This window comes from Leishmania mexicana, chromosome 12 (assembly GCF_000234665.1).
Source record: "Leishmania mexicana MHOM/GT/2001/U1103 complete genome, chromosome 12".
Classification (NCBI taxonomy): domain Eukaryota; phylum Euglenozoa; class Kinetoplastea; order Trypanosomatida; family Trypanosomatidae; genus Leishmania; species Leishmania mexicana.
In genome coordinates this window covers 1-214,649 of record NC_018316.1, presented here as the reverse complement: position 1 = coordinate 214,649, position 214,649 = coordinate 1, and the positions used below count along the sequence as shown (strand labels likewise).

Below are 214,649 nucleotides of genomic sequence, written 5' to 3'. Positions count from 1 at the left end.
CTCTGTCTCAACCACCCCCTCCTTTTCCCATATTACCAACACCCACCCACCCGCAACCAGCGTATATATATATATATATATAAGCGAGAGGGCTGAACGTCCTCCGTGCGATCCCATCCGCGCTCCCTCTTTTGAATTTTTTTTTTGGATTGTGCCATTATGGTAAGAGCAATGCTTTTGTGTCTTGTCTTGTGCGTGCATGTGCGTCTCTCTCTTTCTCTCTCTACCCCCCCTTTTCCCTCTCTCGGGTGGTTTTTCTTTCGTAGGTGCTCTTTAACTGCGGAAGGTTGCGACTTCCTTAAGCCGCGGCGCGCACGTGCGCTCTCTCCATTTCGCACTTAGATTTCTTCGTTTTTTTTTGTTCTTGTTTTCCCTCGCTTCCGTCCGTGTGTGCCCCCTTTTTTTATATATTTATGTTGTTGTCTGTATTCGTCGATTTTTTCCCCCCTTTTTTTTCGCTGTTCTCTTCTCTGTGTGAGAGCCTCTCCGTGTGTGTCCTCCCCACGTTTCACCTTTTCATGTGCGTGCGTGTCTCCGTCTCTTCGCTTTCAGCATTGATCTCTGTCTCATGCGGTGGGTTGTTTTTTTTTGTCTTTCCGCATCTCTCTTCTCCCCCCTTTTGCCTTCCGCCCTCCCCCCGCTATCGGTGAAGATGTCTCACCGTCGTCTCCATCGCTCCTTCACATCTTGCCCACCCCCTCATGCGTAAGGCGCTGCGAGATGGCATATAACGGTGAAGGTTAGTCTTCCAGATATACGTACACACACACACACATATATATATATATATACAGACACCCACCCACACACACACACATACACACAAGCAAGAAGACGTTCATGTGGTTGGAAGAAGGTCCAGGAGAAAATTGTGTGCCTGCTCGCATTACCTTCGCTTCGCTCTGTTCCACCCCACCCCCCTCTCCCGCTCCGCTCCCTTGCTGATCTCTTCGTGTTTTCGTGTTTTCGCCTTGTTTCTTTTTGATCGCTTACCTACCGCCCGCTGCGGGCCTTTTCTTTTTTATGTTTTCCGCTTGTGCGGTTGTTCATCATCTTCGCACTCCGCTTATCGCTCTCTCTGTCTCCGTCTCTGTCTGTCTCTCCGTCACCTCTCTCTCTGCGCTTACTCTACCGCCAAGATGTCAGTGCGACGAGGGTGTGTCCGTCACTTTTCCCCAGTGCGTGCGTGCGTGCGTTGGATTTTTTTTTGCCCTTCACCTGAAAAAAAAGCCTCGAGAGAGCGAGAGTGGGGTCATAGGTGGCCGCAGCCGCTAGACGTATCTCTGGGGCCAATAGTGAAGCGGGAACTTCTCTGGTTTTGAGCGCTGATGCGGGGGTGAGCGTAACGCACTGACACGAAGGAACGGAAGCGAAAAAACAAAGGGACGACTCAAAATCGTCTCAGGAAGTGGGGCATTACTTCGCATCACACACCTCTCGCCACCGCAACCGGATGGCGATATATATATATATATCAGATAGCAACAACAACAGCAAACATCATAGTGGGTTGCGTGCAAGGGCGTATGCAGGCACCTCGCACTGGCACACGCATGGAGAATAGAACGAGGAGGTCAGCGTCACGTTCAAACTCGAATACAGAGTCCATGTGAAACACACCGTACACAATACAAGCTAACATCCTGCGGTGTTGCGGCATCAGTAGAACCCTCCCCCGCTTTATTATTATTATTTGCCCTTCGACGGTGATTCACCACTCTCCCCACCTTCGCTTTGTTTTCTTCGTTTCACTGAGTGCTCTTAGGCCCCGATTCCCGTGCACTATATCGCATCCCCGCTTCCTCCTCTTGCCTCTGCGTCTTTTTTGTTTTTCTTACGTTTCATTTTTGGTTGTGTGTGATTTCTCTCCCGCTCTGGCCGTTTCTATTTTTAAGCGCTCTCCTCTGTCCCCCTCCCCCTCCCCCTCCCCCTCCTCCTTTTGCAACGCCATCACCTTCGGATACACGTCCGCGTTCACGTTTTATCTGCGTCTTTCTTCTCTCTCTTGTTCTCCATGTGTGAAGTTCGCCCAGACAGCCAGCCGCACGTCGACGCATACGTGACCCACGCATGACGTCCAAAGAAAAAAAAAGCCACGCAAGTGCTTCAGCTAGAGGACGTTTTCTTTGCTCTGTTCCCCCCCCTTCCCCCCGCTTTTTTTTTTCGCAGAGGTTTTGCGGTGCACCAGCACATTGGTGCTGCGCTTGACATGGCACTGATGCAGGTGAGAAGCATCAGCGGCAGAAGGTGCCTCTTCTCACCTCGACCCTTTTTTTTTTTGCTTCATCATCTGCACGTTTGCGTCATACACGAACCTCACTGTATCGTCGTCATCTCGGCATCTCCCCCTTTCCCATTGTTGCCTGCTATCGGCCGCTTGCGTTAGGTGTGGTTGTATATCATCGCCTGGACAGGGGCAGGCGGGGGAGGGGTTGAGGCTGCCATCCTCGACAGCGTCTTCGCCAGCACCTCTGTGCTCTTCTTCCTCCTCTGCTTTTTCTTCGTCTTTTCTTTTGTTGTTTGCATGGAGCTTCCTGAGTTGTCCAGTGCTGTGGCCTCCTGCTGCCCTTCTCGTTTTTTTTCCTTTTGTTTTCTCGTGTGCCGGAGTGCTGTGTGCGGCTGTCGATGTCCCCCTCCCCTCCCTATGTGTATGCGTGTGTGTGTGTGTGTGTTGGTGTGGGAGGTGATTTGGCAGGCTTGTGCGCACATTCCTTTTTTTTCGTTACCACATGTATCTCCCTTTCTCTCCTCCCCCTGCACTGTGGTGACTCTTCTCGCAGAGACTCTTAGGGTCTGTTGCTGGTGCCGTTGAGAAGTATGCGCATGTTCACCCTCCTCCCTCCCTCCCTCCCTCCACACACACGCACATACACATGCGTGTGCCACGGATTAGGAGAGTGGCTGAGGGAGAGGTGCAGCGGGCCAGTGCCTCACGAAAGAGCATATGATCCGAAGACTGCACACCTGAAAAAAACAACAACATCGGCAACGACAACGAAAACAATAGAAGAAAAACGGAGAAAACGCGTGCGCTTGTGACTGAGCTGTGCTTGTATGTGTGTGTGTGTGGGTGTGAGCGCTGCTGCGTGTGTCTGTGCCCCGTGCGCTTGTGCTCATGAGGCCTTCGCATCCGGTCTCTCACCCCGATGGTTTCAACCCGTCTTCCGGGGGGAGGGTCAGAGTCGGTGCCGACCCACCGTTCGCCTTTTTTTAAACCTTCACATGTGTGTAGGTGCGTGTGTTGTCGGTATTTGGCGCTGCTGCTGCTGCTTCATTCATCGATACCCACTAGTCCAGGCCATGCTCTCTGCGTTGTCGGACCTTACACACACACATATCTATATATACATGAGCACTCAAGTCCTCCTCTCCAGTAAGCAACAACAGCAAGAGCCACGAAACAAAAAAAACAATATCCTCCACCGAGCCCATCATCCACTCGCATCTCTGCCTTCGGGTGACTAGCGGTGGTGCAGCGTTGACGATGATGGTTACAAGACGTGCTCGACCATGCGAGATAGGGGGACGTGCGGTGCCTCTTTTGCGACGTCGTCCCCTCTCCCCACGGCGTTGAGGCCCTTATGCCTCTCTCTATCATCAGTCTGGTCTGCTGGCTTGCCGACAAGGTTACGGCAAGCTACACGAGCGATGCCCTCAGTGCTTTTCTTCAGCACGGCGAGTTGGTGCACCGTTTCTCCAACGACATTTTTCATCTCCTCCCCGCGTCTCTTCCACCCCCCCCTCTTCCGTCTCTGCCCACTCGCCCGTATAATACACCCACTCACACGTGCGTGCGTGCGTGCGTGCGTCTCTCCCTCTCCTGCGCTTTACCGCTGTCTCGCACACCTTCGTTGTTTTTTTCTCTCTCTCTCTCTCTGTGTGTGTGTGTGTGTGTGCGGCTCTCTCCTCGGTTTGTGCCTGCAGTGTCATCACACACACAAACTCGTTTTCTCTCTTGCCGACTTGTAACCCGCTCCATATATATATATATATCTGCGCATATATGTATGTGTATGTGTGTGCGCCATCGGTCGTGACGTAAAACTTCGATCGAAACCGCCGTGCAGTCACGCTAAGCACGCATAGACGTTATTTCTCTCCCCCCTTCCTTCCACTACCACCCCTCCGCCTCCCTTGCGCCCCTCCAGCACACCTCCGCCTCCCTTGCGACGTCAACTCGCTCGATCGCTGTGCTTTTGTTTTGGGCTCTGTGGAGGGGAGGAGGCACACACAGGGACACGCGCACCCCCAACTCCTTCTCCCGTCTTCCGTCCGCTGTGTCGACGACTTCTCTCTCTTTTTTTTCTTTGCCCCTCTCTGGCCTTTTTCTTTGTCGTGTAGGCTTTTGTGGCCTTCCCCTTCCCTCCCCCTCCCCTGCGCGCGCACCCGTCTGTCCGTCCGTCTGTCGCCCTGCCTGGGTGTGTGGTTGCACTGCCTGATCCTGCCGCACAGCAGGCGGGCTCAGTCGACTCGGTGCCACCCCAATCTCTCTCTGTCTGTCTGTTTGTCCCTCGCTGTCGCACACCGAGGAAACACTAGCGAAAGGCACAGGGCTCAGCTCCACCGGCGTTGGCACACACGCCCAGTCACGGCGACGGTGCCACCCGTGTATGCGACTGTGTGTGTGTGTGTGTGTGTGTGTCTGTGTGGCCCTTTCCCCCCTTTTTCGCCTTTTTTTGTGCGCCCGCTTTGCGATAGCGCCGCCCTCTGCTCAAAACCCCCCTCCCTCCCTCTCTCTCTCCAGTCGAGGAGGGGACGCGAAAGGAGGCGAGAGAGGTGTGTGCGTGTGTGTGTGCGGTGGTGGAAGACGGACGCCTTTCTTCTTGTGAGCAGCGTTGTAGTGGCGTGTGTGCGCGTGCGCTTCCAGTGCTCCCGTTTTCTCCATCCCATACGCGTGCGTCTTTTGATATCTATATCCATCTATATATATATGCGTTTCTCCCGAGCTGAGACCTTGTCTGTCTGCCTGTGTCTGTGCATGTGTGTGGTCCAGTGAGTGGCACTGTCTTGGCACGGTCGATATCACGCCCTCCTCTCTTCCCATCCCGAGACACACGCTCAGCCGAGCGGTGGCGACGAATAAGTTCACAGAGAGGTTGTCATCACGCGTGTGTGCCTCTTCTTCTTCTGAGCTGCTTCGACGCGTCACTTCTCCTTTTGTGAGCACAACGACACCGAAAAATAGTCGGAGGCGCAACGCCGAGCTGTGGGAGTCCGGTTTCCACGACCACCTCATACTCTCCGGTGCACCCGCCCGCCCACCTGTGCGACGTCACCGGTGGCACCGCTGCAGCTGCCGTCGCAGGAGCGTCGAGGATGATGGCGGACACTGCGAGGATGCTGTCTCCGCGCCCGTCGGCGACACGCACAGCGGCAAGGGCAGGCGGAGGCGCCGTTCAAGGGGAGCTTTCGCAGTCGTACCCACGTCCTCACCAGCACCAGGAGCATCAAGAGCCTTGTTTGGGGGGTCTCCTAGATCCGTTTTTCCTGACGGAGATCGACGAAAATGTCCAGGCCTTCAGCGGCACTGCTGCGACGAGCGGCTCGCGTACGTCTCTCTCGGGCGACGGTGCTAGTACAAGTGCCAAGGACGCGGCCCTCTACAGCCCATGCATGGAGTGCGTGCCGTCGGCGCGTGAAAAGACGGTGCGGAAGTCGCGCTCCGCGTGTGAGCTTCGGCTCGAGTGCCTCCTCCATACGTCGATGGGCAGTGATATCACGAAAGACGAGGCGGGCGACAGTAAGCGGAAGCAGCGACAGCCATCGTCGTTCCCGTCGTCGTCACGCAGGGACCCTGCAGGCTGCTTTTCAAGCGTCGAGGTCATGGTGCCGACAGTCGTGGTGGCTGCGGCGGACGAGGCCATCGCTACAACTCCGGTGACAGCGACCGATCCAGAGGCTGGGCCAAAAAGCAGCTCGCTGTTGTCCACATGGGTAACAGCGCAGGCGTCGACTGTGAGGAGAGCAGGGGCACCGTCGACGGATTCGGGTGTGACAAGTCGAACAGTAAACGCCTGTTTAGCCTCTCCGCAGTCCTTGAGCTTATCGCACTCGAAACCCAGCAGCGACAACCGAGATGGTCTGGAAGGTAGCTACGTGCTTGACAGCGAGACGACTCTTCTGCCGAGCAAGAGCGTCGACGCTGCTGTGAGCACCGATTCCTCGACTGTTAGCAGCTACGCGAGCGAAGCACAGGAAAGGGCGACGGAAGAGGCGACGAACTGCGCCACCACCGGTGGGACGACCGTCGGGTCTAAGATGACATTGCTTGTATCTTTGATCATGCGGTGCGCCCCGTCCCGAACGGGCCCGCCACACTCCGCGACTTCTACAGAAGACGGCGCTGCAGATGCGGGGCGGCTGCCGCCGCTGGAGCTGTACCCACCTGTTGCGCTTCCATCTTTGATAGAGGAGGTGCCGTGCGGCGTGGAATACGACGTGCCTATCGCGCATCATGACGACACGTGCGACATGAAGGACATCACAGTGGCTGTAAAGGAGGATGCCGACCAGCGACGGAGTGCCTTGACGGAAGAGCCGACTCTGCAGGCCTCAACCGCGAACAGGCGCACGCAGCACACACAATGGTCGATGCACCCGTTGCCGGTGACTGCGTGGCTGCTCGGCAGCTCAGCCATGGACGCCTCACCTTCGACAGCGTTGTGGAGGTCGGCCCTTTGGTCCAGACCGGCGATGCTCACGCTGTGCTCGTGCGTTTCCGCACGATCAGAGGAGCACTCTGTCCAGGTGCTGCCAAGGCTGCTGGCGAGCGGGTCGGCGGTGTCGAAGAACTGTGCGATCCATCAACGCCGCCCTTCCTCGTTCACGAACCCTGTACTCTACATGTTGCCGCCACCTTCTTTTTTGACGTGCACTCCAGCGCCGGGGCCGACGAAGGTGCTGGCGATGCGCTCTTGGGCAGATCTCGAACGCGCGTCACTGTCCTTCCCTGGGACATGGCTCGCCTCCGTGTCTGCGCACCTCTCTGCAGTCCCACCGTCGCTTACCACAGGCTCGACTACGTTACGTGTGCCGTCAATGCTGTGCCTGACGCTGCCACCACTGCCCGATGACACCTCTGTTAGCCCTGCGTCCGTCGCGTACATCACTCGGGCTCCATCACGTCTGGCTCCCGCAGCAGAGGAGGTGGCCGCGCGGCAGTCGTGTGATGTGTGGCGTCTCGCGCGGTGCTACGCGCACTTCGAGCGCGCCGTTGAGCAACGCGGCGACGACGGTGTATGGTTAGCGCGTGGCATCAGCTCCCTTCCGACGCGGGATTCAGTAAAGCTGGTGGCTGCTGCTGGCGTTGCTAGATGGGGTACGGAGAGCAGCCTGGATGACGACGGCGAGGATAGTGACGCGTGGCTGTTTCCTTCCGGCACTCTTGATGTCCCTCCCGATGCCCCTTCCCCGACTTCGCCGCAACTTACTTCGCCCTTTCCGTTCTCCTCCGTGGCATCTGTGCTTCGCGCCGAGAAGGAGGAGGAGGTCTTCGCCTCCGCTGTGATGTGGGCGGTGGGGATGATGACCGGCGTGTGTTGAACTTTTTTTCTCTTCTTTCTTTTCCTGCTTGACGCGTGAGTCGATCGATGGGCGTATGAAACGCTGACGAGATCGCGATAGGACAGCCCGAGAGCGGGAGAAAAAAAATGGCGTGCGCCCAACAATGGCTCAGCCAAAGCGAGGGTTAAGCAGGGAGCGACAGGAACTGTGGTGGATATAGGACGTTGTGCTACAGGGGCCTTTTTAATCAATCGTGATGCATCTCTTGTCAAGGGCGCGAAGAGGCACAGCGCAGCAGGCGCCCCCCTTTCGCTCCGACGAGCATTGGAGAAGCAGTGAAGACACGAAACGGATGCCACAAGGAATGTCAGCTCTACAGGAAAAAAAACGCGAGAGAGGGGGCAGAGGGGGGGGGACGTCGGGAGCACGCGCAACTGATTTCTAGCCCCCTTCTTCTTCCCTCTCTCTTGGAAGTGGCCACCACTGGGAACGAGGTACATTCGTGCAGGCACACATGCGCCGTCCTCCTCATTTTTCCTTCGCTCGTGCACGTTTTGTCCGGTCACCTGCATCTCTTCTCCCGCAGCTCCCTCCGCTCATGTTATTGCGTTTTCCGAATTGAGGCGGCTCTGGCGCGCTCTACCAAATAACAACAGAGAATACCGCATCTTTGGTCTATTTCTTTTTTTTTTTGTGTATTGCTTCGAATTTTTAGTCACCTTCATAGAATCGGGGGCGCATCCGGAAAAGGGACCGTTTTCACGGCTCTCGTTGTCGTTCCTTCGCATGCTGTCGCCTTCTCTCTCCCCCTATCTTGCTCGTCATGCTTGGCATCCCTGCCAGATGCTCCTCTGTCATCTGGCTCGCTGCCCTTGCTTCTGTTTCTTTCCCCTTTACTGCGGACGGATTCGTTGTATCTTCGTTTTTTTCTTCCCCTTTTAGCGTTGGCGACTGCCTCCTTCTCCCTCTTGTGCGTGTGCGCCGTTACCTTTCAGCCTGCTCCTTCACACTGCTCTTCGCTGAGAATCAGTCTCACGGAGAGCGGAGGCGTGGGGTTCCCGCCTTTATTTTATTCGTTTATTCTGCCTTCGTCTTCGTGTTTGTCGCATGATGTGGTCATGGACGCGTGCTGGTGCAGTAATATCACGGTCCTTGCCGTGTGTACCTGCCCACCTCCCTTCCCTCGTTTCACGAGGGCTCGGCATGGCACAAAAGGACGCTAAGGGGACGGTGAGCGAGGCAGCCCCGCGTGCCCATCCACCACCACCACCACCACATAAGTTCACAAGCAAGGAAACGCTTCTCTCTTTTATTTTTCGTAAATGATTACTGCTTGTTTCACAATAACAGAGGCAGGAGTGATCGCGCGGGAGGTGGCGCGGACCGCTTGTTTTTTTTTTCGTGAAACACGGCGCGAATTCCCCTCCCCCCCCTTCTTTCCATTTGTCCACCTACACGGACACGTCCTCCTACTCTTGGTCTATTCCCTTGTACCCCCCACCCCCTATTTATTGTATTTGTTAGATGCTATATATATATGTATATGTATGTGTGTATATTTTCAAACGTGGCCTTCGTGTCGTTTTGTTTGTTGTTTGCTTTCGTCTGGTTGATGTTTCCTAGTCTTGTTCTCCCTTTTTTTTCGCGTCTCCGAGTTTAAAAAAATATATATCGCCTCTCTTGTCATTTCGTAGGACAACAATCTCGCGCCTTTTTTTCTTCCCCCCTCTCTGGTATTTCTTTCTACCGCATGCATCCGCCGCTCACAGAATCTCTGCTGTGCTCGTGTGATGCGGCTCTGTCTGCGTCGTTATGTTTCTGCGGAGGCATATTGGTGTGCATGGACCTCGGGACATGGGTGGCATTTTCTACGCATGGCTATTTTTTTTTATGCGACCCATGTACATGGACTTCCGTGCACCTATGGACAGTGCTATGTCTGCTGATTCTCATCTGGAGCATACCGTCAGGTATGTGTTTTCCGTTGCTGGAAGTCAAGCTTACGTGTCCGCGCGTGCTCTCCATCTCTGAGCCTTGCCCCTCCCTCCCTATCCCATCTATTTTAGTTTGACGTTTTTTTTTTTCTTACGTTCCTGTCCTGCGTACTCCCTCCACTTTGTGTGTTTTGCACACACGCATGTATCTTAGACATGGTGCGCCTTCCTGGTTATTTCTTCTTTGCCGTTTCAGCACTTTCCATCTGGATGCTGGACATGCCTGTGCTTACACCGTGGGTGGCGGACGCCTCATCCTCTCTCCACTCCCCAGGCTTTCTCGGTTGGTCTTTCTTTCTCTCACCCTATTTTTGTTGTTTGAATCGAGGCACCGGCGTGGTTTGCTTCTCCGCCACAACTGGCACTTCTCTTGCCTCTTTCATTTGTGTTGTCCCCCTTTTTTTTCTCTCTTCTTAGGAGAAGCACACGCGCAGCGTACAACAAGCACGTACCAGCCTGACGAATAGCTACTGCGCATCTCTCTCTCTCCCTCCCTCTCTGCCACGCACACAATACGCACACCCCCTACACCTACACTGCCTCTCTCTCTCGTGCTCTTTCTGGTTTCGTCTGCCTTTTTTTTTCGCGCACGCTTGTATCCTCTTCCGTTCCTTGTCCATGTACCGAAACTGTCTCGTGTGTTCTCCGCGTTGCTGCACCGTTCCAGCCTTCTCTGCTCCGTTGCATACATCCTCCCCCCTCCCCCTTCCCACCCCTCCATCTCCCGCCTGCGTGCGAGACTGTATGTGTGGCCCTATAACCAGGTGGGGCGGAGCGGATGTTGCTCGGTCGCATGACGTTCTGTTTGTGAAGGAGCCGACGGTGTTTTTTCGTTTTAATTTCTGACCTCTCGTAGATTTTCTGTTTATTAGTATTATTTATTTATTTTTATATGTTGTTCGTCGTCCACCCCACCCCCTTTCTTTTTGTCGGGGCAGGGCGGAGGGGGCCTCATTGGTGTTCTGTTCCAGTATATATATATATATATTCTCGTTACCGTGTGCGATGGCGACGCGCTGGTGGCATCTCCCGTCGACTCTTCTTTGTTTACTTTTTTTTCCCATCTCTTTTGGCTGGTACAGTCGATCTCGTGTACGCCCCACCCCCACCCCTTTTCCTTGTCTCTCTTCTATGTTCGTTGCGTCGTGTATGTGTGTTGGCCTACATTTCTTTTTTTTTTCGTCTTCTGCTGCTGCTGCTGCTGCCCCCACCCCCCTTTTGTCGTTGTTGGTTGCGTCGTGTGTGTGTGTGTGCGCGCCTTTCTCTCGCCCCCCCCCTCCTCCCCCCTCTCCCTTGCTTGTTCCTTTGATTATAAGTATAATTATTTTATTATTATTATTTGTGCGCCTTTCTGCCCGGGACGACGGATGCGCTCGCCACGCTCCTGTGCTCTTCTTTTTTATTTTCCCCCTTTTCTGTTTGTTTGTTTGTTTTTCGTTTTTTTTTTTGCTTTTCCGTGTGCTTGCGCGTGTTTGATGTCTTTCGAGGCGTCGCTGAGCAGGAGGTGTCAAGAGAGACTATATCTCTCTCTCCCTCTCCCTCTCCCTCTCCTCGTGATCGCGTGCACGTCAACATGTGCAACCGCATAAAACTCTGTGACGACGACGAAGCAAACGCTGAGCGCGCGACGAAGGGCGTGTGCTGGCAACCACAAGGCGTTATACACGTGACGTCAAAACATAGACACACACACACACACACACAGATAAAAAAAAGGGCCAGCGAACGGACAGTACGGCACTTCCTGTCGCAACATCTCCCTTCGCGTATGGCATGCTTTCTGGTTTTCTGTTTATCGATCTATATCTCCATATTTTGTGGTCTACACCGCATTTCGTCCGCGGCAGTGGACCCTCCTCCTATCCTCGCCGAGGAGGAGAACAAGAGTGTAACGCCCCATCCTGCGTGCGCGCATCTGCGATTCCTTCGATTTCTCCACACGACTTTGGACGTTGCCGCCACCACACCAATTCTTGTCGAACAAATGCGCCGGCATAAAGGACGTCCAGGACGGAAAGGAAAACGGTAAGGGACGACACACCCACACACACACACACACACACACACGCATACATACATACAACCATCAAGGCTAAAGGCAGCAACTGCCATGCGCCCGCGTACATCCTTACCCATACACATGGAGCTCTCTCGCTCTTTTTTTTCGCGTGTATGCTTGCCACTGCTCGTCCGTGCCATCACCGAACCCCCTCCCTCCTTGCCCTTTGTTCACTGCCTCCGGCTCGTGGCAATGGTGTTGTCCCGTTACCTCGAGCACGCAAAGCGGTGAACGGAGAAGTAAGCGTGTGCGCGTGTGCGGGTATGTAGGCGTCGCTGCACATGGCATCGAGCAGGCGAACAAAATGCTACAAAAGCCCCCCCAAAAGCAGAGAGAAGCGCGGAAGGCAATCATCATGCCCTTCTGCTTCCCTCTCTCTTCGTACCGCCTTACTGTTGATGTCCATCCCCGCCTCCTCACTTCCCAAGTATATATGTATATATATGTGTATATGTGTATGTATATACTCATACAGATCGATGGATGCGCTGGTTCTTGGCTCTTTGTTTGCCAGTGTTGTGTTCCCGCGTGGATTTTGTGCCTTCACTGCTTCCCCCGCGCGTGTGTGCGTTCTCTCTCCCTCTCCCTCTCCCTCCCTCGTCAGTTTTTCGTTTCTTTTTTTTTTCAGGGTGTCCTCGCTTCCCTTGTTTTCTTTGCTCGTCCCCGGCGTGCGCGTGTGGGTGTGGTGCCAATGCTGGCACTCTTCCTCTTGCTGTTTTACATCTCGCCAGCGGCAATGCCTTTTTAGTACAAGCTCACATGGGCTCCTCTTGTGTTTCTGTGTTCTACTTCCGAGTCTTGTCTTCGGGGTGTTACGCGTCACCTTTTTTCTTTCTTTTTTTTTTCTGCTTCATCGTGGGGCTTCCGTACGCCATCTTCTTGTGAAGCTGTATGTGCGTGCTCTGCTGCGGCGCGGGAAGAGCGCGAGGGCGCCGAGGCAGGCAAAGGATTAGGGGAAGGGGGTGCGTCCCTCTGGTCCGTCTCAGCCATCGTTCTTTCCACAGCCACCCGATTCGTTTTTCCCTTTCTTCGTCACTTTTCCTCACGCTCTACAAAGAGATGCGTGATGGCATGCCGGCTCGTTGTCGCCGTCACCGTATAACACAGGTCGCGATGCGCAGCGGCTTCGTACGTGCGCCTGGGCCACCGTGGGCTCTATAATATGGATGGTGCAGGAGGTATACCATCCTGACCGCCTCCTTCCCCCTCCCCCCACACACACGCACCCACGCAGACACGCACAGAGGGTCGATACATCTCTCTCTGTTCTTCTCTTGTTATCAACATCAAACTTCGCTTTTTTGATTCTTCTATCCTTTTCTATTTTCGGGTGACAACAGGGGAAGAACTCGGAGGCAGGCCTTCTGCACTTCCCCCTCCCCCTCCCCCAATCACCCGCCACCACTGCGCTTTACCTCCGTCACTCTGTTTTCTTTTTTGTTGTCGCCTTGCGCGATGACCAACACGCACATGCGCTTCTATATGTACACACACACACACACACATGCATGCAGGCAGGCAGGCAGGCAGGCATACAGACGGGGGAAAAAAGGCAATACGGAGATACCTTGTGGAGCATGCGCCATCCTTGTTTTGACAGAACGCGAGTATGCTTGTCTCTGCCTATGCGCGCGTGTGTGTGTGTGCCTGTGTGTACCGGTTCTTGTATCGTCTACTGCACGCTCTCCTTTTATATATATATTTGGGACTCCGTATTGCTCAGCATGACGCACATGAGTCACTCACTCGCTCACTCGCTCGCTCGCTCTCTCTCTGGCCGTCTTTTACTTTTACTGCTCCTCTCTCCCCCTACCCCCTTTTCCTCCGTGCTGATGTGCGCTCTGATTTTTTTTTTTTGGGGGTTTCTTCGTCTCCCGTCTTTCTCGTGCCACGGCTGCTTCTCTCCTTTTTTCCCCCTTTTTTCATGGTGGTCTCTCTCTCTCTCTCTGTCTGTCTGTCTGTCTGTCTTTGGCTATGGGGTGGGGTGGGTGGGGGGGGGGCGTCACTTGGCATACACGGCGCATACCCCCTCCCACCCACAGAGAGGTCATCTTTCCTTTTTCTCTTCTTCTGTTCCTTACAGCTCACCTCCCCCCCTCTCTCTCGCTCTGTGTGTGTGTGTGTGTCTGTTCTTCACCTGTGTACCACGTCCACTGTTGCGTCCTTTTTTTTTGAGCTTCGTGTATGCATGTCTCGCACACACGCACGCACGTACACACGCACACACACAGCAACAAGGAGCGCGGGGGGGGGTGGCGGAACGGGAGCGCCTCGGGCGAGAGAGGGACACCGCTGATCTCTGTGACGCGCTCTTCTTTTTTTCGTTTTTTTTTGTCGATACATTGCCGAGTCTTGTCCGCTGCCTTTGAACTACCGGGAGCTTGCACCGAGTCATGTCTTGCGTGCGCTCGTGTAGGCCAGTCTCTTTTTTTTTTCGTGTTTGGGGGTGCCTATGTGCATGCACAAGTGCAAGGTGTGCCCTTGCGTGTGTGTGTGTGTGTGCTGCTTCTCGCTCTCTTAGCCCCTTCTTGTGTTGTGCGACCTTCAGACGAGCGTGCGCCCGCCTCTCTCGCGTACGCGTGTCCGTGTGTGCGTCGTCGAGGGCGTCATATCCTGGTTTTGCTTTCTCGCTGGGGCGACGGCGAGGAGGGTGGGAGGGAGGGGGACATGAGAGCGAGATGGCCTCATCGCAGACCACCGCCAAACGGATACGTGCAAGCGAGTCGGCTACATGAGCGGCAGGAAGACAAGCAATCACGAGGGGAGGCACATCTTCAGGTAGCCATGTGGATGAGAAGCGGCCGAGAATTATATTCAGCGTGCGCAAAAAAGGAAAAGACAAAACAACAACAATAACAAAAAAGCGAAGAAACCTTCCGTCTACCACCCGACGTGCATGCACGAGTATCCTGCTCTTTCTCTGGCTCACTCTGTCTCCGCCCGTTCGTCGAATGGGCGAGGTGATGAGGAGGACGCCGTTGCTCCTCCGCACGTGTACAGACCAGACAGGCCGTGGAAGGGAGGGAGGGCGGGGAGTAAACAAAGATGCGTGGGGAAGAAAAAAAAGCAGGCGCTCGCATCACGCCTCGTTCTCTCTCTGTCCCCGCACCTTACCCCTTCTCTTCACCGGTTTTTCTGTGTACATGGTGATGGCCCTCCTCACCTGTCCTCCTCTCCTCCTCCCCGCTCCCATGAGCATATTCCTTGGCGTACACACCGTGCGTGCCGGCGCTTCTCCTCACGGACGCAGGTAACACCGAGCACGGCGAGGCGAGTTGGCACACACACGAACGATCCAACAGAGAAACTCCGGCACTTAGGACCCGCTACAACCACAGCCACCGAACAGACTTCAACCGAAAAAAAAAGCAGTTGACGAGGGGACGGAGAGAAGCCCCACATCAGCAGAACGCGCATCAGCACGAGGAAATAGCAAAACAAAAGGAACGCAGGCGGGCGTACGCGGAGGGACTGCACCTCCAACTCCTCCTCCTCCTCTTGTCTTTTTTCACCGTTTTGCTCTCATTCTTTCCCATCATACCCCCACCCCCCACTCCATCCGTTGGACCTCTCAGTCTTTCGCTGGTGCTTTCTTGCTTGTGTGTGTGTGTGAGCGTCCACTTCAAGGAGCGAAGCCCAGCTGGCGTCACCGAGGCGGAGACACAGCAACAGCAGCAAAAGGTGACGTGTCCCGCTCAAGCACGGAAAGCTCACAGCGACACAAGAGGAGGAGGCGAAACGGGATCGACGGCACGCCGCACCGCCAGCAGAACGCAGAAGAGAGGTCGTAGCTGCCGAGAAGAAAAGAAAAAAAACGGGAGAGGGAAGTAGACGACGGTGAACTCTGTAGGACGACGCACATCGATCGCTGCCACCGCAACAGCAGCGGAATTCAAGCTGGGATCTAGCTCTTCCATCAAAAAACAAAGAAACGGACAGAAAGAGAGGTAGAGGGCGCGTGTTTTTACCGTGTTGGGCAACGAAGTATCTTACACGCCCCCGCCTACAACCGCACATCAGTCAGCTCTCACACGGGCGTCTACCTTTCTCGCTGGCGAGGCGGCGGTGGGCGCGTGAGCACGCGATTAGGGCCACCGCAGCAGCAGAGAAGGGCAGTGGAGGCAAGGCAGGTACGCAGGTTATCGGCGTTTTTGTCCGCCTAACGTGCACTCTAGCCTACGAGCACAAGGGACACCCACACCCAGATACGAAAACACTCAGAAGGGAATCTCGAATCAGCCAGGCATCCTTGCTGGCTCTGACTGTTCGAACAGAAAGTGAGGCGCATCCCCCCCCCCCCACTCCCCCGCCGCTCTTCTCTTCCACCCGCACCCCCTCCCATTTCTCTTAGGCTCCCGCTTTCTGTCGCTCCCGTCTTTCTTGACTCTTCTGCTTTTTCCTTGACGTCCCCTGGTCTTGGATCTTGTTGCCGCGCTGCCTTTCGTGTTTGCGTGCTGCTGTGGTCCTGCGCGTGTGCGGCGGTATCTCGATCCGTCCCCTCTCTTTCCAGTTGTGTGTGCCGACACAAACATTCTCTGACCACATCACCGGCAAGAGCAGCGGCAACAGTGCAACGAAACAGAATAGGAAAGGGGGAGACAAAAGTGACGGAACTCTTTTATGCGAGGCTGACGCTCTGACCAGGGACTGTTCACATTTTCTGTCTTCTCTGGGTGCGCATGTGGTTGCGTGCGTCATCAGCAGTTTGTGGCATCGAATAGTTTCGCCTTTTTTCTTTTGTGTGCTACCCTTCTTTTATTTTGCTTCTGTCGTTCCTTGCCTGGTTGTTTGTGGCTTCTCTTTCTCGGGCGAGGCTGCGCCGTTCATTGCTTTTCCGCCTGTGTGCGTGTCGGGCGTGCACAGGTTGGGCACGTGTGTGTGAGGACTTCCCCCCTCGTGCGTATTTTTTTCTCTGCTTTGCTTCTGCTGCGGCTATTTTTCTGCTTCCCGCGTCGTTTGTGGGTGCGTGCGTGCGTGCGCGCGGTATCCTCGAGCGCACGCGTCTCTCTTTCCCTCTCCCTCTCCCAGCTGGGATGCGCGTGCGTGTCTGACCCTTCTGCATGTGTGTGGCGCGCGTGCGCGTGTCTGTTTCGTTTCTTCGCGGACACCTCCGTTTCGTTTGGTGTTTCGTCCTGCATACCATCGTGGTTGTGCGGTGGTCCTTCTTCCCCCTCCCCCATCCCCCGCTGGCGCGACTGTTCTCTCCTTGGTTTTCCCCCGCTTTTTTTCCCGTTTTCCGAGCACATTGACTGCGTCTGGGCTCTCGCACTTTTTAATACTTTCTATTCGGTCTGGGGTGTGCGTGTGTCGTTGGGTGGAGTCACTTCGCTGTTCGCCTCCCGAGTCCTCTCCGCGCGCTCGTGCGCTGCCCCTCCTACGGCCCTCCCTCTCCTGTGTTATCGACATCGAGGATTCGCATAGCCACGAGGGCACACAGGGACGAAACAAGGACACCGTCAGGCACGTCACGAAGGTGAGGGCAGGCAAGGAGGGTCAACAAGCCACTCAGTTGCCAGCGGCAAGGCAGGCAAGAGCTAGGAACTGAACTGACCTCCCCCTTGGGCGGAACGACGAGCAAGCACGAAGCTTCCCACTAAGAGGAAAACGAAAACCGGCGCGCAGGACAAGGGGCACAACAAGGCTGGAGTACCCACGGAAGGGAGAGGGGGAGGGGGCGGTTTCTATCTTTTTTGGAGGGTCACAGGCACGACATACAGACGAAAGGCAGCAGAAGACAAGGAAGTGCAAGGAGCGACACAGGCGGCATCGAGTGATCAGTGAACATCAACAACAACCAGAAGAAGAAGACGAAAAATTTTTTTTTTTTGCCACTGTACTTCTCTCGCAGCTGCGCTTCTTCTTGACTGTACGTCCGTGAGACTTCGCGCGGTTGTGTTTCTTTTGCTTGTTTTCCGCCACTTTCTTCCCTCCACCCCCCCCCCCCCCCCGCCTCCTCGCCTCACCTGGGGGCCACTACTGGCTACGGCTCCAGCGCTTATGTTCCCGCGCATCCGCAGTATTACCCCGTCGCATCGCGAGACACCGTGAAAGTGGACGAGGACATCAGACAATAAAGAAAAAGGGAGTGGTCAGGCGAACGAGATTCCATTCTGACGGCGACAGGCAGAGAGACAGAGAGGCAGACGTAAAACGGAAGCTGCCGCTTGTTGGGTTGGGTCTTCGGTTGTGCTGGCGTGGCTGCTGCGGTGTACCCGCAACCTTTTTGCAGACTTCGATTTCCGAAGTGTTTGTGCCCCCCCCCCCCGCGCCCCGCCGTACTCCTCAACGCGGTGCACGTTTTCTGTTTCTTTTTTCCCCAGTTTTACTTCGTATTGTGTCGAGGCTGAACAGGCAAGCTCTTTGCGACGGATGCAGCCGTCCAACGCCCCCTCAGCAGCCGTGGCAGGGCCCGCGTCCGCTTCGCAGGAAAGCAGCGGCGCAACACTACCGCTATCACCGCTCTTGCCGAAGTCGTTTACTATGGAACGTGAAGGGCCGCTTGCCGGCACGCCGGCCGCCGCACCGGTGACAGCTTCGTCCGTGGCCAGAACCGTCACTTGGAATGCCCCAACGTGCATGTCTGATGCTCATGATTCCGTCAGTGCGGCTCAACACCGCGTCTTCGTCTCTCTGCCCTCCGCCGTTACGTCGCATGCGGCATCCACGTCTCCCACGCTGCCGCCACGACGACCACGCAAGTTGGCACTTGCCTCAGCACACATGCTTGTTGCACCGCAAGGATCTCACGGAAACGGTGGCGGCAGCAGCGAGGATCTGCTGTCCGAGCACACCGCCACACCGCCAGCGCCGTCTCACTCGTTGGACGCAGATACTTCGAGGTTGCGCGACATGCACAACGTTCCAGACGGTGAACGGCAGCCTTCCAATGGCCCGGCTCACGGAGGTTTAGGGCCTCACCATCGGCGCATGCACACACTGCCATGGCTGTCAGAGGGTGCGCTGAGTGCTCCAGCGGAGTCTCGGACTGCCAATCTGCTGCCTCCAGCTCCTCGTCAGGTCGACGCCGCTGCTATTTCTGATGCCGAAGATGCCGTCGTGCGTGCTCGCGCTTTGTCTGTGCCCGCGACAGCAGGGGCCCTAGCCTCTACCAGGTCGTCTGCCAGGCGTGCAAGTGTGCCGTCGCCCCCACCGTCCCCCGAGTTCGAAACCCCTGCTGTGCCGTCCTCTCACCCGTTGACCAAGGAGAACCAGGACAACCTGAGCCCCAGCTACGGCTGCAGTATGAGTATCCCGTCGTCATCGCTGGCAGTTAGTCCTTTCACGCATCAGTCTTCGTCGCCAAGTCCTACCATTGTGGCGTGCTGCCCGGCACGGGGAGGCACGGGACAGAAGGCTGTGCAGCGCCACCAGTCTCAAAGTGCGCCACCGAGTACGGTGGCCTGCAGGCTGCTGTCGACAGGGTGCACAGCAGGGTCAGACATGCCGGTGGTGCTCCGTGCAGGACGTCGCCACTCATCATACGTCTCCCGCAGGACCATGCTGAGCTCTTTTTGCCTCACGGAGGATGGTGGCGAGAGCAGCGAGGGGAGCGCTACAGCAACGGCTGACACGCCACTAATGCGATCCAACACCAATCGAGCCGCCGCCTTCTCCAGTGCAGCTGCCGCCGCCGCAGCCGCCATGACCATGGCTAGTGCCACACCTTACGCGTCACCTTCGCTGAACGCCACGCAACGGTGTCGAAGCGCCTCCGCTCTGATGCGATGCGCATCCAGTTTCTCGAACAGGGATGACTCCTCTGTAAACGCCAGTGCTGCTGAGGCGGCACTGCTGTCCACACCGTCGAAGCCACCGCCCTGCCCGTCATGCGCTCTCTTCTCCGCGGTGGTCAGCGAAATGCAGAACGACAGGGGCAAGGGCAACGGGGAGGTCGCGGCTACGGCGCCCGCCGTGGTGGTGGCATCTGGGATGCCTTTGTCGCACCGACTGCTCACAGCGCCGGCGACGGGCGCGCGAGGTGAGGACCTCTCCTGGTTTCTTCCATCCTTCTCTGATGGCAATGCTCAAGGCTCCCTTGCCGCAGCTCCGCAGCATCTGCGCGCGTGCCTCGCCGCCGAGTGCGACAGCGCCATGCGTGCCATGCAGCGGCAAGAGGTGTGGGCGGAGCAGACAGCCGCCGGGCGCGAAGAGCTGCGGCGACAGGTGGAGGGGCATATCGTTGCAAAACACCACAGTCAGGCAGAGGGGCTGTGCGAGGATGCCTCTGCATGGCGACTGCCACAGGAGGCCCCGTGGCCAGAACAGCAGCTGCTTTCTGGCGAGGCTGTTCTTCTCGACGATGCCAAGAGCAGCGCGTGTTCTGCTGCTGCTACAACGATTGCCGTCGCCGGGGAGGCACCGCCGTCGCCGGCTCTCTTCCGACGACTGATAAGCACTCCATTGCCCTGCATGGGGTTCAGGCGGGGGACGGCGACACAGCCTGAGGTACACGCGTTGATGTCGACTCGCTCTGAGCCCGCTGAAGACGACCAGGATGCGGTCGCCGTGGTATCACCTGTAGAGAGGAAGGACGTGGAGGACAGTGCCATCTTTGAAAAGTCAGGGTTGGCGGAGTCCCAGCGGCGGCCAAGCAGAGGCGAGGCTGCGGCTTCCGTGCCGCTGCCGCCTGGCGCGCCACGGTCTCGCGCGTCTGTGAGCTTCCTGGGCTCATCCCTGTCGTATGAGGCGGCATTGCTGGCTGCAGCGCAGGAGATGTCGGGATAGGCCGCGTCGGTGCACAGCAGTCGTCAACGTAAGGCGGGGCACGCGCGTGTGCGTGTATGGCGGTAGAGAGCGCAGCCATCACGCGCGCCGGACTGTCAAGAAAAGAAAAAATCGGAAAAGGTACTGTGGGGGCAGCCGCACATTCTGCCACACAAGGCTTTGTCGGGGACGAGTTGGCTGAGCTACCCAGAGTTTCTGTGGGGATGCGCCTGCGCACAGGTAGGCGCGCGAGCATTCATACAGATATGCACACCCGCGGGCATGTTGATGTGCGACACGCTCCTTTACACGCAACTGGTGGGCGCGTGCGTCCACTCCGTCGTATTCCCGACTGGGCTCTCTTCTTTTCATGTGCCGTTAAGATCGCCGCGTGCATGAAACGTACGGGGCACATTACGTGTGCGTGTGCGGGCGTGTCTGGTGACTCTGGCCCCCTTCCCCCCTCTGCAACCACCACACCACTGTTTTCGTTTCTTTTTCTACCCTCCATGAACGCCGCTGCTCCATCCTCGTGTAGACTCCACCACCCTCCTCCTCTTCCCTCTTCCCTCTTCCCTCTCGACGGACATCTTCGGTGCACGTCGACGGCCAGTCTAACCCCTGCCCTCACTGCCTCTCCTTCCCTTGTTTTTCCTCCGAATTACGTGCGCACGTGTGCGTATGTGTGTATATATTATCTCTTCATCTGCAGACCCGCTGGGCTCCTCTCCACACCGCTCTTCTGCCTGTTTTGCCGCGCCTGTCACGCTTCACGTATTCCTTTTTGTCCTTTGTTGTGGTCGTTGTTCGAAAGAGGCCGCGGCCGCACACGTATACATGTGAAGCCCATATCGCCGTGCTTTACCTTGCTGGCTTTCGTTTTTGTCTTCTCGTATACTCCGCTGTCATTGGATGCAATATGTCACATCTTTTTTTCCATACCCACCACCGATCGTATTTTTTTTCTCTCTGTGCGTGTGTGGGGGGGGGGGAGGGGAGGGCGGGCGGGTGCGGCGCGCGTAGTAGCCTGGACCTCTCCTCCTCTCCTCTTCTTTTTTTAAATATAGTTCGCTGTCGCCGTCGCTGCCCGTGCCACGGTTTCGACGTTTGTGTGCCTGCTCGCTCTCATTTTCTGACGCATGTTCAAACCCTGTTGTTAGAGTACTTTTTGTTTTTAAGGTTCGCTGGTACATCACCCGCGTCGCGTGAGGCTGCGCCCGTTTATAAATACCGTCGCCTTCTCTTTCCACTGCCGCGTACGGCGCCTCCACTGTCGAGCGCGCATTTCGTCTTGTACTCCGTGTGGCGGGGGACGCCCCCCACCACCATCACCATAGCTGCTTTCAAGTTCTCCGCTGCCGTCTTGGATAAAAAAAAATATTTTTTTTTATTTTCTCGTGTGCCCGCCCCTCATCATCCAAACCTCTCGATCATTTTTTTTTTTCTTCACGCTGCCTCTGCTCCCGTTACCGTGTGGTTGCCGTTTTCTTCCCCGGCACATGTGTCGGCCCATGTGCCTGTTCCGCTCTCTTCACACAAGCGGTACAAGAAAACGAAGAAAACAGTACCAACAAAACAGCATGAACGCCCCCTCCCCTCCCCTCCCCCCCCACACACAGACATACTACCGTAACACCTAAAGAGGTGTGTGCGTCTTTGTGTGGGCACACGCGCACGCGCAACGATGCGGTGCAGAGGGAGGTGGAGGGGAGGGGGCGCGGACGCCAACGGAGATGAGATTGCCCCCCGCCCGCCCCCGCCCTTTTATAAAGTCGCCCGCTCTCACTTTCCCATTCTTCTTTTTCGCCCTTCCGCTTTGTGCGTGTGTGTGTGCGTGTGTGCGCTTATCGAATACGCGTCCACTTTGTCTCGTGTTTTGGTTTGGTCTGTTGCCGGTCTTTTCCCACATTCATTGGCTTCTTCACCAGTCATCCTGCGCTATGTCATCCACATGGACACGTAGATATCCGTACACGCATGAGGTGGCGGAGTACAACTCCCCCCTCCCCGCCGCTTCCTCTCTCTCTCACGCGCTCTCTCTCCCTTTTCAGATCCCGAATGTGGGCGGGCGTGTGGGCTTCGTTGTTTTTTTTTCTCCCTTGGGCATGCGTCTCCGACTCGCCGCTTTTCTTTTTTTGTTTCTTCTCTGGTCGTTCTCTTGTCCCTCCGAACTCTCTGGCTTGCTCGCCTGCACGTCACCGCTCGCATGTTCATTGCCGGCGACTCGGTCGATGGTGGCTGGTGTGAGGGCGCGTTGTGCCGCCGATCTCTCCCCCCTCTCTCTCTCTCTGCATTGCGTATTTTGTTTCCTCCTAAATGTGTGCGTGTGTGCGTGTGCGTGCTGGCAGGGTGTTTCTCGGACGGCTGTTCCGCTGCCTCAGGTGTGTGGGGGAGGCAAAACGCCGGAAGCGAGCGCGCGTTGGATCCAACTTGTTGCAGCAAGGACGCGCGTCACGCATGCCAAAGCCACCCGCACCAATACACATGTGCGCACGCACCCCCCTCCCCCTCCCGAAGAGCAGCACGTTCCACCGCGCACAATCTACTACACTACGGCCATGGCCTCGCTTGCGGCGGCTGCGCGGGTCGAGTGCTACCTATCAATGATTCTTGCTCACCCTTCTTTCTAGGTCCTGACTATTCTTTCTCTCCTACTCATTATCTTTAGCCGCGGTAGAAATTCTTTGGTGATGTGTATGGTGGGACACGGTGCACTGCCGGGGTGCCGCTCACACTTGGCCGGCTTCTGCCAGTGGTAGTGGCAGTGGAGGGGGAGGGGGAGGGGGGAGGAAGTGCTCCTGGCTGTGCTGCTGTGACCCAGAAAATGTTTCTTGATCATGTTTGTGCCTTCGGGGTCGTCGTCTATATCTCTCTCCTCTCGTTTCCCTCAGCTTCGCGGCGGACATGCCGCAGAGCTGGGACACACCCGCCGACTCAGACGCGCTGTCACTGTCTTTTCTATACATTTGATGCCGTTTACTTTTCACTTCGCACCTTCTTTTTTTTTGGGAGGGGGACGGAGTCGGTGCCCGAATCGACTCCCCCGCCTTTTCCCCTCACGACCGGTGCTGTCTGTGCCATGACCCGCGGCGTCGAGCCCCTCCTCTATCTCTCTCTGTGTGTCCTGCGTTGGCGTGAGACTCCCTTGTCTTTCGCCGCCTCTCCGTCGTTGTCGTGGTGGGCCGCCTTCTCCCCCGCTCACTTGTGCAACACCCCACTCCCTCTTCCGGTCCTTTTTCCGCATGTGCCTGCGTGCGTGCCTGCGCGCGTGCGTGTGTGTGTGTACGTCCGATGGGGGGATACCTCCAGCCCCCCCTTTTACCTCGTCCCTCGTACAATCAGCAGCCTCCTCCTCCCCCCCTCCCCATGTCGCACCACAGCCTCAGAGAATTCCGGCACTCTCCCTGGGACGTCAGGAGTGGGCCTGCCGTGGCGAGAAGTGTGCAGCTTCGATTATATATTTCTTCGTCGTCGTTATCGCCGGTCTCGCTGATTTTTTTTTTTCAAAAAAATGAATAATATACGCCATTACTCTCCTCTGCTGCTCCTGGTGGTGGTGGTGGTGGGACGTCGACGGCAAACAGTCGTTCGCGGACCACGGACAGGCACACCATCACGCCTCTACGCGAGGTTCCCCCCTATTTCTTGTTTCGAAGTTCTGCCCCGAAGCGTGGCTAGGTCTCAGGTGCTGAGGGAACACACACACACAGACAGAGAGAAGGCCCATATGAGAAAATAACGGAGCGAGGGAGGGAGAAAGGCTTGGGTCATGGAAGATGAGGTAAGGGAGATGGGGTGGTGGGGAGGGCGGCGGCGGCGGCGGCACAAGAAACGAGCGAGGTCGCTTGAGTGTGCACACGTGTTATTGCGCGTGCGCACTGGTGCGTGTGGCGGCGCCAGCGGAAACGGGGCCATTCCCTCTTCGCCTACTTCTCACTATGTCGACCCTCTCCCCCTCTGCCTGTTTACGAGAAGAGGCGCACCGCCCAACACCTCGCACGTGGCGGAGGATGGCTCTTAGCAGCCGGGATGGACGTGTGTGTGTGTGTTTCGTGTTTATCTGATGAGCCGGCGTCGCACTTGACAGATAGCGAAGGCGAGGCACGCTCGTTGCTTCAGGTCGTGTACACTGTTCCGTCTGCGTCGATGCCTCTCACCCTCCCACCCAACCAAAAGGGGGCCAAAATAACGTAAAAAGCGAAGACCTATCGACTGCCTTCGTGACTGCGGTCGAAAGAGGGGAGCGTGTGTGTGGGGGGGGGAGGGGGATGTGCGTTTCTGGCGGCGCGAAACGGCCGCCTCGTCCTCACTGTATCCCTGTGCCGTGTCGGACATCGCTGACTGTGCCTCTCCTGCTTGAGTGCTCATCCGACGAATGGAGACATGGGCGTAAACATGCACGCACAGGCGTAGCCCTTGACTGCAACTTCTCGCACCTCTGTCACTGCATCTCTCCACCCTTCACGTGTGTCTTTCCTTTCTCGTTCTCCGATCGTGTGCGTCTCCGCGTCCCTTTTATCGCCCCACAACGCCCGTCATCACCACGGATGCCTCGCCACTGTTCTTGTCCCTTGCTCTTCTCTTGGCGCCGAAACTCGCCGGGCCACCTTCTCCCATGCTCTCGACGCACCCACCAACATAAGAGAGTAGCCGCCACCACCACCACCACCACCACCGCCGCAGCAGCAGACATAAGTCGTCCAAGTAAGGCGTTGTCGCCGCGAGTAGAGAAGGGTGGGTGAGGTAGGGCGTCATTTCCCCCGTCTCTTCTCATCCTTTGTATCCTTTTCCGTTATCGTGTCTCCTCGTGCGTCGGCACCGCGGTCGTGGCCTCGTTGTGCCGTCGCTCTCGCTCTCTTGCTTTTTCCATCTTTCTCTGCTCTTCAGTTTGATTCGTCGTGAACCGCGCATCACGGACACCGCTCGCTGCACGCAAGAAAGGACAGACACCAAAGAAGCTTGTACACCCTAACCTCAGACACGCACGCACGCAGAGTCTACCCACACATCGGCCCCTGCACACACGCGCGCGTCTCGGCGGAGCTACACCTTTAAAAGCCTTGCCACCTCCCCTTCTCCACTATTTCTCAGCTGTTGCTTTGGACCAAATGCCCAAAAAAGAGTCTGGTGCTAGCCGTTTTACCAACATGAGTGCACCGGCTCCGAACGCCGCCTCCGGTGCCAAGGGGTCGGCGACGTCCACTATGACAACAACGCGCTCCACACCGGCGCGTCTGCCGCACCGCCCTATCTCCCCCTCTGTGAGCTCGTTGCTGCAGAAGGGGCTGACGATGCCTTCAACATCTGTGGCGTCGCTCTCCTCGCAGCGGGGAAAGGCGACCACGACGATGAATACCACGACCACCACAATGCGGTCCGCGGCGGCACCAGCATACCCATACGACGCGAACATGAAGGGGCTCGAGGCATATCTCCCTCGCCTCCAGGCCGCTGCAAACCGCACCAGCCCAGTCGAACCGTCCGTGACACCAAAGCCACTGCCGGAGGGCGGTGCGAAATCTCGCTATCCATCGTCATCATCCATGAAGGCGTCGACAGTCGCCGGTGCGGCTGAGCCTGGTGTGCGTGCCGCACGCTCGCGAAACGATCATCGCACCTCCCCTGTGCGGGGTCGCGCTACTCTTGGTTTATCTCAGCCGCGCACAAATCGGGGTTGTGAGACGTCGGCGGAGGAGAGGGACAGCGAGGATGACCAACAAGCCCTGTCACCCCTGCGTACCCTCGCGAACCTGCCGGAGCGCACGCAGGAGTTGTGCGAGGAGCTCATCGCTCTCGACTCTCTTGTCGAGACGGATGAAGCCTTCTTTACCGCACAGGAGGAGATGGAGGCACACATCATGGAGTTGTTACGGTCGTGGCGTGGGGCGGCGGCGGAAGGCGACTCGCGAGGTGGAAGCCGACGGCCCTCGGGTGTTTATGCTCTCGCTAGTGCGTTGACTTCAACCGCTGCTGGCACACAACTGGGCGACGCGGTCGCCAGCAGCAGCAGTGGCGGCGGGGGCGGGGGCACGCAGCGTGTCCTGCAAGACTTCGACGAGGCTCGTCACCGCATCGCTCTCTTGGCGAAGTTGCATGAGGAGCTTACAGAGATGGAGGAGCAGCATCGCGAGCTCCAGCGCCGCTACGTGGTGGAGGGCTCACCGCTGTCGGCGTTGGATGAGCTCTGCGCGCGGCTGGACGAGGAGGACGGGGAAATGCGCGAAAACGGCGATGAGGCACGCTACGCTGAAGGCTCAGAGAAGGTTGGCTGGGGTGCCCATAGAGACGGCCGATCGAGGGCGCGACAACGGCAGGGGGGCGATGTGGTGCGGGCCGGACTAGCCGCCTGCCGTCTTCTTGCCGACCGACTGCGCTCTCGTGGCATGATGGTCGTCGACCATCTCACGGACGAGCTCCTCTGCACGCGTTCCGAGGTGGCGCGACATGACTGGACGGCGTTGGAGTCGTCGACTCCCCTGACCCGAATGGACCGTGTGTCGCCTCTCGACGCGCGCGATGACAGCCCCGTCTCTGGCGCCTCGATCAGGTGGTGCACGTCGCTCTTCCCGCCACCGCTCCGGGTGGCGGCGGTGAGTCGAGGCGGGAAAGACAGCGCGAGCCTTTTCGCGAACCGCCGTGCGAATCATTTTGGTGAAGCGGCCGGAGGCACGCACGGCAATGACGGCGATGAGTCGGACAGCTCTAAAGGCACTGTGACGACCACAGAGACGCCAGAGTCCTTTGTTCTTCGCGTGCAAGTCCCGGTCTTCGCATCTGCCACACCGCCAGCCTTGGTGACCTCCTTGCCAGCTGCCGTGACGACAACCGCGGAAGGTGCAACGGTCACCACAGCAAGTTGCACGTCCCGTGTCAGCGGTGATGGTCTCCATTCCTCGAGCTCAGCGGAGGGGATGCGAAGGCGGTCAAGCGGAGCCGCGCAATCACTCCTAACGGCACCGCCCACCACCGTCTCCGTTATCGCCACTCCTACCCGCTACGCTCTTGTCCAGCTGTACGAGTGCTGCCGTGAGGGGCTCGCCACAATGCTCACTCGACTCTGCACGCTGCGTACCCGGCGCTCCAAGGAGGCGGAGCTGCTTCAACAAGAGCAGAGTGCGATGGACGTGTATGATCCTGCTGCAGACGACCTTGCTGACCGGTGCGCGGCGCTTCTTCGTTATGTGGCTCAACTGGACGAGTGGGCTGGGGAGGTGCTGCAGATGGACCAAGTGCTCCACGAGCGCGTGAAGCTTCCATTGGATGCCGCCCTGCAGACCTATGAGAGGGTGCGTAATCAGCTGCTGGAGGTGCTGAAGCAGCGGTTAGAGGACGAAGAGAGGCGCCACAGCGAACGCGCCGCGGCAGCGGCGGATGCCGAGGAATACGGTGGTGAAGCGGATGACCGAGGCGAACATTATCTGCCGCATGAGCGGGTGTGCGATGACAACAGCGAGGAACTGCACGCATTGCCAGGCGAGGGCGGCGAAGGGGATGTCAGCGATCAGCGCCGGATGTCGGGTTCGATTGGCGACTATCGGGCGCATCGAGTTACTCAGCCGCCTGCGAGGGCGTCATCCGGCGCTGCGCCACCGACCGCCCTGCCGCGCGCGTCTGCCGCGTTCATTGAGATGCTCGAAACGCTCTTGCAGGAGCAGCAAGCAGCTGGTGAGGCCCTCCGCGCCACCGCAACAGCCTTCGCTGGTGGCACGTCCGGGAGCGAGCGGGAGCTGGACACCGGCGAGCACTGCGGAAAAGACGGTGAGCCAAGCGAGGAGCCACCGGCGCCTGAGCAGGAGTCGTCGGCAGCAGAGGGGAACGATGAGGGCACCCGCGCGCTGGTCGGTTTAGAGACTACGTCAGAGGCGGAGCCCGTGAACACGGCGCCCGCGGCCCACTCGCACAGCAAGGCAGCGATGGTCGCGGCCGGCAAAGCGAGCGCGAGCGAGGCGACTAACACCCAGGCCGATAGACCGAGCGAAGACGTCGACGCTGGTCACGTTGCCGGCCGTCGCCGTCAACGTGACGATAGCGAGGGCGAGAGCGAAGAGACTCCCTCGCATTCTGTGCTGCCCCAAGCCGCTGAGCGAAAGCATGCGCATACCCTGGACTCCACCTCGGCGGCAGCGTCGCCGCGTGAGATTACCGTCTGGGTCTCGTCTACATCTTGCTCTGAGTTGGGGGAAGAGCTTGTGGAGGACGTGGGCATGGAGCAGGGTGCAGTTCAGACTCAGGGAGGAATGCACCGACTAGCGAAGATGCTGGGGCCTGAGCCCGAGGACAGCGATGGTGATGACGATGTCTCTGACTCCGATAGCGGTGACGACTCTCGGAACAGCAGAGAAGGCACTTTAAACCCCACGAACCAGCCCCAGCGGTACGCTCTCGGCAGTGGTAACGGACTAGGGGAGGGGCTTCGCGCCTTCTTCTCCGCTGTGGTGCGCCGCGCCATGAACTTTGATGACAGCGACGACGACGCCGATGAGACTGAGATGGCGATGGCTTTTCAAGGACGGCAAAAAGGCGGTGCATCGCAGCTGCCTTCGCACAAGCGTGCCCGCCGCGAGTAGCAAGCCATGTTGAATGCCAGCAAGTGCTGCTCGGTGCACACTTGTTGACCTACTATTACAGTGTCTTGGCAGGGGTGAAGTGGCAGATTCGAAAACAGCAACAACAACATAGGGACCGCACGTGTGTGTGTGTTTGTGCTTGTGCGAGGGAGAAGGGAGGGGGGTAACGCGCGGATGCGTGTGTGTGTGTGTGCTTCCTCCCCCCTCCTCTATCCTTCCCGCCCCTCCGCCCTTCTGCCGCCTTTTCTGCCCTCGCCAGCGCCGTGCGAACACGCGCCACCGCGGCACACGTTTCTCCATCTTCTCCCCCTTTTTCTCTCTACTAAAGAAACATTTTTCATCCGAGTTCTTTTTGTTTGTCTTCACTTGGTCGGCGGTGGTTTGGAAGTTGTTGGTGTCGCTGTCATCGTCGCCAGCAATGCCGTGGCGCACACGCAAGCGTGTGCATCGATGCTGGTGCGGTGGCTGCCCTGTTGGATACTCGTCGATTTCGTTTTTCTCTCTCTCTCTCTCTGTGTGTGTGTGGTCGTTCTTCTGTTCGTTCTCCTTCGCTTGCTAGAGACTTCACCCCTTCCCCCCCTCTCCCTCCCGTCTTCGCTTCCCCCCCCTTTGCGCGTGCAATGTGCGCAGACTCGCTTCTCCTCCAGCATACCTGGTCGTCAACGCATGAGAGGGGACGGCGTTGACCTCCCCCGTCCCTCCCTTCCCCTCCCTCCTGGTGGAGGTTGTTGGTGGCGTCGCCAGCCAGCCCTTTCCTTTCATGTGGCCTTGCTTCGCCCGTGCTGATGTGTGTGTGTGTGCGTCTACGTGTCTTTCGCTTCTTGGCGTCTTGCTCCTGGACGTTGGCCCCCCCCCTCACCCCACCCACCCGCCCCTCTCTCCTCCCCCAAAGTCTTTCCTTCTACTTTCTTCATCCGCCGCACACGCTTCTCTGTCCCTTCTGCGTACTGTGCTCCTCTGTCTTGTCGGGAATTCCTCACGCCAACATGCACACGCGCCCTCACGGCGGCACACCCACGCGCACACACACGCACGCACGCACACGTGTGCACGCGAAGAGACCTGCTACAAAATTTGTGCAGAAGGAGAACCGAAAATCAACCAGAAGAAAGCGAAAAGAATGCGAGCTGTCACGACCCGCAACGTGGCCGGCGCGCCTCTTGCGCGCCCTCGCTTGCAAGCCAGCGAGGGAGAGGGGCGGGGCGCGTGCGCGCTTTTTTGGCACTGCTGCTGATTGTGCCTGGGTAGCTGCCTGTACAACACACACACACACACACACACTCACCCACGCGCGCGCAGTGGCTGTTTTCCTGTGCCGCTGATGCATGCGGACGACTTCCACGATGGCATTTCTTGTGGCGGCTTCTCGTTCGCCTATGTCCGTCTACCTTTGTCGTGCTTCTACCCCTCTTGTTGTTTCTCCCTCCTCTCCTCATGTCACCCTCCCCATACACACTTACATGCGGGCGCGCGCCTGCGCTGCAGTGGCAGGATCCCGCTAACACACCCACGTAAAACGCAAGCACGCGCTCAATGAAGCGGAGAGTACTTCGTGCGCACGCTAATAAGCGCTGCCTGCGCATCTTGTCCGCTTCACATCTCATTCAAACATCTTCCTTGTCGTCCTCGGCGGCCAGCGGCGACCGCGGCTACGCTGTCTTGTGCGACGCGTCCTTCCTTCGAGCGATTCTCCTGTCGTACTGGCAGGCCAACGCGCCTGCCATATGGCGTGAGGCTCGTCGCCGCAAGCTGCGTAAGGCCGCCGGCACTACCAGCCCAGGCGAGCCCACCCGCGCGGGGGTGCCGGCGGGGCTCCCAACGCCACTGGCAACGGACAAGATCGGAGCGGCCACGGCGGCTAGCATCGCACGGCTGCCGTTTGGTGACTTGCCGGCGCTCTCGCCTCACGCCTTCCTTGTGGCACTGCTGTGCGACGCTTTTCAGGGCGAGGGTGGAAGCCGGCCAGTAAGCGGCAACTCTGCAGCAGCTGCGGCGGCCGCAACGCCGCATGTCGACTCCACCTCGGCTTCCAAGTTTCACTGCTACTGCTTACCGGAGACCGTGGCGACCCTCCACCGCATGCGCATTCACGTCCCAGCCTCGGCAACCTCCGCGACGGCCTTGGTGAACCCGTCTCTGCCAAACTCGAGTGTCGCCGACGCTTCGCTGACGAGAGTGCAGGAGAAGGGCGGCGCCCATTCGACGCGGCAGAGACCATCGACTCCTCTGCCGTCGACAATGTCGCTGCGGTCGGAGCAGCGCCATCGGATGACCGAAACGGAAGCGTGGCTGTCTGCGTCGTTTGGCAACCTGGCAACGATGGACGACGGCAACGGCGACGGCGGCGTCGGCGCGCGACGGCACGCTGGGCCGTCCCCCCCCTCCGCCGCCTTCCCGCTGACATTTCAGGAGGTGCCGGCGGCGGTGGTGAACCGCCTGCTGAGCCGCATCACGTTGATTCAGTCCGAGGAGCAGCGGCATCGTGATGCTGCCGCCTTTGAGGGCCGTGACGCAAGTGGGCCGCCGGGGATGGCCAACGGTGCCACGCTGCCCACGCGCAACGAATGCAGGGCGATTGCTGAGTTTATGCTTGCTAACGATACCCTCCTCGGTCGTCGCCCACGTGAGGGCGTCGACGCCTCTGCGTGTGGCCCGAGTGCTCTGCGACTGGTCTCGATGCCGTTGTTTAGCGACCACCGTTTTGTCACGTACTCGCCACAGAGCGTCGCGGCAAAGCGCTGCCGCCGGCGCGGCAAGAGACGCACGGCTGCCGGCGGCGGCGCTGACGTGGGCGAATTACCGAGTCTCGCTACGGCGGATGCAGCGCCTTCAGGACCACACGAAGCGCAAGGGAACGGTGCCAGTGCGACCCCCTCCACCACATCACACCCCTATTCTCCTCGCACATTCTTTGTGGCTACGCAGAGTCACGACGTGCGACGCCGTCTCGCGGCCGTGACACCACTGCTCCGATTGACCACAAACCCAGATGCGCTGTGGATCGAACAGCAGGGGACGGCGTACCACTATGGTGAGGAAGGCGCCGAAGCTCGACGACCACATATAGGCATGAAAGGGATGGGCAACTGCTCCCCATCGGCAGTGGCGGCTGCAGCGTCTTCGCGGGGCGGCCGGGGAAGCAGTGAGCCCGGGCCGTCCCGGTCTGCGAGATTCTCCCACACGCCCTCATCCCCGCACGCGGCCACGGCGATGACGACAGTGATCGAAGCCGCGCCGCAGCTTTCACGAGCCGATGTCGCCTTTATGAAACACCTTGGCACCGCCGCTGAGGTGCCACTGCCCGTAAAGTCCTCTCATCATCCGCACCAGCAGGAGCAGCAGCAGCTGCAGCCGGGCGCGTCGCCTGCATCGGACAACGGAGTGAGCAACAGGGCACCGGCAGACCGAAAGCGGCGACGCCAGAAGGGGCAGAATCCGCTGTCTATGAAGAAGAAGCAGAGGCGAGAGGTGTTCCGCGCCCACTGAGTGGAAGGCGGTCGGCCTCTGGCCGTCATGTGCATCGCAAGCGCTCAGGCGCGCGTTCTCCGCTACCTCATCTGTGCGCAGTCACCACCCGCGCGTGTGCGGGTGTATTGTTGTGCCGTTGCAGCCTCACCTCGTGCTTGCGTCTGCTGTTTCTCTTCCCTCCCTCTCGTCTATCCCCCTTCCCTAATCCCGCCCACTGCTGCGCTTCTTCTTCACGCAGCGGAGTCGTTGGCGAGGACACCCGGTAAGGCGCTGGCAACGCCGCCTGTGTGGGCACAACAGAGAGACCAGGGAGGAGAGGGGCTCGACTGCGCACATGTGTGCGCCATGTGCGAGGGGGAGGGGAGGGAGGGTGGGTGGGGTGGGGTGGGGACCTCCTGCGACATTGACCGACCCTCGTGCGCGTAACGGCGCCGTACCTTTAAGCTGATGGTAACGAGGTAATAAATCCAGAAGAAAAGCGAGAAGAGGAGGGTGAGCAATGTGTGCGGCTCCCAGGCGCTTGTGCGTGGGGTGGTGTGTGGTGGGTGGGCTCGCGCATGAAGCAAGAGGAGGGAGGGAGAGAGACAGGACGGAGAGATTGTGGACGAAACGCGTCGAAATCGTCTTCGCTTGCCGGCCCACACATCAGCGGTATGACGCGTGGTGCGGCGAAATCAACGGCGCTCACTCGTCATACCACGTCATCGACCCCTTCCCACGCTCCCCCCTCCCTCCCCCCACCCCCAACTCTTCCCCTTTGGCGGATGGGCTTGCCGTTGTCTGCGACCGGTATCTGTACATGTGCGTGCATGTGTGTGTCTTTCTTTCTCCCCTTTCACGTGTGCGTCCCACGTCGTCCCACCACCTCCCCTCCCCCCTCTGCCCACACGACATCGAAACCCCCGCATGCGAAGGAGAGTCAACGCGAGAGATCAAAGAAGGTCAAGCGAAAGGCAAGACCCGGGCAACAAACCAGTTTCGGCCTGCAGAGCTGCATACACACGTACCGCGGCGGTGGCCAACATCTACTTCCGTGCCAACCCCTCCTCCTTCCTTCCCCTCCCTAGAGCGATGCCACGTTCCTCCTCATCTAGCACCGCTGTGGACGCTGCTTGTGGTGGTGGTGGTGGTTCTGCCGCCGCTCCTGTTGCCGGCAGCGCACACAGCGCGGTATCTCAGACGGACATGATTCACTTCAAGGATGCGGTCGGCATGCTGTGGTATGCGCTGCTCCTGGCACAAGAGTCGCACGAGGAGCAGCAACACCAGCCGATCTGGAACAGCGTGGCGTGCACCAAGGAAGATGTGGCGGTGAAGAAGGATACCGCGGCAGGTGGAGAGGGCTATCGCCAGAGTAGTGGCGATGCCGGCGGTGACAGTGGCAGCGACCCCAAAGGCGGCACCGGCGCCTCCATCCCAGCCATTTCCCTTTCGACCTCGACCACTGTCTCACTGTCGACCGCGGTGCAGCGGAGCGACTGCGAGTTTGACAGCTGGGGAGACGTGGACTGGACGCTGCTTGCTGCCCACGTCTACGCTCTGACGGGAGAGCTGCACAGCGCCCGCGCACTCCACCGCGTCGTTGCGGAGGACATGTATAAGGGGACATACAACGGCAATCGAGAGGCAATGTGCGCGGCGTGCGCGTTGCAGCATGCCGAGATGCTTGCCTTTTACGCCAAGGAGGTGCAGGAAGAGGAGGAGCGTGCTGCGACGGTACGGCTTCAGACGCCGTTGACCGTCAGTGCCGGCATGGCTGCCGGCGGCAGCAGGCTGGCAGGCGCGGCCGGCGTGCTGCAAAGCGACTCGTCTCTGGTGGCCTCATCATCTACGGCGGGGGCTCACGGAGCACGCCTTCCCGTTACGGCTGGCATACGAGGCCCACCATCCTCTTTGCAGAGCTCTAGCAGCGGTGGTGGCAGTGCCGCGCCCTCATTGCCGTCTACACGTTCCGACGCCAGAGCGTCTTCGCTGACCCCGACGCAGTGGGGCAGCGCTTCGACGATGCCGCGGACAGCCGCCGTATCCCACCCTGCCAGTCCTTGTACGAGCGGGGCTACGCAGACGACGACAGGCGAGACCATCGCGGATGTGCGCGTGGCCGGCTTGCACGCGTCTGCGGGAGCAAGCACTGCTACACGCGCCCCAGGCTCTTTGCCACCCCCTTCCCAACGCGACAGGGATGTCGTTGGGTTGTATGCAGCCGGCGGGACAGGCAGGGCGGTTTCAGCGGACCACGGGGAGCTGTCAGCGCTACCGCCGCACGCACGGCCGGGAAGTGTTGCTGGCGTCCCGCAGCACTGCGGCCTCGCCGTGGCCGATCAGAGTGCAGCCATCTTTGGCGAGTCGCTGGACGCGGGCGTAGCGCACATGGGCGACCACACCGTACTGCCTTTCACGGTGCAGCCGCCGTCGTCGTTCGAGCCGGATCCTCTCGACGCGCCATGGTATGCTCTCTGGTGCTCCTTGCCATCTCCGCAGGCCCGCGCTCAGCTGCAACTGCTGCGCTACGCCACCCCGCTCCCTCTTGAGGACTTCTCCTCGCTACTGGAGCAGTTTTTCCTGGTGGACGGAGCTGATGACTTTCTCTCTCCAGTGCATGCAGCCACCATCATGGAGTTCGCCGGCGTGCGCTCTGGCCCCTACAACACTATCGTGCGTTATCCTCTAAGCCTCGCTGAGGTGCGTCGCTACATCTCTGAGAGTCACCGCCAATACGCGCGTGCAGTCATGACAGTGCATGCGAACCACGCAGGGGGTGCTGCCAGCGTCGAGGCAAGGTCTCGCCCTCCCTTTGGCCAACCTTCGCCGAACCATGCATCAGGACTGGCCACGTCCTCCACACTGGAGACATCGCACGCTGCCGCGGGCGGCAGGGGTCTTTCGGCTCCGTCAGTGCCCACCGCTACGAAGGCTGAGTACCGCGGTTTGCGGCGCGGAGGTGCTCCTTCCGCAGGCACACCCGGCAGCGACGTCTGCGCCCTCCTGGACAGCTCCGCGAGCAGTGAGAGGCGGATTCTGACACTGGCAGAGTTGGAGCGCAGTGTTTGGCACGTGGCAGCCAACTGCGCTGTCTTCAACGCACCAGAGTCCCGCTACCCCCGCACCGCACGGCACTTTGCGGCGGCGTGCATCACCGTCATGACGCGGTACTGCGAGAAGCAACTGGCTTCCTTCTTCGCCGCTTGACACCTCTGCCCGTCCGTTGCCCCCACGAACGCGAAGAGCAACACGTACGAGGAGGGAGTGAGTCTCCGGGATGTTTTAAGTGCGCCTGTGTCTGCCGAGGCAATCGCGTCGGTGCCTTGTTCGCCCTTCCGTGTGTGCCTCCCCCCCTCGCACTCCCCTCTGTGCGTGAGAGGGCGGGGCTTCCGCCCATCAGACACACGCATCTCAGCGTTGTGCGTTGTCCTCGTTCTTATCCGCCGCCGCCGCGGCTGCGCTCGCGTGGCGCACGCCGTTACGCCCTCGCCCGTATCTGTCCCCGTGCGGATCAGCACTCTAGTGTACACCCTTGTCTCTCTCTCTCCCAGCGTGCGTGCGTGTGTGTTTGCATAGCGTCTGCAAGCTGTACTTGCCCGCAATGCGTCCGACTCGACAGCGCCGTTCATGATGCAGCTTACTCTTTCTCCGCGTCAACTCACCCGATCTTAGCACTGCGCGGCAGATGTCGCACACGCGCCCTCTGCCATCCCTCCCTCGTCCTATGACGAACAGGATGAAGCGCCTACTGTCCACTAATACGGCACTGCATCCGGCTGACCCCTCTGCCCTCCCCTACCACCCCGTCACCGCACCACGGCGATGCGCGTGACCTGCCTGTGCGCCGCTGCGTCGGCGTTCTACATCCCGGTGATGAGGTTCGTGAGTGCCGGCGCGCGGAAGGCTTCGGGCCCGAAGATCCGTTCGCTGAGCTTCGAGGAACCCCGCTGGTTGTGATGGGCAAGGGCAGCCCGCGGGTCCGGGCTGTTGGACGCCGTGTTTGCGACGCTGAGGAAGGACGCTGGGATCACGAGCAGGACAGTGTTCGACGACATGCAGCCGAACTCGACAGTGGCAAGCGTCCACGAGGGGCGGAAGGTGCTGAACGAGAGCAGGTGCAACTCGATCATCGGCCTCGCCGGCGTCTCTTCGCGGGACGCTACGCACGTCATTGCGCTGTTTGCAGGCAAAACAACCACTCGCAACCAGCAGAGAGACGCGTGCCACGACGCGCATGGGGGCCGTAAAACATGTGAGAGCCGAAAGACGGCGAGAACGGAGGCGGAGAGTGCGGCTTCTAGGCTTATCGACAGGAGGGGAGGGGGAGGGGGGGTGACACGATTGCGCGCCTCATGCTGGTAAAATGGAATGTCGTAGAAAGGTGTGTGGGCGGGTGCGTCGGTGGGGCCCTCCAGCAACCCCGTCAACAACTCGTGCTTTGTCCCCTTGTGCTTCAAAATCTCCGGGTGGTGGTGAAGCGAGAAGCCGGAGATCGCGCACACGCTCCGGGGCTTTTGTGCAGAGTGGGCAAGTGGCAGCCGTCGAGAAAACGCATCATGCCGTCTTCCTAGGGTCCAGGGGACAGGGCCGTGGCCTGCGGTCGCATGATCCAGCCACTCCCCCCCGTTCTTTCTCTTACCGGCATGACCTCTTGCGCCTACCTTGCCCTTTGCACGCGCAACATGACAGCTGCCGGGCACACGAGCCCCTCGGCTCGGTACAGTCTCTTCTCCCTTATTCGTGAGCATGCCCCGCCAGCAGCGTGACGGTGGCAAAATGAGCATCGTCAACGGTAACAGGGTAGCGAGGAAGACGAAGGAGCCGGCAGTGCGTGCGTGCGTGCGTGCGTGAGGGGGGGGGAGGAGGGGGAGATGGCGCACATGATCTGTGTGGCTTCTCGCAGCTTCGTACCGCCGTCTCTCCCACATCCTGCTCTGCGTTCTGAAGCACGGTGATGCGTACAAGCGGGGTGATGTGGGGGAGATTCCAGTCTGAGCTGATGGTGTTGTGTCTCCCTACGCTCGCACTGGCCATGATGCGGAAGTGGGATGCTTTGGGCACGTGATCATCCGAGGCAACACGCACGCACCACCGGCACACCCCCCTACGCGCGACGGTCAAAGGATGCGAACGGTTTCGTCAGCAGAGGATCCGGCGTGCCCGCACCCACACATACCCCTATGCGTTGTCTGCGTGGGTGACGCCGCTATGGCGCACTAAGCTGTTCAACGTTGCTTTTCTTCTGCGGGGACGCGCCCATGCCCTTCCTTATTTTCTGCTTTGTGCATGTGCCGATGTGCGCGTGTGCGAGTGGCTGCGTTCTGCCTCCCCGTGCCTCTTCCTTCTCTGCTGCCACGTCTCTCTCTCTCCCCCTCCCTCCCTGTCCTCCTCCTCCTCCTGCCCACCCCTGTCTGCGTGTCGTCGCCGACATCTTGTCGCCTCGTTGTCGCGCTGCGACACAAAACACGTTGTATGCTTCCAGTGCTGTACTTCTGTTGGTTACCCTGGGACTTGTGCGTCCAGGCCTCCGCCCCCCCCCCCTGCGCATCGATCTACGGCGGCGCTCTCCCCCTACCGCTCTTTCTGTTGGCTGCGGTTGCACCGCTTGAGGACACCGCAACTCGTATCGCCCCACCGGCGAAAGACGCAGCGGCGGAAGAGAAGTGCGCGAGGACGAACAACGCAACGCAACGACCACCGGCGTTGGCTCATCATGCCTGTCTTCCACGCTGTCATGAGCGTGGAGGAGTCGGAGGGGGTCGAGCGAATTGTGCCGGTCAAGAACCGCGCGTGGGGCTTGCGTTTTGAATGTGCATCGTGCAACGAGAAGTCGGCTGGGATGATGTACGTCAACCAGACGGAGCAGCACGAGCGCGACGGCGGCATGCATAACTTCGTATCCAAGTGCAAGCTCTGCAAGGCGGACATCACAGCCGACGTGCTCTCTGTCCCGGCAGGCACCGGTTACTACAGCGCGGTGGAGGAAAACCCGGCCAACGTGATTGCGGCCTTCGAGGTGCGCGGTGGCCGACCAGTGGAGCTGGAGATCGACAACCAGTGGATGATTGTCACGGCCGGCGGTGGCTTGTTCGAGGATGTCGACCTGTCGCAGGAGTGGTACGACTATGATGAGCGCTCGCGGGCGACTGTCAGCGTGGCAGGCGTGTCGGTAGACTTTGAGAAGTCGAAGAAGAAGTGAGGGAGGGATGGGCGTACGACGTGCTCGAACTCTCCCTCCGCCAGCCTCGTCCTCTCTCTCGGTAGTTGTTCTCAGTTTCTTCGCATGGCTTTCTCGATCCGTACGCTGATTCGAATCGGAGGCGTCGCGGTGCGCACATGGATGTGCGTGCTTCTCGACAGATGGGCAGGAGGCAGAGGTACATGTCTTCCGATATCAGATAGCTGCATGCAAGCGACCGCATCGTTTTCCTTCTCCTCGTTTCCTTTTATTTTTTGGCTGCCGCGGTGACGGTGCGGCGCCTCGCCGGGCGGTGTCGTGGCATCCGGCGCACACACGCATACATACACACTCTCCCTGTGTGCGTGGGAAAGCCAAGTGGCCCCTCCGCTCCCTCCTCATCCCTGCCAATGCCGTACCACTACTGGTGGTGACGGCAGGGTCATCCGCCTCCGACGTAGGAGGGGGAGGGGGGAGGCCAGAGCGATGTATTCCCGCCGCTATCGGCGCATTGTGCCGTAACACGTGCGTGCCTACGGCTGCTTCGCACCACGCGGCCGGGTTGGCTGTGACACCGGGCCGCGCAGGGGCTCACGCTGACGAGTGAATGCCCCTGTTGTGACCGTCTGAGCGGCGGCGCCAACAGTTCTAAGCAGGGAAAAAACGAATTTGAAGGCGAGCACGACAGCGTGCACATCCGTCTTTTGCACACATCGCGGCTTACCTCTTTTTTTTTCATTGAAGCAGCTTAGCGGCGCGTCGGCGTTGGACTCGCTCTGCTGCTGTTTCGTCTCTGCCTGTCTTGGTCGGGCGGCGTGGTGTTGTCTGGTGCTGGGGTGCATCTCTCTCTCGCCTCGCCGGAGCGCCGCCTTGCGCTCGCGCTCTCTCCCCTTTCCGCATGCTTTTCAGGGCTGCGCGAAGCGGTTGTGTGTTCTGCGAGGACACCGCAGCCGTGGTGCGCGCACACCGCCAACTTTCTCTCCGCTCCTTATCTGTTATGGCGCTCCTCTCCTCTCCAACACATGTCGCCTCTATCTTCCAAAATGTGTCGCCCCCCGGCGCACGCGGACGTGCGAGCGACTGAGGTGCGTTCAACGTGTGCGGACGCATGGAAGGACGTGTCGCACGCTCCGTGGCACCGGTATCAGAAAGGAATGCTGTGAGCCGTACAGCATTGCCGCGTAAAAGTACACACACACACACACACACACACGTAGACGGTGCAGAAGGGCGCCACCGTCGCTTCGCCTTGCCGATCTCTTCCGCCTTCACACCCTGCAAGCGCCACTGAGGGGTGACGGTGGCGTGGCAGCCTTCCTCCGACGACGCACTAGTCCGCATCGCAGCTGCTTGCGCCGGGTGTTCGGAACGGCCGCCATGCTCGCAGCGCTTTTATGGCTGCTCGACCTCGACCACGGCCACGCGGCATCCTCGTCGTCCACGTCCTCAAGGAGCAGTGACAGCGGCTCGTTGGACGCCGACGCAGGCGTCGAGACCAACCCGACTGCCACCCATACCACCTTTTCCGGCGCTGACGGGCAACTTCTGGCCGAGTTGCGTATTTCCTCTGTTGCGGCGGCGACACTTTCCGGGAGCGCCAGTGAGGCTGCCGCTCCTCCCCGCGGTGCCGTCTGCGCCTCACCGCGGCATCTGGAGGAGTCCTTCGCGGACCTCGAGGCGCGCAAGGCCGAGTTTTTTGCCCCGCCCCCGTGCCCGGAACCGGCAGGGGATGTGGGTCTCGGGCTGAGCTCCCTCGCAGGGCGATGCTGGCGTCCCGCCTCGCCCGCACCGCCGTTGTCGCCCAAGATTATTCCATTGGGGAGCCTGCGCACCTACCCCAATGCGACTGTGAGCCTGTCGCCGATCCCGTCTCCAGTCCCTGCACCGCTGTCTGCGACAGTCGTCACATCGCTCGCGCCGGCACCCGAGGACGAGCGGCTGCTTTTGGTGCGTGAGGGTGTGATGCTCTCGGCTCGCTTGCCCTCCCCCAACCGCGGCGGATCGCGCGCGGCAGGTGAGGGAGCCGAGATTGCCAACAACGGCTCTGCAACGGGCGCGATTGGCGCGGGTGTGGCGGAGCCCCCACGGCAATTTCGAATTCTTGAGTGGGACGAGGAAGTGCACGCGCGACCGCAGGCGAGTCCGCCGCTGGGACTTAGTGCCAACCGAGGCGAACGCGCTGCTCGCAGCGGCACCGAGGCGCAGGAGAGGCGCCAGCAGATTGCTGATGCCGAGCCTGGGGAGGTGCGGCTCGTACACGGTGCAATGAAGACGGCGTTCATGGCTTCTACACCCCCGCACACACCGGCTCTCGGCGCCGCCGCTCTCGCACCAGCTGCTGTGCCTGGCTACTCCATCGAGTGTATACACGACACTCCTGCGCAGGAGGACTCGGGTGTGGTGCACCTCGCCAACGGGTTGGTGACCGTGACGTCAATGGATGTCGGTGATCTGCACCGGCAGGCGGAACAGTCTTCGCCACCGCTGACACATCCGCTAGCAGCACCCATGACGGCGCCGTCTCGCACGAAGCAGCCGCACTTTGACTTCTCCTGAGCGTGGCCGGCTTGCCTACCTCCCCTCCCCCTCCCTCTCTGTGCCCGCAAGGGACGTTTTCCTTTTCTCCTTGCACTGGCAACACGGAGCCCACCAGGGCATTGCCATAAGAGAAAGCACAAGAAATACTAGGCCGCGCCTGAGCTGTGCTGTGCACGACGCTGTGGGCAACATGTGGGCACCCCTCGCTCCAGGTGCGCTCACCAAGCCGTATTATTGGACAGCTTCACAGCCGCCCGCCCACAGCACCTGTCCGCACCCTCCCCCACCCAACCGTCCGCACCCCTTCTCTCCTTATTGGCTCCGCTGGCCGCCACTGCTCGTGGCGCTCCCCCTCCCCGCCTCGGGGCGTGGGGGGGGGTTGGCTGCCCTGCTGCGGGGCGTTCCCGTCCGCGGCGGCCGGGGTGTGGGTGGTTGGGTGGCGAGGGTGCCGGGGCCGGGCCAGCGGCCTATCGTTTTTTTGTCCCGGGGCCCAGTGCCCTCGTCCCCACCCCCGAGGGCGCGGGCCACGGCGGGTTTTTCGGCCTGGCCCCAGGACATGTGGCGGCCTGGCCGGCGGGTTTGGGGCGGGGGCCGTGCGGGCCGTGGGGTGTGTGGTTCGGTTCGTGTTGGTGGGGGGGGGTAGACGGGCGGGGGAGGGGGGAAAGCGCCTCGCCACTGGGCGGGGCCCCCTCCCAGAGGTGCCTTTTCAGGTGCCGTTCGCCGTGGGTGTTGGGGGCGCGCGAACGCCGGCAGTGAAGATGCAGCATAGACGCGGTGAAACGGCAACGGCCCCCCCAAAAAAGACGGAGGACAGAGTCCGTTGCGTTCGCGAGCGCACGTGTCCCTCGCCCAACAAAGGGGGGGGGGGCGACGCAACGCGTGTGCGTGTGTGTATGCGCTGTGGCAAGTTTCGTCGGTTTCGTTGTGTTGTTTTCCTGCGTTCGCCCTGAGCCTGGATGTCATGATGGCCGGCGAAACGATTTATCTTTGACCCGTTATGCTTATCCAAAGAGGAGAAGCGAAAGGGCGACACCCACACCCACACCCACACCCACACATGGAAGGCCCCCGGGAGAGTGAGAGGGGAGGGGAGGGGGTCGAGAGGAAGAGACGTGGGGATGACGCGCCATCAAGTTCGCCGCGCCACTGTCCATTTCTCTAAGAAAATACCAGACGATGCCCACGCACACACACACACACACACATTATATATATATATATACGTGTAAGCCTATGTATATGGCACACATCTGTATATGTATACAGATGCACGCGTATGCTTATGGTATGTTATGCGCGCGCTCTTTAAAGAATAGTCCGAACACACTGTGGAAGGGAGAGGGAGAGGGTCGGAGACCAGAGGGCAACAAGGAATGCGCGTGGGGGTTTCGAGGACGTACGAAAGGGGCCCTGGGGATGGAGGTGTGGTTGGCACGTGCAGAACACCGACTCGCACGCACCCACGCACGCAAGGCTCACTGCAAACGAACAACCCCACCACATCACGCAAGTTCCGTACGAAGAAAGACCACAGGGCGGAGAACGGGGGGAGGTGGAGGGAGGGGGGATGAAGAACAGAATTCAACGGGTTCTCTCATGTCACGCACACAGCACCCAAGCCGAGGCCCTCGCGCAACGACTCGCTGCACACACACAAAAACACACGGAACTACCGACCCCCGACCTCCACACGTCAAAGCGTGCGCACAGACATGCGCAGACACTGACGTATTCGAGGGCCGCGAACGAAGAAAAAATAATCGGAGCTGACCTTCGCGAAAGGCTGAGATTGCCGTCGAAGAGACCGAAAACAGCGCGAGTGTGTCGTGTGCATGTGTGAGAGAGAGTCAACGTTAGAGGAGCACACGCACGCACACACGCAGACACAGACACATTACTTTAGATCGAAGAAGCACACGGGCCCAGGCACACCGACGAGAGGCGTGGGTGGGCTCATGGCAAAAGCCATCACGATGCTGAACACAGACAAAAAACGGAAATTGTAAAACTCTGGAAACCAACTAGATAGATAATATATATATATATATAAATGTGTGTGTGTGTACATACTTATACCAATACTTATCTTTCTCTCTACACACACACATGTATATGTATATATATACACATATATATACATATATACATACACATATATACATACATTTACATATATATACATATACACATATACATACATATATACATATATACATATATATACATATATACATACATACACATATACATACATATACACATATATACAGGGACATAAAACAGAGAGCAGATCCGTGTCCTGATGTGCACGCGTGAAGTGGATAAAGACGCGAAGAGCGCACGAAAGAAGAGGACGGAGCCGCGTGCAAGGGACGAGGAGTGTCTCTCCCTGAGGGATCGAAGGCGGGGGTGGGTGGGTGGGTGGGTGGTGGTGCAGGCGGTCGCGCCACGTCTTCCCATATGTCTCCCCCCTCCTACCCTCTTGTTCGCTCGCTCTGTCTGTCCACCGGTCCTTCTCGCACCACCAACGCAGGGAAGTCCTGTGGAAGGGAGGCAGAGGGTAACAGGCGAAGGCAAAGGGAGGGAGAGGCCATAAAAGGCCCGCAAGAGCGTCGGGGCCAGAGCAGCGGCTGTCAACTGAGAAGGCGGAGGTGGCGTCGTGGTTAGTGGAGGCAGGGAGGTGCGTCACGCGCTGTACCGCAACGCCATCCGCTCCTCTACACCCCCTTCCCCTCATGCATACGCCGGGGGTGGGGCGCCGAGGAAGGGAGGGAGGGCGGTGGGAGCGGGGGGGGGAGGTAAAGTCAACGGTGTAGGGGGAGGAGGAACTTTAAACAAAAAACAAAGAACTGGAGCGACGGGAGACGAGGAGCTGATGGGTGCACTTGCGCGAGCTCAGATTCTGTGGTTCGCGGAGGCAGCGGCGGCCCTCTCGTCCTTTGAGCTGCCGCGGCGCGTGTAGAGGATGGCGAGCACGACGGCGGTGGCAAGCAGGCAGCCGATGGCGAAGGAGGAGATGAAGATGCCGGCGGCAGCGCCGCTCTCAACCCCGGAGAAGGCGTAGTAGTTATAGGTATCACCAGTGTGAGTGACCTCAACCTCGTCCTGCATGTGCTTCGTGCCGTTCATAATGGTGTCCACGGACACGCCGGCGAGCGCGGTGTTGAGGATGGTGGCAAGGCGGTAGCCGGCCAGCGTGACGCGGCCGGCGGCGAGGATCTTGCCATTGGCCTTGTACGTCTCGGACAGCACGGTGCCGTTGGAGATACCGGGGTAGACGTTCTTGACGGCTAGCTCGTAGCTCTCGGCCGCCATGATGGTGGAGTTGGTCATCATCATCTGCTCCTCGGTGAAGGAGTACGACGTGACAAGGTTGTCTACGAAGGCGGAGAGTTCGGCGTAGTCGTCTTTGTCGAGGGGGCGCACGGAGTAGTCCTGCGGGCCCTCGCACATGGAGTCCCAGAAGGCGTGCAGCTTCATGGACGTGCCGGAGGTCTCGTTGACGATGACAGTCTGCTTGTTGCCGCCGAAGTCGCCAAGCGGGTACTCGGGCGAGAAGAGGTCGGCGCTGTGCAGCGGCATGTGGATGTCGCCGACGAAGTGGATGAGGTTTGCGACGGAGGTGGTGATGATATCGGAGGTGGCGGTGGGGCTCATGATGGCGCTGATGAGCAGCGGGATGACGGAGGCGACGTTGACGATGTCGACGGGGTTGATGGTGATCTTGACGTCCTGCGGGTTGTAGATGGTGTCGATGAAGTGCCAGCTGGACATGGTGCTGAGGCCCATGGACTTGAGGTCGTCCGCCCAGGGGCCGAGCTCGACGATGTTGGTGCTCTTGGGGAAGGGGCCATTTTTGTTGAGCACGTCGGCGCAGGCCTGCACCTTTGCCTGCACATTGGGCTTGAGATTGCGCCGCGCGATCTCGGCGACGGACATGTGGCCCTTGTCCCACCAGGCCTGCGTCGGCAGCGCCAGCAGCAGTAGCATCGCGACGACGGCCGCACGAAGCGCGGGGGCGGAGAAGGCGAAGGCAGCCATGTCTGGTCTTGTTGAGGGGTGTGATGTGCGTGGCAGGCTGTGAGAGAGGAAGACGGGAGGGACGTTAGCTGGGGAGAGGGGGGGGCGAACACGTAGAGGGCGAGCGGGTGGTTATACGCACGAACTTGAGCGGCGGGCGGGCGGGGGTGGGTGGGAGGACGCGGTGCAACGGTGAGAGCGATAGAGGGGTTAGGGAGAGATGGGGTGGGGGGAAGGCAGTTTCGAGGTGGAGGTACGTCTGTATGGGTCCGTGACCGGGCTGGGGGTGGGGGTGAGGGGAGGGGGGCCCTGGCAGAAGAACAGGGACGGGGTGGGGAACGGTGCAGCAACCGTACATGTGCGTTGCGGCGAGGGGATCCTGTTTCCTGCTTCTCTGCCCTACAGCAGCGCGCCGTATGAGGGGCCGCGCTGCGCCTCGCTCGTCGGGTGCGACGTCTTCCGCATGGGGCGAGCCACATGAAGAGGGAGGGAGAGTCGGCGCTCAACAACGGTGTGGTGGAGGTCGCGGGTGGGCTCACCAACCACGACCCGGAACAAAGAGAGAGGAACGCAAGCAAGCAAGCACACGAGGTCTGGTCAGGGAGCACTTACTTTCGTGCGCGCACAGTTCAGCTCACAGAGGAGGAGGAGGCGGTGAGGGGGGGGGAGGGCTGGTGGCAGTTTATAGGGCAGTGGCGAGTGGGAGGAAGTGTGCACCACCACGTGGACCGATGGCGGATGCCTCAGACGCGCAAAAGTGGGAGGGGGTGGGTGGGTGGGTGGGCAGCACACCGCGGCAACGCTAAAATAGGTCAACTAGAAAGCAGGGCACACACGTAGATATATATATATATATCTGTAGGGAGATTATGTGCCGATACTGTGCTTGCGCATGTGTGTGTGCATGGGAAGGTGCTCGCGATTCTCTGTGTGCGTGTCTTCGGCGAAGATCGTGTTTGTGTGTGTGTGTTGGTGGTGGTGGTGGTGGTGGGTGGGTGAGGTAATACAGGTGGCTTGTGTTGTGGGCGTCGCCAGCGCGTATCACGAATGATGTGTCGCCAGATGGCAAGAAGGGGAGCGCAGGCAGAGTGCGTTGTCGAATACTCGGTGTGGGTTCTCTGCGTGTCTCTGTCACTGCACTCTTGCATCTCTCGACTTTCCTTTCCCCTCCTCTCTCTGACGCTGCACTTTAGGCCGTCAACCGGGATGCCAAGTCCCTGATCACCGCGTTGTTCGCCCCGTAAATATACGGCAGCGGCTCGTTGGACGGCATGCCGGCCTTGCGCAGGGCCTTAGCCGGCATGTATGGCTTGCCCAGCGGCGCCCCTTCCGCCTCGTCGCGCTTCGCCTGCTCGGTTGCAGAGGGCGTTTCTGCGCGTTGCACGCTGTGCTGGATCGGCACGCTCTTGCAGGCCGACACGATGGCGGCACCGCAGGTCTCGACTGGGATAGACGACACGATGAGCTTGGCAAACATTTCGGTGGCTCGGGTCTTCTCATGGCGCTCCAGCAGCCCCGGCTGAAGCAAGAGAAGATTCACCGGTGACAGCGCCGCGGCAGCGGTGGTGAGCTTGTTGTGCTGGTGCACCCGCTCCACCGTGGACTCATCCGCAATGCCCTTTGTCTTCATGTAAAGGAGCCATGAGCTGCTGCTGGCGCTGCTGGAGCTGACCTGGCAGAAGACGCGAAGTGTGCCAGACGACTGGGCAGCGTTGTCCTTCACGACGGCAAGCACGTCTACCTCCCTGCCCATGCCTTCCTGCACGTGCACTTGCTTCGAGACTCCCTCGTCACCGATATGGTGCACAAAGGCCTTGTCTGGTGACAGGCCAGCCGGCGCCGAGTACGTCAGCACAGCCTCCGTGAAGGCCATCACGTAGTCATAGTCGCACCGAGTGAAGCTCTTGGCACTCCCAGCGTCCTTGCGGGTTGTGCCGAGGCACATAACGGCGTACGTGTGACCACCGAAGATGCCCCGGTACCTCTCCGTGGGATCTGCGATGGCAGTGGGTGCGGCACCTGTGGCACGGTTATCAGCCCCGCTAGCGGCAGCGCTGGTGCTGCTGCGCTTCGCCACCCACAGCTGCGTGAACTCTTCCCAGTCCATGGTAATAGGCCTGATCTTGGCAGCCTCCGCGGGTGTGGCTATGATGGTGCCAGGAGGAGACTTGCTGCCCTTTTCCCTCTTGCTGTTGGCGCCCTCGCCGTGGCTGTCGGTCTTGCCTGCCTCACCTGCGACGGTAATACCGAAGAGGGCTTCGTAGTTCGACACAGTGGTGTTCTTGAACCGCGTCAGCGCCACAACGCAGTCGATTGACGGCTGTTGAATGGCATGCTGCACGACGGTGCGGCCGATGGCGCCAGTGGCGCCAGCGACGATCATGGAGACCATGTCTGTCGCCCCGTGGCACAGCGTATATAAGTGATGGATGAGGAGGCGGCAGAGGACAAGAGGGGGGAGGGTGGTACCCACCCACAGAGAGAGGGAGGGGACACTGCACCCCGGAGTAGGCTGCCGATCAGGCAGCGCAGGCCCGCCCGCGGAGAGAGTGAGGAGGAGGAGGGGCGGCGGCGGCGGCGAGCGAGCGAGCGAGCGGGATAGACGGGGAGGTGAGCACTACCCCCAAAAGAAATAGAGCTGGACGCCTTTCGTTGGGCAGCGGGTGGCGGTGTGGGCGAGAGAAGGGGGGATGGGATGGGCGGGAGCTTACAGCCTGGGCGTGCGTGCATGGGCCGGATCCGGGCACCCGCGCAGCAGCGTTGGCCAACAACAACAAAACATACGGAGAAAGAGCGAGAGAAGGAAAGGCGCGGGGCCGAGGAGACGAGTATTTTGAGGCTGCGGTGGAGTCGCAGCGAAAGCGGAGCCACACCACAGACGGCGGGGAGGACAAAAGAGGGAGGCGGAGGACAGACGTGCACCACCGCTTTCCCTCTTCCCCACCCCTGTGGTCTTCACTTGTGTGCCATATGTCTACATGTATTGGCGCGCACCGTCAAGACAGGGGTGCTGCACCAACGAACGGCGGGGACGGAGTAGCCCTCTCCTCTACCGCTTCCGCAACCGTGCGCGGGGGTGACATCCTTCCCCGTCTTCTACGTTGGCACTCCGCCACGCTGCTCCCGTATTCTTTCATCTTTTGGTCGTGGTGACGTTGGATGCGTGATAGGCCTCGCGGCACGGCAACAGGGAAACAGAAACGACGTCCGCGCTCACCCCCTCGTCCTCCCCCCACCTGCGACAAGCACGCCCATACAGACGGAGACTCGCACACAGGGGTGGGGTGGGGGAGGCGGAGAGGCGTACATCGGATCTTGTCCCGCTCGCTGCAGGTGTCATACGTGGAGAAAAACTCTAACCAAGAAGGGGAAGATAACAACAGAAAAAATATGAAGAGGTGGGCGGGAGTGGGGCTGTGATGCGTGCGTCACGTGCGAGAGCCTTGCCGCACCTTCAGACGCGCCCGTGCAGAAGATAGCCTGCCGAGCTGTGCACACGCGCGCTTGGGCGGTCCTCCTCCACGGTTGAGTGCAGAAGCCGGGAACGGTGGCCACACACACACATGCAAAATGCTAAAAGAAAGGAGAACCAACTTTATCAACTGCGGCGCTGCTTCTGCTGCTGTTGGTGCTGCTCCACCCTCAGCAAGGCGAGCTCCGTCTTCGTCTCCAGCTTCCGACCGTAGTTGCGTGAGCTGAGCAGCGGGAGAAGCTGCTGAAGCACGGGTAGCATGCCGCCTCCCTCCGCGCGCGTGCTCACCAGCTCGTCCACCGGCGCCACCGTCAGCAGTGTCTGGATCACATAGTTGCCGTACGGGTCCATGACAACGGTGGTCAACGGCAGCCGAGCGATGGCGGCGTTTGTGGCCGCCGCTGCAGAGGCAGAGGCGTACATCGCCGGTGCAGAGGGATGGGTGATGGGCACCATCAGTGACTGGCAGATGAGGCGAATGCGCCGCTCGCTGCAGTGGCGCAAAATGTGCTCAATCACGTTGGATGCAAACTTGTTCGTGCACATCTGCACCAAGTCCCGCTGCATGCCGGCCGCCACGGCGTCGATGGTGGCGGTGCTGCCGCGCGCGTAGCAGACGTCCACGAGGCGCGTCACGACGTAGTTGCCAAACGGGTGAGTGGAGAGCTCCTGCACGTGGGGAAGGAGAAGCGCTGCCATGCGCTCAAAGTAGTCCATCTGCTCCCCCGCGCCAGCGGATGACGGCGACAATCCGGCGCACGCGTGGAGGAAGTCCAGGCACTTCTGGACAATGCAGCAGCCCTGCTTGTGCTGGCAGACGTACAGCAGATGCTGCTGGATCGCCTGAAAGAGTGTCGCCACCCTTTCCTCGAGCAGGCGGCGCGATGGTGCGGTGCTGCCCTCGCCCGGCGCCGCCATGGACGCGGATGACGGCTCTGTCGCGCTGCTCGTGCCAGATGCCAAGGCGTTATACTGGCGCCGGATGCACTCCATCACCTTCATCAGCACGTGGCCACCGTTCGCATTCGTCAGCAGGCGCAGCAGATCACGCTCCAGAGCAACGAAAACGAGGCGCTCCTCTTCCATGTTGCGCACCGTCTCGACGAGCCGCTGCACCGCGAAGGTGCCATGAGGTGAGCAGGCGACCTCGCACAGGTGATGTTGCAGCGACGGCAGCCGCAGCAGCCGTTGACGCTCCGCATCGGGCGCCATGTCGAATACCTTTTGGAGGAGGAAGTTGCCGTACCCGTCGGCCATGACGGCGTCCAGCTTGGGCTCGATTGCCTGCAGAACGACGCGAACGGGGATGGAGTTCTCGAAGGCTTCGGCGCGACGACGGCGGCGGCGCTCGCTGGCGCTGTTGCCAATACTGCCCTTTTTCTCTCCAGCACTCGCCCCGGCTGTCATCGACGGCGACACTGCGGCGCTCCCGTCCCGCTCAGCCCCTGCTCGGTTCGCAGCGGCTGCGGCATCGTCTGCCGCGAGCTCGTCGTGTCCTCCGTCGCGCGCCTCGCCCTCGTTGCACTCGGCGTCGATCATCGCCTGCAGAAGCCGGCAGCCGTGCTGATCGTGCGACATGGCGAGTATAATCGGCGCCGAGGCAACGTCCGGCACGGCGGTGACGCCGGCGACTCCGCTTTCTTCGGCCGTGAACGACATCTGCCTGCTGCCCGCCACAGCGGACGACGCGGATGGCGAGTTGGGCAGCACGATTGCCGCGGCGGCCTGTAGGCGCTGGATGAGGGCTTGGACGGCGGCGGCCGACACCATGGACGCCCCGGTCCCAGCGGTTGCGCCTGCGGAGTTCGATGGGCTGTTCAGGTGGTGGCCGGGGTGATTGCCGTGGTTGTGGTGGTATGACGGTGAGCTCGGGCTCGCACCACTGCCAGCGCCGGGTGAAGATGCGCTCAGCGAGCCGCGGGCGCCACGAGCACCGCCGCAGACCGCAGCACCGACGCCAGTCGTGCAGGACGTCTGCGAGAGCTGCACACGTGGCCGCGCCTCGCGCGACGCTCCTCTGTCAGCGACCGATGCACCGCTGACCCCGAGAGGGCTCCCATCCACGCGCTTCTTGCCGCCGCTGTTCGTGTTGTTGTTGGCGGCTGTCGCATTCGTCGTGTGGCTGCTGGGGGTGGTGATGGTGTATCGCCGCAGCGCCGGCGAGCTGCCGTTGGACGGACGAGGGTGCGGCGACGGACGAAGACTGCAGGAGGGAGGTGAGCTGGTGCTGTGTGCGTTACCGGCGACAGGACCGGCACCGGTGGTCGATGGGGGTGCATCGACGGGGCTCCAACGGCGCATCGAAGGCGTCTGCAGATGGTTCTGCTGGGATTTGTACGGGCCTGCTACTGCTGCTGCTGCTGTCGCCAGTGACGGTATCGACGCAGGTGGTGGCGGTGGCGGCAGGGCCATCGCCGCCGTTGCACTCGTGCGAGGTGATGCTGTCTGCGAGTACTGCCCCTGCCGGTGGTTGCTGTGGCTTTGTTGCCAGCTGTGGTGCGGTGGGACGCCTGTGCCGGCCGTAGCTGGCGATGCAGGGTTGGACTGAGATGGTGACGACGGTGGGAAGAGCTGCGCCGCGCTGGCTGGGCGGGGTACCCGCATCGGGGCCGTGGTAAACGTTGGCGGGGACGCATAGGTGCAAGAAGGATTGTCCGCGTGCGCGTGCGCTCTGCCCATTTCGTCCGAGCTACCCAGGTCGCCAACACCGCTGTGAAGGTGGGCAGCAATGGAGGAGAGCGTGACTGGCTTCGACACCGTGTCAGGGGTGCGGAGCAGCGCTGCGGCTGCGGCGACGGAGGCTGTGTTCGCGCTTGCTGCTGCTGCCGCTGCTGCGGCGGCCCTCTCATACGGACTTAGGCGCTCCCACAAAGCTGCCGCCTCGGACGGGGTGAGGCTGGTGCGCGGCCAGCAGCTGCGGCCCTGCTCTGTCGATGCGCCAGCGGGTGCAGCGGAGGAGGAAGCTCGCGGAATGCTCGTGATGTGGGCTGTGTAGAGCGGTGTCGGCCCCATGCTGGCCAGACGTGAGGATGACGATAGCGGGCGTCGGTCCGGTGGCGTATTCGCGCGCGCCGCTCTGCCCGTGAAAGCAGCGTTGGCAAGCCCAAGCCCACCCGCCGGCACCTGTGACGGGCTGTGCCGCAGTTGGCTGAGCAGCTGGTGATACGGTGTCGTCGACGTTGGTGGAAGCGGCGAGACCGTCGAGATCGGTGTTCCCTGCACCACCGTGCCGTTCATGGACAGTCGGCCACCGCGCTGGAGCTCCGCCAGCTCCGCCTCAACACTCGCTCGCCACGCACCGTCGAGGCCACCGTTGTCGATGACATCGACGCTGCTGCTTACACGAAAGAACTGCGCGACAGCAGCCTCAGCCGCGGAGGACGGAGAAGACGGGGTGGTGTGGTGCTGCTGAACGTGTTGATGCGACTGCTGCTGTTGCTGCTGCTGGTGAAACAGGCGCAGCGATCGGTTAGAGCCATCTAGCGCTGACTGCGGCGTGCCGATACTGTGCGCGGGCGTCCAGACATCCGATAGCCTGTCACCGCCACCTCCGCCACCACTGGTGCGACCCAACTCCTCGTAATCCCCGTCGAAACCATCGTTCTGCATCACAGCTGCAATGTGTGAGATGCCCTCGAGCCCGCCTTCCGCCACCGCCTTGCCATCACGCTTGGTGTAGGCGGATGGTACGGATGAGGTAACAGTCGGTGAGGGGGTGTTTTGAGGCATCGCACTATCCACCCTTGCACCAGGGTAGCCGCTGCCTTCACGCTCGACCGCCACCGGCAAGATCGGCGCTGCATCGTCGATCGAGTGCGGTGTCGTCGTTCTGTTTGCCGTGCTCACGGATGCGGTGTACACGTTGTATGCGTAGGGGGAGGGCGTGGACTGGCGCGCGTGCGTCACTAGTGGGAATGGTCTCTGCTGCTGCTTCGGTTTCACAGTTACTAGCTGAGCTGCTGCTGATGAGGAGGCGAAGAGGCGCTGCTTCGGCTGCCGAAATAGGTTGTAGCCGTCGCCTTGGTTGGCTAAGTCCACCTCTACGCACCGTGCGCGCTCGCCCGACGGCTGCAGCAGCACCTTCACATCCGTGGCCGGGGTGCGACTTACGGGCGGCTGGTCAAACGGGTTCGCGCGGTAGTGCTCGTAGTCGGCGAGAAGGCTGTTGCTCGCCGCTGCGGTGTTGATGCCAAAGGCGCTGTCCGTGTTGTCATGCACAGTCCAGCTGCTCGTGACGGCCGCGGTGGAGGAGGCGGTGTATCGTCCCGCAGCAGAGGCGCCGCCGCCACTAGCGATGCTCGTCGAGCTGCCGTTGCCTATCTGCTTGTCAAGTACCCCCGCTGTCGCGCCGGCAGCAGAAGTATACACCGGTATCGTGTGCTCACCGTCGATGCTTGGGCGATGCCGCTGCTCCAGTTTTTCTTGCTGATGTTGCTCTTGCTCGTTACGCTCTTCCTCGTCCACCACGAGGCGCACCTGCGACAGCAGGTGCAGCAGCTCCTCGCTCTCGGATTGGGCGAACATTGCGCTGATGATGATGCGAGACACAGGCACAGAGGCGCACAATAGAGGTGAAGGGAGCTGCACAAAGTTGGGGACAGGGATGCGATGAGGAGTGGTGGTGGTGGTGGCAAAGAACAACAACACAAAAGGGAAATCGAGTCGCCCGCGCTGATGCGCACCACGCACGGACACACACGCAAGCGACGACGACGGCGGCGGCGGAGGGAGGGGAGGAGGGAGGAGGGAGGAGGGAGGAGGAGGGCGATTTACGAAACAACGGAAGAGAGAACGACGAGAGAGGTACAGAAGACACGAGCCCAACGGCGACGACCGCAACAACGAAGACGCGAGCGAGGACAGAAAACAGCAACAGCAACAGCAACACAACACAAACACAAACACAACACAACGCAGATGCCGTCACGCGGCAGCTGGATGGACGGATGGATGAGTGGATGGGTGAGGTGGGAGGGAGGGGAGGAGAGAGAGACGATACGGAGCCCTCTAGCCAGTCCCGTGTATTTGCTTCGTCTGCGTGCCTAGAGAAACGGATGTACCATAGACGCGAAGGGGGTTGGGGGGGGGAGAGGTGAGACCGTCGAAGCGCACGACCACAATAGAGAAACAACCAAGATGTATGTCTGCTCCTCTTCCGCCGTGAGCTGTGCTTCTTGAACCGGAGTAGGGAGAAGGACGGCAGAGATGAGGTGCAGGCACACCCACACACGCACACCCACACACGCACACACACGCGCGCGCAGACACGGGGGAGAAGCGTATTAAGGAACACACTCGATATGGCGCACGTGAGGGAGACGCGAGGAGACAACAACGACGTCGACAACGACAACAACAAATTTCCCCAGCGAAAAGATGGAAGACGTCTGAAGAGGGAGGAGGTCGGATGAAGGGGAGGGGGAGGGGTACAGCGGATCCAACACTCACCACGGCAGCGACGATGCGGAGGGAGGAGCGAGAGAGGTGTGTGTGTGTCGCGATGGAGGGGGTGGCGGGGAGTGGGCGCTGAGAACGAGAAATAATGACGAAAAGAAAAGGGATAGGAAAGGGGTGGTGGCGATGCTGGGGTACGCGTGCGGGAGGGAGAGGGGATGGGTGGCGCGCTGCCGCAGCACCAGGTGTGATGCACGCCTAACACAGGGACAGCAAAGACGCCAGGGAAAAAACGGCCGGGGGAGAGGGGGAGAGGGGGTGTGGGGGGTGGGTGGGTGATGACGAAGACGAAGAGAGGTGCTGACTTTACAGATCCGCCCAAGAACAACACGCGGAGACACAGACAGGCAACGGTAGAGGAGAGGGAGGGGACGGTGGGAAAACGCGTTTCCGCTTGACTTTTTCTTGCTTCGCCGGCTTGGTCTTCGAGCTAGACGCACCCCCCCCACACTGCGCGGTGCTGTTTGGCCCCCCCCCACCCACCCACCCACCCACCTCTCCCTCTCCCTCTCTCTCTCTCTTTATATCTCGCCCTTCTACTATCGTCACGAATTGAGTCAGCCACGATAGCGACAGGCACCACGGAGTTGCTTACTCTGCTCCGTGCGCGCGTGTGCGTGGGATCTTCGCTTTCCCGTCTTCTGTCGGGGTTCGCCCAAGACGCGCGCTTCTGTACTTCTGTGTGTTGCTCTGCCTGTCTGCTGTTCTGTAATTCCCGAAGACACGCGCCTCTGATGGGCGTCGCAGCTTCTTCCTCTCTTTACACACACACACAAGCCTTCTCGTGTGCGCGGAGAGCGGAGAGGGCGACGTGTGTGGGGTGAGAGGCAGGTGTGCCGTGGAGACGGGTGTGAGGGCTCGAAATGCCCCCTCCCCCAACCTCTCCCTACCGACCGGGGCGCCGACGTAGCGACGGAAGTAAGAAAAAATGAACGCCCGCGTCTTCGCCCGTCCCTGAGCACGACGACTGCCACCGACACACGCCCACACACCCACACCGACACCGACACCGACGGGTAGACCGACACGCCCACACACGCACGCAGGCACGCAGAGCGAGGGGGGGGGGAGGAGGAATAGAGAGAGATCAAAGGGTAGCAGTGACACGTCAGCCAGCAAGCAACAACGAACGGATACCGCCTCCGCGTCCTTTCCCTCTCCTTCAGGGGCGGGATGAAGCCCGCGACAGGCGCCTGCGCAGCTTGAGGATACAAAACAAGGACACCGGAGAGATACTGGGCACGACGTCGCCGGCGCGGAGAGGTTGCAGGATGTAGGGGGGAGGAGGAGGAGGAGGGGAGGGGAGACGACAGTCCAACACACACACACGCACACACAGAGAGAGTGTGTGTCTACGCTATACGTATAGGCAAGAAGACTCCGCGTCGCCGATGCGCTATTTCGTGATGCTGTGCAGTGGTTAGAGATGGCGAGACGGGAGGTCGTCGGAGGGAGGAGAGGGGAGTGGCGTGGCGTGGAGGAGAGGGAGACAGAGAAGGGGTGGCAAGTCGAGTGAAGAGACGGCGACCTTGAGCGTCCTGCACCTCGATCACACCGCGCCCTTCGTGCTTGTCGGCCGTTTGCCCGGTCTTTGATCTCCTCCAATTCTCCTGAGGTGATTATGCAAGCGCCACAAACCACCAAAAAAAGAAGGCGGCGGCGGTGGCGAGTCCGATGCTTGAAGGGTACGTGAAGGACACGCGCGCGCGCTCTTCCCTACGTGCCTGATGACGGATCTTGCGTGCGCCTCCACGTTTCGTTGCGCCGTCTGATTTGGGGATGCCACACTGAGAAGGAGAAGAGCCGAGGAGAGGCACGTCCAACGCAACACAACGACAGCAACAAGGCCAGCAATGACAGCCGTGATGTGATCAACGCACACACGGACGCCCCGCACACACCCGGATACACAAAGGGGCCTCGCGGGATAGTTGGAGAGGGAGGGACCGGGAGAGGGGGGGGGAGTAAGGCAGGGGAGTCGTGGGGACTTGAAGGCGCCTCTGACAGACGCGCACACTGGAGAGGGAGTGACGCGAGAAGAGGGGCTCGACGACAAGACGGTGCGCTGCAGCAGCAGAGAACCAAAACAACAACAAGAACAACAGCAACACACACGCACGTGCACGTGCACACCAACGCTGGGAGGGAGAGGGGGATGGGGGAGGGTGGGGGGGGGAGATGTGAGGGTACAAGGAGGGGGATGGGGAAGTGCTTGCTTGCTTGCTAGCTTGTGTGTGTGTGGGCGGTTCACGGGGGTACAAAGGGAGAGGAGGGAGGGAGGGTGGAGGATGCGGTGGCGGAGAAGCGAAAGAAAATAAGGCAAAAGGACAACGTACACACACACACGCACACGCACGCGCGCGCGAAGGGGACAAAAATCACCTACACACTGCCACACCGTTCGCGTACTCTCCCGTGCACCCCGCGTGAATGCCAACGTACGCGGAATGAAAACGAGGAGGAGGAGGAGGGGGAGGGGGGGGGACGACGGTGTGGGGCGGATGACGGGTCCGAAACACGAGAACGAAGAAGAGAAGTGCAGATGACGATGGAGAGGGGGGAGGGGGTGCGAGCGTCTGTAAGAAACAACAAGTAGCAGCAGCAGCAGAAGCAGCGGCGGCGCCAGCGGCAACAACAACCACGGTCAACGGACGCGAGCGAAGGAAATAACGGGAGCGGAAGAGACACCGTCACAAAGAAGAAAAGGCGACGAAACCCACGACACACTCCCACAACGAAGCTCAGCTAGTGGAACCTCTAACTGGACACACACCGACACACCGAGACAAGCACGCACGCGGCGAGGCAGCGAGAGCGAGCGAGCGAGGCTAATGGTTCAAGCAGAGGGTAAGATCGACAGACAACAAGGAGAAATACAAGGGCAAGGAGTGAGTGTCGAGCTGTGTCGTGCTGTACCCCCTCCTCCCTACAGTACAGACGCAAGAACACTGACACGCGAGTGTCTGTGCGCTTCAGGCGTAGATGTGAGGCACTGGGAGGTACAAGACGGGACGATGAACCGAAACGGAGAGACACGCGAACCAACGTGCAAGTCTACTATTAACTTTCTCGTGACTTCGCTTTGTGCGTATACGTCACGGACGATGAGGGAGCCGTCACACGGTGCGTCCGTGTCTCGCGCGCTCGCCCTTCGTGTGACGACAAAAGGAGGATGGGGAGGGGAGGAGGCCTTCTTATTTACTACCGCCTTCTCTTGGCGGGTGATACAACGTAGAGGCGATGAGGTCGGTGGTGGTGTGTGGTGGTGGAGACGGGCCGCGCAGGCAGGGATAATGAGGTTTGCTTGTGTCGAATAACACAACGAGCAATGTCTGCTATCACGTCTGCAGAGACACACACGTACACGCACGCAGGAACGTCACCTGAACAGAGCCACGAGAACGATTCGGCAGGGCGAAAGAAAACGCAAGAGCACCTTGACTGTCTCGCTGTGTGTTGCTGTCCTTCGATTTCGCTCCTGATGGTGATGCTCTGCGCCAAAGCCCCCGTTGTGTGGCGTGATACAGGTGTGTGTGTGTGTGCCTCGGTGAAAGTAAAGGAGAGGGAGAGAGTGAGGAGCACACAACAAGAACAAGAAACAGCTGCGATGCGTCGGTGTCAACTACGTCGCCTCTCAGCCTTCGGGTCGGAGGTTTTGCGGTGGCGGTGGCGGTGCGTGATCTCCCCCCCTCTCTCTCTCCTTCTCCTGCTCCTGCTCCTCCTCACGGTCACGCCGTTCCGCGCTTCTCACACTTCTCTCTTGTCCTTCCCTTCGTTGAGCTGCTCGTCTATCACTTTATATATATATATGAGAACGATGTGCGCGCGTTTGTGTGTATATATCAGATGATGTCCTTGCTGGTCTGAGCGTGGCTGCGCTCCTGCACTTCTTGCTTGTCGTGAGTCGAGCCTCAAATCAAGAAGCGAGCGAGAGATGGGGCACAGGGCAGGCGGGGGTCCGGGTGGGTGGGCGCCGGTGAGGGAGGGGTGATAAAACGCGTCTCTCAACGAACGTCGCGCACACACACACACACGCGCGCGAGCGAGCGGACAGGATAAGGAGTAGGAGAGAAGAACGGCTGAACAGGCACGGTGGCGGAGTGAGCGTGGGAGACCACACGCACGCACACGCACACGTACACGTACAGGCACGGCGGCGGAGAGGTGCAGGGCTGTACAGAGAACGGAAGCGACGACGGCCCCTTCTGGAAAAAACGAACGGGAAAAAGAAAAATAAACAAACGTCCCAAGAAGAAATATATTCTCTGTGTGTGTGTTCTATCGCAGGTGGACGATGGACTTCATCTGTGGCGGGGGAGAGGGGTGGTGGTGGTGGTGAAGCGATGCGCATGATGTGTGGCGGTGCATGAGTCCATCCGCGTGAGCGGATGGCAGCCGTACAAGAAACAGGAGGAGGATAGACGGAGGAGACAGGGTGTTGTGGAGGAGGTTGACCGTTACGCGCATGCGAGAAGGGGTCGCAGACACATAGATTCCGCAGGTGGCCTTGCGTTGTACACGCCTTCACACAACACCAACGGCGGAAGAGCGACTTCATATGGAGGTGAGGGCTCCACACCAAAGACGTCAAGTAGCCCCCCCCCCACCCCATGGCAGCTGCTGCCGATAGCACGAGAAGGGGAGTGCGGTGGGGGCGTCTCTGCCCCCACCCTCGTCTTTCTTCCGTCGGGTGTCGCCTTCTCTTGTTTTTTTATTTTCTTCCTCTTGTCGCTACACGGCCGCCACCGCCACGGCTGCCACTTCCGTTGCATCCCACCCGATGTCTGATGAGGGGCGGGGGGGGGCGGTCAGACACCAGCAGCCTTGTTGTGACCTCGCCGTCGCCTTTTGAGTTGGCCGCAGAGAGAGGGAGATGGTCGAGACATCACAAGACCTTCTGTAAGATGGCTGTCTTCTCCGCCACGAGCCCCACCCACATGGCGACGCATTCATCTTTCAGCTGCTGCAGCTCCGCAGGGTCCGCTGTACGGCTCCACACGCGCCGCGGCTGCTGTCGCCACGTGGGCGACTCGGCTGCAGAGTTGGCCTCACTGCCACCCCGCCCCGCGTCGGTGCAGCTCTCGGAGTTGACGAGTAGCTGAGAGGAGAGTAGCTTCTTGACGGCCAGCATATCTGCATCCGTGTCGGTCGTCGCCTTATCAACGGGAGCCGCTCGTTGGTTGTGTTGTGTCGTGCGCTCACAAGGCAGCTGCAGCAGCTGCGTCGGGTCAAGCACAACCTCTCGCCACACCCACTGCGGCTCCGGTCCTACTCCACCTTCTCCCTCCCTTCCGCGCTCCATGGGGTTTGTGGCGGCGCCGGCAGGCGATGGCGGCACCGCGGATGAGGAGGGGGCGGGTACCAGTCGACCTGCGTCAGCTGCAGCATGCGTCCACGCAGCCACCGTTCGAAAGTTCTGTTCCTGCACGAGTGCCGCGACGGCAATGGCGTCCAGCTGCTTTGTCCGACAGAGCTCGTTTTCATGTAAGCGCATGAGGCCAACGGGGCTAATGAGGAACAACACGTTGCAGAGGCAGAAACCGCCGCTCAGCATGGCGAACCGCACGAGCCGCTGTACCTTGCGGGGGTTGCGCAGCCGCCAGACACGGTAGATCTGCGCTTGGTGGTAGTAGACCGCGACACCGGTCGCCCCGGCCGCGACCATCGAGGCCGCGCTCAACAGTCGACTCCACAAAATCAGACGCTGTGCGTAGTCGAAGCGCTTTTTCGAGAGTTGCTCAATGTCGTTGTAGAGCAGTCGGCTGTCGACGCCGTACGACTCGCACGCTGCCGCCAGGCTGCCGCTGCTGAGGCATGGCGCCGCAGAGTTATTCGAAGGCATGTGCTGTACCGCTGCCGCTCCTTTTCGGCTTCGCGCTTCCGAAAAAAAAAAAGGACGCTGCGGGTGGTCGTGCCGGGTAGCGAGTACGTCGCGAGGATGACCCGCTCACGCTGCGCTTCAGTGCACACCCGCACAGCGATACGCGCACACGTGGGATTTGAAGGCAAACATGTCATGGGACAGTGACGGTGAGGGAGAGAGTAGCGCGGGAAGGGGGTGGGTGGGTGGGGGAGGGGCAGTAACAGAGAGACAGGAGGGAGGAAACATCGCATGGTGTTCGCATCGGCAACGGATGACCATGCGCGTGTGTGTGTCTACTCAATACCTCGCAACTCCCAAACTGCAGCCACACGGAGCGCCACGCATCTTTATCGTGGCCATGTGTTTCTCCCCCTTCCCCCTCTCCCGTTTCCACTGCCTTGCACGAACGGCAGGAGCAGGACCTCCACCGGGGTAGGGGTTGTGCCGCACACCCACGGGGTGATCTGCCTTGCAACCTCACATTGTGCACACACACACACGCACACACACGCGACAGAGCCCCCTCCCCCCTGTAACGCCCGGAGCTGCGTGGGACAGTGGCGGTGGTGGGCAGAGGATGTGTGAGGACCTACGAGGATGTAAGCCAACGGCGCACCCAAGGAGAAGCGAGCGAGAGAAATGAATGGAGTGCGCATGAAGGCACAAGCAGCACACCCGCCGCCTCGCTTCGATGACACACAGGTGGACCAGCAGCCACAGCGCTGGGCAGAAGGGCAGAGAAGGGACGCGCACGCGTGCAGGGAGTAGGGAGGGGAGGGAGGGTCGTCGACGTGAACAATGAAAAGCGAAGGAGCTGAGATCGAGGCACCACACACACACACACAGACAGACACACAGACAGACAGACACACAGACAGACAGACACACAGACACATACACACACAACGGTGAGGGGAGGCGTGCCCGGCGCCTGTCGCTCTCTCGTCTCTGACTATGGTGCAGGGGAACGACGCGCACAGGCCTGCCGTTGGTAGTGGCACGAGGTGGGTCAGCGAGAGGAAGGGGTGGCGAGAGCGAGTGGGAGTGGTTGAGGCCGAATGCTCACCAACACGCACGCACGCGCACACACAACGACGCGGGCGACGAGCAGGCAAGCAAAACCGAAGAACAACGATGATGTAAATCGAAAGAAACGAGAACAGTCCCCCCCTCCCTCCTCCCACAACGATCATGCGCGTTGGCGAAGTCGGGGGAAGGGGAGAGGACCGCGGGGTTGGTGGGGCGAGGAGGAGGAGGGGGAGGGGAGGCGTCGTTAGAGAGAGGGCTCTGCTGCACAGTCGACATGCACCGCCTCGGCACCGCCTTTTCGAGAAGAGCGACACAGAGAAATAGAGATCTATAGAAGTAAGAGAGCCCAGGCGAGAGAGACTGAGAGCCGGAGGCCGTTGATGGCTCGAAGAGGTACCAGTGGAAGAGGGGGGGGGGCGCACCAGGGCAGCACGGATGCCTGGAAGGTGCGACAGCGACCGGACTGAAGGCCCACCACACCCATGCCTTTTCACATCAGGGAGCCTCAGAGTCACCGTTGCCACCGCCACGACGAGAAAGAGGCATGTGTACACAGCTGCAGTGCCGTGTGTCACAGCAGCGCCCCAGCCCCGTGAGGCTGCCTCCTGCCATTAATTCGGCTCTCTGTCAGTGCAGCCGCTACCCGTCAGCCAGATGCCTTTCCCTTCCGCTCCCTCCCTTGCTACTCCTTGATGATGTTGAGGCGAATCGCTTTCCTCACCTCCGCCGCAACAGGTAGCATCAGCACACTCTTGTAGTACTTGAACGAGTTCGGATACTTAGAAGTAAGCACCGGCTTCAACTCTTGGCAGCACAGGACACCGTGGAGCGACATGGCCATCACGAGATCCGCAGCCGTCAGCGAGCCCCCGACAAGGAAGATCAGATCATGGCGCTGGACGACGGAGGCGGCGCTGCCCATGGTGCTGCGAGCCGACATCAGCACCGACGCGCGCGGCGTTGCCGAGATAGCCATGCTGTCCCGCGACATTGACGGGCGACGGCTTGACTGTTGAGGGTCGTCGGCGCCCTCCTCCTTGCCGAGCGCCTCGTCGGTGGTCTTCTTGATGAACATCAGCTGCTTCTCCCGCTCCTGCCGTTCCTTTTCCATGAGGCGATGCCGAATCGACCCGGCTACGTTGTACACGGAGCTGAGGCGCGAATCACGTGTCGCGCGGGACGCCATGTAGTCCTCCTCGTTCCAGACCAGCTCCTCGTCCGTCATGACGGAGCGCGCCGTCAGCGAGCCGGACTGCTGTACGAGCGCGCGGCAAGCCTCCTTCAGGTAGGCTAAACGCCGCTCGAGTCCGTCGAGGTTCTTGCATAGCAGCGCCTTCATGTCGGCGGCCGGCCTCGGCCCCGTCTTGTGCTCGTACGCGAAGAACTGTCGTGTGTAGAAGTCGATGCGCATGATGGCAAAATCAAGCCAGCTGTCCACCTGCGTGGACTCCAGCAGCGAGTGACCATACATGGCGTACGGGATCGGGTACTGCGGGTGCGGGATCTTCTCATTATTCGCCCCGGCGCTCACGGACACCAGCATGACCTCCGTGCGCGCCAAGTAGCGGATCATCGCGTTGGACTCGAACAGGTACCCCTCATCCGTCTTCATGACCGGCACGCGCTGCATGGGGTGGCAGTTGAGGCGGTACTCCTCTGTATCGTTCTCCCTCCCAACCTGGATCGGCACCAGCTTCAGCTGAATACCGGCGTACGCGGCGACGAGCAGCGTGCGCTGCACGTACGGCGAGTCCAGCGGCCCAATGAGTGAGACAACCATCTGCACAGCAGCGTAGGTGGCCTGCGGAGCGGCGGGGAGGGGGGTTGCGGGAGAGGATGCTAAGCGCGGAGAAACAACACATGCACAGAAGGATGTGAATGCGTGCTATGGGCTTGCTGCGCGTGTTAGCGGGTCAGCCACGGAGAGGGCGTAGAAGGGATGGCGGTGGCGGAAGAATTCGGGAGGAGGTGGGCAGCCACACCGAGGGAAGGCAGCAGGACGGAGACCTGTGCCTCACCGCTCTCCCCCCCTGTGCGGGCATGACGCGATTGCTCGCGGGTGGGGAGGGAGGCGCAGAGACAGATAGCCGGCCTCATTAAACACCACAACCCAGCCTGTCACCATACACACACAGACCATTGGCTTTCGCTTTCTACGCAGTTGTCGTCCCTGCCCCCTCCCAGACTGCGCATCCACAGAGAGAGAGCGGCCGACGAGGTGGTGCAGGATGTATTCTACATAGATGTATGGTGTGTGTGTGTGTATTCGCGTCGGTGAGGGAGAGGGCAGAGGGGGTCTGCCTGGTGCGCTTGCGTCGTTGTTGTTAATAGGTTCACACTTGCCCTTACGAGTCGTGTTACATATTCAGCTCACGACGTTGCTAAACCAAACAAATGTGGCGCATGTGCGTGCGGTGCACAGACGCGCGCACGTGAGCGTACCACATGAGAGCACCAGACAATCACCGAAAAGTTGTCGCCACGGCACCGCACCGCCAGGGAGACGGTCAGACGGTCAGACGGCCAGACGGGGCCGGCACCAAAGGAAAGGAAAGGGAAGAAGAGCCAAGGCGCTGGTGCAGCACAGAACGCTAAAAAAAGGCAGGGAGGGGAGGGGGGGGCATACAGATGGGGAGACGACGAACGCCTTCCCAGCGCAGATGCCGAGACGCGCACGCCGGTGTCGTCGTCCTCCTCCTCCTCCTCCTCCTCCTCATCCAGTGTGATCACGACAGCAGTGCCACACAAACCATGAAGAGAGAGAGTGGGAGGGAGGGGAGAACCAACGACTGGGCAAAGGGCGCGTGCAGGCATCGGGCCAAGACGACATGGGCGTCTGCCATGGTCACACACACACACACACACACACATACTGAGACAACAGCCGCCTCATCGCCACCAGAGAGATGAACGCACATGCACAGGGGAGGAGGGGGGCCATACACGAGGAGAGTACACAGGCAAGCAACCATACGACAGACAGACGGACAGGCAAAGGTATAAAGATAAGGGGGCACGAGAGGTCAGATCCACTCGTGCTGAGCAACACAGCGAAGACGGAGCACGAAGCCAACAACAGACAGGAGAGAGTGTGTGTGAGTGAGTGAGGAAGTGAGGGATGGTATAAACGCACAGTACACCGACGGCCAGCACCACCACGGAAACCTCCACCGCCTCTCCCCCTCTCCAATTGCCACCCCACAGTGCACATGGACATGCACCGACAACTCTAACAGAGAAGAGGCGCAGGGAAAACGAAAAGGAGTTCAGAAGGACGAGAGGCAGAAAACATGGACGTCCCACCGACACGACTCCGCCTCGTGCGCGGCACGCCGATGTCGTCCCGCCTGTGCCGCCAACCCCCCCTTGCATCTCTCCCCCCAGTGCCGGGGGACAGACACGGGCGCAGACAAAGAAATCCAATGGAAGAGGGGAAGACGTCCTCGATGGAATTGCCTGGCACGTGCAGGGAAGGCACTACCCAGCGCGTGCGTTGACCGTGTTGCTCTCCCTTTTGCGCCGCTCTCCGACGTGTGCTCACGCGCTCGCCGAGGGAGTGCTGTTGCCGGCACTACTGCCGTTGTTGCCGTTGGAGCCGGCGGCGGCAGCAGCGCTGCTGCCGCCGCTAGCTCCGTGCGCCGCCTTGTTGCGTGCGCGCTGAGACTGCTGTCGCGCCGCCTCTTCCATAGCAGCTACCAACGCACTCTGCTCCTCGATGTCGGCGGCCGCGATGACATGGTTCGGCTGCGTGCGCACCTGCTTCCACTCGTTCGGTTGAAAGACAGTGTACGTGCCAGTGAAGATCTTCTGCCCGTCCGGCCCCGTTGTGATCTTCTCCATGAGGGACCCGTCGTCTGCCTTCACTGGGTGCAACCAGTGCTGGACACGCTTGTGGTACCGCCAGCCACGCTCATAGAGTGCGCGGGCCGCGGCCAGGTGCAGGACATCACGTGGCATGCTGTAGAAGATGTAAAAGAGTGTTTCCTCCTTGAACTGATGGAACGACTTCATGGAGAGGGACTTGGGCCGCGGCTTCTTGTAGCTGTCTGGGATCTTGAACTCGGGCAGGATGTAGTACTCGTACGAGTCGAGCGGCAGCGTGGCGAGGGTCGTGTGCAGCCACCCCTCCTCCGTGACCGAGAGACCGATTTGGGTGATATCGACCCCACGGGTGATAAAGGTGAAGTTCAGCTCGTCGGCGTCCTGCTGGCTGATCGGGCGCCCAGACACCGGGTCTGTCGGCTCATCCGCGGAGGGCACGTACGGCGTGGTGGACATGGGCAGCGGTGGCTGCACCACCTTCACCAGCTGCTTCAAGCCGTATTCGTCGTCCACCTCTATCTTTCCCTTCCCCGTGGCTGCTGCTGCTGCGGCAGCGGGTCCAGTGCCACCGGCGGCGGGACCTGCAGCAGGTGGCGCCACCGACGTTGCTGCCGCGGGGACTGTGCTGGAGTTGCCGGGGGCGGCAGCGGCCACCGGCTGCTGCTGCATCGCTGGGGACGCGGCAGCAATTGCGGGGTCAAGTTGGGGACCGACAGCGCTGGAGAGCAGCATCATCGCACCGGCACCGCCCATACCAGCAGTGGGTGCCGCAGTGCCTGCACTGACCTTACCGGCCGCCATCAGAGCAGCCAACTGTTGCTGCTGCGTACTCTGCTGCTGCTGCTGCTGGGATTGGAGCTGGGAGAGCTGCTGCTGATACTGCTGCTGCTGCTGCTGCTGCTGCTGCTGCTGCTGGCGCATCTGGGCTAAAGTGATATTGGCAAGGAAATTGTTTGCAGCCGTCGCGTTGCTCGCGTTCCCACCGTAGTTGGCCAGCATCGCGCCTTCCGGCAGACCAAGCCGCTGCCTCAGCTCCCGTTCTTGATTCTGCTGCTGCTGCTGTTGTTGTTGTTGCTGAAGAAGCAGCAGTTCAGCTGCCGACAGGCGAGTAAAGCCAGGGTGTTGCTGCTGCTGTTGCTGCTGCTGCTGCGCAAGGGCGCCGCCAGCGCGGTTCTTCATCTCCTGTTGCTGTTGTTGCTGCTGCTGCTGTTGTTGTAGCGCCTGGCGACGTTGCGCTTCGTTGAGGGTCTGCAAGAACTGCACCTGCTGCTGCGGTGCCATGAGGTGCAGCGGTGGGAAGCCTTGAGGATAGGCCTGATAAACCTGCTGCTGCTGCGGCGCGCTTGCGGGGTGGTAGAAGAAGGACTGCGCCTGGTTGCCATCACCGGGCTGCTGCATCGGGTGCTGATGCGGGTTGAAGCGGTTCGCCATTTTGTTCGTGCGGCCGTGGCCGTGAAGCCTTCACAACGACGAGGTATAAGGTGTGAGGGAGGAAAAGGGGCAAGGGGGGGGGGAGCCAGCCAGCTGACGTGCTTCTCAGCAGGTGCTGCACTCGTGAGAGGGACTTGCCCCGGGGGGGGGGTGGCGGTGGTGATGGTGGGGGAATGGCGAAGAAGCCCTGGCGAGAGATAATCTGGGGTAGGGGAAGGGGGAAGAAGGGCTTTGGAGGCGACGCAGTGAGCCGCTGCGGATGTACGAGAGCGAGCGAGCGAGCGAGAAAGGGAGAGGGAGAAGGCGCGGGTAGTGTCGACGATGTGACGGCTGCCGCTGCTGCTGAGGCTACTTGTGCGGCTACCTTCTTGTGTGGATGTCTGTGGTTGTGCGTGTGCCGGCAAGTGGTGTGCGACTACTTCCTTGGCTTCCAAAGAGTCGTGCGGGAGATGGTGAGGAGATGAAGGCGGTGCTGAGAGGAGTGTGGCAGATTCGAACGAAACCGGAGAAGACGCCGTGCTCAGCACCCACGGACAACACCGCAACACGCTCACTGCCTCGATGGACGGCCACAGCAGACAGACAAGTCACACGAAGCAATTTTTTTTTTTTTGGGCGACACGGTCGAACAAAAGGCGCCAGCAACGACAGCAAGCAAACAACCAGGCCGAGGACGACGGGTCTCGACACGCCCACGCGCGGAAACGGTCGACTGCACAGCCTCGCAGAGAATCTGAGAAACGGAAGAAAGGCGAACAAAGGTCCACACCTCACCCGGGGCACACACACACACCCACACACAAGCTACCAATCAATCTCCCTCCCCCCAAAGAAAAGGAACGGTCCGGTCACGTTGGCGACAACAAGTTCAAGCGGCGGTGTGAAAGAGGGGAGGGGGTGGTGGTGCGGCGAGGGAGACAGGTAGACAGCTGCAGACTAATATATATATATATATATAGATAGAGATGTGTAGAGCGAGAAGAGAAACAGCAGCAGTAGCAGCGAAGCAGCGGTAAATAATCCGTTGTACGAGCCGCGGATGCGGACTCGACGGTTTGTCTGTTGTTGTCTGTTCGAGAACGAATTTGTGCGCGTTGCGTCTCCACCCTCTTCCACGTGATATATACATATATATATATATGTGCGTGTGTGTCGTGTGTCGGGTCGAAGACTTTCGGGGGAGGGGAGGAGAGGTGTGGAGAGAGAGATCGCGTGAGAGACGTACCGTCGCCGACTCCAGGCGCATACGTCAGGGCATAACCCACACGCTTAGCCTCAAGGCGATACCAGTGAGGCCCGTACGCAGGCCGTGCGTCGTGGAGGTTGATGCTTTCGGGCGAGTGCAGTGGTTAGCGAGTCATGCGCGGGCCAGGCTGTTCCGCTGCCAGCCGCGGACCGAGACGGGTGATACGAATTGCCTGTCCGTCGTGTGAGCCTCTCGCCTCTTCTCCCGTATGCTTAGATACGTGCTAAGTGCTGCGAGCGGCAGACGTGTCGGAGAGGATATTCGACGGGCACGTGCGGGGTCACTTCGGAGGCAGACAGGGGATGCAGACATCCCCCTGCCGCTTCCGCTTACGAGTGTCTGTGCAGGAGGGAGGGGGGGGGCGATCTGGCGACCGACACCGAAAAGGGTAAAGAGGGCCGGTGGTGGTGGTGGTGGCTGTGGTGCTGAAGGTCAACCATCGCCATCACCGGTGACAGCAACCGACAGAAGCAGCACGTCCACTTCTCTCTGCGCCCGCCGCCGTGCTGTCACGTGCACATCCACGACTCTCCCTCCGCCTCTGGCGCCTTGACCAGTCTCTCTATCTCTCTCGTCCTCTTCGCGCGAGAGAGCGGGTGACGTACGGGGGCCACGTGGAATACCACCTGTGAGGGGCGGGGCAGGGGCCGAGAGAGAGACGGAGGGCATGACTGCCAGCGCCCCCTTTCCCGCTGCTCCGTCGAGAGCACGTGCTGGCTACTTCGGCACCTACCTGCACTTGCGGATGGTGTCGCCAGGGACGGCGTTCTGGTGCAAGGATCGCCTTGAAAATGCCTGTGAAGGGGGAGCGAGGATCCTCGGCGACCCAGGCGCGGCTGCTCCGGCATCAGCACCGTCTTCTCTGCTGAGCCGTCCTTGTCCACGCTCGTCAGCGCCTCGATCACTATGGCACGCGATGCACCTTCATCGAGAATGGGGCGCGGCTCGAGATCACGCGAGAGCGGAGGGAGGTGCTGTTGCTGCTTCTCTCACCTCGATTCACCGCTGCTGTTTGACCACCTAGGCACGTCCGCCGCGCCCACTTCATCCGCTGAGCTCGGGCACTCGCTGCATCGCTTGGCTCTTCTGCTGTGGGTGCTGTATGTGCGGCTTTCGTGTGATACTCGCACCCGCATCCCGACACGTCCTGAGAGCGTGGTGGAAAGCCGCCAATGGCTCACCTGACGCATCCATGCGATGTTAACCGCCGTCGTCAGCGGGGACGACCCGCTTGTTGCTGCCTCGCGCACCTGGGGCAGCCTCAGTATGGGAGAACGTCGACGACTGTTGCTGACGCTCCACAGGCAGCAGCCGCTGATCCCGACCGCGGCAGCGGCGCTCGCCATGAGTGTGGTGACATTGGTGGCGGTGGCCGTTTCGGCAGCGACTGTGGCGGCGATAGGCCGCCGTTTGGTGCGGCTGCTGCGACGCTGGCGGAGCGCTAGAAGTCTCCGTCGGCGCTCCCCTGGCGTCGACTGCTGCGGCGGCACCAGAAGCGTCACCGTCGACGGCTGCCACACGATGCCGCCGTTCCCTCTCCACCTCCTCCTTCGTCTTCTCAGCCAGCAGGGCCGCGCCAACCAGGAGGCGCGCAGCGCAGGTTGCAACTTTCGGGTCGATGTAGGTGATCTTGTCGTTGACGCGCACACACAGGAGGCGTTGCCGCATGAACCGGTTGTACTGCGAGCGCAACGCTCCATCTCCGACGCCGCCGCCACGATAACGCGCTTGCCGACGGTGGGCCGTGACGGCTGCGGGCGGGTGCCGCACTCGCTGCCGCCGGTAGGATGAGTGTCGGTGTGCTGCAGTAACCACTAGCGGCGGTGGCAGCCGACCTGGATCGCCGCTGCCACGCGTCCCTCTGCTGCCATCCTTGCGGCCGCGCACCTTGTCCTCGATATCATTGCCTGTTGCCGGTGCTAGTACTGCTGCGGACTTGGTGGGCCTCTGCGTTGCAGGGGCTGGGGGAAACCCCTGCATCCACTTTGGCAGTAGTAGCGGGTTGTCGGTCGCGCCGCTTGCATAGGGGCGGGCGGACCGTGCGGTGAATGTGGAGGGCGCCAGTCCACCTGCAGCGGTGGCTCTGTGACTTCCGGCCGTCCTCGCTGCCGCTGCTTTTCGCTCTCGCCGCCCCGCATCGCACCTTCTTGTCACGTCTCCATGCTGCAGGAGGAGCGAGCTCAAGGTGTCGCTGACACTGGTGGCAGTGCCGACACCGTAGGGCTGTGTCGCCTTGGCTGCTGATGGTACTCCTGGTTGCCGAACTGCCAACACCGCAGGAGCGGGCGGTGGTGGCGGCGGCGTCATCTGACGCAGTCCCTTGGCAAACCCAGGGGCCGAGGCCTTGGCGGAGGCGTCGGAGCAGAAGATGCACTGCGTGGAGCCAAGCGAGGTGCCACCCGACATCCGCGACATAGCTCGAGAGGACAAGGTGGACCGCTTTGTGGAGCGGAAGCAGACGGACGAGCAGAGACACGAGCAACAGCTGCAGCTGCAGCTGCTGGCCGTTGCATCCAAGCCTGAGGCCGTGTCGTCTGCCACCGTTCGCATGGCTGGGTGACAGACGGGGCAGGGGGTGTAGTAGTCGGAGAGATGAAAGCCACCGCGCAGGTTGAGGCGAAGCGGCACGTTCAGCACCGTGAAGAGCGCGTCGATAGATGGCTCGTCGGAGCCGTCGTGGGGTGTCTCCCTGGTGTCGCCTGTCGGGGATGCTGATGCGGCAGCGGCGGGTGTTTGTGGCGGCGGTGGTGGCGATGATCGGAAGGCTCTGCAGAGGCTCTGCCCTGCCTCGTCGGCGACCGGGAACAGACGCTTCTCTATCTGATAATAGACATCATCCACGTCATCGCTGCACACATCGTCGTAGTAGAGCAGGGAAGAGGTGGACAGGTGGGGGCTGTACGGGACGAATGTGCCGGGTAACGCTGTCACCACAGGCCGGTGGCAGGGCCCGTTGTGTGCGCCCGCGTTCACGTTCTCATCCGCTGCCGGGTCGACATGGAGGATAGGCCGCGCGGCGGTGCCGTTAACATCCATTGTAAAGGTTGGGAGAGGTCTCTCAGCCTGCGCCTGCTCTGCCCCTTTTACCGCATCCCTGCCGGTGGCTGGGGAGCTTGAGAGGGAGCGATGCTGGCGTCGTGGATGGTGAACCCGCACGTAGCGGTGGTGGCGCTTCTCACGCCGCCTCTGAAGCACCGCGTCGCATGATGCAGGCGGATGCACTGTGCGGCGGTAATGGTAGTGTCGCGGTGCCGCAGCGTAGAGGGTGCAGACGGCGAGCCCGTCCTCGCTCTCCTCGGCTTCTGCCGATGAATCGAGAAGGCTGTCGTCACCGCTATCGCTGGTGCTGTGCTGCTGCGAGCTCCAGTGCCTTACATGCTCGTCATCGCAGGGAACGGTGCCAAAAGAGGACGAGGCGTACGTTGTCGATGCCGACGTCGAAGACGCTGTAAAGCTCGCTGCACACGACAGCCATGTCACCAGGTCCTCGCTGCCAGACCAACGGCGATCGTCGCCCACCTGCGCTGCTGCTGCGGCGGTATTAGTCACCCCCGCTCGGCTGAAACCGGCGCTCGCGCCACCGCCACCGCCACCGCCACCGCCGCCGGCACAGAAGGGCACCCACGATAGGTGGCGTGCGTAGGGGCCTGGTTGAATGGCGGTCTCGATAGCGGTCCCAGGCTTCAGCCGCACAGGCTTCCCACAGCAGTGCGCACCAACACCGCAGCCACTGGAGGTGACTCTCCACCGCCTGCCGTTCCCGCCTTGGGGGGTCTTGCAGGTGCCGGCGCCTCCGTCCTCGAGATAGTCCTCATCCTCGTCACCGTGCACCACGTCGTCTGCGCCGTTCTCAGCCCCGCCACCCACCCGCCCACCGATGCGATTTCTGGGGTTGCTGCTGGCAGTTGACAGCGGCACATACGCCACCACGCGGCTCAGCACTCCATTGTGCATCACTGGGACCGTGCTGGCATCGTTGAAGGCAAAGGCGCCCATCGAGGACAGGGACGACGCCGACCCGACACTGCGATGTCGGGGCGGTGGAGAGGTCGTCAGGGAGTGCACGTATACCTTGCCGCTGATGGAGGCACTCCGAGGGCCAGCAGCGAGGATGCAGGAGGGAGCCGGGTCGAACCCGGTGAAGGTGGACGACGCGCTGAAGGTGCCGAGCGTTGGGGCCATATCCGGGCTTGCTATCGCCATGGGAAGTGGGGACGGCGTGCTGGTGGCCGTGTCACTGCCGTTGCTGCTGGTGCGCTGGCGCGGCCGCGGCCGCATCACAGGGCCGAGCGCAGTCATCGGCGGCCGCGCCGCCGTGGTGGTAGTGGCGAAAATGTCGCCGCTGTGGCTCTTCAGATGCTGCCGCTGCGGCGGTGGCGACACGGACGTTGCCTGCGGCGTCGCTCCATCGCTGTCGGTCGTCACGGAGCCGAAGCCAACCGGCGTGTGGCTGTCCGAGACCAGTCCTTTGAAAGCGGTGAGACAACAAGGGGGTGGCTGATGCTGGTGCTTCCCCACGGCCCCAGCGACTCCCTCGGCGCTATCACCTTCAGTGCCATCAATACCGCCACTGCACTGCGCTGAGGGCGACCGGGAGGGAGACGGTGACTTGGGTCGCTTGCGGCCTCCACTCTTCCATGCGGAATGGGACAGGAGGAAGGGTACGGACTGATGCGGTGGAGGGACGCCACCGCCGCCGCCGATGATGCTCATGCGACTCGAGCTGTCTGCTCTGTGCCCCTCCCCTGATATCCGCGTTGCAGGCATACATGCTGTCTGATGCGGAGGCGTGCGCAATCGTGGCCTCTCCGGCAACGGCGACCGCGTCGTTGACGCGGTGATGTTGCTGCCAACGCCGCCAACAACACCGCCTCCGCTGCCTGTGTCGCCGTAGACACTGGGTGTGGACCCTGCACTCAGCTGATGGAGGGGCGGCATGGGGTGGTGCGGGTGCCACTGCGGCGGGATCGGGCTAGCGCAGGAGTTCACGACAGGTGCTGGGCTACGAGAGGAGAAGCCCACGAGAGGCGTTGTAAGCATGATCGCCGGCGTGTGACTGAGCTGCGACACGGAGGCTGCTGCAGCGGCAGCAATCATTGGGATCACACTTTGGGGTTTCAGCGACGATGACGATGCAGGCTGTGGCGCGCCACCCTCTGCCTCCGCCGCCACGGCTGCCGCGCGGATCACTGCGCGGTCGTTCCCTTCCAGCTCAAGCGAAGTAGAGGGGTGCCCACTGGCGGCGCGTGCCTTCTCCACCGATGGCGGCGCGTCGCTAGCTCGTGGTGGGTCGATCGAGGAGAACTTTGCAGCCGAAATGTGCGGCGTCGCGTGCTCAGGCTGGGGGCCAAGACAGTACTCATCATCGCCGAACCTGGCGATCGGTGCCGCTGCTGCCGCTCGCACTTGCCGCTCTAGCGCTGGCGGGAACCGTGACTTGCCATGAGTGGAGGTTTCGTTTCTAGGCCGCACGCTGACCATGGGGCGGTCAGTCGTGCTCCTTGGGGCTGCTGCTGGTCGGGGCGCTGTTTGCGCGGCCGAAAACGCCGACAACGGCGACACCGCAGCCGACGACTGCGCGAAGACGTCAAAAGAGGCGTGCAGCGGTGTCGGCGGAGACGTACCCATCGTAGAGCCGATCCACCACGCCGCGTCCACACCCTCCGCAGAAAGTTGGTCGGTGGCTGCTGACGATGACGCCCGCGCCACGGTGGCTAGGAAGGCCGGTGGCCGCGAGATGCGGTGATCTGTCACACAGGGCTCCTGCATTTCTCCAGCGGTGATGGGCGACACCTGCTCGACCCTGGAGAAGTCGCAGCGGCTCTCGCGCCAGGGCATCGAGCTGTCGTCCGCGCTGCGCAGGCTTGATGCTTGCTGCACTTGACAGTGGTGTCGGTGGTGTGGGAGAGCGAAGACGCAGAATACGGTTGGCGTTAAAGGAGAGGACGGTGATTGCACGTCGTTGGCACCGCCTGCGCGAGTCAAGGCGACTCTGTTCTCATCTACGTATCGGTGCGCGCCGTGGTGGCAGCGGCTGCTGAAGTTCATGGGCAGCGGAGGCGTGTGCAGCCATGTCGGCGACGCCGGTGGGGCAGACGACGCGGTGGAGGCGTTATTACTGCTGACGCGGCACTCGTGCAGAAAGCGCAGCTGGTGGGTCGTCGGAGCAATAGCGGCGCCGGAAGGGTTCACAGAAGCAGCGGGGCTGCGCGTGCACGCACTGCCTCCTCTGCCGGCGTCATCATCCTCTGCTGAGGACGAAGAGCGGCCCTCTACACACGCCCTCTGCAGGTCTTTCTCTCCAGCGCCCGCAGCGGCCGACGCGATGTCGGTGAACACCTCGGACATACCACCGGCCCCACCTCTTTGTGCCTCTGCCACTTCGCGGCGATCTGCAGCTGGTGAGCACAACCTCTCGCTGGCCGGCAGTGCCGTCGTCGTCGGCGTCGTTAGCGCCGCCCGAGCGCGCACAGACGTGGCGCCTGTCTTCACCTCGTGCTGGTTCACGGCAGATGCATGCTGTGTTGTCAGTGACGGCGCTGAGGATGCCGGAGAGGAAAGACGCCGCCGCTGTCGATGATGCGCGGACGGCATCATGGAAGGGATCATGTTCTGTCTGCGACAGAGCGCAGGCGTTGATGTGTCCGCTGTGGAAGACGTGGGGGCTGCTGCGCACGGAAGCCGTCGGCCTCTCCGCAGAGCACCAGCCTCAGCGGCCTTCTTGTTGATTCGTGACCGACGTGCGGGCCGGTGGTTTGCGTCTTTGGACTCAGAAACACCAGCGGCAGTGGACGGCGTGGCGGGAGAGGAGGTTGTGCGCAGAGGCGTGAGTGATGCGGTGCACCGCGTCCCAGGGACCTGTCTGAGCGCCTGCAGAGCTTCGGGACGTGTGCTTCTACCGCCGCCACATCCAGTGCTCCTGCTACTCTTGACGTCGTTGATGCTGATAGCTTTCCTCGGCGTAGAGGCACCCGCCGCATCGCCGTGCGCGTGACCCCGTCGCCCTCGTGGGTGGAGAGTTGAGGGGGTGTTTCGTGACTTGCCGGCCTTTGTCTCCGACGGCACCGCGATGGCAAAGGCGTGGGACTCGGCGAAGTTTAGCTGCTCCGTCGCCGGGCCTGGCAGTGGGGCGACGATTGGGTTTCCTCTCATCCACTGCTGCGCATCTGATGTGCTGGTCAGAGGTGTGCTGATGCTGGATCGCCGACTGCTGCACTCGTCGGCATCGCCACACGCGCGGCCGAACACCGCTCCCTGCGAGGTCGACAAGGACGTGGAGGTCGGAGGAGAGGCGGCAGCCGAGGCCTCCGCCGCCGTCGCTGGTGGTGCAACTATATCGCTGGGCAAGAAGGGAGATGGACGCGGCATCAAGCCGGCATGCACGCGCGCAAACACCGTCCTGCTCACACTCTACAAAGAGGTGCCACAAATTAGACCGCAACGGCCGGATGTATTACGCACACGCACACACACACACACGCACAGCAATGATAAAAGATAGACACAGGAGGGCAGAGGGAGGAGGAGGAGGAGGTGTGTACAACGAGCAAGCAACAGCATCCGCAGCGGAAGTGGAGGCAGAAGATCCAAGTCGGTGACGGATGGGAGGGAGGGAGAGGGGGGGGGGATCAACGACGAGCCAAGCCAGGGGAGGACAAAAGAAAGATAAACAACGACATGAAGGGGGGAGGGGAGGGAGACGAGCGACACAACACCTGCGCCCATGCGTCAGCTGAGCAAGGGGAGGTCGAAACCCCAACCACGGGGACGCTCACGCACAGGCACGCGGTGGCGGTACGAGAGAAAAGGGAACAGAGGGAGAAGGCGAGCGAGTGGCCAATAGTGGAGGTCCAGTCGGTGGAGGGGGCAGGAGGAGTTGCGGGCTGCAGCTTCTGCGCCTTGTGTACCGCGGAGATCCACTAGCGAAGGAGGTTGGTGACGATGATGCACATGTGCCGGTGCGAGGGGTGTAAGAGAGGGTAAGGGCTATGAAAGGCATACGCACAAGGGGGGAGGAGAGAGGGGGGAGAAGGGAAGAGCTACACGTGACATCAGCGGGGCGGCTTGCACATGTGTGTGTGTGTTAGGGAGTGCGACGGAGAAGCCCCATACGAGTCTCTACCTATGGGTGAGCCGTCAGCGCACCACTGAGGGCATCCTTTCGGCTCTTCCACCCCCCAACACCACCACCACCAACGTTTCGATGACACACTTCCGTCCGCGTAACAACGCCACATATGGACACGCGAGCATGGCCGACTGCATCCACGCCCACTCTGAGGCACTGAGCGGACTCGGGCGTTTCACTGCACCTTCTCAGGTGCGCTTGCTCTCATGTATTTCGAGTTACACTGTGGTCGATGTCCTTCGATATTCTCCTTCCCCGTTGCCTGAATACAGCGATTGGAGGACACGCACGCACCCGCGCCGGCGCCGGCGACGTAGAGGGCGCACATCATGCGCGTGCCCGTCGTTCCTCATCAGCCCCCCTCTCGTCCGTTGGATGACATCTACCGTAATTCCATCCGGCTGCGTTACGGATGGACTCTCTCGCTACCCACAACACACACACACAGAGTACATCGATATACCCCCATATACACCCGACATACATGTACCTCCCCCCCCATACACGCGCCGCGTTGTCGTCGATCCTCAGCGCCCTCTCCGACGGCGTCCCCTTCGATCTGCCCCTCTCTCCTGCAACGGAAGACAAAGACATGTCGTGACCGCCGCCACCACTGCCATCGACGTCCTCTCTGGCCACGCCCCACCCACTAAGCAAGTGGGCGGCAGACCGCCGGGAAGAGCAGCTCGGATTGCAGCCGACGAAGCAGTACCAGCACAGTCCGGTCACGTCCGCCGAGCACGCGCAGGCACCTCTCCATTCGTGGCTCCACTGTGGGAAAGGCGAGACGCGCGTCGCCGTAGCTGATGCCGCTCTCGCGCGCCGGAGGCGAGGCAGCTGTGGCCGTCGTTACACTCTCCTCGAACCACGACTCCCCTGCGGCCAGGGGGGTTGATGCCGCAGCAACGGAGGCCGCAGTCGGCGGAGTCGTGCACGTCGATGCCGCACGAAGCGGAAGCGTGAGCGCCCCCACCATCATCCACAGCTCGCGGACAACTTCCGCCAGCTCCACCAAGGCGGCGGACTGCGTGCCGAAGCGGTTTCCTTCTTCCGCCTCTTGACCTCTATGCTCTTCAGCTTTCACCTCCGGATGCACGTCCGCTACATGCGCGGCGCCGTTGTGCAGCTCGTCGGCGTCGCGCGCGACTGTGGAGGATGCATCCGCGCCGGGGCCAGTAAGCATCGCCGAGCATTCAGTGCTCTCGACATGGAAAGCCGACCGCGAACGGTACGCATGCTTGAGTTGCTGATACCGCGCCGACGATGTCAGCGTGCAGACAGTGCGCGAGGAGCGCTGAAGCGACGTGGCGGCCTCGGTGGCGTAAGAGGAGGGGCGCTCCGTGAGCGCCCCCTCGCCAAGTGCTGTGGCAGCTGCTCTCTCCGTCGGCGCACCTTTCTCGACGCCATTCGTTGCTGGCGTGTGTGCGTCACGCAGAGTCACGCCCGTCTTCGCCTCGTTCAATGCATTCGTGGCAACGTGCTCTAGCCGGTGCGCTGGGCCTGGAAACGAGCGAAGAAGGCGCACCTCCGCGTGGGGCTGCCGGGCCGGCGTCGCGGATGCGGCTCTGCAGCCCGCGTTTCTGGTCTTGGAGGATGCGGCAGGTGACCGTGCTGTGGAGCATTGCGGTACGATGACATGTCGCTCTAGTAGCTGCAGCTGCGCCGTCAGGGTGTCCAGTGTGTCCAGCGCAGAGGTGAGGGAGATGGCTACGCAGCGGACAACGTCGCCAGCGCAGTCCAGGGGATCGTCGTCGGCGCGCTCCTGCTGGGTCGACGGACTGCTGGTGCCGGAAGTCGATAGGGTCGCGTGGCTCCTCCGTGGCTCTCGTCTCCACCACGAGCCCTTGCCGCACTGCCGCTGCTGCAGCCGTGCCACCGCCTCTCCAGACGCCATTGGGGACGTGATAAAGAGCAGCAGCACGCGCAGCATAGTCAGCACAACGCCATCGGAGAGGTACGTGACAGCGGAGGCGGCCGCCTTCGTGGTAGACACGCTTGCCGAGCCCGATCGCTGGGTTTGTGTTGTCGTTGCCGGTTTGGGCCAGTACACAAGCCGCCGGTAGTCGGTCCCGCCCGCATTGGTGACGGCCACATCCGCGGTGCGGGTCTGTTCGCTGACTTCCTCCGCTGGCTCCGCCTTGTGCTCATCACGGCGAACCGGGTCCAGCCTCTCCGCTTGCTCCCGCAGGAGGTGCAGACCCACCTCGACATCCATCAGCGCCTCGGCGTAGTGACGTGCACGCACTGCGGCCGCAATGGCACGGCGCAAGGAAAGTAGGCACAGTGGCAGCGTGCCTGCTTGTGCCTGCACCTGCGTTATCCAGACGTTTGGCGCTGATGGTGCTGCTGCTGCTGCTGCCACGGTTGCAGGAGATGAGGAGCACACCGACGAAGACGGAGATGCGCGTGTAGCTGAGGTGAGCGGCGATGACGGGCGTGCACGCCGCGGCGACATGTATTTACTGAAGAGGTCTCGCAGCGACGGCACCTTCGCAGCCGCTGTGGTGGACGAAGAGGCGTGCTCAAGAACGTCATGTAGCGCCTGCAGCGCATCGAATGGCCGGTGCAGCAGCACGGCAGCAGAAAGCTCCCAGAGAAGTTGCGTTGTGCTGCTGCCTCTGTTGCGCATACTGTCGTCTGCCAGCAAAGTCGAAGCGGCGGCGCCAGTTGGCGTGTCCTTCGTATCCCACGGAAGCGTTACAGCGTTCCGCTCCAGGAAGGATGCCAGCTGCACGAGCAGCATCCACACGCGGGTGGCATGTGGGCCAGCTCGCGCGAGCAGCGGCGGCAGCGCCAACTGATTCGGCAGCGGAGAATCAACGGCCCTGCCACTCCTGCAACTGCTACCGAGTTCGTCAGCGATGGCGTCAGTCGTGACCGCCGACACCACTGCCGTCGCCATCTCCTCCACAACACTGGCAGGGTACGGCACTTCCTTGTCTAGCAGGGTGTCGGAGAGGAGGAGGCCACAGGCACGCAGCACGTGCGTCACGCCGTGAGTGGCGAGCATCAGAGGCGACACACAGCACAGCGCATCTGGGTCTTGTATGCCCCCGCCGAGCTGCTGTTCCTCCACAGCGGCTGCAAGGAATAGCTGTGACGCCGCTAGGTAGTCGTGCACCTCTTCCATTCGCAACGAGCGCTGCTGCGCCTCGATCACCTGCCGCCATCGCGCGAGTGCCTCCGTGAACTGCGGCGAGGCTGCGATGAAGGAAAACGTTGTCTCTGCAGTGGTGCCGGGGGCCGACGACGGCACTGGGGACGAAGAAGAGATCCGTCGCCCTCTGGCGGCGTGTGTGCCGCCGTCACCGGCGCCCTTGTCCTGCGCGACAGAGGCCGTACGGCGACTTTGCCGCCGCGGCTGAGTAACGTGGGCGAGTTCCCTTCGAATGGCGCTCATTAGGGGCTCCCTGGACTCCGCAGCGGTGAGTGCTGCCCAGTCCTGCGGCGCCGCTCCTAAGAGCGCGGGGGACGAGGCGGAGGAGCGGTGGCGATGTGGTCCCGGCACATGTTGCCGTCCACCCTGTACCTCTTTGCCAGAGTTGCAGCACCGGTTTACGGCATGCAAAATGGTGTCAGTGTACAGCTGCGCCTCGCGACATACTGTGGCCCGCACAAGAAGTGTCTGCGCCTCTGCCAGTCGCCCGTTTGGCGCAGTGCTGAGGCGATACTGGCGACGCAGCCGCAGCCGCAGTGCATCAGCCGCATCCAGCGCCTCTCGAGCAGCGTCGAGACCAGCGGTGACCACGGCGGCAGACGATGAGACCACTGTGGTTGCCGATGATGCTGAACACGAGGATGAGGTGGCCGTATACACCGTTCGACTGCGCTCCACCGCTTGGTGCTTGAGCCGCGCAAAGAGTCGGTCAAAGTCGCCCTCGCGGTCTCCACCACCGCCACTACTCCGCCACGTGCCGGCAGAAGCGGGGGAAGGCGTATGAGGCGCTGCCGAGAGGGAAGCCGAGGCTGTCTCGCGCATCGGCAATATGGCGTGCGAGTGGGATATCAAGGAAGGTGGCCGTGCTGCCGCATTGCCGCTAGGGCTGCCTGCAGGACCTCCGCCGTGGCTGCTGCTGGCGATGCTGATGGACACGGCCTCCAGTGCCTCGGCAAACAAACGCTGCTTGGCTGTGGAGGAGGAGGGCGACGGAAAGGCCACGACATCCGAGCTCGATGGCATCTCCGCCAATGCCAGCAGCTGCAGGAGCGAGGCGACCTCGACGTCCCTTCCGATACGCGCCCCATGCGTTCGCGGCAACGGCGCCACCGGAGAGGCCGCCGGAGATTCGGTGCCACTCGCGGGCGTGCTGTACAGTATCCGCTGCAGAAAGGACGGTGCCGTCGGAGTCACAGGGGTTTGCGTGGGTGGCGCAGAGAACGTAAACGACCTCAAGGTTCGACCGTCGGCGCTGATGCCGCCTGCGACGGGTGGTTCGCCCGTGACCGCAGCCACCGCCGTGCTCATCCGCCCGTCGTGTGCGATGCTGCGAGCAAGTCGGAGAATGCGCTCCATCTCGGTGCGCCACGCTGCGTAGGTGACAAGCACCGCAGACGATGTGGACGGCGTGGACGCCGATACATCTTGCATGACCCCTGGGAAGCGGAGACCCCCCGTCACCCGCTTCGCACGCAGACAAGAGAGACGGCGACGTCCGTTTCGCAAACTCTGGCTGCGCGCACGCCGACAAGTGAGAGAGAAGAGGCGAAAGAGAGGCGATGGAGGAGGGAGGAATGTGAGAGACGGTCAACAACAGGGACATTCACTTGTCAGCGTGAGCCCCTGCGCGGCCCGGTGTCACAGCCAACCCGGCCGCGTGGTGCGAAGCAGCCGTAGGCACGCACGTGTTACGGCACAATGCGCCGATAGCGGCGGGAATACATCGCTCTGACCTCCCCCCCTCCCCTCCTACGTCGGAGGCGGATGACCCTGCCGTCACCACCAGTAGTGGTACGGCATTGGCAGGGATGAGGAGGGAGCGGAGGGGCCACTTGGCTTTCCCACGCACACAGGGAGAGTGTGTATGTATGCGTGTGTGCGCCGGATGCCACGACACTAGGGTGCGCCTCCCCTTCCCCTGTGATGCGGGACAATAAAGTCAAAGCACAAAGGCGTGCACATGTGTATGGATGGTTGTGTGCACAGAGCGGAGCGAGAAGAGGGGGAGGGGGGGGGGGCGATGCATCGCGTTATCACCTCCGCTGAATCTGCTCTCCGTGCCTTTGTTATGGCGCGTGCTCTGCGAGCGCTGCACCAGCAGCTGCCAGCCTTGTAGACGGAGATAGATAGAGCGGGAGTGAGACGGGGGGGGGCGAGCTCGTGGCGAAGGGGTACCGTCGACACATGCCAGGTTCAAGGGCATCAGAGGTGCCCGTCGTCACCGAGCGCGCTCTACCCCCTCGCTCTCGTACCTCTGTCTGAGTGCATCTGTGATCCGCATCGACAGGGTGTGTGTGTATGTGTATGTGTATAAAGGGAAAAGAAGCGGTCCACGTGCAGCCCCCCACCCCCTCCGCCGCTGCATCGTGGACCACCGGAGGTCGGCAAGTACAAAGGGAGAAGGCGAAAGTATTCAGGAGCACCGACAGGAGGAGCACAGGCACCCTCCCGCACGCGCGAGTCCTCGAGTCTCGCCTCACTGCCCTTCCTTTTCCAGCTTCGTGTCGCCGACGCTAGTGGCAGTCGTCCGTCTCCGCCTCGCTGTCGGAGCCGATGTGGAACTGGTAGATGCCGGGTGTCGAGGGGGTCGCAGTGCCGGCGGCGGCCGCGTCTGTGAAGTGCGCCGGTCGACCTTGCGAGCGACTCTCACCGTCCTCTTCGCCCGTGAAGAAGACCGTGCTGCCGCCGCCGCCAGCGCGTGACGTGACGGAGGCGCTGGCGAATGAGGGGACGTGCGGGGTGCTGTTGCGAGACTGCCATCGCGCGTCTTCTGGTGCGGCGCTAGCGGTGGGACCCGTCCACGCCGCTGCCCCCGTAGAGGAAGCACCAGCGCTCCACAACCCACTCCCGTGCGCCTCTGCCCCGATGTGTGCACCACCCACGCCCAAAGCGCCGCCGTTGCCGCTGTGTCCAATGCCACCGCCCGCTCCTCGCACACGGTGCTGCTCTTGTTGATACTGTCCGGTGGCGTGTTGCAGCTGCGCTTGCCGCGCGCCCCAAAACGAGTGACGTGTGTACGCGGCTCGCCACAGTGTAAGCTGGGATGGGAGGATGAAGTCCACGAGTGGGCCGACATCGACCCTGTTGTAGCGCAGGGAGAAGTTCGGGTTGAGGTAACCAGAGGTGTAGAGCGCATCGTACGAGATGGGCAGCAGACGGCGAGAGAACTCATCCGCCGCCGTGGCGCCACTCGCATCACCGCCTGCTTGCTGCTGTGGGTGCTGTGTCTGCCGCCCACTCGCTGAGAGCGAGGCCTCGTCCTGGTGGCGTGCGGTGTACGCCTGCGATGAAGTGGCGGAGAAGGACATCGAGAAGGGCGAGGGAAGGGTGTGTCCCGAGCGCGGCAGCGGTGGCGCCGCTGATGTGACGGGGACACCCCATTGTGTGGTGCAGTCAAAGTCGTAGAGGTGGAGAGACGCATCAGGACGCGCCGGTGGCGGCGCCTGCAGCTGCGGTGTATACGAGCGACCCCCCGTCGTCGGCGTCTCCTCCCCCACCGTCTTTCCTTCTTGGCCGAGCGGCGGCAAGGCAGGGGCGCGGGTGCTGGGCGAGGACTGTGCGGCGGCAGTCCTCTGCCGCGGCTGCTTACCGGCTGCAGGGCAGCCTGACGCACCCTCTCCACTTCCACTTCGAGGGTGGACGGCGACGGCTTGCCTCTCTACGGCGTCGCTGCAACTGCGGCGACAGCTATCCACAGCGTTCTCCCCCGACTCCTCCTGCTCCAGACCTGCGTCGCCCATCAGGAAGGCCGAATCCAGGCGATGGAACGATGCGTCCACCGAGATGGTTGCACCCACGCTTGCCTCAGCGCCACCCGCCTCACTGGTTGGGTCTGCGTGGAGTGACGATACCGCTGCTGCCGTCGACCTTGGGAGCTGCTGGCGCAGGGAGTCAGGCGTCGCCGAGGCACGGGGATTCGACGATCTGCTCAGCAAGAGCACAGTGTTGGCGTCACCGCCGCCGCCGCCGCCACCGCCACCGCCATCCGAGCGCGTCTCGAGTGTGCTCCTGAGGGGTGACAGTTGGACCGTGATAGGGGTTGTGGCGTACACTGTCGATGACGTCGCCGTCGTCGTGGACAGCAGGAGAGCACACCACTGACTCAGCGACAAGGTGCCCTCTGCCACGCGCTGCGCCTCCACCTGCTGCTCGCAGTTCACACTGAAGGTGCTGATCAGCCCGCTGTGGAGGAGGTCGAGCAGGAGGCACACAAACTGCGGTGTGTACTCGAAGCACGCCGGATAGAGCACGACAAGCTGACGTATGGCGTCGAGCAGCTGGGTAAGAATGGGTGCCGCCTCGCTACTAGACCACAGTCGTGCTTCAGGAGGCTTCGAGGACATCGACGACACGCACACTGAAGGCGCATCCTTAGTCGCTGCAGATGCACCATGGCTCTGCCGTGCATCCTCCGCCACTGAGACTTCGCCTGCTCTACCGCCGCCGCCCAGTGCCGCACGGGCCTTCTGCAGCCATCGATGCAAGGCCCGCTCTCTCAGTCCGTCAGCCGCGGCGGCCTCGTGCGCTTCCACGGACCCCTCATCGAAGAGCAGCGCCGAGGTGGTGTCACTTTCAACGTCGTCGTCATCGTCATCCCGGGCGGTGGCGGCAGCAGCGGCCGTCAGCGGCTCGACGTCGCAGCTAGCTTGACCCCCCTCGCTGTCGCTCCTAGGCTCACTCTCCACAGTAGTCCCCGCTTCGCCGGCTGCCAATGCGTGAGCGGCAAGGACGGTCGACGACTGAGAGGCTGCCGTAGCGGTTTTGCGCGGAGGCGCCTCCATTGCCTGCGTGTTCGCCGCGTGGAAGAGTCGCTGGCCCTCCGCGGTCGCTGACGTCGCGTGTGTTTGTGCAGCCGCCGCCGCTGCTGCCGCGGGGACCCGCGCGTTCATCCTTTTCGCGGCTACGGCAGCGTCTCGGTCGTCGCGGAGGAGTTGGTCCCAGTAGTCGTCGACACTGCCGCGCACCGCCGTTGAACGTAGCTGCGTCGGATGTCCAAAGCAAAGCACCTCGCGCTCCAGCAAGATGCAGAGTCCCTCTACTGTGCGATAGTAGGGGTCCAGCAGCAGCTGTGCGAGGACGCTAATCTGCGGGGTGCGGTCCCACCCATCGGAGCAGTTGAGAAACACCACATGCGCGAGTGTCGCGTGTGCGCTGTGCTCGTACGATGCGAGCGGCGCCCTGACACTGCGAACAGCCGTCGCTGCCGCTGTGACGGACGTCCACAAGCCGCGCCTCGACCCCGAGCGTGGCGCCGCAGACGCCGGCGTCGTAGCCTTTGGTAGCCGAAACTGCGTGAAGGCGTGGCCTACAATGTACGAGAAGCAGTTTGCCAAAGGGCCGTTGTGCTGCAGGGCGGGCACGTACAGCGGGTCCGTCGGCACGCCGCAGACACGCCGCGCTACAACGACGGCGGTGTTGAGCAGCATGGCAATGTAGGCGAGCCACTCGTGCTGTGCTGCCGGCATCATGGCAGTGACGGACGCGCCGCCGACAGGGGCCATGGCGGAGAAGATGGCACTCCATCGCACACCCCCAAGCGAGAAGGGAGGCCGAGATGGCGCTGATGTTGTGGCCGTTGTGTTCGCAGCACAGTCTTCCGCTGCCGCGCCGTCTCTTGGTCCTCCGCTCTCGCCGTTACCATCGCTGTCGCCGGACTCACCAGCACTGAGCTTGTTAGCCGCTTCTGCGTTCGCACCACTACTAAAGTCCCTCGCTGACTGCGGAGTACCCGGGCTGCACCCCTGCAGGCGTGGCAGCAGCGACGCCAACAGTGGCAAGGCAACGCCGAGCCCTGACGCGGGCCGCTTCGCCGTTGCAGAGAGCTCAGCAGCAGCAACCACCGCCGCGTACGGCGGCTCTCCTGCGTGTTTCACGTACTGCGTCTCGAGGCAGCCGCTCTCGTCTCCCCGGAGCTGGTACGGCGCGTCGTGTGTGAGGGACGCTCTCAGCCTACGCCACGCCTTCTGCACGCTGTGGATGTTTGGCAGCCCAGCGTACTCCACACCGCCGAAGGGGTACAGAAGAAGCTCCATGGTGCCGCCCCCCTTCCCCACATTCGCGAACGCCGCCCTGGCAGAGCGGAGGTCCATCACGACGATCTGCTGAGCCGCCACGCCAGCCGCCGCGGCGAAGGCGTTCAGTGTAAGGCGAAGGACGTCCCGCAGCGGCGCCACCAGTGGCGACGGCTGTGTCTGTGACGCTGGCGACGCGGCCGGCGCTGCTCTACCAAGCCGGCCACCCGTCATGCGCGATGTCCACTCCAACGCCTGCCCGGTCGGCACATCGGCCACCAGCGTCGCCAGCGTCGGTTGCGCACTGCGGACGAGCACGCCACCGGTTGGCGCGTAGTAGAAGGCGACCGCTTCGACGCGGCGCGACATGCGGTGTCGTCCGTCCACCTCGTTGTTTTCCATCGCGCGTGCGACGGCGGCGGGGACGACGAAAGTGGACGGGTAGGTCGGGCAGAGGGCGTACTCCGCGTTCGCCGACGTCATGGACCAGTGCTCCTCTGACAGGCTTTGACGCGCGAATTCTCGAGCGGGGTCGTAGAGCCACCACGTGTCGGCCAGCATTATGGGGGGCCCGCGCAGGGGCGGGGGCAGAGGCGAAAGCAGAGAGAACGTGGAGGCTTCCATCGACAGAGGTGATGGCGACCTGGTTGTCGCCGCTGCCATGCACGGCGCCGTTGCCTGCGTGTTAAGCATCACCGCCGCCACGGTGACGTTCTTCAGGAGTGCCTGCATGAACGGCGAGGTGGCGGCTCCCTGCGGCAGCACGTTCGTGGCAAGCAGGACCAGAGGCACCATGCACCAAAGGCGGCGGGCGCTGGACAGAAATCGGTTGCCATAGCACGGCAGCTGCTGCGGGTGCGGTGGCGCGCACCACGGCCCTGCTTGACAGGCTGCCATCCCACGTGGTTGGGCTGAAGGTGGCAGTGGGGTGGACAGTAGCTGATGGACCTCATTCAACGCCGTCTCGTCTGCAAACTCCAGCCATACCGTCTGCATCCCTTTGGATTGCAGTTTGAGTACCACCACAGTCGACGACGTCATGAAGGATGTCTGCCCTGGCTGGCCTGAGCGCGCTGATGCGCGCGGGAGGTGGTGTCGCGCATTGATGCCCGTGCTGGAGGTCGTCGTGCCCGTCACCGATACTCGATACCCCGTTGGGGCGGACGGTACGCTGCTTCCCGCTGCGCCTTCGCCACTTTCGCGACCGCCGCCGCTACCACTGCCGCCAGAGGCGGGTACGGCCGAGGTCGAACCTGAGGTGGCGGCCGCTGAGGACAAAGGAACAAAGTTGCGGTCTCGCTCCAGATGGTCGTACAGCTTGCGAGCGTGCTTGACGGCGAAGACGCCGCCGGCGCTGCGGTCCACCGCACACGGCGTGACAGACACAAGGCTGACGCGTGGCAAGATCAGCAGCTCCACCACTTCCTCATCGTCGCTGTCGTCGCCGTTGTTGCCCTCGTCGCCGCTGTTGTTCTCGTCAGCGTACTTCGGGCGCTCGGCTTCGTTGCCAACTGAAGGTGCGCCGCCGCGGCCGAGGCAGCTTCTACCTCCGCCGCTGTATTTTGCCCGGCCGGATCCCCGCGTTGGCGCCGAGGATACACCTTTCTGTTGCCGCCGCTTCTGCCTCGCCTTCTCACGCTGGCGCTCGACCTCCACCGTTGGAATGGCGCGTATGATGATGTCCTGTTCCGTGATGTACAGCCCACACACGGCGTAGTACAGACTTGGATCCTTCGTCGCATCGCGAGTCGCGTTGCCGCTGCCGTACGCGGGGGTGTGAACGCCAGCCATCACAGAGAGAGGCGCATCCAAGGACGTGCGTAGCGCAGAGACGGCAACGGAAGACATGACAGGGGTCTCCGTGGGTGCACCCGCTGTCGCCGGTGTGGCGGGAAAATCGGCTCTCGCTTCGTCGCCGGTGCCGCCTCTCACGGGTTGGGTGCTATCCCCATTGATGCCCCTCGCGCCTTGCACCTTGTTCGGGACAGACGACTTCACCGCATCGAGCACTGTTCGTGCCGTCTCAGCAACATACTTGCAGGTGGCGGTCAAGCCTGCCCTGCCAGCGCGACCCAGTTCATGGATGCCACCGCCTGCGCCGCCGCCGCCGCCGCTGCCGCCACGCGAACCGGTCACCGCCCCGCTGGACGATGGGGCGTAGCGCTGTAGGTAGCTTCGATTGTGCATGTGACCGCTGCTGCCGCCACCATCGTCGCCGCGCCGCCTCCTTGCCCGCTGGTCCGTGATGGGGTCGTACGTGTAGCACCAGACAGGCACGTACTGCGGTAGCAAGTTGAGGCTGTCGAGCGTGGCGAGGGAGGGCAACAGTCGGCCACGGTGGATCTGCTCCAGCCGCTGTGCCGCCACCGCCGCTGCCGTGGAGGAGAAAGGGGCGGAGCCCGAGGGCGCGAAGGAGGGAGGGGCTGCGGGGAAGCCGTGGAGCTGCTGCTGCTGATGTTGTTGCGATGGATCCTGCTGCTGGGACAGCACCTGTGTCACCGCCGCAGAGAGGACTGCTACGAAGGAGGCGGCAGAGTACAGCCCTCCGCGCGGCCGCCGGCAGCGAGACGACTGCGGCACCGTCGTTGCCGCATCCACACAACCGCGATAATCGATCCAGTGCGCCTCATTGGGCGATGGCGTCTCCTGCCACCCCTCCAACGGCGTTGCCCTGGTGGCGCATGCGGTGTGCCGGCCGCCATCGTCGCTGTCGCCACCGACCTCGCCGGTACGATGTGTTTTTCGCCTGCCGCTCTCCGCAGCCGGTGCAGCGGGACGAACACTTTTGGGTAGCTCGACGGTCCAGGTGGCTGGCAGGGTGGCGCGTCGCGGCTGCGCGTGCGCCTGCAGTCCAGCAGCAACCAAAGGAGTGGAGGCACCATGTATACTGCCGATCACGGTGGTGCTGGCGGCCCACTGCCCTGCAGCACGCGCCACGCCGTCGTCCCTCTTGTCTCTCAGCCCGTCCGCGCTGTCGAGGCTGCTACCGCCAATGCTCTCCCATGAATCGACGCGGCCACCACGCATCGTACCTGGTGCCGGCTGCTGAGAGGCTGGTGCGTACCCCACGGCGGCTGCCGCCTCGCTGACGCCATGTGTCTCTCGCCGCTCTTGCAGCCAAGCGTCGGCGTTGCCCCTTCTCTGAGCAGGCTGCGCTGCGGCACGCAAGTCAGCAGTCGCTGCTGTGGATGCTCTGGCCCGCTTGTGGAGCCATTGCGCGGAGGGCACATTGCGTACCGAAGTCGAGGATTGCAGCGACGGCGGAGAAGCCACATCCGGCACTGGGCCGCGAGAGGAGAGGAAGCTCGGAAGTACCTGAAGAAGTCCCGCGGTCGCTGTCGCCACCGACGTTGCCGAGGACATCGGCACCGGCTCACGTCCTTGCTGTAGTTGAGCCGCTTGTGCAGCTAACACTGTGTGTGGGGACGGCAGTGACTTTTCATGGGCTGCTGCTGCTGCTGCTGCTATGGCGGACACGTCAGGGGCACTGTGGGAGCTCTTGCACGGCTTCGAGACTGTCTGCACCGTGAAGTTGATGTGCGTGGGCAAACGACTGGGTAGCGGCTGTGGTGTTGAGGAGCGAACAGGCGGCAGAACGAGCTGGCGGCCTGATGAGGACAGTGGCGGCGTCGATATTGTGGGGTTTCTTGCCCCCATCAGCGCATTCGCGGGCCGCGGTGGCGCCGTGAGCTTTAGCGGTGGTGATAGAGGTATGGCATCCACTGCCGCTTCCTTGACTATGGGCGCCAAGGCTGTTGGCGCTGCTGGTGACCGTTTCGACGTCGTTCCTGCTGCCCGCTGCCACAGTGTCCACACGTCCATTGCTGTGCAACTCAGGCCACATGCGTCTTGCCGCTGCGCCTCTTCCTCTCGATCGGCAAGCGCTGCTTCGGCACGCTCCAGCGACGGCTTCGAGGGCGTCGACGACTGTAAGCGCGCGGCAGGCGGCGTGTGTGTGCCAACACGGACCTTGGCTGCGGATGCTAAGGTCTCGGAGGCACTGAACATGCGCACTCGCTGCGCGAGGTACAGCCCCCACACCGCTTCAAACGGCGTGTGCGAGGAGACCAGCGGAAGTCGGTAGCACCGGAGCCGCTGCTGCACCCGCAACGGGGTCAAAGGCGGCGCTCGAGCATCGTCTTCATTGAATGCGTCACGGAGAGCATCTCTGTCTGCCTGACTGCCAGCCACCGCCGCCGTTGCCTCAGCGTCCCGCTTGCGACTCACCAAGTACGCGATGGAAAACTCGATCGACATCAGCAGCTGCTCCACAAGGAATGCGGCCGTGTAGTGGTGCGGGGCGGCAGGGGGCAGCGGGGAGGGCGAGGACAGCGGCGTTGCCTGCGCCGGCGTTTGTTTGGCGGAGTTGTGCCAGGGCGCTTCTGTCGCGTGCTCGTGGCCTCGAGGATCCTGAAAAAAGGCGCGGCTGATGAGTGTCGGCGTCTGCGTGGGAGGCGATGGGGGCTGCGGCACCACGCCAACGCTCTCCTGGGCGGCAAATGCGGTGGCAGTGGAGGCGGTGGCGGTGGTGCCCGCAACGGCTTTCAGAGATGCGCGTGCCTCGTGGTGCTGCTGATGCCTTCCAGGAGGCTCCGCTGCAGACAGGCGCGCCGGCGGGTCCGCCAACCGCTGATGCCAGTAGTGAAAGAGGAGCGCTAGCAGCTCTGGCATTGACGTCGGGCATGCCGAGGCCACGGTGACACTGTCACCTTCTTTCTCCAGAGCCACTGCTTCCGCCTCTGCCTCGCCCTCTCTCGTCCTCGTCGCTGTCGCTTCCGGTTGCTGCTGCGGCAAGGGCGGTGGAGCCGCTTGTGTCGTGGGCGTGCTTGCCGCCAGCACCTTCGCACTCAAGAACATGCCGGCCACAAGGGAGCTGTTCCACTCACCGAGGTGCTCCAGCAGATCAGACACCGCCGCTTCCACATCGTCGTCATCCGCTGCTGCCGTTTCTGCCACTCGAGGCGCTGCGGATTCGTCTACCGAAACGCCACGGTGCCCGCCAGCAGTGCTCACCGAGTAGGATAGCAGCGGGACCGCCTCCGGAGCGAACACCGGCAGTGGATTCCCCGGCCACGGGGGGATTGGCCACACTGCGCGACAGATGACTCGAGCAACACCAACCGCACCGGTGCTCACGTCTGTACAGGCGCTCGTCGAGGGAGGTGGCGGCTGCTGCAACGTATCGACTTCTCGCACGCGCTCCCTTTTAGCTGCTTCACACGTGGTACCAGCGCCTCTGAGTGAGGGCTGGGCATCCTCCTCGTCATGTGCGGCCGCAGCAGAGGAAGCCGACGGTATTCCGTGGCTGTCCACGCACACGGCAGCTGAGGCAAGGAGGTGGTGAAGCGGCGCCACGGGGGCCGAGCTGAAGTACAGAGGCAGGAGTGCGCGCGGTTGCGACGAGCGACGGAGCGGTGTCGAAGACGCGACGGAGAGAGACAGATCTGCAGGCGTGGTCGTGGCTGCTGTTGCCGGGGACAGGTCAGGGCTCGGTAGCTTGCCCAGCTTGCCCACCACGCTGCGCGAGAGGGGAGGCGATGCAGCAACCGCCGGTGTTTCTGAGTCAGTAGCGCCGACCCCGCCTGCCGCACCGCTGTAGCCGGCAGCCGCAGCGGGTGCGGTGGTGGGCACATAAACGAGCAGCGGCTTCGCCGCCTGGTTGGATGCACTCGAAGGTGAGGGGAGCGTAAGGAGAGAGGTGGTCGCCCACGGTAGCGGTAGCTTGTGTGCCGGCACGGTCGCCACACCCGCCCCCGCATCTGCACCGAGGCCAGCGCTGTCCGCGCACCCCCTGTCGTCGCTTCCTTCATCCTCTGTCCTCGGCGCCGGCGGCAGTGGTGGTGCGGCAGCGGCGGCTCTCACGAGCGGCTGTGCCAGGACAGCGATGAGGCACGGGAACCCGGCAGCCTGCAGGCGTGCCCACACGCCACTGTTGCGAGCCCAAATCGGCGGCTTGTCGGAGGCATTACGAGCGGCGCCATAGACATGAGGACCGCGCGATGCGTTCTCGTCGCCACTGCGGCGGCTGAGGTCTAGGATAACGATGCCCGTTTCCATATCTACCTCCGGCACCGCGAGAAGGCCGGTGCTGTCTCGCGTGGCGGCGCCTGCCGCATCGGGGATCACGGATGGGCAGCACGAGGGCTCCCAGGCGGCATCGATGCCTACAATGGACACGGTCGGCATCTCGGGGAGGCGGGCACACTTTTGGATGACGTAAGCAAGCAGGGAAGCGGTCGGACTGCATTCAAAGCAGCAGCGGCAGCAGCCGAGAGGTGCACCCTCGCCTCCCAACACCACCTCGCAGTGCACGCACAGCGCCTACACACCGCCGAGGAGGAGGAGAAGAGAGAGGGAGAGGGACAGCGCGGGGAGCGCACCCTTCACGGATTTCGCACACGCGCACCACTGCACAACGAGGTGGCGCAAGCAGGCAGTAGTCGTACGGGGACGCCGGTGGTGATGCGGACACGGATGGGGGAGAGGGGGGAGAGGTGGTGGTGGGGGGTGGGGAGGGGCACCCAGAGATCGCTGGCGAGCCGTGAAAACCGCGACCGTCGATGAGGAGGGAAAACAGGAGCAAAGCAACCAAAAAAACAGACAAACGAAAAGGGAAATGCAAGAGCGGGCGCTGGCTGCCGCGTGCGTGTCTCGGATGCGCGTGCGCGTCTTGGGAGCGAGTAAGCCGAGCCGCGACGAAGCCACGCCACCCGAACTGGTGATCTTTCTGTCTTTACAGAAGGTGAAGCGGGCGGGGGGAGGAGGAGGAGGTGGAGTGGAGCGGAGAGAAGCACGAGGCGGCAACAGCAGTGGCGGCGGCAGATGTCTACAGCCACTCCAAGTGGGAAATAAACGTGTATCGCGACGATGGCCGCGCGAGTTTTCTTCACAACTAAGGACGCTGAGCGTGGATACCGGTGGGGATAGGACCGTCAAAGTTTGCCTCCCATGCCATCCGCGTGGATGCATGCGGGCTCCAGTGACTGCGACTATGGACTCTGCTGCGCGCGCTCGTGCGTGTGAGCAAAGGATGCGGCGATCAGAGATGGAGGGAGGGAGTGTGGGGGGGGGGGGGGAGCATTGGTGTAGGTTCCCCTGCGTCTTGCCATGGTAGGAGAGGTGGCCGCGAGGGTGAGCCTCACGTGTTGGAGCTGCACACACGAGGCACGTGCAGGCACACATTGCCATCCTCAGTTCCGCACCTGGACGGGCGTCCGTGTCTCGAAGAGGGGTCATCCGATTCGAGTTGCGTGCATCTGTCCGCAGCACCGTTGTTCCGTGCCCCTACTTGTGCGCTCTCCCGCGTTGCCGCTCGACGGGCTTACTTTGAACCGCCCCCCGCCTGAACTCTCCTCCTTCCCCGGAGACACGCAGCGAGCCTCCTCGCACAGCGTAGAACAGTACTACGGGCCACGCCAGCAGACCACCGCACACCTGCGCCGCCACCGCCACGGGGAAGCGAGCAATAGACAAGAGAAACACTGAAGAAAAGGCGCAGCGCCGCTCAGACTCTGCATGAGCTTCGAACGCGTCCATGGCGCTGCCCCGCACCGCATGGCGGGTATGTTGCCACACGACCGCCCCTGCGCGGCGGGCATACATCGCTCTGACCTCCTGTGCTTGCCATTCACCAGACACCTCAGTCCCAGCGCTACTGGATCTTCTTGGTGTGCGGGTCCGTCTCCGTCTGCAGGGGGGCGGCAGTCAGCTCAGCACCGTCGGCCGCTGACAGACCTGCAGCGGCCTGCATGGACTGTACGAGCTTCTCGCCTTCCTTGTTCAGTTTTTCCCGCTGCTGGCGAATTCGTGCGCGGGCCTTGAGCACCGCCTGATCCTGCCGTCCTATCCGAATTATAAGCAGGCCAGCGTCCACCAGCATCATCGTCACAAGGCCGACCACAGCGTACAGCGTGCACCACTCCGGCGACAGCCCGCGCAGGTAGCCGAGGTAGTACCCAACACCGGCGCCGGTGAGGGCCATCACCTGGATGTCGAAGCCAATCGAGGCGTCGCGCAGAAATAGCGCATGCGACTTGGCGGCCGTCTCCGGACTTGCCGACGCCGCTCTCGACGACCCACCGCCGACGCCACCAGAGAGTGACCCATCCACGACTGCAAGGTAGGCTGGCGCACGAATCCTCGACGGGTCGAGCACGCCGTATTCGCCAATGTCCACTGCCGTCAAGGAGCTGCGCAATGCCTCTTGGTGGGCCGCGGCGGACGCAGAGGAGGCTCCGGACGGTGCGCCGCGGATGTCCACACTTGTCTGCCCATGCGCACGAGCGGACAGCAGGGCGTAGTAGTACTTGCTGGCAGCCTTGTCAATGGCGTCGATGCGTGCGTTCTTGCGTAGACGGTCTGGGTTGTCGTCCATGGCCGTTACTGCAGGGTTGAGGATGAGCGCGAAGGCGTGGGAGGTGGCGGCCCTTCTCGCAGATGCGGAAGACAGTGCACCGGCCCTGGCCTCCTCCACGGCTCGACACTGCGCTGCGATGGCTGCCATGGAGACAGCCGGCGACGCCAATATACGCTGGACGAGGTCCCATGGCAGCAGCAGATCGTAATCGTGGAAGCACACCGCGATGGGCTCGTCGTCGGTATGGTGCGCGTCAGGGCTGTGCCCGACGTGAGTGTTGTCGCGACGCCTCCAGTCCCCGCCGAGACCACGTTTCACATCCATCGCCCCGATTGCTGAGATCACCGCGCCCGTCAGGAGACGCTCCTTGCGCTGCTGGTGGCGCTTCAGCTGCTTGCAGAGGTAGACGAGGCTCCAGAGAGAGACAAAATCGCGGACAAGGAGGGCGATGGTGCGAGGCTGAAGGAGCGCGGGAATACGCTTGAGCTGGGCTAATGCATCGAGGGCCAGCAGTACAGTAGCAAGGGGCCCAGTTGCCTGCTTGGGGCGCTGAGCCGGCGGCGACGGCGCTGGTGACGGGGCTGGCTGCTGGCGCTGTCGAAGAAGCTCATCGATCCGTGCTCCCGGTTGCTCTGCCGGCAAGGCACGAGGCTCTTGCTTGATGTGGATGACCGGCTTTGATTTTGGCTGCTTCTGTTGTTGCGCATCCCGCAACGGCTGCGGCGTCGTCTGTGGCGCTGTCTCGCACTCATCAGCTGGCGGGCGAGTAACAAGGATCGACAACTCGCCACAGTACCAGCGCACGGCGTCACTGATACATGCCAGGGACTCGGGCAACAAGAGCGACGGCGGCAGCGGACAGCTGGAGCTGCTGGGGAACGTCGACGCTTGGGAGTTGTGCGCAGTTCTCGAAACCAGCTGCTGCGTAGAGACGAGGTAGATCCACAAGGCATCCTCCAGCCGGGATGAAGACTGCGTGTGCACAAGAGCGCGCAGGCGTTCCTCGATAAATTCACGCCGGGCCTGCACTATTTCGGGCGCGCTGGCCGCTGCATCGAGCAGCTGCGCTAGCGCCGGGGTGATGAGCCGCACGTAGACCATAACGTTACACAGAGGGAGGGCAGGAGGGCGCGAAAGGCTGCTGCATGCCTGTGAGCTCATGCGTACGTGTATGTATATGTATAGATAGCGCCAGGAGTCGTGGAGAAATAGTATGGAAGTAAGTAGAGAGCACGCGAGCAAGCGGGGATGCATGTCATCGTCCAACTGTGATGCGGATGAGGCGGGTCGCGCAACGCCACTAGTTCTCCAGGGGAGCCCCCTCCCCCTCCCCCCAGCACATCACACAGGTGTCCGCGCCGAAGAAGATGCGGTGGGGTGAGCACCCCCTACCGGAGAGGGTGGCGCAGCTTGTGTCTGCCTCGCCCACCCACCCGCCTCTGCGACTTGTCTTCCACCGCCCAGGAGACTGCGCTTGCAACTCAGCACCTCACACCTCACACCATCGATGCTGTGCTTCTTCGAAAGACCAAATGGGCTCTGGATTAGGTGCGTGTATCAGCTGTCGTTGGCTAGCACAGCCATCGCCTGCTGCGCGTAAGTGGACAGGAGCGTCTGCATGGCCTTCTTCATGGCTGCCTTCGCTCCCTCTGCGTCCCCGTAGACGATTTCCACGCCCACGACAGCCGGCGCGGAAGCTGCGGCGACGGTATTAGTCTTGCGCCGCTCGCCTGTGCCGTGTCGGTGATGCCAAAGGTCCGAGAACATGCCCTCGAGCTCTGCAACGACGGAGGCAGTGTCCGTCAGCTGGGCGGGGGAGCTCAGGAGGCACAACACAATGCCCTCCACGCAGTTCGTCTCTGGCACCCCCTCCCAGCGGCCGTTCCACTCCATCGCCGCCGCCGCGCCACGCGCAGATGCAGCCGTCGTGTACCCGACGTGACTTGCGGCGACCGCTGCCAACGCACGCCGCGCCTTCGCCATGTACCCCGGTTCTGCGACGTCGACGGCGAGGAGGGCCGTGTAGTGGGCATGGGACATCGCCAGTGCTCGCGTGGAGTCTGGTGAGGCCTTCACGTGCTCAACCTTTGCGTGGCCGTCATCCGTCGAGAAGCCGCTGTGTTGCTGCGCAAGCCGCACGCCGCCATCGCGCCGCACACGCAAGCGCGGCAGCGTGTACGTGTCGCAGCCGTAGAGGGCGATGCGTGTCATGAGCGGCAGAGTGCTGCTCCCATGGGCCGCAGCGCCAACGCTGTGCCCGGGGGACAGCACGACGGAGCGCACCATCCGCACGTCTGCGAAATGATCGCGTTGAAACAGCCGCGCCACAAGCGGGGCTGGAGGGGGCGCAGACGCGCTGTGCGGGCCAGCATCCACTTCGCTCAGCCATAGGACACTGCGCGTGTTGTCGCCGACATGGCTGTGCTGCACGCTGCTGCGACGACGCTTCCCGCCCCGTCGGCCTGCGTTAGACTGCCTCCGCGATGCTTGCTCATCATCGCCGCTTGTGTTATCCATATCACTGAAGACCTCCATTGCCGTGCATGCGGTTGCCGGCAGCATCACAGACACGAGCCACCGCTCCCTTTCATTTTGGAACAGGCGGGCGAACGCCACCGCGTCCGCCGCGCCGGTGCCGGCTACGGCTGCAGGCGTGGCACGGAACTCGCGGTCCCAGTAGCTCTCAGTGCTCACCCAGATGTAGATGCTGGTGAGCTGCAGCGCTGCCGCTGTGCAGGCGCGACGGGAGCGACTGCAGGCGTCGGCGGAGTCGAGTGAGACGTCGACGGCACTGGAGAGCAAAGCTGCGAGTGAGTCGCGGGCGGGCAGCGTCTCTGCTCCAACGGCGCAGCTGAAGACGGTGCTCACGGCTTCGCCCAAGGCGGCCTCACATGTGTCCTTCGCGTAGCCTAAACCTGCCTTTCGCTGCGTGAGCGTGAAGGGCACCGCAGAGCGCGTCGAGGCAGCACTCGCAGCCGAGGGCCATGCGGTTACTGCGCCTTCCGCACTGCTTGCCAAAGTCTCGTTGGGTTGTGTCTGCGCGGCGGCGAGAATCGCGTCAACGTCGCTTGCAGAGAGCACGGCGGCAGAGCAACCGCGGCTTAGGCGCGCCGCTCGCGCGTCGTCGCTGTCGTCATAGACAGCAGTGTGCTGCTGCGCCGCGCACGCCTTCGCCACGCCTCTGCGGCCCAGGTCCGTCGCGCGGAGACCGCTTCCAAAAGCCGAATCGTGGTCTGCCGCCTTTGAGGACGCCCACCCTGATAAGGAGAGGTCCCACATCAGCTGCCCGTACTCGCTCATGCTGCCCCGAAGCACCGCCGTGGTGAGAAGCTGGCGAGCCACGAGCGCCATCGCACGGGCTGTGATTTGCAGACGCCGCTGCCGCCACCACGTGGACGCTGCCGCTGTTGCTCCTCCTCCGCCTTTCAGTGCGCTGCTGTGCCAACGTTGCACCAGGCGCCCTCGCCCAGTGCGTACCGCAGAACTAGCTTCATCGCCGCATTCGGTGCCACCGTTAGCGCCCTGCGTGGTCTGCGCCTCTGCCTCTGCTTCACGGATGTCGAGCACGCACTGCGCTGCTGTGCGCAGCGTCTTCTCGTCTTCATGGGTCAGTCGCACCCACAGTTGCAGGTACTCCTCAACAAGGGGAACGCACACGCGAGCGAAGGCGTCCACGTGGGCGGGAGGGATAGGCACCGATGGCTGTCGCTGCACGAGCACACCGCGCCGCCCCGCCGCCTCGGCCTTTTGGTACTTCCAGACACCTTCGTCGCTGACGCGCGCCTGCTCCTTCCCAACAACATCCTCGCCGCTCTCGTTCTCGGTAGCGACTCCTCGTGCCGCCTCTCCGCCGGTGCGGCGTGACGCTGCACCGGCTGCGGAATATTCCGGCCGCGTTTCTAGTGGAGGCCGCGGCGTGAAGCTGTCGGACGTCGACTTCGACGGTGGCACCGGCAAAGGACGCTGTCCGCCCCACAGAGGCGGGCAAGGCGGCGCCGATGTGTCGCCTTCGGGGGTGCTGCTGTCCGATGTCGCCTCGGAGGCGTCGGCAGCAGACGCGGAGGTGGACCCGCCACGGCCACTCATAAGACCTGGCTCTGTGTCAGCACCAGCACTCTTCTCGTCATCCTCGCCGTCACCGGACAGCGTCTGCTTCAGCGGCTTCAGGTGACTGTAGCCTAGCATTGGTGCACCGCTACCGCTGCTGTTGCTGCTGCTGCCCTCGCGCTGCCCCGCTGTGGGGATTGGCGTTGTGCTGTCGGTGCCAGCAACACCGGTCGGTTCACGTTTGCCAGGTGTGAACACGCTGGCCGCCGTGGGCACGAGAGGCCTCGGCATCGACAACGTAGATGATGGGGACGGTGGCTTCTGTAGCTGCAGATGCCGCTGCGGCTCCACCGTCGTGGCCAAGTCTTCCTGGTCCAAACTTTGTTGCCGCCTCTGATGCGCCGTGCTCACGTCTGGGAGGCCCATTATACTGCCTTCTGTAGCCGCCGGCGTACCAGCGTCGTTTCTAGTCCTGTCCACTGGGCGCCGGGTCGGCAGCGTCGTTGGCGACCCTGCAGCACGTGGGCTCTGCAGCTTGCAGCGCTGGTCGGCGTCATCGTTGTCGTTGTCGGGTAGGGGGACGACAACGCATGGAGCCGCCTCCGTCAGTGCCCGAGCCCGCTGCGGTTGATCACTTCGAGCTGTCTCTGTGGCGGTTGCTTCTCTTCGCGCGTCGACCTCTTCTTGCTTTGCTCGCCGAGCCTCCGCCTCCGCGCGGTCTGCTGCGACTGCCGCGTAGAGTGGGTTATCCCGAATAGCGGTGAGCAGCTGCCGGGCTTTGATGACTGCTGATGGGACAGCGTCGGCCTGCGATGACGACGACACGTCCGCGACTGAAGTGCGATGCACCGCTGCCGCATCGATGTCATGCTCCTCACCCTCGTTGTCGTCCACATCGTCGTCATCACTGCCGTTGAAGAGGCTGCTTGCCGTGGAGACGGACTCCTTCTCCATCTTCTCTGCCCAGTACAGCACCTCCTCCTCGGACACCCCCGCAACAGTGTCATCGTCACGCGCCGATGCCCTTTGCCAGTGTCGGGCTCGCAGGTGCGCATGGCGGCAGCGGAGCAGCATCTCCACGCGGTGCGCCGGCAGCGACGCAAACAGCTCCTCACTGGTGTCCGACAGCCGCAGCGCGGCGACTTCGCTGTTGTAGGGTGGGCAGTAGGCCTCCAACACCTCCATCAGGTTCACGGGGCACCCAAGCTGGCCGAGCAGAGCTGCTTCCTTGTCCCAGGAGGGCGACATCGCAGAGGGAGGAGACACCGTTGACTGCCGCTGCGGTGGCGAGTCGCAGTCATCGCCCTTGTTCTCGTAGGCGCTGTCGTCATCCCCGCCGCTACCGTTATCCCTCTCGCGCTCTTCTTCGGTACTGCCATCGTGGCAGTACTCATCGACGTAGTAGTCCTCATCACCACCGTCCCCGGAGTCGCCGCGGCTTCCCGACCCCGAACGCCTCCTCGGCACCGTCCCCGGTTTCGACCGCGGTACGACGCGGCCCTGAAGACCCGATGGGGATCGCACGGCGCCGCGGCCGACTGGCGAGCCGCTTCCTGCCACCGCAAGCGCATCACAGACGCCTTCGGTACCGGTGGCTGGAAAGCCCTTCGCGTCTGGGAAGCGCTCGTACGCCGCGTGCGAGACGCGAAACCCGAAGAAGGCGGGGTGCGTGGGGAAGAAGAGAGCCCGCTTGTTGACACACCGCTTCTCGAGCTCATCCGCCGTGGTGAGAGGCTCCGAGTTCGCGTGGCACAGGTTCAGGTACCAGCCAGCCTCACCACCACCACCACCACTCGCGGAAGCTCCTGCGACGGTGGCAGCCGTGGGGCCGGACGGCGGGGACGTGATGGGGTAGAAGGAGCTTGCCGCTTGTTGTTGCAGCTGGTGCGGAGTCTTGCACTCGAGTTGAGCATCCAGCCCCATGCGCTTCAGGAACTCGAGGCAATGGTCGTGGTTCATCAGGAGCTGGTCGGCCAACTCAGCGACCGGGATGGCATGTCGCACGCGCAATTTTGGATAGACGTAGTAGTTGGGCAACACGAGATCCAGCACCGCGCGGTAGCGACCGTAGGTGAAGGACTGAAAGACGACGGCGCGCTGCAGCGGTGTCATGGGGGCGGATCCGCAGAATTCGAAGAACTGGAACCACCGCCGCGCCGCCCAGAAGTGGATGAGCTCAAGGGCTACCCGCACCGGCTGCGTCTCGAGCATGTGCGGCTGCTTCTCCAGCTCTCGGTACACCTGCGCGAGGTTGACGCTCTCCGACGCGTTCTCTGGACAGAGGCGAGGCTCGCCGTCCACGATGACCGTGTGGAAGCGACAGAACGACGAGCGGTCCTCGACCTTCATCTCCTGCTGCAGGCCGTAGAGCAGCAGCAGCACAGAGAAGAGCTCGGCGTTGCGGTGCCGCTGCTCTGCCCGGTAGAAGACGGTGAGGTCGGTGAAGCACTGCGACATGGACTCGAGGAACTGCTTTTTGTCTTGCATGAACCGCTGGCAGCCTTCGGGGGAGCAGCAGAGGTACGCCCCGCCCACGGCCAGTGCGGCGACGGTGAACTCGAGCCAGCGCACGCGACGGTAGCTCTCGCGGCGCAGCTCTTCCACGGAGAGCGTGCGACCCGTTTCGCTGTCCACGTAGCCCTGAAGGCTAACGTTGCTCGGGGGCAGCTGAGGACCCCACGTCGTGCGGATGCCGCGAAACCGGTCCCACAGGTAGCCCCAGACGCGGAAAGGCTCCGCGTAGACGAGGGGCGTGTGCGGCACGCGCAGGTAGTGCTCGACAAGAAAGTGCATCGACTTCTCCAGCGCCAGCGGCGTCCGCTGCTGCGCCGGATCAATCGTCTTGCCTGCTGCGGATCGGCTGTACGCCTCTACCTGCCCCCACACGGCGCTCCGACATGTACCACCGCCAAAGGCATGGGAGGATGCCGAGGGAGAGACAGTGAGCGTGATGCACTCGAAGTCTTCGCGCCGCTCCCGCTGCGCCGGGTCGCCGCCGCACATGCCGACATAGCGGCCGCGGATGAGCGGCTTGGCGGCCCACTTATCACGCAACTTGCAAAACTCTGAGAAGGGCGACAGCGACAGCACCGTCGCTACACTCGCATCGCTGTAGGGGACATCGACCGCGTCAGCGGTAGCCGACTGGTGGCCGTATGGAGACCCCTGCATGTGTGATGGTCAAGCGCACAGGAGGCGATGGTGAACACCGTTATGGTATTGGCTCGTCACCTGGCATCGGGAAGCGTAAGGGAGAGATATAGATAGATAGATATATGGATGAATGGGGGAGGAGATGACGGAGGAGCAGGCGAGGATATGAGAAGGGAGGCGGGGCAGCGCGTGTCGCGCCACCTCGCGTCGAACCCGGCACTAATCACCAACGCACAAATCACTTGCATGGGACGGGGGCGGGGCGGGGACGGGGGAACGTGGCGACCGGTACCGCCTGAGCATGTTTGCGTTGAAGTCTTGAAGCGACACACCTTTGCGCGCATGCCCGGGGGACATGCGCACACACGTACACACAGGCAACGAGGTGGGGATTCGGCGGCTGGGTATGGCTGAGTGCGCTGTCGGCGATGCAGTATCACGCCAGCAGCCGCGCGTGCACATGTGCGACGCACGCATCCAGAAGCAGGGCGAGCAGGCGAGGCTGGTGGTGGTGCAGAGGCACCCGAGCAGCGGCTGCGTCTTCAACGGCAGAGTTTCTCGGCGGAGTTGACGTGCTCTCGCGCTCCCTGTCGGGTGAGAAGTGCGATGGTGATGAGGCTGGACGAGTGGATGTGCGAAGGGAACGCATCCAGCGTGGTAGAGCGGCCTTCGACTGTTCGCCGGAGGCCGCTCCCTTGGCATTCGTGGATCTGGTGCCGCCACTCGCACCACCGACGGTGGCCGGTGCGTCTTGCGCGTGATCATCCACGCCCTGCCGCTCTTCACTTGCTTCGCTTCTCGATGCGCTGGTGGTCACGCCTGCTAACGAGGAAGATGATGCCGCTGTCGTCAGCGCCGACAGTGAGCGAGTTATGTGCGCCTGGATCACTTCCTTGAGCTCCGCCATCTCCTCGGCAGACCAGAGAGCAGCTTCGGCGTTCACCACGGTTCTCTGAGCCGGTTCGACAGCAGGGGCAGCGGCACGGCTCCCTGACGGACAGTCCGCGGCGGCGGTGCTGCTGGCGACGAGCACGGTACTCGTCAAGTCGGCCCATCCACCCGCCATGTGGAGAACGTCGCGGATGATCGCGTCGCACTCTGCCTGCACTTCGGGCTGCACCTCAAGTCCCAACGAGAGAAGCGACACGTCATCAGCAGCCGCGGCGGCGGTGCTTGTATGACGCACCTGCGTACCATGGTCATGATCAGAGACGAGGTGGTGGGGTGCGCTCGTGGTGCCCGGGGGGCGCCAGTACTGATGATGCACTTCTCGCCCCACTTCGTCGCGTGTGCGCTCTGCCGACGCCGCCGCGGCTCTCGCCAACCCAGCACGCAGAGTGGTGGGCAGAAGCTGCACGAAGGCGATAAGCTCCGCTTGCACGTGCTCCGCACACGTCTTCAAGAGCTCCGCTACCGCGCGGCGATGTTGTTCCTCAGAGGCTTGTAGCTGCATAGCCATGCCCGCCTCGCACTTCGCCTGCCATGCATGACACACCTTCTCGAGCTCCGCTTGCGACGCCGCCCGCATGGCCTGGACCGCGTCGCGCCGCAGCCGCTCAGCCTTGTGCCGCTGCTCTTGAAGCGTAGCGCGCAGTTCCTCCAGCTGAACCTGCTGCGCCTTCCTCTCCTTCACCAGCGTCCGCACCGCAATCCGCTTGGTGCCCAGCTCGTGCTGCGCGGCGGTGTAGGCGGCGTATACCTGCTCGACGGCATCCCGAATGGCACGGAGAGGGCGCAGGAGAGAGAGGTCCGCCTCAGTAGCCGCTGTTCGCCCGCCTCCTTGGTGGGCGATGGCAAAGCACTGCAGGCGCCCCTCGAGCGCAGGTATGTCGGCGTCGAGGCGAGAATGACGGAACCCCCCCGCGGATGCGGCAGCACCCGAATTCGCCGACACATCGCCTTCCGCCAAAGCCTCTGCCGCGGGGCGATGGCGTTCTTCGAGTGCCGTGCCGCCATCGCTGAGTGAGGCCGCCGGCACGTCGTCCCAGCTGACAGCGGACATCACCACGGACGCTGCGGCGGAGGACACGGACGACGCCGACCGCGACGGGTGCACGGTTACATCGACATCTCCGTTTTCGGCATCCGCACGGACACCAGCAGCTCCTGCAGCTGAAGCACCAGTCATGCTCACCGATTGCCGTTTCTGGATCTGGTAAGATCTCCTCGTATTGGTGTTGGCGCTCCGCTCCAGCATCGCGAGGGCCCTGCGCGGCACGGCCGGCATGTCACCGGGCGCCAGTGTCGCTGCACTCCGCACTACCTGCGGTGGCGGCAGGCTCAATACGCGGCTGGACTCGTGCGGCCGCACCCCCAAAGCCCGCGGGCACGTCGACGACAGGGACACCCCCGGCGACCATAGAAGGTCCACAATGCCCTGGAGTGCTCGCTGCTCCTCTTGTCGTCGCTCCATCGCCCGCTGCGCCGCCGCCTGTTGCGAGTGTAGCCGCTTCTCCGTTCGACGAAGTTTGCCCATCGTGGCCAGCTGTGCATGCAACGCATCCTTCAAGCCCTCCTTCGCATGCACGAGCTGTGCAGTCTGCGCCTCGTGCCTCGCCTGTGCTGCGTGCAGCTCTTCGCCAAGCTGATGTTGCGCTGCCTGGGAGCGCGTGAGCTCGTCTTTGAGGGCCAGCATCCGTTGCTGGACGGCCTGTAGCTCACGCTGCGTCGTCTCCAGGGCCTCTGTGCGCTCCCGAAGATCCGTCTGGGCCTCTTGCAGCCGTTGGTGCATCAAATCGTTCCCTTCGCTGAGGAGCTGCTGCTGTTCCAACAGCTGCGCCTGTGCCTGCACGGATGCCTCACGGAGAAGTCGATGGCACTCATCTCGCTCTTCCAGCGCACGCGTCAGTCGAGAGGCCATCTCACGTCTGCTGCTCTCGGCCGCCAGCAACGCGCTCTCCACGGCCTCACTGCCCTTCATGCAGCCTTTCACGTGCTTGAGCAGGGCGGCGTGCTCTTCCTCTTGCAGCGCGACAGCCGCGGCCACCTCGTCCTGGTGAGCTTGCCGGAGCGATTCCAGCTCAGCCTCTTGGGATGTGACGGTGGCCTCTGCTTGACGCAGGTGCTGGTGGAGCAGCCTAGCCTGCTCTTCCGCGCGCGCAGCTCGCTGCTCATCATGAGCCCGTTCCAGCGCCGCTGCGGCGATGTCGTGGCTGATGAGCTGGAGCTGCCGCCTCTGCTCTGACACGGTCTCCTCCGTTCGCTGATGTACTGCACGCAGCTCTAACAGCTCTCGCTTCGCTTGTGCGAGGGCTTCCTTGTACTGACGCACCTGCTCCTCGAGCTGCTGTTGCTGTTGGGTTGCCTTCTGAGCCAGCTGGCGCTCTTGCTGCACACGGGACTCATTTTGCACCTCTTCTCGCGCAGCGTCCGCACGCGCTTCGTCGAGTAAACTCTTCTGCTCCTCCAGCTCTTGCAGCCAGCGCCGCTGCGTAGCGGCACGCTCGGTCAGCAGCAGCGCCTCCCGCGCCTTCGCCTGCGCCAGCTCACGTTGCAGCTCCATCACCTGTTCCGCCTCCGGCTCTCGCTTCGGAGGTGCTGCTGTTGGGTTCGTGGACACACGGATCTGCTCTTCAAGCTGGTCGGCCAAGGCCGTCACCTCCTGCTGAAGGGCTGCTAGCTCGAGCTTGTGATGCCGCTGTTGCCGCTCCATGTCGCGACTCTTTCGGTGCAGTTCACGTGTGAGGTGATCGATGTGGTCACGCAGCGTGTGCATGTCCTCCCGCTTCTCTTGCTGAACGTTCTGCAGCTGCCACTCCAGCTGAGCGATGCGAGCCTCTGCAACTGCCTCCGCCGCGGACGGCGACGCTGACGGCGCGCCTCGAGCGCCAGATATTACGGAATCACCAGCGCTGTACTCCACAGGCGGCGCTTCCGCAGGCGCAGTGGCGTCTCGAGTGTCGTTCTCGTTGCCGCGGGTGACGACGTGTGATCGAAGCGCTTCCTGCTCCGCCTCCTTGTCAGCGAGCGTGCGCTGCAGAGCTGCGATAGTGCTCACAGCAGCATGGGCAGCTGAGAGGGATGGGGGCGTGGGCAGGGGCTTCTCCTTCACGTTGGCACGGCCACTCCCCTCGAGACTTTGCAGGCTTTCGTGCGGCGGTCGATCGCCATCAGACCGCGCGGTCTTGTGCGTCGTCTTCCACCAACGCACCGGCGTCGCAGGCCACGACGGGGAGGATGTCTTCCTATCTGGAGAGAGTGTCAATCCGGTCGCTTGTGGCGGCGGGACGGCATCCGCCTGCGGAGCGGCTGCACGAAGGCTGCGCAGCAGAGCATTTTCGTCTTGCAGCGCCTCAACGGCGTGCGTGAGCTGCCTGATCATGTCATCTTTTCGATGCAGCGAGAAGAGCACCCGTGCAGCAACGCCGTCCTCGTCGTCCTCGTCATCACGGGCGTTCGCGCCCTCAGCGGCATCGCTACTGCCTTGGCGGTCCGCATGACGGTATACGTTGGCGCTGTTGGGGCTCTGACCTTCGGAGGTGGTGAGCACGGCGCTCTCGTCGCCTTTATGTGATGACGTGTGGGGGGACGGTTGGACAGCATGTACGCGTGCTGCCTGTAGCGGCGGTACTTGGAAGCGGGTCGAAGACGGCGACAAGGCTGTGAAGACGGCCGCGCGCACTTTCTCCGCACTTGGGGTTAGCGGAGAGGTGTTGGTAGTGCACGTTGTTGGTTGATCGGCGTCGGCGAAGATGGTACCACGCCGGGCTGCTGAAGGTGACGGCGGCGGCGGTGCGCTCACGCCTGCGTGAGTGGCGCTCGCTTCCACTCTTGACGTCGTCACCTCATCCGTCCGCTGCCTTCTCCAAACGTCCTTGTCGACAGGGGCGGTGCGTGTGGGCAGACGTCGAAGGGCCGCCGAGGCCAGCTGGTAGGCCGTCACCGTTTCCACTCGATCTGCCCAGAGCGTCGCGTGACCGCCGTCGCCCACCGTCGCCGCTTCTGCGCCTCGCCTCGGATCGAGCGCTTCCGCCGCAGTGGCCTCGGTAGCCGTGCATGCCATGTCGGTGCCAGGGGCATCAACCACCGATTCTTGTACCTTCGTCTTCTCGTCGTCCTCAGTGCCGTTCATGTGAATCACTGTCGTCACTGTGGCTGCGGTGGGCACGCCGGCAGCGCCGCTGGCCGAGCGGCGTGGCGAGGACGGGGAGGGCGCGATGAAGGGATCTGCCACACCTGCGTAGAAGGGGCGCCGTTGGTGCGATGAGGCGTTACTCTCCATACCGGGGGATGGGAAGCAGTGTGTCCTAAACAGAGTCAGTCGGCGGAGGCGAGAGGGAGGGGCCTGAAGGCAGCCGCCCCCCTCGTTGATGGTAGAGGTGATGAGTCTATGATGCCCTGCAGCGGCCTTCTATGCGCGTTGTCCCTGCTGTCTGGGTACCGACAAGGTGTATAAGGCGGCTTGAATACGCGAGAGTTCCTGCGCACCTGTACGGGGTGGGTGTACATGTGCTCGTGTGCACAACTGGGTGGGTGGGGGGGGGGGCTTCGTGATGTGCTGCGGGTGGCTGGCGTCTCTGCGATTTCGCCTGTGCTCCTCGTCAGCGCACGTAGGCAGACACATGCGTGGAGGTGAGAGGATGGCACGCCGGGTGGCGCGAGAGCGACGCAGAAAACGCACGCACGGAGGACGGGAATACGAAAGGAACGGGAAAACGGGAGAGGAGGGAGTGACGATGGGGAAAGACAGTGGACCAGCCGTGACACCGCCCTGCACCAGAGCCACACGTACACACAGACGCGTGCCACCTTAGCGCTACTACGATGGCGGTGGTGATTCTCAGCAGCTGGAGAGCAACGGCTGGAGCGAGGGTGGTGGGTGGTGGGTGGTGGAGAGGAGGTACGGTCTGTCGCGAGAGACGATGGCCGCATTGGCTCTGCTCGTGCCGCTCCCCCCTCTTCCCCGCTGCAGCCTCATCTCTCATTGTCGAAGCCGCTTCCGCTCTGCCATCACCTCCGGTGCGCATGCCAAGAAGGACGCCTCGATGTGAGCACCTGCACCGGTGGGGGACCGTTATCGAGCCCCCTGCAGCAATTCTCGCAGAGGGTGCGAGGGGTGGTGAGGGTGATGGGGTGGGGCGGGAGCGGGACCATCGTCTCTCCATCTCTCTCCCTCACGATTTCGTCTGTGAAGGGGACCCGCCATCTCTCATGACAGGGGAAGAGGAGGCGCACCCTAGTGTCGTGGCATCCGGCGCACACACGCATACATACACACTCTCCCTGTGTGCGTGGGAAAGCCAAGTGGCCCCTCCGCTCCCTCCTCATCCCTGCCAATGCCGTACCACTACTGGTGGTGACGGCAGGGTCATCCGCCTCCGACGTAGGAGGGGAGGGGGGGAGGTCAGAGCGATGTATTCCCGCCGCTATCGGCGCATTGTGCCGTAACACGTGCGTGCCTACGGCTGCTTCGCACCACGCGGCCGGGTTGGCTGTGACACCGGGCCGCGCAGGGGCGGTCGCGTGGCAGAGCCATGCACGATTTTTCTGTGGCTCACGCAGTGTGTGTGTGTTCTACCACGGAATAAGCCAATGACTGTGCGCATGCACACCCACCGCCCACCGCCGCCGACGTCTGTCGCCATGCGGCGCACTCCTGGGCCGTCGAGGGCGGAAGCGGTGATGTCTGTCGCGCGGGTGGTAGGGGATGGCCAAGCTGACATGCCGGATGAGCTCAGGGGGGATGCTGGCCAGCCTCAGGTCCGGGCTCTCGAAGACCCTGCACACGGCCTGTGTGCCATGCTCCGCCCTGAGCCGCCGCAAGCTGCGGCATCCTAGAATATGACTTGGAGGCTCTCCCCACTGGAGCCTGGAGGACTCGACGCGGCCATTCGGGGATGTTCTCGCCACGCTTCCGGCGCCGGCGCCTCATCAGCTCGCACGGTCGGATGAAGGCGATGCAATGCCGCATGTGTCGCACGCATGCGCTGTGCGGCCGATCCGCATGCATCTCTTCCCGCCTTTTCGCGCCCATTGCCCGTGCTCTGCTGACCAGGAGGGAGTGGGGTGTGTGTGGAGTGGGCGTGCCTGGATGGCTAGCCTGCATGTGCCGCGGCGGGTGAGATGTTGCGATGGGCCTGTGGCAGCAGGGCGCATTCCGCCATCTTCTGAGCCCGCACGCCCCTGGGCAGGAGCGGGCGCATGCGCATACTTGTTGAACCGCCGACACGTTGTGTAGTGGGTTGGTACGGACGTCGTCATGCCCGCACGTCTCTTCGGCACCGCCCCAGCCCAGGCCTCTCCGTCGACACCGAAGATCGGGGTGCCGGGCCCTGTGACACGACGGTTAGGCGCCCGGGCATCATCGAGGGAGGGGTGGTGAAGACAGAAGACACATGCAAGGGAAGGAGAGCGGTCAAGGCACTGACGAGTGAGTGGCAGGCATGTATGCTGGCATTAAGAGGTGCGGCGTGGGTACACGTGGCTGTGTTCTGCAGAGAGTAGTGCCGGTCTCACGGCCTCAGCACCTGCGTGTTCTGCAGCCTCGACTCGACATGCAGAAGAGCCCACACGTGCACAGATACACAGACGCTTTAGGTCCACAACGTTGGCCACGCCATACGCGCGACATGATCGGTGGGTCAGTCGGTGGATCGGTCGGGGGTGGGTGGGTATCGCTGCCCATGTATCCGTCCACATCGCTGCTCTGCGTCCTTTCGCTTGCGTCGTAGTGATGCGCATGGCCATTTAGTTCCCGCGTTGTGGTCGTTCACCAGCTGTGCGTCCCTCTCGACGCCCATCGAACTTGACAGGACATAAGCGTGGTAAGAGAGACACCTCGCTCACGGGAGAATATTTGAAGAAGGGGCGGGGTGGGGCCCTTGGATGATGGCATTTTGGCACCGTCCTTCGCAGGATTCGAGTCGGCAGGCGAGTGGCCAAGTGGTTGTTTGAGGGAAGCGGAAGGCGCACCCGGTGCACTGCTGTGTGTCCCTTCTTACTTTTGGCTGCATGACAGGCTCCCGCCTTCACGCACACGCCGTGCACACACCCACACACACAGAGGAATCGCCGGAGTCGTTCATGCACTTCTGTCGATGACGCTCTTCGCGTATTGTCCCTCCTCCTCCGTCGCTTGCACACGATGCGCCGCTCGCTTGCTCACTCAGCACGGCTTTGTTTCGGTGCACCACTCCTCCTCCGCTCTCACGACCGTGCTTCGCGTTCGTTAGGGCGGTGAGATCGAGGGATGGTCGGGGGAGGGGCGGAGAGGTGCCGCCGCGCGGGCGCTGACTGCGGTTGCGCGCTTGGTATGCGGCAAGTAACGGAAGCGGTGACAACGAAAAGTGCACCGACATCACTCCAAAGACTCGTAGAAGCGACCACGAGCGAGAGTCGCCACCCCGCCCTGCCACCCGCAATGCCACCCCGCCTCGGTTCTTCCTCCTCCTCCTCTTCGCCGCCTTCGCTGCGGTTTTGGCACCGAGCGGAGGGCAGACCCCGAGACCGTGCACACACACACACACACACACAAAAGTAAATGAGGAAGACGTGCGCCCCCGCGATGAGGGTGGGGTGGGGTGGGGGTGTCAGAGGACTTCACTGCAGCTCACAGAGAGGTGGTCAGGAGAAGGCGGCAGAGCGGGACACACACAGGCACACACGTCAAGTCCCCCCTCACCTGCTCTTCCTCTAACCATCCAAAGCTGCTCCTATGTATACTATTCAGACGCACATGAGCATGCGCGTCACCGCCTTCGTTGAAGCGGGAGACGTAGATATATATATATATATAGGGACACAGGCAGGTAGGCAGCTAGAAAGTTCGATAGGCGAATATAACGTGTGTGTGTGTGTGTGCGTGCGTGCGCGTGTATGGTCTCCGCTGCCACACACACACACACACACACACACACACACGGACACGTCACTGTCTCCCGGCCTCCCTCAAGGGCGCTCTTTAGATGACGTTGTTAGTTATGGTGTCGGTGAACGTCTTAGAGCTGCGCGCGCTCCATGAAGATGGAGAGGGGAGGGGGAGGGGGAGGGGGGGGGGCGATACGACGTGCGGGCCCACGCACGCATCGTATCGTCAACAGGAAGAAACACAGGAGGCCACACCGGCAGCACAACGCAACGCGACCAACGGAGATGAGCTTCTCTGTGATCGGGCCGGCACGTGCGTCAGTTGCGCGGGTGACATCCGCGGCGGATCCTGTTTGAGCCGCCGCTGGGGAGGGGGGAGAGAGAGGAGGGGAGGGGAGGGGAGACGCTCATCAGTCAGAAAACGTATGTCAGGACCTTAACCCCTGTTGCAAGCAGGGAGGGCCAGATGGAGGGAGGTGTAGAGTGGGCTAACAAGCATCACCCTATTTAACAACAGCAGAGGCAACAAGAGCGACAGCGCCAAATGACAACGGGATATGTCCCGCACACCTTCACGCGCAAGCCTCATGAACACACACACACACGCAGACGTGGTACATCTCGCCATGGGGTAAGCTCTAGCTCGCCCACGTGCGCGCGGACCTCTCGCTCACTGATGCCCACGCTGAGGAGCCCCCCAGGAGTAGGCTGTGTGGTAGGCGAGGAGTGCACACGACAAGAGAGAGGAAGCAGGAGAGACGCGAGGCAAGAGGTCGGCGGGAGCAGCGGCAGTGAGGGGGCTGCGCTGGGGGTTGGACTGGCTCCGTGGAAGCGCTGTCAGTGGGGGTTTGTAGGGCACAAGGGTGGGAGGGGGAGGGGGGGAGGCTTGCGTCGCGTAGGCGTCAGAGAGGAGCAACGACGAAGTAGGCCGGTGAAGAAGAGTGGGGACAGGGACGGTTCACGAAGACACAACGGGAGGTGAACAAAAGGCGAAACACACGCGCGTACGCGCAGGCGCACTGAGCACAAGCGCGCAGCGTCGCCGTGCATCCAACGCGAATACGAGTGCAACAACAACGCAAAGGAGGTGGTGAGAGGGAGGGGTGCGGAGCGAGTGAGCCACTTGGTTGTAGCATGGCCGCTCCCCCCTACCCCCTCCCCCCTCTTCACTAGGTGCACTCCCGTCCATAACCCCCCTCCCCCAGGCGTATACCCACTACAGGCACGTACACCAACCTTTACGCCCGTACGTGTTTTCCGCGTGCGCCACTTCTCGTTTCGATTTCGGAGGGTGGAGGGGAGGGAGGGGGGAGGGATGGGGGTTCCGGGCGGAGCCACAAAGGGGGTCCATTCTCTGGCGGGATGAAAGCGCACAGCTTACAGCACCCCCTTCTTCGCCCTGCCTCTCCTTCATTCGCACACAAACCTCAGCGTGTCACCCCCCTCTCGCGTGTACACGGGCCTCGGCCTCGCGCACACGTCAACAGAGCTCACCCACTCAAAGCGGCGCGTAGCGAAACCGTTGAAGACGCCGGCGGCGGCGGTGGTGTAGCTGCCCATGTCTGGCACCAGAAGCCAGTCGCCCAGCTTCATCTCCGGGAAGGGCCGCTTCTTCAGGATGCAGTCCATCGAGTCGCAGGTGGGGCCGAAGATGCTTGTGATGCGCAGCGGGCGGCGCGGGAAGCTGCGACGGCGGTCCCAGGCGGACACAAACAGTGGGTCGTTCGCCAGGGGAACGCTCAGCGACGTCCCGCCCTCCTCCTCGTTGCACACCGCTGCCGCATCCGTGCCTCTCTCCACCGCGTCCGCGCCGTCGCCGTCGTTCAGCAGGAGAAGTGTTGGGTGGGCGTGGTCGAACAGAATGCAGTTGAAGCTGTGGTAGAGGCCGTCGTTGACGTAGTACTGGTACTCTTCCCGCTCGTCCATCGACACGACGGACTGGAAGGCTTGGCGGCTCACCTCGGCATCAGACAGCCGCAACGTGCGGGAGGCGAATACGTTCATGAGAAGCGCGTGCGAGGCAGCCGTGAAGTAGCGACCGGGCTCACTGATGATGGTGACATCACCGCCGCCGAAGAGCTCTACCAGTATCGGTCGAATAGCACGGGCGATGGCCTCGAACGAGGTATTGCCGCTGCCCTCGACAATGTCCGTGCCCGGAAAGCCGCCGCCGATGTCGAGGAGGGTGCAGTTGAAGCCGTACTGGGCTGCCTGCTGGAAGACGTGGTAGGCATCGCGTACCGCGGACACGTACGCAGAGTGGTCGTCGTTGCCGCTGCCGACGTGAAAGCTGACGCCGTGCACGGTGACGTTGTACTGGCGGGCTGCCTGCAAGAGGCCCTCAACATCTTCAAGGGGGGCACCAAACTTGGTGGAGAAGGAGCACTGGGCCTTGCTGTCGTTCGTCGTGATGCGGATAATTGCGCGGGCGGAGGGCATCAGGCGACCGATCTTTTCCATCTCCAGCGGGTTGTCCACCGTCACGTAGGTCACGCCGCACGCCTGCGCCTCACACAGGTCGCCGAACTGCTTGCACGGGTTGGCGAAGATGATGTCGTCCGGCGACGCCACGAGGTGGCGACCCAGCACCATGTGTATTTCTTCCTTGGACGCGCAGTCGAAGCCGGCGCCGAGGGCACTGAGCACCTCCATAACAGCCGGTTTCGGGTTGCTTTTCACGGCAAAGTACGGGCGCACCATCGGGAGCTCGTGACGCCAGCGCGCCATCTGCTCCACAATACGCCCGAGGTCGATCATGTAGAACGGATCCTCGGGCTCGTAGGCGGGGGCGGCGGCACCGCCCTTCACACCCTTCTGGATGTACAGGTTCGACAGGCGGCGCCAGTACTGCTCACGCGTCTCAACCGCACTCTTGTTGATGGGGGCAGTGGCGCAGTGTTGGTGGGAACTGTAGCGGGGCTGCGCGGCGGCCAGGGCAGCCGGCGAGGCGGGCAGGTGCGTGACCACGTTGTAAGTCTTGAACACCTCACAAACGGCAGCCCGGCGCTCCTCGGCTGTGCGCCAACCGTAGATGGGGTAGGGCGAGAAACACTGACCGTCGACGGCCTGGCTGCCCTCAAGGAAGAAGAGGTCGACGAGGTCTTGACTAGCTGCAATGGGGGCGTGCTGATCCGCAGTCGAGTCCACAGCAGCACCACCGGAGACCATCTGCACCTGCGCGGGGGTCTGCGCGCTGCATTCGGGTGGCGAGAGGACCGAGTGAGTCGGCAGGAGAGACTCCTGTGCACCCATGGCACGGAGCTGCGCCGCTGCCTTTCGACCGGCGGCGGAGTCGGCTCCGCTCCGCGGGCTGTGGCTCGCGGGTTGAAGGTGGATGTGGTACTGATCCAATAGACGCCTTTCGCAGGAGGGCAGGCATTCCTCGGCTGCATCCGCGTCGAAGGCGGACGCCGGCGGCGCCATCCTTATCCTTTTGGAAGGGCTGTCATGGCACAGACTGTCGCACCCTGTGTCGTCGCTGACCGTTGGCAGCGGCACGAAGTCCCAATAATTCGCATGGTTGTAGCGGCTGGCTTGGCACAGGTCGACGTCATGATCACCCATCAAGCACTTGGGAAGGGCGGCGGGTGATGGAGGCGAAGCGATGGACGAGGAGGCGAGTGCGCTGAGCTCCAGCGGTTGGTAAAGGAGGCTGAGAGAGTGCGGGTGGGGGTGGGGTTTAGGGGGCGAGAGGGACGGGGCGCCACAGTTATGGGCAACGCTGGCAGTGAACCAAGGGAGAAGTTGCCGGTAAAAGATGCAGAGCGGCAACCGCGGCGACAGTTAGGGTTACAGAGAGGGAGTGGGGGAGACAGCTAGGAAGGCGAAGTGCGCTGTGGAGCGTGCGTGTGAAGCGTGGACGGTGGCGCGAGAGACGACGACGACGATGCCACGAGGGAAGGGGGTGGGGGTGGGGACACGCCGAGAGTGAGCGGAGAGAGGAAGAGGGAGGGAGTCAGTGGAGGCGTAGGAGGCAACAAGTCATCTTGCGTAGCGGTGTCCCCTTGGCAAGATAGGGGAGTGTGTGTATTCGGAGGTTGGAGGTTGGGTGGGTACCCGTGTGCGTGCGATTACGTACGCTTGTGACTGCGCGGGTACCGTTAGGCGTTCCTTCTGTTACCGTTCCGGAGGCGCTACGACGACGCGGGTCTACGGCATACCAGCACACGTGGCGTCCTTAGCCACACGTAACGTGCGGGTGAGGGCGGCGAGGGAGGGTGGGAGGAGCAGAGAAGGCGGGCCTACGGGCAAGGATGAGGGCCCTCTTGGCACAAACGCGCCGCGTCACTCCGGCTCGAGTCCGTCGGCCCTCCGTCCCCCCCATGAGAAGAACGCGAGCACACGCACGTAGGGAAGCTGTTCACGTACGCACCGGCACCGCTTCGTTCAAGAGTCGAAAGACATAGCGGTACTCCGAGAGCAGCTGGCGCTTCGTCATCCGGCGCACCTCCACGTCCATGCCCTCGTGCACCGCTGGCAGCGCGCTCGCGGACGACGGGCACGTTCGTATGAACGGTGCCCACGACTGAGTTCGCGAGAGCCCCTGTAGTGAGGGCAGCGGCTGCCCATACAGGTACGCCACCACGTCCGCACTGCTAGCGGCGTAGCTCAGTAACACAAGCTCATCATCGAAGCCGAGCTCGAGCAGCTTTGCCATGATATGCGCGGTATCGCGCTCTTGCCCACATTGCCCCGTGCGCAGTGTGCGCAGAAAGACGCTGATCTCCGGCTTTGGGCGGTACACGTAGTGGCGGCAGCACGGCTGCCCACAGCGGCAGAGCAGCCAGCTGCGCGACTGCAGCGCGCGTGCCGACTCCCCTGCGTAGAGGGGGGCCATGCGAGTGCTGTAGTCCAGCGTGAGCTCCTCGCCCGCTGCGACATCGCGAGTCAGGAAGAAGCTGTTCGCGTCGGCGAAGTACGGCCACCGCGTCATCCGCTCGCCACAGCCCGCGCTGTGCGCTTCGGCGGCCAAGAACGACGACGACGACGAAATCCAAGTTGTTGCGTCACTGCGAATACCTTCCTCCCTGACGTTGCCGTGGGAGGCCTCCGCGCGCTCACTGGCGGCACCGTGCGTGGAGCTGCTCCGCCGCGAGCACTGCTGTTGGTGATGCTGCCGCTGCCACTTATCCGCGATCGTGGCGGCCTCCCAGAAGGTGTGAGAGAGTCCACTGCACACATTCGGCGCGCAGCTATGGTTCATTAGATGATGTGGCTGCGCTTGCGTCACCAACTCCACGACGCACCCGGTAGGTTGGGTGTAGTGCCACGTATCCGGCAGCTTCTCGTGCGTGTCAGCTAGCAAGGTGACAAAGTGTGAGGCGAGTAGGAGGGAGCGACGTGACTCGGCGATGATGCGGGTGCCGCGCGGCAGTGCACATGCCGTGAACAGCCCTCTGCTGTGGATCGGGCTGGCGCCGATGTAGAGGCAGTCAAGGGCGTTCTCACGAAGCGGCGCGTCATGAGAGAAGAGGAGCGAGGAGGAGGGGCGGCCAGCAGGCGAGAGACGCGGCGGCGCTGAGAGGCCGCCTGCCTTAGACAGGTCGGCGCTGCACTGTGCCTGCGACACCGACGTTCGGGCAGTGCAGTCCGCCTCGCACAAGTCGACATTCCCGCAAGAGGAGTCGGGCTCCGTTGCCATCGCCACCGGCGGCCCCGCACGCCGACGAGTGAATACTATAACAGAGCCCTTTACGTAGGCGGCGTAGGCAGAGGCCTCGAGCACACGCATCGTAAGCGCACCGAGGTACGGTGTGCGCATGAGCGCGAGAAGCAGCGTCAACCAGCGCTGCTGCGCGCGGGTGCGCAATGATACATGGCGCGTGGTACTAATCGCGGTGTTAATCGAGCCGGCATGGAGGCCCGGCGGCAGACCCCATAGTGGCGCTGAGGTGGGTGTCTCCCCGTAGACCTTGCCCGCGTCGGCGTAGCTCCACCGCTTTGAACGCCGAGGTGCGGAAGACGTCGCCGATTCGGCTGACGAACGTGACGAGGTCGACATCGCACATTGTGCTGTGCGCGCGAGAGACGGAATCACTTGGTTGGATGCGGCATGTCCGTGGGCGATAATGCAGCGAGCGCCGCGACGGTGGTCCGAACCGCGGAGCGAGCGCAGCATTGCGGTTGTTGGCGCTCGCGGACACTTTTCTAACATTGTTGCGCGCAGACGCACGGGAGGGGCTGCCGTTCTCTCTCCCTCCCGCTGCGCCTGTGCTCGCGTGTGCGCTGAGGGTGCTGCGCAGGCATTCGCGGCGAGTAAAACGATGAAGCAGGAATAGAGAGAGACGGACCGACCGGGTAATAGAAGAGGCGAAGCATTGGGCCGAGAGAGCAGCAGCAGCACGTGTCCGTGTCGAGAGTCGTGCGTGCCCGCAGTGCAGCACGCTGCCTCCGTGCTTGTCGTCTCTCATATCCCATCCCATATGCACCCACACACACACACACACACACACACACACACAGAGGTAAGAGAAAGGGGAGGGGGAGGCCGCACGCGCATGCAACGCCATCGAAACTGGGGTGGGCCCGAACAGTGCAGGGGTGCGAGGAGGAGGCACGGGGAAGTCTGTGCGTTGTTGATGGGGTTAGCGAGTCCGTGTAAGCGCAGCTTACTTAGTCGTGCTCTGTGATAGGCAGGGATACGTAGACAGACAGAGGCGGGGGAGGGGGAGGGGGGAGGCTTGACACCGCTCGATCCCTTTCTTTTGAACTCAGCGCCTAAAACTGCGGCAGGTTCGCCTCATCAGCGATGCCGATGCCCTTGTAGACCTTGCGGGGGCCACGAAGGCGACCAGCACTGTCGCGGGTTTGAAGCGGACGTGCAGAACGCGCATGTGACTTACCCTTGATGAGCTCCTCGTCTCCCGCTCGGGCTGTGATGGCCGCAGCGCCACCAGTGCGTGTCGGCCGTTCGGACGCCCGCCTCTGCGGCGCCCAGCGGTGCGCGTGACGGTCGACGTAGAACTGCCGGAGCTGTGCGGCGAACGTGACGGGCGGTAGCCGCGACGGGAGCGCCGGTGGCACCGTGAACATCATCTCCACCGCTGCCCCTTCGGCACCCAGCGCGCGGTAGCTGAGCCGCCTTGACAGCGCCGCAGCAGGCGACAAGGACGCCCAGCGGCTGCGGCCCTCACCCAGCCCTACTTGCGCACCACTGCAGCTCCCCTCGGCATTCCTGGCAGGAGTGGACGGACTTGTAGGTTGCATGAGCGTCGCCAGAGCGCGCGGTGGTGTCGCGAAGACGCACCCGAGGTCGCGCAAGAGCGCCTGTACGGTTTGGCCGCGACGGACGTGCGCCAGGTATGCGGTCAGCACGTCTGCTGCCGTCACCGCTGATGATACTCGCTCGGCCCCTTGCCCTGCACGCGCGCCGGGCACCACAAAGGGAGAGAGCTGAAGCTTGTGCAGCACTCGCTCAACGTAGTCGGCCAGGGTGACCATGTTTCGGCGCGCGTGAAGATACTCGTGAAGGACGAGAAGTAGCGTGGCCTCCACGATGGCGTCACGGTCTAGCGCGCGCACTCTCGCCGACATGCCGCCGAGATGCTTGTCTGAGCACAGGGCACACGCCGCCTCTGGAGCGCACCAGTGGAGCTCGTCAGAGGGGCCATGCGTTGCAGGCGACGCTTCTTCACGCACGCTTTCCCGCCATTTATAGGACGGATCGTTGGTCATGGGCACCAGCACACCAGGCCAGCCGCCGCCGCGTCCAATATGCTCCAGGAGACCCATGTAGCCTTGCATGGGCAGCGGCGTCGGCAGCCGCCACACGCCCAAGCCGTACAGCATCACCGCGTGGAGGTGTGTGTGTGTGCCGTTGAGCAGCAGCGCCACCGTGGCCTGCGGTGAGGCAGCGGCGAGGTAGCCGGCTACCACGAGCAGCGCTGACATCGGCGGCGAAGTAGTTCCCGAGGCAGCCGCACTCACTTCGCCGCTGTTGGACAAGTTCAGCACCCACACATGATGCGCCGAGAGCGTATCCGCGTCGACCGATGACGACGGGGCCGCCGCCCCCGCTCCAGCCCCGCCACGACACGGGCTTGGCTGCGTCGACTTCCGCAGGTGCGGCGGCGGAAGAACATCGGCGACGCTCTGCAGCGCTACGAGACTGCCAGCCACCGCAAGCGGCGTGGCGCGGTGCGCCCCTGCTGCTCTGCTCTCCGCCTTATGAGCGCCCGGGCGTTTTGGCCCCTCTGGCGAGGACAGGCATGACGGTGACGGCGCAGAGTCGTCGGCAGACCACTGTAGGCAGTTCAAGAACGACAGGGCACCGACAACACATGGGTAGACGTGCTGGGCGAGCGGCAGGCGGGTGACGCTATGAAGGGAGAGTAGCGACGCCAGCGGCAACACAGCCTTGGCAGGCGGTGCGAGGTGGAGTGTGCTGGCGCTAGCTTCGCTTTCGATGAAACCGGGGTGATCGCGCGTGAGTGCCTCATCTGTGCCCGTGCGCTGAGGGCCACATGCGGCCCGCGGGGCCCAGCCGTACAGCGTCTCCAGGTGCTCGCGGCGCAGTCCGAGCTGAACGGCATGGTAGAGATGCTCCAGGTGGCTGGCGGAACGGTAGTGCTGGTCAAGTGCGCCTTGGCTAGAGCACAGGTGGTTGCAGAGCATACAGTAGTACGCCGGCGGCGGTGCAGCGTCGGTGCTGCCGCTGTGCGTGGCATGCGCCATCGAGGAGGCGGGGGGTATGAGGGCAGGCAGAGGCACCTTCCACGTGATGCTGCGGGTAACGTAGATAGGCGGCACGACACTGATTGTAAGGGTTGTCGGCGTTGCCGTGCCATCCGACGGCTGCGAGTTCGTGCACACCGATGAAGGCGCAGAGGTGGCGGCCGTGTCGCCATCACTGTTGCTGCGCAAGGGAGTTCCCCGGCTGTCGAGCGGTGACGAGTTCTTCGACAGCGGAGGCGCCGTGGGAAACAGGTCCGCCAGGCCCAAGGCTGCCACGGCAGCACGAGTGACCGACCGGCCACTAATGCCAAGGTTATCGGACCACGCCACGCGAGTCGTCGTCGTAACAGTCGCAGTGGCGGCTCCACCGCGGGTGGGCCGCGTTGTCACAGAGGCGGGCGGTAGAGGGAGCTCGGAGAAGCTCACGCTTCGCCGCTCATCTGCAGTGGAGCCGGCCTGGCGTACGAGCGATGCGGAGGGTAAGGTGGGAACGGCGGCCAAGGATGACGACGGCTGCGCCGGCACAATTGGCGAGCTGAGTGCAGAGGTCGCAGCACCAGGCAAGGGTATGCGCTGGAGGCTGCCAAGGCCGCTGCCCCCACCCCCACCGCCGGTGCCTGCGGCTGCGGCAGTGAGGAGGCTGACGCCGAAAGGTGCCAGCTGCACATACGGATGACTTCTTCGAGTAGAGGTGTCTCGGGCAGGCGATGTCGCTGCCGGTGGCGGCCTCCCTCCGTCAGCGTATCGCAACGCGGACGGGAGCACCACCGCCTTCAGTAGCTCCTCTGATGGCGGTCCACGTGCACCGTCTGCGGTTACCGGCCGAGTGTTTATCGATGCTGCCTCTGACGTTGTGACCCCACTTCTGGCTTCGGCACTCTTCGTGGCCCTTGCAGCGGTGTGTCGTCCATCCCGCACAGCATGAACGCGCAGCATAGGGGCGGCGTCGTCTCCGATGTCGTCCATGCTGTCACTCTCTCCATATGCGTCGTTGTCAGCGTCGCCGTTGGCGCAGAGAACGGTGGAGTAGCTGGGCGAGAGGCTGTCGAAGAGGCCGCTGAACCCGTCGCTGGCGAAGCGAGCTGCCACGGCGAGGCGATTGCTTTGGAAGACCTCCAGCTGCTGCAGGCCCGCGCCACGCAGGTATGGAGCAAGAGCCTGCTCCACCGACTTCGACGTCACACCCGATGCCTGGAGGAGGTCGTAGGAGTTGGGCGGCGGGGACAGTGGTGCGGTGCGTGTCGATTGATCCGCTGTGCCACTGCTAGACAGTGACGACGATTCTAGTTCTTGCTGCTGCTGCACATCTATATGAAAGGTGCAGACGTGCTCCTCGTCGTTCTCCAGTGCCTGCATGTTGCGGCGCAGGCGGCGGTGGTGGAAGCGGTGCCCCCCGTCCTCGCCGCGCAGGGTGCGGTGGCCGAACGCGGCTACGAAGGCGGCGCACAGTCGTTCGTCGGTGCGACCCATCGCGAAGACGACGGGCGGGATGGGGGGCGGCGGGGCTGGCGGGCGGTAGATGGGCACCCTTGGCCGCGTGACGTGCGTGGACAACGGTGGAGGCACACTTGTCGAGAAAGGGGTGATGGCGCCGTCACCAGCGACGGACGTCGCGCGCTGCTGCCTGTAGAGGGAGGGGTAAGGCGAGCGCAAGGCAGGCAGGCCATCGACCCAGTACGTGAAGCACGGGTGTCGCTGCACCGCCTCTCTTGCGTCTCGCACCTTGTCCAGAACACCGTCACGAATTCTACCTGCTCCTCGCCCGCCGGTACGTGAGGCCAAGTGATCGGCGGGGCCGTGCCGTAGGTATGGACGACCCCACAGTCGAATCAACCGCTCTTCGCTGTCGTACCACTGCGGCAGGCCGTAGCGTTGCCGCACCTCGGTGTGGCGCAGGTGCACACGACCCACCGCGACGCGCTGGAGGCGCCGCAGTGAGCGCAGAAGCTGCTCCCGGGCCTCTGTAGGCCAGTCTGGAAGAAAAGGGATACAACCGATGGCGCTGCCACCGCCGTTGCTCCCGCGTTGTGGCATGCCGTTCGTGCTTGGCAGGACAGTCGTGCCGGGCTCAACGGCGCCGGCTTGGCACACGTAGGCCCCAAAATCCACCTCGGCTTCGGCGTCCTCGACAACGAAGCGCTTGTCAGCGCCATCCACGGCCGCTCCTGCGGCATCCTCTGAGGCGGCGCTCAGCTGGCGCAGCAGTCGGATGAGCCGGCCGCAGGTCTGGGCTACCATGCTGTCCACTTGGCGCATGGCGCTCCTGTTAAGCCCGTGCGTGTTCTGGAACCCGATGCAGGCATTCACGTTCGAAAAGGCATACCATTGCCGCAGCAGCGCGCGCAACATGAGGGGCTCACTCAGCTGTCCCGCCTGCCGCTCCACCGATGTTGTCGCGGCGGTCGTGGTGGGCGCGAGTTCGTCACCGTAGCCCGCGGAGTTGTTGTTGTTGATGGTTTGGCGGTTGTCTGTCGCCTCGCCGCCGTCGGGCGGGTAGGGGGCGGGGCGCACCATCCGCTGCACGGCAAAGCCGGCGAAGTGACGCTGCACCCAGAGGTGCCGATAGAACTGCTCGAGCGGCGAGAGGGCCGGCATCCTGTCCACGTCCCACCGCTGCGAGGCGTAGTCAGACTTTGTTCTGCGCCGCATCCCTACCTGAATGGCACTACGGGACGACACGCGCGGCGTCAGAAACAGCGACGGGACGGCCATGGCGCACGCCACCATCAGCGCGTCCTCGACGCAGCTGAACTGCAGGCCATGATAGACGAAGGTGGCGTGCTCGTACGGCAGCGGCAGACTGGCCACGAAGTAACCCTTTGGGGTTAAAGTGCTGCAGTTTAGTAGAGGGAGCAGCGCACCGTCGCAGCCGTAGAGGGCGGCCGCATCAGCAGAACCGAACGGCGCGCTTGCGGCTGCGAGATCGGGTAGGTTGCGAGTCGCCTCCTGAGGCGGCGTCGTTTCTGCCGCCTCTGGCAAGAGGAGAAGGCCCATATCCGCGAGCTGCTGCAAGGCCAGCCGCACCGCTGCGGCGCCTGGCGGCGACGGCAACGCCGCCAACGCGTCACTGACCTTCGCGAAGAGAAACTTTAGCCGTAGCAGCACCGTTGCGACGCCATCGGGCAGGGCTTCGAAGGTCTGCGTCGAGGCTGACGAATCGCACATGCCTGCAGTTGAGGACGTGGGTAATAAGACCCGCCTCATCGTCGTCGGAGGGCGCAGAAAAGCCTCTGGAAGCACAAACCGCCTTGGCGCCAAGTGGATCACAACGCCATCGCCCGTCCGGCCGACCCGCCCACATCGCTGCCGCAGCCCACTTGGTGACACGAAGGACGTCAGCACCTGCGTGGCACCGGTGACGTCGTCGGTGCTGATGCGGCGCTCAAGGCACGTGTCCACCACGATGCGGGTGTTCGCAATGGTGAGGGAGCTCTCAGCGACGTTGGTCGAGAGAAGCAAGCGCAACGGAGCCCCCGCGTTCTCCGTCGCCGTCAACTGCTCTTGCGGACTTCCCACCGCGGTGGAGTGCAGAAGACCGATAGAGAAGACTTCGGAGCCGTGGCGCAGCACGAGAGTCGAGGGTGCGCTCGAGTCCGCAGCGTTGGTGGATGGGAACGACGCCGTCGAGGGTGAGGGCTGCACAGTGTCGCACAGCCGCTCGAGAGCCAGCGTGATCTGGTGCAGCTCGCTGATGCCGGCGACAAACACCAGCACTGTGATCGGAGCCTCCACTGCCGGCGGGTCTGCGACTGCAAGAGCCATCGACACAGGCTCACAAGCGATGCCATCGGCGTGGGAGGACTGTTCGCTACGCTGTGATCGCGGTGACGCGGGAAGCGCGACCGCACCGTCGATCCATCGAAGCCGTGCGGCCTGCAGCAACTGAAGAATGAGCTCTACAAGCGCGCGTGCATGGGTGTTGAGCATGACATAGGAGGCGGCACGCGTGCCGTGTAGATCGACTAACCGTGCTCGGAGCGCGGCACCATCGTCGGTGAGGCAAATCGGAAAGCCCTTGCTCGACCGCTGGGTGGCGTCGGCGGCAGGCGCGGAGGAGGCTGCCTTGTCGCCCTGCTTGGGTTGCCTTCCACCTTTCCTACCGCTGCTCGCCACACCTTGCGCCGCGTTCGAAGGGGTGCGGGTCGCTGCCGCCGATGCCGCAGCGGTAGCGCTGAGACGTGTGGCCTCGTCAAATAGCACCCGTGACCTCGCAAAGCTGCCCTTCACGGGGTCGAGATCGTCGACGAAGTAGCGTTCCACACGGTACGGTTGGGTGGCGATGACAATGGCCGCACCGTCGGCGCCGCGAAGCTCCGATGAGTTGAGGGGCGGTGGCAGACGCGGCGGTGGCGCCCCTCTGACTGTGGAATCTGTGGGGCTCTTGGCACTGCTGGCAAAGAAGCCACCCACCGCCTGTTCTGTGGAGTTGGCGGGTGAGCCGCTCGCCACACTCGCGGCGCCACCGATAAGAAGGGGGTCGTCACGGTAACCGTCATCGCACTCGCCGTAGCCTTCGGTGGTCTCTACGAGCTGCAAGACGGCCGCGCGCACGCGTTGATCCGTCGTCACTGCCCGCGTCACGGCGGAGTCCACGTCTGCGCCATCGATACGCCCGCCAGCACCGAGTGCCTGTTCCCTTTGCCACCACCGCCGCACATGATGACGTTGCGTCGGAGATAGAAGCAGAAGCGGCGCGTCTGCAGGCACGGCGTCGGTGCTCCTGGCATCCTCGGGAAGTGCATCGCTCTCCGCGATTGTGCGCTTGGGCCCTCGAGCGAGGCCTTCGCTCTGCCCTGGATGGACGTCGCGCTCATCGTTGCTGCCGTTCGGAAGTCCTCGGCAGAGATAGGTGTCCATCGCCTGCAGATTCATGGTGGCGGACACCACGTAGTACTGACGCAGCACCGGGAGCGGCGCCGAAGCCGCCGACCCCGATGCATCACCCCCTTGGCTGCACGCTCGCGACAGCTTCATCCAGGCCAGCAAGGCATCCGTTTCAACGTCGCGGCAGTGCGCCTCATCCACCACCAGCGTCGTTGGCGACAGCGACGACTGGGGATGAGAGACCCGCAGCGCATTGACGATGTAGCCGGGCGTGGCGAAGACGATCTCCGTTTCGGAGCAAAACTGCGACGCCCCACCGACAGCAAGACCCACCCGCTTTCCAACAAGCCGACGGCTCAGGGAACACTGCGTCTTGTCGCGGCGGCGGCGGCCGCCGAGTCCTGCTCCTGCCGGCGCCGCTTCGGAGCTGTGACTGGCACCGACGCATGTGCGACCGGCGTCCAAGAGCGCGCTTGCGTACGCGGCGAGCTCCGCGCATGCTACACGAGTTGGCTGGCTTACCACGATGCGCAGCCGGCTGCAGGCCGTGAACTCGCGTATGAAGTTCTCTTGCGAGTCAAGAGGGAAAGGCTGCAAGACAACGTTGGGCGCCCCCGCGTCCGCCGTAATCTGTTGCGCCGTCATGGCGGAGAGCAGGGTATCGTGCGCGGAGTGGGCGCCACCTCGCACCTTCTCCGTGGCCTCCGCTGCAGCGGTTTTGTCGTAGTCGTCAATTGTTTGCAGCAGTCGCCGCTCCAGCACCGCCCAATGGGCGTCGAGTGCGTAAAGCGGAATGAGCACGCTTTTTCCGGTTCCGGTGGACGCGGCGCAGAGCAGCAGCGGCGGAAGCCGGCGTCGATGGCTGCTTTGATCGCCATGCGGCTTTGCCGTGGTGGTGGGAGAAGCGGCAGGCAAGGATGGTGCGGCAGCGGGGTCGGCCTTCGCCAGCGAGAACATCGGCGTCGCGCTTCCGTGAGCGCAGTAGTCCTCACACCATTCGTGACGGCACGCATAGAGGGACATGTGAAGGACCTCCGGGTGCAGCCGAGTGACGGCGTCCCACGAGACTCGCTTCTCAGTTCGAACCGTGTGGAGCAGCTTGTGGAGCAGTGCTCGGGACGGCGGCGTTGGCCTGGCTGCTGGCGGAGGTGCAGACGACGGTGCGCCACCCGCTGCGGTGCTAGCTGCGATGAAAACACGTGCGTTCAAGCCTGCTTCGCTTTTCGTGCGCGGCGCTGCAGCATCGGAGCGTCTATTGGCGATGGGGCCGGCGGATGGTGGCGACTTTGGTTCAGCTGGCCGGGACGGTGTTGTGGAGCGAGGTGCGGGTGTAGCGTCGAATACTCGCAGCAGCGGTGAGCCGGCTGCGACCTGCTTGGCACCTTTCACCGACGCGGCGGCCAGTACAGAAGCGCCGCTATCGCTGCTGCTTGTCACGCCTTTCGTCAATACGCTGGAAGGGTTCAGAAGGGCGGATAGCGCGACCGCAGCAGAGGTGGGGGTGCCGTGTCGCGCGCGGCGCACGGCCCCACCGCCACGACGCGCAATGCTGCGCAGCAGCTCTGCCGTGTACTCTTTGCGCTGCGACGCTGCTGAGGGTGCAGAGGGTGGCTGTGAAGGGGGTGACGCTGGCGGCGCCACACTGTCGCCGCCACTCGTAAGTGTTTCACGGCGATGGCTCGAGCACAGCAGCAGCGACGTCGGCCGGAACGCCGTTGCGGACGCTGAAAAGGTGAAGCCACAGATGAAGTGGCTGCTGCCGTGTGATGTGGCGAAAAGGGCATTGCTGTGCCCGTGTCCTCTCGCAAGAGGCACGAGCCCCGCAGCGGGCAGACTCCAGCGACGGAGCTCGTTGTGTGCAGCGACCCGTGTGCGGCTGCTTGACGCCGTTCGCGCAGACGAGATGGATGGCCCGGTGCGCCATGGGCCCCACATGAGAAAAGGTGAGAGAGTTGGAGGCTGTGCAGGCGTGGGTGGGGAAGGGTCGCCGCGTTGATAGCGAAGGCGGGAGGGGTGCGGCACAGCTTGGTTGACCCGCACATGCAAGTAAAGGGCAAAGATACGTGAGAGAAGGGCGGGGTGTGGAAGGGCTGTGCAGACATGTATGTGCCGGAGGTATGGTGGGTCGTGGTCAGCAGTAGTGCAGCCCCGACACACATCTTCGTTCGCCACGTATCCACCACGGTGAAGAGGCGTGCACCCGTGCGCACGCACACCCGCGGGTGCGCAGAGCGAGAGCGAGGGCGTGAGACACGCACCAGTAATCAAGAACGCGTGCGGTTTGCGAGGAGAGTCCAGAAGAGCAATGTGGTGAAGGGGGGGGGGCAGCGTGGAGAGAGAAAAACCTCTTCAGTGCACACAGCGAGGGCGGTGGCGGCGCACCGTCGGAAATATAAGATGTGCCACGTTGTTGCTGACATCAGGGTGAGCCCCATGACTCTGCCCTACCTCGCATACAGTCGCTACCCGCGGGCATCGACTGTGCGGGTATACGTGTGCCACAAGGCGGCAAGGAGCCGGCTAAACCAGAAGGAATGGAGATGGCGAGCTCGGGATGTGCGTCATGGTGCACGAGTGTGCTGCATCTGCTCCTGGGCATCGATGGATGGATGCCCGCAGAGTCGCTTGAGGTCGAGGAGGAGAAGGAACAGGAGGGGGGGGGGGCAGAGAGGCGATGATGATGGCGAACGTGGGGGGAGTGAGAGACCAGCGTCGAAGACTGGCGGGACACCGTGGAAGACGACGACATCGACGCCATCGGGTGGGTGGGGCATAACACCTTGTTTCCCTCCTCTTCTTTCGTCTCGTGGGTGATGGACTTTGCGCTGTGTGTGTGTGTGGGGTTGTGTGGCGCCCGTGCAGCATGGTGACCTGCTCAGCCGACGTCCACCCACCCCCTCCCCCTCCCTTCTCCTCTCCAGCACGCAGGCGCACGTGACTTTCAGCGGTACTGCTCGTCCGCCGTTGATGTTATCTTTTCTCACTAAGGCGTCACCTGAGGGGCGTGCACGCCGGCACTCAAGCCCCCGCCACCACACCATGCACGCCCTCACTCACAGACACGCGTGCGCCTTCCCTCTCTCGACACCCTCACGCACGGAGGAGAGGCGGGATGACGGCTGGCCATCATCCGTCCGTTGGGGCGATGGTGCGAGAGACACACAGAAAGCGCACACAGACACAGACACACTCCACGTCCCTCCTCCCCTCCCCGAAGTAACAGAGCAACAGGAGAAGCGGGAGAAACGCGCGCCAAGGGTGAGCACACCTTGCTACATAACACGTCCATTGTCTTGTTGCCGTCGGAGGGGGGAGGGGCGTGCGTGTGTGACGCCGGTGAGGGAAGGGCGGAGGAATAGTGTTTGTGTGCGTGCGTGCGTGCGTGGGGGGGGGGAGACGCAGCTTCTCTGCACATGACACGCCCGTCGGCGGCAGAGATACACAAACGGATGCGCGCTGCCGGCCATCAACTGTCGCTTTTCCCTCCCACGCTCTACCGATTATGACCCTCCCTATTGCGCGTGGCTTCGCGGACAGCAGAGGTGATGAGGTGCGAGGAAGGGGACGAGTCTCCATAATCCCATAGCTCTCCTCCTGCCGCCGCCCTCATCGGTGGATCACCTTCCAGTTACCTGGATGTGCTTGACGTTGTTCGACACGCCTGTGCTCACGGGTGAGTGCGTCGCTACCGACGCCTACTTGCTGCCTTCGAGCTCGGCCACCATGCTGGCCAGCTCTGCCTCCTGCTCTTGAAGCCACGATACGCCACCCTTGCCAATAAACTCGTCGTACGACTTGGCGTACTTCGCCTGCTCCTTGCTCAGCTTCTTCACATCCTTCTCGCTCACCTCCTCGCCGGCAGCCGTCATCGTTGGGAGGCCGGTGACGTCGTCGTAGGCGGCGTACTTTTTCTCCTCCCGCTGCTCGTCCTGGCGGCGGAAGTACTCGGACGGCGGGTAGGTGAGCTGCCGCCACTTCTCCACGAGCTTGCGCTTCGTCTCCACCTGATTCGCCAGCTTCCTCTGGCGATCCCCTTCTTGCTGAGCGCGGCGCTCCGCCAGCTCCTTGTGCAGCAGCGCCGGCTCGTCGTTCTTCCACGTCGTCGGGCCCGCCGGGTTGTCCTCGAGCCGCACGCCAGCGTCGACAAGCCACTCATCGCGCACCTTGTCGCACAAGGGCAGGAAGCCCGCCACCACCTTCTGGTCTTTCGCCGCATCACGCACCTCGTCACGGAAGCGCACGAGGGTGTTCACGACCTCGATGAAGCGCGCTTCGCCGTCGCCGGAGCCCTGCTTCTGCAGGCCGACATCGTCAGACCCCTCGACGACGCCGAAGATGCGGAACATCTTTGTCACATAGCAGCCCACCTTGCGCACCAGCGTCGCACTCGGCCGCTCGCCAGAGAGCAGGTACTGGTTCGTCGCCGCGACGAGGGACATGAGTTGCTGCAGGGCAACGACTGTATCAAAGTTGTCCTGCAACGCCGCGTGCACGGCCGCCTCGGCCTCGACCCACTTGGATAGCAGCTCGCGGTCGTGCTTGTTGACACCTTGCGTGGCCTTCCAGTTATCAGCACGGAGGACAATGTCGACGCTGCCGAAGAAGGCGCGCAGGACACGCTCCTTCTCCTTCGCCTCGTCGAGCGACTGGTCCGAGAAGTTCATCGGCTTGTTCCAAGGATTTGCAAGGAACAGCAGCCGCATCGTGCGCGCCGTGACGCCGAGTTCGTCCAGCGCCTGGCGGATGGTGATGAAGTTCTTGAGGCTCTTGCTCATCTTCAACCCTTTGATATGGAGATGGCCGCAGTGAAGAAAGTAGTTCACCCACTGGCTGTGCAGGTTGCACGCCTCGCTCTGCGCGCACTCGTTGTCGTGGTGCGGAAACTTCAAGTCCCACCCACCGCTGTGGATGTCCATGTTCTCGCCGAGAATGTCGGACGCCATCACGGAGCACTCGATGTGCCAGCCAGGGCGGCCCTCGCCCCACGGGGATGACCAGCGCGGTTCGCCGGGCTTCGAGAACTTCCATAGAGCAAAGTCGTTCGGGCTGCGCTTCTCGCCCTCGACACCCTTCGAAAGGACGCCCTCGCCCTCGGCCATCTCGTCCTCCGTCGTGTTGCGATCACCGCCAGGCTTCAGCTTCGGGTAGTCGTGGCCGGCCCTGATGTACGCCTCCGTGTCGAAGAAGACTGACGTCTCGCCGACGTAGGCAAAGCCGTTGTCGATGATTTTCTGCACAAACTCCACCACCTGCGGTACGTATTCGGTGACGCGTGTCACGATGTCCGGCTCACGAATGCCCAAGCGCTGCATGTCCTCGAAGAACGCGCGCTCATATTTTCGGGCGTGGTCTTCGAAGATCTGCTGATCGGAGACGCTGTGGCCGCTGCGCTCGTCAAGCAGGTCGCCGTTCACGCCGCTGGCCGCGGCGAACAGGGCGGCAAAGTCATCCTTGGCCGCCGCGATCTTCACCTTGGTCTCGGCAAGCTGCGACTCCTTGAGCTGCACCTCCAGCATCTTCTCCTCGCGGTCCGCCTTGGCCCGGCTGTTGGCGCCATCGGTGATCGGCTCCAACAGCGCCGCCTTGCGCTTTTCCAGGCCGCTCTCGGCGGCGGCGACGGCCTCCGTCGTGAACGCCATGAGCTTTGCAACGTCGCTGTGGCGCAGCTCTCCCTCCTTGAAGTCATCCAGCAGCTTGTTCACGCGAGCGCGCTTGATGATCTTGTCGTCGATGTCCGTGATGTTCACCTGATAGATAACGGAGTAGCCGAAGTAGTCTTCCATGATGCGGCGGATGATGTCGAAGGTGAGGTAAGCGCGGGCGTGGCCCATGTGTGAGAGATCGTAGACGGTCGGGCCGCACGTGTACCACCGCACGACCCGGCCATCACGCGGCGCGAAGTCCTCGAGGGACTCTGTCAGGGAGTTCATCACCTTCAGACCGTTGCCGTCCAGCTTCACGGGCGGGTACCAAGTGGGGTGGCGTTCTCGCTTCACCGGGTTGGCGCCATCGAGGCCGGCTACTACCGTCGGAGGACGATTGCCGCTCATTGCGGATGGGGTGGGCGAAGGCGGCGCTGCGGGCGGTGCCAGTGCGAGGGCCACGGAGCTGCGGCTCATGTATGCACGCTGGTGCGCGGGAAGTTCCTTGCAGCTGGTGGCTGAGGCGGTGCGTAGCACGCGGAGAGGATGCCGGGATGCGGGTGGCACCTGATCGAGGGCTCGGAAGCGCAGCACTTTGGGAGAAGAGAACGGTGTATGAGGTGTGTGTGTGTGGGGGGGAGAGAGGGAGACAGTGTGCTTGGGTGCCCGTGACGGATGTGGCGACGCCGGGGCCCGTGGGCAGTTCGAACACGAAGACGGAGGCACAGGGGGAAAGCGAAGGAGGGGGAGGGGAGTCGACGCAGAGACAACACCGATGTGAGGAAATCGGAAACAACCAAGCCACTTCCTCCGCCCTGCTCGAGTTCTCGTCGGTTGTGGTTGGTACGCAGCCGTTGGGAGAGCCGCGGTGCAGAGTAACGATTTGGTAAGGCGCTGAGCCCTGACGCCTCGAGGGTTGGCCATCGATCTTCGCTTAGAGAACGGCCAAGGCGAGGAGAGGAGGTGGGGGGGGGGATGAAGGGAAGAGTTGGCCACACCCACGGCTCAGCATGCAGGGGAGGGGCTCTCTCGCCCGGGATGTACTTCGTTGGTACTCCCTGAGGCCGCCGCCGCCTTTCATGAGAAGATTCGCTGTGACAAAGCGCGGATCACCCCGTAGTAATCCTGCAACGGATTTCGCTCCTCCGACAGCCGTTATACGGCCTCCCCAGCGGCCCTCGCACAGCGGGGTAAGGGGTGCCGCTCACAAGTGGCAACGCCGCGTCCTTCACATGCGAACGGGCGAGAGACGAGTCCGGCACGGGGTTGCGCTCCTCAAAGCTACACGAGTTGCGTGTCAGCAGGATTTAGTAAATCCGGCTGTGTAGAGGAGCGCAACGTGTGCAGCGCCAGACCTACACCCACTGCCGCTAAACCTCCTTCAGCTGCTTTATGGGGAGGGGGCATGCAGGATGGAGAGGGGAGGGGAGGAGGCGAGCGACCACTGTGGATCCGTCTGCTCTCCGTACAGGCAGGTGATGTGCGAGGCAGTTGGCGGTCATGTGCAGGCCACAATCCTCGCTGTATCACTGCTGTCGCGCACCTGCGCTATGAGAGACTGATAGGGCCGGCCGCACCGCGCGGAGCTTGTGACGTGGCGCACACGGTACGCCGGCTGAGGGCGCAGAACCGCACGCTGTCAAAACAACTGGCGTGCTGTCCGACGCCTCCTCCACGATTCCCGCGATCCAATGCGACTGCAGAACATCTGGAAGGCACAGCGCACCCACGACCTGCTGGCCTGCTTCCGGAGAGCACGAGCCCGTTCGCGCCGCCAAGCGCGGCATTGTATCGAAGCGACGCGTCGCACGGTGGGGGAGGTGGCGACGGCAGAGCGTGTTGAGTTCCACATGGGAGGTCCTGCCTGCATGTAGACAACCGCCTCCTCCAAACTGCGGAGCGGGAAGTACAGCACCTCCACCGGTAGGGCACTACTCTGCTGGCCCGCTCCGTGCGCCCGCGCTTTGTTGGCGATGGTGACGCCTCAGGGAAAAGCTCCCCGAGCACGTCGCCTCTCAACGAGTCTTCAGGAGTGGCCCCCCCCCTCACCACCACGTCGTCCGGGTACGGCAGTTCGATGTGCTTCACCACCTCCATGTTATCAGGGGAAGGGGGTGTGGCTATGCACGCTCAAGAGAAGGGAAGACAGCAGACAAAAACCGCGAGGAGTGCGCGAGGCATCAGTGCACGCCAACACACACACACACACACCAGCGAGAGGGCGCAGAGCGGAGGAGATCGAGGAGACTCCAGAGGGCAGTCGTCAAGCAACCTAACCCTAAAGACCCACTCATCCGCTCGATTCTTCGTGTGTAACTCCGCAGAGCGACAAGCTGCTCACCCGCCACTCGGCCTACCCTGCCTCGCTTGACCTCGCGACTCCGTCGCTCAGCAACGTACGGCCATCATGACCACGTATGCAGCATCACGCCAGGTGGAGGGGAGGGGCAGCTGCAGGGTAAAAGGGAACGACAGGCAGGTGGGCGAGGATGGAGATCGGTGGCAGTGATGGGCAGAGGGGGAGACGCGCGAGAGTCACGCATGAGCACGAGGGTCAGAGTTGGTTAGCTACTCGGTGGCGCATCGAGGTACTCGTAAAGATGTGCGCATGCGCACCGGGGCGCGTCACACAGGCGCGGCCCGTGCAGGCTGCGTGAGGGAGGGGAGGGGAGGGAGGCTATGCTTGTCCGTTGGGTTGCTTGTCAAGTCGTCCAAACCTCTGCCATGAAGGGATGCAAGAGACTCTGCCGTGCGGTGAGGGAAAGTAACGCGTGCGTTGTATCTAAAGGAGCGAGGGCAGCAAGAGGGCGCGTTCCCGTCGAGTCGCTCGTGCTGCGCAGCACCACCGCCTCGACGCGCCTGAGGAAGACGACAGAGACATCTAAACCACACAACCGGGGAAAGGGAGGAGATGGGCGCACGCCCACGGCCCGCGCTGCCCCCCCCCCCGCCCGGCTTCTTGTTATTACCTCTATATGTAGGCATCAAACCGCAGAGCACTTTTCGGGTTCGGCCGCTGCGACCCCGTGGAGACGCGATCGACGCTGTCCAGGTTATCGCCCCAGCTCTCGTCGCCACTAGAATAGGAGTCGTCACTGGCCGAATTCTGCTCGCCGTTGTCACGACGCCGACGCGGGCGCGGGCGCCGGCGCCGCCGCCGCAGTGACGAGCTGCCGCGAGCAGGGCCACCGCTACGCGCGAGGTACGGCGTCTGCTCCTCGTCGTCTGCACCACTGTACAAGTCCTCCGCATCATGGTCTCTACCGTTATCGCGGAACGCCTCGGGGGACTCACCGTCAACGGGTACTTCCGAGCGGCCGACTGTGCCGCCGCCGCCGACGGGGTCGTTCAGCGCGGTGCCGCTCCGCAGGCCGATCTGACTCGCCACGACGGGTGCTATAATCTTCGCTGGCGGCGGCGGCTGGATGAGGTAGTCAGTGATGTAGGAGGCGGCGACCACGACCACCAGTGTGGCGGCCACCCCAAGGAACACGAACCACCCGTTAAACGTGTGAGCTGTCGGCTGCTGCGGCGGGGCTGACGCCTCTGGCATCGGCTCACTCGTCAAGTGCGCCAGGCTCACCATGGCAAGGCCGACGGCACGGCCCCTCGCCGCTGCCGCGTTGCCGCTGCTGCAGGCTGTGCCTGAGAAGGAAAGCTCCGCGACTGAGCAGAACGTTTTCTTGCTGCGCACGACGGGGACGCACACGATGGCGAGCTCATCCGCGCCACCTGCGGCGACCAGCCCGAAGGGCGGCGCTGACTCGGACACGGTCGCGGGGCTGTAGCGGCAGTACGGCGCATGACCGCTGTAGGAGATGGCGGCGTACATTGTAGAGCACAGCTTGTTCGCGCTGAACAGGAAGAGGCCGGTTGTGCGTGCCTCCGTGTAGCGCATCGTGGGCACGGCAATGGGCACCATGTTCTCAAGCATCATGGCACCAATTCGCGTGTGGTAGAGGCCGCCCGGCACGAGCACCTCTGCCGCCAACTTCGCCACGTCTGCGGCGGTCGTAAAGAGCATGTAGCCGGAGAAGTATGAGGCTTGCATCGGAACGCTGCCCGGGATGCTGGTGCTGCGGCCGTCAAGGACTTGGCGGGCGACGTGATCCACCGTGTGGTGGTTGCTGCCGCTACTGAAGGGGTAGGCCGCGTCGATGACGTGACCGTTGCGGTTCAGCAAAAACGTGTTCGACAGCCGCAGCGGCGGCATCACGACGGTGAAGACGAACTCGCCGATGCCGGAGAGCGTCGAGTAGTTCGTCGATGCAGCCAAGACCTGCTCGACCACGTAGGCGACGATCGCCGCGTTGACATGCGAGTAGGCGTAGCTGGTAGACAGCCCCGGCTGGCTAGCGCTGAACACTGTTGTGGTCGTGGTGGAGAAGAGGGAGCTGACAAAGGCCGAGAGGGTCGGCACAGTGCCGGACGGCGCCGTTTCGGCGCAAAGGTCGAGGCCCGTCTCGGTGAGCGAGGAGACGTGCTGCAGCAGCATGTTGAGGGTGATGGGCACGGTGGGAAACGACGGGTTGACGAAGCTGGCGCCGCCCGTGTAGGAGGCTGGCAGGTACGTGGACGGGATCGGCGCCGTGCGTGCGAAGGGCAGCGCGCCGGTGGAGTCGAGGTAGAGGAGTGCCATCGCTACGAGGAACTCCGACAGGACGTCGGCGCGGAAGGCCTTCAAGGCCGTGTTGGTTCGCTTAGGAGCGCGCTGCACCCTTGGCGCCTCAGGAACCTGGAAGACGGATCGAAGCCCTTTAGCTGTGTTGAGGTTCGGGTAGGCGACTCCGTCGTTGCTGAGGACGGTGGTGCTGCCCGCAAGGATGGTGATGTCTTGGGAGAGCAATATCTTGTAGTACTCATCGGGGTTCGCCTTGTCGGTGGAGGTGATGTTGAGGAGGGGCGTGATGGTCGCGTCGGCCGCGACGGGCAGGGAGGTGCTGCAGAGGAGAAGCTGCGCGAAGAGCACCGCGCACATGAGCAGGGACGGCAGCCGACCCCTACAACGTTGCTTCATGCGGTCGACGAGGCACATCGGTGCGACATCTGCAGCGCAATGACCCGTGAAGACCATGCGAGCCCCAAAGGCACGGTTACACCGTCGTCGTGCCTCGCCAGCGTGTGCGCGAGAGTGACGCGTGCGCGTGTGCGTTGTGAAGAGCCCTCAGCGCGTCTGTCGCTCCGCGATGTGTGACTCGTTGAAGTCGGCAGAAACAATCTTCCTGGATACGTGCACACCAGAAAGGAAAGGGAGGGGGAGGGGGAGGGCGAGTGCGTGGGGACAGGGGGTGAGTGCGCCGGGAACAAAATCCCATGCGGCGCGGATGGAGTAAGGTACGGCAGGGCGAGGGCGCGGATTATGGCCGCCTGTCAGCGGAGCGGGGGGGGCCGCAACCTCGCCGCCTTCTAATGGTCCTTGTCATGCATAGATGTATGAGAGAGAAACACACGGAGAAAAGGGGTGGTGGTGTGGGGCACTGGAAGACGCCGCGCACCCGTTGTCCACGGCACTCAAAGGGTGGCGCCGTCGTCTGCCCATGGTGCTATGCAGCGCCGGTGGGCCAGTGCATCTCCTCCGCCTCCAGCGATGCCCACAAAGCAGAGGCTACGGCAGAGGTTAGCCGAGACAGCAGCGTTGCCCTTGTCAAGGACAGCGAGAGCGTACGCGAGATTGGGGAGGGGACCTTTGCGTGGACGGAGCTCGCGCCGAGCAGCGCCGTTTCGTTGCCAGACACAACGCACACCCCTTCGGCAGACAGCAAGGCGCTTGCAATGGCGTGGGCGTCGTTCGCCTCGGCGCCCCCACTGCTGATACCATCGTCTTGGCAAAGAACGGCGTGTCCGCAGAGTCGGCGGGGCGTGTAAGGCTGACTCGCCGACACGACGCCGCCTGCCCCGCACGCTATCGCATGGTCATTGCGGTTCCCTGCTGCCGTCGCAGAGAGCTGCCCAGCCACACCGCCTGCTGGAGGCACCTTCAAGAGGAGGCGGCGCCCACCGGGGCTGGCCCCGTCGACGCTGCCTTGACAAGGGGTAGCGTCACCGCTTTTCGACAATGGGGTGTCCTGCGCATCCGCGAACGGGTGGCGATCTGCAGCCGCGGTCGGGGATGGCACGGACAGAGAAAGGACCCGCATCCCGCCTCCTGCGCCACCGCGGCCGGACACGTGCGCCGGTGTGTCCGCTACCGCGTCGTCATCTCTTCCGTCGTTGCCCAGCACCAGGGCAGGATGGCTGCGCTTGCCATCACCTGCTTGGTGGTTGCTGGAGGTGTCCCGCCGCACCTCGGCCGCGAAGGTGGCAAGGGAATTTTCGGCGCTCTCCACGATGGACCAGATGCCGCTGTACAGGCAGCTTGGCAGCTCGGGGTCCCGTAGCACTGCCGCGCGGAAGGCAGACCACCACGGGTGCCACTGCGGTACTACAGACTTCGACGCCGATGACGCGCCGCCGGCGCCGCGCCCCCTCCCGCTACCGCTGACACTGCCCGCTTCGCCGCTTCGATGGGATGCAGCGGCCATGTGCACCTCACGTGTCACCAGCGTCGCTGCCAGCCCCACCATCAGCAGCAGCGACTGTGCTGGCTGCGGCAGAAGCGCCAGAGCGAACCCGTCCGCCTTCAGCAGCCGAGGGACAGGCCGTGGCATCAGCAGCGACACGTCGAGTACAAACGACGCCAGCTCCGTTGTTAACAGCACGACGGACGGCTGCTCCAGCAAATCGTCGAGCAGACTGTGGCTGAGCACAAGACACGTGAGGGCGAGCGTCGCCGCCACGGTGCCAAGCACTTCCTTTTCCGTCTGCGCACAGACAGGAAAGGCAGCCACGCTCGTGGCGGCGGTGCCCTTGGCCGGAGCACGCGGGTCCCCTCCGTCATCGAATGCGGCAGCGCCACTGGTGGAGGGGCACCCCTTACCACCGACGCGCGCCTCCGCTGCCGCTGCTGCTGCTGCTGGCGTCGTGAACGCAGACGCGGAGGATACAAAGAGTCCCTGCAGCCCCAGCACACGGCGGGCGATCAGGTACATGCCTTCGAGGGTGGTGCCAAGTGCGTCTCTGGCCAAGGTGAGGCGTCCGCTACCCCCGCCGGCACCACTGCTCAGCCCTGTCACGGACGACACAGCAGATGACCCCGTACGTCTGGAAAAGGCGGCGCCGCCGCTACGGCCTAGTCTGTGGTAACTGCCAGTGCGCACCGTAAAGCCCATCTGACGCAACGCAGTCGCCTCCTCACCGCGCGGATCGCCGTAAAGCAGCACCAGCTCAGCAACGCCATTCTCAGAGACGTCACTGGGCGCCTTACACAAGAATTTGTCTGCGCGCAGGTGTGCAAGCATCGTGTGGTACAGCAGTGGGTGCTGATGCCGCACTGCCTGCTCCTCCGAAGACCTCGTCGACCCCCGCTTGAAGCCGCCCCGGGGGCGCTTGCCAGCTCCAGCAGCTGCCGATGAGGACGCCAGCACGCCCGACAGGTTTTTAGTGCGCGTCTCCGCGTGGTGCGCTCCATCTGCGGTGCATGTGCCGGCGCTAGGCCCAGGGTCGACCCTCGTTGCACTCGCGGCATGGTCTGTGGAGCTGTCCAGCGTGCTCTGAGCCGGTATCGGAAGCATCAGCAGCGTGCGCGCAACGTAAACGTCCATGCGCGGGCTGCCGGCCGTCTCGCTCAGCATGCACGACCACCACCGTAGTGAAGACTGCCGCTCCGGCTGATCGCTTCGGAGACCGCCGTCGGTGGCAAGCTGGCTCGTCACGTTGGGCACACGGAGGATGGGAAGCAGGTGCTCGAGCGAGGCGAGGTAACGCTTCTCGAGTAGCGATTCGGATTCCGCACAACGCACCGCAAAGCCCAGCCGGCGGTGCCCCGTTGAGTGCTCAGGATGGAGAGGGGGCGGTGCCGTCTCCTGTGCACTCACACCCACGTACTTTCGCTTGCATGCTTGCAGCGCCGCCTCACCAGCGCCGTGCCCTTCACCGCCGACCTTGCTCGCCGGCTTCAGTCTGTCACATCCGCAGAGCGGCTCCGTCCCGAGATGCAGTCCGTGCGAGTCGACGACGCAGGGCAGAAAGCGGCCCTGCGCACGGGTGGCGGTGCAGGTCGCCGGAGGGTGGCCAGTCGACCCACCGTCCGACGCCGCGCTCGGAGGCAGCCAGACTCCAAAGATTGACCCTCGCCCGATCAAGTGGAAGGGGAGCAGCAGCACTGGAGGCGGCATCCACAGGCGCACAGTCGAAGCTGCGCGAGCGGATGCTAACAAGGACGGTGCTGCCCGTGCCGAGATGGCGCGCGCCTGCGAGGCCGGCAACCCGGTGGCTGCGCTGTGCAAAACCTCCTCCACGAGCGCACAGTTGACGATCGCCGGCAGCGACTTGGTGAAGGTGTCCTCTGCGTCCTGCGGCGAGATGCCCTGGCGAGCGAGGACGGCGCCAATATGAGTGTTCTCCTCACGAAGGGCGGAGTGAACGCCGTCGAGGTACGCCACCATCTTCAGCAGACAGGAGAGCCAGTAGTGACGCGCATCGCATACACGGCGGTGACGGAGCGCCTGCTCGGGCGTGTCGGTGCACGAAGAGGACTGCGAACCGGTGAGTGCCGTCCTCCGGCGTGACGCGCTGCGAGTACCTCCAACGGTACCAAGAGTGGCGCTGCTGTCAGAGAAAGCAGACTCCTCGTCCTTCACTGTCGTTGGCGCGCCTGCGGTCGTCTCGCGTGACTGGGGCGTGGGCGCTTGCACGGACATGAGATCAAGCCACTCGTTCACAAGCGCCGTTGCCACCTGCTGAACCAAGGGCTCCTCCTCGCTTACGAGGGTGATGGTGGCGCGCAGCAGCAGCGCATGCTTCTGCTCAGCCGCCGCGTATGCCGCATTGAGGCCCCCACTGCCGCCATCAGGGGTGCTGCTCCCTGTCGTACCAAAATCCTTTGCATTCACGTGCCGCATCTCCTCATCCCTGCCATCGGCGCCGTCGTCGACTGGTCCGTCACGGTGGCGAGCAGCGACGTGGCGCTGCTCCTGCTGCTGCAGCACAGACAGGACTGCCGCGAGTGTGCTGCCGAGGTGCTTGATACCACCACCACCGCTCTCCTTGCTCGACAGCTTAGGAAGCAGTGAGGAGGACGTCGCCCATTGCAGCCTGGACGCACTGTATGGCGAGCGTGCCTCGTGGGTTGGATCCCCGTCGTGGCGGCGACGCGTCTTGCGGTTATCCTTCCTAGTGGATGCGCCGCTGCGCTTCTCTCGCTCTGCCCCGCGCTGCCGCTTCACGCCTCGCTGCTTGCCGCCGCGACCGCCTCCGCCTCCGCTCCGCCCGCCACACGACCCTCGGCCGACCACCGACCTCCGCACACTCCCAATGCGACCCTCCGCCGCGTCACTTGTTGGATCGCCGACGGCCCGCTCGCTCTCTATGCTGCTGCGGGAGTCGTAGCTACCGCTTCGGCTGGTGCGACTGTTGCCGCTCGTGATACTGAGCTCACTCTCACTGGAGTCGCCGTTGTCGCCGTCGGGCGACCACGACGCGCATGAGGAAGGCGCGGAGCTCGTCCTTGTCGTAGTCCATTGCCGCCCCGACTTCGCTGTGCTGCTGCTGCTGCTGTAGGGCACAGCGCACACCTCCTCCACCCTCAAGAAGTGCAGCACATGCAGCGCCCAGACACTCGCGGGGCACGCGGCTGCCAGCTCCGCGTGGGATTCAGCTGCTGATGCCATGGCGAAGACGGATTGCGTGGCTGCCTCTGCTGCCACCTTGCCGCCGCGCTTGCCGCGTCGCTTGACAGGGGTGCTCTGCGGCGCATCGGCAGTGGGCGTCGCCCAGCACAGCAGCAAGTTACCGCCCGAGGCAGAGCCAGGTTGTGAAACCCGCCGCTGTTGCTCGGCCCGCGTGGCGATGTCGCGCCTCGCCCGGTTAAGCGCTGCGTAGTTGGGGCACCACAGACAACCCGCGTGCAAAAGCACGGTAAGAAACACGCTGTCGTTGCCCACCACCCTTCGCCACACGGTGATGCACCGCCGCCAGCGCGCATAGCTCTCCGCGATGACGGCCGGAGACGTGCATGAAAGATCAGGGCCGATCGCGGAAGAGCAGACGGCCGAGGGACGCGTGACATTGGTGTGATAGCGGCCACTGCTGCCGTCAGTGTAGAGGTCGGCACTGGATCTCTGGATCGGGGCAGCTGAGGACGGCGCGTGCGCATCTGACGGATGGACAGAGAGGAATTCGTAGAGAGAGGGTAGCAGTCTTTCAAGACTACCGCTGGCACTCATGACGATGGTTGGCAAGAGGGAGTGATGAGGCGCTTCTATCGCGTCTCGCCACTCGACAGCGTAGTTCAGCAGCGCGCTGATAACTTCCACGTGCGCTATTCCGGGTGTCTTGGGGCCACTGCCTGCATTCGAGCCTGGGCGCTTCGCCTTGGTGAACCAACACCCCTTCCCGCTTGGTGCGTCTGTTATGTCAACGTGCGCGCACGCGCGTCGAGTGTGGACTACGTGTGAAGTCGATGAATGCGGAAGAGAGGCGAGGGGAGTTGCAGAGGTGCGGAGGGGAAGGGGAAGGGGAAGGGGAAGTCGCGTGGGCGCGCGTGAGCGACTGCGCCTCCACGCACGTGCGCCATATCGGAGCGACGCGACGGATGCATGCCTCGTTGCTGTTTGTACGGGAACCTTGTGTCGCGCGCTCAACCGCACTGAGAAGACAGTCAGCGCGGAAGTTCGTGCACCTTTCCGAGAGCATAGAAATAGCAAGCGCGTGTTGGAGACCAAGACAAGCAGTGCACGCATTCTCTCCTCCCCGAACGGCGTCCCGCACACCCGCAGTCCCCCTCCGCGTCCTCTGGTCGCCGCGCTACACGCCGTTGGCACAGAAGAAGCGACGCAACGAGAGCCATTTTCGGCCCCGCCCAGCCTTCACCGTCGAGTCGGCAATCGTCAGCGACTTGCATGAAGGCGGCATGCGGACTTGTATAGTGCGAGACCACCGCGAAGTGTGGAGGGAGGAGGGGGTGGCTCACGGTGAGGGACCTGTTGTGTCTGTCATGGGCACGAGTGGGTTGAATGGGATGAACGCGTAGGATAATGAAGGGTGGTGCGTGACGGGTGCGTCTGAGGAGGGTCGATGACAGGGAGAAGAGGGATGCCGCAGACGCCCGCACCGTGGGCGCCTCATGGTGGCTGAGAGAACGACGTGGCGGCACGCCTGAGATTCTGCTCTCGATAAACGGGAGGTGGCAAAAGTATGCCCGGCCGTTTTCGGACGTCGTCCGATGACTTCTCCGGCCTTCCCACACAAACACACACACACACACACAACTTCCTCCCGGCGTCTCGCTGAGGGGAGCCCCTCTGAGCCTCTCTGGTGTGGCTCTCTCGCTGTCGCGCAACTCCGCCACGGCCCCTGTTCATCTCTTCCCCTCCTGAGCAGAAAGCGCTGCCGCTCGTGCTTAGTCGCAGGCGTTGTAGAGGTGCATCATCAGCGCATGCGCGTCACCTCTGTTCATCTTAGCCACAAAGGCCGGGTCAGCCACACGCAGGAAAAGGTTCTGCCGCTTCTCCTCCGCCAGCGAGCTCGGCACAGACGGATTGCCGGCCTGCACGGCCGCCGCATACTTGGCCCTCTGCGCCTGGATGAACGCCACATCGTCGCTGGGGCGGTCCGGGAACATTTTCTCCGAGAAGGTCATGAAGCCAGCGGTGTACTCGTGTCCGGGGAAGATGAAGGTGACCTTGTCGAGAGCGTAGTCGCTGCCCTTGTTGGTGTGGTACACCTTCTCCATCGCGCGGCACATGTCCTTCTCGTCCCCCTCGAAGAAGGCGCCAATGCCGGCGATGAACATGGTGTCGCCGGTGAAGAGGGCCACACCGTCGTTGGGGTACTGCGGGTGTTGGACCTTGTACAGCACGTGACCGCGGGTGTGGCACGGCGCATCGATCACTTCGACAGAGAGATCCCCAACCTGGACCCGGTCACCCTCGCGAACCGGCTTTGTGACGGCAGGGATGCCGTCGTTGGCACCGCCGATCACCACCACTGGGACCGTGCTGTTCATGGCCTCCAGCTCCGCCTTGAGCTTCGCGTTGCCACCCGAGTGGTCCCAGTGCTTATGGGTGCTGAGTATGGTGCTAAAAGCGTATGTGACGTCGGCGTTGCCATGCTGCTTGAGGTGCTCCTCGATGTACGTTAAAATGGGCTTGTAGTCGGCATTCACATCCACGGCCGCGAGTGTGTGGGTGGTGTGGTCGTTGATGAGGTAGGAGAAGTTGTCCTTGAGCGTCGGCACCACCGTGACAGAGAAGGCGGAGCCGAACGTTTTCGTGCTGCAGTTGCGCATGATGCGAAGCAATACCTGGATGTGCCTGTGTACGCGTGCGCCAGTGTTGCGTGCAGGGCGTGCCGTGGGCGGGGTGGCGGTGTGCTGAAGATCTGGCCCGTGTAGGCAGCGGTAATCAGCGAAGCGAAATAGCGGGATGGAGAGGAAGAGGGCCGGAAGGGCTGCCGCCCATGAAGCACGGCAGTGCTTCTACACCTATACACCGGCGGATGAGCTAGGAGTAGCTCTTGTACAACGCGTGCCGCGACCACATCGGCCGAAAGACACACAGACACATGCACGCACGCGAGTGACAGAGTAGCCCGCCGCCGCGAGGGGGAAAACGCACGTCTACACGCCTGGACATCCTTCTGTAGAGGGCCTTCCCCTTCACAGGATGCCTCCAACATGGCGCCGCCCAGTAAGGCGTGCGCTCCACTGTCCTGCTGTCCAGCTTTGTCTCCACGTCGTCGTCGTTGTTTCCTTTGGGCAGTTACGAGCTTGGAGGCGCACAGCGACGCCCGAGAGGCACACACACACACACGCATACATAGAGGGATAGACGCTCCAACAGGAATAGGCTGCACATCCGGTGCACAGACACAACCACGGCCACGACATGCGCCCCCCTTCCCCCCTCAACGACTTTGTGGTGGCGGTGGGGGGGGGAGTCGGCTAACGCACGGATATAAAAGAGAAGCAACCCTTGACACAGTCACCGCCACCCACACGACGGCGCAGCACAGCGGCGGCGTTGCCAACACCGTGCACCGTGCTGCTGCTGCTGGTGGGTGGTGGTCGGCAGACAGAATGGAGCACGCACGCACGCCCACACACACACGCGGGCTTCACGAGTAGAAGTCGTACGTCTCATCCCCAGTCTTCTTGATCACCGTCCGGTACGCGTTCTCGATGTCGCGCGGCAAGATGACGTACCGATTCTTCCGCACCGCCAGCATACCCGCTTCCTGGCAGATGGACTGGATGTCGGCGCCGCTGAGCTTCTCCGGCCGAGTCACGTAGTCTTCGAGGTCTACTTCAGGCGACAGGTTCATCTTCGACGTGCATACCTGGAAGACAAGGCGCTTCTGGCGGCGGTCAGGGTACGGGAACTCGATCTTTCGATCGAGGCGGCCAGGGCGCAGCAGTGCGGGGTCCAGCGTGTCCCAGCGGTTTGTGGCCATGATGACCTTGACGTTGGTTGTCTGGTCAAAGCCGTCCATCTGGGTAAGCAGTTCCACAAGCACACGCTGCACCTCACGATCGGCACCGGTCTGAGCATCAAAACGCTTGGTCGCGATGGAGTCGACCTCGTCGATGAAGATAATCGATGGCGCGTTCTCGCGGGCGAGACGAAACACGTCACGCACCTTGCGCGGGCCCTCGCCGAGGAACTTCTGCACAAACTCGCTGCCGACAACGCGGATGAAGGATGCCTTCGTGTGCCGCGCCACGGCTTTCACCAGCATTGTCTTGCCGGTGCCGGGCGGGCCGTAGAGCAGCACACCACGCGGAGGGTCGATACCAATCTGCTCGTACAGGCCCGCGTGGGTCAGCGGCAGCTCCACCGCCTCGCGAATCTCCTGCTTCTGCATGTCCAGACCACCCACGTCCGAGTACGTGACGTCGGGCCTGTCGCTCGAGTTGAGCAGCGTGATCGTCGCGTCCGTTTCGCTCGGCAGCAGCTGCACGCAGGCGTTGCTGCTCTTGTGCAGGCCAACGCTGACGTTCGGCTTGAGGTGCTCCTTGTTGAGGGTGGAAAGAATGCGCACAAAGTACTGCGAGCCGCTCGTGCCGCTCACGATACCGCGTACGCTGTCCACGACCTCGACGAAGTTGCCGAGGACGAGGGGCACCGCCTGGATGCGCTTCACCTCCTGCTTCGCCGCGCTCTCCTCCTTCATGAGCTGGTGTGTCTCGGTCCTGCAGATCATCGTCTTGAGCTGTATGTTCTTGATGTCTTTGCTGAGCTGCTCGTACTCCTCGAAGAGAGAACGACTGACATGCGCGTCCTTCTCCGCCTTCTTGGCGGCCATAGCAGAGGCCTTCGTGGCGGACACGGATGCAACGCTGGAGGCGGCCATGGTGCTTGAGAGCGGATGTCGGCGTGTGTGGGTGGGCGGGGGGGAGGGTGAATCGCAAGGCACCACTGCTGCCGTTGGATCGATGCGAGGTCTTGACAGCGACAGCGCTGGTGTACGCTCTCTATCTCGCTCGCTCTCGCTGGGGGGATAAGGGGGGGATGGGGGGGTGAGGTCGAGGGGTGGGGTGCGTACAGAGATACAGAGAGAAGAGGTGTAGAGCTGCACCTCACGGGGCACGAAGTCGGCGAGGCAAGCAGGAGGTCAAACAACGAACGACACAAGCGCACTGGAGCTAAACAGGCGACACGGTGGACGTGTGCGTGCGTGCACGTGTATGATGCGCGGCCCAACGGCGTCAAAGTTGGGATGGCGCGAGAGGGAGGAGGGAGGAAAGGATTGCAACACAGAGAGAGAGCTGTTGGCGAGGCGATCATGGGATCGACGTCCGCGCCTGACACACGTGCCGCACAGGCCTTGCAAACTTTGCGCCTTCGTCACGAGGTTCCAGGGAGAGGGTGGGTACCATCTGAGCATGCCTTGCGCTCTCTCCGATGCACGGGCTCACCAGAGCCGCTCTGTGCAGGTACATCCTCACTCGACATCGTTGAAGGAGCAAGGAGGTGGGAGGAGCGGAAAAGTGCGTACGGGAGGGGGCCGTCGTCGCGGTTGCCTCCGCAGCGGCACGAGTCATCGCACCACCGTCAACCACGCCTGCCGTGCAGGGACACTGACCAAAGGAGGTAAGCGATGCTCCCCCCTCCCCCACTCACCCCAACTGCTACGCTCCGCCCATACTTTCTCATGCTTGCACCCGTTTCATTGCACTTCGTGTTAACGGCTATACTGGCAATATCAGAGCGCGCGTACACACACGCCAAGAATACCTGAGACATGAGCGCCGGCATCGGAGAGGGAGAGGGAGAGACGCTTGATGATGTCCTCCGCTTGCACTGGCACCCCCTGAAGAGCAGGGGGTCGCACTGCTGCAGAGGCCCCCACAGCCTCCCTCCCTCCCCCCAATACGCACACGCGCACGCAGAGCACAATGAAACGCCTCGAGCGATCACATCACGCACGGAAAACACCAAGAGAGAGAAAGTCAAGCGACGAAACCACAGAAAGGATGACCTGCACGCACCGACACGGCGGCAGATGACTGCGCCCGGCTGTGCTCGCCTGCAGAGGAGAGCACCGAGCAGAAATACGAGGGCAGCGGCGGCAGCGGGAGGGGAGGAGGGGGAGAAGGGGGTGGGGTGGGGTGGTGTTCGGCGAGCATACTTCAGATCTGAAGGGTACCGACACTCCTTCACGAGGTGGGGGCAGATGGGTGCCTTTTCTCATTCTCCTTGCCGCAACATCACTTCGATCGACACAGCCCGCCCGCCTCGGCCGACGGTAGAGGGGTATGTCGGCACAGGCTGACTCGCCCCTAAATCACGTTGCGCGAGGCTTCCGCGTCTCCTAGGACATTGGCGCGGTGCCGCTTCCCTTCTTCACCGCTGCCTCGCGCCTCCACTGACGCAGCGCTGCCTTCTGATCGTCACCAGTGGCCAGAGGCACCGGCGCGTCTTCCTGCTGTAGCTGCCGGAGCATCTCCAGTGTCGTGAAAGCGGCCGAAATAGCTGCCTTGTTGGGGCTACTCGGTGGAGGAGACGAGAGGGACCGCTGTTGCTTCTGCTGTCGCAACCACGCTGACTCGGCAGACGAAATACGTGACTCACTGCGGAGGGGAATACATGGGGGGGCCGGGCCCCCCAAAAGAGCGGAGGAGTGCAGACTAGGCAGTGCACCGCTGAGAGGAGTCCCCAGATTGGCGCTGACCGTTGTGGAGGCACCGTTGGCGCCTGTTGATGCTGTCCACTCCGACTGATGCTGCGTTGTGTTCGGCAGCTTCGGACTGCCGAAGGCGAGTGGGCTGCGGCTATGGGAGCCGGGACTTCTACCACCTTTGTAGTTCGGCTGCAGACCGTTAGACGGCCAGCTGGCCGACTTGAAGGCTGCAGCTGCTTGCAGTTTAGCCGGGTTTTCTTCGGCGGCAGCCGGTCCGTTGGAGTGCACGCTCTCGTCCAGCACTGCGGGTGCAGAGTCGAGCGACACCAACGACGCACCGCGATGACAGCAGTGAAGCTGCTGCTGTGGCGGCTGCACCAGCCGCCATCGCTCCGTTGAGTTATAGCTGCCTTGAGCGACGCGAGCTTGTGCCTCCACCTCGGCGATCGCTGGAGGCGTGGGTGGGACAAGGATGCCACTTCCGCCACGGCCAGCGGTCTCACCTCCACTGTCGGCGACTTTATTGCTGGATGCATGCAACGGCGCTGCGCCTGCGTCGGAGCCAGTGAACGAGCTGCGGCTTTCCATGCGCGTCGGGTTCTGAGGGCCATGCGCGGTTGGGGCAGCAGTTGGTATAAGAATAGGTGGTGCTTCATGCTCGACACGGGCGTGCCACGCACCACTAGCTTGCAGATCGGATGAGGACGTGCTGTGCGAGCTCCCACGAGCCTCAGCCCGCGGTGGATGGGAGGTGGGAATACGAAGGTGGTCGCTGCTGTTTTGCGTGGTGTCATCGGCATCATGCGAGCTCGTTGGCCCATTCAAACCGCTGTTGCTGCGGCGCGTGTGCGTCTCGGGTGACTGGCGCACGTGCGGGGAGCGCAGCGGAACCTTTCGCTTCGCCTCGATGCGGCGAATCACCTCCGACACGCGATGGCGCAGCACCGAGGACGCGTCACCGGTGTCCCCACCACGCCTGCAATGCGGGTCCAAGTAGGCCGCGTTGGTGCTTCCGTTGGACTGGGTAGACACCGGAATTGGGGAAGTCGATGACGCGACGGCAGCAGCAGCGGCAGAAGAAGAAGCGGCAGCCAGCTCTGCAATACGCCTCCGCGCTCGGTGTCCCGGGTAGACTTGGCGGTTCGTTCGTATGAGAGTCGGCGAGGTGGTGCTGCTGCGCATCTGCGCTGAGTCGGCCCTCTCACTCACGATGTTCTTCTCCACCTCACTCGCGCCTTCGACAGCGCCACCAGCGTTGGGAGCCATGCGCTCTTCATCATCTGCGTGCCTGCGCGACGGCCTCTTTGACGTCCTGCTCGCATTGCCGCTTCGGCGTCGGTGGGCTGTGACGTGAGCGAGCGCACCCCCATCAGCCGTCACCCCTGCCTCGCCCTCCTCTTCGTTGCCCAGCGCGCCCTCAGCTCGGGCGAGACGACGCTGAAGCACTTCACATTGCTGGCAGGCTGTTCGCAGTGCCATCCACAGCTCCTCTTTGGTGGCATCCGAATTCCGCAGCACGGCCTGGACAGTTGGAGGCACGGCTACGTGAGCGACGAGAGAAGACATAGTGATGCACTCGACATCCCCGTTCCCCGATCGCGCCGCACTGTGGACGTCGCTACTCTGGTAGCGACTCGGCCTCCGCTCCTTCACCCTATATTTGTGGCCGGCATCTTTTGCCTTGCTGTCGCTGCTACAGCCTCTGGAATGGTGAGAGTCACCCGCGTCGTCTATTCTTTCCGATGGGCGACGGTTCTGCTCCGCACCCGGGGCCGCGTACAGCGCGTGATGCATGCCGGGGGTGGCAGTGAGGGGGAAGAGTCCCCAATGCGATGAGCTGCTTGCGTCCTCACTGACGTGCTGCGTCAACGCCTCGCGCCTAAAGATGTCTTCCGGCGGGGTGCAGCCAAAGGTCAGGGCAGAGGATGAGCCTGCAACTCCGCCCACCGACAAGGACGGCGCCTGCTTCGAAGTGACGTCCGTAAAGGTGCTGCTGCTGTTTTTCGCGTTGCTCGCGATGCGGTGATGGGAGATGGCGTCAGTATCGCCGCCGCGTGCTGCCTTCCTTGCTCGAGGCACGGATGGCGCCGCTGCGGTTGCCCTCGTCAACTCTGACCAGTCCTCTGCCTCTACGTGCGCCACGACGGTTTCTACGCTTGGATCTGGGGCATCGTCACGATCAGCCCGAGTGCTGCTGCTTCGTGACAGCGGCGTTCTGGCTCTTCGTGTTGGGTCCCACAGCAGCGTCGATGACGCCGCCAAGGACGCCGCTGCATCAGCCAAGAATAGGGAGTAGGCCCGGTAAAGGGTATGGCCAACGCTGGAGACACTTGGGCCCTGGGCCAAGGAACACGACGGTGCCACGGCGGAGGCGCTGGCGGCGGTCGAGTTACCGCTGTCACCCAGCGGTCGCTCGAGCAGCTTTCTACTGTCCTCCGACTCCGCAGTCGTGGCTGCTTGGGAGAAAAACGATGTGAGACCTGGTGCTGCCACACTGCTGCTGGTGTCGCCTCTCGCAGCAGTTCTGGTGCTGCCGCCCCCGCTAAAAAGGGAAGATAGATGGTGTCGCAGGAGTAACGATGTCGAGCCAGTAATGTTCATCGAGCTCGACAGCCGGGGCAGCAGGAGCGCATGATCTTGCGTGCCTGACACGATTTGGTTTTCGACATCACCACACTCGGCTTCGCCGTCTTTGCCGACTACCTCCGAAGTTGCCACAGAGGCATCGGGATCGGCTGTCGCACCGCTGGCAGAGCGGAGTGATGGACAGGTTCGTGCCCACGACATCCGCTCCGGCGCCGTGCAGGTCTTTGTCGTTTCGTTCTCCCTGTCACCACCGCTGTCTGAGGTTTGCGGGGTGTGGGGCGGCGACTGCGTCAGCGGCATGGCAGACGGCGACAGACGGGCAGGACAGTACAGTGCGCACGTGATAGCGAACACGCACACAGAAGTGTGCCGAGTCGATCAGGGGCGGCGACACGGCAGAGGAAGTCCCCCCGACGAGTGCGACCCGCCGAGCTGCACGTACACGTGCGGAGATCAAGACGACGCGCGTGAGTGTTGTCCCGCCCCTCCTGCACAGCGCAACACACACACGCACGCACGCAGAGAGATGCGCGTATCGGTGCGCGAGGCAGTGCGGAAGGCAATTTCGACGACGTTTGCCGGATCCGCCCACGCGACAGCACGCCCACAACGAACAACAACGGCAAAGCACGGAGACGTTCGTGGGTGTGAGAGGGGGACGAAGATCAACGAACACGCGCAAGTCAAAGGCGCACCCCGACAGGGAGGCAGATAGAGAAGGGATCAGGAGGAGATTAACCGCGACGCACCCCTCCCCTCCCCTCCTCACACTCCTGCGCAGAGCGAACTCGCAAGAGGCCGCGACACACCGCGAAAGCCAGCGGGAAGTGGGCGGAGCACGGAGCGACACCCAGAGTCAACGAAAAGGGTGGAAAGGTAGGCAAAATAGAATCGCGGCGGTCTGCGCGCGGGGGATAGCTGGACGGTGATACGCGATCAACGAGTGCGTCCAATGTGGAGGATGAGCAGGAGACGGAGAGAACACGGAAGGTGCCCGAACAGTAAAACAGCGAAGAGATCACGCACGCACGCAGTAACGTGCGCGACGCCCTCCACTCTGAAAGTACGCGCGAAGAACAGGGGCGATGGGGAGAAAGGCGAGAGCGCAGCGAGCGAAGGTTTCGACGCCGGCAAGAGGAACCCCACGAGATGACGCGTGTATGGGCCCCGCGTGTGTGCGGGTGGGCACGTCAACGACGTGTGCGCACAAGACGGAGCGCAGGCACGGAGTGCCTGAGCTGAACTTTGTGAGCTAGGTGACGACAGAAAACATGCGCGTCAGAACGAAAGAAGCCGATGTCGGTGTGTGGGTCTCCAGTGTCCGCGAAGCGTCCCGCAACCTTCTCACGAGAGAGAGAGAGGAGACCGACACTACCCGATTGCGAACCTTTGGCCGGGCAAGCGTGGGTATACGTGCGACGGCAAAGCGAAGAAGATGGGGAAGGAAAAGCGCAAGAGTGTGTGTGTGTGTTGGAGGCGGAGTGGGCGCAACGGAGACGGCGCACACGGTCATCAGCCGGCAACGCGCGTGTGCGTGCCTGCGTGCGTGCCGAGCCGAGCCACCGCAGCACAGCAGGACACACAGAGAGAGGTAAGGGCGAGCGGATTTTTCTGTGGCTCACGCAGTGTGTGTGTGTGTGTGTGTGTTCTACCACGGAATAAGCCAATGACTGTGCGCATGCACACCCACCGCCCACCGCCGCCGACGTCTGTCGCCATGCGGCGCACTCCTGGGCCGTCGAGGGCGGAAGCGGTGATGTCTGTCGCGCGGGTGGTAGGGGATGGCCAAGCTGACATGCCGGATGAGCTCAGGGGGGATGCTGGCCAGCCTCAGGTCCGGGCTCTCGAAGACCCTGCACACGGCCTGTGTGCCATGCTCCGCCCTGAGCCGCCGCAAGCTGCGGCATCCTAGAATATGACTTGGAGGCTCTCCCCACTGGAGCCTGGAGGACTCGACGCGGCCATTCGGGGATGTTCTCGCCACGCTTCCGGCGCCGGCGCCTCATCAGCTCGCACGGTCGGATGAAGGCGATGCAATGCCGCATGTGTCGCACGCATGCGCTGTGCGGCCGATCCGCATGCATCTCTTCCCGCCTTTTCGCGCCCATTGCCCGTGCTCTGCTGACCAGGAGGGAGTGGGGTGTGTGTGGAGTGGGCGTGCCTGGATGGCTAGCCTGCATGTGCCGCGGCGGGTGAGATGTTGCGATGGGCCTGTGGCAGCAGGGCGCATTCCGCCATCTTCTGAGCCCGCACGCCCCTGGGCAGGAGCGGGCGCATGCGCATACTTGTTGAACCGCCGACACGTTGTGTAGTGGGTTGGTACGGACGTCGTCATGCCCGCACGTCTCTTCGGCACCGCCCCAGCCCAGGCCTCTCCGTCGACACCGAAGATCGGGGTGCCGGGCCCTGTGACACGACGGTTAGGCGCCCGGGCATCATCGAGGGAGGGGTGGTGAAGACAGAAGACACATGCAAGGGGAGAAGTCGCTCTCCAGTGGCGAGCACGGACGGTCACGCAGGAGGAGGACACGGTGGCGAGAGAGAGAGGGCGGGGCGGGGCGGGAGGGAACGTAGATGAGCAGTCAGGTGATGAGGGGAGAGAGAGAGTAGCGTTTCAAGTGCGGCAAAGTCGCATGTGCGGTTCTGGCTAGCACCATCACGACATGCTCCCGCGTGACTGTGAAGCGACGGAGAAAACGGAGAGAGCGTGGCTCCGTAACGATACCCAAGGCACCAACCTCCAGCTCGTGTAGTAGCGTTGCGTGCGTGCCTCCCCCCTCCCCCCGCACCCGCCTTCTCGCTGGCTTTTCATGCTCAGTGTGCATCCATAAGAACAGGCGGAAACATAACGTAAACGCTGTACGCCGGTGGTCATCCCCACCAACACCCCACCCACCGCACAGACACGTGCACGTGCACCTGCAGCGCATCGGCGCGTGCGTGGCGCCGTGAGCACTCTCCACTGCTAGCTGGAAGGCTCGTCCTGCTCGTCATCGGCGTCTGAGCCTACGTCGCTGCCACTTGAGCTGAGTGTGGCCGTGCCACCACGATTGCGGGGCTCCTGTGCGCTCTGACGGTTGAGGCCGGCGCTGTAGCGCCTGCGGCGGGGGACTTTGGTGAGCTTGGCCATGGTCATTAGCCGGCGCGGCCGGTGCGACGCCGAGGGACGACCAGAGCTGCCGCTGCCGTTAAGGCCTGTTGGTACGTCCTTGCTCGCATCAGTGAGAGAGGCCTTGACTGCCGCTGCACGAGCTGCGTCGCCAACACCGGTCGCACCAGGCCACGATGACCGGGCGACAGTGGCTCTCCAAGCCGTGGCAGACGGCCCCGGATGTACCACCGTCTCCACCGGCGTAGGCCGCGAGGGTGCCTCGCTGCTGGTAGCCGAGGTGAAGCCATGCCCATCTGCAGTTTGTGGCGTCTCGCTGAGAGCGGCGTGGTGCACGACCTCGTCCTTCAGCCGCGCGCTAAAGATCTTTAGCGCTTCACGGGCAAAGTGAGCCGGCTTGGTGCGCGTGTCACCGACGGAGTTGACGCCGGAAGTGCCCACCGAGGCGTGGTGGGTCTCCCACACGCGTTGCAGCCGTGCCGCTGCCCACAGCGCAGCATCAGCCACGTGTTGATCCGGCGCCTCCTCATCCACTACGAGAGCGTTGCGCCCCGTCGTCCCTTCGGAGGCCACAGGCAACTTCTCGTACAAGATTATGTACGGCGTCTCCGAGGCAGAGTAGACACCGCCGCCACGCCCGTGCAGGATGTGGCGCATTGTGTCCGGCTCAACGGGCTGCACGTTGGAGTCGTTCAGCATCACCCAGTTCTCGTACAGGCCGTCGCCGCTCACCGAAACAGCGGCGGCTGGAAGAACTGGTGGCGGAGAAAGCGCCGGCGACGGCATCGTCTCCGCCGTGCCTCTCGACAGAGAAGCCGTAGCGGGCCTGTCCTGCGACGGTGGCTCTGCACCCTCCACATCGGCACACACCGACGAACCCTCGCCTTCTGCGCCCGCTGTTGGCTGCACAATTTCCGCGTAGGAGAAGTAACGCTCGGTGTGCAGGCAATCCGTTAGGGCAGCCCCCAGATCCTTCACGTACGCGCGCATGGACGACAGGTCAGAAGCAGAACTGGCATTGTCTTCGCCGTCTTCGTCGTGGCTGCTTTCACTGACGTTCACCGGCGCCGGCACCGCTGGGAGGCGGCGCGTGAGGGCGAAGTAGTGGCCGCTGTTAGGCGTGGAGCCCCTGTGGATGATGATTGACTGCAGACGGTACGCGACCCACACCGGAAGCGCTGGTGCTGCAGAGCGCAGTGCTGTCGGAGTTCGATCGGCAGGGGCGCCGTGGCGGCCGTCGTCTCCACGCTGCGTGTTGGCGTTGCCTTCCTCCTCGTTGGACATTGCAGTCTGTGCGTTGAGCCCTTGCGAATCGACCGGGGATGCCGCTCCGTCTTTCGGCTCAGTGGCCTCGGGGTACACCGGGACGACGATGACCTCATTCAGAGGCACGCCATCGGCGAGCTTTTCGTAGGACTGCGTGACGCGCCGGTACGCAAAGCGGTTCAGCTGAACAACGAGGTAGTATGGGAGACCACCTCCGGCCGCCGTGTCGGTGAGAGAGTGCGGCAGTGCCAAGTCCTGCTCCACGCAGGCTGACCCATTCTGTGGTGACACTCGCGCATCCCCTGTGCGGGGTGTGGGCGACTCGCCTTCAACGTGACGTTTCCACGCGGCGGCAGCGCCGCTGCCGCCGGAAGAGACGCGCGCTTCTTGCCCGACGCCTACACCACTTTCTTCCGGCGCACCTGCCGCCACTGGGTCGACCCCTGGCTCGATCTCCCTGTCGACCTCGGCGACAAGGCGTGTTGTGAGCTCTGTGTCGGTGCGTCGGCCGCAGTGCTCGCAGTCGAGGGCGTTGCTGCCGTGCAAGAGCTCCTTGTTGAGAGTCGGGTGTAGCACATAGAGCAGCAGGTGCTGAAGCGTTTTGGGTGCTTCGTTGGCCGCCACTATCGAGGACGGCAGCGGCGTGCGTGAGTACGGCTCGGCTACACTGCTGGGCACGATGGGGCGCCGGGTCAGCGCTGTTTTGCTGTTGACTCTCTCTCCTGCCTCCTCTTCTGCGCGCTCCACCGCTTCCAGCTCCGCAGATGCATCTGTCGTGACCAATGTGCTGGCTGGAAAGTCGGATGCTGGCGAGCTCGCGTAGGTGGTGGTCACGGCGGTGGCGCGGGCAAAGTGCTGCACCTCTACCTGGCTCACCAGCCGGCCAGCCGTGGTCACCATTGCTCCAGGTGGCGTCGGCGCGCCGCCTCCCACCGGCGCTGGTACGGAGGGAGTCGAGGTAACGCGCAGAAGTGGGATCGAGAGATCCCAGAAGGTGTTGGTGTGCAAGCGTGTGTGGTGGCAGGTGACACACGTCATCGTCGTCGCCGTTCGGCCACTAAACCATCGCGCCACCACCGGCCCCCCGGGCTGGTTCGGCGCATCCAGCTTGTCCATCAGGGCGTGCCAGAACTCCGAGGCGTCATGCTGTCGACGGTCATCGAACGCCGGCGGCAGGTGTGGGGTGAGGTAGTCCGGCAATACCGGGAGGCGTCTGTGTTGATGCGACCCGCGCCACTGCATCTCACTGAGCAGAAGCGCCATGGCGAGGCGACATCCATACTTGGTAAAGAGAGCCGCCATCGCATGGGCATCAGCCGCGCAAGCGGCTGCAGGAGGCTGGTGATCGGCGTGCATCGAGTTGCAGAAGACGGCGTCCTGCAATCGTGCCACGAGATCGTCGCGGAACAGCGCAGCGCTGCCGAGAAGCTGCACAACGCTGTTGAGGAAGCACATGTTACCGTTGTTCCGCAGTCCAACGTAGCCCGGCACGACGGAGAGCTGGGATAGTGCGGCCACGCTGAAGCTCTGCGTCGGCGCCACAGATGTCGACGACAGTGGCGCTGCCAGAAGCCCGGCGAAGGCGGTGTTGAAGCCGCCGTTCGCCCCGGCAGAGGCGAATGAGGCGAGCAGAGAGAGCGGGGCTGATGCACCGCCATCGCTCGCAGTGTTAACGAGCCCCCCGCCACTGACGGCGCTGCCGCCTGGAGAAAACGCGCTCGACTCCTTCATCCGACGCAGCGCTGAGCCGCGCGCAGCGGTGGTGTACGGGCACGCAACCACCCCTTGAAGCGCCATCTTGTTGCTTGAGTTAACGCTCCACTGAAGGCCGCGCGCGTAGGTGTTGTGCAGTCGATCAGAGTGGAAGTCGCATCGGTCAATGTCACCGTTGTTGTACGACCACGCATCCGGCACGTCGGCGTTGAGGAAGCCGTTCCACTCCAACATCTGCTTCACCTTGAAGTGCAGAGAGTTGACAGGGTGCAGTGCGTACACTCGGTGACGCAGCACGATAAACCGCGCACACAGCCGATGCAGCTGCAACAGCAGGCAGCGCTGATCCTCGCCGAGTATCACGCATGCTGCGGCGTTGAATGCTTGCCGACTCTGCACATCACCCGTTGTGAGGGACCAGGACACTGCAAACTGGGCTAATGTGGTGGCGACGGCGGAGAACACCTTCCACACGCTCTGCGGCAAGTGGCCAGATGCATCAAAAAGCTCACGGAAGCGCTCCGTCGTATAGGGGTGCGCGGTCAACGCGGTCGCGCTGGCGACATGTTTCTTACTGGCGGAGGGCGTGGATGTGGCACTGGGAGCACCGCTGTCTGCGTACGGGGCCACAGTAGTCGTCTGAGCGCCGTGCTCCTCCATCGCCACTGCTGCGACCGCCGAAGCAGAGGATGTCGACAGGAAGCCGGCGTTGGTGCTGTTCATGTTCGGGTGGCCTGCGCCACTGGCTGCCGCGGTGCTTGGCGTCGGCGTCGGCAAGGACGCACTCTCCACGGCAAAGAAGTCCAGGAGGGACACGAGAGAGTAGAGATTTGCCACGATGCGGCTAAGGTGACGACAGGATCGGCCGAGCTGCGCGTGGCGCATCTTCTGCACCCGCTCATCCTCGTCCGACAGATACGTTGCCGCTTTGTCAGCCGACTGGAGTGCGGCCGCTGCGAGCGCGTGCATCGCCTTCGACCCGTCATCGACCATGCAGATCACCTCAGCCGTTGCACGGTGAACCTCGTGGAGTGCGCTGTTCATCTCGGTGGTGAAGTGCAGATGGCGGCTAGACGTGGGCAAGCCGCCGGCGACGGAACCAGATGTCGGCGCCGGTGTCTGGACGGATTGCCCTGCCGCTGCACCACTCGCATCGAGCGGGCCGGTCTCTGTGTCTGCGTTGTACATGGACGCCACACCGTGTCCAATAAAGGCGATCAGCATACCCATGTAAAGCGGCACAGAGGCGCGGCTGGCCGTCTGCGCGAGCGCGCGCCGAGCAACACTGGACTGCATGGAGGGATGTGCACGACGGTGGTCATTGGGCGGGTGATGTGCTGCCTGCCCCGGTGCTGGAGAGGCAACGCCCCTCGCGAGAATCCTTGCAGCTTCATCTTGCTCGTTCGCCTGCGTAATCATCTGCCTGGCCTCGAACGACGTATGGGGACGAAGCCACGGTGGCACCGGCTGCGATGGGCAAAACGGCTGGACGGACTCCTCCGCTTCTGCCGCATCCGTTCCCAGAGCTGTTTTCTCTGCGGCATCGAAAACACGCATCGGCGGCGTCGACCAGCGACCGCGTCGCAGTACACCGCGCACCAGCGAGACGCCCAGCTGCGTCAGGTTCAGACGCGCGACTGTCGAGCGCCATCGCTCGATGGAGTCGACGCGGTCAAGTATAAACTCGACCGGATCGCCCAGCGGCACCTCAGCGGCACTGGGGCCTGCGTCAGTGACCAATTCCTCGGGAGGCGGCGGCGGCGGCACCGGGCCCTGATGCATCACGGTGGTGTCGCTCTCCGCCTGCGCGTCTGCCGCTACAGCAGACGCGTGCTTCTGCTCTAGCTGGACCATGTCCTCGGTCACCCCTGTTCACGAGGCGTCCGTGCCCCTGCGTGTGTGTGTACCAAATTCCGTGTGTTGTCCCTACGACCTGCTCTGCTTCGCACACCTTCTCTCTGAGTGCGCGTGTGCCTCCAAACACCGTCACCCTCCGCGAAGAGCGGCTGGTGTGCGGGGGGAGGAGTCACAAGACGGACAAGAAGGCAACCCTAACACAGTCCCCACAGCAGCCACCCAGGGTCATGGGCGCGTGCAGCAGCAACGGAAAAGTATGGAAACATGAGTGGAGCGGATGGCGAGGCGAAGCCGTGGGCGTGAGCAGACCGTTATGAGTAGCCCATGGAACGAGGAGGAAGGGAGAGGGAGTCGTAGGAGGCGGGGAGGGTGGGGTGCACTGCCGCAGGCGTGCCTTCCAACAATGCTCACGTAGCGCCAGAGACGAGAGCAGCTACAGCCGTCGACAGCTGCGCATCAGACAGCACGATCCCAACTGGGCTTGTCTTTTATTTCAGAACACGTGCGTAGAGGGAGAGAGAAGATACTGAGCGGGGAGGAACGACAGTGACAGTCTTAGCAGTGATGCCGCTGCAAAGACACACACACACACACACACACAGGCGTCCGTATGCTGCGCCGTTGGTCAACAGAGGTGCCATGCGGCGCCTGCGTGGACTGGTGCTATAGGTGAGCGGTGTTAAGTCATCACCCACAGCACTCCAACACCGCCCCCTCCCCCACTCCGCCTGTCGTTCCGCTGCGCCGCTCACTTTGTGGTTGTGGGTCCATGTCCGCAGAGGGGCGCCGTAGTGCACACCGAAAACTCTGCGGTAGAGGCACAGACGACGGCGGAGCTGGCGGGAGGAGGGGGTGCGAGCTCACGTGTAACGGTCCTCGCCTGCGTCCAACGCAGCACCGCCGCGCCCCGCTCTCTCGCGCTCCGCTTTTTCGCTACCCGGTCACATTGTGTCAAGCAGCGTCCGCGCTGACTTCGTCTTGAGATTTGTACTCGCGAGCCCCGCAACCTGCAGCTCCTTGAGCACGAGGAGCAGCTGCTCGTCAGACAGCTGGCAGATCATCTGTAGCTGCACAATCGGCACTTGCTTCGCCGCTTCGGTCGGCGCGCGCAGGGCGTGTGCGGTGAGGAGGTACAGCACTCGCACGGCGTGTGGTACCAGAGGATTGTAGAAGTTCTCTGCACTAAGTTGAGTGGGTGCAGAGGCGCCGGCGTCGTCACTGGTCCCCCGCAGCGCGGCAGGGGAGAGGCGTGTGCTTGTGTGGCCATCACGCGTGCCCGCCACGGCTGCGACGGCACGCTGCCAGCACGAGGGGAGCTCCTCCCGCCACACGCGCTCCGCCACCCCCTGCAGTTCCAGCAGCGACTCCCCAGGCGGCAACAACGCAAGCAACGTGCTGTGCTGCAGTTGCGGCGCAAGGGACACGCGGCGGATGGGTAGCGCGATCGAGTTCATCGGGTACGGCTGCACTTCACGTCGGCTGTTATGCCCCTTGCGTGAGGGGGCCGCCAGCTGAGCGACTCGCTCGTAGAAGAGGTTCAGCGGCGCAAAAGGAAGAAGATGGCGCACCGCATGATGAGCCTTCTCGTCCGTTGTGGCCCCACCACGCGGCAAACATGCGGTAGCCTCGTCAGCGGGGCAGTTCTCCGCAGCGGCACTAGCACACCGGTCCGAGAGTCCGAGGAGGACGCGCACCACACCGGGGATACGGCGCAGTCGACCCTCGCGCTGATGCACGAGCGCCTCATAGAGAAGAAGGAACAGGGTTGCTTGCTCGATTACAAAGTCGTTGACAGACAGCGGCTGCGCGGCATCGCGCTCCTCAGCGAGGGCGAATGCGGCGCACAGCAAGGCATCCAAGAGGTCCGTGGTATCCTGCAGCATCGTGGAACCTGGAAAAGGCGATCCATCTTTTGTCCACGATGGCGAAGGCGGCGCTTGACAAGCGGCGGTAACCCCAGCAGAGGAAGAGGACAACACGAAGGGGCAGAGGGCGGTGTGGAAGGCAAGCAGCACATCCATCAAGGAGTGACGTGCGGTCCAGGTGGACTGCCAGTGCTGCAGCACAGCTGGCCGAACAAGCACCGGAAAGCGGCGCAGTGCCTCCATCAAGAAGACACACAGCGGTGCGTTGCTGGGGCGCAGGAAAAAGCATGATGCGTGGCGGCGCAGTCCCTCCTCCCGTTGCTGAGCAGACACGCGCTCCGTAGGTCGAGGGCCGCCTGCAATGGATGACGGCAGCTGCTCAGGAGCGCTACCACCACCAGGAACGCCATCAGAAGGAGATGAGCTCGCCACAGAGGACCTGACCGCCTCACCTCCAGCGCGTAGCTGCTCGCTTCGCATTGCCGCTGGCAGGTCCAGAACACCCCACTGTGCCGCCAGGCGGCAGCCCCGTTCGAGCGGCGTCTCGGCCTGCTCGTGCTGCCGTTGTCGCAAGATGCCACCCAACCCACCAGGCGCGCCACTCGCACCGCTGCTGCAGCCGATCAGCCTTGTTCTCCACCCGTCACCTTTCCGTGCTCCTCGGCTGGCGTCCGCCGCGCCAGCTTCACCATGGTGCGCGGAGACGCCGCTCGATGCGCCATCCGACTGCAGGAAAAGCTCAACCCAATACCGGTGTCCCACTTCCTCCCGGAGCTGCTGCCTCAACATGGAGCCGCCATAGCTGTCGTCTTCTGGCAGCAGGAGCACCGCAGGCCGCGCCGCGCAGCACGTGGGAGCCAGCCGCACCTCGTATAACGTCGTGAGAGCTGCGAGGTCATGGAGCAGCAGGTATAAAGGGTCTTCGCCGCGGCGGTGACGGCGGCCTGTGCCCGACGATGACGCCTGCGCAGCGCTTGTGGCGCCGCCACGGGTGGAGAACGCGACACGGTTGTCTGTGCAGCACCGCACTATAATGAGCAGACGCCGAAGGTGCGTTTTGTGGCTACGCCGCGCACCTCCATCTCCGCCCTCGCTCAGCTCATCGGCGGCCAGCAGAGCCTTCTCCTCGACCCCCTCGAACCAGCGACGCGCAGCAGCCATGCACGCGTGTCGCGCTGCCTCCGCAGTAGTGCTATAGCGAGTGTCCAGCGACACGTCGATGACCGCAGACGACGGTGCATTGGACCGAGCCCGCTTACGAAAGGCGGTCGTATTGCCAGTGTCGTTGGGCGAGAAGGACGAAACCCGTTGGGTGCGCCAGAGGTCCGCGTGACGGTGACCATCGCGAGAGAGAGCGGCGTCCCCAGCGGTACCCGCACCCTCCATTGTCCCTGGTGCCGCCAGATGCACGTGCGGCTGCTCCTGCTGCTGCTCGGTCGGCACGAGACTCACGGTAAACACCTGCTCGAATCCGTTGCTCTCGAAGAAATTGAGCAGCACCGCTCGGCTTCCGGAAGTGGCGGCGGAGACGAGCGTCGTGCCTGCAACACCGAGCGGGATGAAGTGACCCCAGTGTGTAGCGCCAAGAGGGTAACTAACCCTAGTCCGCCTTGTGACCCCACGCGACAAGTCGGTCGCTGCTGTGGAGGATGTCTGTGCTGTCTGCTGAGCCGACGCGGGGGCCGCCGTTGCGACCACCCACGCATCCCCGCGCAAGAACGAGGCGATGTCGTCCATCTCAGTCGGCATGAACGTCGCCGAAACTCGGTGCAGCACCCCGTTGAGGTACCCGAGTACGTCGGACATTCGTTGTTACACCGTGGCCACTAATCTGAAACAGGAGAGACAACAGAGAATGGGTAGGTTTCCATGTCCGATGATGGCGGTCCCTGTGCGTGTGCGTGGGCACGCGGCGTATCTATGTCCGCCAAAGGCGCCGTTCTCTGTCTAAACCACTCAACGCGCAGCGCCTATGCATCGAGCGCACGCGACGCACACGTTACGTGTCGGCTGAGGCATCGTGTGTGAGCCGAATGGGGAAGGAAAAAGCATGCAGAGGAGAGTGATGGATATGAGAGGGGCATGGTGCCGTGCACATCAGCGGCAGCGGCTCAGTCGACGGCAAGCAACAGAGGGGGTTGGGGTTGAGTGTGAGGCACGTCGCACGACGCCGCCACAACCCGTTCCTCCCCTCCTCGCACCGTCTTCCACTTCACACACATGGGTGGATAGAAGGCGCGCAAGAAGAGAGAGGGCGAGGGGGGGGGAGGTGCGGAGAGAGTCGTGCCGCACACGCGTGCAGAGACGTGCAGCCCGTCATCTTCGTCGTTTCGTTCTCTTTCAGTGTACCGAGGAGCGGTTGCACGCGGTGCGTCGCGCTGTGCATCGCATCTCCTCACATGGCACCTTCCCTTATCTCCACCTCCATCCGTCCAGAGCTTTGTAGTGTACATCGAACCTCCCACGACTGTGAGTGGGCGGAGGAGGGGGGGGAGCAACATGGTAGCCGCTCACGCAGCGGAGGGTCAACACCCGTGTCGCACTGCGCCTCTTCGCGCGCTGTTTGCTCCCACGTGGCAATGGGCGGATGCTCACGCCGTGTCATCGTCCGGGCAGCAGTGGCTGCAGCAGTAGTAGGCGTCGGCAGTGGTGCCTGAGCAGGCGCAGTAGCTGTGCACCAGTGCGCCGCATGTGCGACAGGGGTGCAGTTCGTCCTCTTCCTGCAGCACCACCGCGACGACGCCGCTCAGCTCGCACACGGCACACATGCGTGCTGTCGTCTCCTTTCCAGCCGGCAGACATGACCCATCGGCCATGGCGGAAGTCGACGTCACCGACGGCCCCGACTCCGGGTGCTCCTGAACGCTGCGACATCGCCTCTGTGCGACACCGCCGAGGACAGGCTGCAGCACAAGTCTGATGTCATCTTCCCCCGGCAGCAACGAAGACGTGTTGCCCAGTGGCGCATCTGCTGATGGAGCGCCGCCACGCGCCGCGAAACCGCAGGGGCATCCTGCCATGGTGGTCTGCTGCGCACTGAGAAGTGCAGCCCTGTCCGCAGCCTCCCTTTCTCTGGTGTACGCGGCGTTCACAGCGGCCTCGTGATAATTCGCCGACCCTTCCTGGTCAACCAAGTCCATGTACAGCGCCACCAGCCCTTCGCCATGCGCACCCTCATCTACTTGTGCGTCGCTCTCAGCTGTGTGCAGGGGAAGCGGGGGTCGCGGTCTCACATTGCTCTCCACGGTACTGGTGTGTAGGGGTGCCGCTGCTGCTACCTGCGCACTGGAAGTGGAAGGCTCCTGTGACGCACACCACCACGCGAAGAACGCCGGGCTGAGATAGGCCTGTAGCCTATTTGCTGCGGACATTGTCGAGTCCGCGGGGAGCTGAGTCTCCGAAGTACGATCGGCCTCGGCGGAGTGCATGCCTTCGACGCTCAGCGACAACGAGCGCAGAGCTGGGTGTCGCCGTTGCAGCATGCGACACGCTCTTTGCGAAGCCAGTCGAGTCGCATCGCTAGTGCCACAGGACTCGTCTGAACGGAGTCGCCGCGTGTAGTTCTCAACTCGTAGTGCAGACTCGTACTCCACAGCAGCCTCGTACAGTCTTGTGAGGCGGCTTTCATCATCTGGCACGCCATGCTCGACGGGGCAAGACGACGAGGCCGTCGCTGACGGCAAGGCCGTGGAGGCGGACGGGTTCGTGCTCTCCTCGCGGTGTGGCGCTTCAGGGGTGCGGGCAACCTTCATCACGTGGAGGCACATGAGCAGGCGATGCGCGTATTGCTGCTCTCGCCGTCTGCGCACCCACGCCTGTATGATACGTGCTGCCGCCGCACGAGAGGGCGTGAAGGCACTGCGGTGACTGCTACTGGGCTCGTCGAAGGCCGACGGCGCGAAGGTTGGCGACGGCGCTGGCATCATAAAATGCGGTAACGAGTGTGTATGCCCAAAGACTCTTAGGCGACAGTGGCCCTGGGAGCGCAGATGCGCGGGATGGGGACGGGCGGAGGTGATGGCCGCGAGAGGAGACCAGATGGGGAGATGGATAGCATCCGTGGTTAGGGATGCCACAGCGCACAAGGTGAGAAAGGAGAGGGGTGGGAGCCAACGATGGGGTGGACCGGCGTGCGGTTGCTGCACACGCCGCCAGCGCTCCTGATCCACCGGCACACATGACAGCCCACACGTGTCACGACATAGCTGTGGGGAAGCAGTGCATGTGATGAGGGGAATTCGCGTGTTCAGAAATATAGCACAGGAGTGGCACCCGTTGACCGCCAGCATTGCCGAGTTGGTGTGTGCCCTTCGTAGGAGCCCACCGCGCGCTTGCACAGGCCGAGTCGATTTTTTTCATCGAGCACAACCAAGATACTCGCCTGCATCCCTCCACACTCACGCGAGGAGGTGACCCTGCGCATTTCGCGCGGGAGGCGTGCACGCCGTACCACAGAGCTGCCACGACGCCTCGGCGGCTCTCACGCGTGTGTGCAGGCACCAGCACCCTTCGGAGATCCGTGCGCACACACTTCCCTCTCGGGTTGCGGGCAGGGAGTAGAGGATAAACAACCATCCAATCAGAAGCGGCCGCGATGCTCTACGGCATACTCATGGGCGTACGAAGAAGAGGCTGGACCTGCTACGGAGACAACTGGGCCAACGAAGACACACGCGAGCAAGCGTCGCTGTTCTGACGGACCCGCTCTCCCTTTGCATGTCGCACAGCGCGGGCGCTACAGCGGTGGAGGTTGGCATCGTGCCGACGCATTGGGGCACATGCAGCTGGCGATACTGGCCCATCGCGTGTGCTTCTCACGTCAGCCTGTCGCTGGCCATTGCGGATGGGAGCACCAGGATACAGTTGACAGGCTTGCCGAGTCGGCGGCAATGGACAGCGGCCCCGACGCCAGACCGGCACTTCCCTACCACCCGCGCGACAGACATCACCGCTTCCGCCCTCGACGGCCCAGGAGTGCGCCGCATGGCGACAGACGTCGGCGGTGGTGGGCGGTGGGTGTGCATGCGCACAGTCATTGGCTTATTCCGTGGTAGAACACACACACACACACACACACACTGCGTGAGCCACAGAAAAATCCGCTCGCCCTTACCTCTCTCTGTGTGTCCTGCTGTGCTGCGGTGGCTCGGCTCGGCACGCACGCAGGCACGCACACGCGCGTTGCCGGCTGATGACCGTGTGCGCCGTCTGCGTTGCGCCCACTCCGCCTCCAACACACACACACTGTCTGTGGGAGGGCCTCCTTCCATATGTCTGTGGGGGCTTATGGACGTGGGCTGCGCGTTGTGACGGCAGTCACGCGTTGAGGGAGAGGGAGGGGGGGGGGCATACCACCAGAGCCCGTACATGACTTAAGCTTCATGTGCCGCAGAGCAACACACACACACACGCACGCTCACGTATGGGCGCAGCGCCACAGGAGAAGAGGGAGGGGGCTCACGGTTTGGCGTTCATTACAAGTGGCCGCCACACCGCGCAGCGTCTTGATACACCAAACGGGTAGTACAAGACACGGCACCAGAGCGGCGTCACGTCGACGTCCAGGACGGCGTACGCATCCTTCACCGTACGGTACGTCTTTCCGTCGGCTCTCAGCACCGCCTGCAAGGAGCTGAGGTTCAGCAGCGAGCGAGTGAACACGGTATCAAGCTGGAGACGCCTCAATTCCTTTGCGTGATGCGCCGCGCTTACATGCCTGGGGGGCGGCAGACTATCAAAGATCGCATCGCACTGCTCTGAAGGGTAGCGGACATACTGCTCTGGGATCTCCTCGTTTAGGTCATTAACACCGGGGGCACCGCAGGCGCACGAGCCGCGGGCGACCGTGGACGATGACCTTGACGGTGACTTCCCCGTCGCAGCCGCAGCCTCGCTCGATGGCGCTCGCAAGAGCCCACCTTCCTGACCAGCCGGCGGGGTCACAAAGGACATGGGCAGCATGCCATGGAAGTAGGGCGTATGCAGAAACTGGTAGCGAGCATAGCGATAGTCGATGAAGAAGGACGAGGGGAAGCGATACCACTCTCGCCCGAGGCACACCGTGTAGTAGGCGTGCAGCTCTTGCGTCTGCTGTGCCGTCGTGCCCGGCGGCAGCGATGACGGTGACGCTCCCCCACGCACCGCAGCGTCTCGCCGTACTGCCTGACGCTTCGCCTCCCACGTCCGCTGCGCCTCCGCCTGCAGCACAGGGTGCCAGTCGTACAACATGCGCTCCGGCCCGCTGTAGAAGACGTAGACCGCCATCGCCCGCGAGTACGAGAGGAGGAAGAAGGCCAAGAAGAAGATTAGTCCAGCAAGGTGACGCCACCCCAGGATGGCGGGTAAGGGGCACCCTTGTGGTGACCGAGAAGGACGGCGCGGCAGCTGGCAAGTGAAGGCGGTGCCCTGTGCGTTCGCCGCCGAGGTCAGTTGAACGTCGGCTGCGTCAGGGAAGAACAGGAGGCACAAAGTCCTTGTCGCCGCCAGCACCATGAACGGGTAGGCGGGCGACATGAAGCGCTCCTCCTTGTGCGTGATGCTCATCCAGAACAGAAGCCACACGAAGAACGGCATCATGTGGAGCCACTCCCGCTCACGAGAGAGGCGTGACGCAACCGCCCCTGCTGTTGCCGCAGGCAACTGCCCACGAGGGTGCCGATTGGCGGGTAGCGAGGAGTGAGGCTCTGCTGCATTGCCGTGCGTGTCCGACGTCCACAGCCGCGAGTGGACGAGTGAGTTCGTGGGGGATACGGCGCTGTCGTTCGGTCCGTGTGCAGTGCCGTCGCTGGGTGGCCTTCCCGAGCCCACCGCGACGGAGCGCGCCGCCGTTGCGGTTAGCTCTCGCCGCGGTGCGCACAGGAGGACCAGGGGGGCCAGCATGACCGCCACGAACATGAGGTGGAAGTTCAGCATCAGGTTCTTCCAAAGGAAAGAGATGGGCTCGACGCCGAACAGCTCCGGGCCGCGTCCCGAGCTGCTGAAGACGTTGTACCTGACAACGTTCCAGCTGCTCAGTGTCCGGCGACAGTAGTGCCGCGCATCCGCCACGAACGTAGCCGCGCACACGACGAGAAGAGAGCCGAGCGTGCAAGCGAGGGTGTGTGCAGGGAAGCGCAGCAGCAGATCGAGGCCCACGAGAGCGGAGATGAGGGCGGCAAACGGCCACCCCGCCACCACCGCCAGCACGCTGAAGAAGAGGGCAGCGCCGATGAACCAGCGGAGGTGCCGTGGTGGGGCAAACGGCGGTGATGGCAGCATCATCGTCGACAGCTGGACAGTGCACGCCGCGGCTGCCGGCTTGGTATTCCTCGTTGGTCGGCCTCCAAAGCACGACAGCGAGGCGGACGAAGACGTCCACGACTGCGTGCGCAGCCAGCACCCGAGCACTACAAAGTTGCATATCATCGCAAAGCTCGTTGGCAAGACGCTCACTGCTGCGTGTTGGATGGGGTAGTTCGCCAGCAGCAGCAGCAGCGCCACCATCGCCGCCTTGCCAGAGAAAGTGAACCACACGCTGCACACGAAGAAGAGCTCTGCCGTGGCGGCGGCACAGCCGTTCAGGGTACGAAGGTAGAAGTACACGTGCACGCTGGAAAGGCTGGCGGCGCTGCGGATGAGCACTGCTGGCCACGCGTAAATCCACAGAAAAAGCCACGAGCGCAGCGCGAACCACGAGCACATCTCCCAAGTCTGTTTGCCAGAGCCGTAGAGGAGGTAGTGGATGGGCTCAACGAAGTTGAACGTCTCGTCGCAGTCTGAGATGGGCAGGAAGCTGACCGCGAAATAGTGCGTCAGAGACAGCAGCAGGAACGCCGCCGCCATCTTTAGATGGCACGTGATCCGCTGAGGCATGGCGCAGCTAGTCGCGGGCGCTTGACACCGCGGGAAGGGAAGAAGCAATGTGTGTGTGTATGTGCGTGTGCGTGCGTGCTCATGCACGGGGGGGGGGGATGGTGGTGGTGCAGGCGATAAGCGCCCCTCAACCCTTCAACCTTCTCTGACTTTGTCCCGCGATCGTTCTCTGGAATGGGCGCGGCCTCGCACTCACACACCCACGCCGTCGCCGATGACGCCGCAGGAACACAAAAGGCAGGAGAAGTGCGAGTGTAAGGGCTTGAGAAGGACGATAAACGTCGTGTACCGCGCTTGCCACGTGCCCCTCACCGGGCGCTGTGGGGTGTGGGCATCAACACCAGATCAGCTGCTGCCTCGTCTGTCACGCGAGAGAGGTAAGCATGTCGAGGTGGCGAGGAGAGGAGAGGGGAGGAGAGAGAGGGGGATGACACGCAAGCGACACGCACTGGCGGCGACGCCGCACGGTTCGGGTGCCCGGGCAGTTCTGCGTGCCTGTCCACCCAGGCGCGCGCGCGAGACACATCGCCGACACACAGATTTCCGGGATACCGTACCAGAAGACGAAACCCGCTCGCGATTTGAAGTGCACGGACGAGCGCGACGATACATCAAGTCATCTCAGCGCACCACCTGCAGGAAGGTTTTCTTCTTGCAATCAATGTGAGCGGCTCACCGTCCATGAACTCAGACAGCTGAGGCGCCGGTGGCATGCAGACGGCGGGTCACGATAAGCCACGCCAGCGACATCCACCCACCCACCCCCACACACCTACATGCACATCCACACACACACACAAGCCCCGATGCTCGCGCTGACTTCGACTATGGATGAAAGACACAGACACCCATGCGTTCGCGCTTAGGTTACTGATAATAACTAACTTACACTGGCGCACACTCGTCAGCTCTCACAGAGCCGCCGGGACACTCTCTGCGGGCCATCAAAGGCTCTGCGCTGCCGTTGCCGTCGCTGCATTGCCATCGGGACGCCGTGTTGAATCTCACGGCTGCGTCAGCAGCGTCTTGTGCTTCAACGCTGCTTAGCTCATCTGACTCGCCGCTCACCGCATCCTCTGCAACAGCTGGCGAGCTCCCGCCATCGGCGCCAACCACCACTGAGGGTCTGCTGCTCCCTCCACTTTCGCGGCACCACATGATCCTGTCTGTGACGGTTGCCGCCTCGCTTTCACATGTCTCTGTGGAGCAGGATTCCGCAGCGCTCGAGGCAGAGCGACGCGGTTGCGATAGCGGCTTCACCGAAGCAAGACTGCCAAACTGTGTCTGAGGCGCCCCCTCTGAGACGCCGTTCTGCGTGAACAGCTCGCACTGCAGGCAAGTATCATACGCGTCCGGAGAGCTCAGTGCGGCAACGGCCGCCTGCTGGCTCTGAAGTACTTCCTCAGCGCTGTACAGCGGCATGCTGCACGACGTAACCTGCTCCGCGGCGACAATGCTTACTTCTCTCTCCACATGACTCCACAGCTGCTGGCTGTGTTGGCGCCACTGGAGAGCGCGGTGAATGACGCTCTCACACGGGGCGTGGGACGCGGTGATCGCGGAAGTGCCGTTGCCAGCGCCGCTAGCGGCAGGGTCTCCAGTGCCCTGCGTAGGCCAGCGCAGCACCGGCGATGTCGGAGATGCGCACATCGTCGATGCCCCAGAATAGCCCGAAGAATCGACGGCGCAGAGTAGCACGCACGCGAGAGAGACGGGTATGCCGCGCACGTGTTGCATACGACTGCCCACCCCGGCCAACAGTGGCGGCACGGCAGGTACGTGCAGTCGCTTCAGCGCTGTCTTTTCCGGCGTGGATGGGCGGAGAAGAAGATCGTAGAGGAGTTCCCACGCAGGCGGCACTGCGCAGTACGACCCGGGTCTGTACTCGTGCAACGCGCGCCCCTCCCATGCACGTGGAACGAGAGGGTTCGCAGTGAAGGGATAAAGGGGCATCGCTGTCGCACAATGCGGTGCCGCGGGAGTGCCGCGGCCGTTCGCTTCCGCCGTCACCGACGGAGTGTTAGACGGCAGCGGGTGCGGCGCAGACTCATCCGCGGACTGCTTCCCAAGCTCACAGACGTAGTCGCTCTTGTTCGGGAACCGGCGGCGAGACACGGCGGCCTCCCAGCGCTGCCGCCAGGTGAGATAGGCCCACAAGGCCGACGCGGAGCTGTGAGGGGTGGCTGCAGCGTCTGTGCAAGCAATCACGTGAACAGCTTGCAGTGGCACAGCGAAATTCAGCTGCCGCGCCGTGCCGCCACCTCGACCGCTTCCGGGGCTACCTGGGCGTAGGGGAGGCAGTTCACCGCTGATCGCGCGATCGGCCGCCGGCGCTTCGGCGCGGAGGAGTGGCTCGCTGCTGCTCTCGTACGTGCTCGCTTGCTGCGACATCACGTCAGACGAATTCACGGTCAGAGAGGAGGCCGTGGATGCCGCGTACGGCGGGCTCACCCCACCGGGGGCACTCTTTGCAGTGCACAGGCAGTTGTGCACAATGTGAAGGGCCAACACCTCGTAGAGGAGCAGTTCGCTTTCGTCGGCCGCCACGGCAGCGGATATTCCCGTGAGCAGCAGAAGAGGCGGGCAACGCACTTGGGCCTCTTCGCTGTAGAACAGGGAGTGCGATGGCAGACACTGCAGAAGGGCTGCAATCGTGCGGGCTGTGGCCACCGAACGGCGTCGATGGCGCGTCAGCGCAGCTGCACCAACGCCGCTGCTGTTTCCGCCGAGAGTGTCGGAGAGCGACACCAGAAGCTCGTGCATGGAGCACGTTGACGTGGCTCCCGGTGCGCCACTCGCGTTGCTGTCAGGCGATCTCCGCACCGCCTCCTCAAGCCGTCGACGCACCACCGCAGCCCACCGGCTGAGATCTATACTGTAGACATTCTCGGCTACGCATTGGACGGCGTCTTGCTGCTGCGCCTTCCGAGCCGATATGGTAGAGATGGCGGGCGTCGTGGGGGGCAGAGAGGCGGTCGCCTTCCGCGTGGACGGGCTGAACGCTATGACTGAGGCACTCTCATGACGCGTTTTGGTCGGCGGCTGAGGTGAAACCGCGGCATCTGCCTTCACCTGGAGCAGAGTGCCTCGGCTTTCGTCCGGCTCCGCGTTATCGGCCACCTTGGCCGCAGAGGCCGATGAGCGGCGCTGCCCGGAGCCATTGATCAGTGAAACGCCCTCATCCTCCTCCGTCGCCGCTCTACCGTTTTCTTTGACTCCGCCTGGCAGACGCGACTGGATGTCACGACTGCACTCGGCGCCGTGCATAGCGCCACTCCCCGCCTCCTCCGATGAGGCGCCGTCCCCAGTCTTCAATGCACTCGAGGGTGCAGAAGAAAGGGCGGCAGTATGTCCACCCACCGAGGGGTCCGTGCTCCCGTGAGAACGGTGCGCCGAAGCCCGGCGGGCGCCTTTTACTTGTGTGAATGACGGCGATGCGGCTAATGTGCGATGACGATGGTGCGGAGACTCTGCCACCTCTTCGGTGCGCGCTGTCACGGACTCGACCCTGGCAGCAGGGAGCTTGTTCATGCTCAAATCTAAACGCGTCAACTGCGGCAGACATGCCCGCACCGGAAAGCCGTCCGGCACACTCTCGATCGCGTTCCTGCTCAGCCGCAGATCTGTCAGCTGCGTGAAGGTGTAGATCGCACTCGGCACCTCGCAGAATCGGTTGTCGGACGCGTACAGAACCCGCAGCCGCATCGTTTTGTACACGCTCCACTTGCCGTTGGGGCACCCATGGGCAGCGCTGCGCGCCTGCGTGGGGTGCGTGACGATGCGAATCTGGTGCCCTTTCAAGGCGTGCACATCCTCTGTGGAGAGCAACTCCGTTAACTCATTCGAGCTCACATCGAGCACGTCGAGCTGCGCTACGTACGGCGACGCCCAGAGCGGCGCCAGCGAAGTCAGCTTGTTGAACGCGAGTCGCAGCGAGCGCAGGCACCGTAGGGCATCGATGCCGGCAATCGATGTAAGCGCATTGTGCGTGAGGTCAAGCGAGGACACATGCGCGTAGCACTGCAGAGGAGAGCTGCGAGGCGCGACTAGTGAGGCCTGTGAGGTCGACATGGTGCCAGCAGACGGGGCGAAGAGGCTGCTGATGGCGTTCTGCCGAAAGCTGACGGCGTGCAGACGCCCTGCCGCGACATCGCCGCTTCCGTGAACGGACGACGATGTAGTCGACTCGTGCCTCGCATTCGGCGACGACGGTTTAGATGCTGTGGACACGTGCAGGCAGGGAAGCGCCACCAGCCCTCGCATGCGCAGCTCCAGCCGTCCACCACCGGTACCAGAGACCGTTTGCGGTGTTTGCGGGAGGGGCATTTCCGGCAGCGCGACACACAACACCTCAGCATGTTTCACTGGCGCTGGTGTCGCCGCTGGAGACTCTGTGGAAACACCGGCGCTGGGGAGTAGTACGGCAGGGCAGGTGGTGCTCATGCGACGGTGGATTGCTTCGCTGAACGCAGCACAACCGACCGCAGACGGGCCCGTGGGTGGCTGCTTCATCGCTGCAGGAGCGGTCTTCCGCCCCCGCGGCACGGAGCCGGCAGGACGCGCATGCGACGCGTTCGACGTCCGTGCGTGGAACGACGCCGTCGAACTGTTGCGCCGGCCGAGTGCTTCTACGCAGGGGTCTTTGTAGAGCCTCGCTGACACCGAAGCTGGCGACAGCGGTGATGCAGTGACCTTCCGCTCACCTGTGAGGGCATTGCCAACGCTGCTGTTGCGAGTTGAGGTGCCCTGCTTGTCGATCGACGACCGCGGCGCTGATGGCACGGCGGCAGAGACAGCCACAGCCTCCTCCTGCGCCTTGGGCACAGGGCCCGCGGCCACTTTGCGTTTCATTGCGGCACCCCTACGCTCACCCTGCGTCTCGGGCGAAAGGGAGGCCTTGAGAAACGCCGCAGCCACTTCTACGCAGCGGGCGGCGACCCGCGGAGTGCGTCTGTAGGCCGTCTCTCACACTTCGCGCTCAGCAAAGTCACGACGAGGACTCTCCTCTGGGCCCGTGCCTCAGCGTGCGCCCACAATTTTCTTTCAGAGACCCGCAGTAGACTACGTGAGTATACAGCTCGATTTCTTCTAGAGCTGAGGGCTCGCTCTCTGGCGATGCCAACGCGATCGCACAGAGTAGTAGCAGAAAATCTACGCAGCAGGCCAGCGCTGCGGCCAGTCGTTGTGGACACGTGCAACAGCGGGAGACGCAGCCGACCGACAACCGTGCGGGTGGGTGGCAGCGCTCCTTTTTGTGCCTGACGTCGTCGCCCGTTGCTGCCGCTGCTCAATGACGTCTTCCGCTCTCGTGCGCTCGTGCTCAACCCACAGCCGCCGCCGCACAGTTACACCTTCCGCCAGCGAGGTCGAGCAATATAGCAACACGGGCAACGCGATGCGAGGCGGGGGTGGGCAGAGAGCGGAGGGAGCGCTGTCGAAGCTGTGAAGGGAAGGGACGCGTACGAAGGCCAGCTTGCCTACGTCTGCGTGTGAGAGGGACAGGGGACCGCTATATTCTGCATAAACATACACGGGCAGGAGGTGGGTGAGGAAATTTGGGGGAGGGGGGCAGAGGTGGCGCGGTCCTCGCCTCCGACTTAGGAAACAATGATGATGGGGGTTGTCCGCGTGCGTTCGCGTGTGACTGTGTCGTCCGCTCCACCAGCGTCGTGTGTGTGCGCACGCCGTAAAGCCTCTTGTGAACCGTTTCACACAATGCACGCCCAGCCTTTTCGGGGTCGTCTACGCCGCCAACGCGGTATCCAGCTCTGCGGTCTGCTGCTCAAGCGCAGGTGATGCGAGCGCCGGCACAAAAGGATGAGAGACCGGGAGAACAGCAGCAAGAAGTTTGCGAAGGTGGAAGATGGAGGTAGGCGGCGATGCCCCCATCCCCCCTCCTCACACACAGGAGTGACACGTCGCATAATAGGGCAACGGGCGAAGGGATGTGCACATGGGCAGAGGGTCGGTTAGGCGCTTTACCCAACGTCGGCCAGAAGCATCTGCACACATCTCCCCCTCGCGCTACGAGTCATCGGAATATGCACCCTGCACAAGGCAGTGAAAGCATCGCCTGCCACGAGGTCAGAGTAGCGGCGCGCTGTCTTCGATTTTTCAAAACCCATACACAACACAGAGCTATCAAGAAACATGATCTGTGCACAACGGCGTAAAGAACGACCTTCAGCAGGCGCACACCCAACAGTATCGAAGCAGTGCAGCGAAAGGCAAGCATGCTGATGCGGGGGGGGGCGTGGGGGTCGGTGGGGAGACGAGAACAAACAGCAGCACCCATACTAATCCAAACCCACTCGGCAACGCCACATGCAAAGAGCGGCAGGCGTGTGCACGTCACCAACCCTGAAAACCGTAACCCGCGTCGACACACTCACGAGCCTGGCGATGATGAGAGAATCGCGTAGGTGAAAGGGTGGCGTTCCAGCTCCACAATGCACAGTCCCCACAACACCGACACCATCGTCACGACGCACTGCAGAGATACTTTAGCGAGGCACCCTTCCGAGCGACTGGCTGGTGAGGGAGTTGCCTTGCTCTGCCCAGGCGCCGAATCAGCCGCCATTGCTGCCACAGGCAGCAGTACAAACATCAGATGGAGGACCAGTGCTGCAGCGCCAGTGAGGACAGCAGCAGGCAGCCGCTGCGCAAATACGGAGTCCGCCACAAGCCACCCAGCCACGTCGGCTGACGACGATGGCATGTCCTGACGCTCCGCTGCGGTGGACGATCTCGTTGCTTCACTTATGGGTGGCCCCGCTGACGGGGCTATGCCAGTCACCGCACCAGCACTGCAGGCCGCGCGCTGGCCTGCCTCCACCTCCTCGCGCGGCACCGGCCGAGCAGCGGCAGATGCGTGTCCACGTCTCACGCTGTAGACCGCAGTTTCCGGCTCGCCGTCTCCGGCAACCGGCACGCATTCCTCATCCAGCAGCAGGAGCTCAGAGGCGTCCTCCCGTACGGACTCCTCTGCCCTCAGTGCCCGGGGCATAGGTGCACTGCCGCCCTCCTCGGCCCATGTTGTTGTCACAACGCCGAGAGTTGCGGTTTCGTCGGCACCATTCGCGCGCGCTGTGTATCTCCACATGTCCTCCGCCACATCCTGAGGCCGCAGGGCGGCGTACGCCTGCCCCATCATCACCGTCCACGCTACCTGGCCGCAGCTAAAGAATGTCTGCTGAAAGCACGACTGCAGAAGCCGAGAAAGCCGCGCGCAGTTGTCACTGAAGGCGAGAAAGCCAATCTCTTGCGCAGCCGCAGTTGAGTTGGATGAGGTTCTCCCATTGCCAGTCAAACCCCTTCCCACCTCCAACGCCTCCGCAAGAAGGGCGCCGCCACCCACAAGAAGCGACGCTGCAGCAAAGCCGGCGCCGACGGCAATGCTCAGGGGCACTAAAGGAAACCGGCTACGCACCAGCAGCAAGCCGTGCTGCCACCCAAGTCGCTGCAGACGCAAGCACGCGTGCAGCGTGCCAACTCGCGAGGCATTCTGCGCTATGAAGTGAACTACCACCACCCACGCGGCCGTGGTCACGTCCGCAACACCTGCCCAGCGCAGCGCCTCAAATATCAGTCCCGTCATCACAAGTGGCAGAAAGGCAATAAAGGAAACGAGGATGCTCGTTACCATCAGCATGGGTTGCCAGAGGAGCGCCAGCCCGCACAGGACGGCGTGGGGGGCGTAGAGGACGCATGCGCACAGCGCCAAGGTGCCGTAGCTCATATTCGTTGCGTGTGTATGTGTGTGTGTGTGTGTGCGAGAGGGAGAGAAGGGATGCACTGCCTCGGTGCCCAGAGGGACAGCCAGCGAGCACCTGCAGACAAGTCGGACCCCGACCGTCACCCCGATTTCAAGTAAGTGTCGGTGCTAATATGCCCCTGTGTGTGTGTTTGTGTGTGCCGACCCCAAACACGGAGACAGAGAACGTCGGGCGAGGAGGAGAGACAAGCACAACGCGCAGCATCGTTAGAGTCGAGACATCGGAAAATAAGGGCAAATGCCTGCGCACGCATGTCGCATCACTGTCGCCACATACGTGTGTCTGTGGGGAAGGGCGAAAGCGTGGTGAAAGAATCAACACGAACGGGGCGGCGACCACGGCAGACACACACCGGCGTGCCCGCAAGACTAAGGTTAACACGCAAGCATGCACCCACACGGGGAGCGTTTGGTCGCGCTGCTGACAGAGTGTCACACACAGATCGCCGTAGCATAAGTTGTCACACGACACTCGCCGCCTGCGCCACTGATGCAAGAGCCTCATTCACGGCTCAAGCCTGTACGCCGTCGCTGGCCTCCTCTCGTGTGGGTGAGGGCGTATGGGTCATGTAGGAACTCAGCGAGGAAACTTGTGCAGCTGCACATCGAGCACAGTGGCGGAAGGCGAAGCACACACATACACACACACAGGAGGAGAACGCGGCCTACAACACGTCCCTCGCACGTCCCTCCCCCCGGCCCTTCGTTGTCTGCACTCGCTGTCCTGTTTTCCGGTTTACCACATCCTCTAGCGTAGGTTAGTTAAGGCATTAACTTCTGCCGCCCTGGGGAGCGCCACTCCGACAGACAGACACAGGCATGGAAGCAAGCGTGCACCCAAACACCTGCAGCCAACAGACGCATGCATACGACCTCGCAAGCCCCAGCAGCAGCAGCGGCGGGGGCGGCAAGGATGCGTCTATACAACACACAAATGGAACGGACGCCACTTCAGGAGGAGGAGCGAGTCTGGGAGGAACAGCGACGAAGACGCGAAGTAGAGTCAGAGCCGCCTTGCGCCTTCCAGAGCCCCAGCGTGAACACATCATCGACACAACTAGGCGCACTCTTTCGACCACACGCATGCCCGCACGCACCGCTAGAGAGACGCGCCATGACGCGCCTCAGCAGTGAGCATTGAATAACCTCGTAGCGCCGCTGAGCATGAGAGAGCAAACCAAGAACGAAAGGTAAAGGAAGAACGCACGCGCACGTCCACAGAGAAACCGCGACGCGGCGAGAAGACGACGCAACGAACGAACGGACAGACGAAGCACACAGCTAACTATATAGAGAGAGGCAATAGAAAAAATTACGGCGAGTAGAGAGCACACGCACACACACACACAACGGCGGGGAGAGGCGACGGCAATTCCGTTCTGCTGGGAAGGGGTGTCTGCCTGCCGGTATGTGACGCTGCACATGTTCGTTAGGCAACACGTGAATAGGGGCTGGCGTGCAAACGGCGGGGGACGCTCACGCTTTTCGCTCTTGCTCTCGGATGTGAGTTGGTGAGTGCGTGCGAGGGGAGGGCGAGGCGCATACTTCGTTAGAGGGCGTACGGGAAAGGAAAGGGAAGCCGTGGTGGTGGTGGTGGCAGTGCCTCCGTCACGCCCGTGGCAAAACACTCAGATAACGGCACCACATCACACGTAAACCGGCACGTGTGGGCATGCACCCTGCATCACCATGCGCACACAGGCTCGAGCGGCAGCAAAGAAACGAAAGACGTAAAGGATCACAGTGGAGGGGGAAGGGAGCGAGAGTGCAGCGCAGTTGGACGCGAGTTCCGCGAGGTCCTGTCACCGCCCCGACGACTGCTCCATTTTTTTTTTGGGAGGGGGAATCGAAACGGTCAAGTACCTTCACGGCAGAGGAGGGCGTGGGCGCACCTCAGTGAGCGGCATCTCAGGGTCCAGCACCCCCACTCGGTGTGGAGGTGAGAGACAGGCCGCCCCTCCCCCCATCCCTGCCAATGCCGAAGCGCCCCTGGCGGTGACAGGGTCCGGCACCCGCGGCGTGAGGAAGCCAGTGCAGTTTAGCGCTGCGGATATCGGCGGCAAGGCACTGGATGGCGTGGCGTCGGAGCTACCTGCGACAGTGCACAGGCTTGTGCCATCCATGTGATGGGGAGAGCATCAGCACGACTTGGAGGCATTTCACACCCGGTCCTCACACTGCCTGTTGGTGTGGGCAATGTTGCAGGCAGAGGCCGCGCTCTCAGCTGACGGTGTCGGCGCATTGCTGTAACGCGCGCGTCTGCGGCTGCTTCGCACGACGCGACAGGGACCTGCGGCTCGGCCCAGAGGGGGAGGGAGTGGGGGGGTGGGGGCTGTCGCGTGAAAATGGAGCGCACGCTGTGTGTGGCAGAGGGTGATGGACACTCGATGATTACGAGGAGATGCAGACAGATGCCTCTCTCTCTCTCTCCTTCTCCCTGTCCCTCTCACGCCGCCACCTTCCTCCGCCTCACACACGCGAGTGGCGCGTGGGACACTTGAGGGCCGACAAGAAGGGTGCATGCAGACAGAGAGGGAGAAGGGCGAGCGGTGAGAGAGACAGCCCAGAGCACTCTGAACCCCGGCATCAATGTATCGGTGGCACTTACACCTGGCGGGGCTCCGAGTTCACTGGCCGCGAAACGAGGAAAATGAAGTGAAGCAAGCGACACCGACACGCGCCCCACAGCAGAACAAGCCGCCAAAGCGAAGACGAGGATGCGACGACAGAAGCCGTCAACGTCACGCCCACAACTCCCTACCTCGTACGCACCGCCCGTCCACCACCGCAGGTGCACGCCAACCACTTCAGCTGCTGTCACGCACAATTTGTGTACACCGGCATCACTGCCCTGCTGCCCTTACATATTCGCTACCTCAGGACTCAAGAAGGGGTGGCGCAGCGCCTCCGCCGACGTCATGCGCTTCGCCGGGTCGTACCGTAGCAACGAGCGCAGGAAGTCCACGCCGCTTTTACCAATATGCTGATACAGGAAGTCAGACAAATTCAACGGATGCCTCGTGGCGGCCGTATCACGGGGCGGCGCCGATGCTCTTGCGGCATGCGAATCCGTTGTCCCATTCCCCGGCGCTTGGGCAGATAGGCACGTCCCCGCAGATGGTCGCACGTTGAGGTCTGTCTGCTCATCAGCCGTTTGAGCGTCACCGTTCGGCTTGATGTCCCCGCTGTCCTGCAGAAGGCACCCGTCAGTGGCGATGGGCTGGGCAACGCAGCGGAAGAGTGCTGCATCGCGCACCTGCGGCAGGTGGGCCAGCATCTCGTCAGGGTAGTAGAGGGGGTGCGCAATGCACCGCCACTCCTCAACGGACGGCGTGCCAAGCTGGCGGAACATGCGATTCAGCCGGTGCATCACACAGTAGTCGTCCTGAATGACGACATCGCCGGAGAAGGAGCGCAGCGTGCCAACACCAAGGAAGAATTCGCCTGTGAGCATCTCAAAGAGGATGGCGCCCACAGCCCACATGTCCACTGATGTGCCATAACGCTGCAGCAGCATCATTTCGGGAGCGCAGTACACCGGAGTTGTAGGCCCCGGGGTGAGCTCCTCCCTTTGCTCCTCTGCACTGCGCAAGCGCAGCGTCCCAATGTGCCGTGCTGAGCCAAAGTCGCACAGCTTAACATCTGGCATGAGCGGTGGTGACGTAGGCGCGGTGAGCTTGTCCTCTTCGTTGTCGTCCACGTTCGCTGGACCCTCCTCGTCCACGCCGTCTGCCTGCCGCTCCTGTGAGCAGGAGGTGCCTGTTTCCATCTCGCTGCTTTCTCGATGTTGCTGAAGCGCGTGCTTCCCCAGTCCAGCCCGCGCGCGTGGGCAGGGCCGACACGTCTCGCAGTGCAGCCGATGAATAGCGGATGCAAGTTCGTCACTGGTGAGATCATGGTGCAGCGCGACGGAGTTTCTGCAGAAGAATTGGCACGGCTCCAGTGTTCCTCGTGGGTGCATCGGCCGAGTCACGCCCTTCTCCTCTTGTCGTGGGTGGGGGCAGTGAGGAGCGTGCACCCAACATCCTGCAGCCTTACCCGTGAGCCCGAAAGAGCCCATAGGCGGGCAAACACACCGAAGCGGGTGCCCCAATCCGAGCGGCTCCACGAGAATATTCTCTGGTTTCACATCACGATGAGCGATTCCGCGGGCGTGCAGGCAGTGAAGCGCCTCAACGAGACCACGCAGCATTCGCCGCACATAAATCAAAGGTATATGGCACGGTGGCGCCGCAGCCGATTTGAGCTCACCGGTCCCAGAAGTTGCACACCACGTCGGTGCGGATGATTTCGCTTGGTCGCAGTAGAAGGCGTTCAGAAAGGTGCGCAGGTCAAGCGGCACGTACTCCAGCACCAGCGCTGCCCGAACACGATCGCGTGGCACGACGTGGAGTAGCTTGACAATGTGCGGCGAGCACTTCTGAGCATGACGCTGCACGCTCACCTCACGCAGCACGTGTGGGTGGTTTATTGTGTCCTGCAACTTCTTTGTGGCGATAATTCGGTCGGCTAGCGTCGCCGCTTCACCATCGATGACACGGTAGAGAGAGCCATAGTTGCCGCTGCCGATCTGCTCAATGACGGTGAAGCGCGAACCGAGGTGATCGCCCATGGCGTGACTTCGGTATTACACTACACGCGGTCTCTCACAACTAACACGACGCCAGGGTACGTACGCAGCAGCTTGCGCGAAGGCCCTTTTTCGTTTCCCTGAGAAGCACTTTCCCTGGGACACCGGCTACTGCAGTAGTGCGGGAAGGCGAGGCTGCCACTGCAAAAAAGTGTGAGAGGCAGTTGAAGGTCGCTACCGTTCGCCGCATGAAGCATGTGCCAGGCAAACGTGCTAGCGACTTCTGCCCCACGCCCAGCGTGAAAGGGACGACACAAGTGAGCAAGCACACGCCGACGTCCTTCTCACTTGGCCAACTCTTCTCGTGTGTGTACGTGAGCGGATGGATGTATATATGTATATATATATACACGTATGTGTGTGCGCGTGTGTATAAATCGCCCAGCCCAGTCTCGTGATCCCTCCCGGACGACGAGATGGGAGAGGGCCGGGGCAGAACACCAATACGTTTCCTCGTGCACCGCCAGCGTCGAAGAGACCCCGCGAGACACGCGCACACACACACGCCGGTGTGGAACAGCACAACGTACAGGAAGACAAGACAATACAGAAATGATGAGCAAAGACACGACCTTTTCCGTTGTAGGTGGAGGCGGGAGACAAGCGGTGCGCCGCTCTGCCTCGTGCAGCACCGTGTGCACCACACACACGTGACGGCGCCGCCGATACAACGCAACGACACGACCGATAGTGAAAAGCAAAACAAGAACGGAAAGTGAGACGGCGCAGTGACACACCGAAATCACGCACTAGAAGGGTCTTGATGCACACGTCAGTTGAGCGACCGCCGCCACAACCGAAAATGGCCGCTGCACCCCGCGACAAGTAGGAGAGCGCGAAGAGAGAGAAGAAAGGGAGAGCAGATTACACACGGAAAGCAAGACTGCGCCGGTGAGAGGCAGTGGATGCATTCGCACTTGCGCCCTAGACGAGCACGAGTGTGTGCACAAGGCCCTACACCGCTCACCTTGCAGGAGAACGCGTACAGTGTGGAAGCACACAGAGAGGGAGGGAGAGGTGTGGGGATGGAGTCGACGACAACAACAGGAAAACAGCCACCGGCACCACAAGCTGAAAGTTTTAGCGCACTTTTCCAAGGCACGACGAGAGGGCGGCGGCGTATGCGGTTATGCACAGCGGCAGCAGCTCCTCATCCGATATGGCGAACCGAGAAAGAGAAGAAGGGACGGAAGGTGCGGTACGAAGGCGACGCCACCGCCTCTTCTTGGGCAAGGGCGAGCTGCGATCAGGTGCTGGGTGTCGAATGGTTCACTGATGTGCCTTTCGTAGTGGCGCTCTTGTGCAAGTCGTGAACACACGTGGCTGAGGGGGCAGGTGAGAAGAGTGCGCGCGCTCGTCTATAGAAGCGCTGTCGGGGCGTGTTTGTGGGGAAGGGGATGGGGGGGGGACAGCGTTGCTCCCTCTGTGGACCACTGCTTGTGTGAAAGCGACGGGGACAGGGCACCGACAGCAGAAGCAAGGGTGGAGAAGCGGAGCGCAGTCAACGATAGGTATGCGTTTTGCAGGCGGTTAAGGGGGGGCAGGGCTGTGACGGCACGGACTTCAGAGAGATCGGACAGGTGCCGTCACGTCAATCAATGTCGAGACGACCTTTGCAACACGCCGAGCGAACAACAAAAGAGCGCAACAGACGAAGAAAACGTGAAAGGGCGAAGAGGGTGGAGGAGACGGATACACAACAGCGAAAGCGGAGCGGGAGAATGCCGCGTGCGATGGCGCCAGAGTCCACGAGCGCAAACACACTCACACGCCTGCACGATTCGCGCCGCCTCGGCGAACGGGGCCACACGAGTGCCACCGCAGAACGCACGCGTCACTGCTCCTTGCACGTGTGCAGTGACGTAAAAGCGCCTCGAGGAAGCATTCACCGTGACAACGAGGGTGCAAGAGGCCGGAGACCATGGGACCTGCCGTGAAAGACCGCTTTGCGCGTACACACACACACTTCCGTCATGGACCTTCCGCATGCCTTGTGCTCTCTCCTCGGAGTGCAAACACCGCAGAAATTTCAAGCGTACGTTTTTGGCGCCTCCGCACTCGAAACAGACTCTGGAGCACTAGCAGCGCCCCTTTCCGCCTACGCCACCATGTCGGAGTCCCTCGAGCTGAGGAGAGGTGCTGCGGTGCGAGTACGTTTTGCTTGATCTCACCTGCAGCACACACACGTAGAGAAGCGCGCGGGACTGCACGCATGTGTGGACACGGCTGGGGAAAACGAGGCACACCAAGAGGAGAGAAAGTGGAGAAGCAAAAGCGGAAAAATGCGAGCAGCACCGACGCACACGCACACACGACGCCGGCTCACCGCACGCGTATACATGCACCCACATGTCCATGAGGGCAGCTCGGAGAGTCGTCCTGGTCGCCGAGGCACCGGTGCGAGGAAAGACATGTCAACGACTCGACATTCCCATCAATCAAGTACACACACATGCACGCACAACAACACAGAAAGCAATGAGGTCTCTATAACATGCGGACACAACTAAGAAGCAGGCCGGGTGGGCTCGGCAGAAGTGTGCACACACACTCGTGCGCGCTGCGAGGCAGGTGCCTGTCTCGCCCTCCCCCCGCACCACAGCGCGAGCAACACAAAGGAGAAAAAGTTCACCGAGGCGCGGGGAAGCGGGGAGGGGGGAGAGCGGCAAACAACGGTGGCGACTCATCACTCCGCAATCGTGCCACAGGCCTAGTCGCCGTCACTGCTGGAGGAGTCGTCGAAGTTGGTATATTGGCGCATCTGCGTGGCTGCACGCTGCGGCAGGCTTTGCCGAGCACCTCGCAGACCCAGCGCCTCCGCTCTCTCCGCTGACGATGAGGACGAAGAAGTCGTGCCTCTCCCATGCCGAGGAACTGAATCAGACAACTGAGCTGCTTGCTGCTGCGTGCCCACCCCTCGGCCATCGTCGGAGGTCCTCACGAACATTCGGCGCGGCGTCGCGCGCAAATCATCCTCCGCGTCTTGCCGGCGATGCATCACCGTCGCGGTAAGCCCCGCAGCGGGTGTGGTGGCGTCAGTTTCTCGCGGCCCTGGTGTGCTGCTCGACGACTCTGCGTCCTTAACGTGCATGGCGGCATCGTCTGTGTCGTCTTCGCTTGCGGCAGACGCTGTGTGTCGCGCTGCGTGGGGCCTGACGGGCTGCGGCTCGAACGCCTTGTCTTCTTCCTCGCTGTTCCCCCGCCGTTCTTCGACGTCGTCCTCTTCGCCGTCTTTGTCCCAGTCATTCCAGTTTGGGTTGCCAGGAGAGCGCTCAACAGCAGCGGCGGCTGCCTGGGTTGTGCATGTGGGCTGCGGGTGTGCCACGCCGGCCATCGCCTTCTCAGCTGTGACCGCTCTCTCGACCTCCTCTGTGTCAGAATCGTGCCGCGACATGGCCTGCACGCGATCGTCGCTGTCGTCCAGCGCCCCGGCCCCTTGCGACGCGCTCTCCGACTCGCTCTTACTGACACCTGTCGGATGCTGTGACTGCGGCGGAGGCGCGCTCCCCAATGTTGCTCGGCGCGCCACTGGCACTCCCTCTTCTGATGACCCAGAGGAGCACTGCCCCCAGGCGGTGGACATCTTCACCCCCCGTTGTTGCCCGGACGACGGTGGTGGGCGACTGCCCCGTTGACTGCTCTGCTTTGTCGACGCCTCGCTCGTCAGCATGATGGCGGTGGTCAGCTCAGATAAGACGTCGTCGGTGCGCTCCTCGGAAGGCGCCCCACGCCGCGTGGGTGCCACACGCTCCTGCACCCCCCTCCTACCCTCTTCGCTCGAGTCGCTGTCAGATAGCGAGGAGGACGACATGATGGTGGGGAATTCGCGAATCGCCGTGCAGTGGCTGGCATCGCCGACCGCCGAGGCCTGTGTGGAGTCGTGTGCCGGCGCGGACAGCTGCTCTACCGTTTCGGTCCTTGTCGTGGCACACGGTAGCACCGACGCCGAGCCGTTGGTCCCGGCGGAGGTGCATGGCAGCCTCGCCACCGCTCCAGGCCTCGCCGGGAAGGCTTCCACAGTGTTGTCTCCGTCCGCTGACGCGATGCTGGCGTCTACCGCCTCGACAAGGGAGTTCAAGCGCTCCTCCTGCTCATTCGACGGCCGCACAGAGGACACGCCGCTGAGATGCAGCGCTGGTCGCCCTTCGCTTCCCTCTTTGCTGCTGCCGCTCCTGCTGCCTGAAGGCGTGCGCTGGCGATCCTGCAGCTCCTGCAAAGAAGCTCCAGAGATGTTCGCCAGCGGCGGTGCTGCAACCGCGGCTGCCCGCTGCGCTGGCGGCTGAGACTGTTCACCGGTCACCAATGCGTGCGACAATGTGCGCACGCCGGAGCCGGGAGGTTGGTGTGCCGACGGGGACGACGAGATCGCATCCGCCGCAGCAGCCATCTCCGTGCTTGCCGTACGAGCCTGTGACGTGCCCAGCTCGCTGAGCGAGAAGTCCCTCTTTGAACCGACCGTTGCCATGGCTTGCAGCACCCGTATTGCTTCCTGGAGAAGCCTCACGTCTTGCAGCGTGCGCTGCTGCACGGCAGTGAGGCACATCAGCTCCTGCTGCACCGTGCCCAAGCGCTGACGGTCGTCTGCCTGCGTGTCTGCATGAACCGCGAGTTTCTCTGTCTGTCCGCTTAAGGACTGAAGACTGGCCTCGAGGGACTGAACGTGGCGTTGCAGCTTCGCGGACGCTTGCTGCATGGCGGCCAACTGCTGTGGCATGTCCGCCACGCGTTGTTGCGACAGATCTGCAGCCTCTTCCACCGCCGCCACTCGCTCCGTCACCCGCGAAATGCCCTCGTTCATCGCGGTGAAGAGGCGTTTCTGGACCTCACCGGCATGGTGCCGCACTGCATCCTTCAAGTAGTCCTGCACACGTGCGCCCATTTCGTGCAGGCGCTCCTCACACTCCGCCAACTTTTTCCCAAGGCCCTGTGCCTGAGCTTCCGCCCGCTCCATCCGCTCCGCCGAGTTCCGCACGAGGTTCTTTACCGGGTCTACCCGCTCATCCATCCCGGATGCCAGCGACCGTAACTCGTCTGCTACCTGCTGCTGCTGTCGCTGTGCCTCAAGAGCCTGCGTGTGTTGGCTATCAATACAGCCGCGTAGGGTAGTCGTTTCGGCGCAAGTAGAGGTGAGGCGGCGATCAACGTCGTCAATGCGCCGCTCCAGGCGGTGCACCTCTGCACGCGCATCACTGCTGACTTGCTGGGCTCGAGATGCAACGGTGTGCGTCACCTCCGCGCGCTCTGCCAGCTCACGCTGCACCGTCATCTGATCCTTCACTTGCTGCTCCTGCTGCTGACGCCAAAGTCCCAGGCGATTTTCCTGCCCGGAAATCTGCTGTTCCAGCTGCGCAAGGAGGTGGGTGTGGCGCTGGAGTACCGCCTCGCTGGTGTCAAAGCGGGTGCGCGTCTGCTGGCCCGCTGACTCGCAGGCTTCCAGACCGTCCTGTACTCTCTGCACTGCGTCAACACTTCGCTGTGTCGACCTCTCGCAGCTTTCAATACGATCGGCAAACGACGCCACCTGCTGTGCAGTGCGGTCTGCCAGCTGCTCCACTCGCGTGCACATTGCCCCCGCAGCCTCCACACGGCTCTCCAGGCGACCAGCCTGCCGCTTGCAGGCTTCCACCTCCGCTCTCAGACCCTCTGCAGTGGCGATAGCATGCAACTGCGCTTCGACTGCAACGAGGCGACTGTCGCGATCTGTGAGCGCGTGCTCTACCTTCAGTGTCCGCTCCGCAGCACCGGCCACCTGCACGAGCGCTCGCTCTGTTGCCTCCTTCGCCGCCGCTATCGTGGCCTCCATGTGGCGCACAGTCTCGTACGCGGAGTCTGCCTTGCGCTCGGCGCGGTCGATAGACGAAATCGCAACGGCCTCCTTCGACTCCAGAGCATGGAGTCGTTCCGTCGTAGTCGTCGTGACCATTCGGCACTCCGCCTGGCACGCTCGCACACAGTCCGCCACCCTCTCCTCCATTGCTTGCGTGGCTGCTTTGGTTTGTCGCAACTCCGAGCGGAGTTGCTCGATGGGCTCCGTGGCGGTTTTCAGAAGCGCGGATGACGACGTCTCCCACACCTCCTGCACCACCCTGCGTATGTCATCCCTCACCCTCAGGCTCTCGTCACGCATCAGCTCCCTTGCCTGCTGCAGCGCACGCTGATCGTCGCGCCGCATCTCCACTAGCCGCAGCAGCTCAGCGTCCAGGCGCTGAGAAAGGGTGGCCCGCTCTTGCTCGAGCTGGCGGCTGCAATCCGCGCGGGCGGCGCTGCTCTGCGCTAGGGCCATGTCCACCCGCTCCTCTAGCTGCCGAGCCGTCTCCTGGACCTCTTCCCGCAGCTGAAATTGGCTGGTGTCGCGAATCTTACCGGCGCGCATGGCTTCCTCTAATTGGCGGCGCATCACAAGACGGCCTTCATTGCTCTCCTTCCACTGCGCCGTCATTTTCTCCTCTACGGCGGACACATCCGATTGAAGGGCCGCGCCACGTCGATGGACTTCGACCAAAACATCTTCTTTCCACTGCCGCCCCATCGCGATTAGCGTCTCGTGCCGGCGATCTCGCTCAGCAGCCAGCTCAGCGCGCAACTCGATCAGCTCACGCATGACACGACCGAGTTGTTGCTGGAGCTCTTCCACGTTTTCCACAGGCGACAGAGTGCTGCTGTTTGGGTCTCTGTGCCATTGACCAGTAGCGTACTCGTCACTTCCCGTGTTGATGGCCTTGTAAGCGAAGGAGTTTGCCCCTCCCGGTACACCGCTGCCGTAGCAGCGCCGTTGTGTGAGGGCACACTCGGCTGCCTGAAGCATGTCCAGGGCAGATCTAGAGAAGGAGGACATTGCCGTGCTGCTTGCCCCTCGTGTGTGCGTGTGTGTGTAGGCACGAATGGGAGGTCCCGCTGCAAGTGCGGCAGGTCTATCGGTGGAGGCACAGCGTGCGTCTATTTACGCTCTCTAAGGCTGGCACAACACAAGAGGGTTTATAGTGCCTTGCGTGCGTATGTGTACGCGTGTATGTGTGCAGTTGTTCGTGCAGCAAGTGCGCAGATCAGTGATCAAGTATGTGCTCGGCGTGATGGCGTGCGCGTTGGGGCTGCCTGAGTCGGGACCGTCATGGACGTTGGGCAAATGCAGGCGGACGTTGAGAAGTCGAGCAACACGTGTCAGACGGCCGCGAGCGCAGACAGCGTTCGGTGAAGAGAGACGGAGGGGCACTACACAAGGCTGCCGAAAAGGAAAGGGGCATGCGTCTTTCTCCGCTGTAGAAGTCAGCGGTTGGAGGAAGTGGGTGCAGTGGGCGGTTCACTCCGCCACGGGTGCGAGGCTCGAGACATGCGCACCGTCTGCTGCAGTGTTCCCTTCAGGCGGGGGTTTTCCTTGCTACGCGGACGTGCGGAAAAGCAGTTGGCGACGTAGCGAAGACGGGGGGGGGGCGTCGGCTACCGCGCAGCATCCACGCAAAGCGGGTGAATGGCGTGATCGGTGACCGGGATGAAGGCAAGAGTGAGGCACGCAGAGATGTCTGCTGTCACCCGTGTGCACAGAGTGCCCACACTTAGGATGAAGCGCGACCGAGGGACGAAGCTGCTGCGGAGAGTGGTGCGACCACCCACACGTGACGCTGAGACGGGGGCCCAAAGAAGAATCTCACAGAGGCACACACAGTGATGGAAGGGGGGGGGGGGCGCACCAAACACGCTCGTCCGCGTATTTTTGCCCTTGAGCAGAGAGCCGGGGCGTGCCTGAGGAGACGTAGGAGGGGTGGGTGGGTGGGCGAGGTGCAGCGGCACCCAACGCACCACCAAAACACAAACGCATCGAAGACACGACGCAGAAAACAGCAACACAGAATACGCCACAGAGGTGCGCTTGCCAAGAGTGGGCTGGCCGACGAGCCCTCGTCTTCAACGCCGCCCTACCTTGCCCATCTCCAGCAGGAGCGCCGGCGCCGCACATGCGTCACCGGCCACCCCGCGCATGCAGTTCCTTCAAGGTAGCTATGGGGAGTCACTCATCACACGGGCCGAATGCATTACCTCGTCCAACGCCGAACTCTCTGCGGCGTCGAGATGTCTCTTGCGCAGCTCTTGAGCTACACTGTACAGGCTGCGGCACACCACATCCACCCGCTTCTTCTTGTCCTCCACACGCCTTTCGCGTTCTTCAACGTCGACTTGACGTTGCAGCAGCTCCTGCGTGCGCAGGCGCAAGTCATCCTGCACCTCCTTGATGGTACTTGTCGTTTTCTCCAGCGCCTCCGCGTTTCGGATGCGCAAACTCCGCTGCCGCTCTGCCTCCGCCGCCAACGACGACGCCATCCTTTCAAACACTTGTGTCCATTCCTGCTGCACCACTGCATACAGCGTCACCGAGTAGAAGCTCTGTAGATGCGCCTGCTGCTGCAGCCAGCGCTGCTCCAGGCGGAGCAACGCATGATAGCAGATGTCGTCCACGGCAGGCATCACGGGATCTGGGGACTCCACCAACGGGGCAGCTGCATCAGCGGCAGTGGCTGCCGCCGCCACTGCAGCTCGTGCTGCATGGAGTTCGTCAACAGTGCGCTGATGCTCCTCCTGCAAGTCGGCTAGAGCTCGCTGCTGCCTCTGCATTGCGTCACGCAGCATCCCGAGCTGCGCACTCTCCTCCCTCGTTCTCGCCGTCATGTCCGCTGCAGTCTCTCGCATGCGACCCAACTGCTCCAGTGCCGTGACCCGTTCCTGCCGAGCGCTTTCCAGCTCCGTGTGCAGCCGTTGAGTTGCCTCCCGTTGCCTCTCGTCTCTGGCATTGGCAGCTGCACCGTTGGCCAGCGCCAGCTCCTGCATTTTGTCCTGCAGAAGTGCAAGGGCGCGTGCCTGTTCTTCGAGCATCCGCTGCTGCCCCTGTTGAGCTTCCCTGAGGAAAGCGGATGCCGAATGCTGCACAGTCGTCGCCTCGGCATCCGCTCGCCTTCGCCTTTCCTCTGCTTCGGCGTCCTCTTTGCCGCGCGTATTCGCCTTCAAATCTGACAGCTCCTGCTTGGCGTCGCGTAGTTGCTGCTGCAGCTGCCACGCTGCTGTTTTTCGTGTCTCGAGGCGCGCCTCGAGTCCACTGCACTTCTTCTGCAGCGCCACCTTCTCCTCACGCCAGGACTTTTCTTGGCTTTGCGGGCATTCCTCTTTTCGCCTACGGCTCGCCTCCAGTTGCCGCATCTTGGAGAGCCACTCCTCCTTGTCATGCTCGTGCTGCTTACGGAGTGCGTCCATGGCGGAGTCGCGCTGCTGCGTCGCAACCCGCACCGCTTCTTCGACGTCACGCCGGCTTTGCTGTCGAGCCTCCTCGACCTCCTGCAGCAGCCGCTCGCGCTCCGAGAGGCGTGCAGCCGCCTCAGCAGTAGCCACCGCAGCAGCCTTCGCCCTCTCCCACTCCTCCTCCTTGGCGCGCATGTCACGCGCGAGGGCCTCCATGCTGTCTTGCGCTTTCTGTTCCAGCGCCGCGTACGCAGCAGCCGCGTCATTACTCGCCTGCCGCTCTTCCTCGAACAAGGGTTTGGTAGAGACCGGCTCAGTTTGGCCCACATGAAGCTGGCCCTTCGCCGCCGCCGCAAGCGCTGCAGCCCCGGCAACGGCTTCCTCGAGTGATTCCTTCTCTTCTCGTGCGCACTGTGACGAAAGGACGTTGCCCGCTCCCTCACTCCGACTCTCCGTCCCTACCTTCAACGCCATCTCCTGCAACGCTGCCAGCTGGACCTGCTGACTCTCCAGTGCGCGCTGCAGCGCGTCACGCTCCGCCTTCGCCTCGGCTAGCTCTGTAGCCGCGCGCTGCTGACGCTCCTCCATCACTTGCTCGTACCTCCGGCGACGCGCCATGGCGCCATCCTGCTGCTGCGCTACCCACTCCATATACTTGTTCTGGACATCCGTGACGGCGTCTGCGCAGAAATCCTCCAGACGTTGCCGCTCCTCTTCGAAGAGAGATGTAAACTGAGCCGTCAGATGTGCCATCATCGCCTTCTCCTGCTCCTGCAACGCAGCACGCTGATCCGCGATCTTCGCCGCGTCGGACGAAACCTTCTTGAGCGCATCCTTCAGCGTTGCCTCGCGCATGTCAAGTTGCCGCTTCTTTTTGTTCAGCGTCTCCTCCATGGCCGCGAGTGATTCGGCCGACCTGTTCGCATCGACGTGCATCTCAGCGTCTGCTTTCGAAGACGTCGCCGCGGGAGAGTGCACTGGCCTTACTGCAGTGGCTGTCGTAGCAGCTGCAGCTGCGACGGCCGCCGTCTTGGCCGTCACCACCTCGGCCTCGATCTCCATCCTCGCAATGGTCGCTTTGAGGCTCTCCTTCTCGTGTATCAGAAGTTTGTTCTCTTCCCGCTGCTCGCGCAATTCGTTGCGCAGCTTCTCGGCCTGCTTGGCCTGCTCATTCAGCATCTCCTCAAGTAGGTGGCATCGATGCACGGCCATCTCCGCCTCTTCGAGCGTGCGTTTGATGGCTTTGGAGCATATACTGCACACGGGCACCGGCTGGGTGCCCGGCTGACCCGGTAGCACAAGATGTTCTGTGAGACAGCCGGGACAGCACACGCGCCCGCATCCATGACAGTTGCCTGCAGCTTGAAAGAGGCCAAATGACTTGCCGCACTGAACGCAGCTGCGCGCGGTAGAGGGTATGGGCCACTGGCTTTGCGGCACCGCCTGAAACGTGGAAGCGCTCCTGAACATCTTCCAAGGCGGTGCGATAATGTCACGTTGCTCTCCCCGTCTCAGAGGGAGGAGTCTATGGGGGTGGAGGCAATGAAAGCAGTAGTGGTACAGCACCGTGCCTGGACGCAAGAGACACAGCAGAAGCGGAGTGACGAAAACCTCGAAAAATCGAGGCAGGGATAATAAGGAGAAGCCGCGGTCGGGCGGCCTCAACACGATGTGGTTCGACGCGTCGTGTCGGAACGCCCTTTGCGCGACGTTGCTCAGGGGAGAAGAACCACACAAGCAATGCACACTTCAAGCACCGGCACTACCTCCCGTCCATCTATTTTCTAGTACGTGGCACTCGTGCGCACGCAATGGTATCGTTTCCGAGAGATTGCTGTCCAGAGGTGAAGTGGGAGAGAGTTGGCGGATGCCAGTACGTGGACGGCGACAGAATTTTTGTTTGAGGGGGGGGGGTCGAGGGGAGAGACCAGTGTGCTGAGGAGGTCGCCGAAAGCGGTAAGAGAGAGGGAGTGCGGCATGAAACACAGCACCGTTGGAGTGCGGCCTTGAAGAGCACAGCCCTAGACAGAACATGTCCAATACCACCCCCTGTCATTCATCGCACATGATGGAAAGTGTGCCATTTCGCTGCAAGGAAACGCCGCTGCAGTGAAGGAGTGCCGCCGATTCGCGGGTCTGCACGCTTGCTGGGTGCCCGCCAGAGTCCACTTGGGCCAGCCCTCGCCTCGCATGTCTGTTGTGGTGTTCGAGCAACTAGAAGTGGCGATTGACCCGCAAAAAGAAAAACAGCGAAAAGGGATGCCGCAGTGGCGATTGAGCAAACGAAACAAAACAACTGGCCATGCTCTAAGGTCATCTAGTTGCCTGTCTGCCGGCATGCGTGTCTGCCTGCTGTACTGTCCGAGCGGCGCCGCAGCATGGCCTACTGAAGACCGAAGGAGTGAGAAGAGAGGGCAAATAGGAGACACACGAAGAGCACTAAGCCCCGCGCCACGCTGAGAAAGGGGGAGGGCGATCACGAGCGCACACAGGGTGTATATGTGTGTGTGTGTGTGTGTGTCGATGCGCCTCTCACCTCCGCCCCCCTCCCGTTGATGACAGCCAACAAAGACATCGCCTACATACACACATACTGAGACGAAAGAGAGCCAAATCGCCACCGTAGCGACTCAGACGCGGGGGGGGGGACGCGACGAAGCACTACGCCACTCCACACGCATCGAGGGGAGGGCGCAGACGCCACCAAGACGCGGAGGAGCACACGAGCAGACGAGCAAACGAAAACACGAGAACAGCCGCCACACAACGAAATGGTGGGAAGCGAGACGGTGAACAGAAAGGGAAAAACACACGCACGCAAAGAGGCCCGAAAGGAGAGAGCAGAGGCGCCCGTGTACGCATCCATGCGCTCCCCCGTACTCCACCGCATCCCGGCCAGAGAGGGAGAGAGGACAGCGAAACAGAGCACAAAACACAGCGGGAGAGTGTGCCCATGCCACCCGAGAATAACGTGAACACATCAGAGTATCGCCATAGATTGAGACCATCCCAGCAGAGCGACCAGAGTGCCGCATATGGAGAATACACTTCACTTGCAACAGCAGCGTCCACAGCGACAAAGAAACGAGAGACCACTGCACATCTGCAACACGAGTAGGAGTGGCTGAGCGGCGGCGAGACACACACGCCGAGGAAAAAAAAACGATGCGGCCTTGCAGGCAACACAAACCCTGCTGAGGTTCGATGCACAGACGACGAGGGAAGCGCACACGCTACGATGTAAACGCTTCAAACGTGTACTGCACAGGCATCCTGCACTTTGGAGCGGGGCATTGTCCACGGATCGACTTGGCGCAGTCCTTGCAGAGCACTTGATGTTTGCATGGGTAGCAGATTTCCGTGCAGATTCTGTTGTGGCACAGCATGCATTTGGAACGTTCATTGATGGATATCCGCACCCCCGTGATCAAATCGAGTATCTCCCGCTCCACCTCTTGCAAGTCCTCCAACGAAAGCGCCTTCAGTTGGTCGATCCGGCGCAGCTTCACGTGCGTCGCCATGATCTCCTCGGTAATGCGTTTCCGTTTCTCCTCTACCGCTCGCTCTCGCAGCGCCGCAGCCTGCACGTCCTCCCCGTTACGATGACGGCGTGGCTCCGGGGCGAGGGCCTGCTGCTTGTGCTCCTCCAGCATCCCTAGACGAAATTGCAGCTGCGGGAGGCTCGGGAAGGACAGCTCTCTCGTCTCGTTCGTCATGTCCACCCAATTCTGGTACTCCGCCTGTCTGAACGGGGAGTTGGAGATGGAGTTCAGCTGCAGAACGTTGCCGTTCTGTGTCGAGCGGAAACACGGTGGCAGCTCGATCACAATGTGCCACTCTGTGGTTACGGCGTCCGCGGAGAAGCCGGAGTAAACCGGTCCGCGCTGGGCCCCCTTCACGAGCGCGATGTAGTAGTTATCAGGACTCTCGCGTCGGTTCTCCTCTGTGCTGCGCATCTCCAGCAGTACACGAACATAGCAGCCGTGCACAACATCGCTGAAGTTTCGCCACTCTAAAAAGTTCACCAGGGTGGACCGAAAAAGTTGCAGCCTCTGGAGCATCTCCAGTGGCGGCGCGTTTGCCGCGGTCGCGCCTTTCGCGCGCTCTCTGCTCATTGACGCTCTTCTATGAATGCTCTGCTGCCCTGAGTTCAATTCACAGTGCACACGGACACACTTTTCGTGTGCCAAGAGAACCGGTGGACGCACTGGCGGGGTGTTTTGTGAAGTTTGAGCGTGCTCAGCGTGGGTGATGAATAAAAGCGGAGAGGGGAGAAAAGGCAGAAGCGCGGAGTGGCAGGGCTACACCGGGCACACACAAGTGGTTTGTGACGCTTCGTGCACACACACACATACACACGCACGTGACCCGCCGCGGGTGCGACGCGTCGGCACACAGCCCGTTTCCAGGCAGGTGCAAACGGGTGACGACGTCACCCTAGGCCTATCAGTCCATACAGCCTCAGAAGCGGGGACAGCCATGAACGCAACCCAGTTGAACAAGTACAACGAGGGGGCACACAACAGCGCTGACGCTGCTGATTGCTCGTGGTTTCACTACCTCGGAAAATGAAGTGCAACCCATCTACGGGCGCGTGCATGGACGCGCATGAGACGGAAGCGAGATTCGGGGAGGGGGGAGGGAAGACTCCACCTTCATAGAACACCGAAGGCTGAGAGGACGGTAAGCGTGCGTGCGTGCGTGCGTACGTGAAAAATCACTGTGGAGGAAAACGGGAGCAGTCAAACACAAAACGCTGCGAAATGGCCACACCGCGCAGCTCGACGTGCACACACGCAGGTGTCGCACTGAGTGCAGGAGACGATGCAAATAGTGCGGTGGCATGCAGAGAGACAATACAGCAGCGCTGGAGCGAACGAGTAGAGCAAGTGCAGCCTCCACGTGGCACTGCGCCATCAAACACGTCCCCCATGTCATCCTTTCCGTCCGCTGCGCCTGCCTCTCACCCCTCTCCTTTCTTCTTCCTCTGTCTCCATGTGTGCCGCCTCTTGTCGCTGCGAGGATAACCACGTCGCAAAAAAACATTCGCCAGGCTAGCCGCTCGCGTCGCGGTAAGTGGCAGCGCTCGAGGATCCATCGGACATGGTATCAGTGCACTCACTGGAATCGGAAGCGCCAGCTGAACACGCGTTCACAGCTTCCTCAGTGAGGTCGCACCAGAACGAAGTCGAGACGTATGCCCCAGGGACGGCGCAGTGATCCAGCCGCCCCGCATTGACGCCCTTTTTCCAATGACATCGACTCCGGGAATCGATCGGGAACGTTGCGGGCAACAGCCGAGTCCGGAGCGCGCAGAGCGTGCTGTGCATAATCCCCGGCGCTCGTCAAATCGGCGCCGAGTTCATCACAGTAGACACTGGCGAGTGCATCAACGCTGTCTGCGCCCCTGCGAGCAGGCTAAAGACCTAGGCGTCCAGAGGCAGCACTACCGCCGTGACAGCGCAAATCTTCAACTGGCAGTAAGCGACTCCACCCCGCTCCCCACTGAGCGTGTACGTGGTTGATCAGCTGCCGTCCCAGACGTCGGTAAGTGTTAGTGTAGTGGTGTGCCTCCCGACCACCCGCTAAGAGCTGTGCACCTCGGCGCCGAGTTGAGCGGCCAGCCTGATACACCATGCCGCCAGAGTCGGGCGGTATGGCGCGAGCTCTCCAACCAGCAAATACCCTCGCTGCGCAGCGTACACCTTCGCAAGAAGCAGTCGTGCGGTCACTCAGCGCTGGCAGTTGCAGTCAGGTGTCGCTTCAACTCCTTCAGGTAAGGCAGCGGGACGTCACCGACGCGGACGAGGTGGGTCCATGGCGCCGTAAGAGCAAGCGTTGTGGCGAGGTGTACACAGTGGCCACGCATGTACGCCAGGTTAGCTTGCACTATCTACCCCACCGCTACATCAGACAGGTCCTAGGCGATATCATCCACCACTTCTCGCGCCAACGTTGGTCGTAGATATGGTGCCGCAGCGCTGCAGTAAGGAGGACAGCGTCATTGTCTTGGGAGTATGCGAGGATCGGTAGACCGAGGGCTGCTCCAACGACAGATCGCCTTCTGTGCTGTCCTCTGCGGCGCACCGCTAGGCGGTGAGACACCATACACGCTATTCGCAGCATTGCGCTGCGCGCTAAGGGTCACCACGAGATGGAGCACACGAGACGTGGACACCCGCCTGCCCACAGACGGCAGCACAACCTGCAGTAAGGTGGCATTGCACTGCGCATACGTCGAGGCCTCCGCGAGCACCTCCTCTAGGGATCGCTGATCGATCTGAGGGCACTTGGGCAGGTAACATCGAGCGCTGCGCAGACACGACCTCGAGAAACACGCACCCCATACGTTTACCAGGCCTGACCCCGGAAAAGGGAATCTGTCCCATGGAGTTGGTTGGTAGTGGTGACGGGGAGGCGCTTGCCCGTCCGCCTTTCCAGAAATTGGGCCATAGAGATCCGTGATCCGGGGGATGAAACCGCGCGCACGCCACCCTCCCTGGACCACAAAAGTGTGTGAAATAGGGCAAATAACTCCGTTCCCGGAACGCTTGGGATGGTGGCATCGTCCTTCGGTACCTACAACACCGCCACTAGAGTGGCCCTGCGACACGTCTCAGGAGAGACTCCGAGCAACTTTCTCGTCACGCTTGCGCCATAGCTGCGCGAAGTCGAAAATGGTGGAGGAACCGCAGAAGAGTCCTTCTCGCCCTGCAGCAGCATCGCGTACCTGTCCACAAGGCGCAAGTGGGTAGACACCGCGACAGAGATGAAATTATCTTTTCAGGTACGCAAAATGTGATGCAGCTCGCGCAGGGTTGACGCCGTGGAGACTGCCTCGTCGGCATGCACGCACAAGCGTGCGCGGAAAACGAGCTGAAATACCTGAGGGGTGCGTCTGGGTGACCTACAGCTCTGCTCCGACGATTTTCCTCACATCTGTTGTGCTTCGGCCTCGCAGACCCACATCCGACAGATTAGCCGATTGGCACTCTAGCCATGCCACGTGACGCGGCGACCATGCGGGTACGAGAGGCACGGGTGATGGCCGTCTCCTGGATATCGTTGAGGGCATTCCGTACTTTGCAGAGCGTCTTGTACCGCTCAGGGGCGTCGGCGGAAACGGAGGTGTCAAGGCAGTCCATTCGAACAGATGGACAACTGGCAAGCCCTTGCCTCTGCTACGGTACCACGCCCCGAGCACCAGCAGATCAGCAGAGCCTGCAAGGACTCCGAGGTCGACCTTTTCGCTCTTCAACCATTTGCGCGCATTCGGCTTATACACGCCCTTTCCGTCTTTAATGGCAAGCTCTTCTGAGCCCTCGGCGATGGCTCGCCGCCGATGCTGCTAAAGCACGACTCCGTGCTCCTCGTGCCAGCCCTCGACGGGGCAGAGCGTGGAAGTCACCAGGTTGCCAATAAATGGCACCATCTTTCACATCCCATTACGCCGCAGGTACCGCGGCGTTTTAAAGAGCGATCGACCGTTCCGGTAGAGCACGTCAAACCAAAACGTACGCCGGCACGCGGTGCTGAGCTGCGTGCTCCTGCGCTTACCGAGAGTGCCAAACGGGAGAGGGACAGATGAAAATTCAGCATGCGCATCGCACTATCGACAACGCGCTGGCCAGCGCGGATAGCCCGCAGCACTTACTGCGTACTTATACAGCCGCAGTGGCCTCGGGCGGGCTATAAGAGGAAAAAAAAACGGAAGCCGAGCGACTTTCCGCGCTTGTGAATGGGAGTGCGCCATCCATCGTGCCTCACTTGTGAAACCGCCCCATCCGGGCACTTGCTCAGCATCTGATCCATCGACTGCGCAAGGGCAGTCACTACAGTGTCAACAGAATGCCAATGCTGATATCCATATCGACCCCGTTGGCGGGCACAGTCGCGCAGCTGGCCTTGTCATCCACTGCGTCGGTATTCTCATCGGCGGTGCCCCCACTTGATGCGGTCGCAGGCACTGCACCTACAACACTGCCAGGATTCGCCTGTATGCGCTGCACAACCTCTTGCACGTTGGCACAGCTCTGAAACACTTGATAGGCGCACAGGTGCAGTCCTTGAAGCACAACACACAGTCCAGCGCCCCACCTCAGGTCTTGCTTCAGCTCCCTCTCATGGTCAAAACTACGTTTTCGCCCGCGACCACAAAAAGACACATCAGAGGGGTGCCATGTGCTCCGCCTCGCCACAAGTCGCCGCCACATCCTCGAGAAAGATGTCCGACTTCCTCATGCTCACGCAACCCTCTCCCTCGACGTCGACGATAGCGGAGTCCTTTAAGTGGGCACATGCTGTCTCCGTAATGCGCCCTGAGCTCTTGAGCTTGTCTAGCATAGCGTCTCCAGTAACTGAAAGGACGATGGAAAGGGCGCGCACGTGCCACTTGTCCTGCGTGTATTACACCCGTTGCCCGTACCTGGGAAGCAAGAACTTTAGAGGGACCTCGGCATCGCTGGCGCAGCGAGAAGGAAATTCACCGACAACTCCTAGCTTGATGGTCAGTGATTACACCTCTGATAATTGGCGGCATGGAAAGTCAAAGGTCTTCATCGAGTCCGACGCCATAGTGCCTTTCCGTTGTGCGCGAGGTGGTATACACTCCGCTTGCGCTCTCATCTTGTGGTGGCGTGGGCCTCAAAACGACAGCGAAGGGAGAGGAAAAAGACGTGCCGTGAGTCTTCCCGTATGCAAACTCGTGCTGAGGGAGCAAAGGGTGAACGTATGCAGAGGCAGCAGTGCGACACAATGACACGGATAAGTGCCATAAGCCGCCTCAGACCAGCGTTGGCGGCAGTCGTAGTCGCACTGCAGAGCTCCATCCTCCGCACCTACGTTGCGCTTCGCGAGTGTGCTTTCTCGCTCAATCGATGAGGCGCTTCGCTGTTTTTTTTTTCTGTGCGCATGTGTGGTGGTGAGGGTGCGCGGAGAGAGCCGCTATCCCTCTCTAGTTCCTCACTATTCATCACATCACCTCGCTTCCCAGCTGGCACTATCACGCTGGCGACAACAAGTCACAAACACGCAAGCAAAGACGAGCGCGTTTGTCGCATAAAGAGGGGGGTGGGGGACGCTTACCCTGTCGGAGCAATCCCTGTATGCTCATGACAGTCGAGGGCTGAAGATCGAGCAACACCATCCACTCCCTCAGCTGGCAGCAAATAGGGATATCCACCCTTGCCGCCCACTCTCCATTTCACCCTCTTCACCCACTGATTCCTTCATCAAGAATGCGCTGGTCACCTCACGTTCGTGCAGGTAGAGGCCAACGTCGCCCTCAAGGCAACTTTGCCTCCCACCTTCGTCACAGCAAAGAGTAAGACACCATCGCTTGATGCACATTCTCTCTTCGACTTTCTCGGCCTACATTTCTGTCGCTAGCTGCAGCCACGACTCCATCTCCTCAGGAATTTTATGTCCCGTTCGCGCACCAGCCTCGCGCACGCAGGCGAGCACGGCGACAGGACTCGCCGCCTTCACAACACTTCCTGTCGTAAAGCAGCCAAGCGCGCCTTGAAAGTTGGCAGGTGTCAACGACGCCTTCTCCAGCGCATCGTACACTTCTGGAAGGCGGTTGGTGGCCATGCCTAGTGAAAGCAGAAGCCCGACAAGTCCTGGTTGCTCTCCCAGGTTGGGCAGGCGCAACGGAACGTCAATGAACAATTCCTGCAGCGTCTTGCTCGTAGCCACCGATGCACTGTGATGCTCACCGAGGGCAGCGGCACCGGGCCGCAGCATAAACGCCTCTAGCTCTGCTGGCACACCTGCATTCGTCGCCACCATCTGTTCGAGCATCTCCACAGCCAATTTACGCTCGCCGCACGCGCAGCAGATTTTCACCAGCTCCATTCCGACGGCCTGCGCCTCTCCGCGCCACAGCCGCTCGCCTGAGGGGTGCCAGTGAAGCATCAACTGAGCTGCATACTGAAGCAGGGATGGTGTTCGCGCCCCCAGGAACCTTACAAAGGCGACCTGAGCGTCGATCGTCGGGTCACAGTCCGCCTCCGCAAGCTTCTGCATGCACGCTACCGCCTCGTCCATTTGATGAAGCTCCGAAAACGCCATGATGGCAATCGAGGCCGCGCGAACGTCCCAGCAGGCAGATGTGTGCTGCATCCACCCCCACATCATCGCGACGCGCCGCGGCTCTCTTGATTTCCACACGACATCCAGAACACCACCGAAGTCCCGCGGATTCATCGAGCGCTCGCGCATGGCGAGTTGCATTACCTCGATGACATCTTCGCGGTCCCCTGCGCATCCTCGGCTTACTGCGCAGAGGGAGCCCAGAAGAAAGGATACACAGACAGGGTAAAAGCGAATGTGCCGCAGCACGAGGGAGCGCAAGTTCTCGCGCTGCACATCCCACGCAGCCGCCTCGTCGCCCTCTCTAGATGCAGCGGATGAGCCGTGAAGAAACTCATCGACGGCTGCGCGCAGAAAGGTAGCCACAGCGCCCTCACTCACACAACGTGCCTCCTCTACCATGCCGGTCAGCGTAGACACCGAAAACACGCCAGGATGTTGCCTCACATAGTCCCGTACTCCCTCCAGAACCTGCTGCTGACAGGGATGCGATACAAGCACTGCCGCGGCGTCTCTGAGGTTGTTGTTCAGCAGGTGGGTAGCCACAACAGCCGTTGTCAGCATCGTTGGCGGCGGCGCGCTCGTGCTGCACTGCGATGCAAACTCCTCCTTGGCGCGCGCACATGCCGCAGCGAGACGTGTCGGAGGCGGCAACACGCCATGAGTCCCGCAAACAAGTGTCTCAAACGTGAGCAGCTGGAGGCGCGCTGTAAAACGGCGCATCGCAGAACGTCGTGAAATATAACTAAAACACCTGCGAAATGTAAAAATGGCCATGAAGAGGGCAAGGGCGGCACAGTACGGAGAAGAATCGGGAAAGTAGAAGCAAACATGGTTGTGCAAATGGCATTGTCGGGATGACTTGCAGTCGCATCGAAGAGTAAAAGGCATCGGGGATAGCCAGGGATCGGCGAAGCAGAAGAGCGCGACGGAGACATGATAACTATGCCCAGCGATTCGTGAAACAGACGCGAGAATACCATCTGGCTACCAAATACTGCCTCTTTCCTTGAGTACGGGGCGCGCTCGGCATCGACATCTAAAAGGGAAGAAACAAAATCATCAAATACGAGCATCACGCTGCTCGCTCTAGCGATCGAAGTGTGCAACAAGAAACCAAAATGAGGCGTTCCTCATCTCTCCAGAGTCCCCGTCGCCGTTGCGATGAAGGCACCTCACCACCTCACCCCCGCCCCATGTAGCCGCCAACCAGCAGGCAATCGGCTCTTCTGTAATGCAAAAGATATGAGAAAACCGAGGGAAAAAAGGAAACGGCAAACGGAGCGAAAGGCCGGAGGGGCGTGGTCCCAACATTGCAGGACTAATCGTACTCTTTAGTCCCCAGGACAGACATAATTTCTACTCGTTCATCATCCTGCATCTGGCGCCAGCAGTTGTGAATGAACTCTGGGTCCTTCAGTTTCAGAATGGGGATCGCTTCCCCAACGGACGCTTCGAGCAGCTCCATCACGGCGCCGAGCCTGTCATACAGAGCCTGGCGCTGGCGCCACTTAGCAGTGGACACGTTCGCGTTGTTGCCCTGCGACAGCGAAACGAACCTGTCCACCAGCACCGTGCACAGCTTGCAAACGCGCGCCAGGGTCTCATCCACATCGCTTTGGACACGATAGCCGATCCACTTTGCCGGCAGTAGATCCTCTACCTCCTCTGGGTAGGTGCAGCGGTGCACCCGCTCTTCCCAGTTCGTCTCGTCCTCCGTCCAAGACAGGTCCCACGTCTGCACGGATTTTGGAGCGTTAAGCAGCGCGTGCGCCGCTTCTGCATCCCAGTTGTGCAGCAGCCCTCCGACGACCAGTTTCGGATCCCTTACACTCACATACGGCCCAGTCGCAGCTGCTGAGGAGGGGTTTATGAGCTTGAGCTTCTCGATCGACGCGATCTGCGCCGGGTTCGTGGTGTAGGGAAGCACGGATTGCATGTTGGTGCTACTGAAAGCGTGTAGAGTGGGTCGTGGCTCAGTGAATCGCCCCGGAAAGCCCATTGGGGTCCGCGTGGTACCAACGGGGGGAAGAAAAGCGAGACGGCAGAAGATCGAGAACAACGAGGTAGACGAGAGAAACCATACAGCAGACAGCGGAGGATCATCTGACGAGCTGTCCTTTCCTGTCGCAGACATGCAGCCCTGAAGTCAGACGTGAGTGACAGAAAACCGGCTGTCTCAGCAGCCAGCGCGCACGCTACGACTGCGCCGCCAAAGCAATACAAGGGAATCTAACGCTGCGAACACCGAATTCCAAGAAGCAAGGCACTGAGCAGGAAAGAAAGCAAACAGTGAGCAGAGCAAGATAATGACAGCAAAAAGAAACTTGCGCCACCCCCGCCAAGAGAAGTGAGGGTGTCGACATCATCTGAGCAGATCTGTCGTCAGTTCAGGAGGTGCGCCACGACGCAGAGGAGCAACATCAGAGACAAAAACACGCGCGTCGATTCGCGCAGCACGCTCCATAGAAGCGAACGCTCGCCACCATCCCGCGCAGTAGGCAGCTGAGGGTCAGCAAAACAGCACGCGTGCAGCTGCTCCATCGCCGACATCCGCAACAGTTTCTTCTCAAGAGTTGTCAAGTAGAAGTCCTCGGTTGGGGTAGTCCCCAACCGCCCGCCTTGAAAGGGAAAGACATCGGTGCCGCACAGATCCATGGGACGTTGATCGAGGCTCAGCGGCAACCGCGGCAGCGAACGCGTCAGAACGAGAGAGAGCCAGTCCGCAGACGGGATATACTACGCAACCAATTAGCGTGGACGCCTCCTTGATGACCCCTTCGTGTATTCGCTTTCCTGCTCGCCTGCCCTCGAGTGTCTGCCACGTCGTATGCAACCGCTTTCGTGTGTATGCGCAGTTTTGTGGTTGCAAAGTAAAGCACCCCGTGATGTCTGTGAAAAAAGAGACGCATGTTTGATAGAGTGAGCGGTGGAGAGCATAATGCACAAAGCACGCAGGGGAAACACACGAAGAGGCTCACTGAGCCTTCCGACGAGAAAGAAAGGTTGCGCTTGCAGAGCGCCTGGTGCACTGCCGCCCAGTTGATCCCCAGCAGAGTCTTCTACAGCAAATGGACATCACAAGCCTGGGGAGCCTCTTTTCTGCTACCTCTTCTGCTATCTGCTCAGTTTCGGTGTCGTTGCTTCTATTTCGTCTACGGAAACGGTAATCGTGTGTACATGTGCGCAATCTAAAAGATTCGACACGCCCCAGCATGGCACAATGAGGAAGCCTGCGACATCCCCGCCCCTCTCCTTTCCTCCCTCACTGTACGGTCACGCTTGGCTTTACTGCTTCCAAATGTGCACGTTCCCTCACTATGAAAAGGAGAAGGGGAGCGAGACGCTCAGCCTGAAGTCCCCGCAGCACAGTCAGTCGCGGTCAAGCTAGACGCAGGGTTCCTACCGTCCTCGCTGAACGCCAAAGTCGTAAGCGCTGGCAGGCAGAAGCTCTCCAGTCACGGGGCAACGGTACAGTATCATCGGCTCTGTAGCGGGTACGTGTGAGACATCCACAGCGGCACATGCTTGCCGGCTCCCTACCGTTCCTTTGCGCTTCTGTGCAATCTGCGCTTCCAAAACGCGCCGGAGGTGCTCTGCTTTTTCTCTCGTGTCCTTGCGCTCACGCTCTACAGCCTCCTGCGCTGATCGGGTATCGTACTCGATGAGTGCGCGTTCCCTCGCCCGTTCCGCTTCCTCTTCCTGAGCGCGCTCGTTGCGCTTTTTTTCGGCTTGTCGGCAAAGGTCCTCACGAAAGCGACGACTTTCAGCTATCTTGGCCTTCTCGGCTCCCGGCGACTGCGCCGCTGGCCAGAAGAGAAGGGGCTCCATTGACTGCTCTCGCTGTCGCGCGGCGTCTGCGTGAGCCTGTCGAACCTTTGCAGCCGCCTCTGCTGCGTCTTGTAGCTCCAGACGCGCCTGCTGGCGCCTCTGACGCGCGTGCTCCACTTCACGCTGAAAGCTCTCCAGTTCCGCCTTCGCATACTCCGCGGCGTACTGCCGCTCCCTATCCCTCTCGGCCTGCGCGTTTGCTCGTTTTTGCGCCGCCAGACGCACGTTCACGGCCATGTCTTCCATCCGCTTCTGCTGTGCCCGCATCGCCTCATCCCGCTGTCGCCTTTCCACCGCGTCGAAAAGCGACCCCGACGGCACCGCTTTTAAGTGCGCATCAGCGGCGTCCGCCCTCGACCGGAGCTCGCGCGCGGCCTCTTGTGCACCTCGCAACGCCTCAGCGTTGCGACGGTGCCTTTCCAGATCCTTCTCATGCTCGTGTGCGAGTTGCCTCTGCAGTTCCATGCGCTCCACTTGCGCCCTTTCGCGCGCTCCCTGCTCCTGCGCCATGCGTTCCGCACGCCTCTGCTCCGCCGCACGGAAGTTCTCTTCGGCAAGCTGCCGCGTGCGCTCCGCTGCGGCGAGGCGCCGGCGGTCATCTTCGTCCTTGCCGTCCCATCCACTCGCAACAACTCTCGACTCCACAGGTGCATCCGCTCGCCGCTCTTCTCGCAGGGCGAGAGCTTTCACTGCTGCTTCGCTCACAGCTTCCCCGTCCATCTTTTTCTTCTGCGTCGCATTCCCCTCTTCACGTGCTGCCTCACCCGCGTTGTACTGTATAACAGCGCGCTCGTGTTCTATGCGTCGAGCACGCTCGCGAAGACCCTCCTCTTTCTTCATACGCGCCTGCTCCTGGTTGCACCGGCGCAGTTCCTGCAGCAGCAACCGTCGCGCCTCCTCCTGTCCAGCTTCGCCTTTGCCTAGCGCGAGACCGCACATGACATAGGGGGAGTTCTCCTCGCGCTCCCGCTCAGCCTTCGTCTCGGCAAGTCGCTTGTTGACACCATGGACCGATGGAATCTTGGAGTTGTACACAACATACTCAACCTCCACTCCATTTTTCCGACGTAGAAGCACCTCTCCGGTGGGATCGGCATACGAGGAGTGGGCGCCCTTGCGCTTCTTTTCCAGTACCCGGCACGTCTCCTCTGCTGTACCGCACTTCGATGGAGGGTGCTGTGTCGGTGCCCACACCCGAAAAGCCGCCTTCGCTGAATGCGTCGGAGGAGCACGATCGGCGGAGGAATCGCACCTGTCCACGGTGACGCCGAGGTGCTGCAGCAGTGAGAACTCCCCACTCATTCTTAATACTTTGGGTCGACGCAGAAGACCCGCGCAGTGGTGCACGATGTCACGCGCAATCGGCAAAAAAGAAAGAGGAACAGAAACAAATGGCGGGGAGAATGAAGGAAAGGTAGCGAAAAGCGTGTGCATAACAGCGTACAAAGAAGATCGCCAACGTGTAATCTTTCAACGTGTTCTGTCCATTTGAGTACACGAAGACGCAAGAGGTGTGCGCAGAACGAGAGAACTGCTTAGTTAATCTGCCGCAATAGCAAGCCACGCAAGTTTCACGCTCCACTCAGAACAGTCTGCATAAAGGAGGTAGAGCTAGCCTCGGAAAACAGAAAAATAGCCTACTTTTCCTTTGAAACTCACGCCTGCATGCCACTTATCCGTGCCTGACTGCACGCTGAGCCGGAAGCTTCGCTGTTCTTTGATACTGAAGAGCCCTCCCCCCTGGCGGTTCTTTATCCTGCAATATGTGGTGAACAAGCGAAACAAAAACAGATGCGCGTGAGACGATACGCGAGGAAAAGCAATGAAGCACACGAAAAAGCATCTCTCTGCACTCACAAAAAGGGGTGAGAGCGGTCATTGAGAAAACGTCATTAGATGCATTGGCACTAGCATAGAAATTGGCCAGCTGTGGTCGGCACGCCTGCCTTCACAAGAGCATCCGACACGCTTTTTCATATTTTGTTTCAATACATCAAGACGCGGACGTCGCTTTTTATACGCCATCAAGAAGCCGTGAAAGCAGAGCTATGCGCAGAGGTGGAAGGCAAGAAAGATCGACCGTCAATGAGAGCGCTACCGGACTGCTGCCGCAGAGCCCTCCCTGTTGCACTCGCATGCCCGACAGCCTTGTCTGCCGTGCACTTGCTCAGATCGGCATCGGGTGTGTCTCCTTCAGCAGCTTCGAAATCGCTTTGAACTTGGGGTCCATGGCATCCTTTGTCATCTGAAGCAGAATCGACTCAGAGGTGCTGATCTCGCAGTTGGGGCCCCACGAGCTCATTAACTTCATCGCGGCCTTAAAGTCTGTCTTCTTTTGACTGCCCAGGCCGTCTTTTGGAAGGAACACACGCTTGTTCATGTCCAGGAGGTCAGCCACTGTTTGCAGGATGCAGGCATGCCCCTCAATACCGAAGACGACAACATTGTCCACGTCTTTCAGAAGCTCCTCCACTTGTAGCACGATACACGAGAAGCGCGTCTTCTCGATCACGTGGGCGGTTTTGGGCAAGGTAATCTCCGGCACGATGCGGCCGAGACCCTTCGGATAATGCTCTGTGACAATGTACTTGGTGTTCTCGGGCACCACCTCATGCAGGCGTGCCAGCCGGTTGGCAACGAACACGCAATTCTGAAAATTCTTGATGCGCTTACAAAACGCCTCTTGGAGATCTACGCACAGGAAGGCCGTCTTGCCCTTGGAGTAATGCGGCATCAAGCGGGACATGGCTCACAACTTTTCCGTAGTTTTGACTGATAAAATGGTAGCGGGAAAAAAAACGTCTGCAGGACAAAGTCAAGATGCATGGGGTAGGGAGTACGTAAGCTTGTGTCACGGGGAGCAACCCGCATCGTTGTGATACAACGTGTGAGAGTGAGTGACGTCCGACAAACGAGGTGGGAACGTAGGGATGAGAGCTCGGGATATGTCGATTGAGAGCAATGGCGGAGTGGCACTTTCCGTGAGTCACAAGAAAGAAGAGAGCGCAAGCCGTTTCTCTTCCACGGCAGGCACCATAGGACCTGCTCGACGTTCTTCCGCCTTGTGCAGAGAACAGGCGCACCGCTACCAAGCCAAGGGCGTTCACTCCCGACAAGCAGCGCCCGCCTGCTGCAAAACCCAATCGTAAACTTCTCAGTGAGACATCCACCGTAGACTGCGTCTCTTGTCTCGCAACCACGCATAGCCGGTAAGCGAGAGCATACATGCCCACAGAGGCACGCGCACATACGAGAAGACCCCCTCCTTGGCATTCACCCAAACCTACGAATGTACAGAACAACAATAGACGTGAGCAGGGCATTTACGCAACGAAATGCTCTTGTGCTCACAAACCACAGGACACAGACACATACAACAAAAAGAGAAAGGAGGTGTGACATAATGCCACTTCCCATGACGCACGAGCGCAGACGCCGGCACTCAAGGCGTATAGTCAGCAGCGCGGTCGAGCACTTGAGGAGAATGGCCGTACTCGCAGCAGCCGATTTCCACACGCACGCGCACATATCTCGAAAAAGCGCTGTAGCGGCATCAGTTCACCGCCAGCTTAGGCACATCAGGGAGAGGGATGTTGTGTGTATGCAGTAGCATACACATGCGCCGCATTTTCGACACGGCAACTTCCTCCAACCGCTTACGGTGAGCATCGCCCTCACTCGCTGCATCCTCCTTGATGACCCCCAGAATGATATCTCGGGCAATGGCCACGACGGCACGCTCCAGCATCGGCTGCACCCACGAGAAGGCATGATCTTGCGTGCCAGGTGTCACAAGAGGGCGCTTCGCATAAACGCCCAGCTCCTGCACCACCAACCGGTTGCCGGTAATTTCCGCAATGCACGCGTTGTTGCGGTTCACACCGCAGAACGACGGTGCGGAGAACATCGACAGTACTGCCGGCAACTGCGTCTCGGGGTGGAAGCGACCTAGGATGTATCCGGGGAAGTAGATTGATTCTTTGTAATGGTTCGGGCGAGAAAAGCTGTCGTAGTCTGGAAGACTCATATGGTACTCCATGCCAACGATGAGCATTGCCAATTTGTTGCGGCTCAGGAAGTTGCAGGCAGCATTGAACGTATAGCGGAAGGCGAGCTCGTTCCCCTGTGATGCAACAAAAGCGCATCCGTCAGCGATGCGCTCCTCATCCTCGTCCATTGGTTCATTCAAGACAAACTCTTTCGATGCCTCCTGCGTCACCGTTATCAACTCGATCTCCTCCAGTGTGCGAAACTTCGAGGAGGGCCCGCCGGCAACGCAGAAGAACTTGTTCTCCACCACGCACGCAATGGGGAGAGCAGAAAAGAATTCCTTCATGATACTCTCGTACTGCTCCAGCGGCTGGCGTCGGCGCGTGCAGCACAGAAGCATCTCGTTCCGAAGAGAACCGAAGGTCTCCGGGTGGATAGGGTACATCATTTCATGCTTGCCGATGAGAGGTACAATGTGGAACCGAGAGCACACAATAAGCGCCGAGATCAGGAAGAGGACACCCAGCGACTGGTGTGCTCCATCGATGTAGTTGCCCAAGAAAACAATATTTCTGACGCAACGATTCGGAAGCACCTTCGTTAGTAGAATGTTCGCAAAGTCAGCAGCATGGCCACGAATAGGGCCAAACACAATCGTGTTCCCGCCCACTCGCTCCATCGCTTTTGTTCCGACCTTCAGCAATTTCGTGGCAGAGGCGATACAGCGAGCTACCCGTGAGAGGTGTAAAGAGGCGCCTTGCCTCACTCGCTCGGCAGCTTTCCAGACCACTAGTTCATCGGATGAAATACTGGCGCTTTCCTGTGGCTGCGCCATACTCTCGCATGAACACGCTCTTTGAGGCGATACGGCGCGCTCATTAGTGAGAGAAAAACATGTGACACGCCAACGAGAAACGCCGTAGAAAATGAGAGAGCAGTTCATTGCATAAAAGGGAGTTTCAAAGCGAGAGGTTTACTAAGTGCAGTTAGATCGTTCGCATTCCATATGGCCGTCACCGGGGATACCGTACGCCGGCCAATATCGGTAGAGGCTTTCGAGACGGTCCAAGCCCCTCTTCGTGCGGCAAAGCACGTGTGAAACGAGAACGACGCTGGCCAGTTGCATGTGACTTTTTCTTGCATCTTTTTCTTTTTTCGGAAAGGTACTCTGCTCACCTGAGAACGGCACTCAAACATCTGGCAGCGCCAGCAGCTGCTCCTTCGTGTCGAAGTAGAGCGACACCAGCGCCGCCACCTCTAGATACAAATCCATCACCTCCTTCGTGCACGTCGACGGAGTAAAGGTGCGCATGGCTTCCAAGACGATCTGGTCTCGTGAGGAGCCTACAACGTGGTATGAATTCATAGCGGCGCGCCGACTGTAGACACCACAGTATACAGGCGGGAGAGTTGCTCGCTCCGCGGCGGCGAAGGGCGAAATCGCATAGAACCTCTTCAGGCTGTCAAAGTTCTGTTGCACCAGCGCCGTGCGCCTCTTGTCACGCTTTGCCATTGTAGCTGCTCGCCCGCCTCCCACTTAGTACAAGCCCGAGGACAAGCAACAGGCCGTTTTCCTGTTTTCTGCCCGCTTTGCTAAGGAGCAACGAACACGGACGGCGCCGTTCTTTTTCTTTTTTGAGTCGCCTGCCGGTGAGACATAGAAAAGGGAACAAAGAGCGATTCTCGTTGCGTTTGGGAAGATGAGGAACACAGAACATTTAATACGCATTCGAATAGGCAAACCCTCGGTCCTTTTGCTTCTGCTCCGGCAGCAAAAACCGCAAGGATAGCGTGGTTTCACATCACCGAACAAGAACCAATGCCTTAAGCGCAACGTTTCATCGGCACAGCCGCGTACACCTGAAGATCACGTCAGCAACTACTCTCAGTACGAGTCTCGAATAGCTCGAGTTGCGTCCGAGACGAACGGAAATGCGGAGCTATTTCAATCATGTAGCCATCCACAGCAGACTCCTCGGCCGCAGCTACAACTTATCCTTCACAACCACTAGCATAGCAACAGCTCAAAATGGAAAAACGCAAGACCAAAAGACATGAGACCGACTACAAGACCAACCTGCTTCCAACGCACTGAGGAGACGCCCGAGCTTCTCACTTGCCGTTGCGCAGTGGATTAGACACCTCGGCACCCTGCCACATCTTGCGTCGCGCTAGCAGGTACTGCTTCTGCCGCGTGCGCTTGTACTCGTAGCGCCACACCAGCTCTTGATGATAGTGATCGATGACGCGCTGCGGGTTGCGGTCTGACATAAAGTCGACCTTGTACAGCTTCCGTTCAAAATCGCTTGAGTAGTGCCACATCGGCCCCCAGCCGAGGCCCGCTAGCTCACCAGAGTTGATGGCGAAGCGGAGGAACGCCCTGTACTCGTACTCGGTAAAGTTGTCCACCTGCATAGGGTGAAAAAAGGAGTCTTTCTCCGGGTCATACGAGGCGTACTCGTCGAGGCTGTTCTTGAAACGGTCGTTTTCCACGTCGGTGAATCCGCTGACACCGTCGAAGGGTTTGAAGTCACGCGTAGTGCAAGTGATAAAAAACTTGTTGGGGTCCTGCTTGGAGAGAATCAGCTTGTTAAGGCCGCGCACAAAGCTCAGTCGCGACGCCGGAATGCGAGGCAGCTCTTGTGGGTAGAGGTCGACGTCCGTCGACCCGTCGTTCAGCGTTGTCAGAGTACGTAAGAAGTCAGGGTGCGGGTAGCGGAAGTGTGTCTCGTGGGAAAACAGATTCCACCCGTCCACGGCTATGATGATGGGCTTCGTTTTCTCGGCTCTAATCTCGTCGAAGAAAAACTTGATACACACGCTCTGCCGGTCAATAGACGCTGGTGCAACAGCGCGGTGGCCCCACTCGCAAAGGTCGTAAAGGGAGCGCGGCTGCTTCTCGCCGTGCTCCAGAGGCAAGTCCTGCGGCGTCACCCTCAGCTCCCATGCCTGAAAAAGAGAGCGATTCGCTTCTGCCACCGTGCGAAGAAACTCTCGTGCCGCATCAGGGGCATCGAAAAAGCCCGGCAAGATCGTGCTAGGCCAGCACCACTCCCCATGCGTCCACGCCTTCGCGTTTGCGATGTACAGGGTAATGATGTCGCGAGAGCGTGCGTAGTGCACTGCTTGGCAGAGCAGCGCGCTCTTGCCGGACCCTGTCGGACCATCCATGATGAATCCGGGACGGCCATTTGTGAGAGAGCGTAGCGCCCCTTCTTTGCTTTGCCAGAAAGGAAGCTTGTCAATGAAGCAATTCAGGAGGTGACTCTGCTTCCGGTACAAGAAACCGCGTGGGTGGCTTGGGGGCATGAGCTGCATCATCTTTCCACCCACGCCCTCCGGGAAGTACTTGATCAGCTCGTCGTTCCCCAAGCAGTACATGGAATCAATGTCATTGAAGCTCAAGTTGGTCGGATGAATCTCCGGCGGGTGGGAGTATGTTTTCTTTACTACGCGAGTGACAACGCCCCCGTTGAACACGCGCTCATGTTTCAGCGGGATCGCTCCTTCCCACATTTCGACTGGGGCTTCGCACGCATCGGTGTAGGAGGCAATCTTTGGACCAGCGTAGAGGGCCGCCGCGCCTTTTTGCACGAGCCGCCCTCTCATCCCTATTGCACGCGACTGCCGCGTTACTGGGTTGGATCTATCAAAAGAAAATAAGAGTTCAACACGGAGATCGGAAGAGGAGCGGTCATCGAGAAGCAGAGTGAAAAAAACCATCGTCAGGAGGAACGACTGTTTTCGCTTTCCCAAAGGTCCAGATCTCGAACACACAAAACATCTTATGACCAGAAAACCGGACAGAATACGACGCACTTTTCACACACACACAGCCACGAGTACAGAAGAGACCATGTTCTGCTTCGCTCTCTCGCCTAGAAAGATGCTTGTGAAGTAGTCAGACGCGTGAGCGCGACACCGATGTGACACAACACACTATCCGACCCCTTGCCCGATCCGCGGTACTTTTTTCTTTATTCATCTAGCTGCTCTTGGCCACGATCTCAATACTCCATCCGCAGAGCTTTTCACAAGTCAGAGCCAGAGAGGCACGTCCACCTACATACGTCAGATACAGAAAGAAAATGAAAACGAAGGAACACGTAGATAATAACGCGGCTCGTGCAGTGAAGTTCGCTCTCACACTGTCGAAGACATCCGATTTCCAGTAATCTTCGCGCTGCTGCTGAAGGGCGGGTTCAGCACGGCCTGCACCTGATATTTGGGATCCTTCTCCATGCAGTAGGGTGACCGGTTCCACGGGACTGTCTGGTCCTCTGGCTCGTCAGCGTCGAGGGTAATCGTACGAATCAGACCGCCGCTGGAGCCGTCGCGGCTGTACGCGTGCGCGACAGCGCGCTGGCAGAAGGCAACGCACTCGCTCTTTGACATATCCGGTTTATAGTTGGCATCAAAGAACGAATACAAGAAAATGGAGCCGCTGCCGCCAAGTGCGTAGTCGAGCTTCACGCACGACCCGCCAGATGGGATGCTGTACACCGACCCTCCGTTGATCAGGTCGTACCCAGCGACGATAATGCCCGCCGAGATGTTCCACCTGTTCACATAGCACATCTTGTGAAACAGATTCGCTGCCGTGGCAACATTCACGTCTGCGCCGATATCGGTTTGATAGCTACCAAGGTAGTTCGAGACACGCTCAGCAAGAGCCTGTGTATCCGCGGCAGAACCACTTCGGCAGCAGTAAATCTTCTTCGTCAGCTTCGTCAGCTTGTTGCTGGCACGATTCACGACATATGTGCCGGATGAAGTGCGCGAGTCAGCGGCAAGAACAACACCACCTTTGTACGAGACAGCAAGAATTGTTGTGCCCAGAGAGACGGCCTCGCTTAGCTGCGGATCAATCACGGCGGGATCCGGCTTAAACAACTGCTTGCCTTCCTGTGCTGGACCATTCTCCGTCAGCTTCTGCTCGATATCCTTCGGATACGAAGGGTCTTGCAGAAGAGTATGATCAGGACGCTGAAGCATCTTTTCGCTTTCTTCCTTTCCTGTCGGGTGCGCCAGTCAGTAAGAAGACCTAAGAACAGCGAGAGAAAAAAGATAGAACGACTAACGACAAACCTGTGTGCGTTTGACAAGCAGCAACAACATGAGAGCGAGAAGAAAAGGCAACGGTTGTGAGAGGCACCCACATACAATATAAATACTCCTTTACAGATACTAGCCTGTAGAAAGCAACCGCCCATACAACGATTCACCACGAGCAGGTCTTCCTGTCGCCCGCAAAAAGAAAACACGAGAAACTCAACTTCCTTTTTTTATCCTGCGCTGATTTGGTAAACCGCACATTCCATCATCCCTACAGAGCAGAGTGAGGATACAAATATCGAAAGCACCCAGCAATAACTCCAAGTCTCCTTCTCTCTCATCTAACCTCAAACAGTGACTTCTTTTCTTCGCTGCTCTGGTGATCTGCTGGATTCCCACGCCCCTCGTAGACAATATTCGTTGCCACTTGTTGATGCGTTGACTTGCCTGTGTTTTCTCCGAACAGTTCGATGCGCAGCACGTTCGTCTCAGACCCATTGAAGCTCTCATCGAAAAAGAAGGTGAGCGAGGAAACTGAAGAGAACTTGGCTGCATTCACCCGGTAGACGATGCGCTCCTCTCCACCACCGTCTGCCAGCTGCAGCTGCTCCTGTGGAACGAGCCGCTGGACCGAGCTAAACCCTGCCACATTGACGAGGTTGACAAAGATCTTGACACGTGACGGTGCGGTATCGTTGGCTGGCGCCACGAACGAGACACCCTTTATGCGGCACACCGACAAAAGCGGAGCGCTAATCAGCAGTTCCTGGTCATCATCGCTGCTGATCGGGTCCTGGTTTGCGGATTTGTTCACATCGAAGAGCCGCCCAGCCTCCGAGGGTGTATTTCGGCTATTCCACAGCTGGATTGCACTCAGATCCACAGCATCGTTTATAGGAACACCGAGGCCAAAGACCCCCTCGCTTGCAAGGTGGTCGCCAACATGGCTGTGCAGTGCGGTGCCTTGGCGGCAGTTACAAGGCATGACGTAACCGTGATTATAAGCTTGTGTGTTTATCCTTCTCTTCAGAACAAGAGCACCATCAACCTTTCCCTGTAAAGCGTGATTTGCGCGCAAGCAACAGCGGCAGAGAGCAAAAGCAGAGAGAAACGATGACGGAGAAACACACTCAAAAGACAACACAAAGGTGCGGACTCACTCTTTTTCCAGGCAGACAGAAACACACACATCCTCACGCAGGTATGCCATAAAGCAACTGCAGGGATTTGAAGGATTTACCGAAGAGCAGTAGAGCTCTGCAGGTGCAGTAAGAGCGTCGGCAAAATTGCTTTACCACGTCCAGCACACAAGCCCAGCGCGTAGCACTAAAAATGCACACACGCAAACACACCTTAACATACAACGCTAAAACAGGCGCCCTTTTATCGCCGCCTTCCTGGAGCCGAAGGCGCTGTGTGAAAGCGAAACATCTCATCAGCGACCGCAGAAGGCGGCATGATACCCTGCTCGGAAAAGATTAGCGTGATCATGGACGGCGGCACAAACTCCACCAAAGGAACCACTTCGCCTGCACCATCCTCCGGCTGTTTCAGATCGTCGGTGCTGAGAGGAAAAATGTGCGCAAACTTGAACGTCTCACACACCACGTAGCAAGGAACATTACGGAAGGCGGCCACTATGGCAATCTGAAGGGAGCCCGTAGAGTGAACGAGTCCACCGTGCTCTGTCACACAGTACGCACCCATAATGACAAAGTCCACATTGTTCATTACCGAGCTAACCCCGCTATCGGGCACGATCGTACAATACTTATGCAGCTTGTCCTTTAGCCGCACACCTTCCGGTGTTGCAAGCACCTTTTCTAGGAGCTGCTCGCCCGAGCCATGGGGATATCCCTTGCGCGCGGGCCGCCCTTCGCAAATGTAAAAACGAACCCCCTCATGCTCCTGGATGGAACAGGCAATCGTTAGCGCCAGTAAATTACCCGACCCATGAACGAGAATGGAGGATGTATTACGGATAAAAGGCAAAATGTCATTAATCTGATCCTTCTGGCTAGACGCGCAGTCTCTCAGACGATCCTGACACCGCTTATCCATATCCTTAAGGCTCTTCTGCAAATCGTTGGACTGCAGCGCATCTTTGGTCAAGTTGACGTGAAATCTTTCGAAACCGTCACCGAACGCCTCGTATCGTTTTAGGGTCTTGCCAATCTCCGTGTCTACTTCAGAAAAAGTGGCAAACTGCCGAGAGGTCAAAACATCTTGGACCTCGTGAATCGCCTTTATCATAATGCTTACATCGTAATCTTCGCTTGGGACGTCCATCCTTTCGCCTGCAGATATATTACAATCGCTGAAAAAAAGGAAAAGATGGTGCAGAGCGTAAATTAAAGAGAGCGTGAGATAAAGAACAAAAGAAAGCAGGAACACATCCGCCGCCTCATGCTTATTCGTAGGATGGTAGCATGGAGACACAAAAAAGTGGACTCAAACGCGATACCCACCCAAAAAAATGAGTCGAAAGGCCTCATGTGCAAATCAGATATGCGCTGTGATCCATCACAGTCTTATTTTTTTTTTTGTGTTTTTCACAGCGCTAATGCGCAGCCACACTACCTAATGATAATGCCCACGAGCAGAGAATCTCATCCCCGAAAACGTCTAAACAGTCGACAGATACACCCCATGCTGCTACGGCATAAACTGCCCCACAACCGATATTCACAGAGTACACCAGATTGCCGGCAACGTGCACGCCAGAAGAGAACGTGCGGCGCACAAGGTTCTTGAGAATGTCGCACCGCCTGCTCAAGAAACCATCTCCGAGAGTCACGCAGCCAGACGGTCCCTGCGTGACCATTGCATAGTCTTTGACTCCCGCGCCTCGAAACAAAGCGCGGATGCTGTCTTTGAAAACTGACTCGGCACACCCCTGGATGTGCGCTGCTGCCCACAGTCTACTTGTGCGGCTGCACACGGCTTCCCCCACGATGCACTCCGCAAAGCGCTCATAGAGTTCGTGCCGCCTTTTCGCGAAAACTACACACAAAAAACCGTCCTTGAAGTGAAAGTATTGAACATCACCATGTGTGCTGCTGCTCAAGGGCGTCTCAACAGTAAAGGCGGACGAACTACTCTTGGACACAATACCGACAGTATTCTCGTCAATACACGCCCATTGAAGAAAGATGGTGTTGCACAACACAGCCAAGGGACTTTTGCTCCTTACGTCTGCGCTCAGGGATTGCAGGTTCCTCGATGCTACGTGAAAACCTGTCCGCGTGTCAACAACAATGAAGGGAGTATCCATGAGCTATCGCTGCGGGCGCTAAAAGCAGCTTTCGCGTATGTATAGAGGGGGAAACAAAAAGCCGAGAAGGAGCGAAGGGCTATGGCACACAACTAGAGTACGCAAGCGGCTGAAATGCGCATTTGCAGAAGCCGACAAATGTACCACAAGAGGCACCGAGTGATTCGCAGCACATGCTTGTGCTCATTCTACACCCTTATTCTACGCAGTGAAATGCGTACAAGGATCCTTCTGAAAGAAGCATGGGCGTGCCCGCTGCAGCGACATCGCACGTTTAGACGAAAGTGATGCCAGCCAAGTGCAATCAGTCACCGCAAAATTGCACGGAGGAAACACTGTACACACGAACGAGGGAAGATTCCCCGCTACAGAATGATGGCGTAGGAAGGGGGAGGGGCAAAGACATACTCAGAAACAAGTTGCCACGAGAAGTGCAGACGTGCGGCATCTATCGGTAGGAAAAAACAGTGTGGCTCAGCGCCTTTGGCGCACAGCAGCGGGGCATTAAGAGATCTCTCCCGGGCGCATCTCCGTGTTTCACAAAGTAAGCTATGTGCATTCTCAATGCGCCGTAGTATTTTCCCCGCGCGCGATTTTGCTCCTCGCCAGAGCGTCGGGATTTCCTGCCGCTCTAAACTCCGCCATGGGAATGGAGAGTCTTCCGCAGCAAGGCCAGGACAGCAGTAGCCTCGAGAGCGTCACCGCCGCGGCGCTGGCATCGCAGCACTCACCGTAAGAGCCCCCCGTGTGGCAACTGCCTGCGGTTTTCGCGTGGCCAGGCGGGAAGGGCTGGGACCCACGCCAGAAGTCCCCTTTGCTCGTGGGGCGGCTTGCCACAACTATCGCGAAGCTACTTACCCAGCAAAGGACCCCAGGTCAGGGGGTTGGGGTGGGCCTTCGCACAGCAGGCGGGGCACCTTATTACAAAGATCGGCGCCACGCCCAGCAAACAATTCCGAGCACACAGCCTTTGGCGAAGCGAACCAGTGCGCTTCAGTGTGTGGCAAAATATGTGCTTACCGCGAAGGCCCCTGCGGCAATCCTAGTGCACCCCAGCGAGCATCGGCTGTCGGGCTACCTTTGGCCTGCTCAGCGGCGTTTCCCAGAGATTGCACCCCAACAGGAAATCACCAGCGGCGGCTTGTTCCAGGATTGCTTCATCCTTCAGCATAACCCTTCGCCATCGATTGCAAGCGCTATCGTGACGGAGCCGCGTCGTCGCACTGATTGGGGGAGGATTTCATCTGGGGATCGCTGGGGTGCCCACTACCGTAATGCATTCTCCAGACCTCTCGCTCAACACGCCGCCTCTCAACACTCCTGTTCTTCAATCCTTCGCAAATTGGGTGCCAGGCAGGTGCTCGGGATGTGTGCGGATGCGTTTCGCGTTGCCAACGCACGGCGAAAAAAAACCCGGTGACAGGAAGCAAAAGCAACCCCCGCCACGCCCGACGGGAAGCGCCAATGCACGCAACCCACGGCATCCATTTACGTGGCGCAAAGCGCCTGACTCTTTCCATGCGCTCATCTATTGTGCCCTGCTCTGTTTTGCCCATTTGCTCAGCCGCCTTTTTTGGCGAGCCTGCGGGCGCCTTTATGGGGCTCCCGACGAAAACTCTCAGAGGACACGTGTGCGAGATACAGGCGCAGGAAAGAGATACATTGCGTGCGCCTGTGGTCTGGTTAGCGTCGACTTGGGTGTGCTTGAGCGTCTTGCCTCTGTAATGCGGCGTGTGCTTAAAAAGGACGCCCGCCGCGCGACTGCGCTAGCTGGCCTGCGTGTTGTGTGTGTTTAGCCTGCTGCCGTATTTGTGTGTATTGTTAGTTGTTTGTGTTGCTGCTGCGCTATGTGCAGAAGTGTGTGGTGTAGGACTGTAATGGTGATGATTATGGTTATGGCTGTGGTTGTGGTTGTGTTGCTGTTATCCTTTAGTGTGCGTCGCCTATTAAAGGTTGTTGTGTGCGTGTGTTATGGTACGGGTACGGGTACGGGTACGGGTACGGGTACGGGTACGGGTACGGGTACGGGTACGGGTTAGGGTTAGGGTTAGGGTTAGGGTTAGGGTTAGGGTTAGGGTTAGGGTTAGGGTTAGGGTTAGGGTTAGGGTTAGGGTTAGGGTTAGGGTTAGGGTTAGGGTTAGGGTTAGGGTTAGGGTTAGGGTTAGGGTTAGGGTTAGGGTTAGGGTTAGGGTTAGGGTTAGGGTTAGGGTTAGGGTTAGGGTTAGGGTTAGGGTTAGGGTTAGGGTTAGGG

General features: G+C 61.6%; 50 protein-coding genes across 50 annotated transcripts; 8 read left to right on the top strand and 42 right to left on the bottom strand.

Annotated features, from left to right (window-relative positions):
* Positions 1-5,316: 5,316 nt before the first annotated feature.
* Positions 5,317-7,542, top strand: LMXM_12_0470 (hypothetical protein, unknown function; the record flags this gene model as incomplete). The annotated part of the gene is made up of 1 exon (XM_003873103.1): positions 5,317-7,542. The coding sequence occupies one exon, from the start codon at positions 5,317-5,319 to the stop codon at positions 7,540-7,542; it is 2,226 nt and encodes a 741-aa protein (XP_003873152.1).
* Positions 7,543-17,925: 10,383 nt separating this feature from the next.
* Positions 17,926-20,280, top strand: LMXM_12_0460 (hypothetical protein, unknown function; the record flags this gene model as incomplete). Its single annotated transcript, XM_003873102.1, has 1 exon — positions 17,926-20,280. The coding sequence occupies one exon, from the start codon at positions 17,926-17,928 to the stop codon at positions 20,278-20,280; it is 2,355 nt and encodes a 784-aa protein (XP_003873151.1).
* Positions 20,281-25,550: 5,270 nt separating this feature from the next.
* Positions 25,551-28,826, top strand: LMXM_12_0450 (hypothetical protein, unknown function; the record flags this gene model as incomplete). The annotated part of the gene is made up of 1 exon (XM_003873101.1): positions 25,551-28,826. The coding sequence occupies one exon, from the start codon at positions 25,551-25,553 to the stop codon at positions 28,824-28,826; it is 3,276 nt and encodes a 1,091-aa protein (XP_003873150.1).
* A 1,533-nt stretch (positions 28,827-30,359) lies between these two features.
* LMXM_12_0440 (conserved hypothetical protein) lies at positions 30,360-32,312 on the top strand (the record flags this gene model as incomplete). Its single annotated transcript, XM_003873100.1, has 1 exon — positions 30,360-32,312. The coding sequence occupies one exon, from the start codon at positions 30,360-30,362 to the stop codon at positions 32,310-32,312; it is 1,953 nt and encodes a 650-aa protein (XP_003873149.1).
* Positions 32,313-33,479: 1,167 nt separating this feature from the next.
* LMXM_12_0430 (conserved hypothetical protein) lies at positions 33,480-35,483 on the top strand (the record flags this gene model as incomplete). Its single annotated transcript, XM_003873099.1, has 1 exon — positions 33,480-35,483. One exon carries the CDS (start codon positions 33,480-33,482, stop codon positions 35,481-35,483), a length of 2,004 nt encoding a protein of 667 aa, XP_003873148.1.
* A 749-nt stretch (positions 35,484-36,232) lies between these two features.
* Positions 36,233-36,523, top strand: LMXM_12_0420 (hypothetical protein, unknown function; the record flags this gene model as incomplete). The annotated part of the gene is made up of 1 exon (XM_003873098.1): positions 36,233-36,523. One exon carries the CDS (start codon positions 36,233-36,235, stop codon positions 36,521-36,523), a length of 291 nt encoding a protein of 96 aa, XP_003873147.1.
* Positions 36,524-37,989: 1,466 nt separating this feature from the next.
* LMXM_12_0410 (conserved hypothetical protein) lies at positions 37,990-38,475 on the top strand (the record flags this gene model as incomplete). The annotated part of the gene is made up of 1 exon (XM_003873097.1): positions 37,990-38,475. One exon carries the CDS (start codon positions 37,990-37,992, stop codon positions 38,473-38,475), a length of 486 nt encoding a protein of 161 aa, XP_003873146.1.
* A 1,356-nt stretch (positions 38,476-39,831) lies between these two features.
* LMXM_12_0405 (hypothetical protein) lies at positions 39,832-41,010 on the top strand (the record flags this gene model as incomplete). Its single annotated transcript, XM_003873096.1, has 1 exon — positions 39,832-41,010. The coding sequence occupies one exon, from the start codon at positions 39,832-39,834 to the stop codon at positions 41,008-41,010; it is 1,179 nt and encodes a 392-aa protein (XP_003873145.1).
* A 2,877-nt stretch (positions 41,011-43,887) lies between these two features.
* On the bottom strand, positions 43,888-45,033 carry LMXM_12_0400 (putative 3'-nucleotidase/nuclease; the record flags this gene model as incomplete). Its single annotated transcript, XM_003873095.1, has 1 exon — positions 43,888-45,033. One exon carries the CDS (start codon positions 45,031-45,033, stop codon positions 43,888-43,890), a length of 1,146 nt encoding a protein of 381 aa, XP_003873144.1.
* Positions 45,034-46,201: 1,168 nt separating this feature from the next.
* Positions 46,202-47,404, bottom strand: LMXM_12_0390 (conserved hypothetical protein; the record flags this gene model as incomplete). The annotated part of the gene is made up of 1 exon (XM_003873094.1): positions 46,202-47,404. One exon carries the CDS (start codon positions 47,402-47,404, stop codon positions 46,202-46,204), a length of 1,203 nt encoding a protein of 400 aa, XP_003873143.1.
* Positions 47,405-48,610: 1,206 nt separating this feature from the next.
* LMXM_12_0380 (hypothetical protein, unknown function) lies at positions 48,611-53,008 on the bottom strand (the record flags this gene model as incomplete). Its single annotated transcript, XM_003873093.1, has 1 exon — positions 48,611-53,008. One exon carries the CDS (start codon positions 53,006-53,008, stop codon positions 48,611-48,613), a length of 4,398 nt encoding a protein of 1,465 aa, XP_003873142.1.
* Positions 53,009-58,823: 5,815 nt separating this feature from the next.
* On the bottom strand, positions 58,824-59,780 carry LMXM_12_0370 (conserved hypothetical protein; the record flags this gene model as incomplete). The annotated part of the gene is made up of 1 exon (XM_003873092.1): positions 58,824-59,780. The coding sequence occupies one exon, from the start codon at positions 59,778-59,780 to the stop codon at positions 58,824-58,826; it is 957 nt and encodes a 318-aa protein (XP_003873141.1).
* A 1,732-nt stretch (positions 59,781-61,512) lies between these two features.
* On the bottom strand, positions 61,513-62,610 carry LMXM_12_0360 (conserved hypothetical protein; the record flags this gene model as incomplete). Its single annotated transcript, XM_003873091.1, has 1 exon — positions 61,513-62,610. The coding sequence occupies one exon, from the start codon at positions 62,608-62,610 to the stop codon at positions 61,513-61,515; it is 1,098 nt and encodes a 365-aa protein (XP_003873140.1).
* A 1,757-nt stretch (positions 62,611-64,367) lies between these two features.
* LMXM_12_0350 (conserved hypothetical protein) lies at positions 64,368-66,083 on the bottom strand (the record flags this gene model as incomplete). Its single annotated transcript, XM_003873090.1, has 1 exon — positions 64,368-66,083. The coding sequence occupies one exon, from the start codon at positions 66,081-66,083 to the stop codon at positions 64,368-64,370; it is 1,716 nt and encodes a 571-aa protein (XP_003873139.1).
* A 2,446-nt stretch (positions 66,084-68,529) lies between these two features.
* Positions 68,530-74,697, bottom strand: LMXM_12_0340 (hypothetical protein, unknown function; the record flags this gene model as incomplete). The annotated part of the gene is made up of 1 exon (XM_003873089.1): positions 68,530-74,697. The coding sequence occupies one exon, from the start codon at positions 74,695-74,697 to the stop codon at positions 68,530-68,532; it is 6,168 nt and encodes a 2,055-aa protein (XP_003873138.1).
* A 1,409-nt stretch (positions 74,698-76,106) lies between these two features.
* On the bottom strand, positions 76,107-78,857 carry LMXM_12_0330 (hypothetical protein, unknown function; the record flags this gene model as incomplete). The annotated part of the gene is made up of 1 exon (XM_003873088.1): positions 76,107-78,857. One exon carries the CDS (start codon positions 78,855-78,857, stop codon positions 76,107-76,109), a length of 2,751 nt encoding a protein of 916 aa, XP_003873137.1.
* Positions 78,858-81,127: 2,270 nt separating this feature from the next.
* Positions 81,128-90,811, bottom strand: LMXM_12_0320 (conserved hypothetical protein; the record flags this gene model as incomplete). Its single annotated transcript, XM_003873087.1, has 1 exon — positions 81,128-90,811. The coding sequence occupies one exon, from the start codon at positions 90,809-90,811 to the stop codon at positions 81,128-81,130; it is 9,684 nt and encodes a 3,227-aa protein (XP_003873136.1).
* A 1,465-nt stretch (positions 90,812-92,276) lies between these two features.
* Positions 92,277-94,235, bottom strand: LMXM_12_0310 (conserved hypothetical protein; the record flags this gene model as incomplete). The annotated part of the gene is made up of 1 exon (XM_003873086.1): positions 92,277-94,235. The coding sequence occupies one exon, from the start codon at positions 94,233-94,235 to the stop codon at positions 92,277-92,279; it is 1,959 nt and encodes a 652-aa protein (XP_003873135.1).
* A 303-nt stretch (positions 94,236-94,538) lies between these two features.
* On the bottom strand, positions 94,539-100,199 carry LMXM_12_0300 (conserved hypothetical protein; the record flags this gene model as incomplete). Its single annotated transcript, XM_003873085.1, has 1 exon — positions 94,539-100,199. One exon carries the CDS (start codon positions 100,197-100,199, stop codon positions 94,539-94,541), a length of 5,661 nt encoding a protein of 1,886 aa, XP_003873134.1.
* A 418-nt stretch (positions 100,200-100,617) lies between these two features.
* On the bottom strand, positions 100,618-105,252 carry LMXM_12_0290 (hypothetical protein, unknown function; the record flags this gene model as incomplete). The annotated part of the gene is made up of 1 exon (XM_003873084.1): positions 100,618-105,252. One exon carries the CDS (start codon positions 105,250-105,252, stop codon positions 100,618-100,620), a length of 4,635 nt encoding a protein of 1,544 aa, XP_003873133.1.
* Positions 105,253-110,396: 5,144 nt separating this feature from the next.
* LMXM_12_0280 (putative ornithine decarboxylase) lies at positions 110,397-112,550 on the bottom strand (the record flags this gene model as incomplete). The annotated part of the gene is made up of 1 exon (XM_003873083.1): positions 110,397-112,550. One exon carries the CDS (start codon positions 112,548-112,550, stop codon positions 110,397-110,399), a length of 2,154 nt encoding a protein of 717 aa, XP_003873132.1.
* A 796-nt stretch (positions 112,551-113,346) lies between these two features.
* LMXM_12_0270 (conserved hypothetical protein) lies at positions 113,347-114,987 on the bottom strand (the record flags this gene model as incomplete). The annotated part of the gene is made up of 1 exon (XM_003873082.1): positions 113,347-114,987. One exon carries the CDS (start codon positions 114,985-114,987, stop codon positions 113,347-113,349), a length of 1,641 nt encoding a protein of 546 aa, XP_003873131.1.
* Positions 114,988-115,703: 716 nt separating this feature from the next.
* LMXM_12_0260 (conserved hypothetical protein) lies at positions 115,704-123,506 on the bottom strand (the record flags this gene model as incomplete). Its single annotated transcript, XM_003873081.1, has 1 exon — positions 115,704-123,506. The coding sequence occupies one exon, from the start codon at positions 123,504-123,506 to the stop codon at positions 115,704-115,706; it is 7,803 nt and encodes a 2,600-aa protein (XP_003873130.1).
* Positions 123,507-126,178: 2,672 nt separating this feature from the next.
* On the bottom strand, positions 126,179-128,533 carry LMXM_12_0250 (putative cysteinyl-tRNA synthetase; the record flags this gene model as incomplete). Its single annotated transcript, XM_003873080.1, has 1 exon — positions 126,179-128,533. One exon carries the CDS (start codon positions 128,531-128,533, stop codon positions 126,179-126,181), a length of 2,355 nt encoding a protein of 784 aa, XP_003873129.1.
* Positions 128,534-131,096: 2,563 nt separating this feature from the next.
* On the bottom strand, positions 131,097-133,199 carry LMXM_12_0240 (hypothetical protein, unknown function; the record flags this gene model as incomplete). Its single annotated transcript, XM_003873079.1, has 1 exon — positions 131,097-133,199. The coding sequence occupies one exon, from the start codon at positions 133,197-133,199 to the stop codon at positions 131,097-131,099; it is 2,103 nt and encodes a 700-aa protein (XP_003873128.1).
* Positions 133,200-133,668: 469 nt separating this feature from the next.
* On the bottom strand, positions 133,669-137,832 carry LMXM_12_0230 (conserved hypothetical protein; the record flags this gene model as incomplete). Its single annotated transcript, XM_003873078.1, has 1 exon — positions 133,669-137,832. The coding sequence occupies one exon, from the start codon at positions 137,830-137,832 to the stop codon at positions 133,669-133,671; it is 4,164 nt and encodes a 1,387-aa protein (XP_003873127.1).
* Positions 137,833-139,562: 1,730 nt separating this feature from the next.
* LMXM_12_0220 (putative glyoxalase II) lies at positions 139,563-140,450 on the bottom strand (the record flags this gene model as incomplete). Its single annotated transcript, XM_003873077.1, has 1 exon — positions 139,563-140,450. One exon carries the CDS (start codon positions 140,448-140,450, stop codon positions 139,563-139,565), a length of 888 nt encoding a protein of 295 aa, XP_003873126.1.
* Positions 140,451-141,277: 827 nt separating this feature from the next.
* LMXM_12_0210 (proteasome regulatory ATPase subunittcc1l8.3,putative) lies at positions 141,278-142,513 on the bottom strand (the record flags this gene model as incomplete). Its single annotated transcript, XM_003873076.1, has 1 exon — positions 141,278-142,513. The coding sequence occupies one exon, from the start codon at positions 142,511-142,513 to the stop codon at positions 141,278-141,280; it is 1,236 nt and encodes a 411-aa protein (XP_003873125.1).
* A 1,461-nt stretch (positions 142,514-143,974) lies between these two features.
* Positions 143,975-147,169, bottom strand: LMXM_12_0200 (hypothetical protein, unknown function; the record flags this gene model as incomplete). Its single annotated transcript, XM_003873075.1, has 1 exon — positions 143,975-147,169. One exon carries the CDS (start codon positions 147,167-147,169, stop codon positions 143,975-143,977), a length of 3,195 nt encoding a protein of 1,064 aa, XP_003873124.1.
* A 2,665-nt stretch (positions 147,170-149,834) lies between these two features.
* On the bottom strand, positions 149,835-154,739 carry LMXM_12_0190 (cysteine peptidase, Clan CA, family C19,putative; the record flags this gene model as incomplete). The annotated part of the gene is made up of 1 exon (XM_003873074.1): positions 149,835-154,739. The coding sequence occupies one exon, from the start codon at positions 154,737-154,739 to the stop codon at positions 149,835-149,837; it is 4,905 nt and encodes a 1,634-aa protein (XP_003873123.1).
* A 1,016-nt stretch (positions 154,740-155,755) lies between these two features.
* On the bottom strand, positions 155,756-158,485 carry LMXM_12_0180 (conserved hypothetical protein; the record flags this gene model as incomplete). Its single annotated transcript, XM_003873073.1, has 1 exon — positions 155,756-158,485. The coding sequence occupies one exon, from the start codon at positions 158,483-158,485 to the stop codon at positions 155,756-155,758; it is 2,730 nt and encodes a 909-aa protein (XP_003873122.1).
* Positions 158,486-159,270: 785 nt separating this feature from the next.
* Positions 159,271-160,446, bottom strand: LMXM_12_0170 (hypothetical protein, unknown function; the record flags this gene model as incomplete). The annotated part of the gene is made up of 1 exon (XM_003873072.1): positions 159,271-160,446. The coding sequence occupies one exon, from the start codon at positions 160,444-160,446 to the stop codon at positions 159,271-159,273; it is 1,176 nt and encodes a 391-aa protein (XP_003873121.1).
* Positions 160,447-162,136: 1,690 nt separating this feature from the next.
* On the bottom strand, positions 162,137-164,530 carry LMXM_12_0160 (conserved hypothetical protein; the record flags this gene model as incomplete). Its single annotated transcript, XM_003873071.1, has 1 exon — positions 162,137-164,530. The coding sequence occupies one exon, from the start codon at positions 164,528-164,530 to the stop codon at positions 162,137-162,139; it is 2,394 nt and encodes a 797-aa protein (XP_003873120.1).
* Positions 164,531-165,415: 885 nt separating this feature from the next.
* LMXM_12_0150 (putative leucine-rich repeat protein) lies at positions 165,416-168,601 on the bottom strand (the record flags this gene model as incomplete). The annotated part of the gene is made up of 1 exon (XM_003873070.1): positions 165,416-168,601. One exon carries the CDS (start codon positions 168,599-168,601, stop codon positions 165,416-165,418), a length of 3,186 nt encoding a protein of 1,061 aa, XP_003873119.1.
* A 2,317-nt stretch (positions 168,602-170,918) lies between these two features.
* LMXM_12_0140 (conserved hypothetical protein) lies at positions 170,919-172,268 on the bottom strand (the record flags this gene model as incomplete). The annotated part of the gene is made up of 1 exon (XM_003873069.1): positions 170,919-172,268. The coding sequence occupies one exon, from the start codon at positions 172,266-172,268 to the stop codon at positions 170,919-170,921; it is 1,350 nt and encodes a 449-aa protein (XP_003873118.1).
* Positions 172,269-175,164: 2,896 nt separating this feature from the next.
* LMXM_12_0130 (putative protein kinase) lies at positions 175,165-176,916 on the bottom strand (the record flags this gene model as incomplete). Its single annotated transcript, XM_003873068.1, has 1 exon — positions 175,165-176,916. The coding sequence occupies one exon, from the start codon at positions 176,914-176,916 to the stop codon at positions 175,165-175,167; it is 1,752 nt and encodes a 583-aa protein (XP_003873117.1).
* A 2,728-nt stretch (positions 176,917-179,644) lies between these two features.
* Positions 179,645-183,535, bottom strand: LMXM_12_0120 (conserved hypothetical protein; the record flags this gene model as incomplete). The annotated part of the gene is made up of 1 exon (XM_003873067.1): positions 179,645-183,535. One exon carries the CDS (start codon positions 183,533-183,535, stop codon positions 179,645-179,647), a length of 3,891 nt encoding a protein of 1,296 aa, XP_003873116.1.
* A 1,391-nt stretch (positions 183,536-184,926) lies between these two features.
* On the bottom strand, positions 184,927-187,368 carry LMXM_12_0110 (hypothetical protein, unknown function; the record flags this gene model as incomplete). Its single annotated transcript, XM_003873066.1, has 1 exon — positions 184,927-187,368. One exon carries the CDS (start codon positions 187,366-187,368, stop codon positions 184,927-184,929), a length of 2,442 nt encoding a protein of 813 aa, XP_003873115.1.
* Positions 187,369-189,389: 2,021 nt separating this feature from the next.
* On the bottom strand, positions 189,390-190,217 carry LMXM_12_0100 (conserved hypothetical protein; the record flags this gene model as incomplete). The annotated part of the gene is made up of 1 exon (XM_003873065.1): positions 189,390-190,217. The coding sequence occupies one exon, from the start codon at positions 190,215-190,217 to the stop codon at positions 189,390-189,392; it is 828 nt and encodes a 275-aa protein (XP_003873114.1).
* Positions 190,218-195,525: 5,308 nt separating this feature from the next.
* On the bottom strand, positions 195,526-197,139 carry LMXM_12_0090 (conserved hypothetical protein; the record flags this gene model as incomplete). The annotated part of the gene is made up of 1 exon (XM_003873064.1): positions 195,526-197,139. The coding sequence occupies one exon, from the start codon at positions 197,137-197,139 to the stop codon at positions 195,526-195,528; it is 1,614 nt and encodes a 537-aa protein (XP_003873113.1).
* A 430-nt stretch (positions 197,140-197,569) lies between these two features.
* LMXM_12_0080 (conserved hypothetical protein) lies at positions 197,570-198,187 on the bottom strand (the record flags this gene model as incomplete). The annotated part of the gene is made up of 1 exon (XM_003873063.1): positions 197,570-198,187. The coding sequence occupies one exon, from the start codon at positions 198,185-198,187 to the stop codon at positions 197,570-197,572; it is 618 nt and encodes a 205-aa protein (XP_003873112.1).
* A 446-nt stretch (positions 198,188-198,633) lies between these two features.
* On the bottom strand, positions 198,634-198,906 carry LMXM_12_0075 (hypothetical protein; the record flags this gene model as incomplete). The annotated part of the gene is made up of 1 exon (XM_003873062.1): positions 198,634-198,906. The coding sequence occupies one exon, from the start codon at positions 198,904-198,906 to the stop codon at positions 198,634-198,636; it is 273 nt and encodes a 90-aa protein (XP_003873111.1).
* A 744-nt stretch (positions 198,907-199,650) lies between these two features.
* On the bottom strand, positions 199,651-201,513 carry LMXM_12_0070 (conserved hypothetical protein; the record flags this gene model as incomplete). The annotated part of the gene is made up of 1 exon (XM_003873061.1): positions 199,651-201,513. One exon carries the CDS (start codon positions 201,511-201,513, stop codon positions 199,651-199,653), a length of 1,863 nt encoding a protein of 620 aa, XP_003873110.1.
* Positions 201,514-202,246: 733 nt separating this feature from the next.
* On the bottom strand, positions 202,247-202,825 carry LMXM_12_0060 (ribonuclease mar1; the record flags this gene model as incomplete). The annotated part of the gene is made up of 1 exon (XM_003873060.1): positions 202,247-202,825. One exon carries the CDS (start codon positions 202,823-202,825, stop codon positions 202,247-202,249), a length of 579 nt encoding a protein of 192 aa, XP_003873109.1.
* An 807-nt stretch (positions 202,826-203,632) lies between these two features.
* On the bottom strand, positions 203,633-204,904 carry LMXM_12_0050 (conserved hypothetical protein; the record flags this gene model as incomplete). The annotated part of the gene is made up of 1 exon (XM_003873059.1): positions 203,633-204,904. One exon carries the CDS (start codon positions 204,902-204,904, stop codon positions 203,633-203,635), a length of 1,272 nt encoding a protein of 423 aa, XP_003873108.1.
* A 354-nt stretch (positions 204,905-205,258) lies between these two features.
* LMXM_12_0045 (conserved hypothetical protein) lies at positions 205,259-205,582 on the bottom strand (the record flags this gene model as incomplete). Its single annotated transcript, XM_003873058.1, has 1 exon — positions 205,259-205,582. The coding sequence occupies one exon, from the start codon at positions 205,580-205,582 to the stop codon at positions 205,259-205,261; it is 324 nt and encodes a 107-aa protein (XP_003873107.1).
* A 599-nt stretch (positions 205,583-206,181) lies between these two features.
* On the bottom strand, positions 206,182-207,585 carry LMXM_12_0040 (conserved hypothetical protein; the record flags this gene model as incomplete). The annotated part of the gene is made up of 1 exon (XM_003873057.1): positions 206,182-207,585. One exon carries the CDS (start codon positions 207,583-207,585, stop codon positions 206,182-206,184), a length of 1,404 nt encoding a protein of 467 aa, XP_003873106.1.
* Positions 207,586-208,212: 627 nt separating this feature from the next.
* On the bottom strand, positions 208,213-209,064 carry LMXM_12_0030 (putative proteasome beta-1 subunit; the record flags this gene model as incomplete). Its single annotated transcript, XM_003873056.1, has 1 exon — positions 208,213-209,064. The coding sequence occupies one exon, from the start codon at positions 209,062-209,064 to the stop codon at positions 208,213-208,215; it is 852 nt and encodes a 283-aa protein (XP_003873105.1).
* A 397-nt stretch (positions 209,065-209,461) lies between these two features.
* LMXM_12_0020 (conserved hypothetical protein) lies at positions 209,462-210,109 on the bottom strand (the record flags this gene model as incomplete). The annotated part of the gene is made up of 1 exon (XM_003873055.1): positions 209,462-210,109. One exon carries the CDS (start codon positions 210,107-210,109, stop codon positions 209,462-209,464), a length of 648 nt encoding a protein of 215 aa, XP_003873104.1.
* Positions 210,110-210,507: 398 nt separating this feature from the next.
* On the bottom strand, positions 210,508-211,413 carry LMXM_12_0010 (putative translation initiation factor EIF-2b alpha subunit; the record flags this gene model as incomplete). Its single annotated transcript, XM_003873054.1, has 1 exon — positions 210,508-211,413. The coding sequence occupies one exon, from the start codon at positions 211,411-211,413 to the stop codon at positions 210,508-210,510; it is 906 nt and encodes a 301-aa protein (XP_003873103.1).
* Between the last annotated feature and the right edge of the window lie 3,236 nt (positions 211,414-214,649).